This window comes from Periplaneta americana, chromosome 7 (assembly GCF_040183065.1).
Source record: "Periplaneta americana isolate PAMFEO1 chromosome 7, P.americana_PAMFEO1_priV1, whole genome shotgun sequence".
NCBI classification, from domain to species: domain Eukaryota; kingdom Metazoa; phylum Arthropoda; class Insecta; order Blattodea; family Blattidae; genus Periplaneta; species Periplaneta americana.
The window spans coordinates 8289707-8529379 of record NC_091123.1 but is presented as its reverse complement, the minus strand read 5'-3'; the positions used below and the strand labels follow the sequence as shown (position 1 = coordinate 8529379).

The following is a 239673-nucleotide window of genomic DNA, read 5'->3' as shown; positions in this document are numbered from 1 at the left end:
TACGTGAGGTAGCCTGTGACCGTATCGCGCACGCTGTCCTGTCCCCACCTCACCCTTCTGTTTCCATCGTGCACTGTAGGCCGGGCGAGTTACCGCTCTCGTGATCGGTTTCTTCGCAGGCGCGAAGCAGCAATACGCTTAGCACGCTAGCTCATGAATGTGATTGTGTTCTTGCAGTGCATTATTTTAAATCTGTGATTTGTTCGAGTGTCTAAGAGTTATATTAATTGTGAATTATTAAGTTTTTAATTTCCCAATTAAGTGATATTGTGAAAAATATGGCAGAACAAGTTTCTGGAGAGGTTTGTGTTGAAAATGACTGTGTAATAGAAGGTTTATTAAAAGTGCCTTTTAACCGTCGTACATACAACGAGGAAGTTGAAATTGTGAAAATGGAAAGACCAACTCCTGAGTTAAATTTGTCCATGGACGTAAAAGAAAAACAGCGTGAGTACACACGCCATTTCACTTCAACATCATATGGTAAGTCGAATTGGTTGTGTGGTACTTCTAAACTGTCTAAACTATTTTGCTGGCCATGTTTGTTATTTAGCCGCGAAACTAATGTGTGGTCAAAAGAGGGGTTTTCTAATATGAACTCCCTTCGAACGGCAGTCCTAGAATACGACAAATCAAAAGCTCATATTTGTAGTAGCATGAACTTTGCAAACTTTGGGAAGACAAGAATTGATTTACAGCTAGATAAGCAAAAAGCTCTACACATCAACCAACACAATGCTCTTGTGAAAAAAAAAAATCGGGAGATTTTACTGCATCTTATTAACGCAGTCTGCTGTCTAGGAAAACAAGATCCTTAAGTGAATTTGACCATATACTGGCCAATCATCTTGAGAGTTCAACAGTATTTCGTGGTACTTCTCTCGCAATTCAGAATGACTTAATATTTGCTATAAGTGGGGTTATGATAAAGAACATAAAACCTTTTGTGGCCATTGTTGATGAAACAAGTTACTGCTCTAATCAGAGTCAATTGTCCACTGTTTTAAGATACGTCGACAGTAATGCCAATGTTCAAGAACGGTTTATAGGATTCACAAATGTCAGTTCGGACAAAACTGCTGCTGCTTTGTTTCAGCATGTGGAAGGTGTTATAGCAGAATACAATGTCGGCAATAAGTTAATTGCACAGACATACGATGGTGCTTCAGTTATGGCGGGAAATATTAATGCCTTAAAAACAAAAGTTCAAGGAAAGTATCCTCAAGCACTATTTGTCTATTGTTACAGCCATGTTCTCAATTTAGTTTTGCAACAAACTACTTCATCCATTCCAGAATGCCGCATTTTTTTTAAAAACACTGTCGGGTTTAGTTGCATTTTTCTCATCATCTCCTAAAAGATCAGAAAACTCAAGGAATTTATGAACAAGAAACTCCCAAAAGTAGCACCAACTAGATTGAATTTTACATCTCGGCTTGTAAATACAGTAAAGGAATACAGAGAAAAACGGACTGCTTTCTTTAAAAATATCATTTGTAATGACTCTGAAGAAAACTGGGATGATGCTGTAAATGTGCAGGCTCAAGGATATTTGAATTTTTTCACACAGTTTCAGAATATATTTCTTCTTGAAGTCTATGCTAGAGTGTTCGCACATACAGATGTGCTCTACAATATTCTTCAGACAAAAAGTCTAGACATAGTATACTACTTGCAAGAGGTATCAAAGTTAAAAAAAAATACTATATCCGAGTTCAGACGTAGTGGGTTTCCGTCCATATGGAGTAATATGGAAAATGAAAATTCTTCAGCCAATACAATGGAACCAACATTAAAGCGAAGAAAAGGAGATGATGAATTGAAATACAGGCAGCTGTACTACAGCATACTAGATTGTATGCACATGGAAATTACTGACAGATTTTCTGATTATGGAAAGCTTCAGTTCACACATCTTCTAGATTCTCAAAAATTTTCTGCTTATAGAGAAAACTTCCCGAATGAGGCACTAAACAAATTATTTCAGTCCTATAACAGTCACTTTGATCAAGTACGTTTGAAAAATGAATTAAGTGCAATATATTCAGCAGAAGTCTTTGATTTTTCGAACAAACCTATCCATGAAATATTATCTGCCATGTATGAAAACCAGCTGACCCAAGTTATTACTGAAGTCCTTAAATTGGCAACATTAATTGTGACAATACCAGCTACGTCAGCATCTGTAGAAAGAAAATTTTCTGCGTTGAAGAGAATAAAATCCCACTGTAGATCAACTCATACACAAGAACGTTTATCCGGCTTGGCACTAATATCCATTGAAAAGTCATTTCTACAGAAACTTTGCAAGTGGCCCAACTGTAATTTCAAGGACGAAGTCATCAACGTATTTTCGTCCCAATCAAGACGTCTGGAATTCACATAAATATGTAAGGAATTTTATTATAGGGATTTTAAAATATATTTTGTGTAATAATAGGGTCAGTGGTAGCCCAAACCCTTTAACCAGTATACGCCACTGCAAAGCTCCAGTAAAACAAGATGCCATAAAACTTACTGTTAGTAAAAATAAAACGTAAAAAGTTGATGTGAAACTGTGCAGATGCATTCTCTTTAGGGGTTGAAGGTAATAATGAGCTAAATCTAATATAGCACGCCATAGTTACAAAATTAACAGCAGAAATACTTGCATTGTTGCACGCATCCCACTAAGATACTCACTGTTGCGCTCTTTTGAGCGTTTCGGGTCATTTCGGTTTCCTTCGACCGTCTTCGGAAACAGCTGATAATCACTGTGATGGCGCGAATCTCGTTTTCCTTGTTAATATCGGAAGAAGGTGAGAAACAGTTTAAGTATAATTTTTATGGTGTTAGATTTGCTTTCCAAATCATACGAACTGAATCACAAATGACCTCTCGGCATACCAAGACATACAGTAGATGGAGATCAAGTTTATCAAGATTTAGCAACTGCTGGAGGATCCACTGATGCAGCGGGGGACCTGGATGGAGAAGTATTGTGAGACCAGAAACCGTCTTACATAAGTAAGTAGATTTGCTTTGAAAATAAATTGTGGAACACATAGGAGGGACCGATTCTAGATATAGTTAAGTAGCTAAAGAAAACCGTGCCGTAATCTTGCGAGAAATGAAGGTCAACTGTAGGCCTATAGAGAAGTTTGTGAAGTAATCATCCCAGCGAAAATACTTTCTCATCATTCGCTGATTTTTTTGGTGTTTCCGGGCACTCATTCAATCCTGAACAGATGGAAAAACTATTTTTGGCAACTACCAAATGTACATAGGCCAAATAGAAGTGATCGGGACGAAATTCAAATACAAACTGCTGACCATTTATACCCGAACCACACTTTCTGAAGTCGAAATTGCGATAGAAAATCTGAAAAAGTAGGCCTACAAGTCTCCAGGTATCGATGAAATTCCCGCAAAATTAATACAAGAGGTTGGAAGCGCATATCTAGCGAAATTTATAAGCTTGTACTTGCTATTTGGGAAAAGAAAATTGTACCAGAACAACGGAAGGAGTCCATATTGCACCTATCTTTAAGAAGACTCTTTAGTAAACTCTGTAGTAACTTTCGAGGTATATCACTTTTGTTGACGTCGTTCAAAATTTTGTCCAATATTCTTTTGAGAAGATAAACTCCATTTTCATTGCATAAGTGTTCTAACCATGGGCAGGTCTTTCACTGCAAACCCAGCATTCTCCAATGTTTCCTATTTTCTGCCTTCCTCTTAGTCTCCGCATATGATCCACATATCTTAATGTCGTCTATCATTTGACAACTTCTTCTGCTCCGAACTTTTCTCCCGTTCACCATTCCTTCCGGTACATCCTTCAGTAGACAGTTTCTTCTCAGCCAGTGACCCAACCAATTTCTTTTTCTCTTTCTGATCAATTTCAGCACCATTCTTTCTTCACTTATTCTTTCCAAGACACCTTCATTTCTTATTCTGTGTCCACTTCACACGCTCCATTTTTCTCCATACATTTCAAATATATTTATTCGTTTCTCTTCATTTCGTTATAATGTCCATATTTCTGCCCCATACAATGCCACACTCCATACAAAACACTTCACTAGTATCTTCCTTAGTTCTTTTTCCAGATGTCCGTAGAAGATGCTCCTTTTCCTATTAAAAGCTTCCTTGGCCATTGCTATCCTCCTTTTGACTTCCTGGCTGCAGCTCATGTTACTGCTTATAATACATCCCAAGTATTTGAAGCTGTTCACTTGCTCCACTATCTCATTTAGAATTCGCAAGTTTACTTTCTTTATTTTTCTTGCGATGTAGATGAAATTAATGGGGATCATCAGTGTGGTTTTAGGTGTAATAGATAGACTACTGATCAGATTTTTTATATTCGACAGATATTGGAGAAAAATGGGAGTATAAGGGTACAGTAGGCCTATACATCATAGATTTTAAAAAGGCATTTGACTCGGTTAAGAGAGAAGCTTTATATTATTCTCGGTTATTTCCAAGAAGTCGTCGCTGAACGATTCACATCGTTTATAGTTCACTTCTATTGTACACAACAAGATGGATGCACTGAACGATTCACATCATTTATAGTTCACTTCTGTGAACGATTCCATTGTCTATTGTTACACAACATTTTCAAGATGGATGCTAATGCTAATGTTGCGCTATAAACCAATTTTCGGCAATCTAATGTAAAAGACTGCCTACAAATATTTGGAAAGTTTCAGAGAAAATACACAAATTCAATCTTCTAACACAATTTTTTTTGTTTTTAAATTAAGTAATTTGCTGGGAGGCATCGTCAGATATATAGGCCACTCTTACACTAAACCTGGAGTAATTTAACCTTATTAATCAAATAAATGATTCTACTTACTGTTTTTTATATGCTCACTTGTATGTAGTTTCTATTTTATACATATTTCATTGTTATTTTCCATCCAAAGATCATTAAGAACGATGAATATTACTTAATATGTCCTATCTTTCTTCAAATAGTGTTAATATGCCATGTTAATTTCCATTTGTTTTCATAAGTTAACAATGATGCACATTGGAAGCAACATATAAGAAATTATTTTCCTACACAATCCACGCTATATTCACGTTGTTTTGGAATTTTTAATCGAAGATGGTTTGCTTATTGTTTATTACACGCACATTTGTATGTAATTTCTATTCCATACTTTTTTTTCTATCCCCCGATCATTAAGAATGGTGAATATTGTTCATGCTTGTTTCCTGTGTTTCTTAAAATAATGTTATGTGGCATGTTAGTTTTTATTTGTCGTTATTTACGTAAAAATGATGCGCCAAAAAATAAAAAATAATAATAATTTCGTCCTCACTCCACATCCTATTTATTCACATTTGTTTTTCAGTGATTTATTAAAGAATGTACCGGTATTTAAAAGACTAATAATTTAGAAACATGTTACATAAATCATCCTTGTGCCAAAAGAGAATGCTCCCTGGACCAAATTGTCGTATTTTGCAGTGGTCGTCAGTACTCGCTGAAATGGGTAATAATATAATATAATTGTGTTGCACGTAGCAAGCGGGGTATCGGGGCTGCAGGCCCCGATGATGATCCGACATGTAGCACATGATGCAAAAAGCGGGGTATCGGGGCTGCAAGCCCCGATGATGATCCGACGTGTAGCACATGATGTAAAAAGCGGGGTATCGGGGCTGCAAGCCCCGATGATGATCCGACGTGTAGCACATGATGCAAAAAGTGGGATATCGGGGCTGCAAGCCCCTATATGATCCGACGTGTAGCACATGATGCAAAAAGCGGGGTATTGGGGCTGCAAGCCCTGATGATGATCCGACGTGTAGCACATGATGTAAAAAGCGGGGTATCGGGGCTGCAAGCCCCGATGATGATCTGACGTGTAGCACATGATGCAAAAAGCGGGGTATCGGGGCTGCAAGCCCCGATGATGATCTGACATGTAGCACATGATGCAAAAAGCGGGGTATCGGGGCTGCAAGCCCCGATGATGATCCGACGTGTAGCACATGATGTAAAAAGCGGGGTATCGGGGCTGCAAGCCCCGATGATGATCTGACATGTAGCACATGATGCACAAAGCGGGGTATCGGGGCTGCAAGCCCCGATGATGATCTGACGTGTAGCACATGATGTAAAAAGCGGGGTATCGGGGCTGCAAGCCCCGATGATGATCTGACGTTAGCACATGATGAAAAAAGCGGGGTATCGGGGCTGCAAGCCCCGATGATGATCTGACATGTAGCACATGATGCAAAAAACCGGGGTATCGGGGCTGCAAGCCCCGATGATGATCTGACGTGTAGCACATGATGCAAAAAGCGGGGTATCGGGGCTGCTAGCCCCGATGATGATCTGACGTGTAGCACATGATGCAAAAAGCGGGGTATCGGGGCTGCAAGCCCCGATGATGATCCGACGTGTAGCACATGATGCAAAAAGCGGGGTATCGGGGCTGCAAGCCCCTATGATGATCCGACGTGTAGCACATGATGCAAAAAGCGGGGTATCGGGGCTGCAAGCCCTGTTGATGATCCGACGTGTAGCACATGATGTAAAAAGCGGGGTATCGGGGCTGCAAGCCCCGATGATGATCTGACGTGTAGCACATGATGCAAAAAGCGGGGTATCGGGGCTGCAAGCCCCGATGATGATCTGACGTGTAGCACATGATGCAAAAAGCGGGGTATCGGGGCTGCAAGCCCCGATGATGATCTGACGTGTAGCACATGATGCAAAAAGTGGGGTATCGGGGCTGCAAGCCCCGATGATGATCTGACGTGTAGCACATGATGCAAAAAGCGGGGTATCGGGGCTGCAAGCCCCGATGATGATCCGACGTGTAGCACATGATGCAAAAAGCGGGGTATCGGGGCTGCAAGCCCCTATGATGATCCGACGTGTAGCACATGATGCAAAAAGCGGGGTATCGGGGCTGCAAGCCCTGTTGATGATCCGACGTGTAGCATATGATGTAAAAAGCGGGGTATCGGGGCTGCAAGCCCCGATGATGATCTGACGTGTAGCAAATGATGCACAAAGCGGGGTATCGGGGCTGCAAGCCCCGATGATGATCTGACGTGTAGCACATGATGTAAAAAGCGGGGTATCGGGGCTGCAAGCCCCGATGATGATCTGACGTTAGCACATGATGAAAAAAGCGGGGTATCGGGGCTGCAAGCCCCGATGATGATCTGATATGTAGCACATGATGCAAAAAAGCGGGGTATCGGGGCTGCAAGCCCCGATGATGATCTGACGTGTAGCACATGATGCAAAAAGCGGGGTATCGGGGCTGCAAGCCCCGATGATGATCTGACGTGTAGCACATGATGCAAAAAGCGGGGTATCGGGGCTGCAAGCCCCGATGATGATCCGACGTGTAGCACATGATGCAAAAAGCGGGGTATCGGGGCTGCAAGCCCCTATGATGATCCGACGTGTAGCACATGATGCAAAAAGCGGGGTATCGGGGCTGCAAGCCCTGTTGATGATCCGACGTGTAGCACATGATGCAAAAAGCGGGGTATCGGGGCTGCAAGCCCCGATGATGATCTGACGTGTAGCACATGATGCAAAAAGCGGGGTATCGGGGCTAGCCCCGATGATGATCTGACGTGTAGCACATGATGCAAAAAGCGGGGTATCGGGGCTGCAAGCCCCGATGATGATCTGACCTGTAGCACATGATGCAAAAAGTGGGGTATCGGGGCTGCAAGCCCCGATGATGATCTGACGTGTAGCACATAATGCAAAAAGCGGGGTATCGGGGCTGCAAGCCCCGATGATGATCTGACGTGTAGCACATGATGCAAAAAGCGGGGTATCGGGGCTGCAAGCCCCGATGATGATCCGACGTGTAGCACATGATGCAAAAAGCGGGGTATCGGGGCTGCAAGCCCCTATGATGATCCGACGTGTAGCACATGATGCAAAAAGCGGGGTATCGGGGCTGCAAGCCCTGTTGATGATCCGACGTGTAGCACATGATGCAAAAAGCGGAGTATCGGGGCTGCAAGCCCCGATGATGATCTGACGTGTAGCACATGATGCAAAAAGCGGGGTATCGGGGCTAGCCCCGATGATGATCTGACGTGTAGCACATGATGCAAAAAGCGGGGTATCGGGGCTGCAAGCCCCGATGATGATCTGACCTGTAGCACATGATGCAAAAAGTGCGGTATCGGGGCTGCAAGCCCCGATGATGATCTGACGTGTAGCACATGATGCAAAAAGCGGGGTATCGGGGCTGCAAGCCCCGATGATGATCTGACGTGTAGCACATGATGCAAAAAGCGGGGTATCGGGGCTGCAAGCCCCGATGATGATCTGACATGTAGCACATGATGCAAAAAGCGGGGTATCGGGGCTGCAAGCCCCGATGATGATCTGACATGTAGCACATGATGCAAAAAGCGGAGTATCAGGGCTGCAAGCCCCGATGATGATCCGACGTGTAGCACAAGATGTAAAAAGCGGGGTATCGGGACTGCAAGCCCCGATGATGATCTGACGTGTAGCACATGATGCAAAAAGCGGGGTATCGGGGCTGCAAGCCCCGATGATGATCTGACGTGTAGCACATGATGCAAAAAGCGGGGTATCGGGGCTACAAGCCCCGATGATGATCTGACGTGTAGCACATGATGCAAAAAGCAGGGTATCGGGGCTGCAAGCCCCGATGATGATCCGACATGTAGCACATGATGCAAAAAGCGGGGTATCGGGGCTGCAAGCCCCGATGATGATCCGCCGTGTAGCACATGATGTAAAAACCGGGGTATCGGGGCTACAAGCCCCGATGATGATCCGACGTGTAGCACATGATGTAAGAAGCAGGGTATCGGGGGTGCAAGCCCCGATGATGATCTGACGTGTAGCACATGAAGCAAAAAGCGGGGTATCGGGGCTGCAAGCACCGATGATGATCTGACTGTAGCACATGATGCAAAAAGCGGGGTATTGGGACTGCAAGCCCCGATGATGATCTGACATGTAGCACATGATGCAAAAAGCGGGGTATCGGGGCTGCAAGCTCCGATGATAATCCGACGTGTAGCACATGATGTAAAAAGCGGGGTATCAGGGCTGCAAGCCCCGATGATGATCTGACGTGTAGCACATGATGGAAAAAGCGGGGTATCGGGGCTGCAAGCCCCGATGATGATCTGACGTGTAGCACATGATGCAAAAAGCGGGGTATCGGGGCTGCAAGCCCCGATGATGATCTGACTGTAGCACATGATGCAAAAAGCGGGGTATTGGGACTGCAAGCCCCGATGATGATCTGATGTGTAGCACATGATGCAAAAAGTGGGGTATCGGGGCTGCAAGCCCCGATGATGATCTGACGTGTAGCACATGATGCACAAAGCGGGGTATCGGGGCTGCAAGCCCCGATGATGATCTGACTGTAGCACATGATGCAAAAAGCGGGGTATTGGGACTGCAAGCCCCGATGATGATCTGATGTGTAGCACATGATGCAAAAAGGCGGGGTATCGGGGCTGCAAGCCCCGATGATGATCTGACGTGTAGCACATGATGCAAAAAGCGGGGTATCGGGGCTGCAAGCCCCGATGATGATCGACGTGTAGCACATGATGTAAAAAGCGGGGTATCGGGGCTGCAAGCCCCGATGATGATCTGACGTGTAGCACATGATGCAAAAAGCGGGGTATCGGGGCTGCAAGCCCCGATGATGATCTGACATGTAGCACATGATGCAAAAAGCGGAGTATCGGGGCTGCAAGCCCCGATGATGATCCGACGTGTAGCACATGATGTAAAAAGCGGGGTATCGGGACTGCAAGCCCCGATGATGATCTGACGTGTAGCACATGATGCAAAAAGCGGGGTATCGGGGCTGCAAGCCCCGATGATGATCTGACGTGTAGCACATAATGCAAAAAGCGGGGTATCGGGGCTGCAAGCCCCGATGATGATCTGACATGTAGCACATGATGCAAAAAGTGGGGTATCGGGGCTTCAGCCCCGATGATGATCTGACGTGTAGCACATGATGTAAAAAGCGGGGTATCGGGGCTGCAAGCCCCGATGATGATCTGACGTTAGCACATGATGAAAAAAGCGGGGTATCGGGGCTGCAAGCCCCGATGATGATCTGACATGTAGCACATGATGCATAAAGCGGGGTATCGGGGCTGCAAGCCCCGATGATGATCTGACGTGTAGCACATGATGCAAAAAGCGGGGTATCGGGGCTGCAAGCCCCGATGATGATCTGACATGTAGCACATGATGCAAAAAGCGGAGTATCAGGGCTGCAAGCCCCGATGATGATCCGACGTGTAGCACAAGATGTAAAAAGCGGGGTATCGGGACTGCAAGCCCCGATGATGATCTGACGTGTAGCACATGATGCAAAAACGGGGTATCGGGGCTGCAAGCCCCGATGATGATCTGACGTGTAGCACATGATGCAAAAAGCGGGGTATCGGGGCTGCAAGCCCCGATGATGATCTGACGTGTAGCACATGATGCAAAAAGCAGGGTATCGGGGCTGCAAGCCCCGATGATGATCCGACGTGTAGCACATGATGTAAAAAGCGGGGTATCGGGGCTCCAAGCCCCGATGATGATCCGACATGTAGCACATGATGCAAAAAGCGGGGTATCGGGGCTGCAAGCCCCGATGATGATCCGCCGTGTAGCACATGATGTAAAAACCGGGGTATCGGGGCTGCAAGCCCCGATGATGATCCGACGTGTAGTACAAGATGCAAAAAGAGGGGTATCGGGGCTGCAAGCCCCGATGATGATCTGACGTGTAGCACATGAAGCAAAAAGCGGGGTATCGGGGCTGCAAGCCCCGATGATGATCCGACGTGTAGCACATGATGTAAAAAGCGGGGTATCGGGGCTGCAAGCCCCGATGATGATCTGACGTGTAGCACATGAAGCAAAAAGCGGGGTATCGGGGCTGCAAGCCCCGATGATGATCTGACTGTAGCACATGATGCAAAAAGCGGGGTATTGGGACTGCAAGCCCCGATGATGATCTGACATGTAGCACATGATGCAAAAAGCGGGGTATCGGGGCTGCAAGCTCCGATGATAATCCGACGTGTAGCACAATATGTAAAAAAAGCGGGGTATCGGGGCTGCAAGCCCCGATGATGATCTGACGTGTAGCACATGATGCAAAAAGCGGGGTATCGGGGCTGCAAGCCCCGATGATGATCTGATGTGTAGCACATGATGCAAAAAGCGGGGTATCGGGGCTGCAAGCCCCGATGATGATCTGACTGTAGCACATGATGCAAAAAGCGGGGTATTGGGACTGCAAGCCCCGATGATGATCTGATGTGTAGCACATGATGCAAAAAGCGGGGTATCGGGGCTGCAAGCCCCGATGATGATCTGACGTGTAGCACATGATGCACAAAGCGGGGTATCGGGGCTGCAAGCCCCGATGATGATCTGACTGTAGCACATGATGCAAAAAGCGGGGTATTGGGACTGCAAGCCCCGATGATGATCTGATGTGTAGCACATGATGCAAAAAGCTGGGTATCGGGGCTGCAAGCCCCGATGATGATCTGACGTGTAGCACATGATGCACAAAGCGGGGTATCGGGGCTACAAGCCCCGATGATGATCTGACGTGTAGCACATGATGTAAAAAGCGGGGTATCGGGGCTGCAAGCCCCGATGATGATCTGACGTTAGCACATGATGAAAAAAGCGGGGTATCGGGGCTGCAAGCCCCGATGATGATCCGACGTGTAGCACATGATGTAAAAAGCGGGGTATCGGGGCTGCAAGCCCCGATGATGATCTGACGTGTAGCACATGATGCAAAAAGCGGGGTATCGGGGCTGCAAGCCCCGATGATGATCTGACATGTAGCACATGATGCAAAAAGCGGAGTATCGGGGCTGCAAGCCCCGATGATGATCCGATGTGTAGCACATGATGTAAAAAGCGGGGTATCGGGACTGAAAGCCCCGATGATGATCTGACGTGTAGCACATGATGCAAAAAGCGGGGTATCGTGGCTGCAAGCCCCGATGATGATCTGACGTGTAGCACATAATGCAAAAAGCGGGGTATCGGGGCTGCAAGCCCCGATGATGATCTGACATGTAGCACATGATGCAAAAAGTGGGGTATCGGGGCTTCAGCCCCGATGATGATCTGACGTGTAGCACATGATGTAAAAAGCGGGGTATCGGGGCTGCAAGCCCCGATGATGATCTGACGTGTAGCACATGATGCAAAAAGTGGGGTATCGGGGCTGCAAGCCCCGATGATGATCTGACGTGTAGCACATGATGCAAAAAGCGGGGTATCGGGGCTGCAAGCCCCGATGATGATCCGACGTGTAGCACATGATGCAAAAAGCGGGGTATCGGGGCTGCAAGCCCCTATGATGATCCGACGTGTAGCACATGATGCAAAAAGCGGGGTATCGGGGCTGCAAGCCCTGTTGATGATCCGACGTGTAGCATATGATGTAAAAAGCGGGGTATCGGGGCTGCAAGCCCCGATGATGATCTGACGTGTAGCACATGATGCACAAAGCGGGGTATCGGGGCTGCAAGCCCCGATGATGATCTGACGTGTAGCACATGATGTAAAAAGCGGGGTATCGGGGCTGCAAGCCCCGATGATGATCTGACGTTAGCACATGATGAAAAAAGCGGGGTATCGGGGCTGCAAGCCCCGATGATGATCTGACATGTAGCACATGATGCAAAAAAGCGGGGTATCGGGGCTGCAAGCCCCGATGATGATCTGACGTGTAGCACATGATGCAAAAAGCGGGGTATCGGGGCTGCAAGCCCCGATGATGATCTGACGTGTAGCACATGATGCAAAAAGCGGGGTATCGGGGCTGCAAGCCCCGATGATGATCCGACGTGTAGCACATGATGCAAAAAGCGGGGTATCGGGGCTGCAAGCCCCTATGATGATCCGACGTGTAGCACATGATGCAAAAAGCGGGGTATCGGGGCTGCAAGCCCCTATGATGATCCGACGTGTAGCACATGATGCAAAAAGCGGGGTATCGGGGCTGCAAGCCCCGATGATGATCTGACGTGTAGCACATGATGCAAAAAGCGGGGTATCGGGGCTAGCCCCGATGATGATCTGACGTGTAGCACATGATGCAAAAAGCGGGGTATCGGGGCTGCAAGCCCCGATGATGATCTGACCTGTAGCACATGATGCAAAAAGTGGGGTATCGGGGCTGCAAGCCCCGATGATGATCTGACGTGTAGCACATGATGCAAAAAGCGGGGTATCGGGGCTGCAAGCCCCGATGATGATCTGACGTGTAGCACATGATGCAAAAACCGGGGTATCGGGGCTGCAAGCCCCGATGATGATCCGACGTGTAGCACATGATGCAAAAAGCGGGGTATCGGGGCTGCAAGCCCCTATGATGATCCGACGTGTAGCACATGATGCAAAAAGCGGGGTATCGGGGCTGCAAGCCCTGTTGATGATCCGTCGTGTAGCACATGATGCAAAAAGCGGGGTATCGGGGCTGCAAGCCCCGATGATGATCTAACGTGTAGCACATGATGCAAAAAGCGGGGTATCGGGGCTAGCCCCGATGATGATCTGACGTGTAGCACATGATGCAAAAAGCGGGGTATCGGGGCTGCAAGCCCCGATGATGATCTGACCTGTAGCACATGATGCAAAAAGTGGGGTATCGGGGCTGCAAGCCCCGATGATGATCTGACGTGTAGCACATGATGCAAAAAGCGGGGTATCGGGGCTGCAAGCCCCGATGATGATCTGACGTGTAGCACATGATGCAAAAAGCGGGGTATCGGGGCTGCAAGCCCCGATGATGATCTGACATGTAGCACATGATGCAAAAAGCGGGGTATCGGGGCTGCAAGCCCCGATGATGATCTGACATGTAGCACATGATGCAAAAAGCGGAGTATCAGGGCTGCAAGCCCCGATGATGATCCGACGTGTAGCACAAGATGTAAAAAGCGGGGTATCGGGACTGCAAGCCCCGATGATGATCTGACGTGTAGCACATGATGCAAAAAGCGGGGTATCGGGGCTGCAAGCCCCGATGATGATCTGACGTGTAGCACATGATGCAAAAAGCGGGGTATCGGGGCTACAAGCCCCGATGATGATCTGACGTGTAGCACATGATGCAAAAAGCAGGGTATCGGGGCTGCAAGCCCCGATGATGATCCGACATGTAGCACATGATGCAAAAAGCGGGGTATCGGGGCTGCAAGCCCCGATGATGATCCGCCGTGTAGCACATGATGTAAAAACCGGGGTATCGGGGCTACAAGCCCCGATGATGATCCGACGTGTAGCACATTATGTAAAAAGCAGTGTATCGGGGGTGCAAGCCCCGATGATGATCTGACGTGTAGCACATGAAGCAAAAAGCGGGGTATCGGGGCTGCAAGCACCGATGATGATCTGACTGTAGCACATGATGCAAAAAGCGGGGTATTGGGACTGCAAGCCCCGATGATGATCTGACATGTAGCACATGATGCAAAAAGCGGGGTATCGGGGCTGCAAGCTCCGATGATAATCCGACGTGTAGCACATGATGCAAAAAGCGGGGTATCGGGGCTGCAAGCCCCGATGATGATCTGACATGTAGCACATGATGCAAAAAGCGGAGTATCGGGGCTGCAAGCCCCGATGATGATCCGACGTGTAGCACATGATGTAAAAAGCGGGGTATCGGGACTGCAAGCCCCGATGATGATCTGACGTGTAGCACATGATGCAAAAAGCGGGGTATCGGGGCTGCAAGCCCCGATGATGATCTGACGTGTAGCACATAATGCAAAAAGCGGGGTATCGGGGCTGCAAGCCCCGATGATGATCTGACATGTAGCACATGATGCAAAAAGTGGGGTATCGGGGCTTCAGCCCCGATGATGATCTGACGTGTAGCACATGATGTAAAAAGCGGGGTATCGGGGCTGCAAGCCCCGATGATGATCTGACGTTAGCACATGATGAAAAAAGCGGGGTATCGGGGCTGCAAGCCCCGATGATGATCTGACATGTAGCACATGATGCATAAAGCGGGGTATCGGGGCTGCAAGCCCCGATGATGATCTGACGTGTAGCACATGATGCAAAAAGCGGGGTATCGGGGCTGCAAGCCCCGATGATGATCTGACATGTAGCACATGATGCAAAAAGCGGAGTATCAGGGCTGCAAGCCCCGATGATGATCCGACGTGTAGCACAAGATGTAAAAAGCGGGGTATCGGGACTGCAAGCCCCGATGATGATCTGACGTGTAGCACATGATGCAAAAACGGGGTATCGGGGCTGCAAGCCCCGATGATGATCTGACGTGTAGCACATGATGCAAAAAGCGGGGTATCGGGGCTGCAAGCCCCGATGATGATCTGACGTGTAGCACATGATGCAAAAAGCAGGGTATCGGGGCTGCAAGCCCCGATGATGATCCGACGTGTAGCACATGATGTAAAAAGCGGGGTATCGGGGCTCCAAGCCCCGATGATGATCCGACATGTAGCACATGATGCAAAAAGCGGGGTATCGGGGCTGCAAGCCCCGATGATGATCCGCCGTGTAGCACATGATGTAAAAACCGGGGTATCGGGGCTGCAAGCCCCGATGATGATCCGACGTGTAGTACAAGATGCAAAAAGAGGGGTATCGGGGCTGCAAGCCCCGATGATGATCTGACGTGTAGCACATGAAGCAAAAAGCGGGGTATCGGGGCTGCAAGCCCCGATGATGATCCGACGTGTAGCACATGATGTAAAAAGCGGGGTATCGGGGCTGCAAGCCCCGATGATGATCTGACGTGTAGCACATGAAGCAAAAAGCGGGGTATCGGGGCTGCAAGCCCCGATGATGATCTGACTGTAGCACATGATGCAAAAAGCGGGGTATTGGGACTGCAAGCCCCGATGATGATCTGACATGTAGCACATGATGCAAAAAGCGGGGTATCGGGGCTGCAAGCTCCGATGATAATCCGACGTGTAGCACAATATGTAAAAAAAGCGGGGTATCGGGGCTGCAAGCCCCGATGATGATCTGACGTGTAGCACATGATGCAAAAAGCGGGGTATCGGGGCTGCAAGCCCCGATGATGATCTGATGTGTAGCACATGATGCAAAAAGCGGGGTATCGGGGCTGCAAGCCCCGATGATGATCTGACTGTAGCACATGATGCAAAAAGCGGGGTATTGGGACTGCAAGCCCCGATGATGATCTGATGTGTAGCACATGATGCAAAAAGCGGGGTATCGGGGCTGCAAGCCCCGATGATGATCTGACGTGTAGCACATGATGCACAAAGCGGGGTATCGGGGCTGCAAGCCCCGATGATGATCTGACTGTAGCACATGATGCAAAAAGCGGGGTATTGGGACTGCAAGCCCCGATGATGATCTGATGTGTAGCACATGATGCAAAAAGCTGGGTATCGGGGCTGCAAGCCCCGATGATGATCTGACGTGTAGCACATGATGCACAAAGCGGGGTATCGGGGCTACAAGCCCCGATGATGATCTGACGTGTAGCACATGATGTAAAAAGCGGGGTATCGGGGCTGCAAGCCCCGATGATGATCTGACGTTAGCACATGATGAAAAAAGCGGGGTATCGGGGCTGCAAGCCCCGATGATGATCCGACGTGTAGCACATGATGTAAAAAGCGGGGTATCGGGGCTGCAAGCCCCGATGATGATCTGACGTGTAGCACATGATGCAAAAAGCGGGGTATCGGGGCTGCAAGCCCCGATGATGATCTGACATGTAGCACATGATGCAAAAAGCGGAGTATCGGGGCTGCAAGCCCCGATGATGATCCGATGTGTAGCACATGATGTAAAAAGCGGGGTATCGGGACTGAAAGCCCCGATGATGATCTGACGTGTAGCACATGATGCAAAAAGCGGGGTATCGTGGCTGCAAGCCCCGATGATGATCTGACGTGTAGCACATAATGCAAAAAGCGGGGTATCGGGGCTGCAAGCCCCGATGATGATCTGACATGTAGCACATGATGCAAAAAGTGGGGTATCGGGGCTTCAGCCCCGATGATGATCTGACGTGTAGCACATGATGTAAAAAGCGGGGTATCGGGGCTGCAAGCCCCGATGATGATCTGACGTGTAGCACATGATGCAAAAAGTGGGGTATCGGGGCTGCAAGCCCCGATGATGATCTGACGTGTAGCACATGATGCAAAAAGCGGGGTATCGGGGCTGCAAGCCCCGATGATGATCCGACGTGTAGCACATGATGCAAAAAGCGGGGTATCGGGGCTGCAAGCCCCTATGATGATCCGACGTGTAGCACATGATGCAAAAAGCGGGGTATCGGGGCTGCAAGCCCTGTTGATGATCCGACGTGTAGCATATGATGTAAAAAGCGGGGTATCGGGGCTGCAAGCCCCGATGATGATCTGACGTGTAGCACATGATGCACAAAGCGGGGTATCGGGGCTGCAAGCCCCGATGATGATCTGACGTGTAGCACATGATGTAAAAAGCGGGGTATCGGGGCTGCAAGCCCCGATGATGATCTGACGTTAGCACATGATGAAAAAAGCGGGGTATCGGGGCTGCAAGCCCCGATGATGATCTGACATGTAGCACATGATGCAAAAAAGCGGGGTATCGGGGCTGCAAGCCCCGATGATGATCTGACGTGTAGCACATGATGCAAAAAGCGGGGTATCGGGGCTGCAAGCCCCGATGATGATCTGACGTGTAGCACATGATGCAAAAAGCGGGGTATCGGGGCTGCAAGCCCCGATGATGATCCGACGTGTAGCACATGATGCAAAAAGCGGGGTATCGGGGCTGCAAGCCCCTATGATGATCCGACGTGTAGCACATGATGCAAAAAGCGGGGTATCGGGGCTGCAAGCCCCTATGATGATCCGACGTGTAGCACATGATGCAAAAAGCGGGGTATCGGGGCTGCAAGCCCCGATGATGATCTGACGTGTAGCACATGATGCAAAAAGCGGGGTATCGGGGCTAGCCCCGATGATGATCTGACGTGTAGCACATGATGCAAAAAGCGGGGTATCGGGGCTGCAAGCCCCGATGATGATCTGACCTGTAGCACATGATGCAAAAAGTGGGGTATCGGGGCTGCAAGCCCCGATGATGATCTGACGTGTAGCACATGATGCAAAAAGCGGGGTATCGGGGCTGCAAGCCCCGATGATGATCTGACGTGTAGCACATGATGCAAAAACCGGGGTATCGGGGCTGCAAGCCCCGATGATGATCCGACGTGTAGCACATGATGCAAAAAGCGGGGTATCGGGGCTGCAAGCCCCTATGATGATCCGACGTGTAGCACATGATGCAAAAAGCGGGGTATCGGGGCTGCAAGCCCTGTTGATGATCCGTCGTGTAGCACATGATGCAAAAAGCGGGGTATCGGGGCTGCAAGCCCCGATGATGATCTAACGTGTAGCACATGATGCAAAAAGCGGGGTATCGGGGCTAGCCCCGATGATGATCTGACGTGTAGCACATGATGCAAAAAGCGGGGTATCGGGGCTGCAAGCCCCGATGATGATCTGACCTGTAGCACATGATGCAAAAAGTGGGGTATCGGGGCTGCAAGCCCCGATGATGATCTGACGTGTAGCACATGATGCAAAAAGCGGGGTATCGGGGCTGCAAGCCCCGATGATGATCTGACGTGTAGCACATGATGCAAAAAGCGGGGTATCGGGGCTGCAAGCCCCGATGATGATCTGACATGTAGCACATGATGCAAAAAGCGGGGTATCGGGGCTGCAAGCCCCGATGATGATCTGACATGTAGCACATGATGCAAAAAGCGGAGTATCAGGGCTGCAAGCCCCGATGATGATCCGACGTGTAGCACAAGATGTAAAAAGCGGGGTATCGGGACTGCAAGCCCCGATGATGATCTGACGTGTAGCACATGATGCAAAAAGCGGGGTATCGGGGCTGCAAGCCCCGATGATGATCTGACGTGTAGCACATGATGCAAAAAGCGGGGTATCGGGGCTACAAGCCCCGATGATGATCTGACGTGTAGCACATGATGCAAAAAGCAGGGTATCGGGGCTGCAAGCCCCGATGATGATCCGACATGTAGCACATGATGCAAAAAGCGGGGTATCGGGGCTGCAAGCCCCGATGATGATCCGCCGTGTAGCACATGATGTAAAAACCGGGGTATCGGGGCTACAAGCCCCGATGATGATCCGACGTGTAGCACATTATGTAAAAAGCAGTGTATCGGGGGTGCAAGCCCCGATGATGATCTGACGTGTAGCACATGAAGCAAAAAGCGGGGTATCGGGGCTGCAAGCACCGATGATGATCTGACTGTAGCACATGATGCAAAAAGCGGGGTATTGGGACTGCAAGCCCCGATGATGATCTGACATGTAGCACATGATGCAAAAAGCGGGGTATCGGGGCTGCAAGCTCCGATGATAATCCGACGTGTAGCACATGATGCAAAAAGCGGGGTATCGGGGCTGCAAGCCCCGATGATGATCTGACATGTAGCACATGATGCAAAAAGCGGAGTATCGGGGCTGCAAGCCCCGATGATGATCCGACGTGTAGCACATGATGTAAAAAGCGGGGTATCGGGACTGCAAGCCCCGATGATGATCTGACGTGTAGCACATGATGCAAAAAGCGGGGTATCGGGGCTGCAAGCCCCGATGATGATCTGACGTGTAGCACATAATGCAAAAAGCGGGGTATCGGGGCTGCAAGCCCCGATGATGATCTGACATGTAGCACATGATGCAAAAAGTGGGGTATCGGGGCTTCAGCCCCGATGATGATCTGACGTGTAGCACATGATGTAAAAAGCGGGGTATCGGGGCTGCAAGCCCCGATGATGATCTGACGTTAGCACATGATGAAAAAAGCGGGGTATCGGGGCTGCAAGCCCCGATGATGATCTGACATGTAGCACATGATGCATAAAGCGGGGTATCGGGGCTGCAGGCCCCGATGATGATCTGACGTGTAGCACATGATGCAAAAAGCGGGGTATCGGGGCTGCAAGCCCCGATGATGATCTGACATGTAGCACATGATGCAAAAAGCGGAGTATCAGGGCTGCAAGCCCCGATGATGATCCGACGTGTAGCACAAGATGTAAAAAGCGGGGTATCGGGACTGCAAGCCCCGATGATGATCTGACGTGTAGCACATGATGCAAAAACGGGGTATCGGGGCTGCAAGCCCCGATGATGATCTGACGTGTAGCACATGATGCAAAAAGCGGGGTATCGGGGCTGCAAGCCCCGATGATGATCTGACGTGTAGCACATGATGCAAAAAGCAGGGTATCGGGGCTGCAAGCCCCGATGATGATCCGACGTGTAGCACATGATGTAAAAAGCGGGGTATCGGGGCTCCAAGCCCCGATGATGATCCGACATGTAGCACATGATGCAAAAAGCGGGGTATCGGGGCTGCAAGCCCCGATGATGATCCGCCGTGTAGCACATGATGTAAAAACCGGGGTATCGGGGCTGCAAGCCCCGATGATGATCCGACGTGTAGTACAAGATGCAAAAAGAGGGGTATCGGGGCTGCAAGCCCCGATGATGATCTGACGTGTAGCACATGAAGCAAAAAGCGGGGTATCGGGGCTGCAAGCCCCGATGATGATCCGACGTGTAGCACATGATGTAAAAAGCGGGGTATCGGGGCTGCAAGCCCCGATGATGATCTGACGTGTAGCACATGAAGCAAAAAGCGGGGTATCGGGGCTGCAAGCCCCGATGATGATCTGACTGTAGCACATGATGCAAAAAGCGGGGTATTGGGACTGCAAGCCCCGATGATGATCTGACATGTAGCACATGATGCAAAAAGCGGGGTATCGGGGCTGCAAGCTCCGATGATAATCCGACGTGTAGCACAATATGTAAAAAAAGCGGGGTATCGGGGCTGCAAGCCCCGATGATGATCTGACGTGTAGCACATGATGCAAAAAGCGGGGTATCGGGGCTGCAAGCCCCGATGATGATCTGATGTGTAGCACATGATGCAAAAAGCGGGGTATCGGGGCTGCAAGCCCCGATGATGATCTGACTGTAGCACATGATGCAAAAAGCGGGGTATTGGGACTGCAAGCCCCGATGATGATCTGATGTGTAGCACATGATGCAAAAAGCGGGGTATCGGGGCTGCAAGCCCCGATGATGATCTGACGTGTAGCACATGATGCACAAAGCGGGGTATCGGGGCTGCAAGCCCCGATGATGATCTGACTGTAGCACATGATGCAAAAAGCGGGGTATTGGGACTGCAAGCCCCGATGATGATCTGATGTGTAGCACATGATGCAAAAAGCTGGGTATCGGGGCTGCAAGCCCCGATGATGATCTGACGTGTAGCACATGATGCACAAAGCGGGGTATCGGGGCTACAAGCCCCGATGATGATCTGACGTGTAGCACATGATGTAAAAAGCGGGGTATCGGGGCTGCAAGCCCCGATGATGATCTGACGTTAGCACATGATGAAAAAAGCGGGGTATCGGGGCTGCAAGCCCCGATGATGATCCGACGTGTAGCACATGATGTAAAAAGCGGGGTATCGGGGCTGCAAGCCCCGATGATGATCTGACGTGTAGCACATGATGCAAAAAGCGGGGTATCGGGGCTGCAAGCCCCGATGATGATCTGACATGTAGCACATGATGCAAAAAGCGGAGTATCGGGGCTGCAAGCCCCGATGATGATCCGATGTGTAGCACATGATGTAAAAAGCGGGGTATCGGGACTGAAAGCCCCGATGATGATCTGACGTGTAGCACATGATGCAAAAAGCGGGGTATCGTGGCTGCAAGCCCCGATGATGATCTGACGTGTAGCACATAATGCAAAAAGCGGGGTATCGGGGCTGCAAGCCCCGATGATGATCTGACATGTAGCACATGATGCAAAAAGTGGGGTATCGGGGCTTCAGCCCCGATGATGATCTGACGTGTAGCACATGATGTAAAAAGCGGGGTATCGGGGCTGCAAGCCCCGATGATGATCTGACGTGTAGCACATGATGCAAAAAGTGGGGTATCGGGGCTGCAAGCCCCGATGATGATCTGACGTGTTGCACATGATGCAAAAAGCGGGGTATCGGGGCTGCAAGCCCCGATGATGATCCGACGTGTAGCACATGATGCAAAAAGCGGGGTATCGGGGCTGCAAGCCCCTATGATGATCCGACGTGTAGCACATGATGCAAAAAGCGGGGTATCGGGGCTGCAAGCCCTGTTGATGATCTGACGTGTAGCACATGATGCACAAAGCGGGGTATCGGGGCTGCAAGCCCCGATGATGATCTGACGTGTAGCACATGATGTAAAAAGCGGGGTATCGGGGCTGCAAGCCCCGATGATGATCTGACGTTAGCACATGATGAAAAAAGCGGGGTATCGGGGCTGCAAGCCCCGATGATGATCTGACATGTAGCACATGATGCAAAAAAGCGGGGTATCGGGGCTGCAAGCCCCGATGATGATCTGACGTGTAGCACATGATGCAAAAAGCGGGGTATCGGGGCTGCAAGCCCCGATGATGATCTGACGTGTAGCACATGATGCAAAAAGCGGGGTATCGGGGCTGCAAGCCCCGATGATGATCCGACGTGTAGCACATGATGCAAAAAGCGGGGTATCGGGGCTGCAAGCCCCTATGATGATCCGACGTGTAGCACATGATGCAAAAAGCGGGGTATCGGGGCTGCAAGCCCCTATGATGATCCGACGTGTAGCACATGATGCAAAAAGCGGGGTATCGGGGCTGCAAGCCCCGATGATGATCTGACGTGTAGCACATGATGCAAAAAGCGGGGTATCGGGGCTAGCCCCGATGATGATCTGACTGTAGCACATGATGCAAAAAGCGGGGTATTGGGACTGCAAGCCCCGATGATGATCTGATGTGTAGCACATGATGCAAAAAGTGGGGTATCGGGGCTGCAAGCCCCGATGATGATCTGACGTGTAGCACATGATGCACAAAGCGGGGTATCGGGGCTGCAAGCCCCGATGATGATCTGACTGTAGCACATGATGCAAAAAGCGGGGTATTGGGACTGCAAGCCCCGATGATGATCTGATGTGTAGCACATGATGCAAAAAGGCGGGGTATCGGGGCTGCAAGCCCCGATGATGATCTGACGTGTAGCACATGATGCAAAAAGCGGGGTATCGGGGCTGCAAGCCCCGATGATGATCGACGTGTAGCACATGATGTAAAAAGCGGGGTATCGGGGCTGCAAGCCCCGATGATGATCTGACGTGTAGCACATGATGCAAAAAGCGGGGTATCGGGGCTGCAAGCCCCGATGATGATCTGACGTGTAGCACATGATGCAAAAAGCGGAGTATCGGGGCTGCAAGCCCCGATGATGATCCGACGTGTAGCACATGATGTAAAAAGCGGGGTATCGGGACTGCAAGCCCCGATGATGATCTGACGTGTAGCACATGATGCAAAAAGCGGGGTATCGGGGCTGCAAGCCCCGATGATGATCTGACGTGTAGCACATAATGCAAAAAGCGGGGTATCGGGGCTGCAAGCCCCGATGATGATCTGACATGTAGCACATGATGCAAAAAGTGGGGTATCGGGGCTTCAGCCCCGATGATGATCTGACGTGTAGCACATGATGTAAAAAGCGGGGTATCGGGGCTGCAAGCCCCGATGATGTTCTGACGTTAGCACATGATGAAAAAAGCGGGGTATCGGGGCTGCAAGCCCCGATGATGATCTGACATGTAGCACATGATGCACAAAGCGGGGTATCGGGGCTGCAAGCCCCGATGATGATCTGACGTGTAGCACATGATGCAAAAAGCGGGGTATCGGGGCTGCAAGCCCCGATGATGATCTGACGTGTAGCACATGATGCAAAAAGCGGAGTATCAGGGCTGCAAGCCCCGATGATGATCCGACGTGTAGCACAAGATGTAAAAAGCGGGGTATCGGGACTGCAAGCCCCGATGATGATCTGACGTGTAGCACATGATGCAAAAACGGGGTATCGGGGCTGCAAGCCCCGATGATGATCTGACGTGTAGCACATGATGCAAAAAGCGGGGTATCGGGGCTGCAAGCCCCGATGATGATCTGACGTGTAGCACATGATGCAAAAAGCGGGGTATCGGGGCTGCAAGCCCCGATGATGATCCGACGTGTAGCACATGATGTAAAAAGCGGGGTATCGGGGCTCCAAGCCCCGATGATGATCCGACATGTAGAACATGATGCAAAAAGCGGGGTATCGGGGCTGCAAGCCCCGATGATGATCCGCCGTGTAGCACATGATGTAAAAACCGGGGTATCGGGGCTGCAAGCCCCGATGATGATCCGACGTGTAGTACAAGATGCAAAAAGAGGGGTATCGGGGCTGCAAGCCCCGATGATGATCTGACGTGTAGCACATGAAGCAAAAAGCGGGGTATTGGGACTGCAAGCCCCGATGATGATCTGATGTGTAGCACATGATGCAAAAAGCTGGGTATCGGGGCTGCAAGCCCCGATGATGATCTGACGTGTAGCACATGATGCACAAAGCGGGGTATTGGGACTGCAAGCCCCGATGATGATCTGATGTGTAGCACATGATGCAAAAAGCTGGGTATCGGGGCTGCAAGCCCCGATGATGATCTGACGTGTAGCACATGATGCACAAAGCGGGGTATCGGGGCTGCAAGCCCCGATGATGATCTGACTGTAGCACATGATGCAAAAAGCGGGGTATTGGGACTGCAAGCCCCGATGATGATCTGATGTGTAGCACATGATGCAAAAAGCTGGGTATCGGGGCTGCAAGCCCCGATGATGATCTGACGTGTAGCACATGATGCACAAAGCGGGGTATCGGGGCTACAAGCCCCGATGATGATCTGACGTGTAGCACATGATGCAAAAAGCGGGGTATCGGGGCTGCAAGCCCCGATGATGATCTGACTTGTAGCACATGATGCAAAAAGTGGGGTATCGGGGCTGCAAGCCCCGATGATGATCTGACGTGTAGCACATGAAGCAAAAAGCGGGGTATTGGGACTGCAAGCCCCGATGATGATCTGACATGTAGCACATGATGCAAAAAGTGGGGTATCGGGGCTTCAGCCCCGATGATGATCTGACGTGTAGCACATGATGTAAAAAGCGGGGTATCGGGGCTGCAAGCCCCGATGATGATCTGACGTTAGGACATGATGAAAAAAGCGGGGTATCGGGGCTGCAAGCCCCGATGATGATCCGACGTGTAGCACATGATGTAAAAAGCGGGGTATCGGGGCTGCAAGCCCCGATGATGATCTGACGTGTAGCACATGATGCAAAAAGCGGGGTATCGGGGCTGCAAGCCCCGATGATGATCTGACATGTAGCACATGATGCAAAAAGCGGAGTATCGGGGCTGCAAGCCCCGATGATGATCCGACGTGTAGCACATGATGTAAAAAGCGGGGTATCGGGACTGAAAGCCCCGATGATGATCTGACGTGTAGCACATGATGCAAAAAGCGGGGTATCGGGGCTGCAAGCCCCGATGATGATCTGACGTGTAGCAAATAGTGCAAAAAGCGGGGTATCGGGGCTGCAAGCCCCGATGATGATCTGACATGTAGCACATGTTGCAAAAAGTGGGGTATCGGGGCTTCAGCCCCAATGATGATCTGACGTGTAGCACATGATGTAAAAAGCGGGGTATCGGGGCTGCAAGCCCCGATGATGATCTGACGTTAGCACATGATGAAAAAAGCGGGGTATCGGGGCTGCAAGCCCCGATGATGATCCGACGTGTAGCACATGATGTAAAAAGCGGGGTATCGGGGCTGCAAGCCCCGATGATGATCTGACGTGTAGCACATGATGCAAAAAGCGGGGTATCGGGGCTTCAAGCCCCGATGATGATCTGACATGTAGCACATGATGCAAAAAGCGGAGTATCGGGGCTGCAAGCCCCGATGATGATCCGACGTGTAGCACATGATGTAAAAAGCGGGGTATCGGGACTGAAAGCCCCGATGATGATCTGACGTGTAGCACATGATGCAAAAAGCGGGGTATCGTGGCTGCAAGCCCCGATGATGATCTGACGTGTAGCACATAATGCAAAAAGCGGGGTATCGGGGCTGCAAGCCCCGATGATGATCTGACATGTAGCACATGATGCAAAAAGTGGGGTATCGGGGCTTCAGCCCCGATGATGATCTGACGTGTAGCACATGATGTAAAAAGCGGGGTATCGGGGCTGCAAGCCCCGATGATGATCTGACGTTAGCACATGATGAAAAAAGCGGGGTATCGGGGCTGCAAGCCCCGATGATGATCTTACATGTAGCACATGATGCACAAAGCGGGGTATCGGGGCTGCAAGCCCCGATGATGATCTGACGTGTAGCACATGATGTAAAAAGCGTGGTATCGGGGCTGCAAGCCCCGATGATGATCTGACGTTAGCGCATGATGAAAAAAGCGGGGTATCGGGGCTGCAAGCCCCGATGATGATCTGACATGTAGCACATGATGCAAAAAAGCGGGGTATCGGGGCTGCAAACCCCGATGATGATCTGACGTGTAGCACATGATGCAAAAAGCGGGGTATCGGGGCTGCAAGCCCCGATGATGATCTGACGTGTAGCACATGATGCAAAAAGCGGGGTATCGGGGCTGCAAGCCCCGATGATGATCTGACTTGTAGCACATGATGCAAAAAGTGGGGTATCGGGGCTGCAAGCCCCGATGATGATCTGACGTGTAGCACATGATGCAAAAAGCGGGGTATCGGGGCTGCAAGCCCCGATGATGATCCGACGTGTAGCGCATGATGAAAAAAAAGCGGGGTGTCGGGCACTGAAAAGTGCCTTTTCGAAAGCATGGTGATGCGCATTTGACAAACGCAGTGTATGTACTTGCTAATAATCCCTTTTTATTTATCGTTATTTACGTAAAAATGATGCGTCAAAAAATAATAATTTCGTACTCACTACACTTCCTATATTCACATTTGTCTTTCAGTGATTTATTAAAGAATGTACCCGTATTTAAAAGACTAATAATTTAGAAACATTTTACATAAATCATCCTTGTGCCAAAAGACGATGCTTCCTGGAACAAATTATCGTATTTTGCAGTGGTAGTCAGTACTCGCTGAAATGGGTAATAATATAATATAATTATGTTGTACGTAGCAAGATCGATTTTTCAATTGATAGGATATTTTATGAGGTTGTCACGACTGAGATATCTGTTGTCATTTGCTTTTATTTGTCAGAAGGCCTTGACTGACGGGTATATAAGGACCGGCGCTCTTAGGGGTGGGGTGGAGGTCGGGGTTTGGGATGGCTCACAAGTAACAAGAGGAGAAGGGAGAGAGACACCTGGTATTTTAAACATTTATATCGTTCACTAGATGAGTTGATTCAACTAACCTGGAAATAATGTGAATCGTTCAGCGACGACTTCTTGTAAATAACCTTATTCTCTTATTGAATTTGGTATTCCCAAGAAACTAGTTCGATTAATTAAAATGTGTCTCACTGTCAGTGAAACGTACAGCAGAGTCCATATAGGCCAGTTTCTATCTGATGCTTTTCCAATTCATTGCGGGCTAAAGCAAGGAGATGCACTATCACCTTTACTTTTTAACTTTGCTGTAGAATATGCCATTAGGTAAGTCAGGATAACAGACACTGTTTGGAATTGAACGGGTTATATCAGCTGCTTGTCTATGCGGATGACGTGAATATCTTGAGAAAATCCACAAACTGCAGTATTAGGGAAAACACGGGAATTTTACTTGAAGTAAGTAAAGAGATAGATTTGGAAGTAAATCCCGAAAAGGCGAAGTATATGATTATGTCTCGTGACCAGAACATAGTACGAAATGGAAATACAAAAATTGGACATTTATCCTTTGAAAAGGTGGAAAAGTTCAAATATCTTGGAGCAGCACTAACAAATATAAATGGTACTTGGGAGGAAATTAAACGCAGAATAAATATGAGAAATGCCTCTTATTATTCGGTTGTGAAGCTTTTGTCATCCAGTCTGTTCTTAAAAAAACTGAAAGTTAGAGTTAATAAAACAGTTATATTACTGGTTGTGAAACTTGAACTCTCACTTTGAGAGAGTAACAGAGGCCAAGGGTGTTCGAGATTAAGGTGCTTAGGAAAAATATTTGAGGCTAAAAGGGATGAAGTTACAGGAGAATGGAGAAAGTTACACAACGTAGAACTGCACACATTGTATTCTTCACCTGACATAATTAGAAATATTAAATCCAGGTGTTTGAGATGGGCAGGGCATGTAGCACATATGGGCGAACCCAGAAATTCATATAGGCTCTAGAGTGTTAGTTGGGAGGCTGGAGGGAAAAAGACTTTCGGGGAGGTCGAGATGTAGATGGAAGGATAATATAAAAATGGATTTGAGGGACGGTAAGATATGATGGTAGAGACTGGATTAATCTTGCTCGGGATAGGGACCGATGGCAGGCTTATGTGAGGGTGGCAGTGAACCTCTGGGCTCATTAAAAGCCATTTGTAAGGGTGGCAATGAACCTCCGGGTTCCTTAAAAGCCATTTGTAAGTAAGTAAGCAAGGAAAAGTACAATTTTTTGGTCCAGGGATAATACTAGTCTTTATTTGCTGATGAACATTATTACCGGTAGCCTACTCATTTTACTTAATATTTTGGAACATCGGCTAACCTAGCCAAATTATTTGGTCCAGGGATAATTATTCGAAATACATTGCATAGTCATCTTTACTGATAATTTGTTTCTCGTCCCTTTTGATTCGAGGCTCGACAGACATAATCACCAATGCTGGAACAGTTTGTTTACCAGTACCTGTATTCTAGAGTTCAAAGAACAATTTGCAGTGTGATCTATATGGCCATGATTTTTTGCACTTTACAAACCTCCTCACTTGCTTGCCCACAAAATTTGAAAGAAAAAAAAAATGTAATTTTCTAGTTTGCACACACCACTTATAATTAAATATTTCTTTATACCGATACTTAGGTCTGCTTATTACGTTTTGTGGGGTCATTTTCCAGTTGTTCCAGTGCACGGATACCTGTAGTAGTTTCTTTTGCTATTCAGGTCCATAACCCTATCGCAAGTGTTGTTGTAATACGATCTCCACACACATATATTCTTCAGCCTAAATGAGAGCCAATTCGTTGGGAAACCTTCAGTCACAGTTTTCACAGTTTTGCGACTATAAATATATTCATTGTTACGACATTTCCTGCAAAATGTTCCCTGGATCTTCAAGCACTGGATAAGGGGAGCAACTGAAACTACTTTACGTTAACTAGACATTTACCCGGTTTAAAAATATAAAATCCCGCAAACAGTTGTGTTGTTTGAGGACAGCTCACATTGTTATTACCAATTCACTATCTGTGCAGCAGGAGTTAACATTACGGATTCCCAACATTACTTCCCACATGTTTTTAGGTAAATGTTTGCGAATAAATTAAACTCTGTTGTTGAGTATATTGTGTGAATTGTCACATATCAGTTGAGGTAAAACATGACCCTGATGTAGAACATTTTAACTGTTAGGTATTTGTTAATGATAATATAAATATTGTTACTGTGCCTGTTCGAAGTTTTTAGGCTACGAACCAATGTAACTTGTGTGACCACACCCAATGACGCTACCTCTCCTCACTATGGGCATGAGAGGCCGAAGTTGGGTATAAAATTAGCCATGCTGTGTGAACTTTCTCAGCAATATCTCGGCATTGAGAGCAGCTACAGACCTATGCAACCACTCCTTTGATTTGTAATTGCGAGTTCTGCAATATTAAAGTGATAAGATACACGTATGAGTGAAAAATTTGTTGTGAGTTGAAACTAATTTTGGAATGTCACTTCATATGAAGAGAAAATATAAGTTATTGATTGCATGCCCTTCATTAATTACTTCTCTCATCATAGACCCATACTCTGCATTTGTAAACCGAAACAAAAATAAAACATTCAAACCAACACTCCTGTAGTTTCATTCCCGAAACTGGGTGACATAATATAAGTCCAGGCTACTATGTGCCAGATAAAAACAGTCCTTCAAGTTATAGGCTTACTTCACTTATTCCCATGATAGCAAAGACTGTGGAAGCTTGTATATTAAAACAGTTCTATTTACTTTCTTAGTAATAACCTACTTTCACAAGCACAATCTGACTTTTTGCACGATCGTGTTTTTTTTTGTTGTTGTATTTATAGCTATTGTTGTTAGGCCTTGAAAGTTAGAATTCCCACACAGAAACTTGTTGCTAGGGACACAATTCTTCATAATAGAAAACTACTGAAATAGACCCATTACAGTGCACTTATTGTTACTTAGTTACCATTAGTTTTGCGAAGACTTTGGAATAATATTGCTCTAAATTTTCAATGCAAAATATATTGTACTATTTGCAATTTTAAAATCATTATCGTACAAAAAATGTTGTAGAATACACGTTTGTGAAGTGCATTATAAAAATCTCGGAAAATGAAAAACTCGCTCTGCTCGTTTTTCAAACTTTTCCTCGATTTTGTAAAAAGCATTTCCCTATCTTGTATCGTAATATACTATTATTACTCCAAGTCTGTCTATAATAAATGAACTAGACTAGAATCAATACTTGACATAATAATGGAGAGTTTTGAAAATAAATATGTGGCAGGGGCAACACTAGTTGACCTAGCGACACTATCTCCCATACACAAATCATTAAAAAATTAGCATACTATGGCATAAACTATGTAAGTTAGAGTTGATTTCTTATTTGGAATCCAGACAACAAATGGTGGTGCTGGGTAATAATAATACATCTACATATAAAAAAATCATTACCAGAGTGCCTGAGGGATCACTTTTAGGGCTTTTTCTATTTCTTATAATAATGAATGATTCAGAAACAAATGTTCACTGTAAAACCATTTTCCATGCAGACGATACTGCTTTTCTTACAGTTGCAAATAATAGTGAAATGACAGAACAGAGGCAAATAGCAATAATGAGACAAATTGTTCATTGGTTTGATGCAAACAATTTGACAATAAATTAATAAAAAACCGAAAATATTCTTTTTCCTCTCCAGACGAATTTTAATGAAACTGAAGCAGTGGCAACAGCTGGGTATACGCACTGGCGCATATGCACACCTTGTAATAAATTATTTTTATACCGCTTTTATTGGTTTCTTATTGCTTACTTTGTCAATATTTTCTTTATTGAAACCTGTGTTCTGTCATGTGTTCACTTAAGTTTCCGCACACTGTACAAAATCGCTGTACTTTGGTTTCTATTCCTATTCCACTTTCACATGGCGAGCATCTACGTAGACATAGGTGAGGGGTTGGTGGTGTGCACAAAATACAGTTTCTACGCACATCATCTCCGAGCTGCTACTGCTCTCACACATCATTTCTTGTTCACTTGTCGACACATCAGTGAGCTCACAGGTCAACATTCTCACTTGAACAGGGTGCTTCCATTTATTGATAAGAAATAATTCAGAACAAAACATATGCCATCGTCTTAACACAACCCAGAAAGAAAATATTATTATTTAATATTTATACAACATTATCACTGCCGTAGTGATATACATACACATCAGACAAAAAGTCAATATAAAGTAGACACTCCACATGTAAGATTAAGTAAAACAATCAACTCTTTTAAATACACAGCTCAAAAAAATTAAGGGATAATGCAATTACAAAGTCATCTAACAGTACCTCTGCAAAATAAAGCAACATAGTAAAGACGCAGTTAAATTTAAAAGAAGTGGCATTGAGGTTTGGGGTTAAATTAGTCAATAAGCTATAGAAATGCTTCCAAAGAATTTATTGTTCTCCCCCTAGATCTGTAGTTAGCAAATCAGTTCTCTTTTTGTCTGTGTATCCCCTACGAGGTGCATGAATTTACTGTACAGGCAATCCATAATCAAAGCTTTTGTGAGTGCATTGAATAAATGCTGTTCATAATTTTATATTTACAGTCAAGATGTACATCTTCTTGTAGGACTTAGTGCAGAACTGTTTTGAGAACATGGGAGGAGTGATAGTAGGAGGAAAAATAAAGTACATAAGATTTGCTGATGATATGGCGTTGTTCACTGGCTCAGAAGAAACTACCTACTGAAGGATCACTGGAAGGGATGATGAATGAGAAAAGAGTTTGGGGCAGAAGAAAATATCAGATGATAGATGACATTAAGATATGTGGATCGTAATGCGGAGACTAAGAGGAAGGCAGAAAATAGGAAAGATTGGAGAATCCTGGATTTGCAGTGAAAGACCTGCGTATGGGCAGAACACTTATATATTTATGTATGTATGACATTACTAGCAGAAGACGAGATGATACTAAGGGATATGCTACTGGAGCTAAATGACAGTTGTGAGCAGTATGAGATAAATATAACTAAATTCCAACAAGAAAAAAAATATAGAAGTTAGAGTATGGGTGACGAAAGAATAATTCTGAAATTGCTCAGGAAGAGAAAAGGAAATTGGCACAGACACTGACTAAGAAGAAACTGTCTACTGAAAGATGCACTGGAAGGAATGGTGAATGGGAGAAAAGTTCGGGGCAGAAGATATCAGATGATAGATGACATTAAAATATATGGATCATATGCAGAGACTAAGAGGAAGGCGGAAAATAGGGAAGATTGGAGAATGCTGGGTTTGCAGGAAAGACTTGTCCTTTGGCAGAAAACTATGAATGGATGAAACAAGATGTGTTTCAGTCTACTCTTCAAATTATACAATTTGGTACGGATTTCATTAAAACAAGATGTATTTCAGTCTACTCTTCATATCATACAATTTTATGATTCTTGACGTGTATATAATAATTGTTATTGGTAATAGTAAGGCAATTTCTACGTCAAAGATTAAAAAGATTACTGCAATCAAAAAAAATCATGGATTTCATTAAAATATCACAATTCACATAATGAAGTCTCCTTATAAGTAGATAACTGGAGCTTGTCAACTCGTCTCAGCTTGTGCAACTCATGCAAGTGTAATATAGGTTAAAATGAAATTAACTTCAACAAAATGAAATTATCATGTAAGTGTGCATCAGTGGATGTAGATGTCTCTCTAAACCAGCAATATTATAAACTGACACTTTCCAAGTCTTTTCCATCAAATATCTCCTCAGTCATCAGTCTGGCATCTGTAATCAAGAGTTGAGAACAAAGTGACAGGCGGAGCATAGAAGTTTGCCTTTATTCTGTACAAAGACACTTTTACATGCAGCAAGTATCCTTTCATACTAAGCAATCATTGACACCAATTGGCCAGTGCAAAATAAATCTGGCTTTATTTGAAACTATAAGTGTTAAATCTGATACTATTTCGGTGGGTATTTCATGAAATAAGTTGTCAATTAAATGTATTATGTTATGTTTAATATAAATATTTTTTTGTTTACACATATCACATATCAGCATCGCGAAAATATAAACTGTGCATGGTTTCTACATTGATCGCACAAAGATTTGTGCGACAATCAGTAAGTATTTTCGTGTTTGCAGAAATGCTCCTAAAGAGAACCACATTTCTTGCGAATAAATAATTCATACCAAATTCACTGTGGTCCTCTACTAGCCTTCCAAAAATCTCTTACATCAAAATTCAAAATATAGCCTCTGGTGCATAACACTGAAGAATGTTACATATAGCATTCATTTTTTTCAATTTTTGCTACAGACATTTTTTGATAGTCATAGAGATGGTAAAATTAAGTGTACACAATATCCGTGAGAAAATACAGAAATGTTGACATTACCAAGCAATTGACAAATTTACTGAGACAAAAGTCATAAACATGTTTTTTAACAACATTGAATAAAATTTTGTTGCATATTTCGTAGTTTTTGGGGTAGAGGGAGTATATTTCGTGGTTATTGACAAATTTCGCACAATGATCCAAACTTTACATTATTTCATAAGTTTGTTTTGTATAAATATGATATCTTAGGTACCGGTATCTGGAAGAGTAATATAAGAAAGAAAGTAATTGTGGAAAATTTCGTGTGTATCACTATTACCAAAAAATACAATCCCGCAAATGTATTGATAAAGTGTATGAATATACGTGCATGCAATAAATATATGCATTCAATGCACTTTTCAACTAAGTGAGCACTAACTAATCACAACTGAGAGTTAGGTACTTTATTTTCCGATAATCTTTTATTCAGGCTTCAATTTCGTAACCTTACAAATAGCATGAGCAACTATTTTTCTTTGATTTGCACAGATGGGTTGGTAAGTAAGTTACAATCGAACTAGCGACCCTACATTTTAAAATGAGGCACCAGAAGCTACAGTATCACCACTAGCCAGGTGTCAAAGATCAGTGTGCTCACAACCTAAACAAAGAAGCAGCAATGGCAAGACGAGGCACTCTGCACAAGTGTATCATTGTCGAGAAGCACTTCGGTGTGCCATTTTTCTGGGAAACAGTCTGGTAGCAAAGGATTTTCATAAAGAAATGCTGCCCATGTATGGTGAGCATTGCCTGTTATGTCAAGCTGTCTACAATTGGGTGCAGAAGTTCTCTGAAGGACAGACAAGTATCGAACATCAAGTTGGTCGGCTAGTAGAGGTTGCCACAGTAGCTGTTGTGCAACAGTTTGGCGCCTTGATCCGAGTAGACAGGATGAAGGGGACGATATGTTGACCCGGATAGTCACAGGCCCAAGACAAAGCGTGCATCAATGCTAGGATCAAATTACCAATGGCACATTCATGCAGAGGTGCCACCACATTGCACCTGCTGTTTCTTAGCTTCACTTGTCCACGCTGTGCAGTAATGGTTAACATGTCTGACTGTGAAACAAGTGGGACCAAGGTTCAAATCCTGGTTGTGACAAATTACCTGGTTGAGGTTTTTTTTGAAAGTTTCCCCCTCAATCCAGTAAGAGAAAATACTGGATAGCTTACGATGCTGGACCCTGGACTCATTTCGCTGGCATTATCACTTTCATCACTCAGATGTTAGATAATCATCGTAGTTGATAAAGTGTTGTGCAATAAACTGATTTAAAGAATTGTTTCACTTTTGCACACATCGATAATAATGCTGTCTAGTGGTGATAGTTTCAGGCATCTCATTAAAAATTTAGGTCGCTACTTCCCAATTTCTATCTTATTTAGTAGCTGTACCTCGTATTTGCTGCTGTAAAGACCTAATGATATGCGCAGTTTGAGGACATTTCGACATGAGCACATTAAACAGTTTTCTTGTAATTTTGCAAGGATGGTTGCAACAGTTAAATTTGATTCATACATAATTCCTCAAAATGAAATAGAAACTTATGATTATTATATGTTGATAATCGAGCATCATTAATAATAAATACATTTATTCCAATTATTGTAACAGCAGTCAATGTTCCACATTCTACAATATAGAGAAAAGTTATTACCTGCATCACAAATGCATGTCTCGTGCAAAATTTTCTGCAGTCAGCAACATCACATCTAATTCGGATGGCAGCTGTCGGTTTGAGCAGTTCTGTTGTTTGCCCAGCCTCAGCTGATCCCGAAGAGTGGCATTGTCATCTCTCAACTGGTTTACAGTGTCTGTCAGTGAATCCACCTTCCTGTTAAGTGTCTGCAACAATGTCATCATCTGATTCAGCTTGGCAGCTACATCTGGACTGCCTGACTTGGGTTCTGACTTCTTCGCTTGCACCTGTTGTGAGCTTTCTTTAACAACCACTGGCACACCACAATGCTGTTTGATAGTACTCGATACTGAAGCTGTTTCTAATAGGTTGGGAAGAATGGTGTTCTTCTCCAGACTTTCAAACTCTTTCTTTGGCACTGAAAAAAAAAAAAAAAAAAAAAAACAAAAAAAACAAAGATTTACTGAGTCTGCGGACATGTTTCTGGTTTAGTCTGGCACATTTTAAATCCTTTGTGGTTGAATCTAAAGAGAGAGCTGTCACATTACACACAGGTGCCAAAACAATGAGTACCAGTACCAGAAAGTTATGGAATGACTTATCATTATCCAGAGTCGAAAGGAATTGAATGACAAACATTTAGGTTGATCTTATTCAGGAGAATTCCGATATAAACGCCTAATGCCAACTGCTCCAAAAAATATTTCTGTCTGCAGTTCAATGCTTTGTTATATCTGAACTGCGACCAAGCACGAGCGCTGCTCATTCGGTCTCAAATTTTGTTATTACTACTGTATCTTCTTTTTATATTGCTTGTATTATTTTATTTATATTTCTCTTGTTTGTTTTGTAATTATATTTCTATATTCTGTATATTTAAATTTAAATAAATAAATAAATTAACAGTTATTACTAGACTTCAGATTTTATGCTCTAAGAATTGGATTTTAGGTGCCTAAAATAGGCTCGATAAAATTATGAAAATGGCTGTAGAAATTAAAAATTGGCTCTAAAATCATATCTTATGACCGTTCATCATGTCTTACTCAAAACTAATAAATATATTTTATATAAAGGTAACATCAATTCCATTACACATCAAATCAGCCCAGAGAATGGCGTGAAGTTATGTAAGATTCCACTAGTACAGACAGCCACCATTAATGATAGTAAGAGTATCAGTCCTATATGCCTGCTCCTGGTATTCACTTCTGTTAGAACCCCAGAGCCATAATGTGGTCAAAGAATTAGGTCAATGGAGAAAATCCATGATCCCATAGGGAATCAAACCCGCAACTTTCTGACTTTTACTGCATTACACCTTAACAGTAATGCTACCATGTGTCCCCAAATATCTCTTATACCAGTATTATTGTTGGTTGAGTCTTATACAAATCTTGCTCTCGCAATACACAACCAGTAACTTCTCCAAATCTTCATGAGACTATTTACACTTTTGTCTGTTAACATAAGTTAGTAGGCAGAAAATGCTAACTTCTACTGATGTTGCCGGAGAATACTTCAATTTTGGAATTGTTTATATTGGAAAGCACATTGTCCCATTTTCGTACACTTTTCCAACAAAACATTTGTTACTGTATTCAGATTGGTAAGTCCAGGGTTCTTCTGAAAAACATTTCCTAGTTTTTCGCGTACTTTTTCTTAAACTGATTCTGATGCCGAGCTAAGATTCTCCCTATCCTGAGTTGAATTGCTCATAAATTCGTTTCTTTGCAGTTTCAAAAGAAGGAATCATAGCAACCAAGAATGTAAAATGTGACGTGATGTAAGCCACCTCGATGTGGAGTCATCCAAGAAGGTACTTACTGTTAGCATAGGAGATGCAAGTTGCCTCATCTTCCAAAAAGGAAATAATAATCGTTAAGAAATTACAAAGAAAAGAAAATGTATTATTAATATTGTGAAATAAAATTGGAAGAAACAGGTTCTGACATCAAATTAGGCATGTTTAGACTCTTTAAAATTAGTACTACTATTTACAACAATCCATGAAACTTGTTAATACAACTTAATATGAGTATATCTCTTCAGGAACAGAATAGGTTTACTTAAAATCCAATGTCTTGTTATTACATATTTTCAGCTGATCGCTGTAGATATGCATAGAAGAATGAAGGACGTGCACTATATTCTTTTAATTCTTATAATAGAATTTGTGATTCTTAATGAAGTGGGAAAGGAAGATGGTTTGATCATAATGTATCGGCTAAGCAATACATCAGCATTGTATATTTTGAATAGTATAGAAGGTGATTTAGAATTTCCAACAGAAGATATGACTTAAAAAACTATAAACCTCACATTTATTTGAATAATCAAATAGGTACTTCATAATTATTATGTAAATGATAATTTTTATTGAAGAAACGTTTTATAAATTTTCGATTCCCTAAAATACAGCAACCAAAGTAATACTGTATGAACAACAAATTTATCATATAGGCCTAAATTTACCTTTAGAGGCATTGGAACAGTGCAAATCCATGAAGTCTTTCCATTGTGCATGATATTTCCTTGCATCTGTTTTCATATTATCCCATTTTCTTTTCAATATTCCTAAAGACATTGGGATGAGGTTTTTTACACTGAAATCTCTTTCTACGTTTTTCCAACCTTTCTTCTTTCCTTCTGAAGTTTGCGCATCCATCTTTTTGTTTACAATGATTTTAATAAATTTTGAGGCTACCTCTGCTTATGATGACTTTTATTATTGTAATATATCAAATTAACTCATTATAAAGGCCATTGCTTACATTAACAAGGCACATGGCCTTCGAAATTGCGATTTGACTATGATTCCGAAGGCCGTGATGACTTAATTTGGAATTAAATTAATTGGCTTTATTTTAAATATGTATTAGTTTAATGAAATGCAAACGAATTAAATATGATTTAACTTCCGTATTTAAGTTAAATTACAATTAGTTAATTGTGGATTAGTAATATGTTGGTGAAATCGGCCCTTAGTTGCAGAAAATAATATATTTTAATAGTTCTTCCTGTGTGACACCTGAAAACTGATGTAACATTATCTAGAAAAACTTTTCTACAGATTAATGTGTCAGTTCGAAATGTAAACTCGGACAATTTGCGTAACATGGTATGACCACCGTGGGAAGACTAACTTGGCAACAGCTGAAATATAGAATAAGGAAAAAGTATCTAAAGATTAACATTTTTTCACGTCTTAATTTGTAATGTGAACTCAGAAACTTACAGATAAATTTCGCTACAATCATTGGATTGGTTTCAACTTCCTTCTCTATTTTTTCAATTATCTTGTTCAGTCTGTCGCAGATATTCTTCTTGTTCTTGTCATTGTATCCTTCTGTAAGGTCGTAGCGCTTATCCCAGTAATAGTTGATCGATTTCTGCTGGAGTTTATCACGAAAGACCTTCAGCATCTGAAATTAAATCATTTATACAACCTCAAAATCCGTCATAATTCTAAACCTACACATTGTACTGAAGATAAAAGTAATTTAATATCTTTTAATCTAAGAAGATGACTCAGTAAGGACGAAAACAGAATTGCAGTGAAAACATAAGTGTTAATAAAGATGTAAAAATATCGTCTCTTTCATATTTCATGATTTTCATACTTTTTTATACTGTTGCTTCTTTTGTTGATGTATCCAAATTGACGTTGTCTCTCATGATATTCTTGTTGAGAAATGAAAATAATTAATATTGCACTTGAAATTATTAAATAGTAACTTTCTAACAGGTTTCAATGAGTTAAAATGGACATCACATTTTCTAGCCCACTTAAGTAACTAACTGCGTCCCTCAAGGCTCAATACTTGGTCATTCTTTTTCAATATTTACATAAATTATCTTCTAAGTTACGTTTTTGATAAGAGTGTTTTTATATGCTCATTACACTACTTTCTTAACTATTAGTAAGTCTATGAATACTTTTGAAAAATTTAATGAAGAAGTAATAAATAAATGTGCAAGTTGGTTTGATGCTAATACATTAACTATAAATTTAAATAATACAGAAGAAATTATATTTAGCTTATGTAATTTTAATGTTGTTGTTGTTGTTTAATGCCTGGCATCTAACAATGAAGCGATTGGCGCTCTTGCTCTCCAGTACGTTTGAATTAGGTCTTTCTCTCCTGACAGTGTGCTGCAGGTTTTCAGATATTCTTTGTTCATATGTTTGAGTGTTGCATAGAGTGCAGGATGGTGAAGTCAGAATTCCTGTTTTGTAGAGATGGTTCGCTAAACAATCATGGCTTGTAAGCAATCTAAAAGCTGCTACTGCTATTTAGATAGTACACCAAATTGGGACATCCACCCCTATTAATGTGATTATTAAATTATCAAGATTTTTCAATATTGTTCGAAAATTGAAATTATGTACACAAGTCAATTTATTACAGCATGCATATTTAGCATTCTTTCATTCACAGTTAACATAATATGAATTTCTCCTATGGGGTCATTCAGATGGGGCTAAACGGATTTTCTTATGACAAAAAAATAATAAAATAGAAGCAGTGAGATGTACAGCTTAAATTGAATGAACGAAGTTTTGTAGGAAGTATTTTAAAGAGCTAAAATCGTGCCTCGTTTGTTTATTTTCTACACTTTATTATTTGTTAAAGAGAAAATTATTTCTGCATTAAATCTGAAAAGTACTATACATAATTACAATGCTAGAGAAAAGAACTTTATTGAGTACACTACATTAGCAAAAGTTCAAAATTGTTATAGAAATGTTGGAATTAAGCTCTTCAATATACTTCCCTTGAGTGCAGATCCTCTAGTATGAATATGACTAAAGCATTTTATGATATTAATGAGTCTGAAATGTCTTGTAAATCTGAAATGTCTCTCATTGCTTTCTGAAGGGAATCAGATGATGTCTATAAAGATGCAGATGGCAAAAACTTAAGCATCCTTAACTCTAGATTTTAAAATAAAGGATTAAGGATTCTTACTCAGATATATATAGAAGCCAAAAACATAAGCATCTTTGACACTACATTTTAAAATAAAATATTAAAGATTAAAATTCATATTCTAACTCTGAGATCTGGGGAGCGAGGGGAATCAAATAATGGAAAAAGAAAACGAAGATGAAAAGTTTTTGAGTACCTCACCTGAAATTCGAGAGGCTGTATATAGTGCCACATTACATTTCTTACCGCAAAAGTGAAGGAAGTTGAATGAAACAACTTGCAAGGAATTAAAAAAAATGTATGTTCACAAGAAAGTGAAGGAGCTTACAGAAAATGGCTTATTGACTAATCTTTTGATAAATACAATAAAATCTTCTCAAGCGTTCCAGTCTTCAATCTGAATATGGAATGATTGGTCATTAAACAATAATGTGGATATAAGTCAGTATGGTAAGCTGAGGTTATTAAAATAAAATAAAAAATGTTTCGTTTCCGTTTAAAAATGTAAACAATATTAAGCATAAATTAAATGACTGATGAACTGTTACGTTATCTGGATAAATAAATGACTTCACTGTGTTAAATACATTTTGCTGATATGTTACCTGATAGACTAGTTTCGATGTTGTTTGCATCATCCTCTGAATCCTAGTGAGTTCCAGCTTATCTTCTGGTTTCTTATTGTGATGGGGTGTATCAGGATTGTATTAAAAAGGTGTGTGTTCTAAAATTCAATTGAGGGTTGAGGATGTATTGTGGGTGTGTTTTTGTGTGTCTGTAAATTTCGTACTGTTTTAGACTAGAGTGAATATAAATTAAATTTACTACAGGTAGTTTCTTCAAAATTCACTAGATGAAAGATTTCTTATGATAACAATATGTTCACAAAATTGTAGTTTTATCTGTATTATATGTTTGGGATTTCATATATATATGTGGCTTCTAATAAATTAGTACTGTACCTAATGTGGAAAGGAATGTGGCATCTAAAGTGAATATTCAAAATTGTAGTAATTGTCACATTACAATAAAATTAGTTTGATGTGTTTAATTTTTTTTTTAATTGATGTTGCAAAGAGAGAGTTACGAAATTTTTGTAACACGTTGCTATGTAAAAATTCGTGGCAGTGAGTTTTTTAAATGTTATATGACTGAAGTGACACTTCGAAATTCAAGTATCAAATAAAGGCTTGTTTTACACACGAATGTAGATAAATAAAATCAGTTTCCACAATCCATTTTTGTTATACATTTTATATTCATAAATTGTAATCTGAGATTTAAATATGAGTATGTTTTCGCGTGACTTCGTTATGCTCCATGAGGAAGGGGGGGGGGGGAGCATTCCAGACTGAGAATCACGGTATTAGTCATAAAAGATATGACTGAAACTTCTGAAAACCAAATCATAACTCAGCCTTGAATCTAACCATTGTAATGACTTTAAAATGTTACACTCACAGGACATATTTACAGAAATGCAAGTGGTTCAAAGAAAATCTCTTCTGGCAAACAAGTCATCACTGCAGTCTCTTTTCACAACTCACGTGCATGAAGAGGAATCCCTGCTTCTGTGTCCAAAATTCTCTTCCACGGATGTCCACCTCCCATAGAAACAGTGTCTTTAAATAATAGCTAGCAATATTTATGCCTTGGGTGTCTCGAAATTTCTGAAAGAAAATATAGAAACTGTATTACCATCGAAATCAAACAAAAACATTAGAATGGAGATCTATAAATTGCGGGGTTTGACAAGGCCTGCCTTTACTTACCTTTACTTTTTATTATTTATACCAACGTCATTATCAGACATTGGAGTTAACAGTACATGCAAATATTCTGCTTCAATGTAACAACACACTAGATACCCTGTTACATGCCGATGATCAAGTATTACAATGAAAGTGAGTTACAATATCGTACTTGGTGCAGCATCTAAATCTCATAGCAGGACAGTTTAACATGGAAATATCAACTGAAAAAGAAACGTCTTGCATTTCAGGGATAATATCAGTCCGCAGAAAGATATGTGCAGATGATGAAATATTGGAATGCGTCAGTTCTTTCAAATAGGCCTATCTATCTTATTTAGAAGAATAAGATATTAATTTCAATATTTAGAATTTTAATAGATCTTTCAGAAATAATCAAGTTTTCACATCAAACGAAGTTCAAATTCATACAGATTAAAAGCAAATAACATTTTGGGCAGAACAATACTTTTGTGTGGAAGTGAGGCATGGACCATTAGGAAACAAAGCGAACATTGGCTTATACTTTATTGGCTGCTTTGAACACCCACTTAACACAAACACCTCTGACCATCCCAGCCTGTCTCCCCATTCCCATGCTCACAGTTGCCACATTCATTGATATTCTCGTGCTAACCGATGGAATTCTTGGAATTCGGGAAAGATGTGGCAACTCTTCCTCCATGTGAATATGAAGGGACCCTGTCAATTTTTCTAAACCAGGGTTCTGATTGGTTAGGCTACTAGTAGGCGAATACAGGATTTCCGTCACAGTAAGAAAGACATATATTTATGACAACCAATTAGTAGGGGGCAGTAGAAGGCCTGATGGCAAAGTTCTTTCCTTGAAACTGCACTCCTTATATAAAATGAACCGGAACTTTACCACTGAAATGAAATATTTGAGAAAGACTGATGGCTATACTTTATTCGAGCACAAAACAAATCAGGAAATTTTACACGAACTCCAGATAACTCCAATGGCTGAATATTTAGAGCATTGCGGACAAAATTGGCTTCAACATGTGTCCAGAATGGGCATGTCCAGGATATCACGGCAAATTCTTCGTTACTTTCCTCATGAGAGAAGATCTTTGGGAAGACTACACAGGAGGGAAGATCAACATGGTAAAGACTAATGATGGTGATAATTGATTATGATAATGTGCTGATGTCAATGCATCAACAAATGTCACGTATCGGGTATTTGTGAAGTTGGGAGAACTAGTGTCATGGCACCTCATCACCATAGCCAGTAGTGGCCAGTGATGAAATCCTCAGTGAGGTCTGATGTAACTAGTTTAAGTAGCCTACTTCCTATACTGATTATTTATTATTGTTGATAATATTATTGTTATTATTGCTATTAATAATAATATAGCCAATGATATAATGAAAAATAATAATAAAATATCACTTGCCAAATAAGTTGTTATGCTGTGAGTTTGATTCAATAACTGTTTCAATGTGATGAAGCAGCACATATTATGCTCAGCAGATGAAGAATATGTTGAAATTCACATGCACATATTTTTTACGTTACTGAAGCTCTCAGTAGACCACACTGTTTTTTTTTTTTTTTTTTTTTTTTTTTTTTCGACAGCAACAAGCAGAAAATTTATTTTGCATCACATTACCACTTAACCATTTGTGTTGCCCAAACCAAAATGGATTGAAAGCTCACGTTTTAAGATTATCTTTCTGAAAAATTGGCATAGGTATCTCTTTACTTAAAACTTCCCTTTCTTCAATATTATTTCTTCTTTTAAAAGGATACTCTGACAATGAATTAATTATATCATCATTATTGTTCGCATCTTTTTCGGCTTCCATTTTCCCGAAATACATAACAACACTGGATCACATTCAGTACTGTACAGTATTAGTTGTGAAGTACAATAGTACAACACCTTCTCTTAAGTCATAAACTGAGACACAAGGGAAGAGAACAATGTGGGCTCATGCCTACTAGACAGCGAGAACTTTTATGTTATTTATATCTTATTCGAAAGAGAGAATGGTGTGCGGAAGCTACTGCATCTATCATTCCCAAGAAAAAGTGGTTGTGTTGGAAAGAGTGGGTGAAGAAAGAATGATGCTGAAACTGATCAGAAAGAGAAAAAGGAATTGTTTGGGTCACTGGCTGAGAAGAAACTGCCAACTAAAAGATGCACTGGAAGGAATGGTGAATGAGACAAACAAAAGTTTGGGGCAGAAGAAGACATCAGATGACAGACGACATTAAGATATGTGGAACATATGCGGAGACTAAGAGAAAGGCAGAAAATAGGAAAGATTGGAGAATGCTGGGTTTGCAGTGAAATACCTGCCCATGGGCAGAACACTTATGTATGTATGAATGACTTATTTAGGAAGACAAGCCACCACTGCTATTTTCATTCCATCCCACCCTTGAGATGGGCATTGATAAGAGAACAGTCTGTGGAAAAGAGAAAGCTGATGGGTGAATGAATACTGGCCAAGTCACAAGGTCAGAAGAAATGTGCTCTTCAAGTGCAGCCTCAAAGCCCATGAAAACATACAAAATGTAGAAGTCAGACCCGACCAGAATGTTTCAGGTCTCGGGAACAAATTTTACTGCAAGGCGGGTCTAAAAAGTCACAAAGTTTTAAAATGCTTCTAGAACGCTATATTCTCCATTCAAATAACAAAAATGTTATATAACAGTACAAAATTTGAGTTTAATTAAGCCAAATGACTGAGGCCTGCCATAGCAAATCAGTCGCCATTGACTATAGCACAGAGTAGTTATGCGTGACTCAGGGCAGCCACAGTGAAAGACTCATTAGAGAACAATGGATGTAAAATTTGCTGACAATCATCATGTCATCAACTATCACTTTTGTGTGTTCAATCTTGTTTTCTTACCTTCAGCAGTCGACACACGGGCTTCAGGACACCTTTATCATTTATCATCTCTCTTTCTTGTTCATGAAATGCTAGTCTCCATAAGGTGCCATCTGTGTTCCCTTTTTTTGGCTTTGGTACAATAAACCAGGATGTACGCTTCAGTGGAAAAAGAAGAGAGCATATTACATCACCTTACTAAACTATAACAATAAATGTGAGTACATATCAAAGTTGACATATACAGTGAGCAGCATATACAACTTACTGACATTGTGACCGTTCATAGGGCGTGTGTTTAGAGGGGAGATCCAACCACCTATCACACAGGAGGAAAACGAATAAGCAGTGATTTAGGCCTATATTCCCATACAAATAATGTGCTGGTAGAAGGTAATAAGAAAACGTTATGTTATATTATGTTACATTACCTGTTATCAAAGCATAGCCTATGTTGAAAATGATGTCCACCTTTCTGTATACAATAATCACAACAAAGAAACTTACAGATATTCAGGGTAGAATACAGCTAAGTCCTAGAAAATCTTCATGCCTATTAGTACAAGGATGCGACATGTCACAAAGATTAGCATTAAGGGGGCTGAAAATGCTACACTTTTATCCTCCTTGTGTGACAATAGTTCATCAATTACAGCAAGGGGTTCCAGCTACTCGCGTGGTTTTTTGTTACGGTACTGTTGAGCCATCTCAATTATTAATGATGACGGACGAAGCTTGGTTCCATTTAAGCTGTTATCTGCACTTTCAGAATATAAGGCTCTGGAACACTGAAAATCCTCATTTAGTGCATGGAGTTCCTCTTTGTGATCAGAAGGTGGCTATGTGGTGTAGCATTACTGCACGCAGGATAATTTACTCATTTTCTTTTACAATACAGTCAGCTCACAGTGTTATATGTGAGACATACAGCTGCCTGTTTTTTTTCCAATACTCACTGGAGATGAAAAGCATTATGTTTATTTTCAGCTGGATAACTCCACTGCTCATCAGCCATTATATCGTTAAAAACATGAGAAAAAGTTTTTGATGATCGCATAATTAGTAGTGGACTTAAAATGTTTGTGGTTTTTACCTGTGGGGGAATTTAAACAGAGAGTGTATGTGAACAGTCCTGTTTGATGCTGGGTGAAATTAGAAATAGAGAGCTGCATGGATGTGATTCTTGCACTCAGAAAGGTGGACATCATTTTCAACATCATCATCATCTTCTTTCAAACATGTATAAGGCCATGTGACCTGTTATGGATTCGATCAATCTTTTTGCAGGACATCCTATTGATCTTTTCCCTGGTGGTGTGTAACGGAGAATCACTTCTGGGATTCTGCTGTTATTCATCCTGTTAACAAGGTTCATCCATTTTTCTCTCTGTGTTCCTCTATATTCTAAATTATTGGTTCGATTTGGAGTTTGTTGAGGACGTCTTCATTCCTCTTGTGGTCCCATTTAGAGTATCCTGCTGTTTTCTCATAGATCGCATATCAGCTGCAGTTATTAGGGTCTCATCTCTTTTCCTAATTGTTCATTCCTCACAAGCATAAGTGAAAACTGGTCGAGCTAAGGTTTTGTAATGTTGTATTCTTGCTTGCTTTTGGACGAGTGTTGGCTTCATAACAGAGTTTATGGTACTGGTACCCAAGGTTTTGATAAATTTAGAAACCAGTAATTGAATTTGAAATATCTATGTGATTCATTCATTATTATTAGCAGGTGGTCTAAATAATTAAATTAATTTATTCTTTCTAGTGGAATATTAATAAGACTGATTTTGCTAGGTATTCAGTCTTTACCATTGATGATTAAAATTTTTGTTTCTATGGTGGATATTTCCACATGTTTTGATAATAGATAAGTTCAACATAACGTTTTATTATTATCTCTTACTGGTACATTATTTGTATGGGACTATAGGCCTAAAACACCGCCATTCACTGCTGATTCATTTTCCTGCCATGCGAGAGAGTGGTCAGATCTCCCCACTAAACACACATCCTATGACCGATGATAATGCTGGTAAGTTGTATATACCGCGCACTGTACATGTTGTCTGCTTCATAACAATTCAGTTCCTGTCATGTTGCGAATGGTATTACTGTTTGTTTATAGCTTTTTTTTTCACTTAAATTTTTACCCAAAAATATACTAAACGAAATCATTTAATATGCATCCAAATAAATTAATTAATTAACTTTCGTTTTCTTGATTACATACATTAAAGTCATTATTTATAATCCAAAAAGTAAGACAGTTGACTTAATCTAGATATTGTAGGATTTAAGTATAATATGGACAGCTCAGAAGCCAATCAGTGTGTCACTAAATATCCAGTTCTGAGGTATTGGGCTTGAGGGATTCTTTGTGAGTGTACATCACATGCAAGAATCAGGTTAGAAGATTGTAGAGACTACGTAATTTGATACTGAAGCAGGTGTAGCCGTACTAGACACGTGACTCCTACCTACTTCTTGGACAACTCAGCATCAATTTAACATACCTATCTGTATTCAAACTTGAACTGTCAGAAGGTAATTCCGTAGGAATTGTTAGAATGTCTTGCATTTATCAGTTATTTTTGAAATTTAGACAGATAAGGAGAAGTACAGTATTTCCTGCTATAATGGTTTTATTCAGTATTATGCATTATCTACAGGCTTGTCTATAAATCCAAAATGGCATAATTCTTTATTATATCTCCTTACAAAAAATAAAATAAAACACGGATTCAAAACAAGTAATTAAGAAATAAAACCCCAACCAGGAATAATAGACGTATTAATGTGTAGTTAAAATGAACGAGTGAATATTTTACCCCTAATCATGCAAAGTAGAGGATACCTTTGCTGCAATCAGGTTAGGCGAGAGACTGCGCACATGGTGTGGAGGCCATTTTGGATGAGTGAACTCTATCACAGGAACAAAATCGACGTCCACTTTTGCATTATCAGGAGGAATTATGATGTTGAAAGTCATTGCAGGACCTGACTTTGTTAGCGAGATCTGTTAACAAGGTTATTAAAGATTACATCAATAATAATAATAATAATAATAATAATAATAATAATAATAAACTTTATTATTGAGTGGAAAACTCCACTAACAGTATATACATTGTTAGTATTTACAAACCTAACACAATACAGTACATTCACTTAATTTAAATTATATACTCGTATATAACATTTAATACTGGTACTTAAGAATATACAGATATAGGCTACTGTAAAATACTTATTATACAGGTATACTGTAAAATACATATAAAATTAAAAATTATATACCGGTACCAGTATTTATCAAATTCCATATAATACATTGTTAAAACTATATTCTTGAGAAGACTTTTATCAATATCACAAAGATAGATTCTATATTATAAATATATTTCCTATAGGGCACATAAGCAAAGTATAAAATCTATATAACATTTATGTTCCTCATATTCACTAATGCTTTACCAAGCCTTCTTTTATTCAGGACTTAAATTGATTCAATGATAACATCTGTATATATAGTGGCAAACATCAGACATGTCATTAAAAAAAGAAAAGACAAGTACTAGGCCTATATATGTCCTCATAGACTTGGGTGTTCATGTTTTGCTTTACAGCAGTTAATGTTACTTACCAGTACATAATTTGTAAGCTTTTACATTAACCAAGTTCCTCGAAAGTGAGAACTAGTGCATCTAGTCTTATTAGCAGGACTACAGATGGAAACTTCAGCATGCTCTTGCTGGTAAGTAACGTCATCTCATAAAAGAAAGTAAACTTGCGAATTCTAAATGAGGCAGTAGAGCAAATAGACAGCTTCAAATACTTGAGGTGTAAGCTTACTATAAGTGACGTGAGCTGCTGCTGAAGTGGACAATGAGAAATGAAGCTGTGTTGGGAAGAGTGGGTGAAGAAAGAATGATGCTGAAACTGACCAGAAAGAGGAAAAGAAATTGGTTGGGTCACTGGCTGAGAAGAAACTGCCTACTGAAGGATGCATTGGAAGGAATGGTGAACGGGAAAAGAGTTTGAGAAAGAGGAAGGCAGAAAATAGGAAAGATTGGAGAAAGTTGGGTTGGCAGTGAAAGACCTGTCCTTGGACAGAACACTGAATGAATGAATGACCCTTATTGAATAAAAATATTTATGTAATTCATGGTGCCTCTAATTGTTTTGAGTAGTGTAGGCCTATTATTAAAAGTTTATTTTTAAATTATTTCAGAGTTGTGTTTATGTTGTGCTGTGTTCCATTATATTGTGTTATGTTTTAGGCTGATATTACACTATCAAAGATATTTTATAAAATATAATATGACACTGCATTGGGTTTTATTTTATGAAAGTTTATTTGATAAAAGATCTTTTGTAAAATGTAAGTGCAGCTTGTTACCTTCTATAAAAGATCTGACTAGCTTGAAACCAATATGATGAAAAGTAAATATTGTTGGACTGTTACTACGACCGAAATGCTGAAATGAGAATATGAATAAAATTAAGTTTTTTGTTTCTGAGATACATTTAATGTAATCAGAACAAATTAAAATAATATGCATAGTAGTATGCTTTCCTGATGGATATTATCCCTCAGTGTACTTACATGCAGCCAAAAGAGTAAGCTTACTGATTTCCCACTTGCTCATACCGTGTTCTGATACCGGTACTCGCAACATACCTGATATGGTGTTTTTTCCCCCAATCCGTCAGGGTTCTCAAGTACAAGTTCATAGCAGTTGGATTTCTTCTGTTTAAGTGTATTTAGAGCTTTATTCACCACACTCTCTATCCATTTCCGAAACTCGGTCTCCAACAGGTAGTCGTCTTTATTCCTCCAGGAGTCCATATACCTGGAACAATAATTGATTTTTTAACTATTCTTTGAAACTACACAAAAAATATTTTAACACAGAACCTAGGAACACTTTGTTAGTGTGGGTTAAGAAATGACGTGAATTTCCAGTGCGAGGTTCAGAGCCTGCTGGTCACAGTATGTGAAGTCAAAATTAGCTCGACTACATTCCAAATTCTTCAGATCCTGTATGATTCCTTACAAAATTCAGCTTGTTCACGATTGAAATAACCACATGTGAAAAACAGTGGGACATTCTACAGTGGGTAATGCTTTCCTGCAGGAATGTAACAGTGCTTGCAGAATTATGGTGGATAGCTCACAAACATTGTTTTCAAACAGTACTTTGTAAGTTAACTTATAAAATGATACATTTCCTATGTAAAACAGAAAATCAATATCCCGAATTTAAAAGAAAATTTACAAATTAAACCAAACCCTTTAACTCTATTAAATATAGAATATAATCTAAATTTAACAGAAGAAATACTGATATCAGAAGTAAACACTGAAATATTGAAACAATTATCTTTAGAGACAATTAATATTAGGTACTCTCCACAAAACTGGCTTCATTTATACACTGACAGATCCTTGATCTCCAGAGAACAAGGTGCCGGTGCAGGTATTATGTGCTGTCTCTTCTCACTTTATAGATCTCTTGGATATGGAACAACAAGTTTTGATGGTGAAATTATTGCAATAAGTGAATGTCTCAGGAATCTTCTATGCCACGTCAATAAATTTAGGAATGCAGTTATATTGTCAGACTCCAAAGCAGCTATTCTATCAATCGTCTCTAAACACACACCTTCATCTCAAACAGCAGAAATAACTAAAATGCTCTCTCAATTAATATCACTCAATAAAAGAATTGTATTCCAATGGATACCATCCCATTGTGGAATCCTGGGAAACGAGAATGCAGATGCTTTAGCAAAGAAGGGCAGCACTGCTACTTACAGACCTGTTACTAAATCTACGTATTACTCTGTGAAGAGATTTATTAAATCTACATACTTAGACTTCAACAAACAAAATTTGATAACTCAATCCCAAGGGAAAAAATGGAACTCTCTGCATCAAAATCCACAGTTAATTCCCGATTTACCACGAAAATCGTCTGTAGCTGCATTTAGATTGGCAACAGGCCATGATTGTTTGGCCAAACACCTGCATAGAATTGGAATATATCAGTCCCCTAACTGCCCATTGTGCAACTCAAACCAAGAAATGGATTCGGAACACCTCAAAATCTGTGCTTCAGTGGCTGGTGATGATAATATCTTTGAAAAATATTGGAGTGCAAGAGGTCAAATGACTTTATTGTCAAACGCCTGGCATTAGAAAACAACAACAACAACATTTCCTATGTCAGTGAACTGTGTATTTGGGTAAACACATTGCTTCAAAATTATTTTTTAAACTGTATGATGTTTTCTTCCCACCCTATATATTTTGTGTGTTTTACACTTTTGCAACAGTTGAGTTTCTTTATCACATTGCAAATTACCAGTATATTACCGTTTATAGTTTATTTTTGGACCATTATTCAATAGACTTAAGTAAATGAAATCATTCAACATGCACCCAAATAGTTATTTACTCTATTTAAGATATACTGTATTAACAGAAATCAAATTCGGGAAATGTTTGTGTTATACAAACTCTGTTTAAGATAATATTTTTTTTTTACTAATGGCTGGTACTTGACTGTTTGTTATTCACCCATATGAAGCCAGTTGTGTAAACTAATTTACCGACAGAGTCGCTGCCCAGGATGCATCATAGGATGCTGGTCTACAATACTCCAGTAATGAGATGATGGAGATTTGTTGCATGCCACAGGGAAACTGGAGTTCCCAGAGAAAATCTCTGTGTTACTGGACCATGGACTTGCCCAAACACAAGTTATAAATCAGAGGTATGTCGGGGATCGAACCTGAGTCCACAGGACTATGAGTCCGGCACTCTAGCCACTAGACCACCATGGTGGCTCCATTCAGGAAATGTTTGTGTTACACAACTTCTATTTAAGATATAGTGCGTTAACACATACAAGAGTTGGGACTAGATCATGGCAATTTTATTTTTTTCTAAGAATGTGGGCGCAGTTCGAAATTTTAAAAATAATGTGGAAATGAAAGGGCAGGGTATGTGTACTAGTAGGGTAGGGTAGAGTAGCAATCAAAAAACCATAAACAACATAGCATCATGCTACTTGAAAGGCCAGGGTATGTGTACCAGTGGAGTAGGTTAGTAATCAAAAAAACCAATAGAGAACACAGCATCATGCTACCTGTGTTTATTGCAGTAGTTGGAATATCATTACAGCACACATACCCATCCTAAAAACCCATAGGATCACATCCATTCTGCACAGTTGTCGACTCACAACTGCATTATTCATTATGCATAATGTAATATAATATTTGTATGATAACCATATCGCACTGCCATCCCCATAGTGATGCGATCATATACTCGTTCTATGGATGCATGGCACGGTGTTCTACTCACAACTGAATTTACATTGCTCTATGTGTGATAACCATACATCACACTGCCATCTAGTGATATGATCGAAGATAATTGCCATACGACATTTGAATATCCCTGTAGCTTGTGTCAACATGCAAAATGCCCTAAATGTATTAACACAATCGTCAACCAAATGGAGATTAAAAATCAACGGCAAAATATCTCAATTGATGGATTTTACTAAACGTTTTCCCAGGGTTATAGATCAATTGAGTACTCAAACCAATTAATACGTTTTACCACATCAGTTAAATATCTTGGAGTAGGTACTTCTAGACAAACATTTATCTTACAGGCATTTCAGAGATATATGGCTCTCTATACACTTTTCAAAAGCCTGACTTCAGGGAAAGCAAAAGTCCTGCTGTATGCATCAGTCATCCGTTCATACATCCACTACTGCTGTGAGATATGGGGCCAAGCTCATCTCTGTCATCTCAAGAGTCTAGAAGGAATTCAAAGAGCTGTCTGCAGAACAATCACTGGTGCACACTACCTCACAAACAATGTCGAACTCTAAAATGAACTTCATATACCCTTCCAAGTTGCTTATATTCAAAATCTATAGACTACTTATAGGAATAAGATACTTCTTCATGCCAACCCTTTACTAAGAGAAATAAAATAACTTCAAACAAATACCTTCGTGTTTGGTGATCTTATTAATACATTTTTTATATTACCTATTTATATTTCAATTTGTATAATCATATTTTTTGTGAAAGGCAAGGGTCTAAGAGACGTGGTACTTTTAATAAAATATCTTAAAACTCATATAAAAAATCATACATGACATCTTGTGATATCATCGGTTAACTTTGAAAAAAAAAAATAGTTGCCACGACTTATGCTTGAATTCTCATATTTGTGTTACATAACTTCTATTTAAGATAGACTGTGTTAACACTTATCACATTCAAGAATGTCTGTGTTACATAAATACTATTTAAGATAGGTTGTGCTATACAAATGTTGTATAAGATTGATTGTGTAACACGAATCACATTCTGAACGAACACAAACTATTCGACAAGTATCAGTCAGGTTTCAGAGCTGGACACAACACAAGCACTGCTCTACTTAAAGTGACCGAAGACATTCGTGAAGCAATCGACCCTAATAAAGTAACAATACTAACACTTCTTGACCTTAGCAAAGCTTTCAACTCTGTAAATTTTGACCTGCTCACCCTTCAATTGAGAAATCTGCATTTGTCAGAGACTGCTGTGAGTTGGTTCGAATCCTACTTACGGGAAAGACAACAATGTGTTGTATCCGGGAATCGAAGCTCTTCCTGGCTTAACATAACAACAGATATACCACAGGGTTCGGTACTCCGACCATTGTTGTTCACAATATATGTCAATGATATTACATCTCTTGTAAGGCATTGTAACTATCACTTGTATGCTGTCGATCTTCAATGCTACATCTCTTCCCGCTTAGACCGAATAAATGACGCTATAGATAAATTGAACGAAGACATTGACTCGATTGTGACATGGACAAAGAAATTCCATCTTAATATCAATCCTGGAAAGACACAAGCAATTATATTAGGAAACAAACGGCAAATCGATGCTGTAAAGCAACTCGACATTTCCCCTGTTAAAGTAAGTACAGTGCATATCCCTTTCAGTTCTTCGGTAAAAAATCTTGGCATTCACATGGATAATAATCTCAACTGGGACATGCAAATCACAGAAACCTGCAGAAAAGTATATTCTATTATCCATGTGCTAAAAAGGATAAATGTTGATCTTCTCTCTTGCTTAAAAAAGTCCCTTGTGCAGACGCTTGTATTTCCCTATTTTGACTATGCTACATTTTACTGACTGACCTTTCCAGTGACAACAAAACGAAACTTCAACGTGCTCATAACTTGTGTGTACTTTTTGTAAGCAATGTTCGTAAATATGATCATATTACCCCATCCCTGGAAACAATAGGTTGGCTTAAACTAGATAAGAAAAGAAATTTACATTCACTTCTCCTTCTCTTCGAAATCTTGAACTCTTCTATTCCTTCGTACCTGTCGTCTCGCTTCACTTACCTTTCTTCCCACCACAATCTGAACACACGCTCTCGCCATGAAACAATACTAACAATACCATCCCATCGCACCTCCTCATACTCATCCTCTTTCACAATAGCCCTGCCAAGACTCTGGAATTCGTTACCTGCTAGCATCAGGGACTGTCGAAATAAAACTGAATTCAAACGCAAACTTACTAGGCACTTGGTCAGTAATTGAGACTCGTTCAGACATGGTTTCTTGTAAATAGTTCTCTTAATCTATCACAAAATATTTCAATATCAGGTAATTTCATTACTATAGATTTTTGTTATTGTAGGATTAATTTGTAATTCAGTAAATACAAAAATATTTTTTGTTCTTAACTTCTATGATAAAATGTCTAGCTTTCATTAATCAGGTAATCTTGTCGTACTTTAATTTCTATTGTAATTGTAATTGTAAATTTAATGTTAATTGTAATTTTATTGTTCATATTATAGTTGTAATCCCCTGGTAGAGGGGCAGAGAAGGCCTGATGGCCTTATCTCTACCAGGTTAAATGAATAAATAAATACTAAATACTAATTCTGGAAAGGATGTACGGTATTATACAAATATTGTTTAAAATAGACTCTGTAACAGAAAACACGTTCAGAAAAGTTTTCTATTAGGAAAAATTATATTCAGGATAGGTTGTTACAGAAATCATGTTTAGGACAGGTGCAGTTATGTTCAGGATAGGTCAATGATAAATCCTATCCAGATCAAAAGTCAAGATATACCGATATTTGGATGTCCATTCAGGATGTTGTCTCAACTGGTCCATTCCTTTTGTGATCTTCACTTTAGTGAAAGCTGCCGGTACTCCACTGTTATCAATCTGAAATCAAAGACTTATTTTACAATTGTACCATTAACCAGATACGGAATGTGATGTCGGACGCAATGCAAAGCCAGTGTTAAATGATAGTGACATCACAGATTGTCATCAGTTTCCAACAAAAGCCATAAACTATATATTTTAGGTTAGTGGATAGAGTGCTGGACTTGTAATCCTGTGGACCCGGGTTCGATTCCCAGCATACACCTGGGCAAGTCCGTATCCAGGTAATGCAGACATTTTTTCTGGGAGCTCTGGTTCTGTGGTAACCCAACAAATCATATCATCTCATAGTGGGTGCAGCATAGACCAGTCTCCTATGGTGTACCCTGGGCAGTGACTCTGTCATTAAATTGGTCTACACAACTGGCTTCATATGGGTGAATGACGAACAGTTAAGTACCAGTCATTAGTTAAAAAAAGAAAAAGTACACAATGAAGTCGCAATTTTGAGGAGAAAATACACACGGAAATACGAAACATATGAATACTTACAACATTTTACTCACATAGAAATTTATAACTTTATGTGGTGATCACGATAAAATTCTGAAAATATTGATACATTTATCAAAGCAATTTTCTGTGGGCGGAAAAATGCTTATGAAACTTGTAGTAGGCCTACTAAACGAAATGAATTATATTCTGATTCAGTAGCGCCAACTTTTGAGAAACCTTTGGGTGAGCCCAAACACTTGAGTTGTAAGTTTACAAAAAAAAAATTTCATAAATCTTTCTTTCCATGTATCATGATATTAATTTACATAATATTCATTCGACTATGGATAGTATATGTAGTTTAGAGTGCTAAAGATAACAAAATGTATATCTAAGATCGATTTTGAACTGTATATGATTAGTATGAGGTCCAGCGGCTATGTTCCATTTGTTTTTACGTAATACTCTTTTGTGTTCTTTGTGAATACCAATTGCGACCACCAATTAAAAATTAAAGGGCCACGCAGAACATGCAACTTTTTAATTAAATGTCGGCTGAAACAGCTGATTGAAGTGGCCTATCTATCCTTCTCTTATGCGAGTCTGATGCTGATTATCTCAAGTTTTAACACCTTACGGAACTAATTTCGTTATATAAACGTAATTATCAATGTACTTAAAATCTCCTCCTGCTGACTCAAATGGCAATAGTAAAAACTATTAGTTAACTTATATTGTCTCTAAATACTGGCTTACAGAAATAAAACAAATCTGCCAAATAATGGGGGCAGACAGAAGTCTACACTAGCTTGCATCAACCAATATGAATCCCAGACATCATTAGATAGATAGATATTTATTAGCCTTAGGGAATACAATGATTTCATGGCATCGTCAGAGTGAATACATAATAAATATGCAGTTACATAGTGTGTTATTCCAACATACAAGATGTCTACAATAATATACTAATAATATACAATCAGCACATTCTGCAATGAAGTCAATTCTCCACAATCTTCTCCAGACCATTACTTGTACAAAGTTCTTGGTTTCCTTATCTTCTTGGGCAGTCTCACCCCAGACATGAATCAGATAGAAAAGAGCAGTAAACACAAAAGGAGATACTAACTACTGTAAGCTAAATTTGGAGTGCTAAACTAAGATACTCATTGACAGTAAAAGGCATGTGGAAAAGTAAAATATGTTTCACTGACTTTTTAAATCTAGCATAGTTAAGGGCTTTAGTTTCAACAGGGAGTTTGTTGTAAAGTCGTATCCCTGTATGTGATAAGCTATTGAGACTTTTGGATAATCTATGATGATTAAAATGTAAATTATTGCATGTTCTTGTGCTGTAGCTGTGATAATCAGAGTTTATTTTAAAACTATCATAATTTTGGTGGATGAAACAGACTGTTTCAAGAATGTAAATACAAGGTAGGGGCAAAATATCTAACTCTTTGAATATTTTTTTACTATCAGAGCGAATAGGTACCTTCTTTATAATTTTCAGTATTCTCTTTTGCAGTCTAAACACTTCTGCAAGTCTTGATGACGACCCCCAGATAATTATCCCATATGATAATACAGAGTGAACATAGCCAAAGTAAACCGATCTAAGTAGATCCTTGGGAGTTATAGTGGTTAGGACATGGAAAGCATAACACAAACGACTTAGTTTATCAGTTAAGAATTGAATATGACTTTCCCACGTGAGGTTGGAATCAATCCATATCCCTAAAAATTTTGTACAGTCGACTTCCTTTATTCCAGTATTATTAAGTAGTATTTCAATGGAGTCATGTAGTTGTTGCTGACTGAAATACATACAAACTGTTTTACTGACATTCAGTTTTAGTTTATTGCTAGCTAACCACTGTTCTAGTTGTCCTGAGGTTTCATTTATTTTCTCCTGTAAATTATTTTTATCAAGAGCGTTGAAAACAATATTAGTGTCATCTGCAAAGAGAACGGTTTTAGCTTGCGTTATCCTTGAGGGAAGGTCGTTTATATATAGGAGAAATAGAATTGGGCCAAGTATGGAACCTTGGGGCACCTCGCACCTTCTAAATTTTAATAATAGAAATATATTAATGATTAGTGATTAATATAACAACTTCAATGGCATAAGGCAAAGGTAATTTTTCCTTATACTGTCTTTAAACATTGTATTCTATGCTTTAAAATGGCGCTCATAGATTTTTCTCTGTCTCTCTCTTATGAGTTTCTCGTATTTTGTCTAGCTAAATGTTGCAACTCTCCCTTATTTATATTCTGAAAACCTGACAAGCCTATCTCCTTGTTGGCACCTTGAATACTGTCTTGTCATTACTCACAATAATGTCGTTGTAATTGATGGGCAGTCTCATTACAACGTCCATATCATATTCTTCGGGTTTGCCAACTTTCAGGCCATCGTAGTAACTGCCAGCTCCACAAAGCCTGCTGTATATAGCTTTGAAGAGTGCGTCTTCTTGCTTCATGAGCTCGATGAGTTGAGTTAACACCTGGCAACAATAACAATAATAATTATTGCAGAATCTTTCACATAATCGAGTTCGGGATTTGCTGCTTCCTGCTGACTCTCATGGTAGATTTTCGCGGACTACCTGAGAAACTTTCACGGACACGCTCAACTGTTTCCTCGCTTACTGGCTGGCATCTGATTGATTTCCTCTTACAAATGCATCCCCTTGCCTTAAAATCGGAGTACCAGTCGCGAATTGTAGGAACACTAGATGGATCTACACCAAACCTTGTTCGGAAATGTCGTTGGACATTAATGTAATAATTACTAGACAGAGGCAAACCATTCCTCCTAGTAGTATGGGGACAACAAATTTCACGATGTATAGAATGCATTTAACAACAAAATATTGTCATATAGAATGTAATTAATGCCAGGAATATGTTTATGTTCCACAATATTTTGGTAAAATGTTCATATTTCATACAAATGTTCATATTTTTCATGATTTTATTTTCTTCTGTTAATATTTCTATAACCACCAGTGAACAGGGGTTTCCAGACATTATAAGGAGACAATAGAAATGCTTTCGACGAAGCATTTGAAAACCCCAAGCCACCCATTCCACCAACATTCCGGGATTTTAAAGGACAAGTGAAATCTCCAGAGTCATTGAACTCGTAGCATCGATAAATTAGAGAAGCCAAACCAAATGTTCTTACTTTATCTTTGCTTATTTTTTCGAAGCCAGTGAAAATCTTTTCAGTGTTGCATTATCTACTTTTATATGCGTAAATTAATTTTTTAACAGATTTCAACCATCAATTTTGCAGTCTACTTAATTTCTCCTCTTCTTGAAACTTTATGAGTTTTTCATCGTACCAAACAATAACAACTCACAGAAGGTGCAATCTTGTGCAAGAAAACATAGAAAAGTTACCTGTGTTGTACTGTAATAAGTGTTGAGTCGAACCAATGTTAGAACTTTTATTTTTGTTTTATTCAGTGTAAAAAATTTCAATTACCTTGTTCTTGCATTCAGATAAGGATTTGCTGATGCTGACAAACTGTGTAGATTTATTGTTTTTCTTTTTGTAAGATATTAAGTGTAGACAAAACCATTTATATGTGAAGGCTTATTTTGTAAATTATGATGTAAACATGCTCCAAATGGTTTAGGAACAAAGACATTTCAGAAATATTTATTTCATATTTTGCCAAAATGTTGTTCATATTGTGCCTGTCTCTAGTAATAACAGACTGGTTAACATGAAATCCACGACACAAAATGTTTTTCCATCCTCTATGGCAGGCATTTCTATCGGTACTAACTTTATGTAGTTCTTTTGTTGAACATAAATTAGAAGTGTTCGAAACCTGAAAGATCATTTGTGGGAATCCAATATTACGATACTTACTTTTGTAAAGTGGTCGCCATATATCTTCATATCTTGATCATTTAGAGAAATATAATTCTTCTGTACAGCATGCAGCACTGTTTCAAGAGCCGCTTCTGATTTTTTACTAGACATTGTTAATTTCTGAAATATGAGAATAAACAATTTAGGTCTGAATTCACAGGCAAATTTTCAAACTATCTTTTCTTTTCCTTTTTTTTTTTCCTGCTACACATGAATCTACAAGAAAATCAAATAGTGGCGAAAACCTCACACACATACGACATGAAAACACATCTGGATCATACAATTGAGTTAAATGTCTTGTTAAGTCACATGCACTCACGTTCAGATTAACATTTTGAAATTAAGAATAATAAGTAGAGCTGTGACTTTGCCCTTTTTGCCTATTTTAATCCTTTATTCAAAGTTAAAGGCTCTTTAATTAATTATTAATTATCCATTATAAAACCTTAGGATTAAGATGTAGTAATTCTATAGCGTCTAAAATTGGCTGTTTTGGTGATATGTGCCTATTTCTGGAATTGAAACCTATAAGTGCCTATTTCTAGAATTGAAGCCTATAAATGCCTATTTCAGTATTTTAACTTTCCAAAGTTTAAAATCGGTCCTTCCCTTGATTCCCCTGCCAAAGAAGGAACTGAAAAAAGGAGTACTGTGGGAAAATTTTGTGGTTAATGTTTAGCTCATACGGCAACGAAAATCACGCTGTTTTAACACTGATTGCATCATAGTCAGCAGCTAAATTTCTAGAATATGGCATCACTGTTCTCTTTCAGACATTATTAAAACAGCAGTTCATTGTAATTCTGTTTCATTTCATATTATAATTTTTATTGAGAGTGTTGTGTCATTTGAACCAAACGAATGAGATTGCTATAGATTATACATTAAACCACAACAACGAGAATAGTTTAACCCGAAACAATGGCAAAGCGAACATTGTCTAGGAGCGTGTTGCTCTAAAAATGGTTATCAGATTAACGAAAATGATCCTAATTTGTTCTACCAATGTTGCAAAGAGGTAAGTTTTGAGATTTTGATATTTTTTTGTAAGATTTTGATATCTAATCTGCATTTACACATCACCTGGAGGGATAGAATCAGCAACCAACAAATGATGACCCGGACAAGCATGAAGGACATAGTAGTCCAAGCTCTTCAACTAAAGTGTAAATAGGGCGGTCACATGCTGTGGTTCAACCAGTCAAGATGTACCTATGCATCAACTGTATGGGACCCGAGAATAGGGAAGAGAGGCTAGGGTAGACCAGGGCAGTGTTGGTCAGACCTGTTCAGAGAAACAGCAGGAGCAATATGGTCCAGAACAGAACACACCATGAGGACTGGAGACGTCTGGAAAGAAGATTGCTTCAAACCGTACCAATGTAAATATGAAGAACCGATCTAACAACTTAAAAGAGGATACTCAGTTTCAAGTCGATCAGTACTTGGATTGCTCTGTGCTTCGTATAAATAAAGCATGTGAGTAGCAGGCTATATTTATAGTGTATAATTTACTTTATGTAGTATAAAAACCGAAGGCACAAACAGAGAGTAAGGAATTAACCAGAGGAAGGCAGGAAAAGCAGGCAAAAATCTCAATTGGATTGACTCGCCAATTGAGAGTAATTGAGCTAGCCCTGTAACAGGCATTGCCCTAATGGAATTTCATGAACTGTTCTTATTCTTATTCTGATCTGTATTAGTTCGAATATGAATTCGAGATTCGTGGATTATTTTTTTATTCAGAAAGATAATTACTTACTGCAGCACCATGAAAATACAACAAGACATCAAAGCAACACTGCCAGACAACAAAAATCAAAATAGTCTTCTTTTTCCAAATTCCATCAGACGATGACATCCAGGAAAAATCCAATTCAAAATTGTGTGCTGCAAAGATTTCAGAAAATATTCCTTTGAATAATCTGAAAAACAAAACACTGAAGGATTTTCTTGGAAAATGGACAAATATGCAAGTCCCTGTCCAGTCCGCACTAAGAAAATATTATTACGAAAGGCTGGAGCTACTGCTATGCAAAAGATTGAAAGGCTCTTAAGACAGCGTCCTGGAAGGGATACAATAATGAAAATTGTGGCTATACTGGGTGTAGAGGTGCAGAAACTGGAGCTACATCAGGTTACTAATTTTAAATATGCTCCACTCATTCTTCTGTGGTTGAAAGAACACTTTTTGCATTTCAGAACAGTCTTAGTGATAGAAGAACATTCTGTATAATGGAGAATTTAAAAAATATATATATTGTTGTACATTTTTTTTCACGACAACATTATCACTGCACATTGTAAAGAGCATGACAAAGATTAACTTGAAAATTGTAATTGTATTGTAATAAGTGCCTATTTTGTATTTTAGTGACCAAATGAATGCCTATTTCAAACATTTTTACCGCCTTTTTGCCTGCGTAATTTTCATTTTTGTAGTGCCAATGTGTCACAGCTTTAGTAATAAGTTTGTGAGTTACTGACATTGAGTTACCGAGAATATTACAGGCACCGTACTGTCTCATAAGTAAAGCTGTGACACATAGGCACCAAAAAATAAAAAATAAAAAAATAGGCAGGCAAAAAGGCAGTAAAAATGTTTGAAATAGGCATTTATATAGGCACCAATATACAAAATAGATTAGAATAATTCAATTATTATTTTTAAGTTGATCTTTGTTATGTTCTTTTACAATGTGCAATGCTACTGTCATCGTGAAAACAATCTGTAACAATATATTTTTCTAAATTAGCCATTGCAAAGGATGCTCTTCTATCACTAAGACTGTTCTGAAATACAAAAAAAAAATGTTCTTTCAACCACACAAAATGTGAGTGGAGCATATTCAAAATAAGTAACCTGATGTAGCTCCAGTTCCTGTATTCCTCCGCCTAGTATAGCCACAATTTTCATTATTGTATCCCATCCAGGACCCTGTTTTAAGATCTTTTCAATCTTATCGGTAGAAGCAACAAGAGTTCTTCGTAATATAATATTTCCTTAGTATGGACTGAAGAGGGACTTGCATGTTTGTCCATTTTCCAAGAAATTCCTTCAGTGTTTTATTTTCCAGATTATTCAAAGGAATATTTTTTTTAAATCATTACAGCACACAATTCTGGATTTTTTCTGGATCTGTCAGCTAATGGAATTTGAAAAAAGAAGGTCATTTTGATTTTGGTTGTCTGGCAGCATTGCTTTCATGTGTTGTATTTTTATGTTGCTGGAACAGGTGATATCCTTCTTTCACAGTTATCATGAATATAAAAATAATCCACGAATCTTTTTTTAATGCTTTATTTTACATCACTTTAGTAACTGCTATGGTTATCTATGCTATGAAGGTGATAATGCTAGCGAAATGAGTCCACGGTCTAGAGCCAAAGAGCATTTGCTCTTAATGGGTTGAGGGAAAAAACTCAACCAGGTAACTTGTCCCAACCAGGATTTGAACCAGGTCCGCCCGTTTCTCGGTCAGACATGTTAACCACCACGAACTCCACGAATCTTGAATTCATATTCGAAGTAATGCTGATTAGATATCAAAATCTTGCAACAACAAAATATCAAACCAGTACCTCTTTGCAACATTGGAAGAAGATGGCTTTTCTGATTGTTGTCAAATTAGGATCATTTCCATAATCTGATAACTGTTTCATGAGCTACGTGCTTCTAGACAATGCTTGCATTGCTGTTGTTTCGCCTTAAATGCTATTCTCATTGTTGTGGTTTAATGTATAATCTGTACCTATCTCACTTGTTTGGTTCAAATAACACAACACATTCAATAAAGATTAAAATATGAAATGAAACAGAACTACAATGAACTGCTGTTTTAATAACATCTGAAAGAGAACAGGGATGCCATATTCTAGAAACTTAGCTACTGGCTATGATGCAGTGTTAAAACAGTGTGATTTTCGTTTCCTTAGAAACGAGCTAAACATTCACCACAAAATTTACCCACAATACTCCTTCAATATTACTCCTTTTTTCAGTTCCTTCTTTGACAGGGGAATCAAGAGAAGGACCGATTTTAAATTCGGAAGAGTTAAAAGCAATTTATAGGCTTTATTTCCAGAAATAGGCACTTATCACCAAAGTAGGCAATTTTAGGCGCTATGGAACATCCATATCTTGACCCTAAGGCTCTGTAATGAATAATTGATTGAAGAGCCTTTAACTTTGAATAAAGGAACAAAATAGGCTAAAAGAACAAAGTCACAGCTCTACTCATAAGTAATGTCGGTTTTGGAGCAAAGTTTTAGTTGCAGTGTGTTGTTACAAGAAATTAACCTAACTTTACCAAGTAAAGGTTCTACAATCTTGAGCCACCTTTCAGCGAGGTTTGTTATCCCGCGACGGCACAGTTTCTGGTTTTTGATGTGAAGAATTTGGTGATACCAAGTGGCTTCCGGTTTCGCAAATTCCTTCCACGTAGGAAGTGGATCAGGGATCAAATCAGATACCTAGTAATCTGAAGGCGCATAATAAGGGCTATATGCGGGAGTGGCAGCAGTTCGATTCCTTCCAATTCGTGGATTTTTTTTCCATGGTTATTCGAGTGGTATGGGATCTCACATAGTTTTGTTGCAAAAGAATTCTATATTTATTAACTAAAGCCAGGTTCCTCTCTCTCAATACTTCATGATCTCGTTCTAGCTGTTTAGAATAAAGTTCTGCATCGACTGCACATCCATTTGGAACAAACTCCCAGTGAATCACACCTTCAACATTTTACCAGACACATAACATTATATTGAAGCCTAACCGATTTTGTTTAACGACGGCTTTGGCAGACTGATAGGGATCGAGCCACTGATTTGAAGTGTCAGGGTTGTGGTAATATAGCCATTTTTCGTCACATGTAACATTTCTCCTGATAAATTGATTATTCATAGGATTAGCGATAAGCTTACACGACAGATATCCACTCTGCATCGAGCCTGTTGCAGTATCAATTCATGAGGTACAGATCTATAGCTTCTGTTTTATTTGCTAAGTATCTTAATGTGGCGATATATTGTATCTTTTGAAGCACCAACTTCTTCTCACAACCTACGAATACTTTTTTTGTGGATTTTCTTCCAAAACTCTGCGTATATTCGCAATATTCAATAACTCAGATCTTCCAGGATGCTGTAAATCTTTAATGTCTCCTTCTCCATTATTGAAACGCTGGAACCATCGTCGTGCTATACGCTCACTAACGATACCTTCATCCTCAACTTCACATATTCTTCGAGCCACAACAGCAGCAGCTTTATAATCTTGTTTCCAGTAGTGCTTTAGAAGGACTCTAATTTCTGACTTTATCACCTCCATTTTATATGCTTTATATTAACAACTGACTGTCACATGCTCGCAATACGAAATAACCATAGGGTCTTGTAAATTGCATTGCCCAACTATAGAAAATAATTAAAATCTAACAAAGCACCAAACTTAAAAAACCAATATTGCTTATGAGACGACCTGGTATTAATATTTTTACTTAAGACACTTTCAACTGCAGGCTATATTAAACGTGGTGGGAAATTGCGGACGAATGTTTGTCACTGTGCGTCTTAGTCTGCGTCTTCGTATCTGTGATGTGTTTGAATGTGTGCGCTTCTTTCTGCATGTCTGTATGTTTGACGTTATGTCTGTGTATTTGTGTACGTGTATGTAACTTATATTCCTGTGTTGCAACAACTGTTTGTAATAATGAACTGCTATAAAGTTAAATAACAAATCTTGAAAAAATAACTATTTTAAAAACATACCTCGAAATTGTACAAAACACAGGTTCAATCCCCGTTCTGGATCAGAAATTCTTCTTCTGTTTTGTCTGAAAAGGAGAGAACAACATAACAACATTGTCCTCTGTCTTCTCTGTCCTTACAACGTTTTTACTGTTTGGCAGAAAACTGCTATGTATGGGACGAGACTATAGGGCCCAAGGGACTAGCCACCTATCCCCCAAAAGTTTCATACATGGGTCCAGGCCTTTCTCCCCCAATATTCCCAAGTAATAAATAATATGTAATACTGTATATACCGCAACTGATAAGTGTAAGTCGGTTTTAGTTATGAGCAGCCCCATATTAGTGGTACACCTATAGGCCAGAAAAAAATTTGCGCTCCCATCAACTAACTTGTGCAGCTCTTAAACATTTAGTAACATATGCTACTATCTAAAGCAGGCATCTGGGGAGTAAGAAAATATCGAAAATTTATTTTTTTCAGCTCGATGTTTTCTTTTCTCAAAATTTTGCCGTCCCTACGAATTTTAGTTTCGCCCTTTAAATGCGCAGAAATTTGATCCCAATAAATGTAACTTTTCGTTCTGCAAAGTAATTTTACAATGTTACATTTATTCGAATCAAATTTAATTCTCTCAATAATTTATTATCATATTACACTGTTCTCTTAAATTTGACTGAGCATATTGAGAATTAAACCAATGGCTTTCCCAAAATCAGTGGCGTATACTGGTTAAAGGGTTTGGGCTACCGCTGACCCTATTATTACACAAAATATATCTAACAATTACTTTAATTTTAATTACTATGGTAAAACTAATAATACAAAATTATTACATTATGTTATATTATAAACTTTTTCTTTTGTTATTTCCTTGGGCTACCGCCGGTAGCCCGCAAAATACGCCCCTGCCCAAAATATACTATGAAATATTTCATATAAAACAATTTTTATCTCGAAAAGGAAGCAAAAGCAAGCAAAATTGTATTAAACTTTTTTGTTTGAAATATCTCAAAGAATACCCCTGAAATTAATGGCATTACTTACAGTTCACTCTGTATACACAATAGGCTATTGTTCACATTGACACTCTGTGAACCTGAATGTTTTAAATGTAAAACACGATATTTAGACAACAATAGATCAACTGACAATTCGAAAAAGAAATATACTCGTATATTTGCACAAATCTGTTGTTGGCTGGATTGTTTAACTCTGGAAAAATTAAGAATGCGATATCTGTATTCCGTTGCCATTTATAAACGAAATTAGTTTATTGCGTAAAATCTATTTATTTACTGGGTATTAAAGCAACTGCTGGTCTGTTATTAAAAATCGGTTAGTCTTATTTGATTATTGTTATTTTTTTGTATTACTATGAATGTCACAATCCTTCTTGCATAAAAATGTTTAATAAATAACCAGATTTGCTGCAATAGTCATATCTCGAAAACAGCTTGTTGTTGGTTGGTTTCTTATTGCACAACCCCGTCCACTTGATCTATTTCCAACAACTTCTCTACATGTATATAACATTTTATAATAAAACAAATATTGCGAGTGATATTCCATACTTCCTTCACAGTCTGTAGGCCTATAAAAACTATAGTTTATTTAACGACGCTCGCAACTGTCGAGGTTATATCAGCTTTGCCGGTGTGCCAGAATTTTGTCCCGCAGGAATTCTTTTACATGCCAGTAAATCTACTGACATGAGCCTCTCGCATTTAAGCACACTTAAATGCCATCGACCTGGGCGGGATCGAACCCGCAACCTCGGCCCCAGAAGACCAGCGCCATACCGACTGCTCTACTTAGCCGACTGTAGGCCTATATCAGCGTTGTCAGACACAGCCTAAACGGAGCGGAGCGCTCCACTATAACTCGTTGCGTCCTCCGGTGCTTCCACAGACATAAGCAAGTTCACGCTCCGATTGGACGTCTCTAGCACCACAACCGGTTTCGGAGCTTACAACTCTGACACTACTGGCCTATATCATACTGCATATAACACATTCAGCGGCAAATTTATCCAATAATTTTTTGCAAGTTTATTTTTCTGTAGCCTATGTCATGTATTGTTAAAAAATTCTGGAATTTTAAATTAAGTTGTTTCTTTTACTTTGTATCCTTTTAATTTGTCACTGTTAATCATTAATCGTGGTACAAAATAAGTTCCTACATAAAGATACATAACGAAGCGAATTTTCACTGAATGCAAACAAATTATTATCTATCAAGGTACAGAAAATGTTTGTTTCTGTATCAGTGAAATGTCAGGTTTCTCATACTACGCCAATATCGGGTGTTACCTCCTCTAGCTTGGATGTCGGCCAGCATTTGCCGTGACATACTCCGAATGACCAACTGTGCTGTGTCGGCAGCAAATAGCACAATGTTTTTCACATATTACTGATTATATTATTTTCAGTGTTGCCAGATCTGAGGAGCGAACATAATTATTGTAATTTACTTCCGAAACTACAGTATTTTTGCAAAAATTGTTGAACTGTACGTTTATGGAAGTTTCTAAGTGTATTGTATCTGTATGTGCATATTAATGACAGAAATAAGCAGCAGGCATATACAGTACATAAATAATTAAATATGATCCGTACAAGATATTTACATACAGACCCTATTTTTAGGATTTAGAATAATATAGTTTCTTACATAATCACCAATGAATTCAAACTATATTTAATTTAAAATCAGTTGTATTAAATGCTATCAAACATCTGTTAACAAACCTCAACACCGAAGTTTAACTAAATATAAAAAACAAGGCCTCTAACTTTACAATCTTGGGAGGCACAAGCGACTCGGCACCTAATTCAAACTGTTATGGTAAGAAAATTACGTTCTCCGAGAGAGAGTTGCGAAAATTTTCTATTCTTATGTCAGTGTCAAACATTAGTAAAATTACAAAATATTATTCAAGATTCCGCCTAATGAACATACACAGGCTGATTATCACCTCAAATTAATTAGATCAATACATATGTTCCCCTTCATTCAGTTGATTTACGTAACACTTTTCATTTTTTAATTGTATAATGATACAGAGAGAAACATTTAGGTGGAAAAGTAATATTGTCATATAAGTGTAAATATGAACCGTAATAAGGCAGTAATATCTTCTTGCATGAAATTCATTAATCTATTAATAAGCACGACCATAAGATCCTTTGTTGCACACATGTTTCTATTCCCGTTCTTAATTATAGTGCAGAATCCCTTAAAAGTCACTAGAAGTATTTTTTATACTATTAATGCTGAATTTCTGATTGTAAAAATGAACTGTTATATTGTCTGTAATTTGGAAATTTTAATTGTAGCTATAAAACATGACATGTTTTGCGTACAATTACACTGCTACGTTGGACCAATAGCAAAACTATTCTATGGATATCACAGTTACTGTACACATCTGGCAACACGAGTCTTTTACACTCGAAAGTTTCATTGTTAAAAACGGAGGAAATGGATTTAATAATAATTTTAACAATGAGTTAAAACTTGACTCTTTAAGCATTCCAAATGAAACGAACGTGATTAGATAGGGAATCGGAATCAACTCGTGGTCGGAAGAAAATTATTTAACTGGCAATGAAACAAGACTCATCGATTAAATTTGCCGGTGAGTGTATTATTATTATTATTATTATTATTATTATTATTATTATTATTATTATTATTATTATTATTTAGGCGTAATAGATCGACTATTGATCAGATTTTTTGTATTCGACAGATATTGGAGAAAAAATGGGAGTAGTGTATAAGGGTACAGTACATCAGTTATTCATAGATTTCAAAAAGGCATAAGACTGAGTTAAGAGAGAAGTTTTATATAATATTCTTATTGAATTTGGTATTCACAAGAAACTAGTTCCATTAATTGAAATGTGTTTCAATGAAATGTACAGCAGTCGTCCGTATAGGCCAGTTTCTGTCAGATGCTTTTCCAATTCACTGCGGGTTAAAGCAAGGAGATGCACTATCATCTTTACTTTTTAACTTCATTCTAGAATATGCCATGAGGAAAGTCCAGAATAACAGAGAGGGTTTGAAATTGAACGGGTTACATTAGTTCCTTCTTTATGCGGATAACGTGACTATATTAGGAGAAAATCCACAGACTATTAGGAAAAAAACGGGAATTTTACTTGAAGCAAGCAAAAAGATAGATTTGGAAGTAAATCCCGAAAAGACAAAGAATATGATTATGTCTCGTGACCAGAATACTGTACGAAATGGAAATATAAAAATTGGAAATTTATCCTTTCAAGAGGTGGAAAAATTAAAATATCTTGGAGCAACGGTAACAAATATAGATAACACTCGGGAGGAAATTAAACGCAGAATAAATATGAGAAATACATATTATTATTCGGTTGAGAAGCTTTTATCATCCAGTCTTATCTCAAAAAATCTGAAAGTTAGAATTTATAAAACAATAAATATTACCGGTTCTTCTGTATGGTTGTGAAACTTGTACTCTCACTTTGAGAGAGGAACAGAGGTTAAGGGTGTTTGAGAATAAGGTGCTTAGGAAAATATTTGGGGCTAAGAGGGATGAAATTACAGGAGAACGGAGAAAGTTACATAACACGGAACTGCGTTTTATTCTTCACCTGACATAATTAGGAACATCAAATCCAGACGTTTGAGATGGGCAGGGCATGTAGTATGTATGGGCGAATCCAGAAATGCATATATAGTATTAGTAGAGAGGCCGGAGTGAATAAGACCTTTGGGGAGGCCGAGACATAGATGGGAGGATAAATTAAAATGGATTTGAGGGAGGTGGGATGTAGCACATATGGGCGAATTCAGAAATGCATATAGAGTATTAGTTGGGAGGCCGGAGGGAATAAAACCTTTGGGGAGGCCGAGACGTAGATTGGGGAGGTGGGATATGATGGTAGAGACTGAATTAATCTTAATCAGGATAGGGACGGATGGCGGGCTTATGTGAGGGCCGCAATGAACTTCCAGGTTTCTTAAAAGCCATTATTATTATTATTATTATTATTATTATTATTATTATTATTATTTACCGAATTGTATAGGTAACGCATATACAGTACTTACTTTATGACGTATCTTGTGCAGAAATTGTCACTAAGACCCGGTCGGTACGAAACAGTCCGTAGCGGTAACAGTCAACAGCAATAATAATAATAATAATAATAATAATAATAATAATAATGTTTCTTCCCATAAAAGATACACCAGAGGAGACTACTTTTTTCATTCAATGGATTATGTCACATGCATAATTGCATATGTATAGTAGTAGTAATAATAATAATAATAATAATAATAATAATAATAATAATAATGTTTCTTCCCAAAAAAATATACACCAGAGGAGACTACTTTTTTCATTCAATGGATTATGTCACATGCATAATTGCATATGTATAGTAGTAGTAGTAGTAGTAGTAGTAGTAGTAGTAGTAGTAGTAGTAGTAGTAGTAATAATAATAATAATAATAATAATAATAATAATAATATGAGAACATAAGCATGCTTCCCTTTCCTGTTGTGTAGCCTACTTACGTAAACGCAAAAGCTCAGCTCAAACAGCGAACACGTTCAACCAGCGCGCGTGTGTAACGTCAACAGCAAAGGACATCAAGATACTTTTATATGGGGGAATCACCACAGTGGCTAACAGTAAGTTGAAACTTTCGACACGCCATTAATTCTCCAGCAGCTGTGGCGTGGCACTGGTGCTCACTGTAGAAAGCGCACGTGTAACCAGCGAAACAATGCAGCCAACCCACAAATCGCGAACTCCAAGCTCCGTGTGCAGTGACAAACGGCACAGAACGCGACAATCACAGAATATGTACACTAGTAGTTATGCCAGGAGTTTTATTTTTAGCTCTAAGTTTCTCGGAGAAAATACGTCCAATAAGTGTGCCTCACCTACATGAAATCAATATAGGTTCGTGCTTCAGCAATGAAACAAAACCAAAACCCGTTGTATTGAATCTTCGTATACGTATGTGCGTCTAGTGTAGAATTACCGGTACCAGGTGAAAAAAGTGAAAAACAGGACTTTTATCTGAAACAGCAGGATTTTCCATAAAAAGTAGAATGACACTGACGTGACGTAGAATACGGCAATATGAAGTGTTAGTAGACTACTGTATATAATGAAATTGATACAAAACTGCTAATAATAATCATTAATTTAAATGAACTATTTAAGTGTACGGATTAAGCTTATTATACCTATTTTAAGTTCCTGTTTGTTGGTACTTCTCTGGTGACCCAATTGTTTGAGCAAGGAATGTAGTTTGTCACCCAGTAAATACTTGTGGAAATTCACACAAGATTGATATCTTGAATTTAATTTTTCTAATGTAATTCCTCCAATGGACTTCAGACATAGACAGTTTCTTTCTTCGGTTCGCTGAGAATATTGACGAGAGAGAAAAGCAAGACAATTTCCGATTTTCTACAGCTCCAGAAAAAGGAATATTGACGAGAGAGAAAAGCAGGACAATTTCCGATTTTCTACAGCTCCAGAAAAAGGAATATTGACGAGAGAGAAAAACAGGACAATTTCCGATTTTCTACAGCTCCAGAAAAAGGAATATTGATGAGAGAGAAAAGCAGGACAATTTCCGATTTTCTACAGCTCCAGAAAAAGGAAATGAGCCGCCTAATTTTACAAAGTTGCAGATGCAACGTATTGTGCATGTGCAGTGAACAAGAGTACCTGTATATAAGTGGACAGTCTTGCGAAACGTATTGCCTACGTGCAGGAGGACTGCCATCAAGACTCTGGCCCATTACTTTTTTCTGGTACTGTACAATGCCCGAGTACCGGACACAGGACACATACCTAAAAAGCAGAACATTTCCGGCGAAGTCCGGAAGTCTGGTGGCGTAACTAATGACTTGGGGGCATTTCTGGGGTCTTCCATTTAGGCGACCCGGGTTTGACCTTCAGTCTGGTCGTGATTGAATTTGTGATGGATGAAGCAGACTTTGCAGATGGTTTTTCTTGGGGTACTCCCGTTTTCTGTATCTTTCCATCGACACTCTCCACCTCCCTTCATTCCATCTATCATCTGCAGTAGTTAAAAATAGGCTGGGTGAAGTATTGGGGGTATAATGAGGGTCACGTAAGAACAGTTCCTAAACAGCAAATATTGTCGTCTTGTCAGTGTTGCCAATTATTACCAGATATCACCATATGAAGTAAAATTATGATCCTACGTAATGAATGACTTATTTACTTACCGTACTTTACCTTTATGTTGGAAGGTTATTCTAAATAATTCAATAATTTGTAACATATTTTCTTAGGCAAACTATACGAGAAAGGGATCAACATATTAGGCATTTGTCTGACAATATGAAATTCATTGGTTTGACTAAACAATTGAGTCACGAGAATAACGTAAAAATGTAGGCCTATTTCGTTTGACCACATGAAATTATTAGTAGCTACTAACTCCGAAAACCGAATATCACCATGAAATGTATGCTTAAGAATACTTACTCCTAATAATTTTGCTATTCTAGTTATAATTGCTGTCTCCGTGAGTATAATTCCTTCTTCATTATCTTATTTCAGTTAAATTTGAAATAACAGAACGCCACTAGGGGAAGTTATCCACACTCTCGCAGCACGCTTTACGCTTTCTTGGTGGATTCGCTGCCATGCCTTTTCCTCTTTTTGACATTATTGTAATAAAAATCTAAACGCGAAAAAAATTCATTAAAATATGAAATGGTATTTCTATGGATTACCCACCTGCATTATCACACCCAAGTATGTTATATTTATTTACTCTTATCTGACTGTAGTATTGAATTGTAACCACAACGTAACACATAAAATAACTATTATGTATTAATATTAATAAATTATTAGGCTTAAAATGTTCAAATTTCACTAGCTTCCAGTAACTCTCAGAAATCTAGTACAATTTTAATTTCCTGGAACTCCAGTACCGACTACGTCTGTCTCAGCTGCCAACATAACAGTTATAAAACCACTACCATTTGTAGTATTTGTCAGTATCGAAATTCGAAATAAAGTTGGCAAAAGAAAATTCAACCCGCAAACTACAAAATCACCACAATCCACTAGCATAATTGTAGTAATGGGGGGGGGGATGGTTAGGTTTCACCTTTAGGGTAGAAGTAAACTTACCCGGATTACAGTATGGGTTTCCGATACTCCGGATCAGATAGGTCTACTGGTCTGAGATGGGACCTAGCTCTGTCAGGAGAGCTCACATGTCAGCATCGGATTCACGAATGCCACTCGGGTCACCTGTCGGACATGCATATTTAGGGCGCACAATTGGCTAATGTGCAAGGATCCGACCCGAGTCTGGTCCGCGAGAAACCAATCCAAGATAAATTATTCTTGGTATTTCCCATAGAAGCAGTATGGTTTTGTTCCCTCACTGTACATAATATAATTTTGTAACGCCTTACTTTACTGATGATTGATGAGCATAGGCACCATGGTGGTCCAGTGACTAGAGTGCTGGACTCATAATCATGTGGACCCGGGTTCGATCCCTGGCGTACCCCCTACTTATGGCTTGTGTTGGGCAAGCCCGTAGTCCAGATAACACTGGAGTTTTTTTCGGGAGCTCCGGTTCCCCAGTGACATACCAATGATGATCATCATCATCATCATCATCATCATCATCATCATGTCATCACGGTTGTAGCGTGGACCAGCCTCCTATGCACACCCTGAGCAACAGATCTGTTTGTGAACTGGTCTACATAACTGGCGTTATATGGCTCAATGACAACAGACAAGTACCCGTCATTAGTAAAAAAAAACTTTATTCATGAGTCTATTTTATTGTTACCCCCTCCAAGAACAATGCTGAAACTGCCCGAAGGGTACACAGAAAACACAACTAACATGGTACAGTGACTAAAAGAAAACCCTACATCAATAAATTAATAAAAAAATAAAATAAAAACAAATGAAATCTTCAGGATCGTGTACTAAAGGATTGTAAAAGGAAGAGTATCTTTAGTGATAATAGAAAATATTAAAATATAACTGAATTGGGTAATATGGACTTAATGAAAGCCTGGAGAAAGGTCGGTGGTTAAGTACAGTGCGTAGCTCAGGTGGTAGACGGGTTTGCCTACTGAACCGGAACTGCGCTTGGGCATTAATTCGATTCTCTCCTTGGACGATTACTTGCTTGTTTTTTTCCGAGGCTTTCTCCAATTGTAATACGAATGTTAGGTAGTCATATGACAAATCCTCGGCCTCATCTCGTCAAATACCACCTCGCTATCACCAATTCCATCGTCACTATAAAGGGTTCGGAGTTAGAAAATACCATTGGGTATACACAGGCGTCTTCTTAGCGGACACCCCTCTTCTTTGTAATATAACTAAAGTAAGTTATTTACGTATTTTCTAATGTATATAAAATAACGGAAGTAAATCTAAGTACTGTAACTAAGCATTGCTTCAAATACTAACGCTTTTTATTGCTTATCGTTAGACGACAAAAATAGGTAATGGCAAAAAATAAGGAATTGCAAGCAAAATACTAAATATGTACGGTGGTATAAATTTTATTTCCATCTTTTCTTTAATGCATAAACTGTAAATCATCATTTTCATGCGAATTTCAGTTTTGAAAATTTCGATTAAATCTCTGTATTACTGTACATTCTTTTCTTTTTTTATTCTATTTATTCTATTAATTTAAAATGAACTGAATTATTTTGTATTTTCAGTTATTTTCATAAGCCAGCGTTTTACTTATCCTGTATCAGCATCGCTATCATATCGCTTTCACTGACAGCCAGTGCACATTGGTAATCTATTTTATTGAAACGTCAACTATATTCCTGATGATAACGTTTGTAGTTAAACCAGTGTTAAAGATAAAACATGCCACATTGTTATTACAATCTACACAACAGCGCATTGTATGCGTATTTCACGACGGCCGTCCTTCACACGAACAGCTGACCAAGCTGGTCATTCATTTCAGTCAAGGCCACCTGCGATACTAAAATATTCTGCTCAGAGGTACGGCGCCTTTCTACACAAATAGTCGGGCGGATGAAGAGCGACGGCAAAATATTAAAATTTATTTATTTATCTATTTATTTATTTATTTATTTATGTTCCCGGTTACTTCATTTTAGTCATTTCATTTATATAATGCACGTAAAATTCTGAAACTTTTTAATTGAGGCGTTATACTTTTTTTTAAGATGGGACATGACAGTTAAAGCGGCCGAACTTGGAACTTCAGTGCCATGTTGCAAACTTTTAACAAAAATGGTTTTCAGTGCGAGTTCATTTCTTACACATAATATGAGGACACTACTAGTAAAATATTATAAAAATTATTCAACAAATCACGTAGGCCTAAGTATACGCCGAAGAAATTATGATAATATGTATGTATGTATTTATTTACACTGCAAGTGGGCAAGCACCCGGTGGCAGTGGTATACACAATATAAACAATACACAAAAAAAAGATAAGCAATACACAATAAATTTACAATACACAATACAATTATACAATATACAATACAATTTTATACACAATACAATAAGAATACACAATACAATAAGAATACACAATATAATTTAACACAATAATAATAAAACATAAATAAAATACCTAATTTTACATTACAACCTACATAATTGTGTATAGGCCTTACATAAGTTTCAATAGTCTTTCACTTTATTCTCATCTCACTCACTGTAGTGGCACTATGACGCATTTCACTGACACTTTAGGACACATTTCAAAATAAGTCAAATAATTACACCCTTATGCATACTGTACTTATAAACAGAACTACATTTAAACTAAACATTTCTAGTCTAAGGTCCTCTTACACGCTATTTTTAAATAATTTACAATTCAAACCAAGGAAGTAACTCGTCAGGCTAAATAAATACCGCACCTAATAGCATTGGACTCTAAGGGCCATATTCATAGACATTCTTAGCGCGGGCTTCCGGTGGATGATCAGCGAACTAGCGTTTTTCGTATTCATAAACCAGTGTTAGCGATACGATATGATATGAATCCTGTACAAGTAAGTTAATCACTCGATAGCCGGGGCTAGTTTAACACGCTCGTAGAGCGGGCTAGCGAAATTTCTATGCATAGCACTCTAAACCTTTAACACGCTGTCCTGTAAAAGTTTGTCTGTGTGGCTTAGATCCTAGAACATACATACTCTCTGACTATATAATTCTCACCCCTTCAAATGATTCTTTATTGAATTTTATATCGATACGGACAAAAATCATCGATCCTACTAGCAATAGTTACCAAATAATATGGTGTTAAAACATTTGGGAAAAAAAGCTTTTTTTTTCTGAGAAAACTATGGACTTTCCGCCAATATGGTATTACAGTTTTTTGTTACATAGGCTTAAAGAGCTATTCGCTCTGAAAATCTGCAAAGTTATTTCCCTTCCATTCTGTGTATATTTTTTTTCGACTGAGTCAAATGACTACCTTCCGTGGTTTCTGTCTGTGTAAATATGATAAAAGCATAAAAATTTCAAAAGCCATGTGTCCGAAATTTGTATATTAAATTATGTGTATATAAATACACATTTTATGGTAAAACTCGGCGTCATCTCATTGGTCATTAATACCGTCGTCGTCATCAACAGCACTGCGTCTGAAAATAACAGAGCGTTCCGGTTCGTGAAAACGTCTATTTACTTTTTAGAGCATTGGTGACAATAACAATAATAATAATAATAATAATAATAATAATGTTTTAATATTGTATAGCTCTTGCACTTTTCTTTAATTTCTTAAAACATTTCGACCATTGCGGCTTTCTTCATTTAACACCTCGCAGAATTTGTCGGGAATCTATCTCCGATGCTTTTGAAAATATTTCACGCCTACTATAAATACAATTTTGAACATTACAGATTATCTTGGAAATTCAAATATTCTGAAGAAAATATAGCCTAATATACGGATTTCTTTTAGCAGAAATGTTCGGTATATGTATTCCAAAGCCTATAGTACCCTTTTATCTGCCCTTCCCCTCCCACCACATTCTGCCACGAGACAATGCGGCATTGTGCAATGTGCAGTCATAAAACGACGTGTACTTACAAGAAGCTTTATATGATATTGATAAAAAAAAAGTGTAGAAGGCCTCACGCGATTTGCGTGGAGAGGGAATAATGTCGCCAACTTACGGCAACTAAAATTAGCTAAAACAAACACGTTTCGATTTAACTGCAATCTGATGGCTATTGTATTGTTGACAAATTGTAACTGAAATAAATGTCCATTCACGATTATAATAATTAATATGCGCGATAAAATGTAACAACAATGTAATTAAAATCAACTCAGATTCTTTGATATAACTTAATTGTTTTAAGTAGATCGAAAGTTAGATACAAAATTAAATAGGCCCTACTGTATTTCTAATGTTCAACTTGCAAATATGATTTTACGTGAAATTGCCTACTACTCACTAGACGACTGCGGGTTTTAATCTATCATTTTTAGGAAACAGAAGGTTGTGCTTAATTAAGTATATTCAGTAAATGACATTTGTATTATCTTCAAACTGTTTAATGACATGCTGCTGTTTACATTTACGTATACTGTATTTCTTAAGGTAAATCGCTTCCATTAGAATCAAACAAATGGCCAATTTTGGCTAGGGAGTAGCCAATTTTTTTTTTAATTATCATTAATTTAACGTACATTCAAGATTCAAGGTTATTGAAAAGTCGACATTACAAAAATAATGTCAGCAAATTATTGGTAGCCGAAATAACTTAATTATAGATAAGGCTGGGAGGATCATCGTGCTAACCACACCATACCTCCATTCTGGTTGGATGATCGTCCACCTCTGCTTCGGCATGTGAACGTAAGGACAGCAGCCGGCTGGTCGGTCTGGGCTCTTCAAGGGCTGTGACGCCACGGATTATTATTATTATTATTATTATTATTATTATTATTATTATTATTAGTATTATAGATAACTTGTAAATTAATAACAAAGTGATAGCGTCATTTTATTGCCATAAGACCATAACTGCATTATTTGAAATCTTACATAAACACAAAATAACTGTGAAAAATACGATGTCATAAATTTCAAGTCCCTGCAATGAAATTTGGATTTTTCACGACTATTTGAGGTTTTAAATTGTTTATGTAAAATCTCAAATAATGCACTTACGACCTTATGGCAATAAAGCAACGATATTAACTTCCGAATGAGCAGAGCTCGTGTTCGGAAATACAGTAGAAAGGAAAATATGCAGAACAGACGTTTAGTGTAGAAGAAGAAGAAAAAGAAGAAGAAGAGGAGGAGGAGGAGAAATTCTTGTACTAGCCTCTTTAACAGTTTAAAAGGACATTTGTAGGCCTACAATGACCCAAAATGAACATATATGTTGGGTTTCGTGTTCGGACACTCGAAAAAAATATATATATTTTTCCTCAACTTCCGAGCTCTAGTCATTTCTGTAAAATTATCTTTAAAACTTCTTACTCATTTTTACAAGACCCTGCCCAACCTATGTTTAGTGTCGTCTTCAAACGTGCCTGGCACCTCCTATCGGTATTGAAATAAAAACGGTAATAGTATAGTATGTATTTGACATACAGTATGTTTAGTCTTTACTCTCTTTGGAAGTTGATTTATAAAAAATGCAACAAAATTAAAAGTTTGGGCCCTATACAATTGGTTGTAAAACATAAAACGAATAAAATCAGTTGTAGTACAAATTGAATTAATTCAAATGTGTAGTTACGTTAAAGTATGCAGTATCCTCACCTGTCCTGTATTCCTGACGAGAGAATCTGGCAACCCCGGTCGTAGGTAATGGCAATAATTATCCTCCCCTCCCCATAGTTGCACGTGCATATTGTACATACCTCTGCGACGTCAGTTTTACAGGACATACGATAATGACTTCAGTGACTGAGACTCGGGTTAGGCCGCACAATGCAACCATGTACAGGCCAAAAAAATAAATAAATAAATGGGCCGCCTAATTTTACTGAGTTCCAGATACAACGCATTGCGCATGTGCAGTGAACAAGAACACCTACAGTCTACACAAAACTAGAGTCGACACCAATTCGGAAGGCGGTTATCTGCTAGCGTTTGCGTCGAGGGAGACAGATAGAGAGAGCAAGGCAGCATACAACATTGCCACATCGTACTTCACGAGTACGTGCAATACAAATAGTGCAGGAGAGAATTTAAGTTATCAAAAGACAATTGATTACTGTAAGCATGACACCAAACAAACCCTCTTTCCTTCACTAACAATATTCTTTGCACGGTTCTCAATCCCACACCACATGCTTCTGCAGTCGTTTCTTGCATGTTGGCAACGTTGCTGCCAGCATCAAGATGGCCGGCAGCGTTCTGCTCGTTAACGTTTTTAAAATAATTATACACCTTAAACACTATTTTCCGCGCCTGCTTGTGTAATACTTGTCTTTTTACAGGCTCTTCTTCCATTTATTTACCTTACATAAACACAGTAAATGTTAGTTTTACTTATTCAATGTATTGAAACACTCGCACGTGAACAAACGAACTCGGCAAGTGCTTGTTATAGACTGATTCTGATTGGTTCTACTGTACAAGCTTGTGACGTCACATACCAGAAATGCTACGGCGCATATAGATGCTAACCGCCTTCCGAAATGCCGTCTAGTCGAGAAAGGTATTGACAGTTCTCTCTCGCGCACGCGGGAACGTCGCGACGTTGTAAAGTTGTGCGCTAGTGCAGTGCGGCTCTTTGCGCCGCGTATCGGAACTTGCAGCTGACACGAAATCGTAAACTCATAAATTTGTATCATACGGTAGTTTTTGACCAGCTTAATAATAATAATAATAATAATAATAATAATAATAATAATAATAATAATAATAATAAACGTATGAATGAATGAATGCGAATATGGTACATAGTATATAAGCGATAAGTTGTCTCCATTAATAGGCCTACTTACGACCATTGATTTTTTTATACTTGAAACCTAAATTCTTTAAGACAATGTGGAGAAGAAACACTGCCGTGAAAAAGCTCCGCATCTTGAAGCGAAGTTTGCAGCGCCTTCCGTCGATAATATTGTAAATTTATTTAAACTCAACAGCAATGTAATTTTATTGTCTCAACAATAACTCTTCACTCTCTACAATTTAATTTCACTCCCGTCAACAATGGGATTTTCTCTCCGCACAGCAACACAACGTTCGTTATTGCACTCCACAAACAACAATGACAGTTTACTTGGACTATTACGAACAACAATGAACTGTTAATCTTAACTAATATTCACAAAGCACTATTTACAACACAGAACTGTCAGTTCTCAGTTCACAGCTCGTTTGTCTTGGCTAGTTCTTCTAGCTCAGTCACTCGCGTTCACAGAACCTCGAACCCCAGACCTTCAGAGACAGTCCACTGTACTCGAACTCAGGTCCTTCCAACTGCGGTCCACTGCACTCGAACTCAGGCCTTCGGATGCCGACACAGTTGCGGACGCACACTCAAGTCGAACTCCGGTACACAAGACTGGCTGGCTTGCTCTGTTCACTGACTGTAACAACGCTGGCTTACTGACTGGCTGAATAAACTGCTCAAGTTCACTCGCGTCTTTTCTTTTATAACTAAACCATAGTTACGAGAAATTTCTACGGTTGTCCAGAGATAGCTCTCTCGAATTATCTGGATATCTCCAAGCGTCACTCGAACAATCCGGACCCCTCTCCTCTCTTCCGCGGTCGCTCTTTCCCCTGTATTCTCTCCGCAGCACATGCCACAGGGAGCAGATGCTCGCGCAACCCGCCCAAAACACAGCCGACTTAGCACTTCCTTCTGCTGGTCGTGAGTTCGAACCTCACGTGGCCGTCACAATATAAATATACATGCCGCCGGATTGCATCCTCCTGAAAGGCATCTAAATTTGTCACCGCTTTTCCACTTTTCTTTTCTTCCCAGGGGGTTTCAAGTCGGGAAGGTGCATCTTCTTGCTCATTCAATTTAAATTTCTCATTTCCTATTTTAACGATGGTGTTCTTTCCTATTTTGAGAGGCTCTGCAGTACTATTTACCACCTGTTGTACAGGACTAAGAGGCCCATCATTGTACCTTCTTTCTCGAAATAGTCCCGCACATTACAAACCATTTCTCTCGCCTGACTTGTAAGAGGAGCATTGTTTTCGTTACTTCTAGACCTCTTGCTGTCCCTTGTAGCACTCCTTTCTCCCTGAGCCCGTGGTTCGTTTTGTGCTGCTAACTGCAGGAGTGATGCCTTGCGACATTGTATAAATGAAACACACGGCACTATAAATCGCGTTACAAATGCACTCACAACTAAATTAAATTTAAACTTAAACTTATTCGACCTTAATCAACAACAAAATATCTACGAAAACAATAGCCACGACAGAACACAGTAACGAAGATTTAACACTTCCGAGCAAAGCAACTGGCTACCATGTGCTCGCTGCGAAACAGTCGGCAACGTCGGCCTGTTGACATGGTCTCTGATTGGCTAGTTTGAACGATTGCCTTAGTGACGCTTTGAAGCCGTTGAACTGTCAATACCTTTCTAGTTTTGTATAGACTGTATAATATGTATGCTACGTGTGGACAGTCTTGGGGAGCTTATTGCCTACATTCAGGAGGACTGCTATATACCAAGACTCGGCCCATTTTTGTTTCTGGTGCTGTAGTCATAGAGTTAGTAGAGAGTGCCCGGTCTGCTGCACAGGGTATCAACATTGAAAACGTAAGTCACATGACTTTGGTATGCTGCAGACGATTCTGTAGTGTTTTTATACGTGGGGTCTTGCTTGTGATTCATTAATGAAATGTATTCTAAGTAAGATAATAAATTATTGTGTACCGATTTTCAGCCACAGTGATGGAGAACTACTGCTGTTTCTATGGATGCAAAGAAAAATACCTGAAAGAAGGAAATATATCGTTCCATTCTTAGGTATCGCACATACGTAACCTCAATAGTTGTAAATGTCATATAGAAGATTTAGGGTGGTATTCATAGACATTTCGCAGCACGCGCTACGAGTGTACTAAGCTAGCCCCGGCTATCCACTGGTTACTAGTACAGAATTCAAATCATTATCGCTAACACTGGTTTATGAATACGAAAAACGCTGATAATCCACCGAAAGCCCGCGCTAAAAATGTCTATGAATACGGCCCTTAGTTTCTAACTCTCACATAATAACTTATACTAAATGATTTATCATCATTAAAATTTATTCTTCACTTTTATAGCTTCTATAGTTTTTTAGAAATGTATTCTAGAATTTCTTTTTTCTTCCGTGATACTTTTTTAAAATATTGCTGATTTTTTCTTCCGGTTCTGAGCGTTTTTATGAGTTTTCTATAGTTTATCGTCTTTTTTTTTCCTTATGGTGCCTTCTTTTGTTTTTCGCCAACAATTACAATTACATATACCTAAAATTATTTGCACACTTGTGCGCATTTCCTATTATTATTATTATTATTATTATTATTATTATTATTATTATTATTTGAACCGTTCTTTCTAATGACATCGGTATGAATTTCGCAATACGCATAGTTACAAAATTATATTTTATAATCACGGAATGTTTTTGTGGGCACAGTGTACAATGTATTCGTACTACGAATGAAGGGAACACATTTTTTTTTTTTAATTGCAGACACCCGATAAAACGAATTCCAGGAAAAGCATTAACGAAGGCAATAACACGGATTATAGGCTTGAAATGGAATGGTATTTCAGGAGGGGGTACTACGACCCAGCATTGTGACCTTGCAAGATTTATTGCGGGATTATCGATAAGAATCAAAACGTGTAGGCTTATGCGTATGATACCGTTCTTGCTGCCGATTAAACTGATTCATTTAACACACACACACACGCCAGGGGTGGACATTGTGCTTGTCAGGGACTGTATTGGACACAACATGAAGTTGGCTCATACAGAATTTAATTCACATTTACAGAACACTAAAAGAGAAGAGAGTGTCACAAAGGCATCACGGACGTTCTCTTACACGTTTCGCAATAATATGATTTCTGTATCGTGCTGCAGATGATATTACATTTTCTTGAACTATTATTCCAAATGCATACATAACTGATAAGTGATAACATTCAATATATCTTCAACTAAGAAGATTAACTTTCGCTTTCTGGATAACAAAAAGAGTGACAGGGGATTTATCGAATTATATTTGCGTGAAACGTTAATGCTGTTTGCGATTGTTATTGTGAGAATGGTTGGAATTGTAAGGATGTTAGGGATTTCGAAAAAAAATTAATAACACATTTATTTTCATGTATTTTTCTTGTTTTAGTTTATTTATACACGCTTTAACATGTATGGTCATATCACGTGTGCAGGATCTTTGGGTAACAACAAAGATAAGAAGATCACGACAACAATAAGAACCACGACAAAGACAATAAGGACCAGGACCATTACGAAGACAATAAGAACCGCTATAAGGGCAACGACAAAGAAACAAGGATGAGGGCAATTTTAATCAAAATTCATGGCTTACTTTACATACCACATTATTTAGTCATCAAATTAATTCAGAGGTGGATTTTAAATTATTCTGCTTTTATTCCAAAACAGGAAAACAACACAACCGTATTTTTTTCTGCCCTGTCATAACAAAACAAAGTAAGAGCCATTTGTGAATTGATGTGAAGGTTATACTCATATATAGTAAGGAATGACTTTTTGGAGAAACCAGTATGGCATTGTGAAGTGAAATATTGCAGGCCATGCTTTTATTTTCTTAAATATTTATCAACGAATTTCATATTCCAGAAGACTTAGGCCTGTGTATGTATCCATAACCTCTGTTTTCACAGAAAAATAATGGCATGCACACATGCAATAAGATTAATATTTCGCATGGGAATTGTCTAGCTGAATAACATTAGTGGAGATAGGCCTAATTTTCTGTTAAAATTTTATTTCGTTTTAAGCTCATGTTTCTTGACATGATAAACATTCGTTAAGCTTATGAAATTATCAGAAAACTTATCAGCACTTGTGGTATACTTGGCTCGAAAACATGACGACCTCTCTTCTTGGAATTGGTAATCCCTCATAAACCCCCATCCTCTACTCAACCCCTAGCCGCGTGGCAGAAATACAATGGATCCCAGCATTGCCAAATTTAAGTCATTGCGTCTACCTGTTCGGCTTCACCCGTTCTCAGTGTCTTTTTAGACATTTGTCGACGTGTTGTTTTATACCGTTGTGCGCTTCAATATGTCTAATTTATTCTGGCCATGATTGAAGAGTGTTGGAGCAGTCAGGCCTCCTGATTCACCTGAAGATCACGACAAGAACAAATAACACCGTCGAAGAAAACAGAATATCTTATTTGCAGAGGAGCGTAGCTAAGAAAACGAAGTGTTAAAATTATGTCTAACGTTAGAAATTCTATCCATAGAGTAATCGAAAGTTGAGGCAGTTTGATAAGTACAAATCTTAATCACTTAACATCGGACGCAACCGGCGGAGTTGGTAAAAAAATATATATAGAAATTAAGAATTACGGTTCACCAACTAAAGAGAAAATAAACTAAAACAGAATTCGGTAAGATAGACGATTTTATGCGTGATTTACTTCGTCGAACACTATGTGAACAATACGCGAAAGAGATATCGCCAACAGCAAATAAACTTGCGGAAATATTCTGGCCTGATTTGTACATTATGTTTAAGAATGCAGAAAAAATTTCATTCTATTCTATCCAGCACTTTCGGAATTACCAGGAAAAGGGTTTTTGAGGAATATAGTTTGCGAAGAAGAAAAAAAAGCTTATGCTGTATTCCACGTAACAACTATTATAGCCAACGCCGCACTTTGCCTTAAAAATCATAACTTCAGAACTAATACAGAGCCACTGGCGTAGCTCAGTTGGCTGAGGTGCTTGACTGCCGATCCGAAGTTACACTCTGGCGTGGATTCAGTTCCCGCTTTGGCTGATATATCTGATTGGGTTTTTTCCGAGGTTTTTCTCAACAGTAAGGCGAATGTCAGGTAATCTATAGCGAATCCTCGGCCTTATCTCGTCAAATACCATTTTGCTATCACCAATCCCATCGATATTAAATGACCTAGTAATTGATACAGTGTCGTTAAATAACTAAAAAAAAACTAATATAGGTTGTTTTACCTGAATTAACTTCAATAGTTAGTTTAGAAATTTAAATTTTATATTAGGCCTATATATTACATAACAGAATTTTAAGGTATAAGAAGTGTACATGCCCCTTAATTAATTCAGTCATATTTCGTATCTTATAACCAGGGAACGGATTTATATGGACTAAAAATATATGAAATATGTAAATATATATGTAGTTATTTTTACCAAAATATGGAATTAAATATGGATTTTTACCAAAATATGGAATTAAATATGGACTTAAAATTATAAAAAAATGACTATGTACGTTAAATATTGGTACATTTTAATCAAACTAAACAAAAAATATAATGGACGTACCTTATCTTCCAATGTAGTTTCAACAAAACACAATTTTTATTGTCTGTTACCATAACAATAGGTTACAAACATTTCTTTCAAGTGCTGAAAAGTGAATCTTCTTCTATTGTCTCTGAGGATAGATTTATACTGACTAAAAGAGCGTTCGACGTCACAAGAAGTAACTGGTACATAATTCAATTTCACAATGTCTGCTGGGGATAAGTCCAAGTTAATCTTCACTGTTGATTCACCACTCATCACAGCAACAACCTTTTGTAGTTCTTCATATCCAGGGTTTTTTGAAAGTACAGTGTCCACCTTAGCTCTTACTGCATCTGCAACTTTACCTCTACCACGATTCAGTTGTTCCACAGTACTATTTATAATTTCAAAACTTTCAGATAGTGAAAGGTGCCTATTTTGGAGACTTTTGAGCGTTTTTATGATGCATGAAAATGTATGCTGTATGTGAGCTAAGTCATTCTTCACACTTATGTCACAGGTAACTGTTTTCGCAGTATCAATTGAGACTGCATCTTCAGAGTCCAATGCAAGGAGAACATTGTTAATAGAGTCTATATGTTCGGCATAATATTCAACTGCTTCTAGCCATGTACCCCATCTAGTTAAAATTGGCTTTGGTGGCAATGGAATTTCAGGGTACATTTCTTTCAACACGTTAACTCTACTGGGAGCTTTGAGAAATACTTTTTTCACTGATGAAATCAACAAATCTACTTTAGGGAAATTGTCTCTGACCACTTCTGCCACACGATGAAATGCATGCGCCACACAAGTAAAATGAGTCAATTTAGGATATACAACAGATAATGCTTGTCCAGCTTTGACCATATAAGGGGCAGCATCGCTAATAAAGAATAACACATTATCGTACATAATACCCTTTGGCCACAGGATACCCATAGCTTCGTTGAACAGTTTAACTATAGTTTTGTTATTGCACTTTTCTAGAACATCACAATGTAAAAGAATTCGTTCAGAATATTGTTCACTTAACAAACCGATAACTACATTACCAACAAGTCTACCTTCTTTGTCGGGAGTCTCATCAATGGAAACCCAAATTGAACTATCTTTAATTTCATCTCTTATCTTCTGTATTGTCTCATCGTAGATGGATGGAGCATACGTCTTCCTAAGTGTTGACTCATCCGGGATTGTATGTTGAGTATATTTTTCAAGGAATTCCCTGAAGACCTTATTCTTTAGTTTGTAGAGAGGAATATCAGCAGAGATGAGAGAACGGCACAGGTCGATGTTAAACTCAGATCTTACATTCGATGTTGTTGGTTGTGTTAAAAACAATTGTCTCTGCTTGGAATTTAGTTGTTTGTTGGCCTGATGTTTACTAGTTGTAATGTGTTGTTGCACCAGGAACTTTTGTGTAGATGATACTGCACACTGACACAAATTACAAAATAATATTTTATTGTCAGTTGATAAACCATCTTCTTTAAATTCTGAAATGTAACTTGTTAGTTTTGATTTTAAATTGACTGAATGACGTACTTTTGGCATATTTACCGTCTTTATAGTATGATTTACAAAACTGAACCTATGTGTACTCTGACTGGCATTTAACTGTTGAGCTGCACAACTGAAGTCTGTTAAAAATTTTAAATTAAATTAATACAGTTTTGTAACTTACTTTCCCATTGTTGATAGGACTGCTAATTTTCAAATAACTCTGATGTTAAAGGGATTACTGAACATGTGTTTAAATCTCTATTGTTGAAATGTATTTTTAAAAGTTAATGGAATTTTGTTTTGTTTTATTGTTAAACCTAATATAATATGGACTGTTTTATATGAAATATGGAAAATATATGGAAATTAACGAAAATATGTACTAAACTCTAAAATATGGAAAAATATGGAAAATAAAAGTAGGATTTTTCAACCCTACACATTGTGAAACATAAAGATAATGCAAAATATAAATTATATTAGCTTTATAAGTAAATATGTATTTACATATAAATCCTTTCCCTGCTTATAACGTTCCTTAGGCCTACAGATAATTTGCATCGAACCGGCAACTGAACTGGCAGAGAAACAAATATATTATTTTGTGCTTTAATATGATTTTCGTGTTATGAAAAAATATGTAAAAGGAATACATTTATCCATGACTGGTATCTAAACTGGTCTTTATTTCACCGTCCTTAGCAACCTAAATAATGACGTTATTCACAGAAGTGCTTAAAAGTTTTCTAACTTACAGCAGTGAATTAAATGTTTTTAAATCACTCTCTACATGACAATCAACATATTAGCAATAATAAAATGAATATATATGAACTTCTTTTCCAACAACACATTACAAAGAAAAGACCTACAATTTAAAATTAAATTTACATACCAGTAATGAATAAAATATTGTATAGCATACTAGAGTAAACAGATTTTATGCGCTCGTGGAAATTATCACCCAAAATCTAATTTTACTCTCTTGTACTATAAATTTCTATTCAATGATCACAGTTTCCGAAAATTTTACCAGCGCAACATCCTTAATTAAGTATAAAATTCTGGAACTTCAATAACATGAGAATTTAACGCTTATATACAGTAATTCTGCATTTCCTTGTTTATTTAGGCAAAACATGTTAGTGAAAATATAAATATAAAGTGTTTTTAAAATAAGTTTGTTCATTTTTATATTAATTTTCTTTTAGTATAATTATAAATTAAGGTATATTTACAAAGATAATATAGTCTCGCTGAAAATCGCGGTTTCACGGAACACAGTTTGAAAAACATTCGCAAATCACAATGACTTCAAGAATTGGCAACTCGGCTAAGGGTTTATCCCTTGCGCGTGCCTGCAGTTAACTGGTGAAGGGGATGAGGGAAGGTCGTCATGTTTTCGTGCGAAGTATATTGCTGTTGATAATTGTGCAATGATAATAGATAATATACAATTTATTGAGTATAGTAGGCTATGACTCTTGCCTTTGTTATGATCACAGCTGGAAATAGAATCTGAAAGTGTAGGGACTGCTCTAGTACGGGAGCTACTCTTTCCACCGATGTGAGTGCAGCAGCTTCCTCTGATATCTCTGGTCTGACTAAGCGCTGACATCGTTCAATTTTCCTGTATAATTATGGTACAGATTATAATTTCACCTGCATGAGGAAAGAAATTACTACTTAATGGACACATATACTATAGAAGATACACAGAATACTGGTATTGCTCTGTAAGACAGGAATGCAGAGCTACTGCAATTACACAAGAAGTTGGAGAACAAATTACCATACTTCCAAGATGAAGGATGGGTGGAGCGGAGAAAAATTCTCTACGGCACCAGGACTCGAACCCGGATTTTCAGCTTTACGTGCTGACGCTTTATCCACTAAGCCATACCGAAAATTCCAGCTCTGATGCCGGATTGAATCCTCTCAGTTTAAGTTCAACCAAAACTTATTTTAAAATAATGAAATTAATAGCCTATTAAAGAAACAACATTTTAGATAATTATGTTCTATTTAATGTAATTATAGCCTTCGTATGAGTAAAACTCGTGTTGGGGGGGAGCATGGGAATTGAGCATACAATAGCTTAATAAGTCATTTCCAAGAAAGGAAGGTAGCCTAATATTATATATACTTAAAATGAAAATATTTCGAACATTGTGTTTAGTAAGAAGTCAGAATGAAAGTATTCTAGGTCAGCTCGATAATAAAAGAGTGAACTGAGAATCATGTGAATTGAAAAGAAGTATCACCAAATCTTAAGATAATTAAAATATATCAGTTAAAAATATAAGAGTAATTTAAATAGCGAATTCTATTTATTTTATTTTTAACATAAGTCTAAATGTTACAATTTTTTAATGTAAATACTTCGAAATCCTGTCATTTTAAACTTTTAGTCCTTAATTAAGGCTGTATTTTTTTCCAGCACTTGTGACGCATGTTGTCTCTTCTAAAAAAAATATATATTTAGAGTATATATTTATTTCTTCTTGTAATGTATGTTCCTTTGCGTTCCTTTTTAAGTTAATAAGTTACATTTAAAAATTCGTTGCAATTCAGTTACATTCTCGGCATCGCAATGATTTTACGTCTGAACTGTCCCCAGTTTCAGTGCTAGTACGTACGAAACCAGACCTAGACAGACAGCGCAATGCAGCAATGGTTAGATCCGATAGAAGTTATCAGCTAACCTGTATCTCTCCAACTGAGACCTCAATTTCGAAGACTAGAATAGAAATGACATTAAGAGCTACATTATTGACTCATTGTCTCTCTTACCTTAATCGTTATTTATTTATTTTTTTTTCATATAGCGTTTCTACCAGAAACTTATCCAATTGCTCCCGCGTCAACGTCCTGGCTTTCTTGCGTGCATATCCGTCGTTTTGCTTCAGAAAAGCAGCAACTTTCACTTCCAGTTTCAATATGGTCATAACATTTAGTAGGTACTGTGACTACAATGTGGATGGCGTCAACATTTTTAGGTTGTAAAAGGAACCCTTGCAATTAATTAATTATAATTTATAATTTAACACACCGCATCTCACAGCCCGTATAATAAAATGTAAGATAATACTATTATTTCACTCAAAGCAACTACACATCATAATTTTATTTAGTATTGTTTTAACCAAAAAAGACAAAAAACACAACTCATATGTCGATAGGTAATTGGAAACAAAACAGTAACTATATTTCACACATAAAACCAGTGCATAAAACATAATTGTTCATTGTGAATTGATTAGTAGGCCGATCTATCGAACCCTTATTTAGGACGGCTTTTGTTGATACAAATATCTCTCTCTGATCAAAACAAATGCAAGAATGTCAGTTTCTGAGACAACATTTTTTATATTATTAAACTTCTTTCATAACTGAAATGATTCGTATTCTTTCGTAATTATATCTTTCAGACTTTGCTACAGTATAATCTTCATACTGTGACTTTGCTGGAATTCTAGCAAAGCCTCTTCCGTATCTTTCAAAATTCCACAGAGAATTAAATTCTACAATATATCAGTCACAGAGAACACTACTGATTTCGCTATACAAAATAAAACATTGGTTATTGCGTCATTACTAGTAGGCATAGGCTATCAGTACTATCAAAGTATGTATCTCTCTTGCATTTCCAAAATTAATTAATTTGTTTCATGTAGGTTCATTAAAATATAATGTACTCACAGTCCAGTACAGACCTGCAGAACTGTAGCTCCTCAGAGCGACTGCTTTACTCCCCTTTCTTACCCCACTCACCTTTTCTACCAGTGCGGTCATGACGTCCTAGTTACGGTCGGCTGCATCAACAATTCATTCTCGCGGCGGCAGGTATACAATACGCTATCAAGAATTACAAATGAACAGATAATAAAATCCTTACGAACATACCTTTAGAAAGTACGTAAGAGAAAAATGAATGAGGGAAATAAATAAATTAAAAGACATGTAAAATAAATTTTAAAATGTATGTGTGCATATAATGTAAGAAGGTCTACCTACGTATATATCGTCCTATTACTAATAAAGCCGATTAAATCCACTTTTTGTGTAAAATAAGTTAAGTACAGTCCCCGACTTGTCTTTCCGTGCTCTGTATTGTACTAAAATGAAATAAGTCCGAAATGTTGCATGCAGGCAACAAACCAATTATTTTATTTGAAGAATTTATTATGATTTTTCGTGCATTAATAAAGTTTTAATTCCTGTTTTTACAAAACTTGTATTACTGGTCTTAACTGGTTTTACTTGTAATAGGACGATAAATAAATTGTAGGTACGTTGATAAGTGAGTGATAGCTATATGACCGGATGTCAATGCTGTCATTTAACATTGTAACGCACTCCAGCCAAATAAATAAACATATAAATAAATACAAATAAGTAAATAAATAAATACACAATACGCGTACTGCAGTTTAAAGAGAGCTGGAACATGGCAAAATCTAAACCCGTGAAGAAATACTACTTCCAAAGGAAGTGGGAATATGATTATTTTGTTGTTGAAGACGAAAGAATTGCTTGTTTACTGTGTCCCATCCAGTTTATTTCTACTCGTCATTTCAATATTAAACCACATTTCAACGAAGCCCATATTAAGAATTATGGAATGCACAAACATTCGGGTAAATTCATTATTACGAACTGTATATTGATTATTTATTTATATACTGTTAAATTAAGGACGTCACTCGTTGTGCTCATTTTGAATTGAAATTAATAGTGACTTTCAAGGTTCATTACTTACATGCTACAAATTTATGTTTCTGTAGGTGATGATAGGAGGAAAGTTTTCGAAAATCTAAAGCAGGTTGAGTGCAAACAAATCTCAAAGAAACTACCGACAGGAAATCTAGCATAATTGTACACCTTGAACGAGATAACGCATTATAAAAACATTAAATTTATTACAATCCTTTTTGAAAATTATATGCCGCCACCTGATGGACCTTTGACGGCCAGAGAACTCTACGCAGAAGTCGATCATCCCCAATAGAAGTGGAGTGAGGCTGACGTCATATTTCCCCTACTTACGAGTTCTGCAGGCCTGGTCTAGTATATATATTCACGAAGCTTGGTTGTGAGGGTGCTAGGAACAATAGACTGTGCCGGTACTATTTCGCATTGTCTGTAATGAGGCGATATTAGCGATCCTAGTGGTTAGCAACTATCTATGGATGCATATTTACTAGGCCTACATATTGAGTTTCGTGACTATATACTAGACTGTGATGTACTGGTACTTAACTATTACAGAAAGTGTCTCGGCCGTAAACATCTCACTCGTACGAGAAATTATCATTTTATGTAATAGTTACGTAAATTAACTATTCTTTTCATATGAAGTGACATTCCTAAATACTCCCAGCTCACAAAAAATGTTTAATTAATTATGGTTGACTCGAAGTGTATCATATGCCTATCAGTGGCGTAGCATGAAATTTTGAGCAGGGGAAGCTAACTCAAGTTGTCTTTCAAGCAATATGAGAAAACGTATTACAAAAATACAGTCTTAAAATAAATAGTAGTCAATTTCAAGTCAGCAGTCGAAGATTGGTTGGAACCTCGTAAGTAACACCAATAAGGCATGACCTCAAATGAGACGTAATAAAATACGATTTCACGGTTTACACATATCTCTTAACAAATAGACACATATACGTATAACATTAGCTCACTCCCTGTCATACTTAGAGAAATCACAATATTAGTATCATTACGTAAGTATGCGTCTGTCTTTTGGTTGTGTCCTTCATTGACAGCAAGGGAGTCGGTCATTTGTTTTTTAAATCACACTTTTGTTCGTAAGTCAGTCTTGATAATGCAATTGTCCTAAAAAATTCAAGTAAATTAGTGTCAGGAACTGTTATTTCGCTCATTATTTATTATATCAGCACACAGTGCACACTAACACTTCAACTGAACACAACTGACGAAAAGGGATAACGCGGAAACTACTTATTTTAAATGTTAAAGCTAGCTTCTTTTCGAGCCTTGCGACTAGGGTAGTTTAAAAGGGATGGAAAATCTGCGGGGTGGATTACACAGAAGAAACCGGTCTGCTTGGAAGCTGGTGTGTGCAGGCTTCTTGTTTACTGCTGCATCACAAATAATCCTGAGCTGCCGCATCACAATATTAAAATTAATAAATAATTTTCTCCATAAACTGCAGGTTTATTATGAAATTATTATTAACTGGGGAAGCTAAGCTTTTTAGCTTACATTGACGCTACGCCACTGATGCCTATTATTATTTTAATATTGCAGAACTCGCGATTACAAAATAATCAAACGAGTGGTCGGTCATACAGGTCTGTAGCTGTTCTCGATATCGAGATATTCCTGAGAGAGACCGTGCTGTACGGCTAATTTTATACGCAATTTCGGCGCCCTCAACCTTGTATCGAGGAGAGATGGCATCATTGGTCGTGGTCACACAAGTTGCATTGGTTTCAACTGCGGTGGCTAAGTGAGCAGACCTTCAGCCTGTGACACAGGCGGTCCGGGTTCGAGTCCCGGTCAGGCTTGGGATTTTTCATTGAAAAATCCATAGTAGTACTTGTTGTCGGACAGTTGGGCGTTTTTGTCGGGGTTCTCCAGTTTCCCCATATTAGGCATTTACATCATTTCATCATCCATAGGCGTTCCCCGAACACCGGCTGGTGACGCAGGGAGAGAGCTGGCCTATGGACAGAGGTTGTCTATTCGAAACCTGGGTACTCAGCGAATACTGTAGTCAACCAGTGTAGATTTGGGAATGCGTCTAGCTTGTGGGTTAGCGCAATAGATCTTGAAAGCTTGCAGTACTGGGTCGTAGTGCCTCCTCCCGAAATTCCATTCCATTTCATTCATTGATTTCAGCGGCATGCAGTGATGACGTTTTCGAGGGAAGCAGTTCCATGGAAACCCTGTATGCAGGCAACAGGCATCGACGCCCAGTCAAGTAATGGCATACATACAGGCACTGCTTCCCTTCACGTCATGCTATTGCACGCCACTGATTGATTCATGGTCTAACTACTTAAAAGGAAACATTCTCATGGGGGCAGATAAAAAACGTTATGTTTTTTAAGAGCAACGACAAAGAAAACGAGGATCACGACAAAGACAAGAAAGACCAAGATAAAGACAATAAGGATCATGATAAGGACCAGGACTATGACAGAGACGACAAGGACCACGACAAAGAAACAACAAGGATCACGACAATAATGAGGACCATAACAAAAATGACGACGATGATAAAGACCACAACAAAGAGAACTAGGATCGTGATGAGGAGGTCCCTGACAAAGAGAACAAGAACCACTATAAGGACAACATAAACAATAAGAATCACAACAACGTTAATGACCATGACAAACACAACAATGATAAAGATCATGACAAAGACAGCTAGTATCTTGGTAAGGACCAGAACCATGACAAAGGCAACAAGACCCACTATAAGGACAAAGGCAAAGATCAGGACAACGATAAGAAGCATAACGAACATAACAATGACGATAATGACTGGAGCTAGGATTTTGATGACATATAAATCATAAAAAAATGCCTTAAAAATTGATCTTACATTCTAAAATTGGCTTAGAAAAAGGAGTTTTGTACTACTTAATATTTAGAATAGTAATTAAATTAAATTATAGTACCAACATTTAAGTTTATTTAATTTTACATAATTTTTTCTACGTGGTACACTTTAATTAATTATTTTATCTGAGATGTAGTTTCCATGTAGTCCATCACAAGGCCACTCTTATACAGAATTAGCAAGTATAGAGGAGTCTATATTGAAGGGATGGCTGGACTGATCCATTACATGGGGTGTACTACTTTAAAAGAGCAATATTTGTGTAGAAAAACGATTAAAATATTATACAAAATAATGGGTATTAGCCACTGGCGTAGCTCGGTCGGTTAAGGCCGACCCGGAATTGCGCTCAGGCGCGGGTTCGATTCCCGCTTGGGCTGATTATCTGGTTGGGTTTTTTCCGAGGTTTTTCCCAACCGTAAGGCAGATGTCAGGTAATTTGTGGCGAATCCTTGGCCTCATCTCGCCAAATATCATATCACTATCACCAACTCCATTGACGCTAAATAACCTCGTAGTTGGTACAGCGTCGTTAAATAACCAAGTAAAAAATAAAGGGTATTAATGGACAAAATATGTAGACAAAATATCAAAGGAAATAAACATTATTTTATATTAATAATGGAGATTTGTGGCCAAAATTAAATGAAAATGCCTAAAAAATGTCCGAATAACACAAAAGATGCTCTGATGAGTTGAAACAGGCAAAAAATGCAAAAAAATACCCTAACAAATATGTCTTAAAACACTCAGTTTATCACATAACATATAAATACTAAAGCGGCTATGTTTCTGACTTACTAGAAAAAAGATGCAATTTCATCAAAATCCTAGCCCTAATAATGACCATAACAAAAACAACGAGAATCACAGGAAGAACCATGAGAAAGACAACAAGAACCACTATAAGGGCCAAGACAAGCACCATGATCCGTGTCTTGATCCGTTCTGTCATCCTCGTCAGTGTCCTTATTGTAATCCTTAGGAACAAATAAAAGCATGAAGTCCAAAATAAAAGAATTTCTTATAAAATAGTCACGTTATTAAATAATGATACAGTATTTCAGATGTTACTAAATGTCATTTCATTTACACCTTTTTTTCTCACTTATGCATATTTTTCTTCAGATCCTCATAAAAACGTATAATTGAAGTTTTGCTGTATTTTGTAACTAACGGATGGTTGTCATGTTGATTATTGGGTTCTGAGATCCCAGGAGACCTTGACAAAACAGTATTACTACTCTGAATGCTGCCTATGCCTTGCTTTTCATTAGTGGTTTGTTTATTTTGTGTTATCTTAGCATTGCTGTTATCTTCCAGGGAATTCTGTCACAGATTCTTTAAGGTTTAAATTACATTTCATTGCAGATATTCTTAAAGAATGTGCCAACATTACAGGCCCAAAGTACCACGTGACAATGTCCCTCTTTAATAGATTTGCATTACATATTGAAAATTGTCCCTTTTGGTCACAATAGATATTACTAATATTTTGTCCAGTACCGGTATGTGGAATTTCATTATGCATGCCATTGTGCTTAAAATACTACAAACAGAAATGCTGTTGACTGAAACATTGAAATAGACGCATCTAGCTTTATCAGTCTTCAAGCACATTTTAACGGAGTAAAAGCATAACCCTTCCCAACTGAATTTCACTGTCTAATTCAGAAAGTGTAAAATTGGTTCTGATTTTTATTTGATCTACATCAGATTATCTGTGTTATTGTAGAAATGTTTTTAATAAAAGTGACGTAGTACACTGCAAATTTTTTCAGACTACAAAAAGTGTCATATGAAAGGTTTAAATAATGAAAACTGTTGTTTTTTAATTTTGTTTTGTGTTATGTGATTGATTTAAATTATACATTGCATTATTTTAAAGATAACATTATATTACAAGTATACCCTCCTCCCCTTTTTTTGTTTAAATGCTATAAAATTCAATTGTCATTTTAAAAATTAAACTGAACTCTTTGAAAAGGCCTAATCTGAGTTATTTATATCGTAAAAATTCGGTACCGGTATAGAACAATAAGTTTCTGTTTGTGGGACATTCTAACTTCTTTGCTGAGAGAGTCTGAATGTATATACCAGTACAGTACAGGGGCATAGCGTCCATGGATGTGGTGGAAGCATTGCTTCCCCTTCTATTTTAAAAGAAAGATTTTTTTTTATTTGGGTACAGAACCAGCTTTATTATTTGTTGTTTCTTTTATTTCATTTCCTCTTTATACAATGTTTTGACTCGGATGAATTTGAACTTGTGCGTCAATGTGAGATGTTTGGTTCCTAACACCTGCTTGTGACCCTGAGTTGCTGGGAAGAGAAAGGGAGACAGATAGATATGGAAGCATAATGCTTTCTCTGTCTCAGGGTATGTAACTGAATTTTTGCTTCCACTCTCTGACTTTTCTCCACTGTATTGACAACGAGCATCAGCCAGCAGCACGTGTTATGTACGCAAGAAAAAAATGTTATGTTTTATTTAACGACGCTCGCAACTGCAGTGGTTATATCAGCGTCGCCGGATGTGCCGGAATTTTGTCCCGCTGGAGTTCTTTTACGTGCCAGTAAATTTACTGACATGAGCCTGTCACATTTAAGCACACTTAAATGCCATCGACCTGGCCCGGGATCGAACCCGCAACCTTGGGCATAGAAGGCCAGCGCTATACCAACTTGCCAACCAGGTCGACTGTACGCAAGATACTGTCACAGTCTAATACATGTATTAGACTGTGATACTGTGTAGCATTTCAAAAATGAAATTACTATGACGTAATTAATAGTCACATGAGTATGTTAATATTACAGCTATAAGACATGATATTACCCAGTAAATATTATAATAAATATAATAATCATGGTAATAATACAAAATCACTAAATACTAAATAGAATGTGGTTTTCTTGAATCTCTATGTCCTCACCGATAGTGCCAAAGTTATGCAGACTGTTTTACTTTTATTTGTGAGTAGACCTCGGATATTTGAACTCTAAAAAAAGGTTTTAAAATATTAAAGTACACCCTAAAATAATCATTTTACTCATCTATATACACATCAGAAGAGTGACATCAATGTCAGAATTAAGATATTGGAAACTAAACTTAGACCTACCTAAATATAATTGTTTAAATTTCGTTATATGTACCTTAGGAGAAAACAGTTTTAAAATGAAAATATAGGGAACTGGAATTATATACCTACATGAAATTATATAAATTTGATTTTACTTATTTTAAGCTTCTTAGAAGAGGACAACAATCTTTGAAATAAAATACAGTAAACTGAAACTAAAGTTACAATTACTAAATTTAATTAAACTACTAATGTATCAGTATATGAAAATTATAAGAAAAAAAATGTAGCATAAAAATTATGAAAATGTTAAAAATTTGTTCATAGTATATTACATTTAACCTAGTGAGGAACTCAATATAAATGTTAGATTACAAGGAAATTCATTCGAAGAATACTGTGATGCATTTTTTACTACGACCATACTGAATTGAAGTTATTATTCAATGGCCATCTGTATCGAAATGAATGTCATTTCGATACAGGTTATCATTTCGATACAGATTTCTTATTTCAGTAAATACCATTGAATTCGAGATGTTAAATGCTTAATCAAACTGCAGAATTGTAGTAAACTCAATTAAAATACAACACTACACATTTTCTGCTTGAATCAGACATTATTCAATAGTTTTTATATTTCAGTTACCGGTAATGTTAAAACTTACAAAATGGAACTATGATTTCATTTATTTATTTTTCGTACCTATAGGATGCAGATGATACACCTATTTATGCAACCCATCACAACATTAACATAGCCTCAAATCACCTTCAGGAAGCCTTAAACATCATATACCCTTGGCTTGAAAATTGGTGCATCGCATTGAACTATAATAAATGCGAAGCAATGATATTTACTTTGTGTCGTCCTGCTAATCCTCCCATGCATAAATCTTTCAACCAACGTGATACCGTGGAAACCAAAGGATGAAGGTGTAAAATACCTTGCAGTGCACGTCGATCGCCATCTATCATGGAAACATCACATCAACAACAAACTTAAATTGGCCTACTCAAGACTCACTGAATTATATCCGCTCCTCAACAAGAAATCATCTCTAAAGCTACAAAATTGCATGCTACTTTACACATCTCTATTACGACCTCTACTGCTTTACGCCTATCCTGTCTGGGGAGGAGCTGCAGTAAGTGAAATTAAACACACCCAGTCATTTCAAAATAAAGTTCTACGAATTTCACTCATTTCTCCTTGGTTTGTCCATAACAGCCAACTACACAGAGAAACTGGTATTGACACAATCAAACAGTTTATTCATTCACAAGCTAAGAAGTTCTATAACAACCTAGAAAATGTTCCAGATGCCGTCCACTACTCTCTCGGAAGAAAGTCCACATTCTCCACCAGAATCAAGATCCGACTCCAATGGACCTCATATTATAATCAAAATTTATCATCACACCAACCTGTGTATATAATTATTTATTAACAATTTTTTTTGTTCATTGAAGAGCCCAATCTAGGCTGCCCTCAATTCTGTGTCATGTACTGTATTCATATTTTATTTAGAAATGATCTGTATAGCGCTAAATGCGCTGATCAATCAATAAATTATTTAAAAAAAAAAGTACTTAGCCTACAGGAACTGCAAATAAGGATCACTAGCTTTATTTTGTTTCCCACTGTCTCAAACGTCACTGTTTTGTTTCCCACCATATTCATACTTCCATATTGTCAATATAAAGAAGTATGTATCTAAACTTTAATTTTAATTTTTAATGAATTAATTAATTTTTGTCTAACCTTACTACAGGTCATAGAAAAACAGTTGTATGTAACTCTCATATAATGGCTATTAAGACACTCGTGCAGTTTTCGACATGAGCAGGCTTCATTAAATGATCGTTGCATGAATAACTATTTTTGTTTACACATATCAGCATCTCGAAAGTATAAACTGTGCATGGTTTCTACATTGATTGTTCCAAGATTTGTATGATAGTCAGTGAGTATTTTCGCGTATGCAGAAAAGCTCCTGTAGAGAACCACATTTCTTGCAAATAATTCATATCAAATTCACTGTGGTCCTCTACTGGTCCCCCAAAATCCTCTTACATCAAAATTAAAAATATAGCCTCTGGTTCATAACACTGAAGAATGCTACATACAGCATTCATTCTTCAATCTTTGCTACATAGTCATAGAAATGGTAAAATTAAGTGTACACGATATCCATGAGAAACTACTGTACAGAAATATTGGCATTACCAAGCAATTGACAAATTGACTGAGACAAAATCATAAACATGCTTTTTAACAACATTGAATAAAATTTTGCTGCATATTTCGTAGTTCTTGCAATAGGGAGAGTTTATTTCGTGGTTATTGACAAATTTCGCACAATGATCCAAATTTAGCGTTACTTCGCGAGTTTGTTTTGCATAAATATGGTATCTTAGGTATCTGGAAGGGTAAATGTAAGAAAGAAAGTAATCGTGCAAAATTTCGTATGTATCACTATTTTCAAAAAAATACGGTCCCGCAACTGCATTTACAAAGTGCCTTCAATAAAAATATGCATTTGCACGAACTTCTACAGTATACACAAGACATGCGACATGCCTTGTACATTCAGTGCACTTTTCAACTAAGTGAGCACTAACTAATCACAACTGAGAGTTAGGTACTTAATTTTTCGATTACAGTATCTTTTATTTAGACTTCAATTTCGTAACCATACAAATAGCATGAGCAACTATTTTTCTTTGATTTGCACAGACGGGTTGGTAAGTAAGTTACAATCGAACTAGCGACCCTATATTTTTTAAATGAGGCGCCAGTATCACCACTAGCCAAGTGTCAAAGATCGATGTGCTCACAAGTGAAATAAAGAAGCAGCAATTGCAAGATGAGGCACTCTGCACGAGTGTATCATTGTCAAGAAGCACTCCGTTGTGCGATTTTTCTGGGAAACATTTTGGTAGCAAAGGATTTTCATAAAGAAATGCTGACCACGTATGAGTATTGCCTGTCATGTCAAGCTCTCTACAATTGAGTGCAGAAGTTCTCTGAAGGACAGACAAGTATCGAACATCAAGTTGGTCGGCTAGTAGAGGTTACCACAGTAGCTGTTGTGCAACAGTTTGGCAGCTTGATCCGAGTAGACAGGATGAAGGGGACAATATGTTGACCCGGATAGTCACAGGCCCAAGACAAAGCATGCATCAATGCTAGGATCAAGTCACCAGTGACACATCCATGCAGAGGTTCCGCCATATTGCACCTGATGCTTCTTAGTTTCACTTGTACACTGCTGTGGAGTAATGGTTAACATGCCTGACTGTGAAACAAGTGGCTCTGAGGTTCACATCCTGGTTGTGACATTATCTGGTTGAGGTTTTTTCTGGGGTTTTCCCTCAATCTGTTCAGGGCAAATACTGGGTAATTTTCTGTGCTGGACCCTGGACTCATTTCCCTGGCATTATTACTTTTATTACTCAGATGCTAGATAATCATCGTAGCTGATAAAGTGTCGTACAATAGACCAATTAAAAAAATTGTTTCACTTTTGCACACATCGATAATAATGCTGCCTAGTGGTGATAGTTTCAGACGTCTCATTAAAAAATTTAGGTTGCTACTTCAATTTGTAACTTAATTGGTGACTGTAGCCTACCTCGTATTTGCTGCTGTAAAGACCTAATGATGTGCACAGTTTGAGGATGTTTCGACATGAGCTTATTAACAGTTCCCATGTAATCTTGCAAGGATGATTGCAGAAGTTGAATTTGATTCATACATAATTCCTCAAAATGAAATAGAAGCTAACATAGACAATGTCTTCCTGATTTGGGTTCTGGCTTCTTCACTTGCACCTATTGTGAACTTTCCTTAACAACCTCTGGCATACCACACTGCTGTTTGATACTACTCGATCTGCAGCTGTTTGTATTGGTTGGGCAGAGTGATGCTCATCTCCAGACTTTCAAACTCCTCCTCTGTCACTGGAAAAAGACAAAGATTTACTGAGTCTGTGAACATTTTTTTGGTTTAGTCTGGCACATTTTACATCCTTTGTGGTTGAATCTAAAGAGATATCTATCACATTACGCACAAATGCCAAAAATATGTGTACCAGTACATTACGGAATAACTTACCAGTATTCAGAGTCGAAAGGAGTCGAATGTCAAACTTTTAGGTTAAACTTAGTCGTGAGAATTGCGATATAAATGCCTAATGCCAACTGCTCCAAAAAGTATTTCTGTCTGTAGTTCAATGTATGTTACACCTGTTATTACTAGACTTCGGATTTTTATGCTCTAAAAATTGGATTTTAAGTGCCTAAAATAGACTCCATAAAATTATGAAAATGGCTACAGAAATTAAAAATTGGCTCTATAAATCATATCTAAAATGACTGTTGATCATATCGTACTCAAAACTAATAAATACAGGGAAAAAAAACCCCATTTTAACATTTCCGTTTCCTTTTTTGACGTCTGCCAAGTTACCTCTGTGGTAGGTGTCTGCCTTAAGACTAGCTGGCCCGTGTTCGATTCCCGGTGGGGTCAGAAATTTTTATGTAAAATTTCTACCTCAGAACTAGGAGAGATGGCAGTGTACAACTTCTAATCACTAAATTGTGCACCAATATGCCTGGGTTAAATTCCAAATCTTTCCGCAGTGCATATGAAGAGAAGGCATATGTCACTGTTGATAGTGATTCGTCTGTCAGTTGGGGATGTTAAGCCTGGCGGCCCCTTGGTGCTATTCACAAGAGTAGGCTATGTGCCGGCACTGGGGTTTCCCCTTCTCCCTTTCTCACCTTCATCATCATCCTCACCCATTCCCTACACTATACTTATACGAACACTTAACATACACTCACCCTAGTGCACATAACTCTTCACATATACACATCATGCATAATCTGGCCCGTTGAAATGGTGTGCAACTTGAAAATGGGTCACAGTTCTGCCATCTATCCGCAGTATGCAAAACCCGAATTACGCAAAGTGAAGTGGGTAGGCATTAGACACACACACACACACACACATTTCCGTTTTTAAGGAATAATCTATTAAGTCCCAGCCAAATTACCATAAAAATAATGTAATTAATTATCGCTTTTAAGGAAACCTGGTTTAAGGAAAATCCCACTTTTGAGTAGTACTTTTCAAGTGATATTATGATAATGAAGCTCGAAACTTCGACTCGACATTCAATAAACAATAGTACTGGCATAGGCTATTTGATAGTGAATCTCAATCTATAGTAATGCAGCACTACATGGCGGTGTTATTCTTTATCGTTCCACAACTTGTAGATTTTACTGAATGACTGCGGCAATGCTACCATGTGCTCTCAAATAGCTCTTATACTTATTATTGTTAGTTGAGTATCAGTCCTACTTGTCTTGAGATTGTTTTGAGTATAAATGAATTTCCCTTGGACAGGTTACCAGCCTTTGGACTCTCAATGCTAAACATGAGGGAGCTAGAAGCTGCTCAAATGAGGGTTTTACGCCCACTATTAGATCTCACAAGATTGGATAAAAAAGAAATGTAGATATACGAGAAAAATTAAAGGTTTCAAATATCTTGGAAGACATAAAAATACCAACTCCAGTGGCTACAACACATTCCATGAATGGAATCAACATGGCTAATAAAACTGGTTTTCAAACAACAGCCTAGAGGACATAGAGATCCAGGATGACCTAAGCAGCGCTGGATTGATTAAGAACATTTATCTGGAGAAAGACAGAAACAGGCTCAATGGAGCCTTAGTCTGTAAAGTTCATGATGATGAGTAATAGTGTCTTATAAAAGTCTCGCACTCGCAATACACAACCAGTAACTTCTTCAAATCTTCGAGAGACTATTTACACTTTTTGTCTGTTAACACAAGTTTGTAGGCAGAAAACACTTAACTTCGACTGATGTCACCAGAGAATACTTCAATTTTGGAATTGTTTATATTGGAAAGACACATTGTCCCATTTTCGTACACTTTCCCGACAAAACATTTACTACTGATTGAAATCGGTAAGTCCAGGATTCTTCTGGAAAACATTTTATAGCTCTTCGCGTACTTAACTTCCGTATTTAAGTTAAATTACAATTAGTTAATTGATGATAAGTAACATGTTGGTGAAATCGGCTTTTAGTTACAGAAAATAATATACTTTAATAGTTCTTTAGGGGGAAAGAAACTGGCTACCCTACCCCATTATCTTTAGCCTAGTTGCCTCATAAGTGGTACCTTCTTGGTATCACTTGTGAGATTCAAACCTGTCTTCGGACAGTTGACTAAACAACAACAACAACAACAACAACAACAGTAGTTCTTTCTGTGTGACACCTGAAAACTGATGTGACATTTTCTAGAAAAACTTTTCTACAGATTAATGTCTCAATTCGTAATGTAAACTCGGACAACTTGCATGAGATGGTGTGACCCCCGTGGAAAGACTAAGTTGGCAACAGCTGGAATGTAGAATAAGAAAAACTACCTAAAGATTAACTTTTTTTTATTTTTTTTCACGTCTTAATTTGTAATGTGAACTCAAAAACTTACAGATAAATTTCGCTACAATCATTGGATTGGTTTCAACTTCTTTCTCTATTTTTTCAATTATCTTGTTCAGTCTATCGCAGACATTCTTCTTGTGACTGACATTGCATCCTTCTGTAAGGTCGTAGCGCTTATCCCAGTAATATTTGATCGATTTCTGCTGGAGTTTATCACGAAAGACCTTCAGCATCTGAAATTAGAACATTTATACAACTACAATAAGTGAAAGACCTGCCCTTGGGCAGAATACTAAATGAATGAATGGATCTCCATCATAACTCTAACCTACACATTGTACAGAAGATACAAGTAATTTATTACCAATATCTTTTAAGCTAAATAGACGATTGAGCAATGACGAAAACAGAATTCAGTGAAAACCAGAGTATTAAGAAAGCTGTAAAAAATATCGTCTCTTTCATATTTCATGATTTTCAAGAGAAAAAAGCAGCGATGCTTTTGTTGATGTATCCAAAGTGATGCTGTCTCTCATGATATTCTTGTTGATAATTTAAAATAATTAACATTGCACTTTGAATTATTAAATAGTAACTTTCTAACAGGTTTCAATGCATTATGAACAATCATATTTCTAACTCACTTAAGTAACTAACTGCTTGGTCATTCTTTTTTATTATTTACATAAATATTATCTTCCAAGTTACGTTTTTGATAAAAGTGTTTTATATGCTCATTACATTACTTTCTTAACTATTAGTAAGTCTATGAATTCTCTTGAAAAATTTAATGAAGAAGTAATAAATAAATGTGCAAGTTAGTTTCATGCTAATAAGACATGAAAAAATGAAAATAAGACAGAAGAAATTGTATTTAGTTTATGTAATTTTAAATGTTTATTTATTTAATTTATACATCTTGATTACACAACTTTAACACTATATCACTTCGGAATATGTATTATATGTCTTTCTCATGTTAATTATTTTCTCGTTATTTAATTTAATGCCCAGACACTTGATACGTGATCATTTGTCTACGAACTTCCCAATACAAATCACCTATTGTCTTATAATGAAAGGTTTGTAAGGCACAGCAGTTTCTAGTCCATAATACTACTCTCATCTTTGCCAGAATGCAGACTGATGATGGCAGGATGAAAAGCCGATGTAAATGGGCAGCCAGAAGATTGTGACCAGTGAGGATAAGGAATGTTGCAACTGATTCCTTGCGGGGATGGTTTGGAATAGCTTCAGATGTCAATAGTGAACTCCACTGTTTTTCTTCGCAGACAGTTTTGTGATGTTGAAGAGTTTCGTCTCTGAATCTTCTCTTGATGTAGAGTTTAGCCGAGTTAAACGATGTTTTGTGTTTAGATGTAGTTACTATTTGAGTTCCTTCCTTCGCCAAAGCATCAGCTGGTTCATTTCCAGGAACTCCAGAATGCAAAGGAATCCACTGAAAACAAATTTGCTTCTGGTTATGCTGTAGTTCCCCTAGGAGGCTGCGGGTAGCTGCTAGTCTTGAATCAAGGAGTTGGGGTGTGGCTATGACTTGTAAAGTTTTTTTTTTTTAAGTAGGTTATTTTACGACGCTGTATCAACATCTCAGGTTATTTAGTGTCTGAATGAGATGAAGGTGATAATGCTCATGAAATGAGTCCAGGGTCCAGCACCGATAGTTACCCAGCATTTGCTCATATTGGGTTGAGGGAAAACCCCGGAAAAACCTCAACCAGGTAACTTGTCCCAACCGGAATTCGAACTTGGGCCATCTGGTTTCACGGCCAGATGCGCTAACCTTTACTCCACAAGTGTGGACCTTGTAAAGCTGCTTGTGAGTCACTCAAGAGAACTGCATTTTCAAAGTCATTTAGTTTCAAAATTAGTTGTTCTAGGGCCAGTCATATAGCTTTCATTTCTCCATCGAAGTTTGTATGGAGTCTCCCAGTGTGTGATAGAAGCTGAAAAGACTGCTGTGAACTTCTACGCCAACTTTACTATTTCTCTCAAGTTGAGATCTATCTGCATAAATATGTGCAACATGTTATCTGGAGGATAAATTTGATTTATAGTTTCTAATGCCAATTGTTTCGAAATAGTTCTATTATTTTCACTTTTCTTGACCATCTATGTGAGGTTTAGTCTCAGATGAACATCACGTTGCTGTAGTGGCAATGTAGGTGTCAATAGGTTTTCTGTTATGGATATGAGAAAATACTGGTACTGTGGTTTTATGTTATCGATGTATTGAACAAAACCTTTTTGAGTTTTGAGTTGTCTAGGTTGACGTTGATAATTTGACCAGTAGGGGACAAATGTCAGTCTGATTAGCTTCTCATACTGTATTAACGCGAGTCTCTCTATTTCTTTCTTGATTGCAATGTTATTCGTTGCTATTTGCAGTGCAGGAATTGGCATTCTTTTCAAAGCACCTGTTATCAGTCTGAGAGCCTGATTAAATTTACTACAGGTAGTTTCTTCAAAATTCACTAGATGAAAGATTTCTTATGATAACAATATGTTCACAAAATTGTAGTTTTATCTGTATTATATGTTTGGGATTTCATATATATATATGTGGCTTCTAATAAATTAGTACTGTACCTAATGTGGAAAGGAATGTGGCATCTAAAGTGAATATTCAAAATTGTAGTAATTGTCACATTACAATAAAATTAGTTTGATGTGTTTAATTTTTTTTAATTGATGTTGCAAAGAGAATGTTACGAAATTTTTGTAACACGTTGCTATGTAAAAATATGTGGCAGTGGGTTTTTTAAATGTTATATGACTGAAGTGACACTTTCGAAATTCAAGTATCAAATAAAGGCTTGTTTTACACACGAATGTAGATAAATAAAATCAGTTTCCACAATCCATTTTTGTTATACATTTTATATTCATAAATTGTAATCTGAGATTTAAATATGAGTATGTTTTCGCGTGACTTCGTTATGCTCCATGAGGAAGAGGGGGGGAGCATTCCAGACTGAGAATCACGGTATTAGTCATAAAAGATATGACTGAAACTTCTGAAAACCAAATCATAACTCATCCTTGAATCTAACCATTGTAATGACTTTAAAATGTTACACTCACAGGACATATTTACAGAAATGCAAGTGCTTCAAAGAAAATCTCTTCTGGCAAACAAGTCATCACTGCAGTCTCTTTTCACAACTCACATGCATGAAGAGGAATCCCTGCTTCTGTGTCCAAAATTCTCTTCCACGGATGTCCACCTCCCATAGGAACATTGTTTTTAAATAATAGCTCGCAATATTTATGCCTTGGGTGTCTCGAAATTTCTGAAAGAAAATATAGAAACTGTATTACCATCGAAATCAAACAAAAACATTAGAATGGAGATCTATAAATTGCGGGGTTTGACAAGGCCTGCCTTTACTTACCTTTACTTTTTATTATTTATACCAATGTCATTATCAGACATTGGAGATTAACAGTACATGCAAATATTCTGCTTCAGTGTAACAACACACTAGATACCCTGTTACATGCCGATGATCAAGTATTACAATGAAGATGAGTTACAATATCGTACTTGGTGCAGCATCTAAATCTCATAGCAGGACAGTTTAACATGGAAATATCAACTGAAAAAGAAACGTCATTGCATTTCAGGGATAATGTCAGTCCGCAGAAAGATATGTGCAGATGATTAAATATTGGAACGGGTCAGTTCTTTCAAATAGGCCTATCTATCTATTTAGAAGAACACGATATTCATTTCAAAATTTAGAATTTTAATAGACCTTTCAGAAATAATCAAGTTTTCACATCAAACGAAGTTCATATTCATACAAGATTAAAAGCAAATAACATTTTGGGCAGGGCAATACTTTTGTGTGGAAGTGAGGCATGGATCATTAGGAAAAAAAGCGAACATCGGCTCACCACACCTGAAATGAAATATTTGAGAAGGACTGCTGGCTATACTTCATTCGAGCACTAAACAAATCAAGAAATTTTACATGAACTCCAGATAACTCCAATAAGTTAGTTGAATATTTAAAGCATGACAGACAAGATTAGATTCAACATGTGAACAGAATGGACAGATCCAGCATATCACAGCAAATTCTTTGTTACTTTCCTTGTGGAACAAGCTCTTTGGGAAGACCATACAAGAGATGGGCCCAACATGGGAAAGGCTAATGATGGTGATGGTGATAATTGATGATGTTGATACGCTGATCTCAGTGCATCAACAAATGTCACTTAATGGGTATTTGTGGAGTTGGCAGCCCTAGTGTCATGGCATCTCATCACCATAGCCAGTAGCGGCCGGTGACTGAAATCCTCAGTGAGGCCTGATGTAACTAGTTTAAATAATTCCTATACAGATTATTTATTATTGTTGATAATATTATTGCTATTAATAATAATATTATAGCCAATGATATAATGAAAAACAATAATAAAATGTCACTCACCAAATAAGCTGCTATGCTGTGAGTTTGTTTCAGTAACTGTTTCAATCTGATGAAGCAATGCATATTATGCTCAGCTGAAGAAACATATGTTCAAATTTACCTGGACATATTTTTTACGTGGCTGAAGCCCTAATAGACCACACTGTTTTTTTTTTTCGACTGCAACAAGCACGGCCAACACAAAGTTTATTTTGCACCACATTGCCACTCAACCATTTATATTGTCCATACCAGCTTTGAAAGCATTGTAAGCTTGCGTTTTAAGATTATCTTTCTGAAAAATTGTCAGTAATAGCATAGGTCTCTCTTTACTTAAAACTTTTCTTCCTTCAATATTATTTCTTCTTTAAAAAGGATATTCCAACAATGAATTAATTACATCATCATTATTGTTCGCATCTGTTCCGGTTTCCATTTTCCCGAAATACATAACATTCGACCACACTCACCATTGTACAGTATTATAGTTGTGAAGTACGGTACAATAGTACAACACCTTTTCTTAAGTCATAAACTGAGACACAAAGGAAGAGTACAATGTGGGCTCATACCTACTAGACAGCGAGAATTTTTATGTTATTTATGTCTTATTTAGGAAGACGAGCCATCACTGCTATTTTCATTCCATTCCACCCTTGAGATGGGCATTGATAAAAGAACAGTCTGTGGAAAAGAGAAAGCTGATGGGTGAATGAATACTGGCCAGGTCACAAGGTCAGAAGGAATGTGCCTCAGTCGCAGCTCTTTAACTGCAACCTCAAAGCCCATGAAAACATACAAAATGCAGAAGCCCGACGCGACCAGAGTACTTCAGACCTTGGAAACAAATGTTACTGCAAGACAGGTCTAAAAACATCACAAAGTTTAAAAATGCTTCCACAACGCTACATTCTCCATTCAAATAACTAATATGTTATATAAAAAAACAAAATTTGAGTTTAATTAAGCCAAATGACTGAGGCCTGCCTTAGCAAATCAGTCACCATTGACTATAGCACAGAGTAGTTATGCGTGACTCAGGGCAGCCACAGTGAAAGACTCATTAGAGAACAATGGATGTAAAATTTGCTGACAATCATCATGTCATCAACTATCACTTTTGTGTGTTCAATCTTGTTTTCTTACCTTCAGCAGTCGACACACGGGCTTCAGGACACCTTTATCATTTATCATCTCTCTTTCTTGTTCATGAAATGCTAGTCTCCATAAGGTGCCATCTGTGTTCCCTTTTTTTGGCTTTGGTACAATAAACCAGGATGTACGCTTCAGTGGAAAAAGAAGAGAGCATATTACATCACCTTACTAAACTATAACAATAAATGTGAGTACATATCAAAGTTGACATATACAGTGAGCAGCATGTACAACTTACTGACATTGTGACCGGTCGTAGGGCGTGTGTTTAGAGGAGAGATCCAACCACCTGTCACACAGGAGGAAAACGAATAAGCAGTGATTTAGGCCTATACTCCCGTACAAATAATGTGCTGGTAGAAGATAATAAGAAAACGTTATGTTATATTACCTGTTATCAAAGCATATGTTGAAAATGATGTCCATCTTTCTGTATACAATAATCACAACGAAGAAACTTATAGATATTCAGGCAAGAATACAGCTAAGTTCTAGGAAATCTTCACACCAGTTAGCACAAGGATGCGACATGTCACAAAGATCAGCATTAAGAGGGCTGAAAATGCTGTACTTTTATCTTCCTAGTGTGACAATAGTTCATCGATTACAGCAAGGGGTTCCAGCCACTTGCGTGATTTTGTGTTATGGTACTGTTGAGCAATCTCAGTTATTAATGATAACGGACAAAGCTTGGTTCCATTTAAGCAGTTATATCCACTCTCAGAATATAAGGCACTGGAACACTGAAAATCCTCATTTAGTGCATAAATTTCTCCTTTACGATCAGAAAGTGACTGTGTGGTGAGATGTTACTGCACACGGGATAATAGGCTCATTTTTTTTCATGATACAGTCGACTCACAACTTTATGTGTGAGACATACAGCTGATTTTCTTTTTCCAACACTCACTGCAGATGAAAAGCATTATGTTTATTTTGAGCAGGATAACTCCACTGCACATCAGCCATTATATCGTTAGAAACATGAGAAAAAGTTTTTGATGATCGCATAATTAGTAGCGTACTTTTGCTAGCTCGTTCCCTGGATTTAAAATGTTTGTTATTTTTACCTGTGGGGGAATTTAAAACAAAAAGTATATGTGAACAATCCAGACACTCTTGAAGAGCTGGAGAATGAAATCAGGCAAATGCTGGGTGAAATTAGAAATAGAGAGCTGCACGGATGTGATTCTGGCACTTAGAAAGGTGGACATCATTTTCAACAACATCATCATCATCATCTTCATCTTCATCTTCAAACATGTATAAGGCCATGTGACATGTTATGGACTCACTCAATCTTATTGCAGTACATCCTATTGATCTTTTCCCTGGTGGTCCATAATGGAGGATCACTTTTGGGATTCTGCTGTTATTCATCCTGTTAACATGGTTTATCCATTTTTCTCTCTGTGTTCCTCTACATTCTAAATTATTGGTTCGATCTGGAGTTCATTGAGGCAGAGACCTGCACAACGGCCCAGCCCAAGGGCTACTTCCACACTGCACCGCAGTGGGCTTCACAGTGTTGCATGGAACAAGCTCGTGAAGTCACCGCACGGCCAGGTCGGACTGCTTGCGGAGTGGTTTTGTGCTGTGGGCTGGTATCAGACATGGAGCCCAAGTCTCCTCTCCTATTATTTACTCATTAATTGAGTTTGCGCTGGCTTGTGCTTGCATGTGCGGTTCGATCAACAATCAGCTACTGTTTCAAACGTTTTTGTTTTAGTTTTTCATTTCTGTTTTTCAAGATGAGTCCAAATAATGGTGCATCGCAAAAGAAATACAATCTCTGTGATGAAGATTTTCCAGGCTGAGATGCCGTGGTCTACTGGTAGACTGGTATACCACTGTGTCTCAGTCCAGAAAACCTTCATCACAGACACCGGCCATGAAAACATAATTCTAAAATACACTCTCTCTAGAGAAAAAGTAGTGAAGGAGAAAATTACTGCTAGAAAGTTTAAAAAACAGAGGCGGATGGAAATTTAAAAAGTACTATAGGGACAGTTTTTGAATCTGTTTTCGACAGCAGTGGAAAATAATTTAAGTTTGTATGTTGTCCGGTATGTAGATAACTGTATGCTCATGCCATATGCCAAGCGAAAACACAACCAATGAGTGCAAGCAGAACAGCAGTAGAATGCAATCAACTGGTGGGTTGATGTGAGTGTAGTGCTGAGCAGTGCAGAGGACTATGGTGGGTTTTTGAAGCCCAGTGCAATGGGCTAGAAAGCGGCAGCATCAGACAATGTTGGTCTTGGGTGGGCTGGGCTGCTTACATGTGCAGACTGGCAGTGCTGTACTGTGGGCTATTCTGCAGTACTCTGCATTGAGGACGTCTACATTCCTCTTGTGGTCCCATTTAGAGTACCCTGCTGTTCATCTCATAGATCGCATATCAGCTGCAGTTATTTGGGTATCATCTCTTTTTCTAGTCAAAACTGGTCGAGCTAAGGTTTTGTGAAGTTTTATTCTTGTTTGCTTTTGGACGAGTGTTGGCTTCATGACAGAGTTTATGGTACCCAAGGTTTTGATAAATTTAGTGACCAGTAATTGAATTTGAAATATCTATGTGATTCATTGTCCCGCGCCGTGGCGTCGTGGTCTAAGGCATCTGCCTAGGACTCGCGTTACAGAATGCACGCTGGTTCGAGTCCTCATGGGGGAAGAAATTTTCTCATGAAATTTCGGCCAGTGTATGGGACCGGTGCCCACCCAGCATCGTGATGCACTTGGGGAGCTACGAAAGGTAGTGAAATCCAGTTGCGAATGCCAGCTATAACGGCTGGGGGGATCATCGTGCTAACCACACGATACCTCCATTCTGGTTGGATGATCGTCCACCTCTGCTTCGGCATGTGGGCGTGAGGCCAGCAGCCAGCTGGTCGGTCTAGGCCCTTCACGGGCTCTTACACCAGGGATTATTATTATTATGTGATTCATTATTGTTAGTGGGTGGCCTAAATAATTAAATGAATTTATTCTTTCTAGTGGGATATTATTAAGACATAGTTTGCTAATATTGGGTCTTTACCATTGATGATTAAAATTTTTGTTTTCGTGGTGTGGATATTTCCACATGTTTTGATAATAGATAAGATCAACATAACGTTTATTTATTATATCTTACCGGCACATTATTTGTATGGAATTATAGGCCTAAATCACTGTCTACCATGCAAAAGAGCAGTCGGACCACCCCACTAAACACACTTGCTATGACCAATGATAATGCTGGTAAGTTGTATATGCCGCGCACTGTACATGTTGTGTGCTTCATAACAATTCAGTTCCTGTCATGTTGCGAATGGTATTACCGTTTGTTTATAGCTTTTTTTTCACTTAAATTTTTACTCGAAAATATACTAAACGAAATCATTTAATATGCATCCAAATAAATAAATTAATTAACTTTCGTTTTCTTGATTACATGCATTAAAGTCATTATTTATAATCCAAAAGGTAAGACAGTTGACTTAATCTAGACATTGTAGGGTTTAAGTATAGACATTGTAGGGTTTAAGTATAATAAGGACAACTCAGAAGCCAATGAGTGTAAGTCACTAAATATCCAATTCTGAGATATTGGGAATAAGGGATTCTTTGTGAGTGTACACCACATGCAAGAATCAGGTTAGAAGATTGTAGAGACTACGTAATTTGATACTGAAGCAGGTGCAGCAGCACTAGACACGTGACTCCTACCTATTTCTTGGACAACTCAGCATCAATTTAACATACCGGTACCTATCTGTATTCAAAGTTGAACTGTTGAAGATAACTCCGTAGGTATAGTTAGAATGTCTTGCATTTATTGGTTTTTTTTTTTTTTTGTAATTGAGACAGATAAGAACAAGTATAATATTTCCTATTATTACAGGTTTTATTCAATTATATGCTCTATCTACAGGCTTATCTATAAACTCAAAATGGCACAATTCATTATTATATCTCCTTATAAAAAAATAAAATAAAACATGAAACAAATAATTAAGAAATAAAACCCCAACCAGGAATAATAGAAGTATTAATGTGTAGTTAAAATGAACGAGTAAATATTTTACCCCTGATCATGTCAAGTACAGGATACCTTTGCTTTAATCAGGTCAGCGGAGAGACCGCGCACATGGTGTGGAGGCCATTTTGGATGAGTGAACTCTATCACAGGAACAAAATCGACGTCCACTTTTGTATTATCAGGAGGAATTGTGATGTTGAAAGTCATCGCAGGACCTGACTTTGTTAGCGAGATCTGTTAACAAGATTATTAAATGTTACATAAAATAATAATAATAATAATAATAATAATATAATAATAAGAATGTTTATTATTGAGTGGAAAATATATATATATATATATATATATATATATATATATATATATATATATTGTTGGTATTTACTCTTAGAAACCTAACAGAATACATTCACTTAATTAAAATTATATATATATGTAACATTTAATACTGGTACTGAAGAATTCATAAAACAGTTATATTATCGCTTGTTCTGTATGGTTGTGTAACTTGGACTCTAACTCTGAGAGAGTAACAAAGGTTAAAGGGTGTTTGAGAATAAGGTGCTTAGGAAAATATTTGTGGCTAAGAGGGATGAAGTTACAGGAGAATGGAAAAAGTTACACAACACAACTGCATGCATTGTATTCTTCACGTAACATAATTAGGAACACTAAATCCAAACATTTGAGATGTGTACGATATATAGCACTTATGGGTGAATCCAGAAATGCTTATAGAGTGTTAGTTGGATGACGTGAGGAAAAAAGACCTTTGGGGATAACGAGACGTAGATGGGAGGATAATATTAAAATTGATTTGAAGTAGTTGGGATACGATACTAGGGACTGGATTAATCTTGCTCAGGATAGGGACCAATGGCAGGCTTATGTGAGGGCAGCAGTGAACCTCTGGGTTCTCTAAAAGTCATTTGTATGTATGTATGTATGTCCTTAAGAATATACAGATAGACTGTAAAATACATAATTTTAAATTAAAAATTAAATATTTATCAAATTTCATATAAGACAGTGTGAAAACTACTAAAATACTGTACAGTCTAGATAAGGCTTTTATCAATATTACAGAGATAGATTCTATATTATAAATATCTATCCTATAAGGTACATCAGCAAAATATAAAATCTATAAAGAGTTGATGTAGGCTTCCTGAGCTGCTGTTCGTCGAATGTATTGAGTTTTTGGGCTTGTGCCGCATTGTCTCAGTTACTAGGCTATCTCCTACCGTGATCATCCTCAGAGAGTGGAAAAAATTTGTCAGTTGGCAGAGATATTCATATAGATTATTATCACTCTTGTGATTGGTCCTTAGGTCGTCCAAATTCTGTGAATGGTCCATCACGTATGTACGGGATTGGTGCTGTTGAATTTTGAACCATCATCACTGTAGATGTTGATCTTGTCTGCTGGTGTGTGAAGGGTGATGGCTTTGAAAAAAGGAATATGGCCCTTATAGCTTCTGATGTGGTCTGCTGAATGTCATTCTCTTCTTGATTAGTCTGTAGTATTCTTCTCTGTCCATTATTTTTACGTCTGTGAATCTTATAGGATGGCTGATTTTCTTCATGGGTAAATGTCGAGGACGGCGACTTCCATCCAACTTAGTTGTTCATGTTTTGCATTACAGCAGTTAATGTTACTTACCAGTACATAATTTGTAGGCTTTTACATTAATCAAGTTCCTCGAAAGTAAGAACTAGTACATCTAATCTTATTAGCAGGACTAGAGATGGAAACTTCATGAACAGACATACTCATGCTGGTAAATAATGTCATCTCATTAATAATATATTTCTCAATTTTCATACCTTTACCCCTGTTCAATAAAAATTTTTATGTAATTCATGGTACCTGTAATATTGTTTTGAGTAGTGTAGGTCTGTTATTAAAAGTTTATTTTTAAATGATTTCAGAGTTGTGTTTATGTTATGTTACGTTTTAGGCTGTTATTACACTATCAAAGATCTTTTATAAAATATATGACACTGTAATTGGTTTTATTTTATGAAAGTTTATTTGATAAAATATCTTTTGTAAAATGTAAGTGCAGCTTGTTACCTTCTATAAAAGATCTGACTAGCTTGAAACCAATATGGTGAAAAGTAAATATTGTTGGATTGTTACTACGACCGAAATGCTGAAATGAGAATATGAAGCAAATTAAATGTTATAATATAACATAAGACACATGTACTACAAAAACTGAAATAAAAGACGAGAGGTGTACATAAAAATAGCAGAGACTAAAACTGCTATGCAGGAAGGCTGTACATGACTGAACAAACTGAAAATTACTTCATCCATTTTCAAATAATTTATATAACTTTTAAAATTTTTGGATTATCTGATTGGGGTTCTAGCTGATATGTACATTTATTATCAGGCAGCACATCTCACTTGACGATATGTGTCAGGGGAAGAACAATATTGTTTGTATACATCTGAAGTCTGATTAGTGTAATATGTAACTAGTCGGCTAGTATGCTTGGAAGAGGAAAGGAACTGACCACCCTACTCCATTATCTCCTGGCCTAGTTGCCTCATAAGTGGTACCATGTTGGTATCACGTGTGAGATTCAGACCTGTCTTCGGACAGTTGACTAAACAACAGCTATGTTAGTAAGTTTTGATGGATATTTTTCTTGTCATGTCTTGTACTCCATGGTTTAATCCACAGGTCCTTTTCTGATTCTTCTTCAGCAACATGCATATTGTAATATTTTGAAATAATTGTAGCTAAACAAGCACAGTACTGTTCTTCATTCACTTATGCATATCTATGTTCAAAAAAGATTTTATTTTATTTTACTATAAATGGAGGCTGAAAGTTCTTGTTCCGTAATTTTAGGTTATCTTTGACAAAATATTCCATATAGTGTAATATACTCCAAAACAACGTACCATAATACTATTGTTTTAAATTTTCATAATCTAAGTATTAGTCTAACCATGCTGTCATGTTTATGACAGAGTTGAGAGTTGCCATGTTTACAATAAAAATTAGCCTACAAAAAAAATATACAGTATATAATTCTCGATGCAATTACATGCATTATATCTGAATAATTATGCTACGTTTTGTTTCTGAGATACATTTAATGTAATCCGAGCAAATTAAAATAATATGCACAATAATATGCTTTCCTGATGAATATTATCCCTCAGTGTACTTACATGCAGCCAAAAGAGTAAACTTACTTATTTCCCACTTGCTCATACCGTGTTATGAATTGCATGTGATACTCACAACATACCTGATATCGTATTTTTTCCCCTCTGTGAGGGTTGTCAAGTACAAGTTCATAGCAGTTGGGTTTCTTTTTTTGCAAGTCTATTTAGAGCTTTATTCACCACACTTTCTATCCAGCTCAGAAACTCGGTCCTCAACAGGTAGTCGCCTTTATTCCTCCAGGAGTCCATAAACCTGGAACAATTGATTTTTTAACTATTCTTTCAAACTACAGAAGCAGTTCAAAGTTTATGAGGTGATGGGAAGATAAAAATGGAACAGTGATGGAATGATAGTACCGTTTGATGAAAAATTGCTCCACAAAGTGTTACTTCCATTACAAAACCACAGATATGCCAAGGAAAGAACCAAGGTCCCATAAGTAAAATATACTGTAAGTGATCACAGACATCTAGGCTTACTGTTAAAACTGTTCAAGAAATTTCTCAAATGTGAAGGCTAATTATGAAATGGGTATGGATAGTAGCATGGGGACTGTTTCAGTAAGGAAAATAAAATATCTGGGTATATATTACAGAGAAAAGATACAATAATACTGGGAAAAAATGCATACAGTTGGGTGCTCGACGAAAATGAAATCGAATTGGCTAAAAGAATTAGAACGGAATTTATTAACTGATTAGGCCTAAATTGGGCATGGTAAAGTATCGAGAAAATGAATATGTAACTTTAGTATACAAAATCGTGTATAAGAGGAGCAATGAAATAGCTAGCCGAACAAGAACTTTACAGAGCCTTCACTTCCTAAGACGTAAGCAGAGAGGAGGAGTCATGCCGGAAGTAACAGCGATGTGACTATAGCTACCTCCCCTCTGCTGCTCTGTCCATTATCTGTTTAATCCTTATCCTACCTTGTTTTTTATTCATTATTTATTCACTAGTTCACATATACCTTACTGTTTATACCATTCACTTCTACAGCCGATTCATTCGCTATAATTTATGTGCACCATCAATAATTTCTACTATTCACACCATTATTATTCTGATGGCTTGATATTAATCTTTCCATCTACTCTTTTACTTGATATTTACTAGCTCACTAATATTGGTCATTCATTAACTCGAAAAATACTATTCACTAGTCTTTTTTTTTACCTTAGTAAAGCTGGTCGTTATCAACACTGATCTCTATCTCGTTCACTGACCACTCCTCCCCCTTCTTCGTAGCTTGCACTTTCTTCACCCATTTGTCTTCCTTATACTATCAAATCTCGTATCCTCCACAATATTTTTCACCGATTTTCGTTACCCTCCATGGCTCATTTAACGTTTGATTTAATTGCTCGAATTTTTTTACCATCATGATTCTAAAATCTTTAAAATTCTCAACAATATCCCTAACAGACACTGCATTAGAGTCTTTTAAATTACTTCTTTCACACCCACCCTTATTACTATCACTTCCTCCCCTATTTTCACACCCCAATTCATGGATTAGCTTTCTCCCATCACTCTTCTTTCCTTTTCCCATGCCACTCATTCTCAAGTGCTTTCTTACCATTCCTCTTACTTTGCAGTTTAATGTTGCTTCCCTCTCCATGTCAAGTCATCATGTTTATAGGCCTACTTCCTCGTTCGTCATCATGTCGGTTCTTAACCTCGTTACTATCTCCTGTTGCCACGTGATAACCTTCGACTATCTTCTGTTCCATCCTTGCAGTTGGGATGATTTTTGTCCACCATTCCTCTTCTTCGTCTTGGTTTAAGTGGTTATTCTTGACTGTCGGCTGACACTATTTCTTCCCTCAGCAAAACTGACCTTTTCTCTCTTGGAATCTGTTAGCTGTTCACATTTGATCTTCTCTTCGGTGCCTGTAATCCAAATTCAGGGTGCCCTTCGTTCTTTAAGCAAAACTCCAGATCAAAAAATGTACCATTCACTTTCAGCTTATCATCGTACATTTTAGCAAAATGTCCTTTCGATCTTGATGTTTTCATATATGGTAGTACCCGCTTTCTTCTGTCTGACTTCAAATATCTACTTCTGCTCTCACTTCTGAATTACTGAGCTTCCTTTGATTACTCAGAATAACTTCCCTTATTCTTGTATTTTAAAGCTCAAAAGGATAGGCCTGTTGGATCCTCTCCTGATCTGTATGGATGCTCGACATTTTCATCCCACAACTCCAAAGTATAGATCATTCTACACATACCGTATGTAGTTTACTATCTCAAAGGTTTCCATCTCTTTTTCGCACCCCATTTCTTCAACACCAAATATTACGGTATTGTTCTTTTTCCTCATATTGCGATCGTAGTCACTCATTTTCTTCTTTAATTTATTGTTCTCTGCTATCAACTCTTCTATCTTCTCGCTGATGCTTTTTACCTTTCTACTTAAATTTTCAAAAGTCCGGTTCTTCATTGGTACTTTTCACCCTATTTCTCTCCTGTACTAAACTTTATCCTTTCTTCTCTTCTCTCCTTTTTTTTTTTTTTTTTAGTTGGTTATTTAATGACGCTGTATCAACTACGAGGTTATTTAGCATCGATGAGATTGGTGATAGCGAGATGGTATTTGGCGAGATGAGGCCGAGAATTCGCCATAGATTACCTGGTATTCACCTTACGGTTGGGGAAAACCTCGGAAAAAACCCAGCCAGGTAATCAGCCGAAGCGGAGATCGAACCCATGCCCGAGCACAACTTCAGACTGCCAGGCAAGCGCCTTAACCAACTGAGCCACGCCAGTGTCTTTCTCTCCTTAATTCACTAACTTTACCATTACTTGTATCCACTCTTCTATCTTCCCTATCAATTATTGTGACGTTTTGTTAAGTGACCTAAGTTCTGAACTGTCATTCAAGTTACAGCGAGCTCAGAATATGTGCGTCAGATACGTGTGCAACATCCGACGATATGATCACATATCACCGTCCTTTGCAAGTCTTTCGTGGCTCCGACTTAAAGAACGCAGAACTTTACACTCTTTGTCTTTACTCTTTCGAATTCTGCACACCTCAACACCAAATTACCTTTCGTCTCGGTTCTCTTATCTATACTCCAACCACGACGTAAATACCAGATGACTTATCTGTGGCACGCTAAGTATACCTCTTCATAGAACATCTTGTTATTCATCATCTTTTATAGTATCCACCTTGAGTCAATGGAATTCCTTGTCACAAAGTATTAGGGGCTGCAAGACAATAAACACCTTTAAAAACTGCTTAAAAGATAACCTTATTAGCATTTCACTCCAATCATACTGATTTAAACTATCACTGACTACATTGTTACTTCTTTCTTTAGACATCATCCTGATAGTGCTGTATTTTCAAAATTGTCTCATAATAATCTCTTTCTATTATCTAATATTATTTGAAATATATTAACATTCTATGTATTTTAGCTCAATTCTGCTACACAATTTATCTCAGTGTTTAATTAATAGTTCATAGTATTTTGTTGTTTAATTCGTAAATAACTCTTGTGTACATGTAACTCTCATCTAAATCAAATTGTTGATTTCTTTGTTAATTCATGCATATGTATATACACTTTTTGCTGGTTGAGTGGAAGAAAAGGCCTTATGGCCTTAACTCTGCCAGCTAAAATAAATCATTATTATTATTATTATTATTATTATTATTATTATTATTATTATTATTATTATTATCTACACTTCACTTCTTCCTAAATTCTAACTCAGGTCAAAGACCTTTCTACTTGACTAGGCAAAGTGTTGTGGACATGCTACTGCGATAATCATACATCACACTGCTATCTACACCTTTTCCAGTTGAATTTCAGAAAATATCAATTGTATTTTAGATTTGTTATTTGTATTTCACATTAATCAATTAAATTTCAGATAGTATCAGTTGTATTTCAGAAAACATAAATTTTATTTCAGATTTGTCAATTTAATTTCAGATAGTATCATTTGTATTTCAGATTAGTCAATTCAATTTCAGATAGTATCAATTGTATTTCAGAAAACATCAATTGTATTTCAGATTTGTCAATTGTATTTCAGAAACTATCATTTATATTTCAGAAGTTATGGTTGGCACCTTATTCTCCAATGTTAAATCCATTGAGATCATTTGGTGTAAATTGAAGACGTACATAAAAACCATCTTGGAATTCCTGACGTCATAGCTCCTGATGTTGTAGGCTAATTTACCTACTGTAGAGTAAAATTGATGAAGCAACACACATAATATTGTTGGTGATGATTGTGCTTGTGCAGTACAACACAGTACAATTCATCAAGCTGCAGCTTTAGCTATGGTGAATATGCCTGTCGGATGCTAAAATGCAATAAAGTTGAGGATTTTTTAAATCCATTTTTCATTTTTTTTAATATATGTTAAAATCTCAAGTAGGCCTACATTTGTTATTTTATGAAATAAAAGTGACTATGTAATCTTAAATGCATTGCTTATGATCTGAAATACATTTGATACCATCTGACATACAATTGACAAATCTGAAATATATTTGATGCCATTTGAAATACAATTGACAAATCTGAAATACTTTTGATACTATCTGAAACTGAATTGACATATCTGAAATACAACTGGAAAAGGTGTAGTGATGCGACCGCATACTTCAATACTATGGATGCCGGCATCTTGTGATACCATAGGTTAACTTTGAAAAAAAAAATGTTGCCATGACTGATGCCCGAACTCTCGTATTTTTATTACACAACTTCTGTTTAAGGTAAATTGTGTTAACACATTTCACATTCAAGAATGATTATGTTACACAAATACTATTTAAGATAGGTTGTGCTATACAAATGTTGTATAAGATTGATTATGTAACACGAATCAAATTTTGGAATGGATGTACAGTATTACACAAATACTGTTTAAAATAGGCTGTGTAACAAAAAACAACTTTCAGAAAAGTTTTGTATTACAAAAATGTTAAGGACAAGTGAATGATAAATCCTATCCAGATCAGAAGACATACCGATATTTGGATGTCCATTCAGGATGTTGTCTCAAATGGTCCATTGCTTTTGTGATCTTCACTTTAGTGAAAGCTGCCGGTACTCCACTGTTATCAATCTGAAATCAAAGACTTATTTTACATTTTTACCATTAATCAGATAAGGAATGTGCTGCCAGACACAATGCAAAGCCAGTGTTAAATGATAGTGACGTCACAGATTGTGATCAAGTTCCAACAAAAGCCATAAACTACATGTTTTAGGTAAGTTAGGTTAGTGACTAGAGTGCTGGACTTATAATCCTGTGGACCTGGTTCGATCTCCAGCATACCCGAACTTATGGTTTGTATTAGGGGAGGGATTTTCTCCAGAAGCTTCAGTTCCCCTCTGGTATCCCAACAAATCATATCATTTCATCGTGGGTGTAGCGTAGACCAACCTCCTATGGCGCACCCTGGTCAACGACTCTGTCAGTAAATTGGTGTACACAACCAGCTTCATATTCTTTATTTGCCTGAAAGTACATAGTACAAGAGGCCTCGTCAATGTAATATTATAAATACAATGTGTCAGTTTTAAAAAGATTAAAAACTAAAAAATAATAAAATTCGACTAAAATATTACATCATTTTCAAAAAATTCATTCATATTGTAAAAAGGCTTATTTTATAGCCATTTCTTAGTCTGAAGTTTGAATTGTCTTCTCTCTCTCCCTCTCCCTCCCTCTCTCTCTTGGCGGAGTTTTGTATGCCGAGTGACCCGGAGATTCATTGGCTCCCTCACATAAGCCCACCATCGATCCCTATCCCGAGCAAGATTAATCCAGGCTCTATCATCATATCCCACCTCCCTCAAATCCATTTTAATATTATCCTCCCATCTACGTCTCGGCCTCCCCAAAGGTCTTTTTCCCTACAGCCTCCCAACTAACACTCTATATGCACTTCTGGAGTCGTCCATACATGCTAGGCTACATGCCCTGCCCATCTCAAACATCTGGAGTTAATGTTCCTAATTATGTCAGGTGAAGAATACAATTTTAGAATCATGCAACATGCATTTAATGATTCGTAAGAACACAAGCTTTACAATTGCATCATCCCAATCTGAAACCAGACATCATTAATAGACTACATACTTACATAAGTGTTCTGCCCAAGGGCAGATCTTGCACTGCAAACCCAGCATTCTTCAATATTTCTTATTTTCTGCCTTCCTCGTAATCTCTGCATGTGATCCACTTCGTTAATGTAACTTCTAAATTTTAATAATGACAATATATTAATGGTTAATAATTAATATAACTGTAATGGCGTAAGGCAAAGGTAATTTTTCCTTATACTGTCTTGTAACATTCTATTCTATGCTTTGAAATGGCGCTTATAGATATATATCTCTCTTCACCCACTCTTTCCAACACAGCTTCGTTTCTTATTCTGTCTGTCCATTTCACATGCTCAATCCTTCTCCATGTCCACATTTCAAATGCTTCTAATCGCTTCTCTTTACTTCGAAGAAAGAATGATGCTGAAACTGATCAGGAAGAGGAAAAGGATTTGCCTGGGTCACTGGCTGAGAAGAAATTGCCTTCTGAAGGATGTACTGGAAGGAATGGCGAACGGGAGAAGAGTTCGAGGCAGAAGAAAGTATAAGATGATAGACGACATTAAGATATATGGATCATAGGCGGAGATTAAGAGGAAGGCAGAAAATAGGAAAGACTGAAGAATTTTGGGTTTGCAGTGAAAGACCTGTCCTTGAGCAGAACCAAGGCTTTGTAGAACACTTTGAATGAAATGAATGAATGAATGAATATCTCTTTCGCTCTCTCCCCTTCCCCTCTCTCGCTCTCCACCTGTATCCTCCTCTCTTTTCCCCTCTCTCTCCCCCTTCTCCCACTTCCCTCACTCTCTCCCTCCCCCTTTCCTCCCACTCCGCCTCTCCCTCTCTCTCATATTTCGTTTAGTTAAATGTTGCAACTGTCCCTTATTTATATTCTGAAAGCCTGACAACCTTGGCTCCTTGTTGGCACCTTGAATACAGTCTTGTCACCACTATTAAAAAGTGTCATTACTCACAATAACGTCGTTATAGTTAATGGGCAGTCTCATTACAACGTCCATATCATATTCTTCGGGTTTGCCAACTTTCAGGCCGTCATAATAACTGCCGGCTCCACAAAGCCTGCTGTATATAGCTTTAAACAGGACGTCTTCTTGCTTCATGAGCTCGATGAGTTGGGTTAATACCTGGCAACAGTAACAACAATAATTATTGTAGAGTCTTTCACACAGTTAACTTTGGGATTTGCTGATCCTGATGGTAGATTTTCGCGGACTACATGAGAAACTTTGCTGGACACGCTCAACTGTTTCCTCGCTTATTGGTTGACTTCCTCTTACAAATACATCCCCTTGCCATAAAATTAGTGTTGTGGGATTTAATCAATTAATCTGATCGATTAATCGGTCAATTTCTATTTTAATATTAATTGATCAAAAATACTTAATTGAATAATTGAGTCGATTAAAATTAATCAGTTGCACTTGATATTAATTATTATTTTGTTAATGCAAACTCAGAGTAAAATTCCGACAATATTCGTCTCTCAGAAGTTGCTTACTTCAAACACGATAATACCGTTATTTTGTAACTGCAAAGCAGGTAGCAGGTAGCATAGGACAACTCTTTGCACAAACACTTCAGAAAGATTTTAAGATATGAGGACAGTGACCTGGTCTACCCTTATTGAAAGTTGAAACGCAATGCGAAACCCTTATTAAGTTTGTCATCTCGTCTTGCTAGCATATGAAATACATACTTTTCTGGAATTCGCTCCCCTCATCCCTTAGCCATGGCTATACTGTGTGCAAGTGAAAGAGTAACTATCTTCTTATTTTTCTAAAATTTGGAACCCGATTACAATAGGGACCAGTCTGCTGTTCTGTTGCAGTTTCTTTACTGAGTTTCTAGATGAAGCTTGTGTGTTAGTCTGCTAAAGAAAAAAATCAGATTTTTGTGATCTGTGGAAAAAATGAAAACACCATTATGTCATAGGCCTATGAGAATTTGAGAAGTAAACCCGGTGAAACGTTTGGATTTAAGTTGAACGATCGTGGAGAAGTGCTTGACAGAAAAGAAAATTTTCATGCAGAAAACATTGTTACTAAATGTAGAGCAGCACTTAATTCGGAGCATGTGAATGCACTCACATGTTTAAAATCATGGATGAAGCAGTGTTAACTAGATGAGTCTTCATACTTCTTTTTTATTATTTTGTTTTCTCTCAAAAATCCCCAGAGAATTGACACAATAAGCCTACATAATAAATATGTTAGTAAATAACTAAAATAGTATTGTTTTGTAATACAACAATACAGTATATACATATAAACAGTCACATCAAAAACTTCTTCCTTACATTTTTATTGTACCTTGTTTTTTCACTATACCGTGCAGTCTTTGCTTAATGGTAAGTTTTAGTTGCCATGGTAATATTTTGCACTGCATAGGTGCAATCAGGACATAGTTAAAATACAAGGAAAAAGTTTTTGATGTCACTTTACTACATTTTATACTTATGCTTATTATCAAACACAAATTAAATTTAACAATAATTGTGTATTACAGTATATTAAAACTTTTTTGAAATCGATCAAAGCTCGATTAGTCTGTCGATTAATCGATTAAATTCAAATCGTTAATCAATTAAATATTCTGATTGATTGACAGCACTACTTAAAATCGGACACTTGCGAATTCAAAATATGAAATTTCGTATACTAAACCATTCCTCCTAGCAGTATGGGAACGAAAAAATTTCACGCTGTATAGAATGCATTAACAACAAAATATTGTCGTATAGAATGTAATTAACGCCAGGAATATGTTTATGCCATAGTATTTTGGTAAAATATTAATATTTCCATAACCACCAGTGAACAGGGGTTTCCAGACATTATAAGGAGACAGTAGAGATGCTTTCCACGAAGTCTTGAAAACCCCAAGCTACCCATTCCACCAACATTCCGGGATTCTAAAGGACAAGTGAAATCTCCAGCCATTGAACTCGTAGCGTCGATGAATTAGAGAAGCCAACTAAATAAGTGATTCCTATTCTACCTTTGCTTATTTCTTCGAAGCCAGTGGAAGTCTTCTCAGTGTTGCAATATCTACTTTTAAACGTGAATTAATTTTTTTAAGGATTTCAACTATTAATTTTGCAGTCTACTTAATTTCTCCTCTTCTTGAAACTTTATGAGTTTTTCATCGTACCAAATAATAATAACTCACAGAAGGATGCAATCTTTTGCAGGAAAACATGGAAAAGTTGCTTGTGTTGTATTGTAATAAGTGTTGAGACGAACCAATGTAACAACTTTTATTGTTGTTTTATTCAGTGTAAAAAAATTGAGTTACCTTGTTCTTACATTCAGATGAGGATTTTCTGATGCTGACAAACTGTTTAATTGTGTAGATTTATTGTTTTTCTTTTTGTAGCATACCGTATTAAAAGTAGACAAAATTATTTATATTTAAAGGCTTAGTTTGTAAACTATGATGTAAACGTGCTCCAAATGGTTTAGGAATGAAGACATTTCAATATTGAAATATTTATTTCATATTTTGCAAAAGTGTTGTTCATATTGTGCCTGTCTCTAGTAATAACAGACTGGATAACATGAAATCCACGATATAAAATGTTTTTCCGTCTTCTATGGCAGGCATTTCTTCTCGATGATGAATAATAATATTATGCGGCAGTGTTACTGCCTATGATGTATACTAGACCAAAGTTTTTTTTTTTTAAGTGAAAGTTTTTCTTCCTATCAGTACCAACTTTATGTAATTCTTTTGTTAAACATAAATTAGATGTGTTCGAAACCCAAAAAATCACTTGTGGGAATCCTATATTACGATACTTACTTTTGTAAAATGCTCGCCATATCTCTTCATATCTTGATCATTTAGAGAAATATAATTCTTCTGTACAGCATGCAGCACTGTTTCAAGAGCCGCTTCTGATTTTTTACTAGACATTGTTAATTTCTGAAATATGAGAATAAACAATTTAGGTCTGAATTCATAGGCCAATTTTCAAACTATCTTTTCTTTTTCTTTTTTCTTTTCTGCTACACATCAATCTATAAGGAGATCAAATAGTGGTGAAAACCTCCCACACATGCGACGTCAAACACACCTGGATCATTTACTCGAAGGTAAAGACTCTTTATTATCCATTATAAAGCTTTAGCATTAATATTTGGAAGTTCTGGAGCGCCTAAAATTGCGTGTTTTGTTGATATGTGCTTATTTCTGGAACTAAGCCTTATAAATACCTATTTCGGTCTTTTAACTTTTCAAAGTTTAAAATCCTTGAATCTCCTGTCAAATAAGGAACTGGAAATAGGAGTAATATTGACGGAGTATTGTTGGTAAATTTTGTTGTGAAAATTTAGCTCGTTTCTATGGCAACGAAAATCACGCTGTTTTAACACTGATTGCATCATAGACAGTAGCTAAATTTTTAGAATGTGGCATCACTGTTTTTCAGACGTTATTGTTCATTGTAGTTCTGTTTCATTTCATATTTTAATTTTATTGAGAGTGTTGTATTATTTGAATCAAACAAGCGAGATTTGTATAGATTATACATTAAACCACAACAACGAGAATAGTTTAAGCCGAAACAATGGCAAAGCGGACATTGTTTAGGAGCGTGTTGCTCCAAAAACGGTTATCAGATGGAAATGAACCCAATTTCTTCTTCATATGTTGCAAAGAGATAGTAGTTTCGAGATTGATATTTTGTTGTAAGATTTTGATATCTAATCTGCATTTACACGTCACCTGGGGGGATAGAATCAGCAACCAACAAATAACGAACCGGACAAGCATAGGATATAGTGATCCAAGCTCTTCAACTGAAAGAGCGCTCAGCGCGCAGAGCTGAGAGATCTCGGGTTCAATTCCCGGTGCCGGAACGAATTTTTCTCAATTTAATAGCTATATCTACAGTATGGCTACTTGTAGTCAATGTATTCAATGAAGACGGCGAGACCTCACATATATATTTATAGTTTATATTATACTTTATGTAGTATAAAAACCGAAGGCACAAACAGAGAGTAAGGAATTAACCAAAGGAAGGCAAGGAGAGTAGGCAAAAATTACAATTGGATTGGCTCGCCAATTGGGAGTAATTGAGCTATCCCTTTAATAGGCGTTACAGGAGCCCCTCGCCCTAATGGGATTTCATGGGCTGTTCTATTTCTTATTCTAATCTGCATTACTTCGAATATGAATTCAAGATTCGTGTATTATTTTCCTACTCGTATTTAGGTTAAGTGTGAAAAAAGGATATCATCTACTGTAACACCATAAAATAAAAATGCAACAGAGCTTCAAAGCAACGCTGCCAGACAACAAAAATCAAATAGCCTTCTCTTCCAGTTTCCATCAGATGATGGCATCCAGGAAAAATCCAATTCAAAATTGTGTGCTGCAATGATTTCAGAAAATATTCCTTTGAATAATCTGGAAAATAAAACACTGAAGGAATTTCTTTGGAAATGGACAAATATGCCAGTCTCTGTCCAGTCCACACTAAGGAAATATTGTTACGAAAGGCTGGAGCTACTGCTATGAAAAAGATTTAAAAAGATCTTAAGACAGAGTCCTGGATGGGATACAATAATGAAAATTGTGGCTTGCAGTCTTGCAAGCTCTATTGTGGGATTATCAATAAGAATCTATATGGAATTGTGGCTGCCAATTATACTGGTTCATTTAACACACACACGTCAGAGGTGGACATTGTGCTCGTCACAGACTGTATTGGACACAGCATTAAATTGATTCAGTTATTCACCGTGTTCTGTCCATAAGTAGGTCTTTCACTGCAAACCCAGCATTCTCCAGTCTTTCCTATTTTCTGCCTTACTCTTTGTCTCCGCATATGATCCACATATCTTAATGTCGTCTATCATCTGATAACTTCTTCTCCCGTTCACCATTTCTTCCAGTGCATCATTCAGAAGGCAGTTTCTTCTCAACCAGTGACCAGCCATTTCCTTTTCCTTTTCCTGATCAGTTTCAGCATCATTCTTTCTTCACCCACTCTTTCCAACACAGCTTCGTTTCTTATTCTGTGTGTCCACCTCACACGCTCCATCCTTCTCCATATCCACATTTCAAATGCTTCTAGCCGCTTATCTTCACTTCGTCATAATGTCCGTGTTTCTGCCACCTACAATGCCACCTCCACACAAAACACTTCACTAGTCTCTTCCTTAGTTCTTTTTTCAGAGGTCGGCAGAAGATGTTCCTTTTTCTATTAAAAACTTCCTCGGCCATTGCTATTCTTCTTTTGACTTCTTGGCAGCAGCTCATGTTACTGCTTATAGTACACTCCAAATATTTGAAGCTGTCCACTTACTCTACTGCCTCATTTAGAATTCGCAAGTTTACCTTCTTTACTTTTCTTCCTGTGACCATGGTCTTCGTCTTGTTGGCATTTATCTTCAATCCATACTGCTCACAGCTGAAGTTGGCTCATATAGAATTTAATTCACAATTACAGAACACTAAAAGAGAAGAGTGTCACAAAGGCGACAAGGATATTCTTATTACATGTTTGCAACAATTTAATTTTTATATCGTGTTGCAGATGATACTACATTTTCTTGGACTATTATCCAAAATGCATACTTAACTGTTAACATTTAATATACCTCCAACTAAGAAGATTAACTTTCGTTTTCTGGATAACAGAAAAAAGTGACGGGATTTATCGTATCCTTACATTTGCGTGAAACGTTAATGCTGTTGGTGATTGTTGTTGTGAACATGTTTGGAATTGTAAGGGTGTCAGGGAATTCGAAAAAAATCAATACATTATTTTCATGTCTTCTTTTTAAGTTTATATATATGGTCATATCACGTGTGTAAGATATTTAGGTAACAACAAAGACAACGAGGATCATGACAACAATCACGACAAAGACAATAAGGACCAGGACCATGACGACGACAACAAGAACCGCTATAAGGGCAACAACAAGGATGAGGGCAATTTTTATCAAAATTCATGGCTCATTTTACATACCACATTATTTTTAATCATCAAATTAATTCAGAAGTGGATTTTAAATTACTTTGCTTTTATTCCTAAAAACAGGAAAACAACACAACCGTACTTTTTTTCTGCCCTGTCATAAACAAAACAAAGTAAGAGCCATCTGTGAATTGATCTGAAGGTTATAATACATAATGGTATGATTAAAATAAGGAATAACTTTTTGGCGAAACCAATTAGAATTTATTAGCACTACGGTATTGTGAAGTGAAGTATTTCAGGCCATGCTTTTATTTTTTCAAATATTTATCAACGAATTCCAAATTCCAGAAGACTTATGTATGCATCCGTAACTTCTGCTTTCACAGAAAAATAATGGAATGCACAGATGCAATCAGATTAATATTTGCGTGGGAATTATCTAGCTGAATAACACTCGTGCTGATAATTTTCTGCGATAATAATATCATTTCGCTTTACACTCAGTCTTTCTTGACATGTTAAGAAACATTCGGTAAGCTTATGGAATTATCAGAAAACTTATCAGCACTTTGGTATTGCTGTTGATAATTATGCAATGATAACAAATCATATACAATTTATTGAGGATAGTAGGCTATGACTCTTATCTTTGTTATGATCATAGCTGGAAATAGAATCAGAAAGTGTAGGGACTGCTCTAGCACGATAGCTGCTCTTTCCGCCGATGTCAGTGCTTATCTAAACCTACATATTATCATACCAAATCTTTCTCTCATTAAAATAAAGGGCACTGAAATTCCGTTCAGTGAATCAGTAAAGAACCGGAGTATACATATGGATAAAAGTTTAAATTGGAACATGCAAGTTGCAGAAACTTTCAAAAAAGTATTCTCACTGATCCACTCGTTTAGGCGATTCAAGAACTTTCTATCTTTTCCCAGAAAAAGATTTTAGTGCAAACACTAGTGATGCCCACTTCGAATATTCTGTTTACTGTCCTAAGCATTACTTTGGCACAGAGACTGCAAAGTGTACATTATATATGCGTCCGTCTTGTCTGCAATATTCGCCGGGCTGATCACGTAACACCATCCCTCGAAATGTTGTCCTGGCTCCGACTAGATTAGAATATCGTACAAAAATCTTTTGTCTTTCCGTACTCTTTCATATATTGTATTTATCCACTTATCTCTATCTCGCGTCCCGTTTTCAATATTTATCCACCTACCATAATCTTGACACTTATTGACCGCAAAGCAAAATTATTGTCATGGTTTTACATTCTTTCGATGTTCTCATCCTCCTGGTGCTATTCATAGTTGGCATTGGAATACATCGCAATAATACTAAATTTTCTAGATTTTCCGGTGTTAAATTCCATCTTTTATCTGAAAGAATCATTTTGTAAACTGAAAAAAGACCTTTCAACTGACAGTGACGTGTTATAGTTGTTTAGTCAACTGTCCGAAGACAGATCTGAACCTCACAAGTGATACCAACAAGGCAGCACTTATGAGGCAACTAAGCCAGGAGATAATGGTGTAGGGTGGCCAGTTCCTTTCCCCCTCCATTACATATATTGCCGACTAGCTACATATTACACTACACTGACGTGATGGGTGCGGATTCAAACTTAGCTATATTTGTCATATGATGAAGGATGGGTGGAACGGTACACCGTAATATATTTGCCATGCTTATTTGTTCCGGGAGATCTACATCCTCCCCATTCGTAACATCGCATACAGTATTCAAAATTGAAAATCCAAGATTTTTTCTTAATACATTACTCCATTTATCCCTAATCTTATCACTAACCCTCCCTGTTGCACTGTGAATATTTAATTCAGGCAATTTTAGGCTAAAAACACAAATAGGTACTAATGGGTAAAGCAGGCATTTTTAGGCACAGTTAAACTATGCCAGGTGGTATAATTAGTCATGAAACATGTACCGACATCATTTGTTTTTATTTATTCCTTCAGGGAAAAAAGTACGCATAAAAGGTAAAATCCGAGTTCTAGTAATAAATTACTATAAATCTGTTGTATTCAATTAGAGCAGTGGTCGTCAGCACTCGCTGAAATGTGCAAAGGGTAAGCGGTGCCGTCCCGTGTGCACCGTCGTGCAGCAGGAAGAGATAGAGAGCTTACCCGCTAGCAGCTACGAGTGCACCATGGTGCACTGCGTTTTCCGCGGGTAAAAGCCGCTAGCCCCAAGGTGCTCTGTGCTGACGACCCCTGGGCGGAAGAGAAGATCTACTGGCCTTAGCTCTGCCAGATTAAATAAATTATTATTATTATTATTATTATTATTATTATTATTATTATTATTATTATTATTAAGCTTATTATTATTATTATTATTATTATTATTAGTATTATTAGTCGGTATAGTGCTGGCCTTCTGTGCCCGAAGTTGCGGGTTCGATCCCGGCCCAGGTCGACATTTAAGTGTGCTGGAATGGGACAGGTTCATGTCAGCAGATTTACTGACATGTAAAATAAACTCTTGCGGGCAATTCCGGCACACCAGCGACGCTGATATAACCTCTGAAGTTGCGAGCGTCGTTAAATAAAACATAATATTTAATCAGAATAATATAAGCAATAAAATTATCACAGTTCTTGCCTTTGAGTATGATGATACATTAAATTTGTCGATTATGACAGTGGAAATGCAATTATAGCTACAGAGGAAATTAAGCGAAACAAAACAAACCGAAGAAAAATACTTACGTTGCTATTGTTGAAACTGAAACTCTGTTCCTCGAAACGAGAAACTCGTGCAAGATTTAATCACGCGATTATCAAGAGACGCCAGCAGTAGAACTTGAACTTGTTTCAGGGTCTGGAGAACAGATAATATCCGCATGCAGCTGCAAAGCTCAGAAGATATTCTAACTTTATCGGCTACTGTGCTTGTCAGAAGAATTTAATCATATCTCTACCGTCATTAATTAATTCAGAGATATTAAAAGATTACACATTAAGTTAACTTTATAAACATCTTCATTTTATTGAAATACAACAAGTAAAAGAAAAAAATACGTACCTTCAGACAGAAATTTAGAGGAGAAATACTGTAAATAAAAATAGACCAATAACGTACTTAAGATTGTTAACAAAGAAGAGGGAAATTTAGAGTTTAAAGAATAATAAATGTTTCTGTACTGATTTATTGATTATAAAATTGGGCATTACAGGAAAAAAATAATAGCGCTATATCAGGGTACACGGGCACGTAGAATACGTCACCCAGTTTCGGGAATGAAACTACAGTTGTGTTGGTTTGAATGTTTTGTTTTTTACTCGGTTTTCAAATCAAGAGTAGCCTATGGGCCTATTCTACGACAAGAGAAGTAATTAATGAACGGCATGCAATAGGCCTACTATATTTTTAGTGCACGTACATGGAAAGTACATTTTCCTGGACTGTTTATTCATTAGAAAGTTATACCTCACTATTGTCATAGTAACATAACATGGATAATTAGTAGGGACCTGAATTTTTATCATCTATTTTCACCAAAATTAGCATCTATTTTTCTCAAAATTCGCTTCTATTTTTCTAAAATTCGCTCTTTCATGAGCAGTTTTAGTTGTTTGCCCCATTTTACGAAGCAGCACATGTCTCACAAATTCAGCCAACTCTGCTAATATAACTAGACTAACTATCCAACTCTGCTGCCATCTGAAAAGCAAATGGCCGAGTAAACCGACGAGACGCATTTTAGCCAAGCCCATATCGAATATAGAACTTTATATATATATATATATATATATATATATATATATATAAAATCATAATTTTCCTTACTGTGTGTACCTAAAAATATTGTATTCATTGTATGCTTTGTACTTCACTATTTTATTACTATTATTACTATTATTATTATTATTATTATTATTATCATCATCAATAATAATTGTCTTATTTTTTATACTTTATCTCATTTATTTTGACCTGCTGTTCACATTTTATTATGCTTTTTCCTTTCTTTCTGTATGTTATATATTATATTAGCCTTTTTTCATAACTGAAATGATTCGTATTCTTTTTGTAATTATATCTTTTAGACTTTGCTGGAATTTTCAGCAAAGTCTCCGTATCTTTCAAAATTTCACAGGGAATTTAATTCTACATTATATCAGTCACAGAGAACATACTATTGTTATTTCGCTATATTTACAAAGAAAACGATTATTACTGCTTCATTACTAATGGCCTATACATATGACATAGGCCTATCAGTACTATTAAAATGTGTATTTCTCTTTCATTTCCAAAATTAATTAATCTATTTCGTGTAGGTTCACTAAAATATTATGTAAAAAAAAAGATAAAGGTATCCCCTATTCACATGCCATGAAGGCACTTGAGAGGCATGGAGGTAGAGCCCCATGCTTTCCATGACCTCGGCACTAGAATGAGGTGGTGTGGTCGGCACCACGCTCTGACCGCCTTTTACCCCCGGGAAAGACCCGGTACTCAATTTTATAGGTTTTATAGGAGCCTGAGTGAACCTCGTCGGCGCTGTTCTAGAAGTTTGGGAACGAGAAAAATCCCGTCACCACTCGGGATCGAACCCCGGACCTTCCAGTCCGCAGCCAGCCAGCCGGCCGCCCAAAGATACTGTACCGGTACTTACAGAACTATTACAGAAAGCGTCTCTTCCGTACTCGGCTTACGCCTCGGCCGTAAACATCTCACTCGTACGGGAAATCATCATTTATGTAATAGTTACGTAAATTAACTATTCTCTTCATATGCAGCGCCATTTTTAAATAGTTTCAGCTTACAAAAGATTTTTCATTGTGGTTCACTCAAAGTGTGTCTTATGTGCCTATTATTACTTTAATATTTCAGAACTCGCAATTCCAAAATAAACGAGTAGTGACACAGGTTTGTAGCTGCTCTCGATGTCGAGATATTACTGAGAGAGGCCGTGCTGCCCGGCTAATTTTATACGTAATTTCGGCGCCCTTAACCTCGTAGCGAGGAGAGATGGCATCATTGATCGTGGTCACACAAGTTGAGTTGGTTCAACTGCGGTGGCTAAGTGATCAAACCTTCATCCTGTGACACAGGCGGTCCGAGTTCGAGTCCCGGTTAAGCTTGGGATTTTTCATTGAAAAATCCATAGTAGTACTTGTGGGGGACAGTTGGGGTTTTTCTTGGGGTTCTCCATTGTTTCCATATTAGGCATTTACACCATTCCGTCATCCATAGCGTTCCCCGAACGCCGGCTGGTGACGCAGGGAGAGGGCTGGCCTAAGGACAGGGGTTTCCTACTCGAAACCTGGGTACTCAGCGAATCTTACTGTAGTCAACCAGTGTAGATTTGGGAATGCGTCTAGCCCAGGGTTGGGCACCAAGGGCGATTTCTATTCTCTCACCGAGAGCCATATGACTTCTCTTCAACCCCTTTCTTCTCCGCCGAAGTCCGCGCAGCGTTGATAGCATGACGGATGAATATTAAGCGTTCCCGTATAGAGTTTGGATTCGCTCTCGATGCCCAGCCCTGGTCTAGCTGAAGGATTAGCGCAATAGATCTTCAGAGCTCCATTCCATTCCATGCTTTGGTTCATGGTCTAACTACGAGTACTTACAAGCAAAGATTCTCATGGGGGCAGGTAAAAAGTTATTTTTTTCTTCTATCATGTTAATAATGTCAAAACAAGTGGTTATAGCTGCAAATTTTGGCCACTCGAGCGCAATTACGAGGGCCATGAAGAAAGCAAGTTTCCCTGAGGCCGTTTACAGAAAGTAAACACAGTTTCATGGAAAGATTTTTTGGAACAGAAAAGCAATTCAACATATTCCCCACCGGAATAGAGACATTTGTCATACCATGTTAACATGTATCGTAAAATAAATACCGGTACGCAAAAACGATTTGATTTAGTAGATATGCATTATTTACATTCATTTCATAAAGGAAATTATGTAAACAAATATATGGTCGGACATTTCAATTAGTTTATAGATATGGACACTTCCTTTCTATCTATCTATCAATCTATCTATCTATCTATCTATCTATCTATCTATCTATCTATCTATCTATCTATCTATCTATCTATCTATCTATCTATCTATCTATCTATCTATCTATCTATCTATCTATCTATCTATCTATCTATCTATCTATCTTTCTTTCATTGTCATGTTTTCTCTTCGCCCTTTCGTACTGTACCAACTTTACATTCCAGTGTGCTGTAGGGAAGGGTATATTATAAATCATTTGACCCATAATAAGCGCATATTGCTGCCCACCTGGTTGTGTGGTCTGCACGGCACAGAGCCACCGCTGAGACAAAACAGGACAGCACATGACAAGGGACAAACACCCAGTCCTATGAACGAAAGATAAAAATCTCTTTAATTGCCTACGCCGGGAATAGAATCATGGAACCCTTGGATGGGGAAGCGCACACGCTATCTACAGAGCCAACATGGTGGACTACAAGACTTTTCCGTGTACAAAATTTGAATGGAACATTATTATTCTCTATTACACGTTTTTGAAGCTGCTCTTTTGAATGCATTGTCTTGTTTCTGACCGCATAACTATTGATGGAGCTGGCAATTATCAAATCGCATGGATAGGAGTCGAATTCTGAATCGTAGGTTTTCCTATTGGAATGGATTGCCCTTTCATATATATTTTTTAATTTACGTTTATACACGCTTAAACATCTGTGGTCATTTCGCTTGTGCAGGATTTTTGAGTTCATCCGTAGGTCGTCGTCTGTTGTCGAGTTTCTGTTTCTATTATCGTGTTACAGATGGCTCTTATTAACGTGGCTAATTAGCATGCTTATTAATACTGTACATGACGTAATTGATTTCATACTTTGGTACAACTAGATTTATAGACAATCGAACAGATGAATTGAAAATCAATTGCTACTAAACAAACACTCAATTGTAACGCATTAATTCTTACTCTGTATTCTACGAAAACGATGACTTTTTACTTTTGTATAATACTGTACTGTGTACAATTAATAAACAAAGTCTGAAAAAATATTCAGATCATCTGAATCAGATTTTATTACTTTCTGTATTCTCATTGGCTGAATTACCGCCCCCCCCCCAAAAAAAAAACGCTGCCCTCTTCGCCTGGTTATTGGAAACCGAACGCGAACTCTGTTTAGTTGAGCGACAACGCTTGAGGTGATGTGTCGGTTCTGCATTCGTGAGGTAAGAAGGTTTTAGATTTATATTTTTGTATATTCATATACTTCAGAAGTATTTTACAAACTTATGAGAGACACTGTTTTGTAACAGATGTAAAATTTATTTTAAAATAAAAGCCTCATTTATAACCTTACGAGTGTAATAATAAATAGGCCTACGAAAGAATAGTTTGTATTTGAGATTTAACTTTAGATAAAAATACGATATATATTCTAAATTTGCTTTCATAATGTTATATATCAAGCCCTTTAATAGACCTTAGTTTCCATCTCGCAAAACGTTGTAGTATAAATAAAGTGCTTAAGAATAGCTATTCGTAAAAGAAAATACTTGTACAGTAATGTACTTGTGAACAAAATTTGATAACTAATATAATGCTTTTTTTTTTCTTCCCCAGAAATCTATTATGCTACATGAGTGTTTCTTGTGGCTTCATTAGCGACGTATTATGTGGTCTTTTCGTGAAGAAATTATATTACGTAATTTTCGTGAAATTTGTGGAAGAATCGCGAGTCTTTTGAGCCCGTTTGCTATAGCCATGTTGATGATAGATCACAATGGCGGTGTTGTAGGCCCAAATACCTTTGTTAATCTTTGAGTACCGGAAAATATAAATAATTTTGAATGTAAGATCCATATTAAAAAGAAAATTTGGTGCTACACTTATTCTCGTAAGAACTTGACAAATATTTTTACAATATTTAAATGATAAATTGAAAAATAGCCTATTTATCAACGTGAGAATTCTGAAAGTTGTTTTCGAGCTTTTTAGCATAACAGCAGATGTATCTATGTTTAACGTAACATTACAAACACTTCTTAAAATGTATGAATGACTGCTATTTTTATCGATTGTAGAAACTCCGCAAATTGTGCTAGTAGACGTGTTTTGTAAAGGTCATTCACTAGCTTTCTGAGTGCAGTAAGCCATAACTGCACAAAATAGTAGTTCTTTCGCTGAAATGGATGATTCTGAAGAACTCTTTCCTTCAAACACCTTCAACTGTTATTTCCACCCACTTTACCAGAAAAATCGAGAGTCAAATATGAATTGATGTGTGACTGCTTCCTAAAATGGTGAGAAAATAGGTCATATTATAAATGAGCATCGTTTCAAAAAGTTTTTTTTTTTTTTCCATTCTTAAAAACAATTGAACGTATAGCATCGTTTGTACATTCTATGAACGCAGAATTCAAATCTATTATCAAGCAATACATCTCACTTGACGATGTGTCAGAGGAAGAACAATTTGTATACATCTGAAGTCTGACTAGTGTAATATTATGTACATAGCTAGTCGGCGTTGTATGCAATGGATAGGGTTCCCAGACGTCTCGTAAAATACGAGATCGTTCCGTTTTTCTCTAATGCGTCCCGAGAAAAGTCTTCGGGACAGCTTTCCGTCCCGTATTTTAGAGTTCTGAACTGAGGAAAACAGCGGAGAAGTTGCAATGTCTATTCTATATTACAAATTACAAACATCGCACTTCATCATTGCAGGTGACTGTAGATGGACTATTATGAAATATTATTATTGTGAGTGGCTATTGCAGCTGACATGGGTCGTTTTTGGAGTCTATAAACATTTCAAATAGTAGCAAATGTGTCCTTAGCTCAGTTTAAAAAAATGACTAGGGTTCTCTTTGTAATGTCTTCAATTGAAATATTGTAAACATAACATTAGGTTGCCGTGGCAACCAATGACTTTCTATGATTGTAAGGTCTAGGTAACATTATTTTAATGATGATAATTCTATTTTAAAACAAATCACTATAAATTAGATACCATTTAAAAATAAATATTATTAAACGATCATAGATTAAATATTGCACTAAAGTATTCTTGTGTAATTAACGAACTCTGCTAATGCCTTGTTCTTCAGAACACACTCGAGTGATTATGATTATGATGATGATGATGATGATGATGATGCACTTTCGACTCTTTGCATAAATTACTATTATGGTTTTAAGCTACTGAAATTTTAATTTTACACAATTTTGGTCCAATCCGTTTGAAATTTTGTACAGAACTATGTGATATTTATTAAGCTACCAGTACTGTATTTTTTTCCAGATTTTTTTGCATCAACAGTTTGCATGTAATAAAATAAATTATTAATTTAATTGGGTACTCATTAATGAAGGCGGCCGGGTAGCTCAGTTGGTAGAGCAGCTGGCTACGGACTGGAAGGTCCGGGGTTCGATCCCAGGTGGTGACAGGATTTTTTCTCGTTGCCAAACTTTCAGAACGGCCCCCGAGGTTCACTCAGCCTCCTATAAAATTGAGTACCGGATCTTTCCCGGGGGTAAAAGGCGGTCAGAGCGTGGTGCCGACCACACCACCTCATTCTAGTGCCGAGGTCACGGAAAGCATGGGGCTCCACCTCCATGCCCCCCCAAGTGCCTTCATGGCATGTTACGGGGATACCTTTACCTTTACTCATTAATGAAGGTCCACTTTTTTATTAAATGAAGATAATAATTAACTAAAATTATTTTCTGAATGCCAGTTAGTTCTATTAGGCGATGTAGCATTACATTTTCTCTAATGCTTGTACTTAAAAAGAAATTTGGTTAAACGAGTGTTGAGCGACTTCCGCCAATTTTGGCATAGACACCGACGCACTTAGGTTAGATTAGGTTAGTTTAGGCTTTTATTATCCCGTCAAGATGAAGGTGAAAGCGATTGAGTGTGACTTTTTGTTTTCTATGTTGGCAGTTCAAGTGCGTTGGTGTCTATTCCAAAATCGGCGGAAGTCGCTCAACACTCGTTTCACCAAAATTTTCATCAAATTTTGTGAATTCTGTGAAGAATGCCATGGACATTTGTATTGAGTAATGTTAAAAAAATGGTTCCGAGCTAAGTGGTGTTAAAAGTGTCCTTTAAGACTGTGAATCAATGGACCATTTTTCATTTGTGTATACAATTTTAAGTCTGTAGGTGCAATCATTCATGGGGAATATATTTTAAAATATTACGTGCAGCAAAGTATAGTTGAAAATTGCAATTTAGTTCACTATATACTTTAAAAATTTACAGAATCAAACTAAATGCTTAGGAAAAATATCTAACTTGTTAAAATTTTCCTAGTACAAATGTACATCTCTCCTGACTCCTCAAAACACCCTCTGCCCTCGTTATTAACTTTTCTGTTGATTAGAAGTGTGTTATTCTTACTTCTAGTCATGATTTACTACCTAACCTATACTTTACACTACATGTATAACCTACATGCTACATTTTACACGAAGAAATAAACTTTTAAATAACTAGAATTACGGGAAAATAATTATAAACTACAGAAAATGAACACCAACCAAACACACGTTCACTAACACTTGCCACAAACTAAGCCAACTGATCAAAACAAAGCATATAGGAAACATGTGTTCATATTGATTTACAGCACCTTTGCCGAGGAAAGCGTAAACTGAAGTACAGTGCTCAAGCTTTGGTTTATGAATAATAAAATCCTTGCTGTTTAAATTTAATAAGATAAAAAGTGTAATAGTGATGGAACATTAGTGCCATACCCACTTGGCATTTAAATGGGGCGCGCTTCTGTACAGGGCAATGGCATTTCCTCTAAGGATAGAGCCCGATTTAGGTATGTGTGTATCAATCGAAAAAAATGTCATATAAACATGCGTCCTATTCTCAATATTTTCCAGCGTCTAATTTTCGATTAATACACACATACACGTAAACTGGGCTCTAACTTTAGAGAAAATGCCACCGCCCCTGTTTGGAAGTGCACCCTTTAAATGCCCCGAATGCGTGCAAGCATTTTTTTAAAATGACTAGAAATATTACTTACAAGTGAAATACTGATTTTTTTGGTGGCAAAATTGAAAAATCGAAAAAATATGACCAAAATGGTCAAATTTTAGTAACCTCTCGCCTTAAGGGAGTTTAACTAGTACGGTTTTCAATGACTTAGCTATCACCTCATCTAACCCACTCTAACCTTGTCACAGTTCTCGATTTCCTGTTACAATTCTCGCAATAACCACATAAGAGTACCTATTTGTTCGTCATACCTATTAGATCCCCTATTGACAATTTACTTACTGTCACATTACCACTCCCCTCGTATCAGTTTTGCTTGATTCATTCCGCCTACTCTGTATAATAAATAATTACTTTGAAGATATTAGGTATGAACTTTATATTCCCTACTATAAGTAGGTGTCACATAACAAATTCCTACATTTAATTTTAACTACAGTGTTGTGTGTTTGATTTTGCATAGACAAACATTAATTTCTTTACAGAAAGATTGTTCACATGCATATTATTTATTGCGTCCAACTGATCACATTCATGATATGGAACATGTCAAATATAGGCCTACAAAAATAATTAGAAAATTTATTACAACATAGGAAATTTGCAACATAAGTTAGAAATAATTTCAAAATTAAACATTTGCAATAATACGGCAACTTCTTGGAACACTAGATTTTATTAATCATTTTGTGAATTAAGCTGGAGTCGACTTGGGCTATAAACCCTGTACAGAAGCAATTCACATATTTAAGATGAGAACGTCTCATCTTGAAGTCAGAATCTTGAAATAAAAAGTAGATTTTTTTTTAAGAAAGCCAATCTTTTTATAGTCAATAATGGCAATTTTCAATTAAAAATTTTTGAAGAACTTTCCTAAATTTTTGATGTGCTGATATTTCTTTAAAATAATTTGGTAGGCTGTTGTACATATGAAGACCAGCATGAATGACTGTTTCAATTTAAAATTGTGTTATAAGGCTCCATAAAAATACATTATCTTTATTTCTTCTATTGTACTGGTGTGTGTCTGAATTTATAGGATAGCTATACAAGTTATGTTCGATAAAATTTAAAGTTTCATTAATATAATATACAATGTGAAGGTAGAATATGTAATTTTTTAAAGAATGGCTTGCAGTTAGTAGTTCGAGACACTTGAATGATGGCCTCAATGACGCAATTTAAATATTTGGGTTGCATTAGGCGAATTATCCAAAAAGATTATACCGTAAGTTAGGACAGAGTGAAAGTATGCGAAATACAATGTGTGAGCAGGTTCAACAGATGTTTTTATTAGTAGTCTCAAAGCAAAGCAAATTTACTTAAAGTTTTCTCTAGTCCCTGAAGATGTATGGACCATTTTAAATGTCCATCTAGCCATACACTGGTACCAAGAAATGTTGTATTAGAATACTGAATTGTTTCATTTTGATACTCTATGAGTTATTGTTTTGTATATGATGAAAAAAAATGGCAATGGATTACGATTTATTCATTATCAGTCTGTTTATTTCACACCATTCCACTCATTCATCTATTGTTTTATCTGTAAGCAAACTACAGTATTGACATGTTTTCATGATGAAAAGATACTGTTATCATCTGCAAATAAAGATGCTTTCCCATTACTGGTGTATGACTCATCGTAGAATTGGTCCAAAAATTGAGCCTTGAGGAACACTATGTCTCTGATAAGTAATTTATTATATTTCCACTGTTTTCTTTATAAGTAATATTTACCTTCGTGCATGGTTTTCTATGTGAGAAGTAAACGAACTGTGTGCTAAGCTTATTCCAGTGGTTTTGAATTTTTCTAACAAAATAGTGCCATAAAATCCACAAGATCGAATACCTTTGGGAGGTTTAAAAATAGTATTCCTATTTATTTCCTGTCGATAGATTCACATTGCAAATCCATGTTGGTTTTCAACTGTTATGTTATGATGAGTAAAAAATTATGGAAGCCCTGCCATATTAGTTGATTTGGCATTGCACATCCTTGTTGGTTTTCAACTGTTATAAATTATGATGGATGAAAAGTGACACAAGCCTCTTGTGGATAACTTTTTTAATTATCTTAGAGAAAAAACAGTAATGACAGTGACCTATAATTTCGAATTACTGAGTGTGATCCTTTTTATATACCGGTAAGGGTTTCACATATGTAATGTACGTCATTCTCGGATAAATTTATTGGTAGATAATGGAATATGAACAAAATTTCGCCAGTAGTATAGAAAAAAATTGCTATAGGCCTACAAAGACAAACAATATACTCAAAATCAGTTTTCCGCATTTCTCTGTGGCCAGGGAGGGTGACAGGTTTTTCCCAGACCAACTAGCAGAACTGGTATGAAGAAGTGAAAGACTTAAGAATCGTCATAAACAATGTGCAGTACATAATGAGCAGTTTTTCCTTGATCATCAGTACTTTTCTTTCGTAAAACTGTTTCTCCCTTACAACCTTATTTTATCTCTCTGATAACAGTTAAACTTAATACTGTACCAGTAAATGAACAGTAATGCTGGAATAACCATAACGAGTATTGTTATATCTTGTTTCAGATATTCAGGGTTAATTCTGGAATTGGTGTTGGATCTCTGGAACTTCTCAGAAGATCGTGATGCACACGACAAGCTGCATAGTTGAGTGGCGCTTAGACTGAAATTTGAGGCAACTCTGGACCGCAGCCCCTGCCAGCAAACATTCAAAAACTGGTAAGTACAGAGACCAAGGTGGCTACTCTCTTCCAAAATTCATCCTTAGTTTACTGTATACTTTTGTATACTTATTTACTTAAATGGCTTTTAGAGAACCTGAAGGTTCATTGCCACCTTCACATAAGCCTGTCATCCGTTTCTATTCTGAGCAAGATTAATCCAGTCCCTATCATCATATCCCAACTCCCTTAAGTCCATTTTAATATTATCCTCCCATCTATGTCTCGGCCTCCCAAAGATCGTTTTCCCTCAGGTTTCCCAACCAACTTCATATAAATTTCTAGATTCACCTATAAGTGCTACATGCCCTGCCCATCTCAAACATCTGAATTTAAGTTCCTAATTATGTTAGGTGAAGAATACAATGCGTGCAGTTCTGCGTTGTGTAACTTTCTCCGTTCTTCTGTGACTTCATCCCTCTTAGCCTCAAATATTTTCCACCCTTAACCTCTGTTCTTCTCTCAAAGTGAGAGTCCAAGTTCCACAACCGTACAGAATAACCGGTAATATAACTGTTTTATAAATTTTAACTTTTTTTTTTTTTGAAAGGACCCTAGGTAACGAAAGATATTTGAATTTTTCCACCTCTTCAAAGGATAAATTTCCAGTTTTTACTTTGCATTCTACTGACATTTATTTGCAATTAATGTCTAGTCAATATTACACAGCTGTTTGAATCTGTGTTATTGGAATTCTTCTTTGATTAAGTTCATATTGTAAAATTGCTCATTGAACTTGAAACAAATTGTTTGTCTGATGTGGAATATTGTTTTCATAAATCTGGAAGACAGAAACTCCGTGAGCCAGGTTTTATCTGGGTACTTTTAATTGTAAAATAGAGCACTTAGGCTATATTTGACTTGACATCGAACTTATAATCTGTTGGAATGTCTGCTTCAGATTTTCTTCATGGACTAGGGGAGGACGAGAGGTTTTCCTGAAACCAATGAGCAGGACAAGCATGGAGAAGTGAAGGAAGAACATCATCGGCATAAGGTTGGTATAATATATTATAATATAATGGATTAAAATGCATTGTATTTGACTAGAATAAATTAAATTATATTTATTCTTGGTACAACTGAGTATACTGAAGTAGATACATTTATATCAGATTTGCTGAGATCATAGGCTTGATTAGATTAGATAGCTTTGATGAAACAGATTAGAACAATAATTAGGTGAATTACCATACACTTGATGAGATGATGATGATGATAATAATAATAATAATAATAATAATAATAATAATAATAATAATGAATTGCAGGAGATTATACAGGGTGAAAGAGGTATAATTGCATTAAATTTAAGAACAGAATCTTTAGGTTGTAAGTAACCAAAAAGTGAAATGTTATTTTGGTATTTGAATAACAGTTTAGTCGAAAAAAAAATTTTCTAAAGTTTGAAACTCATTTATGGTAAAACTACTGGGCATTGAGACATGAGTGGTAAGATATCAACGCGAAGAACAAGCCGAAAAAAGTATTCCTTTGTCATTTCTTCGAAAAACGTACAAAATTAACTGATTAAAAACACATTTATAGTGATGGAATCTTCAAGGAAATGTGGCATTGCTGCACTGAAGGGTTGCTTGGCAAGTGTACACTTATTATCTGTGTTCTTACATTGTGCTTCAGCAGTAGCAAGTCTTATGCGAGTCTGTTCGTAGAGTTCTAAAGGTGTAGTCAATTAAGGACAGTGATAAAATTTACTAATTGTGAGTACGGTACCTAAATATGCTTTTAATTTATGGCGAATCAAGCATTCCGCTGTTGCAACATACCCACTTTCAATTTCCCAATAGAAACTCGGTTTTTTTATAGATAGAGAAACGGTTATTGGAACTTACTGCTAGTTTTATTGATACCTATTACTAGTTCAAATTAATACAGTTATACCCCTTTCACCTTCTATATATTTGGTGGGGCAAAATAGATCAGAAGTAGTTGGATTAATAAAAGGGATAGATATGTATGTAGGCCTATAGATACAGATATAGATCACTATGTAGGCCTAATACAATTTAAAATTATGGTAAATACCCTTAAACTTCAAATATTGATTATATTTTAAAATTTCCTGGAATTGGTTTATTACACGGAAATCAGGAACTTTACAGCCACTTACACAACATTTTCTTTGGCAATGATACACTTTTTCAGTGATAGTAAAATGTTTGGAAATATTCCTGCAGACCATTTTTCGATATGTTTTCAGTCAGTGTTGTATTTCTAAACAGAAAAGTGCCCTGGCTCTGAGCAGTACTGGTAGTATTGGTAGTAGTTGTCTTTGTCGCATCCATGTTCATCATTACCATTTCCACAGAAATATTTATGGTATGTCAGATGAAAACCTGACATAATTAGGACCATAAAATCCAGATGTTTGGAATGGGCAGGACATGTAGCACGTATGGGCGAATCCAGAAATGCATATAGAGTGTTAGTTGGGAGGCCGGAGGGCAAAAGACCTTTGGAGAGGCTGAGACATAGATGGGAAGATAATATTAAAATGGATTTGAGGGAGGTAGGATATGATGGTAGAGACTGGATTAATCTTGTTCAGGATAGGGACTAATGGCGGGCTTATGTGAGGGCGGCAATGAACCTCTGGGTTCTTTAAAAGCCAGTAAGTAAGTATGTCAGATGAAAATATTTTGGTTCGAATCTAAGTATAGAGGTTCTTAGGTCTCCAGAGTAGACCTCACTATGAAATTGTTTAAATATGAAAATAATAAAAGTGCTCTGGTATTGTCTGGCCTCGAAAAATAGCACCTTGGCACCATCAGGTTCCACCAGGCCTGAATTTCAGTGCCCTCGTCATAGTTGCAGTGACTTTGTCAGCACTTGCAAATCATTGTCCTTTCAGAACCTTTTTCAGTCGTGGAAACAGGAAAAAGTCAGGCTGTGGGAAGTCAGAGAATGTGGTGAATGCTCCAAAACTGTTACATTGTGCTTGGCAAAGAATTGTTTGACCAGTAACAATGAATTTGTTGATCATTCTCGTGCAAAAGAAACCAACTGTTTTGTATCTTTCGAGACTTTTTCCTTCTCACTGCAGCCTGGAGGTAACGAATAATGTCAACATACTTTTCTTTGGTTATGGTACACCATCTGGAATGAATTCATAATGAATGAGACCACTAGCATCAAAATAGATCTCCAGCATGACTTTGCCTTTGCCCTTGTCTGGACGGAATTTTTGTTTCTTAGGATATGATTTTGATTTCTATTTGCATGACTGACGTTTAGACCGCGGGTCATACTGCTGCTCCACCAGATGCTTCTTCAAGCATTCTGATTGTCTCTGAAGGTGTTCTTTTCAGCAAAACACAAAATTTGATATTCGTTCATTTTTCTGAAAATCATATTTTCAATTGCGACAATTGCCATTTAATGACGACAATATGATTAAAACTTCCTGTACAGTGACATCACTAAAGCCTCCAATTCCTGGCACTAAAATATTCCGTGCAGTATTTTTTGTTGGCCGAAATTATGCAGTTCTGGGAATTTTTTTTAATCTACCACGTATTGCCGATTTATATTTCTGTATATCAGAGTTCAAGGACACTACATTCATTTTTACGAAATTGAGGTTTTTTCATATTCCTATTTAATTTTTCGCTTTCTTTTAGTGGTGCAAAGCACCAACTTTTACGTCTAATAATAAGCGAGTTAGCGTGTTGAAAAGAATACTATATGCCATAAGGTACTGTGTTAAAGATCACTTTCATTTAGCTCTCCTTTAAAATTCAGTATTTGTGACATAGTGTCCTTTACCTCCGACAAACAGATTTTTGAAGCTGTAATATGTTTTCTACTACCAATGCAGTTTTCATATCTTGCTCTTACATAGCTATGTAAAAATATATATCAGTGTCATCTATCTTGTTTCAGACATCTGAGAACAATTATGGAATGGGCGTTAAATTCTCTTGACGTGACTCTCATAGAAGATAAGAATGGAGGATCTTGATGCACACACCAACCTGCGTAGTGAAATGGCACTGACAGGGAATGTGATGCAACTCTGGACCACAACTCCTGACAACAAACATGCATGAACTGGTAAGTATAGAGCAGACTGCTCTGTTTATAATACGAGTTTGTCACCCCTGGTATAGAGACTAAAGCCCGATTCCCACAGTACTTGTTTCACATGCTGAGAGCCCTGAAATCCCCTGGTGGCTGCTTGTTAGTTATGCTGAATTTCAAGATTAGATCGCTTGCTATTTTTCGTGTTGGCTTGTAGGCTGGAACCAAAGACAATAATGTAATATCATTGCTGAAACCATGTTGCCATGTTCGTTGTTTTTCAACTAAATCTTTTTTTTTTCTCTATTTCTTAGTTTCTAAGAAACAACAATTAAATATCTGCTAATATACCACCAGTACTAATTACCACTACTACGACCAACATCACAGCACCATTACTATAAAAATTGCTTGCTACTGTTTGGCAGGACCATGTGTGTTTGATGGCAGTTTCACCCTAGTTTTGAACTTTGTAAGTAAGAACCAAGTGCTTTGAGAGCAGCTTGAGTGCATGGAAGAAAGAAAATATGCTTACCATTGTAACCATTCTGAATACGATAACTTTTTGAGTGCAAATATATCCTCCTGGAAAGCTGTACAATTTTTTCAAGATTAATGCTAATGCTTGTCTTTGAAAATACACTGTACATGTCAGCTTTGCAATCTGTCTCTGCATGAGAGCCATCAGTAAACCAGATTAGATAGTTTTGAATTTCTTCTGGTATTTGTCAAGAAAGTTTGTTGGAGACCTGAGTTGAATGTCTAATGCTTGGTTTCTATTTACATGCATGGTCTTCTATGTTTATGAAGTATGGAAGATATGTGACACGAAAGTCACTTGACAAATGGGGAAAATAGATTATTTTAAAATAACAAAAAGGATCACAAGGATAAAGACAATAAGGACGATGATAAGAACCATGGCAAAGACGAGGACGACAATAAGGACCACGACAAAAGGACGAGGGTAAAGATATGACAGGGACATAAAATCATAACGACCACGAAAAAGGTAAAATATAAGGACCATAACAAAGACAATAAGTAACACTATAAGAGCAATGACAATGACAACAAGGATCATGATAAGAAGAAGGATCACGACAAAGATGATAAAGATCATGACAAGGACCAGGACTATGACAAAGACAACAAGAACCACTATAAGGACCATGACAAAGAAACAACAAGGATCACAACAACGATGAGGACCATGACAAAAATAACGACAATAAAGACCGCAACAAAGATAAGTAGAATCATGATGAGCACCAGGTCATGACAAAGACAACAAGAATCACTATAAGAACCACGACAAAGAAACAAGGATCATGACAGCGATGAGGACTATGACAAAAATAACGACGATAAAGACCACAACAAAGATAAGTAGGATCATGATGAGGACCAGATCCATGACAAAGACAACAAGAATCACTATAAGAACCACAACAAAGAAACAAGGATCATGACAGCGATGAGGACTATGACAAAAATAACGACGATAAAGACCACAACAAGAATCACTATAAGGACAATATAAACAAGAGTCACAACTACTTTGATGACCATGACAAACATTGATGATGATGATCATGACAAAGACTACTTTATAGTACCTACTATTAAGATTTTTTTTTTCTGTTTGACATGTTCCATATTCTATCTGTGAAGCAATGTACGAATACCCTGGAATGTAAATAAATATAATACAATAATTTTGTATCAGCCCAGTGTACGGACTATATTACAAGATCAGTACTCAATGAGCAAAGAGCTGAGTAAGATGTGATTGACTGCGAGCCTGCCAACTTGGAAAGTGCAGTAGTATACGGAAGCCATTTCATAGTGAGTAATAAGTAAGTTGAAGGATCTGTTGAGAATGGATATCGCAACTGTAAGGGAGGCCATCGATATTATTAACAGAAAACTGGAAGATCTACAAAAGGAAGGTGAAATATTTAGAAGAGAAAAGGAGGAACAGCCTAACCATCTTTGGTATTGAAGAGCAAGTGAAAGAACAGTCTTGGGATACTTATGAAGTGATAGTGAATGTGTGCTGGGAGTGATTAGGTATTGACATTGGAAATGAACAAGTGAAAGAGGTGTAGAATGAAGGTGTTAGTGTCGTTTATGAAAGGAGCTAGGAAAAATGGACATTATGCAAAATTAAGGATAAATTGAAAATTAATGAGGGCTTACTTGATGTCGAATTTTGTTTAGAAAACTTGAATGAGTCGACAAATAGAATGTAAATGAAAGAAAGAGAATAGAGATAAGGAGAAAATAAGGAGGATTGTTAATAATAGTGGAATGAATAGAAAGGGTAAAGTTGCGGAAGGCATGAGGACGGTGATACAGGAGATTGCAATGGAAGGATGTCGGAAGAAACCATTGTTAGCAAATTCCATTCAGATGATAACGAATTCGGCAGTGGTTATGTCACCAGGTAGATGAACAATAATGTCACCCCAAGGTCAAGTCAGTGAAACAAGCAAAGTATCAAATGGCAACAGAGGTGGAGATCTTCAACCAAAGAAGAGAATGGTGAAAGAGGAAGTGAAATAAGTGTGGAAAGTGGAAGGGGAAGTTGAATGTAAAGCGTGTTAGGAGTGTGAAACGAGGGGGCAGTAGGAAAGAAAAAACGGTCTGTAATCTGAGGAAATGGCATATCAGTGGGTTGAAATAATAGCAGGTTTAGTTAATAATGGAAAAATGGAATTGAACTGATGCACTTTTTCAGTTTTATAGAATTGTTTTGATTAAACACTGGATTCTAAGACCATGTTATAAATAAAGTGAAACAATATTTCAGAGTACAAGTGCTAATGTGGTGTCTAAGAAGTGTTTAGACAGCAAATTTAATAATAGGTTATGTTTTTACTGAAATAGTCAACAAGGGTTAGATCTTCTATGTTAATAAGTTTAAATGTATTAAATTATTTACAAGAAGGAAGTATTCAGTTAGTTATGAAAAAAGGAGAATGAAGTTGAATGAGAAAACTTACTTACTTACTTACTTACTTACTTACTTATTGGCTTTTAAGGAACCCGGAAGTTCATTGCTGCCCTCACATAAGCCCACCATTGATCCCTATCCTGAGCAAGATTAATCCAGTCTCTACCATCATATCCCACCTCCCTCAAATCCATTTTAATATTATCTTCCCATCTACATCTTGGCCTACCCAAAGGTCTTTTTCCCCGCCGGCCTCCCAACTAACACTCTGTATGCATTTCTGGATTCGCCCATACGTGCTACGTGCCCTGCCCATCTCAAACATCTGGATTTAATGTTCCTAATTATGTCAGGTGAAGAATACAATGTGTGCAGCTCTGCGTTGTGTAACTTTCTCCATTCTCCTGTAACTTCATCCCTCTTAGCCCCAAATATTTTCCTAAGAACCTTATTCTCAAACACTCAATCTCTGTTCCTCTCTCAAAGTGAGAGTCCAAGCTTCACAACCATATAGAACAACCGGTAATATAACTGTTTTATAAATTCTAACTTTCAGATTTTTTGACAGCAGACTCGATGACAAAAGCTCCTCAACCGAATAATAACAGGCATTTCCCATATTTATTCTGTGTTTAATTTCCTCCTGAGTGTCATTTATATTTGTTACTGTTGCTCCAAGATACTTGAATTTTTTCACCTCTTCGAAGGATAAATCTCCAATTTTTATATTTCCATTTCATACAATATTCTGGTCACGAGACATAATCATATACTTAGTCTTTTCGGGATTTACTTCCAACCGTTCCAATGAGAAAACTAGTAGGAATAAAAGTATAGCTGAGAATAAGAGAAGTGAAGTAGGGTAAGAAGGGGATAAATTAGGAGAATTAAGTGAAAATGTAGGTCGACGGCAATTCGGAAGGCAGTAGTCTGCTAGCGTTTGCATTGAGAGAGAGAGATAGATAGAGAGCAAGGCAGCGTACAACATTGCCACATCGTACTTCACGAGCATGTGTAATACAAATAGCACAGCAGAGAATTTAAATTATCAAAAGACAATAATCTTAGCCGTTGATTACTGTAAGCATGACACCAAACAAAAACTCTTTCCTTCATTAACAGTATTCTTTGCACGGTTCTCAATCCCACACCACATGCTTCTGCATTTGTTTCTTGCACGTTGGCAACATTGCAGCCAGCATCAAGATGGCTGGCAGTGTTCTGCTCGTCAACATTTTTAAAATAATTATACACCTTAAACACTATTTTTCGTGCCTGCCTGTGCAATACTTGTCTTTTTACAGTCTCTTTTTCCATTTATTTATCTTACCCACAGTAAATGTTAGTTTTACTTATTCAATGTATTGAAACACTCACACATGAACAAACGAACTCGGAAAGTACTTGTTACAGACTGATTCCGATTGGTTCTACTGTACAAGCTTGTGATGTCACATACCAGAGATGCCACAGTGTAGCAGCTGACTGCATTCCGAACTGCCGTCTAGTCTAGAGACATGAGACATAGTTAAGAGTAGGTTTTAAAGTCACGTTATGTCTGTGTTTAAGCTGTAAATAGTGTTAGTAAGGGACTGCTGGCTCGAATACAAAAATGTGAAGGGCCAGCAGAATCGAAGATGTTGATATATAATATATCTCGTATCACTATATTACAAGATGTTTGGCAATTAGTAGCCCCTAATCTTTGAATAAAGAAGGACTGTTCTCTGTGAAACCATCTGGTCTGAGGGTAAAATCTGCAACTAAACATAAAAATTCGTGTATGGTGATTAATTACTCTGAAGATTTAATTTTTCAGAGATATGAACAGTATTGTCCACAATACAGAAAAAAATTACAGTAAATCATTACATTTAATTTTAACAACACTGCCATTGTGTGTATTTGATTTCAAATCGTGACATATTAATTTCGTTATAAAAAATTATATTTGATGTGCATTGTTTTGCTGAGCAAGTTGGGTCAATCTCAGGCTAATGCTAGGTTAGTACCAATTAGCTGTAAGAGCCACAACCTGCTTCGTTTCTAATCATATAATCTTTCATAATGTAACTTCATGTCATGTTCTCACCTTCTGCGACAGACTGGTCATCTGTCGCAACTGGCTGAATTGCCCTCTATTGAAATGAAAGAATATTATAGGCAACTGCTGAAAAGCAGAAATACCTAACCAAAAAAAAAAAAAAAAACTTGAAGTCGAATATGGAAAAAAATGATGAAGACACAGACAGGTTGTTTTCTCGATGTCAGGATTGCTGAAAACATGTACTTTGTGCATATCTCTAAATGTACATTTTGCACAGACACAATTCTTTGTACTTTAAATTCTAAAATAGAGGATGTACTTTTCACCTAGCATTGAGCTAATGTTATTTCGAATTCTTCTGCAGATTGTTTCTCCATGGACCACTGGAGGATGACAAGTTCTCCTGGGACCGATGAACAGAACTGGTATGAAGAAGTGAAGATCTTCGACATGAGTGTCATCAGCTTGAGGTTGGAATGCAAAATGTATGACAATTTAAATCAGATTAGGTTGTTAAAATATATATACTGTACAATATATAGATTGATATTTATATATAAATACATTAAATAGAATGGACAAATTAGATGCATATTCAGATAAGATAAATTTCTTTAAAATTTAAACAATTTAATAATGGCCAGTTTCAATGATGTCTATTAGTTACTGATAGTCTAATAAAAATATTGCATTTCTCCATTATCTGTTAGTACAGATACATTTCACAATTACTTGTCGTTTTCTGAGTCCTGTTAAAATTCCTATACATTTCATGTAAATTTATATTGGACATACTGTATGTTTTTAGTTTGTTTTTTTTTTACACTTACACTGTTGCATTTTAAACCCTGGGAGATTGAAATGTCATATGTATGATCCAAATCAATTTTACTCGAAATTAGGTTTGCCATGAAAATGTAAGAACGCGAAAATATAGAAGGCCTATGTGTTCATTGTTAAGATGTGGCCTGCTTTGAAATTCGCGGAAATATAAGGTGCCCATGCTTGTCCCATCATTATAGGCCCAAAGTACCACGTGACAATGCTCCTCTTTAATAGATTTGCATTACATATTGAAAATTGTCCCTTTTGGTCACAATAGATATTACTAATATTTTCTGCAGTACCGGTATGTGGAATTTCATTATGTGTGCCATTGTACTTAAAATACTACAAACAGAAGTGCTGTTGATTGAGACATTGAAGTAGACCCATCTAGCTTTGTCAGTCTTCAAGCACATTTTAATGGAGTAAAAGTATAACCTTTTGCAACTGTGAATTTTGCTGTCTGTCATTCAGAAAGTGTAACATTTTTACTTGAGGTACATCAGGTTATCAGTGTCATTGCAGAAGTGTTCTTGAAAGGTTTAAGCTTTATAATGAGCACCGAAGTGCTGTTTTTTAATTTTGTTCCGTGTTACACGGTTTATTTAAATTGTACAGTACATTGCTTTAAAGACAAATGTTACAAGTTTCCTCCTCCCATTTTAGTTACAACATTGTAAAATTCAAATTGACATAAAAATTAGATTGAACACTTTGAAAAGGCCTAATCTGAGTTATGTCCTAAATATTTGTTATATAACAGTAAGTTTCTGTTTGTAGGATATTCTGACTTCCTTGCTAAGACAGTCTTAATGTATATTCAGTAGAATCTCGATTAACTGCCCTGCAGATTATGTCACCAAAATAAGGATGTGTTTAAGTGGTATGCAAAAATGGCTTACACTGCTCTTTTCTACTTTCTGAATTGTGCTTACTGTGATCACCATAACTTTGCTGAATGCATAACTTTTGTTTCTTTTTGAGTCATGTTTAAATAAATACTTTCACTTGCACTCTTGCTCGAATATTTATTAGTAATTGGCAAACTTAGAATGAATTTCTTTGAGAAAGTGCAGAAAATAACAGACTTTTTAAAGCATCTTAAATTGTGCTAGTTGCATTTAAATCAATTAAAAGTAATACCAGTAATATGGATAATCTGTTTTCTGTGTCTAGTCTGTTAAAATGGATAATTGAGGTTGTACTAAACTAGTAGTCCTGTTTTCATTATGGACTAGTGACATTTTATGAGCTGCCAATTTCAGTTGCATTATTAACTTTTAAACAATAAAATTACTGACTTAAAAAGTGTGTGGCATTCTCATATCTAGGTTTTCTCTGGTGTTCAATTTTAACAGACTGATGAAACTGGCCATGAGTTTACAGTAATTCTTTGACATCTTGTGTTAGTGATTTTAAGTGTAGAAAGTTATGAAATAGATTGCAATATACTGTGAGAATGTTAATGTACATCTTTGTATGGTAAATTGTGCTACATAATTAAAATGGTTGAAAGAGTATATGTGTTCTTTGATTCTCCAACTGCCATCTCTCCTAGAAGGACCCCTTTTTGTTTGAAAAAATTTTCCCGCCAAAAAAGATAGTATATATTCACTACATCCCCCTTTTATAGTGGTCGAATTGTCACTGGCAGCTCTCTGCCTTTGCATTTTATATGCTACACTAGCGACCTCAAGTGTACAAGCTATATACTGTATAGCCATCACAGTACCAACTTCAACTTGTTCACAATGTATATCTATGGACTACAATGAAGAACTCTACTATAAGTTCTCCATTGTAGTCCATAGCTATACATTGTGAACAAGTTGAAGTTGGCACTGTGGTGGCTATACAGTATATAGCTTGTACACTTGAGGTTGCTAGTGTAGCATATAAAAACAAACATGCAGAGAGCTGCCAGTGACAAGGCAGATGTAGTGAATATATACTATCTTTTTTGGCGGGAAAATTTAAATTTTGTTTGTAGGACCCCCTATAGTAGATATAATATTCCACAAATAAAAACATACTCTTATAATCAGAATTTATTATTCATGAATTATTACATTTATCACACAAATGGTTAAAATATTTAAAAGTTCAATATTTTCACTATAATTCCACTTCACAACTTTCATATTCACTGTCCACATACTGCCAACTTTTAGAGAAATTGCACAAAAACATTTTGTTGAATTAGTCATTGCAATGCATCAGTCGATACACATGAGAAGTCTTCAGTGCACTGTGCAGTACAGATGATTCGTCAGTCTAGTTGCACCATGTGCATTGCAGTTGGCAGTCCAGTAGTGGATGAAAATCTGGAAAGAGTACAGAAACTTTTAGACAAATGAAAATTTCACTTCTGCTCTGGAATTGAACTGCATTCGAAGTTATTAACTGGGACAGTAAGCTATACAGAGCATTCCACTGAGAAAAACGAGATTTTTATGTAAATATACACGATTCAACAAAAACTTATTCTAACTTCACACCAAAACTCAGAAATGGTTAATAGCAAAATGATACAACCTGTATATGAAATAAATGAGTGAAATTAGGGAATAGTGGTTTTATGTAAGAAGTATAACAATGAACCTATTTTTACAGAAATAAAGCAATGATTAGGATAAGTAAAAAGGATCAAGAAAGGAGTATAGTGGAAGTGACAATTTTAAATTGGTTAAATTAAATCATTAGTTGGGGTTGCTGTATGAGGTTTCAGAAAATAGTGAAGGGAAAAGCAAAACTGTTATAGTGCAAAGTAATAATTAGTGATAATTCTAGGGAAAGATAGTACGAGACTAGTTAAAAATGGAAGGAAATGTAGAGTAATGAATATATGGTATAGTAAAATAGATTAATGTTACTAGATGATAATGAAAAATAGAATTGAAAAATAAATATTACTTAGCAGATAAGTTCATGATTTCTATAAAGCAGTGACTAGGCATAAAAACTATTTTAAAGGGCAGGAGGGGAAGCATAAATACGACGTTTGGGTAAGACGAGGAAATAAAATACAGTAATAGGCATGAAATTTATGTATAATAGTGTATTTCGCAAGAAAGTATTTTTGTAATAAATGTAACTGTGGCAGTATATGCAAAATTGTGAGGTCCACATTACAATAAATGTAATTGCCAACATGAAATGTACACTTAGCAGCAAAAAGAATGGGCCAGCCAACAATTTCTAAGTTCCAGAGACATACATTGCGCATGCTCGTCTCGTCAACGCTGTAGTTCACTAGGTAACACATAATTAAACCATTTAAATTTGCTGTATTTTGTTTAAGAGGCTAAAATATGTAATAAAATCGAGTGGCAGGTTGATTCTAGATACATCAGGGCCCTTGAAGAGTGAAATAGTAATAAAATTGATAAATACAAAATCAACCGGAGCAAATATGAACAGGAAAACCATGTATTATGCCGAAGCAATATAAACAGTTACAGTAGCGTAAGTTGTTACGGCATTGGTATATTGAACAAGTTAGTAGTAGTGGCTCAAAGTTCGAATCTCCCCAAATCTTCTTGTGTTTTTATTACAAAATTGCCATCATATGTGTCTCACAAAGCTATAATTATGTGGTGATATCTCTTAGAATATGCCCAAACTCTAATAAATAATAAACCTCCCTCTCTCTTTCAAGCAATACTGCTATCTGTTAATATAACGTTCTGTCTCGTCATTACACTTGAAGATGATACAGAAACAGTAACTCATTGCCCTGGTTCGCATAGGTTATTCTGCATATGCTACTCTCCGACAGGACTTCAATTGGAGAAATGTCGTTTTCTCCGACAAGGTAATTGTCTCCAATAGCAATGATAGTACTGCCCTAGTTTATTGTATGAATGACCACCAATACACTTTGCGTGAGGGTCACATGTTGGGGGTGGATGTCATATGATGGGGCAGGACTTCTGGAACACATCCACGGTCTGTTTATGGCAAAAGTCTACAAACACATTTTGACAAATGTAATGATCCCTTCCGCCCAAAAACGATATCCAGAAGGAACACTTTTCTTCCAGCAGGATAATCATCCGATAGACTACACACTGCCAACCGGATTCAGAGATGGTTTACAAGGAGGCGTGATGTCGACCCAGTCGACTGGCCTCCAAATTCACCAGATATGAATCCGTTTCAAAATTTGTGGGCTGCAGTCAAAAGGATCCTACACTCTAATTGGGCAGAACAACCACCCGTTCAGACAACTGAGGAATTGTGGGACAGAGTTCTAGATGCGTGGGAGAAGATGGCCAAGAATTTAGACCTGTTCCATAATTTTGTGGACTCCATGCCATGCAGAATGAGGGCAGATGTTGACACAGGTGGTTTGTGGACAAGATACTAGTTCCCACCACAGCCTTGTTTTGTTAATATATTAACAAATTGTTTGTTTTTGTTAATTTAATTATTTATTTGTGTTTGATATGCGTCCGTTTTTTTAGGATGTGAAACAAGTATTTTTGTTTATACAGACCAGGTCTCACCTACTAATAGCCCACAGGTGATGGCCAATAATATTTTTAAAAGGCAGGCATAACGAAGTTTGTTAACAAATGCTATTTCACATTTAAACTAATAAATTAAGTAAAAGTTAAAATAAAAAAAAATAATTTTACCGTACCAGGAGGCAAACTCACAACCTCTGGCATGGATGTCAGACTTCTTACCACTGGGCCACACACTGCTCGTAAGGTTTATTACATTATAGACGGACGACTTTCAATGAAGAGACACCACAGCAATGCCTTGCAGTGGGTTACGTTTACACGAGTGAACCGCACAATAGAACTTAGCATTTCTATCGACCAAGAGTTGGCCCATTCTTTTTGCCACTATATAAAATTATCATTAAATAAGATATGTTTTATTGTATTGGTCGACACAGCAAACATATACATTGGAGGCACTGGTGTTGCTCGATTACATGGCAACAGTCACATAAAGAATTTCACTAAATTTTACCCACTGCCATCAGTCAGTCTGAAAGTAGCGGTAAAGAGGGATATTTCTGTGTAAGGCAAGCTGAAATGTCTTCTAACCAACGACCTGTTTTAGTCAGGTTAGGCATATTGCTTATAATGTCACTGTCATGGTTTACAAATTCATTACATTTAGCAATTTTTCTCATGTGTTGGTAACTATTGATAGCAGCAAGACATGATGTCACATGGTATGATTCTGCAAGTTTCAAGTATACATGTGAGCTGTGTCGACCAGTAATTACATACAATAATTTTGATGTAATTATATCTGTATCAAAGAATCACTAGAGAAATCTGAGTAATGGAATCAGAGAACGAAAAATGAAAGTTCCATGTGTAACATGCCAGGTTTTCTATGCATTATCTAATTATGTAGTTTGTATTGTACGAGTTCAAAATTTGATCATTGAACAATAGAAACCATATTTGGGATCTACAGTGCATCTTCACCATCATGCCCACAATAATTGACCAGCCATGTGTCCAGGGGGAGGCCTCGCTTCTGTCACTAAGCCAACATGTATGCTGACACAGCTAGTCAAGACCATTCCCATTAATATCAACACTACGACGTCTATAAATAAAACAGTTTAACTGTAACTTGGCCTCTGGCAGTATTCGTTTAGCTGAGATGGAGAACAGATCATTTCATCCTGGTAAACTGTTATTCATTAAGGGAACATATGTACATGTACAACACATACATAAAGAATAGAAAATCGTGTGCTTCAACAAGGCGAAAATTCAGACAAATTTCCTAACAGGCCAGAAAAACAATATTAAAGTTACTTATTTAATAGATTCAATGAAACAGGTTCCAGTAAATGACAGAAAAAGACGACAAAAGCACCATGTCCTTACAGAGGAAAAACTGGATGAAATTGATGTGACAGAGCATAGCCCATACGAGTCAAACATTTAACACAGCAGACAAGGATTTTTTAAAGCATCAGTGGCAACAAAATTATTGAAACTAAAATCATACACAATTCCATCATATCATGAATTACAGCCCCAAGATTACAATCACAGGCTTAATTTTTGTAGAAAAAGTAAATAATGAAGAACTTGATCCCCAATCGATTTTTTTATGATGAGGCTTGATTTCATCTGCATGGCCATGCAGCACCACAGAATGACAGGTATTAATCATCAGAGAACAGATATTGTGCATGAAGCTCCATTGTAAGTTTTAACAGTTAAGTTGCACAAATGCACTTGCTATCAAACATCACTGGCATGATGGCGAACATGCACTGTATATCAAAGGGTCACTATGCCTAAAAAGTAATTTCAGTGGACATTATATTTACATCAAACTCTTAAGAACCAATATACCACTGTCATCTTTTATGAAAAACCTAGAGGACATCGTCGACCAGGAAGACCGTTAAGAAGACTGCTAGATGGGGCCAAAACAGGTCTACAGAGGCCTAATTCGTGAAGGATGATGATGATGATGATGATGATGATGATCTTTTATGAACAGTTGCATATACCAGATACAGTACTTCTTTCCAATTTTCTCATCATAAACACAAAACATACAACAAAACCTCATTTTAACATTCCCAGTTTTTTAAGGATTGATTTCAAAAGATTCAGCAGAAACATACAAATAATGCAATTCCCACTTTGAGGAAAAGCTCACTTCTAAGGAATATACTTGAATAAATTTGCGAATACGTAACTTATTTTAGCAAAATTCCAAATTTTCCCCGATAATTACAGCACTAGTGAACATCAGACCCATTATCCTTCTTTTCAAACAAAATAATAAATCAATTTGCGTAATATAAAAATAGGTATAGACATAGCCATGCAGAAGACATCTGGCTGCGCATGTGTATTTTCCCCAACTCCCAAGCTTGTTGCAACCTTACTCCAAAGTACACACCAGTGCAAAATGTTACAAGTTGTCTATTTCCAGTACAGGTATCTGCTTACGTACACATTCTTTATCTTTTATGTAAGTGTGGAAGATATCCAGCACATCTGGCCATGAAATGAGCAGGCTCAAGTTCAAATCCTGGTTGGGTTTTTTTTTTTCCATTGTTTTCCCTCGATCAATTGAAGCAGAATTGCTGGGTAACTTTCGGCATTGGACTTTGACTCATTTTGCCATCATTAATTCACATACCATCCATTTTATAATAGTCCAGGTTAAGTTCACAGTTGTTCGGCTCCCAATCATTCACAATGATAGGAGTGGTAAGCACAATAAGCCTCAGGCTGCAGTGTAAGTCTTTGGGTCCCTCCTTCGTACAAGAGAGAAAACGAGAAGTGTGGAAGATAACATGTTTTTAAACGCCATATAGAACCATGGCAAAACCAAGGATCTCAATAAGAACCACAAAACAAACCACATCGAGGATCATAACACGACATGGACCACGATAAGCACCGTAATTCATGTGACCCTTATCGTGATTCTTTGTCGCAGTCCTAATCATTGTTCTTGTCTTTGTCATGGTCCTTATCATGGTACTTGTCTGTCATTGTCATTGTCATTTTCCTTATTGTGATCCTCGTCTTCGTCATGTCCCTTGTTTTTGCAGTGGTCCTTGTTATCTTTCTTGTGTTCCTTATCGTGGTCCTTGTTGTCTTTGTCATGTTTCTTATAACAGTCCTTATCTTTGTTATGTTACTTATTGTAGTCCTTGTTATCTTTGTCACATTCCTTATCATGGTCCTCATCTATGTCATGGTCCTTGTTGTCGTCATTATCTTTGTCGTCTTTGTCACGTTCCATGTCATGGTCCTTGTTGTCTTCGTCGTTATCTTTGTCATCCTTGTCACGTTCCTTATCATGGTCTTCGTCTATGTCATGGTCCTTGTTGTCTTCGTCGTTATCTTTGTCGTCTTTGTCACGTTCCTTATCATGGTCCTCGTCTATGTCATATTCCTATCTTGGTTCTTTTCTTTGTCTTTATTCTTGTCGTATTTGTCATGTTCTTTATCATGGTTCTTGTTGTACTTGTCATGTTCCTTATAATAGTCCTTATCTTTGTCATGTTCCTTACCGTGGTCCTTGTTATCTTTGTCATGTTCCTTATGATCTTTGTGTATGTCATGGTCCTTTGCCTTGTCATGTTCCTTATTGTGATCCTTTTTACCTTAGTGATGTTCCCTATCGTGGTCTGTATAGTGGTTCCTGTTATCTTTGTCGTGTTCCTTATCGTAGTTGCTGTCATGGGCATGTATTGTATTGTATTGTATTTATTTATTCCCTGTATAATCTATTACAGATTATAGGTTCGTCATGGTCCTTTTCTTTTTTTTTTTTGTGGTCTTTGTTGTTCTCATGGCACTTATCATGGTCCTTGTCTTTATCATATTCCTTATCGAAGCCCTTGTTGCCTTTGTCTTGGTCCTTATCTTAGCCATGGTGATTGTGGTTCTTACCGTAATTATTGTTATAGTGCCTTGAATTAAACACATTTCTTGCTCTCTTAGTTTCTCCTCACTGTTTCTTTAAATATTCTCAACTGATGAAAGATAGGCCACAGAAGTTAACCAATCCTATGATACTTATGAACACAATATTTTCCCAGGTTCGATACCCGGCTCCGGAACAATTTTTCCCTCGAAATTATTCAAATTATTCACAATATTTTTCATTCAGCAATTTCAGTGCTTTGGATTTTAAGTGTACTAGATCTTGTGAATCTGATAAATTTTTCATCTCTTTACTTTTTGTGGTAAATGAGATTAATTACATTATTATTATTATTATTATTATTATTATTATTATTACCTATTATATACTGAAGATAATTGATTTTAAATAATATTGCTACTTAATCTATTTGTTACTCTGTAATTTGCCATTTATAGCTACATTTTACATTTTTGGCTATGATATCTATACTTATCTATTTGTCATTTATTTTTATTTTGTATCTTTCATTTATATCTTTTATTTAGTTAGTATTTATTTGTATTTACACTTGTATCTTGCATTTGTATCTGTTTTATCTCTTTTTTTCATGTTATCTGCAATTCTACGTTTTAAGCATATATCTGTACTGTCTATTGTAATTGGGGCTTTGCCCTGTTATAGACATAAATAAATAATTATTATTATCAAATGGCAGGATTTGACATTGTTATTTTCCTACTAGCTTCTCAATACAGGTACACCACATCTCCCTTTTGTTTTGTGCAAATTAGTAAGTGTTCCTCGGTCATTCACTATCTGGTTCGCCACACAGAAGACATGCTGGAGAATGAAGAATCTTGATCCGGTAAAGATTATAAGCAAGGCAATCATGTCCAGACCTAAGACAGAGCAGGCCAACTGACTCTTGACGATCTTTCCTTTTCCATAGAGTTCCTGATGTTTTCCCATTTCTTCTCCTTTGCTGCATTCACATGATATTGTAGTGCTGGTTTTTGAAGGCTGTTTTTATTTCTTGTGTCTTTCTTCTGAACATAGTTGTGCTATTAACAGGTTTCTGTGATCCTTTTTTGGCCAGTTGATCTGCCATTTCATTGCCCATTATGCCTACATGTGATGGTACCCATTGGAAGTATTATCATCTTATTTTGCTTTCTTAGGAGTGCTAATAGTTTACAGCATACATTTATAGCTAGATAATCAGTTATGTGGCTGGAAGCAACTGCTTGAATTGCTGCTTTTGAATCTACGAGTTATACAGCTTTAATGAACATTTGTACTTTGGGAATGAGATTGTGTAAGTCAGTCTCTATTGCTTTAATTTCTCCATCAAAGGCTGTATTGTTATTTCCTAGAGTATAATTACAGAATAATTTATAATTACGTTATTTGTTTAAAAAATGCTATCACAGTCTGACGAAAGATCCGTAAAAATATACAATTTTATCCTTCTTATAGTTTTCTGAACCTTGCCCGAGAAGCCCTAAAGATTTTAGTCCAAATTCAGCTCACAGATCAGACCAGACTTAGGCTCATGCCTGTGCAAACCTCTATCTCCTGATCATCCTGCACACAATTTCCATTAGTCTGAATTTTATCTATTTCATTGAGATAGAAACTTTTACTAAAATCGCAACATGTAGAAATAATTCTTCTATAAATAATCTTTTATATTATGTCGCTATTTTTTTCTTCGTAAGAAGCAGACTCATATATCAGTTTAATCTAAGCCGCATGTGTAGGCATGTGGGTTTGATTCCCAGCCAGACCATGATGTAATTTTTGGTAGACAAAGATGTTGCAGAGGGTTTTCCTAGAAGTACTCCCATTTCCCTCTATCATTCCAACACACTCCACATCCCCTCATTTCAACTATCATCTTAAATAGTAAAAGTAGACTGGGGTGAAGTCTTGGGGGCATTACAGGTTTCTGATGCTGATATGGGTAGGACTTGGGGCTCTGGACCCTGATGCTTATTGGACTACTCGTTTGTGGGTGGGACATGGCTCTATCAGGGAGCTGAGATAGGATGATCCACCTGTCACAGTCGGATTCATGAATGCCACCCAGAGGCCACCTGTCGGATTTGGGTAATCATCACATATATAGGGCGCACAATGGGCTAAAGCATGCCTAAGTGTTAGGACCTGTCCCATGCCCAGCCCTTTACAAGCCAAGCCATTTTATACTTAACTTACAAATGGCTTTTAAGGAACCTGGATATTCATTGCTGCCCTCACATAAGCCTGCCATCGGTCCCTAATCCTGAGCAAGATTAATCCAGTCTCTATCATCATGTCCCATCTCCCTCAAATACATTTAATATTATCCTCCCATCTACGTCTCGGCCTCCCCAAAAATCTTTTTCCTTCTGGCTTTTCAACTAACACTCTATATGCATTTCTGGATTCACCCATACGTGCTACATGCCCTGCCCATCTCAAACGTCTGGATTTAATGTTCTTAATTATGTCAGGTGAAGAATACAATGCGTGTAGTTCTGCAGTGTGTAACTTTCTCCATTCTCCTGTAACTTCATCCCTCTTAGCCCCAAATAATTTCCTAAGTACCTTATTCTCTCTTTTCATCTTCAAAGTGAGAGTCCAAATTTCACAACCATACAGAACCGGTAATATAAATGTTATATTGTTCTACATAATACAAAACATCACAAAGAAAACCGTGTGATATTTCTTGAAGTGCATAGGCATCATGTGTTTTTTATTGTAAATCAGATCCATTAACTTGTTTATATTTCATACACTAGATATTGAATGTGAACAATCTAACCAATAGTTTAGCAGAAACTGGTGCACAACAATAGGCCTAGATGGCATCAGGGATCTTGAAAGTGTACCTATTGCTATAAAAATCTCGAAGTCTACTTTTTTCCAGAATACTTTCTGTTCTTCACAGAATAAGAAAAGCAAAAGGACCAAAGTTCTGTTGCAAATACTGTCATTGTGTCATGTTATATTCGTACTTGAAACAAACACTTGCCTGCTTGCCTGTGGTGTCTGCAATTTGTGAAGCCCTCCATTCCAGAATCTAGTCCACCTGACTCCAGCGCGACACACCTTTCCTCCTGGCTGCAAAAATAAACATTTCCCATTACACTACTGGTAGAACACCACCACTCTCAATACACATATTAGGAGAGGTCGCTGAACTGGACAGTATGTGTGGAAGCTTTCAGCCTTGTCATTACAATGATAACCAAATACAGAATGTCACCAATATAAGGGTATGACGTTCACCTGTGCTGTCCTTATCAGGAGAAATTTGATTTCTTTCTCCCTCCCTCATACACTCTTCAACCATACTGAAAAGCAGTGCCACTGTTAGCAATAAGGTTAGGTAGGATTTGATGAGGAGATAGATTAGTGACAAGTGCTTCACTCAGAAGTGATTGTCAGACTCATTATCCCTCTGTTATTAATATTTTGTTTCCTAAATTTACTTTCGTCGATTTCAACAATATTCCTTGGGCCACATCATATTTCTCCTTAAACATCCTCCAATTGGCTAGAAAGTTTGAAAAATAAGGTAAGTAGATTAGGTTTGAAATGAGTATGGGATGAAATTGGGATAATTAATTTAAATGCAATTTATAAGATAATAAAAGAAAGATGTAACGAAATTACGAGACAAGAGTTATCAGTACAGTATAGTTTATAAAAATGTAAAGGAATTAAGATCATTAATTTTAAGGACATAAAACGTCATGGGATCACGAAGAATATGCAAAAATAAACAATAGGAAAGTGAGGGAAGGCTTATCTTGGAGGAGGTTAGCAATGTGGAAATTAAGAAACAAGGAGGGGTGACACAGAACAATATATGCCCTCTTTGCAATGTGGAGCAAGACATGTTCCATATAATATTAGAATATCAAGAAACAGATAATATAAGAAAAAAGTGGGTAAACAAAAAAAATGTTTAGTATTAATAGACATACAGCCTATAATAAAATATGTAAGACAGTTAACATAAACGAGATGAAAAAATAACGCAAATTTTTAATGACAGTGAAGTTGAAATGGGAAGAGAAAGTTAAAACCGAATGATTTATTAATCTGCTCTTGTATGGTGTGTGTATTTTTTCCTTGTTAGATACCGGTAGTATGATGTGCGGTATGAGTGATAACGATAAGATATAGGAGAGTGACTGTGATTAGATATTAAATGAATCTGTTATGTTTGAAAAGTTTGTTTGTTAGATTAGTTTCAGGGATTACTAAAGCGAAGTTTTTGTAGAAGCTATGAGTATATAGGCTATCATGGAGGAACATATTTAGATCTGACAATAGTCAGGCAGGATGGAAGTTGGACTAGGCATAGCAGAATTGTGAACTAAGGCAGACCTGGAGTAATATAACATTTTAACACGCCTGAAATAATTATTCTGTTCTATTTCTCCTTAAATTCGCTTTCAATGCATTAAAAAACCCACCACTATATTATTAAAGAGTATTATAGTCACGAATTTTATTAGTGACATCACTTCTCTTTTGACATAACTCGGTACGGCCCCGTCACTATTGGCAAGCATAGTCGGCATCACTGTTCCACACGCACTGTCCAGTTGTTCCAAAGAAGCAAACAATGTGGACTGATACACAGAAAAGAAGGAAGACGACGTATTATATGGTAATTTAATCCTCCTTTCAGCAGATGTCCTGCATTAACAATGTTATAAATTCATAAATATGCCTATAGTATAATCAAACTAGATTAAGACCTAGAAATAAGACTGACGAAGCCATGATTTGTAAAAATCTATATATTATGGTGAATAAACTACTGCTATTGCTACTGCTACTGTCTGATAGTGGAAGGTGGAACAAGACCGCATGCACTTGGACCAGTGTTATGGATGTGTCTACTGATGCAGGCAAGAAATAACCAGCCAATTTTGGATTCTCTCTTTTCAGTGACAAGATTCTTACATGTACCCTAAATCTAGGACACGGGACTCCATCCTTCATTTCACTTCTAAACAAAGCCATAAGCATAGATTTTTTTGTCCCCTTACAAATACATTGTCCTTGCTCGGATTTGAACCCACGACCTTCAAGTTAATAGTAACCATTTAACCATTAGAGCATTGAGAAAGAGTATAAAGAGGAAAGGGAGGATGATCAAACGAAGTAGCAACAGGACGATTAGCACCAAACTGCAGATGAAGTAAAACAACTCATTCCATAAATCAGTGAGAAATGGGTTTACAATGTTGACCAAATTCGTATTTGAAGAAGAAATGCATAAAAGAAAGAAACGAAGACTGTTCTGGCACAGGCAATAACCGTCATTGCCCTTACGCATTCCTCTAAAATAGTGTCAATCTTTTAATTTCGGACAGAAATTAGCTGAAACATTTATTCTTTTGCTACACTTTCGAGGTTCTATTTCGCCTACAATTTTGTCTCGAATCAATGAGTTAGTAAGTTCACTTGGAAATAATTATACTAACAGCAAGAACAGCTCTTTGGTGCTCTGTGTATTTGGTTATCACTTCCAGAATTTGTTCTTGTGAACTATGTGTTCAATTTAACTGTATTCAAATGTTATTAGAAAACTGCTTACAATAAAATGTTATGAATAGATGAGACAGTTTTCATTAATTTACGTTACAGTTCTAATTTGTCAACTATGTGTTTAATTTAACTGTATTCAAATGTTAATTGTAAAGTGCATTAATAGTGAAAACAAAGCTCAGTAAACTGCTTACAATACAATTATATGAATAGATGTGACAATTTTAATTTATTTACGTTATAGTTATAAATTTCAGAAGTGTCCATCACTGAAGTAATGGTCAGCGCATCTGACAATGAAACAAGCAGGTCTGGATTCAAATCCTGGTTGGTACAAGTTACCTGGTTGAGGTTTCTCCGGGGTTTTACCTCAACCAATTGAAACAGAATTGCCAGGTAAATTTCGGCCTTGGACCTCGGACTTATTTCGCCATCATTAATTCACATATCATCATCCATACCATAACCCAGATTAAGTTCATGGTGCGGCATGCTGTACTTGTACAAGAGCTCGGCCGTTCGACTACCCAATCATTCACAGAATAGAAGGGGTAAGCACAATAAGCCTCAGGCTGTAGTGCAAGCCTTTGGGTCCCTCCTCCGTAATAGAAAAAAAAAAGAGGTGCCCAGACATACCGTTTTTAACGGGACCGTCCCTTTTTCAGCCTCTTGTTCGATATCCCAAGAAAAGTGTAAATGTCCCTTTTTTAAATGTTACCAGTACCCCTTTTTCTAGTTTTCTTTTCAAAAAATTCTTATTTTATGTTTTCGTAAATCCCGCGACTTGTTCTAAAATCACTTCGAGTAGTGTAAAAACTATTAAGAGGAGGAGTGAAACAATCAGTGACGGAGAATAGAGATGCTAGTTTTAAGAACATTAGGCACTCAGATTGTGAGCTTTGTATTAGCAATCCCTGGTACCAACGAATCTTCAGAAAGGATGTTTTAGTTAATGAACTTTCTTTGGATTGATCAGAGAAATCAACTTTCTATTAAAACATTAAGGGCAATACTGATTACAAAATGTAATTTTAAGGATATTCCTTGCATAGCATTCCACAATTTTCCGAAGGAAAGATCACAACTTTTAGAGGAAATCCAATCGTTACGAAAGTATGGCACTCATGGTGCAGATAATTTTATTATGCTGAGCCTAGAGTTTGTTAACAGGTAGTATGTAAAGCTGGCTTTTGATTGCTGTAAAAAATTGCTGACTGACATGAAAATGTAATGAACACATGTAGATAAAATGTGGAATCATGTCAGCTCAAAATGAGGGTCTCGTTTTTTATTTTGGAAATCTGGCCACCCTAACGTAGTAAGATATGAATAACTTCTTTAAATTATATTGCATGCTAAGAAGTTATTTGTATTTTTTATAACTGAAATTTTTAAGTAGACCCTACATCACACCCATCCCATTTTGAAGTTAATTTTTCTAAATTTAATTTAATTCTCTTGAAATTATAGCCACTAGCATTCCTGTGTTTACTCATTTTAATTGCATACTGGTCCCCTCACCTTCTTTAAAGCCACTTTAAGCAGTGGTTAGATGGTGCTGCATGCACACGGTCACGTCAGCTGTGCCAGGCGATGCTTCCTCCTCAGACAGCAGCAGCAGAGCACTGCACAGGAACAGCGACACAAACTCCACCACTGCCGTGAAAATCCCAAAGGACGGTCCTCTGACGTCCTTGCAGAGCTGTGGTGAGAGGATCGTCCAGTGCGATCCTGGACTATCATGCCCTACACCCAGTCTGTGGACATTGAAATCAGCTTATTATCCTGTAAAGATTTACACAGTATTGAATACAAACACTGCATTCTGCACAAATCTGTAGGTTTTCCAATAATAATTAGTGTACAATATGTAAGTAGGGTTTGGATGTTCACGATCTAAAATACGAAGAAATACGCAAGCAATTATGCTCTACTTCTTTAAGGGATGACTCGACATTTTCAATGATCAACAATGGTCAATTTTGTCATTCTTTGAATTTGATATCTTGTAGGCTACTCTTAATTCTTTAGGTTTAAAATCAGCGGTGTATTTCTAAACAAAAAAGTGCTCTGGCTTTAGTATTGTGATAGTACTAGTAGTACTGATTAATAAGATTTTTATTGAATTGTTTGTCATTAGAGGAGAGGATTTCCTCTATAAGTGGGGTATGAACCCGGTAACTTAATTTAGCTTCCTTTTCTAATATATTTCATTAAATACATCTTGGTGTATGGTGCACAAACATTTTTGTCAGATGAAAATACATAGTTCCAATCTAGATATAGAGATTGTTAGACCACATTATGAAACTGCTTAAATATGAATAAAATATTACTTTTAAAAATGCTAAATTTGACGATAATATGGAAACCATAAAAGTGCACTGGCATTGCTAGGACTTTAAAAATAGTATCTTGGTGCTGCCAGGGCCTGCCAGGCATAAAATACACCCCTGTTTAAGTTGGTGCTTGTTTCGTGTAAATCTGAACCAAATGATGAATTTTCAGGCCGGAACAGGCCAGCAATGGCCTATATCCTTCAAACTTCGTGATCGTGAAACATTTAGTATTTTGCGAGCTTGCAAGCAGACTAATGTAGGCCCTATTCTGTCTGCAAAATATTGTTCCACCTTACTTACATTGAAGTGAATATTATACTTCTATTGAACACAGCTGTGATGTGCGGTAGTTGATCCACACAAACATAGATAATATATCTAGAAGCACTACATTTGCTGCTAGTGTTACTACCAAAGATTGAAATGTCCACTACTGCATTGTTTTCTTGAAGATATACAGTACCAACTACATCATGAAACAGTGACCTTTTTAAATTTATTTTACGATGCTTTATCAACTGCGATGGTTATTTAGCATCTGAATAATATGAAGCTGATAATGCCAGCGAAATGAGTCCAGGGTCCAGTGTTGAAAGTTACCCAGCATTTATTCTTAATGGGTTGAGGAAAAATCCCGGGAAAACCTCAACCAGGGAACTTGTCTCATCCAGGATTTCAATCTGAATCCACTCGTTTCACTACCAACAATTACTCCACAGTGGTGGATTGACTTTTTCTCAATAGTAGTCATAAGAAACAAGCAGAATTGTGCGTCCTAAATATTATCAAAATATGCATTTTTATCCTCCAAATATTACCATTTTAATTATAAATATAACCTAACCTAAAATGTCCCAAATATGAATTTATATGCAAAATAAAAATAATGGTGATTGTGATTAGAATAACTCAATATTCAATCACAATTTATCACGAAAATAGGACCAGAGTATTCTAGAGTGTCATGCCTTACTGATAACGAATGAGCAGTTACAGTCCTCAAGAGGGAAGGAATTTTCTCATGAAATTTCGGCCACTGTACGGGACCGATGGCCATCCAGCATCGTGATGAATTTGGGGAGCTACGATAGCTGGGGAATCATCGTGCTAACCTCACTCCCATACTGGTTGATTGTTCACATCTGAGGCACATGGATGTAAGACCAACAACTGACTTGTCATCCTTGGCTTTCTAGGGACTGTCGTGCAACAGATTTATTTATTTTAATGAAAATAGAAACCTGACAACTCAAACATCCGAACCCTAGTAATAAGCCGATTGATCATATGGATAAAGCTGTATACAGGGAGGGGGGAGGCACCACTCGAGTGGGGGAAGGGGTTCCGAGCACCAAGGGAGCCCAGTCCGATTTTTACTTTTTAGGGAGATGAAGGCAGTTCGATTCCGGGTGGTGGAGGAATTTTCTCGTTGCCAAACTTCCAGAACAGCCCTGAGGTTCACTCAGTCTCCTATCAAATTGAGTACTGAGTCTTTCCCGGATAAAAGACTGTCGGAGCGTGGTTCCACTTCATTCTAGTGCCGAGGTCAAGAAAACATGAGGCTCTACCTCCATGTCTTCCCCTCCCCCCCCCATGTTGTCTTCATGGCATATGAAGGGGCTGCCTTTATCTTTAGGGAGAGAGAAACGTAAAATGTTCACGAAACTTTTTCAATTTATAAAAATAATTCTGTTAAATCACATGTTATTAAAATAACAATTATGGTTTCAGTAAGTTCAGAAGTAAACTACTATTGAAGAGTTAGTAGGCTACCTGCTTAGTGAGGACATCGTAATAAAATTTCCTTAGCTCACATTAACAGAATTGCAACATTAATTAAAATATTGACGAGGGGGAGGCACAATTCCTATAGGCGACCCTGCTGTATGTATGCATACCCTCGAAGCTAAAAATGAACATTATTGTATATAGAATTTCGTCTAAAATAGTATGTACCGTACCTATTACATTTTACTCTCCGAACATTGTCAAGCATATTTATTAACAGCCCTGTATTCAGGTAGTACTACACCCGTGGACTCAAAAAAAAATTGCGCCTCCAACCAACTTATGCAAATCTTACATTTAGCAGTGAAGAAAAAAGTGGCATGTAATAACAATTTAACATATCATATTAAAAAAAATGACCACAGCGAGATTTCACTTGATCCCTGTCACAAAAGTCTTCCCCAATCTTTTGTAAACGTCTTATGTCAAGGCATGGATACAAACTTTACAAGGAGAGATTTTAAATAACCTTTTATATCAGTATGTCAGATATTTGTTCGCTATATAGCTACAGTATTAAAATATTTTTGTGCTCTTCTGTAAAATTCAATATTTTGACATGTGAGGTAACTCTTCAACACCATCCATGTTCTAAAGCAGACATCTGTAAAGTAGAATACCGAAAATTTGTTTTCAGCTTGATTTTTTTTTTCTTTTCTTAAAATTTTGCCATCCATGTGGTCCATACGTAAATACAGGCCTGTTTATTAACATATAATTTCATCTATTAAATCATTTAATATGCAGTACATGAAAAATTATATTGTAATTCACATGTAATTTAATCTCAAGGCTCAAAGGCTAACTACCACCTGGCATTTATTACTTATATCAAGTTATGAATTAGAACTACACTACACTTCATAAATAAATTTATTTCACTTGTAACACATTGTCTCCGATGATCTGCAAACAATTTTGAAATTTATGATTCGCAGAAAAGGAATCTTAAACATCACTTACCTCTTCTAAAACAAAATCCATCTTACCTCGTTTACCATTACATTTTTTTTTTTTTTTTTTTTCACATTCAGCAATTTATTGATAAAGTTCCAAAACAAATATGTTTTCTGCCTTTTCGTATTTTAGTGTAAATTCAAATAACGATGCACAAATATTGTTCATGTCCAGCTGTCAAAACAATTGGGCACAGAGACATTAGTGTAGATTTAAGGAAGTCAGAGGTTGTGGAAAAGTGCATGTTATTCACTTAAAAAGGATTTTGGTGTTCTGTGTTTCTTGTAGAAATTTGCATTGTATTGACCAAGACGCTTGATGAATGGATTTTCACTTGAATTTGCACTGTTATAAAACTTCTTAACTTGTTCACGTAATGAGTCTTTCAGAAATGTCATGTCCAAATCAAAGTGTATTTGTGCATTTGTTGTGTACCAGTCTGAATTATGTATTATTCGGAGCACTTTATTTTGAACAATTTGAAGAGGTTGAAACACTGTTTTTGGAATATAACACCAAGCCGGGGCAACGTAAGTTAGAATCGGTAAAATCAGCATTTTGTATAGCATAACTTTTCTTCTTAGACTGAGGACAGGAGATTTGAACAGGGGGTAAAGATGAGATATTCTAAGAGAGCTCTTAGTTGTTACAGATTTTATGTGCTTGTGCCACAACAATTTGTTATCAAGAGTAATACCAAGATATTTTACATGGTCACTGTATTGAATTTCTTGATTGCATATTTTTATTTTGTCACGAGGTCTTTTTAAACACTTGGAGAAAATTATTGACTGACATTTTTCAGGATTTAAAGAAATACGCCATTCTTTAAGCCATTCTTCTAATAGAAGTACATGGTTTTGAACTGCGGAGACAGCATATTGAGGACTGAATTTAACACTATATATAACTGTGTCATCAGCATACAGAAGTGTTTTAGTTTTGAGAGTAGTAGGAATGTCAGAAGTGTAGAGACAGTACAATATAGGACCAAGTACAGAGCCTTGTGGAACTCCAGCTTCTGCTATATAAGTGGAAGATAGTTGGCCATCTATGAGGACTTGAAAAGATCTCTTTTCTAAGTAGCTAGCTAGAAGGTGAGTTAATGAGCGAGGCAGAAATTTATTAAGTTTATACAGCAGACCTAAATGCCAAACTTTATCAAATGCCTTAGAAACGTCCAAAAAGATGGCTGCTGTGTAGAATTTGTTGTTAAAGCCTTTGGTTATGTCTTCTACGAGAGAGACTACATTATGAGTTACTGATCTTCCTTTTTGAAAAGCTGTTTGCCAAGGAGGAATAATGGTGTCTGTATAAGGCAACATTCGTTTGAGGATGATCCGTTCTAATAATTTTCCATGTGTATTCAAAAGACATATTGGTCTTCTATTTTGACAATACATAGAGTTCTTGTTCTGTTTAGGAATTGTAATGATTTGTGAATGTTTCCAAGATGAGGGAAAATATTGAGTTTTCAATGCTGAGTTGAACAACTTAGTAATATGGCATATAGCTTTCTTTGGTAGATTTTTTAGAGCTAAGTTACTAATTTTGTCTGGTCCAGGAGATTTTGAAGATTTTAAAGTCTTAATAATTTTTTTAACTTCTGAAGGGGTTGTATGAGGAATAGTACTTGCATCATGAACTTTTAAATCTCTATTAATATTGTCAATCATGTCTTGATTTGAGATCATATAGTTCGGGTCAGCAGTTGGTTCACTAAAATGATCCTTTAGATATTCAGCAATTGCTTCAGCTTTATCTTGTGGATTGTATTTGATGCCATTTGTAGTATGTATGGGTTGCTGTTTATTGATGTTGTTAGATGAAGTAAGTCTTTTTGTTATTTTCCAGATAGTATTCGAAGATGCAGCATCCTTGACATCGGCTTCAAATTTATCTATTTTCAGTTCAAAAGCTCTTCTGTGTAATTTGTTTTTTAAATTGTTATAGATATTTTTGTCAGTTTCATTTCGAGTTTTTTGCCACTTTTTCCTAGCTAAGCGTTTCTGTTTGCAAAGAGTTTGAATTTCTAGGTTCTTAGCTGTGTCTGGGTTCTTATTGTATGCAGTTTTTGCGATTTTGATAGCACTGCTAATTGTGGAGGTGTAGATTTGTACAGCTTTATCTAAGTCCTCTCTTGATTCAATGATTATATTGCCTGGCACGGAAGAGTTTACGAGTTCCCTGAAGAATTTCCAATTGACTGTTTTTCTTTTGTCATTTTTTAATATAGAAGAAGCTGGAATGTGATCTAGAACTAGAATGACTGGGTCGTGGTTTGAAGACAGAGCAGAAACTGTTTCAATGTATAGAGGTGTAATAGTAGTATTGACAAGGGCAATGTCTAATACATCCGGCATATGCAGATTATTGTATGGAAAGTGAGTTGGCTGTGAAGGAGCTATTATGTTATATTTATGTAGGGAAGCGTGTGCTTCAAGTTGTTTTCCTCTCGGAGTAATAATTCTTGAGTTCCATTTTGGGTTTTTACAATTGAAATCACCAGCATGAATGTAGTTTTTTGACATTTCATGAAGCAAATCTAGATCATTGTCTAGAAGTTTCAGATTTGGAGAGTAATAGATAGCTCCTAATTGCAAGTTTGAGTTGTTTATTGGAATTTCTATGAATGTAGCTTCAAGATTTGTAAAGTTAGGTGTAGATATATGTCGGTGATATAAAGTTGATTTAACAGCTATAGCAGTGCCACCATAATGTCCTCGAGGTCCATCTGTGCGATATATTGTATAATTTCGGATTGTGAAACGTTGGTTGGCTGTTAGATGCGTCTCATTAATTAAAAATATGTCTATGTCAAACTCTTCAAGGAAATCAGTTAGAATATCATAATCTCTTCTTACGCCATCGGCATTCCAATAGGCTAGTTTCAGAGGTTTATTCACTGCCGTTTCCGAGATCAAGGATATCTATAAGACCTTCAATTAGTATTCCGATTTTTGTCAAAGTATTATTTTCTGATTTGATTTTTGACATTATACTTTTAAACTTCTGGATATAATTCCTAATATTTTTTGTAAAATTCCAGATGTCTTGTAAGTCTTCTATTGTAGATGAATTGTCCCTTTGTTTGTTAAGCGTATCCTGATTGTGATTTCTGTAGGGAGTTGGATTCCTATTTGGAAGACGTGGGAAATCTTGGTCTCTAAGAGTAAAATTATTAATGCTCTGTTCTCTTTTGTTTTGTATTCCCTGAGTATATTTTAGGAATTTTGGACAGTTCTTGAAATTAGCTGTATGTTGAGCATTGCAATTTGCACATTTGGGTATTGCTTCAGAGACTGCATCACAATTATATGTAAAATGTGCATTACCGCATTTCACACATTTTGGTTGGACGAAACAGGTGACAGCTTTGTGTCCAAAACCCTGGCACCTGAAACATTGGATTGGGCCTTGTAAACTTTTATAATCTTCTATGTTTAGTTTCAGATTAAAAAGCCCTGTTAGAGTATGGATGTCAGGGGTTCCTGGAGTTTGATATGTAGTGATAATCCATACTGGTATAGGTAGGGACACTAATTCTCCAGAAATGTCATCTATTATCTTTTTCTTCATTTGTTTGACACTTTGGACCGAAAATTTTTTCAAAACAAGTTCATTTTGAATTGTATCACTTGATGTTTCTACAGGTAGACCTTTCATAACTACTTTATGAACTTTAACTTGTCCATTAGGGAAGGTGTAGAATTCATAACTGTTAGCTTTCAAGTAATTACCTATGTCATTATAATCGTCATTATTAGCAGCAAAGATTTTTAAGCCCTGTGGGCAATATTGTGCATTGATTTCTTCGCGTAGAAATTGTTTTAGTTGTTTTGCGAAATCAAAATAATTCACTTTGGTCAATAAAATGATTGGTGGTGGTTTCTTAGGTTTGGGTTGAGAAATTGTGTTTTTTGAAACTGCACATATTGCGGGATTAATATTTGATGGAGTTGTAGATGTGCCGACGCAGGGTGTAGTGTTACTGATGGTATTATGACAGTCTGTGGGCGTGGCAGTAGTTAGTATTTGAAATTTGTTGTGAGTTTGGATAGGTTTAGGATTCTTCATTGATGTTGCTATTTGTTTAGCAGCCTTTGTTTTTAATGTTTTCTTAGCTGGTGTGTATTCATCTGTTGATTTTCTGATTTTCATTTGTTTGATTGTTGAGTCATTGGAAAGAATAGATGTGTTCAAAACAAAATTATCATTATTAGTATTAGGCTGATTACTAATCTCCATATTTTCTGAATCGCAGTTTATTAATGCTATGTCACATAATGTGTTGAGATTATCATTCATTTCACAAGTGTCCAAGCTAGTAGATCTAGGATCTTGCATAGCTATCGCACAAACACAAGTTCTATAAGAGAAAGAATTAAGAAAGAAGGAAAATACTTATGTAAAAACTCAGAAACTATAAACACTAATTCACAGGAAAGAATATGCTTCACTTTAGAACACAGAACAAACAATCACTTTATCTAATTCAGAAATAACAGTCACTTTATCTAGTCTAGACAAAATAAGCATTTGAATCAGACCGCCATTACAGTCGAACGTGATACCATTACAACCAACTAAACAGAGCTAACTTTCAAACCACCACATGCAGAGGGCAGTTGTATGCAAAAGAGCCTAATTCAGCCAATGAGAATACAGGGAATAATGACATCTGAATATTTTTTTTGTAATGTGTTTACAAATTGTATGAAGTACAGTATTAGACAAAAATTAAAGCACACTTTATATAACTGGTATAACATAGCATGAGAAATATACTGTACCGGTACTTAAATATCATACCTATACTTATTTATTTGCAATTATTGTTCATACATGTATTCGATTGTCTATACAGCCCTATATATATACTAGTAATTGTGATAAAATACAGTATAAAACCATAATCTACTAAAATTAAAATTGTCCCATTCGACACTTGCCCATGAGGTATAGAAAATTTTCAGCTACATCATCTACTCAGACAGAAACAAGACGAGTGCATTCAGAATAAATATAGTACACCTCAGTAACATTTAGATGTACGATTCACCTCAAATATTGATTTTTACAAATAATGTACCATACTTAAATGGGTGTCTCATTCTCTTAAACTTTTAGGATTTATCTTTAGACATCCAGAAAATTCTCTTCCCAATTCTATGTTTTTATTAATTAGATCAAAACTTGAATATTGTAATATTATAGGGAACCCATATCAAATTAAATATATTAACAAAATAAAAAGAGTTATTAGGTATCTATTTCTTAGGTCATTCGGTTACTATTCCTCCTGAAATAGTGAAAATAATACCTCTTACTCATCTCTCTGGTCTCGTTTTAATTTGGAAAGTTTACGAAGTAGAAGGAATAATAACTACAAAATATCTACACAATTTATTGATAACTCTGTTAATAGTCATCTATTGTGCAAGATAATAATATTTACACCAACGAAGAACTGTAGGGCTAATAAAATATTTTTAATAAAAATCATGCCAAAGACATTATCAAAAGTATTCTCCCTTTTTTAGAATATGTTCTTGCTACAGAATAACAAACTCAACAATATTGAATCTCTCAGGAAATAAATGTACTTCTGCAGGAAATAACATACCGGTACATGTATTGTAGTTGATGACATAAAATACTTCATAATATTTTATCAGTGATTCTCCTCAGTTATTCCTGTATTTATTACAATTTCATGTATATCGTCGGCTTACAAGCAAAACACAATAAGTCAAAATTAGTTTTGTCAGAAGAAAAACGCCTTTTCTCAGAAGTAATAATTTTGACTTAATGTGTTTTGCTTGTAAACCAGCGATATATTAATTTAAAATTTACTGTTATTATTACTATTATGTAAATGTATGAATCTCTATTTTGTAATTATATTGATGAGCGAAATAACTAACTAAATAAATAAATACAAAAAGTTAACAAATAAATACGTAAATAAGCAAATGTATGAATAAATAAATACATAAATATCCATATAAATGAATAAATAAATAAGTGAATAAATAAATAAATAAATAAATAAATTAATTAATTAATTAATTAATCTCGTATGTTGATATAGTGAACAGGGAATAAAATACGTAATTTGATCAATATTCTACTACAGGTTCCGTGACGGCTCTGGTGATGGTTTTGCATTGAAGAGCTTGAATGGCCGTCACTTTTTTTAGAGAAAATCCAACTGTACTTTAAAAAAATTAATCTACATACAAAAACAAATTCATTTTTGCATAAATAAAAATAATTATCGTATTTTTATGTATTTTTTCATTCAATATTAGCGGAGTTGTCTCAAGGGGTACGCAGCCCACTGATTACATATGTAAAAATGCTGACATATTAATTTTATTATATTTTTTTTAATACCATTTTATATCTATTATTATTATTATTATTATTATTATTATTATTATTATTATTATTATTATTAGTACAACATCAATCATAGTTTTTTGTTAATTCTTATATAATTGGAATGCAGTTTGGGGTATAAATATATTTTTGGGGTATGCTAGCAAAAAAGAATGAATGAATTTTATTTATTTTATTGGGTTATTTTACGACGCTTATCAACATCTCAGGTTATTTAGCGTCTGAATGAAATGAAGGTGATAATGCCGTGAAATGAGTCCAGAGTTCAGCACTGAAAGTTACCCAGCATTTGCTCGTATTGGGTTGAGGGAAAACCCCGGAAAAAACCTCAACCAGGTAGATTGCCCCGACCAGGACCGGTTTCGCGGCCAGATGCGCTGACCGTTACTCCCCAGGTGTGGGTGAATGAATGAATGAATTAATTAATTAATTAATAAGTAAACTAATAGATAGATAAATAAATAAATAAATAAATAAATAAATAAATAAAGGAAGAAAGGAATGAAGTTAGTTAGTGGGGTTTAAAAAAGGTGTGTCAGCTACTATGGCTATTTGCGTCCTTATCTAAAATTCTTCATAAAACAAAAACACAAACAATACGATAACCAGAATCTAAGAATAATTATAAAACGTTGTCACAGTGAATAAATGAATGAATGAATGAATGAATGAATGAATGAATGAATGAATGAATGAATGAATGAATGAATGAATGGATGAATGAATAAAGAAAGAAAAAAATTAAAACAAATAAATATTATCTTACTCTCTCCAGCAATATCCTTAACATTTGTGATGTTTTCATGGTGTTGAATAATATTTACTTTTTCAAAAATACTCAGACATGAACGTGTTTGTGACACGATGTCTTACCGGTATGCAGGGGCTTGGATTCTCGTCACAACAACAGACTACGTTGTACTGTTTTCTGCTTTCTTTAGACTCAAACCCATTCTACTAAATCGACGGAGCAGTATATCATAGTATTTTTTTTATGTAGAACTACGTCTTTATATTCGGTATGGTAGGTTCGCCAACATCTCGGTGTCCAAAAAAGTGTTACTTTTGAACAAATAAACACAACGAAAAGAAAGGTACCTTTACCACCGTGCAGACAAAGGAGTCATGTAGGCCTAACGTTGAATACCATTAAATGTTAGTATTTATATTAAAATCAAATTTACCTGTCATTAAAATAGTAGGCTACATATTATATAAACAACTGACATACTGTAGATGTTGTTGTGTTTTAACTTGATCTTAGCGTTGTTTATATTCATGTATGTATTAGACATTAGACTTTCTTCATTTGGGTACATTCTTTTTTTAATTGGTTATTTTACGACGCTTTATCAGCTGCTGTGGTTGTATAGCGTCTGAATGAAATGAAGGTGATAATGCCAGCAAAATGAGTCCAGGGTCCAATGCTGAAAGTTACCCAGCATTTGCTCTCAATGGGTTGAGGGAAAACCAGGAAAAAACCTCAACCAGTTAACTTGTCCCAATCAGGATTTGAACTCGGGCCCGCTTGTTTCACGGTCAGACAGGCTAACCGTTACTCTACAGTAGTGGATGGACTAGACTGGAAATTTTCTCTTCAACTTTTCTTTTCCTATAAAGTTTAATATATTCTGCATATCTGATCATTGGGTTCTGTTGCATAATGATTTCAAAACCAATAGTACCATAACTTGTAGTAAATTTTCTTATGATCTGTAATTTGTAGAATATTTCTGTTACACAGTGCTAAGAAGAAAACTTACAAATTACTAGTAAAAATGCTAATATTATTACTTGAATTTTACAAGTTATTGTTACATAATTGTTATAGTTGCATTGTGGATACCACGCTACTAGTATATACTATACAGTTATGAGTTATATTCCAAGAGGCCGTGACATGCTTATGATTCTCTGACGAACTTGTAATTTGTAAAATTTTTCTAGCGAAAATCACTAATAATGTTGCTAAATGATGGTTATTATAACAGAAATGGTTAATATTAAAAATTTGTAAATTTGTTCTATAGTATAGAATTCTTTAGTTGGCAGAGAAATTTAGACAGAGAAAGATATATTTCTTACCTCTCACTCACTCACTCAGTGGCTGACCGGACAGCTGCGGGGGGGATGGTGGCAAGAGACAGACACTCTTCATAAAACTATTTGTATGTGCAGTGGCGGATTCTTCTACTTCTACTTCCATGATGTCGTCACCGTCATCGTCATCACTATCAGAGTCTAAACTTATTACGAAACGATCCACCTCTTTGTCAATCATTCCATCCCTTTCCCAATAAAAAATCCTCTTCCTTTTTAACATGTTCACACGCATTTTTCCAATTCTCTGGCGAGAACTTGGACAACGCTCCTTCAAATAATTGTATAACTTCACTGGATTTGAAAGATACATTATGTTTAGCGACATCATTTGTCACTTGTGCCCAGATGAACTCAATGACACTAAAATTACAGTGGTATGCCGGTGTGGTTCACTTTGAGCTGAGGTATCCAGTTCGTACCTTAACATTTTCTCCTTTTTTAAATTTTATTATATCGTACAATACGATTTTTGTCGCCTTTGGGTCGTACTCTATGTTGTTCTGACGTAACCAAGACTGCATGTCTGATTTAGAAGATGCAAAAGTGGGAGCTGTACAGAATGTAAGAGGCGTTGTCCATTACAATGATGCTGTTTTGTGGAATGTTCGGAAGGAGTTTCTTTTCGAACCAATGTTTGAAATTAACGGCGTTCATTTCTTGACTTAATGCACAATAATAAATCGTCCCCCTTTTCCTAAGGGCACGTTCAGAGGAATGTCACCATCGTCACAAATCCAAATTTTGCTTTTCGTGTGATTAATGTTTATCCATGTTTGGTCTAGGTAAACGATAGGGCGGCCGGTTATTCGTAAGTCGCGCATCCTCCTTAAGAAATGGAATCGCTTAGCAATTATGTCGGGTTTCTCTGTCAGAAGCTTCCGTACGAAGTTATTCTTAGCTTAAAGGAAATTAAGTTTTTTTAGTCTTTACCGCACCGACCATTTGCTGCCATAAAATTACCCAGACTTAGCGAGAGCGTCACGAATATCTTCCACACTCGGACTAAAATCAATCTTATACAAGGAGTAAATCTGTCTCTTGATGGCGGCCGCAGTGAATGAGTCTATACTGGTTTTCGTGGGAGTTCTTTTCGGCCGCTTTTTGCCCGAACTTGACACTTTTTTTCCTGATTCATCTGCTTCTCTCTTTTCATTTAGGATACGGTAAACAGTGCGTTCAGATACTCCACACGCAACAGCAGTTCGCTTTGCTACTTCGACTATGTTTATTGTAGGGTTTCCGACTTTCAAGGCATCATACTCCTCTACGAAAAACTTATGTCCATTGCACACTATTTCCCTGGCGTCAGACTGCAGTGGCTTTCCTCTTGTTCCTACACCAAGAATCACAAACACTAGGACAAGTAGGCCTAATATAAAGCACGATACTTCTAACATTTTAATTATAAAATTATTATAAGGGCCTTCTCAAACTACACTGAAAAATGTTGTTAAAACATAGTTGTAATAATATCCACCACTGACAACCTTTCCAGATGTCCTGGTGAGGGAGGGGGAGGAAAGAAAGAGGAAATGCTGTTCTACAAGTCTCTGTGTCATAGGGTTAGTTCAACTCACCCTCCCTGACCCTTCCCAAGACAACAGGTAGCTCTGCCAACATAGACCTTCCCAAGTATAATAATATTAGTAAAATCACCCAACAGAGCTCTGTATACATAGGTCTATTTATTTGTGCATGACATCACAATGGATTGCATTTTTGTAAAGGTCATATTTATTAACGTTATTTCAGTCACAATATGTTCAGAGCCATCTTTTACGGTTTAGGCATAGAAAACGGCTGAATATCTGTAAAATTAGGAAAACATACATGTTTTTGGATTTAAGGAATGTGAAATTTTATTTTGGGAATAAAATTTTTGGATAGATCAGTCTTTATTCTTTCATTTACAGTACATATAACATGTTGCTATAAATACGCCATAGGCATTACGTTATTAGCCTCCTAAGACGAAGTTGCGTCAGTATTACGCTAAAATATGTCGGTTTCATTCTAGTGACAGTGGCCCTGAAATAATTTTATTCAACGTTAAAAAGTCCCCGAAGTATTGATACCACTGGATCGCAGCTACTTCGGGCACTTGGACGAATTCTTGAATTGTGCTGACAGGAGTGGAATGCGCTCAGTGGTATGCCAGCAGAAGGAGAACATGCAGTTGTAAAATGGATATGACAGACTAGAAAAGATCCACTCCTCAATAAAATTGTTTTAATTAAGATATAGGGATCATATGCGGAGACAAAGAGGAAAGCAGAGAGATTGGAGAATGTTGGGTTTGCAATGAAAGACCTGTCCTTGTGCAGGAAACAATGAATGAATGGTCCCTTTGTGTGGTGGGCATTGTCGTACAATAGGCCTACATAAATAAATAGAAGCAAGAGCAAGATATCTCCTGTCAATAACATTGAAGAACGCACTATTAGCCTATAGATAAAAAACACAGACGTTAGGAGTAAGTTGCCGGTACCGGTACTAGTTACTTATAAATATTTAGTCAAACTGAGAGTTAAGGTAACGAAAGGAAAATTCGCTCCAACATTCACAACGCTTGTAAGAAAATACGTTTCCAAAAATATGTAATATTAAACTGTAAACCAATAGGATATAGGCTAAATTCAAGCCTCCCGTGTCCAGAAGGAGAGATCAAATTAAAACTCTCGAAGTTGCAACGACTATATGATCTAAATCGTATGGAAAGAAGAAGAAAATGAAAATCAACTGCATAATACCACAGTAATAGTATAGGTATCCATACCTTATACTGGTGGTAATACCACAGTCTAGTATAATAATGTACATCCTTGCCGATTTGCAATAATTTTTTCAGATGACAACACGAAAAACAGCCTTTAGCCTAAATATGACCAAGAATGGAAGTTACGATAAGACCTTCGACAACCGCTAAACATTCGACGTTCGTGAAGATGCCTTGAGACAGACTGTTGGGTCTGATTGTTGAGATTATTTTGACAACGACGAAGGTTTTCTCGAACATGGACGTGCTGACGTTCGTCATGGCCGCCGTAATGGCCACTATCACTGCGATTGATTTGCTACTCTTGTGCAAGAGGGAAAAAATTGCCGTGTTCCCTGCAAACAGAAGAATCAGCATCCTTGTAGCTGCTTTGAATTTCGGGCCCAGCTCCACGGTAGAAGTTGGTAAGCCGGAAAATGGAGGCTGACAACAATGAACCCGTGAGGCAAGACCAATCGTACAGATAACTCCGTTATAATAGGCGTAATATTATATCTGCATGGAAAGCAGAAAAAATATACATTAATTTTGTCACAGCCTTCTGAAATATGGCGTTGTGCGGAGGAAATATTTTGGACAGTTAACTGAGTTAACATAGATTAAAACGATGGGTAGGCCTAAGAAATTTCGAAGACTATTTGTGTCCAAAGAATCAAAAGTGTTACTCGTTCAGATGAAGGTACATTTCCGTCGGCTTTCGCTATGCCAGCGTAGGCTATGTGATGGCATGAAGAAACAGAAGTAATCAATTTCGTGACAAAGAACTGATTATACCTTACGTAGGCCTAACACATTAATAATAGGCCTATTCCAATTATAAATGATAAATAATGCTACGGGTACATAAGTTAAGCATTATTGTATATTGTACATTGTAGTAACTGGTATGTGAAAATAAATATGGTGAGGAATGTTAGATAATGAGAATCATGGTAGCCCATACAATAGATAGATAGATAAATATTTATTAGCCTTAGGAAATACAATGACTTCATGGCATCGTCAGAGTGAATACATAATAAATATGCGGTTACATAGCGTGTTATTCTAACATACTGTACAAGATGTCAACAATAATATACAAATAACACATTCTGCAATGAAGTCAATTCTCCACAGTCTTCTCCAGGCCATTAGTTGTACACAGTTCTTGGTTATCATTATCTTCTTGGCCAGTCTCACCCCCAACATGAAACAAACAGAAAAGAAGGGCAGTAACACGAAAAGGAGATACTAACTACTGTAAGCTAAATTTGGAGTGCTAAACCAAATACTCATTGACAGTAAAAGGCATGTGGCATATAAACTCATTCTACAAATAATTCTTAGTACGTACATTCCGTGGTTTTATTAAGTGATGTCAGTGAAAGAGTGATGAGATCAGTGCCACATACCGTACTCAGAGGAAATCTCACTTTTCGTTCTATAAATTCTAATAATTTTTCTGCGTAATAACTCTCTTTCACTTACATTTTAATTAACATTTATAATTGTTGAATGACGGAACTCGTGTTACATTTCGCCATACCAAAGACGTTCACCCCTCCCCCTTAAAAGTCTGCTTCCTGCAAGAGGCTACCTAGTCCTCTTGGCTTCCTAGGCCGACTTTGAACCCGCGATAAGAATAACTGTGTGGTCAGCACGTTGATCACCCAATCGTTATAGCTCGTTTTCGAAATCGGATTTCGATACTCACTGTTGCTTCTCAGATTCTTCACGATGCTGGGTGGGCACCAGTCCAATACACTGGCCGAAATTTCATGAGGATCGCGTACACAAGTTCAGATCCCGGTGATGATAAAGCTGAATTTGAGGTGGATAAAACCAAGGCTGTGAAGATTTTTCTAGGGATTCTCTCGTTTTCCTTTTTCATTCCACGAATACTCTCTACAAATTGCCATTTCATTATCAGTGTCATAAAAATAGCTCACTAGTGAAATGAGCTGAAGAGTTTGTGGGCAGAGGGTCACGTCTTCAGCGAGAGCGGTTCTGGGTGAAAATGGCGAAAGAAATGTTGTGAATTTGTTTCGTTTATTGAATGAAAATGAAAAATTATTTATTTAACGACGCTCGCAACTGCCGAGGTTATATCACCGTCACCGGAGTGCCGGAATTTTGTCCTGCAGGAGTTTTTTACATGCCAGTAAATCTACTGTCAATGTCATTGATCTGGGGCGTTATTGAACCCGCAACCTTGAGCACAGAAGGCCTGCGCTATACCTACTGCGCTACCCAGGCCGTCATTGAACCAATGAATAAATACTTTACATAGTATAGATTATGCTTACAGACTAGACTTATAAGTTAATAGAATGTTCTGTAGCTACAGCGTGTAGGCTATTCGTCTCCACTTTAGCATTCTCTCAACGTTTGCATTTCGAGGCATTTTGAAAGTTCACAAATTTTCGCGACTTCTTTTTCAGAGTTGAGGATCCAATTTACCTCGGTGCACTCAGGCTAAGGTCCTGGGATCAATACCTGGCCCCGGAACAATTTTTCCCTTGAAATTATTCAGACTCCAATCTGGTCATACGGAGATTCCTCAACCGTGTGCCAGGCTTTGCTGGCTACTGCTTCACATTAATGTAACTTTTAAATACTGTAAATACTTTCAATATTTTTCTGTATTTTTCTCATTCAGTTTTCGACAAAATATTCTTGTTTTATTCTCGAATTTAGGTGAAACATTATGTAGGAGGAGTCTGTCAAAACTGTTTGTTTGTTTCTTTCTTCCATGTTCCTATAATTCATTACATTCCATACTTTTTTTTCTTTCTGTTACCACATTTCCATATTTTCTTACCATAACCCATGTACAAAGTGTCTGACTTAATAAGCCCTTCGCGTTTTGTTAGGCAGCCCAAATAACAGCCGAGATATGTGGGAGGTATTTAATTATTTCCTAGGGGGAATCAGAGATGGGAATAACGTTCACTGACATAATCAAGTGAATGTTACGAATTTTAGTCTTCTCACAATAATTTTATGTTAAACACGTGCTGTCAATATGTTGTGCTAATTATTTACTTTCTTTCTTCTTTCCAACGTTTATTCCAGTCTTGGATAACGTTTTATCCAGTTATTTGCTCTTCTTCTAGTACATATAACATCGCTTTTTTTTAAACCGAAATTTATATCCAATCTCTCAAATTATTTATAATTTATTTCGGAATGTGCAGTTTATCGCTTTCGCATGTTAAACATTAGGTACAATACCTTGTTGACTGGTTTCAGTCTGTTGTGGGCTATCCTCCTCCGAAGTCACATAGTATTAATTTATTTCTTTTCTTTCATTCTGAATAAGCAACGAATCTTTAAAAAACAGGCAGCACAGAACTTTAACATAATTTATAAATTTATTTCAACATATTTTGAATATCTCATGACTACCGACACTACCAAGAGAACGTCAAAACCTCGGTACACAGAGAGAAATGTTGGATTAAGAATGCAACAGGTTATATTATGATAATCTAAGACCTATGACATCGAACTCAGGCTTTGGAAAATAAAAAAATACTTCAAGCCAATAATCGAAACAGTCATATTATGAGGACGACAGGTATGATAGTAATAAAAGATTATAGCAGACTGTTATTCAGTGTAATCTTGGATGTTGATTCAGGAGTTAGGGTCTACTATCATATGCTTTACTTCTGGTTACTAGTACCTATATCTTATATATGAAAATACGAAAGATTATAGCAGACTGTTTTTCAGTGTAGTCTTGGAGGTTCATTCAGGAGTTAGGGCCTACTATCATACGCTTTACTTTTGGTTACCAGTACCTGTATCTTATATATGAAAATACCGAAAGATTATAGCAGACTGTTATTTTGTGTAGTCTTGGATGTTGATTCAGGAGTTAGGGCCTACTATCATACGCTTTACTTCAGGTTACTAGTACCTGTATCTTATATATGAAAATACTGAAAGATTATTGCAGACTGTTATTCAGTGTAGTCTTGGAGGTTCCTTCAGGAGTTAGGGCCTACTATCATACGCTTTACTTCTAGTTACCAGTACCTGTATCTTATATATGAAAATACCGAAAGATTTTAGCAGACTGTTATTTTGTGTATTCTTGGATGTTGATTCAGGAGTTAGGGCCTACTATCATACGCTTTACTTCTGGTTACTAGTACCTGTATCTTATATATGAAAATACTGAAAGATTATAGCAGACTGTTATTCAGTGTAGTCTTGGAGGTTCATTCAGGAGTTAGGGCCTACTATCATACGCTATACTTCTGGTTACCAGTACCTGTATCTTATATATGAAAATACTGAAAGATTATAGCAGGCTGTTTTTCAGTGTAGTCTTGGAGGTTCATTCAGGAGTTAGGGTCTACTATCATACGCTATACTTCTGGTTACCAGTACCTGTATCTTATATATGAAAATACTGAAAGATTATAGCAGACTGTTATTCAGTGTAGTCTTGGAGGTTCATTCAGGAGTTAGGGTCTACTATCAAACGCTATATTTCTGGTTACTAGTATCTGTATCTTATATATATGAAAGATTATAGCAGACTGTTATTCAGTGTAGTCTTGGAGGTTCATTCAGGAGTTAGGGTCTACTATCATACGCTTTACTTCTGGTTACCAGTACCTGTATCTTATATATGAAAATACTGGAAGATTATAGCAGACTGTTATTCAGTGTAGTCTTGGAGGTTCATTCAGGAGTTAGGGTCTACTATCATACGCTTTACTTCTGGTTACCAGTACCTGTATCTTATATATGAAAATACTGGAAGATTATAGCAGACTGTTATTCAGTGTAGTCTTGGAGGTTCATTCAGGAGTTAGGGTCTACTATCATACGCTTTACTTCTGGTTACCAGTACCTGTATCTTATATATGAAAATACTGAAAGATTATAGCAGGCTGTTATTCAGTGTAGTCTTGGAGGTTCATTCAGGAGTTAGGCCCTACTATCATACGCTTATTTCTGCAGAGATGCTGAACGTGTTGAATGGTTGGTATAGATGAGAACGGAAGTCTGAATAAATAATTAATACTACTTTCCATCTTTACGAAAATTCACTCATTTTATTGTGTAATAAAGTAACATTATAATAAAAGTTTCGATGCCTTAAAAAGTATATTCAACATACACAAGTGTACCGTCACACCTTAGTTTATTATAGTGGTAACCACTAGGAAACAAAACTACTCTAACAGCCATGATATTTGTGACAAAGTAACATTGTTTGTGGAGAAAACAGGAAATATTGCACCTGCTTCCACAGCACAACAGCGATGACCATCTTAAGCTACAGTTTGTTTACGGTTTTTATAAATGCTGGCGATGATCGTCAGGAAGCGGTTTCTTTATCAGCGTACATCGCTATCAATTCTCATTTGTTTTGCTGCCATAATTCGATTCAATATTTCCACATGGCCTTCTCTAAATATCGATTATTGAACATGTGTGGTGATGTACGTCCTGAATTTGCTTCAGAAGCAACCTCTAGCAATCTGCGTCGCGACCAATGATCTACATTGGTGATCATCACTGTAAAGAAACCATGCACATTCATTTTAACTGGCAGCAACTTCAGGTGACAATCACTGGCAATGTGCCCCCGGTGATGATCGCCGTATACAAACCGTAGCTTTATATATAACTGAATATGTTTTACAAATGTAAGAGAATACAGGAAAGCCAAATATAAATAACTCTTAATCATAAATAGAGGCCGGATGTTAGGCACTTTTAATACTTAAAATAGGCAGACAAAAGTGTAAATCAAAACATGAAAAAAGGCACTAAAATTTAGAAAGGCACAACGGGAGACAAAAAAGGCAATTAAAAGCATGAAAATGTCCTGCAAGTTTAAGAAAAGGCAATTAAAACATGAAACAGGCATAACATTTTATAATATTATATTATATTCATGCAATAAATCTTGTTATTCTTTGTACATCACCACAATTTACATAATTAGATTTTCTGATGTTAGATTTTGCCTTCTATTGTATAGAACAGTTTTCATCACAGAAAAAAGTTCTATATCAACTGACGTAATTGAGCATACCTGAAGCAAGCTAATGTAGATGAACTTCCATTTACCACAACTGTGGTATCACCTTTCAATATTTGAAAGTTTTTGCTTTATTTCCTGTAAGCCAATATTTAGAGACAAAAACTGAACTTTTCACTAATGGTATTTGAGTAGATGGGAGGAGATTTAAGCATGTTGGTAATTTCGTTTGACTAATGAAATAAGTTCTGTAAAGTGTTATAACTGTGGAATAGGCAACATTAAGCTCTCACAAAAGAAGAATAAATTGAAGACAATACAATATTGCTTAAATTAACTTAAAGTAACAAATAAATAAAGACACTTTCAAGTTATTTTTAAAAAGACAAAAAAGGCAAAAATAGGTAGAAAAATCTGAAATCTTGAAAACAGTTAAAATAAAAATAGGCCCTATCACTCCTAAATGCATTTAAATCTATATATCTTGATGTATGCCAACTCAGTAACAAAAGGCATTTTACCAAACATCCGGACTCTATTACAAACATATAGTCAGAAACGGTTCCTTCACAGGTTTATTTAAAAAAACATTCTTGAACTTCAGGATCTCATGTCTTTAAAAATACAGATAAATACAATGAACTGTTTCAGAAATTAACTCATGAGTATTACCAGAGAAGCTATAACAACACAACAAAAATTTAACAACACAGTCTGGGCTTACTCAAGAAGTAAAATTTCGTAAGAGTATTATTGTACTCCCATCTATTTAAAAAAATTGAACACCATGATTTCCACTTCAATACACTGATATACGGTATAATATTCAACTTTTGGAAAATATAAAGAAAAAGAACATACAGAAATAACCAAATTACTAGCATTAGAAACTGTAGATATATTATATCCAAAATCAGAGTGGTTACACATTTATACAAATGGATCTCTACAAACAAATAATATTGCTGGAGCAGGTATTTATTGTAATCTTTTCTGCCTTTATTTTACACTAGGAGAACATTACACACTATGATGGTGAATTAGAATTCATTCATTAATAAATGAAATAAAAAAAATCCAATGATGAAACTGCCTGTGAATCTATACCAGTCACTCATCATTCGTCTCTCTCTCTCTTTTTTTTTTTTTTGGCAAAATGTCCCTCTGCCCCGAAAGTTCTTTTGGGATGCTCAAATGTTCTGCTTTTTTGCAATGACACTTTGCCAATATATTTTATACTACATGATGTTTTAATTTGGAGTTTACTGTGCAATTATAGATATGAACACTAGGAAGCATCACTTGCACAACCATCAAGAACTGTTTGGTGTATAATCTCTTTCTTTTACTGTCATGTGATGTTAGTACTGTATTTGGTAACGTAAGTAGGTTTTTCAGTCCTTGATCTGATTGAAAATGCTGTTGTAGAACGTGTTTTTCCCTAGTAGACTTTCTATGATCAAATGAAACAAATGGAATGAAAGTTGGAACTGTGAAGGTCTTGCTCATTATCAAAAGAAAATTTAATAAGGCAACATGTGCCGAATTTTACGATAAAATTTCAGAAGAAACTAAACTTCTTGATCGAACAAATACATAGGAAAAGTACAGCAACAAACAAAGAAGCATTTACCTCTGCAGAATAAATAGAATGCACTGTATAAAGGTAAGCTTAATGTTCAACATAACTGTCAAATTTTGGACCTGTTAATTAGTCCCATTTTTTCTGGACCATGGCCAGATTTTTCTTTAAACATCTTGTAAACGCCTTCTTTTTTTCATAAAAATACAGAGTGTTCAATTTAAAAGAGGACCTGTCACAGATGGATACAGCATATCTTAGAAATGGTGTCCTTTCATTTCAATGCATTTGCCCATAACAATTGATTGTTGTTTGGTTGCTAATTATGACTAAAGTCTGAATTTATAGGCACTAACAGTTAATACTGTTTCTCACTATAATTTATAAACATACAAAACTACCCCCACTCCTTTTAGATTGTATTCTTATCATTCACTATTTCCCTTCGATGCTGTTACCAGTATTTAATCCACTTAATTAGTCATTGCTCTATATAATGGTCTGAAATTACAGTGAAGTAATTGAATCTGATAGTGACAGTGAGATGTTTTTAATTTCAGCAGTGTGAAGGGTATAATGTTGGTACACCTGTTCCTTCCTCCTGCAAGTTCGCTTCCAGGAATCGAAATCATTATCATAGCAGTCACCAGGATCAGAGATATTCTGTGGCCACTGTAATGAACACCACATTCATTCAATTACACTCAGTGTCGTATTTAAGTTTCACTGCCCAAGTTTTGGGGTTTAATTATGATGTATACATATTGCGTAGGAACATTATATTACCAGTACTATTAGCAACAAAATATACACATAGTTACGTACTCTTCTATATGCTGGGGTGGGGTGGGGGGCAATATTTTGTTAACGATCTTAACAATTGAAGGGTACACGGGAAAAACGATCAAGGTCCATAAAAAATCGAAATTGAGTTAATAATGCTATCTTATAGTGGAAAAGAAGTACTATCATGTGGTCTAGCTAGTAATAAGAAATCATCGTTCTTGACATTCCACTACATCAATTTCTATTAAATACAGACATAACAAAGTATTGTGACAGCGACGTGAGATTCGAACTCATGACCAGCGTCCCGCAAGAAAGCAGATCGCATGGAGCACGGAGGGACGGCGCGCGGCGGAGTAGTGGGGAAAGGGGCCTACACGCGAGGGGAGGCTGCGCGCGCAGCTGCTACTTAACGCAGTGAATGGGGAACAGACCTTCCCGACTCTTCCAGAAGTGCGTCGAAGTGGAGATATCCAGATAATTCTCTACACACCTGTAGAAATTTCTCGCAACTATGATTTTGCTATAAAAGAAGAAGCGCCAGCGAACTCGGGCAGTTTTTCAGTTATTCAGTCAGTGAGTAAGCGAGAGCAAGCAAGCCAGTCTTGTGTACCGGAGTTCGACTCGAGTGTGCGCCCGCAACTGTATCAGCATCCGAAGGCCTGAGTTCGAGTGCAGTGGACCGCAGTTGGAGGGACCTGAGTTCGAGTGCAGTGGACCGCAGTTGGAGGGACCTGAGTTCGAGTACAGTGGACTGTCTCTGAAGGTCTGTGGTTCGAGATACTGTGAACTCTAGTGACTGAGCTAGAAGAACTGTGAACTGATGGTTCTGATTTGTAAATAGTGCTTTGTAAATATTAGTTAAGATTAACAGTTCATTGTTGTTCGTACTAGTCCAAGTAAATTGTCATTGTCGTCAGTGGAATGCTATAACGAATACTGTGTTGAGTGAAAATCCAATTGTTGACGAGAGCGTTTAAGGCGAATTGTAGAAAGGAATTATTGTTGTGACGAATAAATTACATTGTTGTTACTAATAAAATTCACAGTATTAAGTTCTTAAAATTTAAAAATCGTTTTTCTCGAAACTTTCTAAAATGGACCTTGATCGTTATTCCCGTGTACCCTTCAATTATGTTTGCATCCAGCTTACAAAATACATGCTGGAGTCCATGTGACTCATTTACCTATTGTTAGATTTCAGAGACTTGTGAATCACGACTAGGAAACCCTCCTAAGACATCGCATCCACTCTAGTATACTCCGTATTCTTAGCTTTTTAGTGCATTTAGATCCGATGTCTTACCATCACTCCAAGGCCGAAATTATCAGCTTCTACTCTTGCAAGGAATCTACAATCGAAGTGGACACATTGTTGTGCAACACTGCTGTACAATGTGTAACCACAAGACTTATGAAGGATATAATGTGGACCTTCCTTGTACGGAATTTGGTACACCTATGGGCAATAGTTCTCTGTCTAGAACCACTCTGTATTTCCATTTTAGTGAAATCTTTGTTTTCCTCCTGATACAGAATGAACTTGGAAGACAATCAGAAAATTACAAGGGATTTCAACTATGTCCGAATCTCTGTTATACTGACTACAGATGCTAATCGCGATTATCGACCTAATCATAATTGTGGTTGTAGTGTGTCCACGTCCCGATCACGATCAGGAGCTTAATCCTGTTTCCAGGACTAGACAATCGCGCTGAGGCACAGCCCAGTGGACAAAAGTAAGATTTTAGTAATCTTTGGTTTCGAATCACCTTGATATTTTGAAGTTTTCTTTTATTTAGCAATTCGTATAAAATGACATTTGGTTACTAGTAGAAGTAATGGAAAAATTTAATGCAGATATCAGTGGCGGTTCCTTGGGGGAGGGAAGGGAGGAACGTCCTCCTCACATTTTCTTCTTTTGAAAGTAAATACCAAATAAAATATGTGCCTTGAAATTCGAGGAAGATTCGATAATTTTTAAGTTCACAGCTATAAGAAAAACTCGGTTGATCGAGTTTTAAATGACGCGTGCTCATGTGCTATAGAAAACTGTGATAAAAGATGCAAAATTGTCTGTGTAGAGGAAAGGCACTCCATTCCTCCTCTACTGCAGTTAACACACATAGACAACAGCGCACTAGCGGCCAGAGAAAGAAGCAGAGTTTTAAAGCAAGTAAATGAACGAAGAGGGAGGAGATCCTCCTCTGAATCAGTCATGGGCAGGAAATGGAAACCGACTGGTCGTGCAGCAAGCTCGCTACCGCTGCCACCTAACGATGTTGCATTCAACCGGACTATAACACATCTAGGAGGAGACACAACAAAAACATTTTTAATGCAACGCTATGAAAGACACCATGTAAACTTTTTTTTAATTATAAATCAAAAATATTATTCACTGCACTTTATATAGGTTTGAACTTTATATGGTTTGAAACTTTCGTGGATATTTGAAAGTTAAAGTCGGATTTATGTAAAACAAAGAGGAAGTAGTTTTATGTAGTTGGCCCCTGAAATTCACTTCTATTCATTGTTTATTAGACAGGGCAACAGCCAAGTTGTCAGTTTTATACAAATATATTTGAAACTGAAAGTAGGTACTCCAAACTACATCATTTTTAAAATAAAAAATTAATCAGCCACCGGCAGCTTTGAACAATAATGATAGTATGACTTTACAAGAACTGACATTCTTCAAAAGCATGTGATACTGAACTTGTAAAATGTACATGTGGCAACACAGACCACGTGGGTGGGTGCAGTGTTCTCGCTTTCCTCAGATTATTTCCCATTCCCATTTCCATTTCCGTAAAACGGTTCCGGTTACGAGTTAGTAGCTAGTCTCTTCCAACATGTGTGATACTGTAGTGTGCTCGAAAAATGCTGTGAGGTTGTGAATTTCCTTGTAATTGTTAATTTGCGCAATTATTCAACAATGAATGGAAGTGAAAACATAATATATTTTGGACAATTTAAGAAACTCAGTTTACAAGAACAGATTATTGCTATACATAAGGGAAGGCCAACCCCAACACTACCTGGTCTTACATGTATGCATGTAGGCTAATTTGTAGCATGTTTCATTCAAGACGGTGTCATTTAGTGCTGTTAACTTCTTTCCTCCTCTTAAGAAATATGCAGGAGCCGCCACTGGCAGATATGAGAAAAGTAAAAAGAATTATATTAACAAATAGCAGACGAATTATCATTCATATATGGAGGGCAACAGAAGACTGTTGAAAGATGTTCCATTTCAATAAATCTTCGATTAGGCCTCTAATTTCTTCTCAGATTGTTAATCTGAGTCTCCATTACGACAATATTGTTGAGGTTAGGGTTCATTTTAAAAATATGTTTATTACAAAATGATGTAAATCATAGGCCTAATGATTTAAATTACATAAGTTATAAAATCTCTTTCCAAAATAACATAAATAGTAATGGTATAAATTGTATCAGTTTAGGTCATAATATCTCTCAAAAATTTAATAAACAAATTTCCATATCAACCTGCAAAAAAGGAAAAACCAACAAACATTGAAAGAAAGTATGTTGTCCAGGAGAAACAAAAATAAAAGTACCAGTATGAACATGGAGAAAATTATTTCCTCTATGGTAATTCAGCTGTAGATCAGACAGAACCAAGCATGACCTAGTGTGTCCACACATTTTCGATAATACCGATTACCAACTGTAGTCTGTTACTAGTATTACTGCTTTTCACTAAAACCAATCCACTGTCCAGCCTGGGTAGCAAAGCACATTGGTCTAACAAGACTTCTTTACACAAACAGGGAAATCATACCAAAACCAAATTTTATATTATGAGAGAAGATACACGCCATTCATCAAGCTAGGAGTGATGAGACACAAAAATCTATGACAAACAGGCAAGCATATGTTACCTACCACATTTAATTTAGTAATGTCAACCTGTTTGTTTATACACATGCCATATTTTACATCCCCCCCTCTTTACTTTCCCATTATAAAAAAATACTGTAATGCTGAAAAAATCAATTTCGAGTTTCTTTTTATATATATACATATATATTTTTACATTCTTGATACCAGAGAAGTGCGTCAGGACATATCGTCTGTGGACAATGTTTTCTCCTGAATTATTTAATAGATTTTGTTCGTATTCAATATCTAAGTATCAAATTAAAGGGATATTATGGGTATTCATTAATTCATAGTTTTCTACCCAAAAGACAGGTCCTTCACCGCAAACCCAGCATTCTCCAATCTTCCCTATTTTTTTCTCTCCTCTTAGTCTCCGCATATGATCCATATTACCTTAATGTCGTCTATCATCTGATATCTTCTTCTGCCAACTTTTCTCCTGTCCAAAATTCCTTCCAGTGCATCCTTCAGTAGGCAGTTTCTTCTCAGCCAGTTACTCAACCAATTCCTTTTTCTCTTCCTGATCAGTTTCAGAATTATTCTTTCTTCATCCACTCTTTCCAACACAGCTTCGTTTCTTATTCTGTCTGTCCATTTCACACACACTATTCTTCTTCACATTTCAAATGTTTCTATACACTTCTCTTCACTTTGTTGTAATGTCCATGTTTCTGCTCCATACGTCACTCCACACAAAGCACTTCACTGGTCTCTTCCTTAGTTCTTTTTCGAGAGGTCTGCAGAAGATGCTCCTTTTTGACGAGATTTATCACATGAAATAATTACTGTATTATGCAGGCTGGCACGCAACCATGAACTGAATATACAAATTATGAAAAATAGCACAGTGGTAATGAATGAATGAATGAATGAATGAATGAATGAATGAAGAAGAAGAAGAATAAAAAGAAGAAAGAGGCGGAATTATATGTTAGGCAATCAGTAAATATTGGCAACAGTGCTTCACAACACCTGTGCAGTTTGACAATAATTGTCATGCATCTTCTTACATAAATACAGATATAGATACTAAAGTTTTCTTCATTTAGAAAATGATTCTTCCACTTGCCTCCCTGCTTTCTTTTTTCTCTTTTCAGGAAAATTATGCTAAGAATATTATCATTCATAAAAATCTAATACCACTGACTATGATTGAATGCACGAACCTATTGCAATTGACAGCGAGCAAAGCAGCCAATCATTTACAAAAGACAGCATTTTACATAACCAAAAAACAACTCCCAAATGCTTTTCGTTACTTCTGCTTCTGCAGTTTATGATCTGGACCTTGCATCTAACATTTGCATTGTCTCCCTTTTAAATTTGTAGCTAAATACATATTTATTAGGTTAAAAATTAAACTAAACATACAGCACAAGACTGATGTAACTTCAGAGCTCTGTTAACAATAAACATATGTAAAACTTCAACATTTACCATTCAGTACCAAAAGATTTTTCATCTGCAGTTCTTCCCCATAATCCACATAGATTATTTTCTAGTATGTCATCATATACATTTTCTATGATAAATAGCACACAAGTGATACAACCTACTAATTAACATCCTGGAATCTTGCCTTCAGTAACAATCCAAATCTTTGAAATGCTTCACACTTCGGAAGATGGAGAAGGCTGGGTCTGAACGACCTGCCACCATGTAACAATGGCTGCAGAGTCCTTCCACTGTTTGCTGCCCTGTGTTTCACTGGCAATGTGAAGAATTCCGTTTTCGAGATGAGGGCACCTGTAAAGAACGGAAATCTAGATAATTCGAGGATAATTAGAATAAGTCGGGTAAATTTTAGTGTAACATGATGCAACTCTGTTTTTGGATACTTATAATTTAATATCTATGATATATTTATAGGAACATTTATATGTAGATGAAAGAATAAAGACTGATCTACCCAAAAATTAAGCTTATTTTATTCCAAAAACAAAATTGTACATTATACAAACAATAACCACAAAAACATGTCATTCTTTTCCTAATTTTATACTTTCAACTACTTGCTACAGCTAAACCATAAAAGATGGATCTATACATATTGGGAGTATGTTAATAAAATGTGATCTTTTTACAAATGCATTCTGTTTTAATCCATCTCTTATGGTTTAGGAATTAGGATAATTTTTGTTTGGATTATGCAACTGCTATGCTGAGAATATGATGCAATAACTTTAACAACTGCAAGCGTGTGATTTAATGCACAGATAAACATATGACAGGCAGCACTGTGACATTTTACAGGAAATAATGTGAAGAGAAGGGTAATTCCCAGTCAAGTAATAATGTACCCAACAACGGAAGACTAATGCCTAGAGTTCCGTGAAAGTGGTTTTATTTTTGAACTGTGTATATGCAGGATTTTCAGAATCAATAAAATTGTTAGTTTTTACAATTTTATTTCATATAGATATAGATACTGTTCAGTCACCTTGTATAACCTCTCTTACATTCTTTCCAGTTTTAATTCATGATCAAAGTGGATTTCTAAATATTTTGTACATTTTTTTTAAATTCTGATTTTTATTAATTTAGTTTTACAAGAATTCGCCATACCGTATTTATTTTTCCCCTTTTAAAAAAATTCGGAGATAAAATATCGACGAGGGGAAAATTATGTGGGGAACTACCACTACAAAACATCGAGAATAATCCAGACACAATAACATCAAACAATTCATGTATTAATCAAATCAATGTTCAAAAATAAATAGCTACAAATATATACACACAAGCTGATAATTATGAACAATTTTGTGGCTTTCTTTGTACTGCTGTATGTCAGTTCTAATGCCGGCAATCTGACCTTGACTAATCTCAGATCATGGTGTTAAACTTTGCGTGTAAAATATTATCACAATTAATTTGTTACCTATGTAAAGAAAAACCGTATATGTATTTTACATCCCACTACTTTCAACAGACAATAAATCCAGACCATCATCTTTTTTTTTTTTGGTTGGTTATTTAATGACGCTATATCAACTACTCGATTATTCAGTATGCATGGACTGAATGAATGCGAGATGGTATTTGGCGAGATGAAACCAAGGTTCGCCATAGGTTACCTGACATTTGCCTTACAGTTGAGGAAAACTTTGTAGAAAACACAATCAGCCCAAGCAGGACTTGAACAGACACCTAAACACAACTCCGGATCAGCAGGCAAGCATCTTAGTCGACTGAGCTAAGCCAGTGGCTCAGATCATCTTCTAAGTTGTCAAGGAATCATAGTTTCTCGTCTTAGAAGGAATGAGTTTCCCATGCTATTTTTTATGATACTTGGATGCTCTTGAAGGGAAAAGGAGTGTTCACTTTTGTTTAATGTAAGAGGGGGAAATTACGCGAGGAAAATAAAATTGTGAAAAATGTATCCTAAAAATCTTGGAGGAGAAAAATTATGTAAGTAAACACGGTAACCTACCAATACTGAGACCTTCCTCCCCACCTTTCTCCACACCAAACATCACATCATAGTGTTAAAAAAGTGTTCGAAACTTATAATAAATGGAAATATAGGGCCAAATAAGTAATAATTATTTTACTTTCTTTATGAATTTTGTTTAAAATTAGTTATATACTTTCAATAATAACATGCGAGTACTAATCTACAGCCTTCCTCACCATCAGAGTGGAACGCTGTCATGAGAGGACCAGGTGTGTTACTCCAAATCTTGAACACTCCATCTGCTGAAGCGTGATTACCTGCCCCGGTAAACCATGTACCCGAACGGGCTGAGAAGTAGTGGGACATGGTACTGCTCTACAGGGTCTGTCACGTCAAATGTCACCTGCAACATACAAAGGGAACGTCAGTACGGATTTTGTGCATGATCACAATTTGGAAAGAGATGAGTTGTTCTGGATCCAAGAGACAACACAGTCACAGCAACATGGGCTTTGACAGTGACTGTGAGGAGAGATGCAGCTAGGAAGAGCCGGAATGAGGTGAAATATTTGCTGCAGCAGTATCTCCAGTGACACTCGGGAGGAAAAGAAATGCAGAATAAATATAAAAAAATGCCTGTTATTATTTGGTTGAGAAGCTTTTGTCATCTAGTCTGCTCTCAAAAAAGCTGGAAGTTAGAATTTATAAAACAGTTATATTACCGGTTGTTCTGTATGGCTGTGAAACTTGGACTCTCACTTTGAGAGAGGAACAGAGATTAAAGATATTTCAGAATAAGGTGCTTAAGGAAATATTTGGGGCTAAGAGGGATGAAGTTACAGGAGAATGGAGAAAGTAACACAATGCAGAGCTGCACGCATTATATTCTTCACTTGACATAATTAGGAACATTAAATCCAGACGTATGAGATGGGCAGGGCATGTAGCACATAAGGGTGAATTCAGAAATGCATATAGTGATAATATTAAAATGGATTTGACGGACGTGAGATATGATGGTAGGGACTGGATTAATCTTGCTCAGGATAGGGACTGATAGTGGGCTTACGTGAGGGCAGCAATGAACTTCCGGGTTCTCTAAAAGCCATAAGTATCTACAAAAAGCACCTTTCTCCAGTTATGGATGATTCGCAGACAGAGAATTCAGAACTGAACTGTAAGTGGGAACAAAATCAAAATATGAATATTTTGTTAAGTAACCAATAGACTGGATTGAGGTAATTTGAGTATAAAAACAGCCTTTTTTAAGTTCCGAGGACCATAGCTTGTACCATAATAAAATTTTCTGGTCGGTTTTTTATATGTTAGCACTGTGACCTTCTAGAATGATTCTCTTGCATTTTCAAGTATGTTGGTGTCTTTTTATCATAATAATAACCCTAAGTTTAACTATACTCAATTTATACCAAGGATGAGGAAATTTGGGTATAATGTGTATTATTGAAGTAAAACATGCTTTGAAGTCCTTATAAAATCGAATTATGTCAACCATCCTATAACAGAATGTAGGGGTTAGGTAGATATTTAAAAATTTTAATTAGACCTAACAAGATGAAAAAAAATTTGAGCTGATACCTAAATTTTTGATAAGGCTTATTATGCAAATTTAAAATATGGGATAGAAAACACTTCGGATATTTATTTGTCTTTCATTAATCCATAATTTATCTATGTGGCATGATCTGTAACAAAAAATAGGTTAGTTACTAACCTATAATTATACCCAAATTACCTCACGTTTGTAAATTGTAATCTACTACCAAACTATTAATGATAAATTGCTACACATGTTCTAAATATGCGTAATGTATACATGCATAAATATGTTTACTGTACCACAGCTGGTTCCCCAACAATATTGCTTTCAATGTGATGTCATTTCATAGACTGGTAAATATTTTTTTTTTACCAAGCAGTATTAGTGTGATCAACACAAATTTTTAACACTCCACGACAGGCAATTGTGAAATAGACAATATATATTAAATTGGCACGTGTTTGAAGATTAGGTAAAGTTCTATTTAAATTGCAGCTTACATCCAAATTATCTCACTATACTCATTATTACTCTGACCCACCCTAGTGAGAATGAAGATGAAAACTTTGGAATGTGCAGTAACAAGGTTTGTGATCAGTCTCATTCAGGAGTTCTTACTTGTTCTCTTTGTGTTGAATCAGAAGCAGCATTGCAGTATATTAGTTTCACTCATTCAGTGTTCTGCCTTCCTCTTTGTTTTCTCATAAGATCCATTATATCTTAATGTCGCCTATTATCTGATATTTTCTTCTACCCCGAACTCTTCTCCCTTTCACCATTCCTTTCAGTGCATCCTTTAGAAGACAGTTTCTTCTGAACCAATGACCCAACCAATTCCTTTTCCTCTTTCTGATCAGTTTCACCATCATTCTTTCTTCAGCCACTCTTTCCAACACAGTTTCATTTCTTGTTCTATCTGTCCATTTCACATCTATATTTCAAATGCTTTTATTATCTTCACTTCGTTTCTGCTCCATACAATGCCACACTCCATACAAAGCATTTCACTAGTCTCTTCCTTAGTTCTTTTTCCAGAGGTCTGCTCCTTTTCCTATTAAAAGCTTTCTTTGCCATTGCCATCCTCCTTTTGACTTCCTGGCAGCAGCTAATGTTACTGCTTACAGTACACTCCAAATATTTGAAGCTGTCCACTTGCTGTACTGCCTCATTTAGAATTCCTAAGTTTACCTTCTGTATTTTTCTTCCTATGACTAAGATTAAAAGAAAGGCCCAACTCAGACACTTGTTATTGTAGCACGTGATCTGAGAGCAATATTGCCAGAACCAACAAGCTGATTTAAGGGAGGCCTACACAGAAAACATGACTTTGTGGACAAACAATTTGATTTTCCTTTTTTTTTTCTGTAAATCGTTCCTTATACCCTACTCTACAAGTTTCCAAATGCGTAAGATTGGAAACCCTCCTAATGATCTCATAATTAAAGGTCTGTAGAGGTCCCCACTCAAAGTGTGAACTTTGAAGTCATTTTTCTTTCCTATATTTTGTGTATTTCTCTTCATCCAAATCACTATCACTAAGGCTTCTACAATTTGCACTTAAGAATCTGAATTTTTTTCTGTATATTCATTATACCACACTTAACAATAATTTTATGCATGCACTTTTTTTTTAACTTTCCAACCTCTAAAGAAAAAATTATATATACAACATAAACAAAAAAGTGGTTATTTTCACAATTTTTTTCTCTCTGCAATCTGGATTATTTTAAAAAAATTTAATGCACAGTTCTCTTCCTAACATAGCAATGATGCTACATAAAAATATTCAGACTGATTGAATGATATTTGTGTAAGAATTTTGAACATTTGCCCCTCTTAAAAAAAAATTGAATAACTGAAAAGAATAAGTGCATGATGAAAGTCAAATTTTGGTAACTCTATTAAGTTGTTATGAAACATATATGTATCAAAAATGAAAACTGTATCTGAAAAAATTTATAAAATGTCATTTTCTCTATAGTCCTCCTTTAAATGTCTACACATCAGGTTCCATGTGCTGAAGGTTCAGAAGAACATTTTTAAGAGGCAACTGTAGAAAATTTGCTAATATAAATTTACTTATGAAACTTAGTCCCTATGATTCTTATGTCAATATCAACAACAACAATAATAATAATAATAATAATAATAATAATAATAATAATAATAACAACAACAACATCATCATCATCATCATCATCATCATCATCATCATCATCATCATCATCATCCAAACAAGTAAAAGGCCCATGCTTCTTACAGTCTCAGTGAGGTTTTCTGGATGGCCCAAAGATCTCTTCCCTTGGGGATGGTGTTGAAGCATGGCTTTTTGAAGTCTATTACAATTCATTCGTTGGACATGGTTTTTTCCACTGCAGCTGGTACTTGTTTATAAACTGTGAGACTGGTTGTAATTGGGGTTTCTGCATGATATTCTCATTTCTTTTGTGGTCCAAGTGAGTATAAATTTCATTTCACAGGCTGTTATTCTGCTGGTATTAGTATTTCTCATTATCCATGCTTCACTTTCGTAACACAGTACAGGTCTAGCTAAGGTTTTATACAAATGTATTCTTGTGAGTCACTAATAACAATAATAATAATGTTCATCGTTTAAATGTATACTTGTTTATAAAACTACCAACAGAAGGAGAGAACTTAAAAATGAAGGAAAAATATTTATATAAAGAATTTGAAAACCTTTACATTTCTCATATTTTCTACTCAGTGGATCAATTTTTTAGATATTAAACTTAATTTCAGCATAAATAAAATCAATATAGTCAGAAATATTTTATGATATGTGTTATGTGACAAAATTTACAACTAATCTGGATTCAGGAATAAAAACGATTACAGCTTATCATACATTACTTACTTCCACAAACGGATAAAACGTATCGTGGAGTCCAAGAGTGAAATACTTCTTGACCTCGAAGTGCATCTTGTAGCGGCCTGCCACCACTTCATTTGTTTTGAGCAAGTTGGAGCAGCGGCCATCAGCATCTGTAACTCTGTATGCATGTTACCTTAGACACTAGTTCAGACAACGCCACTAGAGTTTATAAATACGCAATATGACTGAAGAATGTGTCAAACACTAAAACAGAATAATTAAGAATAAATATCTTTGCTAGTAGGTACTCATGTTTCTACAGTCGAATCCCGCTTTTACAATCCCACAATTAATGTTTTCCTGTCATTTACAACATTTCTTCTTAGTTTCTCCAGTGTTTATATTATTATATTTTTTCCCTGTATTTATGCTGTCGTAATTTCAAACTTCCCGTAATTTACGTTGTTTCCACCAAATGGAGACAAAAAAAGATGGTGTTCAGCAAAAAACTGAACCTAAAATTGGGACTACTGTATCAACGCAAATTTTGCTAAATATAGTCAATTTATGCAGATTCAAGTATAAAAATTGTGATCACGTGTTTTCTAATGAAGAATAATATGATCACTGGTAAGGAGGGCATTCTCCACATCCATCTTCATGATAACAGTCCTGGTGGTGGTGGTGGTGATGATGATGTTGACAGTGTTGGTGTTCCCACAAGAGCAGATGTAGTTGTAGCACTAAAGACTGTGAGGACGTATCTTTCTGCTGCAGAAGATGATTCAATTTTTTGATAAACTGTATGAAATCTTGAGACATATGAGATGTAAACAGTAAAAAGTATCATTCTTCTTTTTTAAAAGAACTACTGTCGTGCTTCATTCTAAAATGTGTGTGTGGGCCTCAAAACTTGAGATTTTCAAGTGATTAAAATAATGTATATAATAATTTACCTTCTCTCAATTAAACATTTTATACTTAATGTTCTTGATATGCATAAACAATCTGCCAAAATTTACACTTTCCCTCAATTTGCACCATTTTTTCAGAGTCCCTTAAAAAGTGTAAAAGATGGGTTCGATTCTAAATAGATAGAAAATTATGTGAGAATACTGCACAATACATACAGTAGCTTCAGTTCAGTCGACATGTCAAAGGGAACGAAAATGTAGGAGCACTGTGTACAGTTTAATGAATTGTGTTGACTTGTGGGTTCTTTTTGAGTGGTTCATATATTTACTCGACGATAACACGTCATTAAATACAACACACACACAAGAAAAAAAAGTTTGCTGGCGAATAACAGACTTTTTTAAATGGTTATTTTATGTCACTTTATCAACTGCTATGGTTATATAGCGTCTGAATGAGATGAAGGTGATGATGCCAACGAAATGAGTCCAAGGTCCAATGCCGAAAGTTATCTAGTATTTGCTCATATTGGGTTGAGGGAAAACTCCGAAGGAACCTCAACCAGGATTTGAACCTGGACCCACTCATTTCATGGTCAGGCATGCTAACCATTACTCCACAGTGGTGGACTGCGAATATAAGATGCAGCAATATAAAAAACTACAGACTTATATCATAGCAACGCTGTAAACAACAATATGATAAAAATTACATGCAATCTTTCCTTAAGCTGCTTGTACACAACCAAATTTTCGTCAAATTCAATGTTTCACAAGACTTTTCAAGACTTGCCAATACTTCACAAGATTTATTCTCAAATCACTTACAATAATTTTAAAGTCTTTGGTCAAAGGCTCCACAATTCTTTGAAGGAACTGACCAATGGGGTTCGAAAATATTATGGTTCCAAGACCCACAAAAGTACCACTGTGGTGTAAGAGCATTATGTCTGGATTTGTATTACGGAATGCGTACTGGTTCGAGTCCTCATGGAGAAGGAATTTTCTCATGAAATTTCAGCCAGTGAATGGGACCAGTGCCCACTCAGCATTGTGATGAATTTGGGGAGCTATGATAATCTGGTTATGAAAGCCAGCTATAACAGCTAGGGGGACCACCGAACCAACCACGATACATCCATTCTGGTTGGATAATCGTTCAGCTCAGCTTCGGCCAGAGCACTTCATGGGTTGTTGTATCATGGGTTATTATTAAGAACCACAAAAAGCATGCTGTCCTGGACGAGAACAGTTGTTTGCAAGTTAATTCAATTAAACCCATACCTGTACGCCGTGGGTTCTGTGGAATACCACAATAAATTAAAGAAAATAATGTGTATGAGGAAACTGCAAGGCAGGTGCCTCGGGCTAAGTACCAATGTATGTATTTTTTAATGAAGTAGATTCTAACCTATAACCTAGGCCAGTAGTTACCGAATTTTTTGGAGGAGCAATTCACTTTTGGACAAGACTTCAGTTTGTGACCCCTGCCAATACAGTACTGGTTCTTGACTCCATTCCAAAAATAGAAAGCCATGTAAAATCGCAAGCAACTATAATTTTACTCAAAACCAGTGGATACCATCTGAAGTACGAATTTAAACAACAGCTTTTTGAGTATTTTCCGTAAGAAATTCAAAACAATTACAACAGTCATAGATGGATATTGAATCCACTGTGTTCAACTGACTGAAATTCCAAAAAAATATGAAGGGAAAACTGAAATATATACTGTATATAGTACTTACTGATAGAGAGACACACTTATCACAATAATAATTTTTTACTTTATAATTGCTGAGAGATTTTTTTGGTTTTTATGTTCAACATTGTTTATGTTTCTAAATGCAAAACGTAACCCCTAGAGGATACGTTCCCAGGTAGCAGATAGAGGAATGTCTCCCAGATATGGGTGGTAGGAAGGAAAAGAAATACCTTCCGTGGACCAATAGGAACTATGCCTTGTAGTTTGACAGTGATTTGTCAAAGGATAGAGGAAGAAAATTTTGATCAAAAATAACCTGGTCTCCCAGGTTGAGTAGGGGTTGCTGCAATGGGCAGCTCTTCACTCAGCATAAAAAAAAAAGAAATGATAAAAAAAAGTAAGAAAAAATATGCAACTGAAAGGACTGCAATATCTAGATACATTAGATAGGGAACAATGGAGGATAAAAATTAAATGAACAAGATACTTTGTTTAGTTGAGGAAAAACTACAGCACTGCAGAAAATCCTATAATAGAACAATAGAAATGCAAAATAAATGTATGTTAATAAAACAAGTTTCCGTTTTATTTTGTAAATCTTCTCATAATCCCCCTCAGCTCTTTAGATGACCACACTTTGGGAACCACTGATCTAGGCATATATTAACCGTAAATACAATAAAGTAATACAAATATTGTTTTGTATAGCGTAGCTTTCCTCCAAAGGATTTTATACTGTAATATTTGGTACATAGGCCTATATAAGTTACGAAGAACTTGAAGCACATGTTTTAAAATCTTGTCAAATCTTTGGCAATATGATGAGCTTTGAGAAATATTTTTTAAACACTGACCAACCTTTGACCAGCTTTCTTGTAAAGTATTAAATTGGAAAAAAAATTTGATCGTGTACAAACAGCTTTAGGGACAGAGGTCTTACCCTTCACTTAGCTGCACCCACGTGCTTCCGTTCTCCTTCAAGAGGGTAACAGTTAATCGACTGACTGGCACACCCCTCACCAGATCCAGCACTTGCGTTGAAACACCCCCATAGTCCGCCTTCTGACTCTCTGCGCCCATCAGCTGCATGCACTGTTACAACAATCAGGCCATAACTAGCATCAGCAGATTTATGTAAAACTTTATAACTGTAATAGCAATAATTTATTGAAACAATTTCACCTGCAGGTAATCAGCTACTTATTTACTTCTGAGAATAATCACTTATCTTAGAACTGTAGTAAAAGAACATAAAAATTTTTACAAACAAAACAATAGTGCTGTAATTGAAGTAGAAAAATCATTTCAGGATTTGTCATTATCCTCTTGGCCTCTCCCATGTTCATAAACGAATAAATATTCTGCTTTTCAATAACATGTGATTGCAGTGGACATGTTCACCCTTACAACACCGATGCTGACGAGATATCATGCCTGGTATGTAAACTACCCACACACACAATCCTGCTAGTATGTGAATAAAATGAATGTGTAATCAGATGTACTTACTGCCATTGTGTTAACAGACGAAGCTGTGCCTGGATCTACCTTCAATTTCTGTAAAACAAATACATGAAATGATTCCTTCAAGTAATTATTATTTTTCTTTTTACTTTCTCACAACAGCAAATACACTGTGTCTGTTTCATTTCCTTACTGCTAATGGGCGAATTTTGTTGATATGCAGTGTTACAAGTCCATTCATCTAGCAATGATGCACGTGGCACATCATTTTTACTAAATAAATAATTCATTCATTCACTGTTCTGCTCAAGGGCAGATCTTTCACTGCAAACCCGGCTTTCTCCAATCTTTTCTATTTTCTGCCTTCCTCTTTGAATAAATAATAAGTTTCGAAAAAGTAACAGAAAATAAAAACTGAAAAGGAATAGAAGCGGTGAAATAAATAGTGGTACAACATTCAACTGCAGTTCAAGAGGTCACCAGTTAAAAACCAGCCACCTCCTAATTTTGGCTGGATGATGTGGAGAATGATTTGAGGGTTGTAGGTGTGAAGAGGTGAAGATTAAAAGCACAAGATAAAAAAGAATGGACCGGTACTTCAAGGGAGGCTGTAGCTAAACACAAGGGCCATAAAGCCAAAGAAAAAGAGGAAGAAATGGTTTAGACCATGGACTGGCAACACGTAACATTCAGAGTGATTTTTCAATGACACATGGCAAGTTTCGGTCGCAGAATATTGAGAAAGATGGAAAAGTTATGCAAGACATTATGTATGTGATCAATCAACATGTTATGCCATATTGTTACAATTTTTTTATTAACAACTGTCTCAGCTCTAGAGACATATACCACCAAATTATTCCTTCTTCCTCTGTGATTAATTAAAAAGGCTTTGGACAAAGTTAATAGAAAAAATTATTTGAAATCCTGAAAGAAAATCATGTTCCAAACCAATTAATAAAAGCAACCTATAATTTATATTGTGAAAATTATATTTCAGTATGTACTGTAAACAATCAAACGGAGTGGAAATCAATTAATCAAGGCATTCACCAAGGTTGTAGCCCATCCCCATTACTATTTACTACATAAGTGTATCATATGAGTAGAAACTGGAAAAGAACAAAACATGGTAATTTGAGCATCAATAGAATTTGAAGTTAGATATATTACCATTTGCAGATGATGTAATATTATTAACAGATTCTAAAGATGACCTCCAATGTTCTGTTTTCCAATTATAACTCATTTCTGAGGAATATGGGATGGAAATTTCAGTTAATAAAATTAAAGTAATGAGTTTCATTGGAAAAAATCATCTCCACAGCAAAATTTGCCTTTATAATAAACCTGTGGAACAGGTTTCGTTTTAAATATTTGGGTTATCATTTGTGCTATGAACAACAAAAAGATATTTTTACAAAATCGAATTACTTTAACTATGCAATGAATACCATTAATATCATTTTCAAACCTTCTCTTGTTCAAAAACATACAAGAATTAAAGCCAATAAACATTGGCGAGATCTGTTCTCACGTATGGAAGTGAAGCTTGGACCACATGCAAATGTGATGAACACCAAATTACTGCTAATGAAATTAAGTTTTTAAAAGAACCACTAGCTATACTAGATTAGACAAGAAGAAAAATATGGATATTTTGAAAGAATTAAATATTGACCCAGTTTTAGAGAAAATTCAAAATTATAAACACAAATGGAAATCTCATATACTCAGGATACCACGCCAAGCACTAAATTACCGCCCTCTAGGAACAAGATCTTTGGGCTGTCCACTGAAATGATGGCCACCAGGCTTAATACGCAATAGGAAGATTATTATTATTACTATTATTATTATTAGACTTTGGATTTTAAGTTTGTTCCTGAAGAGATAGACTCATATTAAATTGTATTAACTAGTTTCATGGATTGTTGTAAGCAATAATGTTAATTTTATAGAGCCTAAAGTGCCTAATTTGATGTCAGAAATTACTTGTCTATTTTATTTTAAAATATCAATTAATGCAATTTTTTCTTTTTTATTTCTGTGTAATGATGAAAATCCATTTCATTTTAATGTCTGGCATTATTTCCCTTTGAAAGATGAGGCAACTTGCATCTCCTGCGTTAAGGATCTCAAAGATGACTCACTCATACTGAGGTGGTTTACATTCTTGGTGCTGTGATAGCTTCTTTGGAACCTGCAGGGAAACCAATTTATGAACAACTACATCTTTTAGTTCATGATATGGAGAAACTTAGTTCAGGACCCGAACTAGTTGAAGAAGAAGTACATGAAAAACTAGAAAATGTTCTCCAAAAGAATCCTGGAGTTAGCGATCTCACTGCAGCAGCGAATGTTTAGTCTGGGAAGTGTATTAATGACAAAAACTTCAAATGATATGACAGTGCTAAAGGCATGGTTTGTTCTCCAATATGAATTACACTTGCATTCAAAATTTCTTAAATTTATCTAAAAAATGTGAACGTTATGAGGAAAACGGATTCTGAAAATGTAAGTTACGGGAAATGAACGACAAACTTATTGAAGATGAGAAGTTTTGTCCATAATAAAATGGTGAGTCAATTGACACTGTCTCACGTTTTATGTTGTAACTCGAAAAGTATTAGAGAAATTAATTTTTTTTTTCCCACCATGCCATTAAGAAAAGTCTATTCAACAAAAAAAGAAGAAGAAAAAAAGATGTCAGCTTCCAAAGGTGCATATGCCCTCTTAACTTAAGAACAGAAATGTATTTACTTCAATATACACTTGAACCATTGGTTCCACTGCTATTTTTTTTATCAGTTATCTAATGACACCCTACTGACTGCAGAGCTATGTAATGTTGGAATTATTGTTATAAAGTTGATATTTTGGAGACAATGAGTTTGTTAGTTAAATGGATTCTGATTAATACTAAATATTTTACAGACATCATACTTACCAAATTGAGGTGGTTGATTTTTATATTCAAATGTCTTTGTTAAATGTGTAAACTGCTGTTCTTTACTTACTTCTTCCATTGCCTCCCAACTCCTGTCATCTTGCGTTTCATCCTTCATGGCATCTTCGACAGGTTCAGGTTCAGAGTTGTTTTCTGAGTTGTTTTGTGTCGTGTCCTGCACAAGAACATGAAAAGTGAATAAACATATTTGTAGCCTTTCATTAATATATGAACTAACACATCTGAGTAAGGCACACATTGCAGCTGTAAACCTATGGGACAGAACCCTAGGCAAAGTCAGTATTCCCCCCCCCCCCACCTTTTCAGTAGTGTTGGAACCTGTAAATCTCCAGTCTAATGGCAATCACCATCTTCTTCCTAACTAAAGGTCATAGACAGCTACTAAAGCACTTCAGCACGAATGCCCAAAAAACCACAGTGAGTGACTAGCTTACAACACTGCTGGGTTTGATTTCTTGGATCTCCTCAGGAGACAACACATAGGGCCAGCCCAAGGACTGGGCTACAGCCCGGGGAGCCGACTTGAGGGAATGACAAACTAAAAATCATATTCGTATTATAGTAGAACCTCTATTATCCGTGGGAATGAAGGGGATAGGCTGAACGGTTAATTGAAAAAATCGCAAAATCCATACCATAAACAATTTTCGTAAATTTAGTGAATAATATTTACACTTTTGTAATTTCCTCCATTGTATTGTATTTAACATGCTGGGAGTGGATCAGAAGTTCACTAATTTAAGTCTGGTTGTCAACAACGGGTTTTTAAGGGCCAAAGAAACTCTTTGTAAGGGCTGTCTGTGGAAAGGTAGGAATAGTCAAGGTCCCGTGTTGTAGATTTAGATACTTTGTACACACCAATCTCGTATTCTGATGCGAGATGAGCCACAGTTTCTCTTTCCCCAAACCGCTCAATTATTTACAGTTTTTTCCTTCGATATCTTTTGACACCTGTAGAAGACATTTTATACAAAAGTTTTACAGTACGACAATTCGAATAGTAGACCATACTGTACAAGGAAAAAGGCTTGTAATAGGACTCTCTAGGAAAATAACGTGTTAATACAATGTACAATACTTCATGTATTTCTGGAGAAAAAAAAAGCGAGAGAAAGACAGGTAATTCATCAATTGGTTAACAGAGTGACGGATAATCGGGGTTCTACTATATTTATTTAATCAAACATTTACATTTGTATAGGAGAACTGTTTCCAGTACTTAATACCCTTTGTTAAGTTATTTCACACTAATAAAATAAATACTGTATTAATTTAATTTATCATAATATATTTGCTGTTTCACTTTCTGCATTACACAGATCGAGCTTTACACCACCGGTCGTATCCAACCATGAATATCTTGTTACTGATCAGCCATCCGGATTAGCCTGGTATAACAAAACAACAGAGTATAAGCGACCCCTTCCCTCTGGTCTTGCCTATCTGCTCTTATTTGGTTCCAAAATGTTGGCGTTCCAGGACATGTGCAATACTCAATAACCTAATTCTGAAATCAGACCATTTAGGTTTTGGCAAAGAAAAGAAGAAGAAATGGCACGAAATTTAAAGCAAAAAAATATGAATATAGATCTAATTCCTAGAAGTCATTTTTATTTCTGTTATTAACTGTTGAATTAGTTACAAAGTTTTCACGATTACTTACGAGGAAGTTTATTAATGAAAGAATATGCTGACATTGTTTGTAGTTTTTTGAATATGGTCCTATCCACTCATCTAAAAACTACCCATCCATCCAACTAACTACTGCGTTAGTAATTTAAATATGTTATTTAATAATATAATATCCATCATCTTCTTTTTACTAATAACATTATTCTCTTTGTAAAATATCCTAATAAAATGTTATCTCAGGTTTTGATTTAGGCTATTACAGATAAATTTAAAACTAACTACAGTTGCTCGTATAGTTATCTGTGAAATGAAAACTTCTCTGTTGAATTGCTTATAAAATCTTCCATATTTCGCAGTCACAACGCATTTTATTTTCAACTCATACAATGAAAAAGTGGATATGATGCCAAACTTCTTTGTTCCCCTACACTCATCACAATTCTTAATTGAAGAGATATAGCATGTGCCAAAAAACAAACCGTACTGAAATTATCGCTCATCTGCTTAGCAACGAAGTATTTATTTATTTTGGCGAAAACGTAATACGGCGAACGCCAGTAGGGGAAGTTATCCCCACCCACATGAAATGTGCATTCGACACAACACTAGCCTATCACGTTTTTACCTTTATTTTATATGATAGTTTGACATATTGTATATTCAGTGTTGGGGTTAGTACTGCAATTATGGTTCTCACAACAGAGGAGAAGGTGTTTACTGTCGAGCATTATTTCCAGTCATATGGAGTACAGAAATTACAAACATATTCTGAAAATCAAGATAAGTCATTATAACATGCAAGGTAACATAAGACTGATCGCGTATGACGGAACTTCTCAACGACAGCTAACACTGTTGTGTTATTTGGTGCTGCAATGTTAAATCGCTCCTGGTACTGCTCTTTAATGTGGCGCAAGCTCGGACCATTCTGATGCCCCACTCTGTATGACCGGAAATAATGCTCGACAATAAACACCTTCTCCTCTGTTGTGAGAATCATAATTGCAATACTAACCCCAACACTGAACATACAATATGTCAAACTATCATATAAAATAAATACTTCGTTGCTAGGGAAACATGGACAGCAGATGAGCGATAATTTCAGTATTGTTTGCTTTGACGTCTACTGTACTACAAAGTATCCATGATAATGACTAGTAGTGACGAGCTTTTTTATCTTTACTTACTCATAGTCGCTTTAAGTCCTACATCATATCGCGACTATCTGTAGGTTTTTAACTGTTGGGAATTAAGTGTGGTACTGTATCTAATATTCTGGGGTCTAACCAGGCATTCGTCTTTATCTAACTAGCACTTGCTGCACCTATTTATAAGCAACTCTTCAGTGTACAAAATTGTCTGGTTCTGAGATTGATACTATACACTTATTATTATAAATAGAGAGACAGTGGCCTAAGGTAAGTTATGACATGTTTAGACTTGTCCATTTTGCTAATAATGAGAGTTAAATACAACCATGTGCCGCATAACGTGAGTTACGAATATAACTTCTGTTTTTTTCACAGATGTGTTAATAATCATATTTACCTCTTAAGTTGTTTAGTCCTCATAATATTCATCCTCATCTTCAATTATAAATAAAAAAATGCACTGTTAGTACTATACAAGAGTCTATTTCAAAATATGAAAATATGTAATGTGAGTTACGAATATGTAACGTTAATTACGACATTTAGATAAAGACTCCAAGAGTATATTCCAATCGCACATCTTTTTTGTTTTCTTATTTAACATTTTGAAATAAATTTTTCTTTCTTTCTTCCTTTGAGTGTGATCTATCTAGCTATGTTTCGCTTTTTATTTTGAACACATTAAAAATTATTACTTAATTGTTATTATGCTTAGTACCATTTAGGTATGAAGTGATATCACATAAAATTGGAGCTATTTTTTATTATTTAGTTGCTATAAAGAAGAAATAATTTCGAATACCTATTTTATAAAACACAGAATCCTAGTCCTAATAACTAGTGTCTTCTACCAAGTATGTGTTTCAGACAGTGGCATACACAGAATTTTGTCAAAGGGAGGCATTATTAAAATTGTTTACAATTTACATTATAGATATTTTAAATTTTGTGCATTATTATTACTATTATTATTATTAAAAATATAAACTGTTTAAAGTACAAAAAGTTACTGAACGAGTGAATATCACTCTTAAAATTAGTTTAAAATCAACTAGCCTACACACTGCAGAGCTGTCAAAACAACTTAACATGCAGCACAGAGATTATATTGAAGGAGGGGTAAGAGGACTATGCCTTATGTCGATGTAGATTTTGTTACTCTGACAGTGAAAAATCAAAAAAGGGAAAACGATTATGGATAAAAAATATTCACATCTAAATATGTATTTTTTCTTTTTTTTTTTTAATTCAAGGGACCCCTTCAAAACCGGTAATTTGTTTCAGTGTTTAAGAGACCCAAAACCTTGAAAAATCGGTTGGGAGCACGGGGTGCCAATATCATAAGTGGCTCTATGTAAGAAATTCGTTTGGACTGAGCCTGACAACACGTGTTTCCCAAGGTACTGATCCCTGATATGGCTTATGCTTGGACAAACCAGAAGAATAATAACAAACACAGCAACCACCCAACCATTTTTCCTGATGTCTGCTCAGTACCTTGTTTGTAGAAGAGCTGGCATACGCATCTCCTGCTCTCTGATGCTTCCTCGAGCGGGCATGAGTACGAAGGTCTGTTCTATGGGCACGGAACTGTTTCCTGCAATATTTGCAGAATGCTTTGTTCTTGTTATCAGGTACAGGAGCAAGCCACTCTGCAGACAGCAAAATACATTTAGAAGCATTAATCTTGAGTTGTGAATCTGGAAACAAGAGTGGTCTAACTCATAGGTGTAATTTTGGTATAAGAAACAGCCTTTTTTAAGTTTAGAGACTCATAGCTTGTTACCATGATAAAATTTCCCAGTCAGTTTTTTGTATCGACTAACAATGACTTTCTAGAGTGATTCTATTGTATTTTCAAGTCATAATAATAACTCTAACTTTAACTGGTACCCAATTTACCCTACAGATGAATAAATTTGGGTATAATGTGTATTACTGCAGTAAAACATGCTCTGAAGTCCTCAAAAATGCAAATTACGCCAACCATAGGTCAGTGTATGTAACTTGGGACAGAATGCTCAGGTTATGTAGGTATCTGAAAATGTTTAATTAACAAGACAAGGCAGACAATGTCAGTTAGTCAATACTGAAGTTCTTGATAGGACTTTTGTAAATTAAAAATATCTGCCATTGAAATTAAGACAAAATAATACTTTGAATATTTATTTGTCTTTCATCAACCAGAATGTGTGTGTGTGACACGAACTGAAATGAAAAACTAGATTAATAAATTGTCAATTGACCTATAAAAAATGTACCCAAATTATCTCACGTTTCTAAACTATAATTTACTAAGAAACTATTATTCATATATTACTACATTTATTAAAAACATATTCTCATTCATTCAGAATGTTCTGCCTAAGGGCAGGTCATTCACTACAAATCCAGAATTCTCCAGTCTTTCCTATTTTCTGCCTTTGTCTTAGTCTCCACATATGATCCATGTACTGCAGGCTATCTTAATGTTGTCTAACACCTGATACTCTACCCTGAACTTTTCTTTTGTTCACTCCTTCCAGTACATCTTTCAGTAGGCAATATCTTCTTAGCCAGTGGCACAGCCAAGTTCTTTTTCTCTTTCTGATCAGTATCAGCATTATTCTTCCTTTGCCCACTCTTTCTAGCACAACTTCATTTCTTATTTTATCTGTTCATTTTACATGCTCCATCCTCCTCCATATCCACATTTCAAATGCTTCTAGTCGTTTCTCTTTACTTTTCCATAACTTCCATGTTTCTGCCCCATACAATGCCACACACCACACAAAGCACTTCACTAACTTAGTCTTTTCCTTAGTTTTGTTTCTAGAGGTTCGCAGAAGATGCTTCTTTTCCTATTAAAAGCTTCCTTTGACATTGCTATTCTCCTTTAGACTTCCTGGCAGCAGCTCATGTTACTACTTATAGTACACCCAAGTATTTGAAGCTGTCCACTTGTTCTAAACATGTGTAATGTTCACATACATAAATTTGGTTACTGTATCACAGCCAGCTAGTTTTCCAGCAATACTGCTTTGAATGTGATGTGTCAGTTCACAGGCTTGTAAAAAAAAAAAAAAAACAGTTTTTTTTTATTGCCAGGCAGTGTCAACAAATGTTGACCAATCTTCGATATCTCCTCTCACCACACACACAGGACTGAAGTCTGATGAGTTAGATGGATTAAGCGAGTGAAGCCGAGAAAAGTTTTGATCTTCTGTGTGTAGTGTGGGGAGATATCGAAGTTTCACACAAGTGTTTAACACTGCATCATAGGCAATTGCGAAGTAGACAATATATATAAAATTGGCATGTGTATGACCATTAAGTTAAGGTTTTTTCCAGTAAATTGTAACTTATACTCAAATTACCACACACCATAATGAAAAAGAACTGTGTTGCGTAATTGTCTGGTTTAAGTACACCACTCAAAATTGAAAATGTCTTTTACAGGTCCTTTAATATATTTTGTGGGGGTCTCTTTCCAGTTTATTGCAGTGCGCTGAAACCTGTACTGTGCTATGGTCGAACGTTTGAAGTTTCCAATTGTTTCTCGTGGGCAATAATGCTTGCCGTTCAGGCCTATAACTATACCAGAAGCAATGTAATTCAATCTCCGCGCACAGTATTTTCATGATTATCTCCCTTCTTTTGGATTACTCCTTTTGAAATGTTACCTGGATCTTCATGCATTCAATAAGGGAAACATCTATCCATCCGAAACAATATTGCGGGAAGGAAACTGGTGTACAGTCTTAGAAAAAAGTTTTGTCATACAGATAGTTCATAAGTCCCACAAAGGAGGCAGTGGGCATGATCAGAGGACGAGTGACCTCGTTCACAAGAGGTAATAAAATTAGTTTTGTTTTGTTGTATGTCTGATCATGCACACTGCCTCCTTTCTAGGTCTCATAAAGTATCTGTGCAACAAAACCTTTTTCCAGACTGTCCATGAACTGAACTTTTACTTAGCATCATTTAGATGACAAATTTTCTCATATGTTCCTTTCACAACAATTTACTTCTGCAATGTATTGCACCATTAGCATAATCTATGGGTCACAATATGAACTACAGATATTCAGAAGCCATTAGTAATGCCTTAAGAAAGAAGAGGATATAGGCTACTAGAAGTGTTGGCAGCATTGCATCTTGTTTTCTTGTTCATCTGTTTCAATTCTCTATGTACGGAGCATGAGCATTGAATATAATCTAATTATTAACGGTTTTGATAATATAACATAATTAGTATATTACACCCTGACTGCTAGAGTGCACAGACAAGCTTAGGAAGAGTAGTAACATGTTTACAGCAGCTTGTAAATTATTCTTGAAAGCCATAGTACATTATAGGATAAAGCAAAAGCAAACATGACGCTCCATGCAAGAAAGAATGGTCCTTAAAAGAAAACTAGCGTGTCACTTTAGAAAGTTTGGCTTATCTATAGCACGCGACACTGAAACGTCCAACTCGCATTTTTCTAAGTTCCACGGAGTGGAAATCTGTGACCGGTCCCATTAGGGTCAATGTTACTTATGTCCCGCCCACTATAGAGACATAGGCCAATTTTACACATATTTAGTATAACTTGTTGCTTCTTTGACAGGTTAGGTTTGGTTAGTTTAGGTTTTTGTTATAGCCTACCTTGCATATACGATTATAGCGCAACAATGGCAGTGATAAAAGTGAAATATTCGTTCAGTGGGCGTTAGATATTCTACATTCACCCAGATGAGATTAGTTTAGACTTTTTGTATGCCTTGCATATACTAATCTATGACTGGTTTGAGTAGGTTAGTTTAGGCTTTTCATATGGATGCATATACAAATGTGACAGGTTTGATTTGATTAGGTTAGTTTAGGCTTTTGATATGTCTTGCATATACCGGTAATAAGTGCATGCATTTCGACTTCTTTATTTTACATGTTAAATAATCACTTTTCGGTTACCTACACCGAACAAGTCGACCAGCGTGACGCAGTCGGTAGAGTGCTGACCTTCTGTGCCCGAGGTTACGGGTTCGATCCCGGCCCAGGTCGATGACATTTAAGTGTGCTTAAATGCGAAAGGCTCAAGTCAATAGATATACTAGCATGTAAAAGAACTCCTGCGGGACAAAATTCCTGCACACCGGCAACGCTGATATAATCTCGGCAGTTGTGAGCGTCGTTAAATAAAACATAACTTAGGCCTACAAGTTTACACCGATCAATTCTTTCCAATCTTTACGTATTTTCTAATACGTTTTCAAGTGAACTGACGTCCTACATGAATTCTTCACATTCCAAACTACCTTCCCCCCTGAAAAACATTTTTCCTATTCAAAAAGCCTTCAGTTTCGCATGCTATAGAAAATCCGGAAGTTTTTCCAACATTTGATTACTTACCGTTATATTAGGTAAACAGGGCCACCTGGCTAATCAGAATGAAAACGAAAACATTTGGGAATAAAAATAATTGCTTCACATACTTTTCTTAACCCCACTATTTCTCAGAAATCTAAAAGAAAGGTCACACATTTTAAGTTAATCATGAATTTACGATTTACCAAATTAAGTTATTGTCCTAAAGCTTACTGATTTTAGTTTGTGCATATGATCATACATTACTTATCTAATTGAATTCAAAATCAAATTAAACTACTAATAGAACATTAACTATAAAAACTACATTCTATTACCTTTAAATATGGGTAACTTTTCCCAATCATCGTTGTAGAATTGCAAATAACGGACTGTGTTCTTCTTCATAGGCGGCTCTTCCATTATTTTTATAATCAATATCAATTTGTGAAGTTAAAATATATTTTAAAAATTCCTATAAATTTTTAGATTTTCTGGCCACTCTGGTCAAGAACAATACAAATTCATTAGATTACAACTGCTTACCGGCCTAACAACAAAACGCATCTCATAGAATCTCAAGGTTGCCAATATGATATTTAACAAGCTCCTATGCATCAGTGTTGGAGTCGCTAATTCTATTTGTTATCATTATCAATGTAACAATATGATATTATTTGCCACAATAACAATTAAAATACCGCTACCTTGCATATCCTATACCTCAGAATCTAGGCCTATATCAACAATACAAATTTCATAAAAATATTACGCTCTAACACGGTAGTACAATAGATTTAGCCAGAAAGTTACTGCATTGGCGACACTGATTGTCAATAGATTTCATTTGATTCATTTAAAGTGGGACCCGCGCACAAATATCTAATCTTCACTTTATTCTGCAAAGGTGCATAAACACGGTTCAATTTTTCATGCAATTTGGAGAGAAAATTAAAAGAATCAAGTTAAAAACGAACGTTAAATTAAAATGAATACAGATTAGTATCTATATGATGTGTAATTTTGACGTCAACTTCATTATGTATATATTTTAATTAATATTAAATATCAGACTTTCTCCACAACAATAGAAATATGATACAAAGAGAGCAATCCAAGAGAGATATATTCCAAGTTAGATATATAAGAGATATATCCAAGTAAGAGATATATTCCTCATGGATAAATATATAATATATATTCATCCATGTTTTCCCTTTGTATTTGGATGATCTGTGAAATTAACCTTCCTCTGTGGTAACGGTCCGAGCGCCACCTACCAATAACCTACTGAAACATGCATGTCAATTGAGAGACTGAATTAATATTTACGCGAAAGTACAGCCAACATGTACAAATGTAATACCACATAACTTTTTTTTTCTACACAGTAAACCTACAAATCTGGTGAAAATTGCAATACAAGAGATGCAGGATTACTTACTTGCAAATGGGTTCCTTAAAAGTCAATTGTAAATAAGTAATGCACCTTTCACAGTGCAATTTTCACTATTCAAAAATGTATGTGGAATTGTATTGTTAAAACGTTGGCAATGCCTAAGTAAATGTATGAAGCTTGTTCTTCATTTGACTTACATGGACAAATATATATCATGATGCGCAACCAACGAGCTAGATACTATAGAGAGGCCAAAGACCTCAGAAAGTTGAAGACAATTGAACATTTGTCCGCCATGTTTCGGTTAGTCAAAACAAAGGGGCGTGGCTCGGATGTTGTAGGAAATGACTGTGATGAAGTTAGTATTATTGTGAATTGAGTTACATATTAAGACTATGTTAATGAGTAAAAAGTAAAATACACACAAAACTTTACGTTTTATAACAGCTGTAGGCCTATGTTTTATTAGTTTCACTAAATATAGCCCAAATATTAAATGACAAGCTATACTCGATGCAACCAAAGCAAAGCACCTAAAGACGGATGAATTTAATCGGCAGAAGAAAAATAAATAATTGTTTGACTTCGTCACAAATTTAATTATCTTACAGCTAATCTAACCTAATATTAAATCATGTAATTCAGTGCTCACCTGGTGATTTCAAGAGAGACGACGTATGTAACTAATAGGAGTAAAATATAAGAAAGGTAGTGGCGAAAAAAAAAAAATCCAGTAATTAAGTTATTGAGAAAAATTCATTTGAAATTGGAATTAACACAGAGAACTTTTGAAAACTGCAATTATTAAAACTACAAATAACTTCTTAGCATGCAACATAATAATTAAAGAATGACACTAATAGAAAGTTACTCGTGATCATAACTCACCACATTTATTGAAACGATAAGATACTTACGATTAGCATTGTTATCAGAAACAACAGGAGCCACAGCTAGGTACACTTCTTTTCGCGTGATGGAGACATCATGTAGTCTAATATAATTTGAAACAAATATTGTCGCGTCATGGAGACATCGTGTAGTATAATATAATTTGAAACAAATATTGTCACGTCATGGAGACATCGTGTAGTCTAATATAATTTGAAACAAACATTGATCTCACACGTGTCTCGCAAATAGGCAGAGGCTTTTGCAGAATAAAATTGTTCTTACATTATTTTGAACAATAATGACAAATTGTGTGTGATGCAAGTGCTAACTTTCCTCTTTGTTAACAAAAAGAGCCCTACGCATTAATAAAAAGAAAATTGGAGTAGGCCCTATAAACACAATAAATACTAAAACTCTTGATATTTCGCTTATGCTCAGTCCGTCTTATCTTATAATTCTCTGCGGCAATGGTACCTGTATTGAGAGGGTTTAATTATCCAGCAACGAATATTATGATTTACGGTACATTTTATTTAAATCCGAGGGAATGAGACATTTTTGGAAATTTTAAAATCTTAATTAATACTTTTTCATTTATAAATCAGCTTTTTACAAAACCTATAGCGAAATGTTTAAATGAAATATTGATATATCTGAAAAATATAATACATGTACCAACTCGTTGCAGTGTACCTTTGATAAGCACTCCTTGCGGAGGCTGGCGGTACTATAGACCGCCATGTTTTTTAGGGAACGATACATAGTACTGTTGGCCTCCGCAGGGAGCGCTTATCAGAGGTCTTCAGCCTCTCTATAGTATCTAACTCGTTGTGCGCAACGTATTTAGTTTCACACTCCACACGATAGAGGCGTTATGGTAAAGCTCGATCTTTCTGCCATCTATTTTCGCAAGATGAAATTAGTACGTATAGTAACACACCCAGTGGCAAAAAGTATAACTAGTTACACCATGCCACTTTCAGCGCACTGGGTGTCGAGTACGTTAAACTATATTCGAAGTATAAAAGCGCCTCTAAAATGCGAAACGGGAAATCCAATATCTTACCCACCCTAATATACATACCCATGACGCTGTCTTGGATAAATATGTTATTACTACGTTGGCAATGTTATGGTAAAGCTCGATCTTTCTGCCATCTATTTTCAGAAGATGAAATTAGTACGTATAGTAACACACCCAGTGGCAAAAAGTATAACTAGTTACACCATGCAACTTTCAGCGCACTGGGTGTCGAGTAAGTTAAAACTATATTCGAAGTATAAAAGCGCCTCTAATGTGCGAAACGGGAAAACCAATATCTTACCCACCCTATTATACATACCCATGACGCTGCCATGGATAAATATGTTATTAATACGTTGGCAATGCCTCAGTAAATGTATGACGCTTGTTCTTCATTTGACTTACATGAACAAATATATATCATGATGCGCAACTTATTTAGTTTCGCACTCCACATAATAGAGGCGTTATGGTAAAGCTCGATCATTCTGCCATCTATTTTCAGAAGATGAAGTTAGTACGTATAGTAACACACCCAGTGGCAGAGTTCGCATCGAGTGCTGATCGGAGAAGCATCTTATCGAACAGTGCTCCGCCCTGATTTGTGTTTACGTAGTTTTTTCAAGTTATATTTAGTGGAATTATATTATTATCTAACAGTTTAACGACATTGTGTGGTGTTTGTTTAAGTTATAACTTTATTTCTTCATCATTTTGTGTTACGTGCGCGAAAATAATCGAGTGATTGTGTAGTAATTACTTTAGCTTGGCTCTCGGAGCCAAGCGTGGTGCCTGTTAAAATGACTCAAAATACTGAAGACTGGTGTCTAATCGAAAATCAACCTGGTGTATTTAACATAGTGACTTCAAATACGACAACAACCACAACATCTGTAACAAGTAGTAGTACCCCTACATCTACAATGACTACATTATGTGATCCTACTCGCGTACCCAATTCAACTAGCAAACAAATTAATCCCGCGGAAAACGCAACTTCAAGTAAAAGTAAAGTAAGAGATCATGTCGTTAAGAAACAGAAACTAAATACGGACAAAGCCAAACCGAATTCTTCAGTTTCCGATACACAAACAACATTATCTCATGAAACATTAATTCATCCGGATATCAAACTACAAAATGTTTTTGATCCTCTTGTCCATGAAATGGACACCGACATATCACCACAAAACCAAAATAATCCTCAAGTAGGAAACCAAAAAGATAACAACAACACAGATTTTCCTAGACCCAAATCAACTCGAATGCCGCCAATTATTGTGAAGAATATCCCAGCCGGAAATTTCTTTGCAAATAATAAAAAATTGCAGTCACTACTTAGCCAGCCACTGCAAATCACATACTCTGCTGAAGGAATGATATATTTAACTAGTTGCCGCGCTGACTATGACAAGTTATATAATATCTTGCAAACTGAAAACCTTCAGTTTTATTCTCACGAACCTCGGGAAACTAAATTACTACAAGTAGTACTGAAAGGACTTCCAGCTTTTGTAGAATCTGCTACTCTCAAAACAGAACTTGAACTCTTAGATTTCCAAATAGAACACATTCGTCAAATTACTGTTCCTTGCTACGACACTGATGGCATACCGACACGACGTCCCATCCCCATCTGGATAATTACACTTCCAAATAATGAACACTCCCGAACCATATACCAATTGCAAGATATTAACAATCATATCATAAAAATTGAGTCACATAGACCTCGTCCGCATATTACACAATGTCATGTGTCAGGGTTTTGGTCACACTTCACGTCGATGTAATTTGCCTACTCGATGTGTTAAATGCGGAAATAATCACTTATTCGCCGATTGTCCTCTGAAAGGCCCTGTACATAACCCTAAATGTGCAAATTGTGACGGTGCTCATACTGCCAGTGCCCAATTCAACTAAAGAAGAAAGCGGAACTTCAAGAGAAGATGAGGAACAGGAGAATTCTTTCCGAAGAACGTTCTACACCACCGACATGGAAACACAGTGACTTTCCTCTACTTGCTAATCCTGGCAACACCAAAGCTTTCCAGTCAACATTTAATTCTCAAAGTGCTACATCAACATCATCTGAATCAATATCAGACTCCTTCAAAGATATTGTTAATATCTTACGCTCACTGAACATTCAAAGTACAATTCAGCTTGTCCGCACAATACTTCATAAAATCCAAAATGCAAATGACTCAATATCCAAGGTCATAATATTCATTGAAGGTTTCATTAATCTTTTCAATTTACAACAATCTATAAATGACCCCTAAATGCTTTCCAAACACAGAGGACTAAACATCTTAAATTTCAATGCCAATGGAATAATCCACCACACTTACGAACTACAAGCCTTGCTCTTTAATTATGATATTGACCTCGCATGTATTAGTGAAACTCATCTAAAACCCACTATAAAATTTCGTGTACGCAACTATACTGTTATCCGTACAGATAGAAACAACCGACCTGGAGGAGGAACTGCTATACTCATTAAAAATTCCATACCATATCGAACAGCCATTCTACCGATTTTTCAGAATCTTGAAGCCACTGGTGTATTCATCCAGCTTGAAGGAACAGAAATACTCATAGCATCTGTTTATTACCCGCCATACGCTCAACTCAATGAAAACGACCTGACCCTGCTTATCACACATCACAAACATTTCATTTTCTGTGGTGATCTCAATGCAAAACATAAATAATGGAATTCTAGACTGAATACTCCGAAAGGTGAAACTTTGTTATTACATTCCAATAAATTTCATTACTCAATTACAGGACCAAACGCACCTACAAGATTTCCCTGGATAACCACTCATCATCCAGATGTACTTGATATTTGTTTATGTAACACAAAATATTCCCCGGTTCAACAAATCTGCTTAAACGCTCTTGACTCCGACCATATTCCAGTACTTCTGACCTTCAAGGCCCCTTTCCATATGATATCAGATCAACCTTCTACAGAAAAAGTTACAGATTGGAATGGCTTCACAAAACGCTTGCACCAAATCATCCCAGGTACTCTACCGACTTTAAAAACTTCAGAAATAGAAACTGCTATAAAAATATTTTCAGACACTATCATAGACACATTCGATGAAATGTCCTCCACATTGACTTTTGAGAAATCAGATAACAACGCTTATGGTAAAATTGAACTAAAATATCTTCTTAAAGCCAAAAACCAAGCTCGAAAACGGTGGCAACTTTATGCGGATCCTCAAGCAAAAAGAGCTTTTTATCGGTATCAACGTGCTATCCGAAGAAAATATGAACTTTACAAAATCAATAAGTTTGCCAACACAGTGGAAAACATAAAGCCTACAGGAAAAACCTTTTGGTCGTTTACAAAACGAATGTTAGGAAAATCTATCACAAAAAATTCAACACCTATTAAAGACTCAAGTGGTACATTTAATTATGATCCCATTGATATGCTTGAAGCTCTTGCAAACTCCTTTCAAAACCGATTCTCCTCCCATCATCACTCTTCACTACAAGACTTTTCAACAATAATATCGCAACATGTACAGTCCATATTACATCCCCCTGAACCGGGAAATGCACCTCACGTACGACCACAAGAAATCAAGATCATAATTCGAAATCTAGCACCGAAGAAGACACCTGGTCCGGATAAAATCACACCAGCCATACTGAAATTACCAAAAAGAGCAATAACACATTTAACGAAGATATTCAACTCATGTCTACATCATAATTATTTTCCAACAGCATGGAAAACAGCACATATTATACCAATTGTTAAACCGGGAAAAGATCCAACATTACCCCAAAGTTATAGACCAATCAGCCTAACCAACTTCCTTGGAAAAATTTTTGAACGTATCATTCTGGCACGACTAAAGCCATATTTAACTGCACCAGATGTCATCCACCATGAACAGTTTGGATTTAAATCCCACCATAGTCCCAGAGAAGCACTTCACAGATTAACAACATCCGTTCAAAGAGGATTTCAACTTGGACAACAGTAGCTACATTTATCGACATTCAGCAAGCTTTTTATACTGTCTGGCACACTGGTTTATTATATAAACTTCACAAACTTAACATTCCTATAAATTATATTCAACTTATCGCCAGCTACCTTTCAGATAGAACTTTTCGTGTTCAAAACGGACGCTGTCTCTCAAACGCTCACGTCATAACAGCAGGAGTTCCTCAAGGATCAGTTTTAAGCCCAACACTGTACTGTGCATATGTCCGTGATATACCAATTCATCCAAAATGTAAACTTACACTATACGCTGATGATACTGTTAATTATACGAAGCATATAAACATTCATTTTGCTTGTCTACAAATGCAGGAAGCCTTAAATATTATTACCCAATGGTCCACAAAATGGCGCCTTAAGATAAATGGCTCCAAGTTGCAAGCAGTTGTTTTCACAAGAAGATTTCCGCGGCAATCACAACCCTTAACCATTCAAAATGAAAATATACCTTTCACAACTACCGTCAAGTATCTTGGAGTTTTTCTTGATAAGAGACTTACTTTCAAACATCATGTCTTACATATTCGTGAGAAGGCCTTCCAACGATATTTGCTTCTTTACTCATTTTTCAAGAGCTATACATCTTTAAATGTTAAAACCATGTTATACAAAGTTCTAATTCGATCCTACATGACATTCTGTTGTGAAATATGGGCTCAAGCAAATCCGCGACATCTTCAACGACTGGACGGACTTCAACGAGCCATCTGCCGAACCATCACTGGAGCGGACTATCTCATTCGAAATAGCCAACTGTACGACGATCTTGGCATACTGTACTTCTCAGCTTATATCAAAACTCTTCGTACAAAATTTCTAACATCCCTCCATAAACATCCAAACCCACTAATAAGTAAACATATACCGGTTCCTTTTACATGACATTATCAACATGCTCACTCTGCTATTGGTAGAGTTACGGTGCCTTGAAATATTTTAATTTCTAACTTGTCATATGATCTCCTACACTTTTTTTAAAAGAAAAGGGTCAATTTCGACCTGGTACTTATGAAAAATCAATCAATGAAAAGAAAAAAAAAACCTAGTGGCAAAATAACACACCCAGTGGCAACTTTAAGCGCACTGGGTATGTATGTATGTATGTATGTATGTATGTATTTTATTTCGTCCTAATGATCATACAGGATGATGTTGGACACGTCAAATTAATACTAAAAACAGTTCTAAAACTAATACACATTTACAAAATAATGCTAATATATAACATGGTGTATTTTGCTGACAAATGATTGAGCACTACCACTAAAATTGTCAAATCTTCGCACAATAAACCTAGAATGAATAATTATCTATGAAACCTTTATCATCTACTATTAATAAATATGTACGTACAACTCAACATTTAATAACTGTAAATACTAACATTCAAGATATTCTTGTACTGAATAAAAACAACAATCCATAAGAAATTTCTTTAATTCTTTTTTTAATTTAACATCAGCATTTAAGTGTTTAATTGACCCGGGTAATTTATTATAAATACGTCTGCTGTTATAGGAAAAACTTTTTTCAAAAAGAGAACTTTTGTGTCCAAACAGGTGCAAATTAGACCTTCTTCTTGTACAGTGATTGTGAATTTGTTCATTACTGGTAAATGTTTGGAGTTGTTTATGGACGCAAATCAAAATCTCGTATATATCGTATACTATTATAACGTCTTTGGTATATATAAATGAATGGTACCACTGCCATCGTGATCTAGACCAGGCCGTAATGCAGGTTGTGTGACGTCACTCGATGAGTAGGGCTATTCTATTTGAGTATACGGAGCTGAGTGAAATATATTACTTTATAGCGTGTCGGCACTCAATTTTATTTAGTGTAATGTGTGTATAAGACCCCTTCACACTTCTTATTGCATAGTATGTTGCAGAAATAATTACAAAACTGTGTTATTTTAATGTGAACGGAGATTTACATGGTAACATAACCTGGTTGCATCAACATTTTAAGTTTGGAATGGAAGCTATTTTGAGATTTAATAAAGAAGAATTATTTATATTGTGATTTTAATTTAGCACGTCTACCTTCCTTACTTGTAGGTACAAAATTTACCACAGTCCCTCCTATGAAATTAGTGTATGTACAGTTGTGTGTTAATCTGGTAGATTAGATAAATACAATTCATTACAGCCCAGTATAGTAGGGAACAAATAAATAATACAATTAAATTTTTATTCAATGTAATATGTGCATAAGTTCCATTTATGTGTTGCATAATGTGGCAGGAATAATAAATAAAACTGTGTTATTTTTATGTGAAGAGAATTTACCATGTTAACATAACCTATCTGCGTCAACATTTAAGGCTTAAGTTGAGAACGAAAACGGTTTTGAGATTTAATAAAGAATATATTTTTAGGATAAACTTCAGAACACGGTTACCGTCCTTACTTATAGGTAGAAAATTCACCACAGTCCCTCATATGAAATATACATGTTATATTACTTGGTAGCGCTGAGGTATAGTTCCGGTAATTTCTGAACTGAAAACAGTTGAATTTATTTTTTGTGGAGATGTATATGATCCTATAAGCAAGGCATATTAAAATCCTGAACGAACCGAACTAATTTGTATATGCAAGATGTATGAATACGAAGGGAACTACCTCAGCGCTAGTTTAGCCCTAGTAACATATTAAACTAATCAGACTTCAGACTGGAGTACCGTCTGAAACGAATAAATACAATTGAAGTGTAGACAAATTGCATTTATAAGTTATACGTAGCGTTATGCTTAATTATAATGCATAATTGCGAATGTGGAAATAAGGCAAGTACTGGTAGAATAATCATAACCTATAACTTCAACACATTAATATATGCGTGCGATGCAAATGAAAATTGTTGAAACGTGCATAAATGAATGTGCAAGAATTTCGTAATGAAGCATGAGTGCTTTATTTCAACTAATTACAATTCTAGATACTGGAACAGTAATGAACACTATAGGGTATAATTTTTCGTAATATACTATATGTATCTCGTTTTAAGTTCAAATTGTGTATATTATCAAACGTCGTATTATTTACTCGTATAATGTAGGTTATTCACAAATAAAAAGGGCGCAATAATTTAAATTTAATAAGACAAATACGGTAAACTAACAATAATGGATTAGACAAGAGTAACATCGGTAACGCTGCACTTAGGCCTAATCACAACTTACTTTACATGCCAGTCAATGTTTCACTTTCACGTATATATTATTACACATATTTAGCCTACTGTTTATAAGACCAAAATTTCACTTAACCACATAAGGGCGCAATATTTAATCGAAATAAAGGCAGGTATTACACATACGAACTTTGCCTGCAACAACGTAATTTTCACACCAAAAATAATATTATACCTTAAATTGCAAGTAAATTGTGTCTCAAGTGTCTCACAATCACTGTTTAAAATTTTACTGACGCAATTACACTGCATTTCAGAGAAATATATGTTATTCTTCATGCACTGCAACTATTTCATATGGTTGAGAGACCGCCTTTCGCGATCAGCTGTTAAGCGAGTCACGTGGTCTGCCTTACGGCCTGTATTAGATCACGATGGCAGTGCATGGTACCACTGCCATCGTGATCTAGACCAGGCCGTAATGCAGGTTGTGTGACGTCACTCGATGAGTCGGGCTTTTCTATTTGAGTATACGGAGCTGAGTGAAATATATTACTTTAATGCGTGTCGGCGCTCAATTTTATTTAGTGTAATGTGTATATAAGACCCCTTCACACTTCTTATTGCATAATATGTTGCAGAAATAATTACAAAACTGTGTTATTTTAATATGAACGGAGTTTTACATGGTAACATAACCTGGTTGCATCAACATTTTAAGTTTGGAATGGAAGCTATTTTGAGATTTAATAAAGAAGAATTATTTTTATTGTGATTTTAAGTTAGCACATCTACCTTCCTTACTTGTAGGTACAAAATTTACCCCAGTCCCTCCTATGAAATTAGTGTATGTACAGTTGTGTGTTAATCTGGTAGGTTAGATAAATACAATTCATTACAACCCAGTATAGTAGGGAACAAATAAATAATACAATTAAATTTTTATTCAATGTAATATGTGCATAAGTTCCATTTATGTGTTGCATAATGTGGCAGGAATAATAAATAAAACTGTGTTATTTTTATGTGAAGAGAATTTACCATGTTAACATAACCTATCTGCGTCAACATTTTAGGCTTAAGTTGAGAACGAAAACGGTTTTGAGATTTAATAAAGAAGAATATATTTTTAGGATAAACTTCAGAACACGGTTACCGTCCTTACTTATAGGTAGAAAATTCACCACAGTCCCTCATATGAAATGTACGTACGTTAATTACTTAGTAGCGCTGAGGTATAGTTCCGGTAATTTCTGAACTGAAAACAGTTGAATTTATTTTTTGTGGAGATGCATTTGATCCTATAAGCAAAGCATATTAAAATCCTGAACGAACCGAACTAATTTGTATATGCAAGATGTATGAATACGAAGGGAACTACCTCAGCGCTAGTTTAGCCCTAGTAACATATTAAACTAATCAGACTTCAGACTGGAGTACCGTATGAAACGAATAAATACAATTGAAGTGTAGACAAATTGCATTTATGAGTTATACGTAGCGTTATGCTTAATTATAATGCATAATTGCGAATATGGAAATAAGGCAAGTACTGATAGAATAAACATAACCTATAACTTCAACAGATTAAAATATGCGTGCGATGCAACTGAAAATTGTTGAAACGTACATAAATGAATGTGCAAGAATTTCGTAATGAAGCATGAGTGCTTTATTTCAACTAATTACAATTCTAGATACTGTAACAGTAATGGAAACTATAGGGTATAATTTTTTGTAATATACTAATTATATGTATCTCGTTTTTAGTTCAAATTGTGTATATTATCAAACGTCGTATTATTTACTCGTATAATGTAGGTTATTCACAAATAAAAAGGGAGCAATAATTTAAATTTAATAAGACAAATACGGTAAACTAACAATAATGGATTAGACAAGAGTAACATCCGTAACGCTGCACTTAGACCTAATCACAACTTACTTTACATGCCAGTCAATGTTTCACTTTCACGTATATATTATTACACATATTTAGCCTACTGTTTATAAGACCAAAATTTCACTTAACCACATAAGGGCGCAATATTTAATCGAAATAAAGGCAGGTATTACACATACGAACTTTGCCTGCAACAACGTAATTTTCACACCAAAAATAACATTATACCTTAAATTGCAAGTAAATTGTGTCTCAAGCGTCTCACAATCACTGTTTAAAATTTTACTGACGCAATTACACTGCATTTCAGAGAAATATATGTTATACTTCATGCACTGCAACTAATTCATATGGTTGAAAGACCGCCTTTCGCGATCAGCTGTTATGCGAGTCACGTGGTCTGCCTTACGGCCTGTATTAGATCACGATGGCAGTGATGGTACAGTGAGAATGGTTAGAGTTTTGAAATAAGTTCTACAGCTTGTGTTGGTGGGGAGATTTAACTGCCATCTATTTTCAGAAGATGAAATTAGTACGTATAGTAACACACCCAGTGGCAAGAAGTATAACTAGTTACGCCATGCAACTTTCAGCGCACTGGGTGTCGAGTACGTTAAACTATATTCGAAGTATAGAAGGGCCTCAAATGTGCGAAATGGGAAATCTAATATCTTTCCCACCCTATTATACATACCCATGACGCTGTCATGGATAAATATGTTATTAATACGTTGGCAATGTTATGGTAAAGCTCGATCTTTCTGCCATCTATTTTAAAAAAATGAAATTAGCACATATAGTAACACACCCAGTGACAAAAAGAATAACTAGTTACTCCATGCAACTTTCAGCGCACTGGGTGTCGAGTAAGTTAAACTATATTCCAAGTATAAAGGGGCCTCTAATGTGCGAAACGGGATATCCAATATCTTTCCCACCCTATTATACATACCCATGACGCTGTCATGGATAAATATGTTATTAATACGTTGGCAATGTTATGGTATAGCTCGATCTTTCTGCCATCTATTTTCAGAAGATGAAATTAGTACGTATAGTAACACACCCAGTGGCAAAAAGTATAACTAGTTACACCATGCCACTTTCAGCGCACTGGGTGTCACAACTATATTCGAAGTATAAAAGCGCTTCTAATATGCGAAACGGGAAAACCAATATCTTACCCACCCTATTATACATACCCATGACGCTATAATGGATAAATATGTTATTAAAACGTTGGCATTGTTATGATAAAGCTCGATCTTTCTGCCAACTATTTTCAGAAGATGAAATTAGTACGTATAGTAACACACCCAGTGGCAAGAAGTATAACTAGTTACGCCATGCAACTTTCAGCGCACTGGGTGTCGAGTATGTTAAACCATATTCGAAGTATAAAAGGGCCTCAAATGTGCGAAATGGGAAATCTAATAACTTTCCCACCCTATTATACATACCCATGACGCTGTCATGGATAAATATGTTATTAATACGTTGGCAATGTTATGATAAAGCTCGATCTTTCTGCCATCTATTTTCAAAAAATGAAATTAGAACATATAGTAACACACCCAGTGGCAAAAAGCATAACTAGTTACTCCATGCAACTTTCAGCGCACTGGGTGTCGAGTAAGTTAAACTATATTCGAAGTATAAAGGGGCCTCTAATGTGCGAAACGGGAAATCCAATATCTTTCCCACCCTATTATACATACCCATGTCGCTGTCATGGATAAATATGTTATTAATACGTTGGCAATGTTATGGTATAGCTCGATCTTTCTGCCATCTATTTTGAGAAGATGAAATTAGTACGTATAGTAACACACCCAGTGGCAAAAAGTATAACTAGTTACACCATGCCACTTTCAGCGCACTGGGTATCGAGTAAGTTAAACTATATTCGAAGTATAAATGCGCTTCTAATATGCGAAACGGGAAAACCAATATCTTACCCCACCCTATTATACATACCCATGACGCTGTAATGGATAAATATGTTATTAAAACGTTGGCAATGTTATGATAAAGGTCGATCTTTCTGCCATCTATTTTCAGAAGATAAAATTAGTACGTATAGTAACACACCCAGTGGCAAAAAGTATAACTAGTTACACGATGCCACTTCAGCGCACTGGGTGTCGAGTAAGTTAAACTATATTCGAAGTATAAAAGCGCTTCTAATATGCGAAACGGGAAAACCAATATCTTACCCACCCTATTATACATACCCATGACGCTGTAATGGATAAATATGTTATTAAAACGTTGGCAATGTTATGATAAAGCTCGATCTTTCTGCCAACTATTTTCAGAAGATGAAATTAGTACATATAGTTACACACCCAGTGGCAAGAAGTATAACTAGTTACGCCATGCAACTTTCAGCGCACTGGGTGTCGAGTACGTTAAACCATATTCGAAGTATAAAAGGTCCTCAAATGTGCGAAATGGGAAATCTAATAACTTTCCCACCCTATTATACATACCCATGACGCTGTCATGGATAAATATGTTATTAATACGTTGGCAATGTTATGATAAAGCTCGATCTTTCTGCCATCTATTTTCAAAAAATTAAATTAGTACATATAGTAACACACCCAGTGGCAAAAAGCATAACTAGTTACTCCATGCAACTTTCAGCGCACTGGGTGTCGAGTAAGTTAAACTATATTCGAAGTATAAAGGGGCCTCTAATGTGCGAAACGGGAAATCCAATATCTTTCCCACCCTATTATACATACCCATGTCGCTGTCATGGATAAATATGTTATTAATACGTTGGCAATGTTATGGTATAGCTCGATCTTTCTGCCATCTATTTTGAGAAGATGAAATTAGTACGTATAGTAACACACCCAGTGGCAAAAAGTATAACTAGTTACACCATGCCACTTTCAGCGCACTGGGTGTCGAGTAAGTTAAACTATATTCGAAGTATAAATGCGCTTCTAATATGCGAAACGGGAAAACCAATATCTTACCCCACCCTATTATACATACCCATGACGCTGTAATGGATAAATATGTTATTAAAACGTTGGCAATGTTAAGATAAAGCTCGATCTTTCTGCCATCTATTTTCAGAAGATGAAATTAGTACGTATAGTAACACACCCAGTGGCAAAAAGTATAACTAGTTACACGATGCCACTTCAGCGCACTGGGTGTCGAGTAAGTTAAACTATATTCGAAGTATAAAAGCGCTTCTAATATGCGAAACGGGAAAACCAATATCTTACCCGTGGTGGGAATATAATGGTGTAGCAGACGGTTGACTCAAACTCGTTTTCTACTGCGCATGTCGTCACTTGGGAAGCAGCAGCGGCGCGCTAATTCGCGCCGCAGTGCTCGAGGAACAAAACAAACAGCTGTTGTGTGTACGTGCACGGTGTTAATTCTTTGTTTATATATATATATATATATATATATATATATATATAATATAATATATTATATTTAATGTTATTCTTGTATCAGTAATGCTATTAATGTGACACATGCTATTAGTATGCCTGGATTGCAGTATCTGGTTGTTTTGAGTTACAATCGAAAAACAAAAGAAACTGACGTAAAATATTATAGGTTTCCGAAGAATGAAGGCTTGGCAAGACAATGGTTGCATCCCTGTAGAAGGGAGGATGAAGTCAATTTACAGCACGATGAGTTTTCTCTCATGTTACTAAATTTTATTTGCTTCGCAACTCATTTGCAAAATATATTTTCATGTTAAACTTATTGTTTGACTTATTCCATAGATTGCTTTGAGGGAAAAGAAAGGGGGTAAAAATCTTAAGACTTAATGTTGTTTCAGCTCGAATATGTTCACTTCATTTTGAGGAGTCAAGAAACTCCTAAATTATGAACCAAAAAGCAGTCGTATTCTGAAAGTAGACGCTGTACCCAGAAAAGCTCTGGCGCAGTCTTGCTTGAAACGAAAATCAACAAATAATCTGAGATTGGACAGATGTGAAAAACCGAAAAGGAGGAAAGAAATTCATGACATCATTGCCAATAGTTCATGTACTCTTCAGGCCACTTCAAAACCAATTCAGACGAACATGTATCAGAGGATAGTGCATTAGACCTAAATAACTAAACGTGAGTAATTACAGCATTATAATAACTATTAACTGGTATGTTCCTGTGTATCATATTGTTAACATTTTTCACATACGAGTCGCTCCGCAGAAGGGAATAATTTTCTCATAGTTCTTCAAAACTTTCTAAGCTAAAAGGACTTAATTACATGTCTCATAAAATGTTAAAGCTTTAGTATCTTTTAACAACTTCCAGACAGAAAAGGCTTCATTAAATGGAAGGATTGAGTTGTCTCGAATGTCAATAGAGGAGCAAAAAAAGGCGTCAATCAATGGGCATAAACTAATTATTTTCTCGCTTAACCCTAGCATTATCACGGTTGGGAAAAATTTGCCCACCCTTTTTATTTTCTAATTTTTTTTTGAATTAATGAAATCTGACAGCTTTCACCTTTACTCTATTTGTCTCTAACATGATAAGTATGCACACATGTGTACTGTTTTAGATTTAAAATATAGCAGACTAATAATTTGAAGTATTTGTTAGTGGACAGATTTTACCCACCCTTGGCATTTCATATGACTTACACTTTTATAAACATTTTCTAGTTTGAATTATGTGATTTTTGTCCATTGTTGTAACTGTTTGTAATGCCGTTAAAATCGTTTACTGTTTCAATTCTCCACTTTACCATTTACTTGCAGTGTAGAAACTTGAGTTGGTAAATTTGTTCTTTCTTTATTGGTGTTTATTCAAATCTAGTTGTATTCAGGGATACAGAACAGAGACATGAGTTGTTTTGTGGATAATAGCAGTCTTAATATTTTGGGTGAAAGTGATATAATAATAATAATAATAATAATAATAATAATAATGTTTTATTTTCGCTGGCAGAGTTAAGGCCATAAGGCCTTCTCTTCCACTCAACCAGCCTTAATCAATACAATACATATTTAAATTACAAATATTTACACTACATTTAAAAATCTTCTCCACCAATATTCTTCAGTTTTAACGACTAGTAGACTTATAGTGCTATTGGAAATTGATTTACCGGCGGGGTTGAAGAAAGAAAGTGGTAGTGAGGAAGATAATACAGAAGTGGTTGGTGAGGGTGAATCAAGGTCTATTTCAAGTACTAGCTGCTAACAGGAAAGCCGTTCACATTACGAAAATTAATGTCAGATGTGGAAATTGTGGACTTAATTTGTGTAAAAAATATTCAGATATTAAAATTGTGTGCAGGAGCATTTTACTAAAAGAAATATGCAGAATCACTGGAATGAAAAACTGATGTGTGTTTTTTTAAGTAATGTAAAACTGTTGACGATGAAACTTTATTGAACGTATTTGAGGAGCTCGGAATCAAAACGCGTTAAGTCCACATTTTATCGAGAATGCGTTTTTTTTTTTTTTTTTTTTTTTCGAATTTGCCTTCTTTTAGGGACACTTCATCATGCTACACTTGACATTTGTTGCAATTCACATTTTCAGCCTCTTTAAAGCCAGCCTGAAATCGAAGGTCTGATTCAAAACGTATTCTGTCCATCACCCTGAATGGATCAAACCGAGTTGAGTCCATGAACTTAAGATATCTTCTAACGAAAGCAGTACACCAGAATAAACGTAATTAATTCGATACCTGCCTTTAACAAATGTTCATTATTGACTCTTTTCTAAAGTTTGCTTGTTGCTACCTTTAAGTTCATGCAGTAAGATTTAAAAGGACGGGTTTATTGCCTGGAATCTCTATATAAATCTCCACGCGCAGACAGTGAATTGGTGGTGTGCGGTAAGTGGCATTTAAAGGCAGGTGGAGTTCGTTTGCAATAAACATGGGTCTTTTACTACAAATTGTGATATTATACTCATAATTTGGTAACAGTTTGAACAGTATGTTAAGTTTCGAAAAACTCCAGTACAAAACATTGTTTGCACTCCCACGTTGTTTCGCTTCTTTTTTGTGAGATTTACAAACTTTGCAGGTTCTCCCTGACTTCTTTTTCTGTGGGTGGTAGGTATATGACGGGGGGGGGAATAAGCCCAACAGCTTGTTTGTAATATTGTCATCGTAACTCCAGCATCCCCTCCCCTTTCACTAACACTTCAGTTAGACAAGGTTAACCCTTTATAAAATGCCTGCTTCCAGGTCAAGTGTACACACCTGTGGAGTAACGGTCAGCGCGTCTGGCTGCGAAACCAGGTGGCCCGGGTTCGAATCCCGGTTGGGGCAAGTTACCTGGTTGAGGTTTTTTCCGGGGTTTTCCCTCAACCCAATAGGAGCAAATGCTGGGTAACTTTCGGTGCTGGACCCCGGACTCATTTCACCGGCATTATCACCTTCATATCATTGAGACGCTAAATAACCTAGATGTTGATACAGCGTCGTAAAATAACCCAATAAAATAAATCCAGGTCAAGTCGAAGATTTGTACAGATCCTTTCCTTCCTGGGTTTGTTCCCTTCACAGTCTTACATGCAATTACGCAGACATTGAAAAGCTCAAAAGTACCATGAACATTATATTGAAGAAACATTTCTGTAGTTTTTTTAACGTATTTTCCCATAATGGAGAAGGGATATAAGACTTCATTCTGATGCTGACCTGACAGTCAACCCACAACATAACGTTATTGTCCTCTATTACGCCCTTCAGTTTCACCACTGTTTATTCCCCTTCATTGTTACCCTTTTTCTTTTGTTGACCATGTGAATGTTGTGCTTCGTAGACAGACCTTTTCTGTCATGTCACTTTACTGCCAATAACTCTTACAAGACCTCGATTCTGACTCCCTTTCTTAAACTTTGTTCATTCTACTTGGAATGCAGGGCAGAACTTCAATGCACTTTTATTTAAACAGAATTCTGGAAAACATTTCGCGTATATTTAGAGGAAAATAACTCCTCTTCTTCATGATAGAACGTTTTACAACATACAACAACCCTCTAAATAGACAGCTTGAAAAAACTGCATTTGACATCTTGAATGAAAACTGTCAATAAAAGTAGCAGGGTCACAAAGACGTCATGTCTAGACGGCTATGCTTTGGGAGAGCATCACGTTCCTGACAAGACGTTAGTAGGGAAGGGATTAGTTAATACAGCTTCTTGGTATTCATAATCAATTAACCTGCCCCACTTCCAAAACCTTACGGAGCTGAGCTGAGCTAAGCTAGCAAGCTGCGAGAGAGTCTGCAATGCTTCCCGCGTGACGTCATCACGTAGTAGGAGAACGGGCGAGGCTGCGCACTGCTTCACCATTATATTCCCACCACGATCTTACCCACCCTATTATACATACCCATGACGCTGTAATGGATAAATATGTTATTAAAACGTTGGCAATGTTATGATAAAGCTCGATCTTTCTGCCATCTATTTTCAGAAGATGAAATTGGTACGTATAGTAACACACCCAGTGGCAAAAAGTATAACTAGTTACACGATGCCACTTTCAGCGCACTGGGTGTCGAGTAAGTTAAACTATATTCGAAGTATAAAAGCGCTTCTAATATGCGAAACGGGAAAACCAATATCTTACCCACCCTATTATACATACCCATGACGCTGTAATGGATAAATATGTTATTGAAACGTTGGCAATATTAAAAAACATCTTGTTTCACTGAAAGTTTATATGACCGGAG

At 37.0% G+C, this 239673-nt stretch overlaps 3 protein-coding genes and 2 long non-coding RNA genes across 9 annotated transcripts; 1 reads left to right on the top strand and 4 right to left on the bottom strand.

Annotated features, from left to right (window-relative positions):
- The first annotated feature begins 1414 nt into the window (after positions 1–1414).
- Positions 1415–155540, top strand: LOC138702867 (uncharacterized). Of its 2 annotated transcripts, none has more exons than XR_011332913.1 (5): positions 1415–3006; positions 144009–144161; positions 145065–145160; positions 148067–148237; positions 153575–155540. It is a non-coding gene; the product is annotated as an uncharacterized lncRNA (long non-coding RNA). The 2 variants fall into 2 exon arrangements; XR_011332914.1 differs by lacking the exon at positions 1415–3006 and adding an exon at positions 137550–137652.
- Positions 31529–71139, bottom strand: LOC138702866 (cyclic GMP-AMP synthase-like receptor). Of its 2 annotated transcripts, XM_069830220.1 has the most exons (12): positions 70930–71139; positions 65382–65446; positions 59607–59729; positions 58057–58227; positions 55182–55279; positions 49668–49839; positions 47841–48002; positions 45008–45145; positions 41915–42037; positions 38672–38858; positions 35452–35851; positions 31529–33191 (listed from the first exon to the last, which is right to left on the bottom strand). In XM_069830220.1, the coding sequence occupies exons 3-11, from the start codon at positions 59718–59720 to the stop codon at positions 35457–35459; spliced, it is 1560 nt and encodes a 519-aa protein (XP_069686321.1). In that variant the 5' UTR covers positions 59721–59729; positions 65382–65446; positions 70930–71139; the 3' UTR covers positions 31529–33191; positions 35452–35456. The 2 variants fall into 2 exon arrangements, with proteins under 2 accessions (XP_069686321.1, XP_069686322.1); XM_069830221.1 differs by lacking the exon at positions 59607–59729.
- Positions 97432–133345, bottom strand: LOC138702817 (cyclic GMP-AMP synthase-like receptor). The gene is made up of 10 exons (XM_069830114.1): positions 133182–133345; positions 127311–127433; positions 124463–124633; positions 122405–122502; positions 117527–117647; positions 114277–114438; positions 110175–110312; positions 107781–107903; positions 104639–104825; positions 97432–102062 (listed from the first exon to the last, which is right to left on the bottom strand). The coding sequence occupies exons 2-10, from the start codon at positions 127422–127424 to the stop codon at positions 101986–101988; spliced, it is 1191 nt and encodes a 396-aa protein (XP_069686215.1). The 5' UTR covers positions 127425–127433; positions 133182–133345; the 3' UTR covers positions 97432–101985.
- A 525-nt stretch (positions 155541–156065) lies between the features above and the next one.
- LOC138702865 (uncharacterized) lies at positions 156066–165682 on the bottom strand. Its single transcript, XR_011332911.1, has 2 exons — positions 165443–165682; positions 156066–156359 (listed from the first exon to the last, which is right to left on the bottom strand). It is a non-coding gene; the product is annotated as an uncharacterized lncRNA (long non-coding RNA).
- A 23702-nt stretch (positions 165683–189384) lies between these two features.
- LOC138702862 (5-hydroxyisourate hydrolase-like) lies at positions 189385–220292 on the bottom strand. Of its 3 annotated transcripts, XM_069830216.1 has the most exons (8): positions 219915–220242; positions 215745–215899; positions 211511–211615; positions 208536–208583; positions 207967–208118; positions 204450–204585; positions 200250–200416; positions 189385–198362 (listed from the first exon to the last, which is right to left on the bottom strand). In XM_069830216.1, the coding sequence occupies exons 1-7, from the start codon at positions 219997–219999 to the stop codon at positions 200327–200329; spliced, it is 771 nt and encodes a 256-aa protein (XP_069686317.1). In that variant the 5' UTR covers positions 220000–220242; the 3' UTR covers positions 189385–198362; positions 200250–200326. The 3 variants fall into 3 exon arrangements, with proteins under 3 accessions (XP_069686317.1, XP_069686318.1, XP_069686319.1); XM_069830217.1 differs by lacking the exon at positions 208536–208583 and having other exon boundaries at positions 219915–220292; XM_069830218.1 differs by lacking the exon at positions 215745–215899 and having other exon boundaries at positions 219915–220284.
- Between the last annotated feature and the right edge of the window lie 19381 nt (positions 220293–239673).

Excerpts from the sequence above, each read along its gene's own strand:
- LOC138702817 (XM_069830114.1), bottom strand. The coding sequence starts at position 127,424 with ATGTCTAGTAAAAAATCAGAAGCGGCTCTTGAAACAGTGCTGCATGCT. Across the intron at positions 104,826-107,780 it reads AGGGATTCCTCTTCATGCAT|ATGCTGAAGGTCTTTCGTGA; the intron begins GTGAGTTGTGAA and ends TTCTAATTTCAG. Across the intron at positions 102,063-104,638 it reads GATTGTAGCGAAATTTATCT|TGACAGAGGAGGAGTTTGAA; the intron begins GTAAGTTTTTGA and ends GTCTTTTTCCAG.
- LOC138702866 (XM_069830220.1), bottom strand. The coding sequence starts at position 59,720 with ATGTCTAGTAAAAAATCAGAAGCGGCTCTTGAAACAGTGCTGCATGCT. Across the intron at positions 55,280-58,056 it reads TCAATTACAACGACATTATT|ATTGATAACAGTGGAGTACC; the intron begins GTGAGTAATGAC and ends CTTTGATTTCAG. Across the intron at positions 42,038-45,007 it reads CCGTGTGTCGACTGCTGAAG|AAATTTCGAGACACCCAAGG; the intron begins GTAAGAAAACAA and ends ATTTTCTTTCAG.
- LOC138702862 (XM_069830216.1), bottom strand. The coding sequence starts at position 219,999 with ATGGAAGAGCCGCCTATGAAGAAGAACACAGTCCGTTATTTGCAATTC. Across the intron at positions 215,900-219,914 it reads AAAGTTACCCATATTTAAAG|AGTGGCTTGCTCCTGTACCT; the intron begins GTAATAGAATGT and ends TGCTGTCTGCAG. Across the intron at positions 208,584-211,510 it reads GTTGGGAGGCAATGGAAGAA|AAATTGAAGGTAGATCCAGG; the intron begins GTAAGTAAAGAA and ends TTTGTTTTACAG.